This window comes from Larus michahellis, chromosome 9 (assembly GCF_964199755.1).
Source record: "Larus michahellis chromosome 9, bLarMic1.1, whole genome shotgun sequence".
Taxonomy (NCBI): Eukaryota; Metazoa; Chordata; class Aves; order Charadriiformes; family Laridae; genus Larus; species Larus michahellis.
In genome coordinates this window covers 17,965,639-18,253,996 of record NC_133904.1, presented here as the reverse complement: position 1 = coordinate 18,253,996, position 288,358 = coordinate 17,965,639, and the positions used below count along the sequence as shown (strand labels likewise).

Genomic DNA, 288,358 nt, shown 5'->3' with positions numbered 1-288,358 from the left:
AAAGATGGGCTTTCATACGACTGCAGTACATCTAGAGAATTTACCATCTCAGTAAGGAATCCACATGAAGCTATTTTTTTACGACTTGGCTCAAATAGAATCATAGAATGGTTTGGGTTGGAGGGGACCTTACTATTTTGATTTCATTTGATGTCTAGTAGTCATGATGTCACACAAAGTATAAAGACTTCACTATAATATTTCAAAATATGTGATTAGTACTTTTTTCTTATGTTCTTCAAGGTGCCTTGGAGTGCCTTTCAACTTTAGCTGGTTCAATCCTAGGGGCCAGGGAATAGAAAGAAGGGAAGAATATGGAAAACATTTTCTGTTTCAAGATGCTTTTGTTTCACCTTCCCATGTAAAATTCCCCTCAAAAAAACCCAAAACCCTGGCACATCAATTCTAGTAATTCCTGTCTTTTTTCTTTTCCCTGTTTGTTTTTGTTGGTTTTTTTTTTTTTTAAGAGACTGATTCTTTGTCATTTTGCCTCCCCTTGTACCACCCCAGTCATTGTCCATACACAAATCACTATTCCTCCAGCATCTAGAACTCAGAACCCAGAAAAACAATGACATTGCTGGGAAATCCCATTCATGTCAGAGGCCTGTTACAATTTTAACTATTGTCTCTGATGTGGTTTGGAGAAGCAAACCACCAAAGATTTCCAAAACTCTATGGTGTAGTTTGGGAAATACTTCAAGCAATAGATGCTACTGAAAAAAGTTGTTCTGTGAACCTGCTGCTTCCAATTGGTTTTGTCCCTCATGTTTGTTTGTGCAGTCATGCAGTAAACAAGATCAAGAATCAGCCAGGCCCTTACTGCTCATTAACTTCTGATCATAAATCTTTTGGGTAGACCTAAATGCTATATAGTTCATTCTTGATCCCCACACCTCTCGGGATGCCTGTGCAGGCAGGTGTCATCTGAGGAGCCGGGATCTGAACCCTCACAAAGTCTAGGGAGTGGGGCTTAGATGTGTGTGAGCATTTGCATACATGATGGTGAGAGATTCTCCTGAATTTGTATGGTATTTTTGTATAAGGAATGGAATGAGTTGAAGGAAGTATGTATTGTCTACTTCAACTTGTCATTCAGTCTCAAAGTATGATGGCTTTTTTGGACTCGGGCCCGGGATCTTGGGGTCCCATCACAGTAATTATCCTGCATGAATACCCTGACCTGGGCAGTGTGCTTGTTTGGGCTGTCTTTTTACATACATTTTGTAATACCATTATTAGTATTGTAATAGAGTACTATTATTTTATAATAAAGTACTCATTTTTATTACTGAAAGGGCCTATGGAAAAGCTAAGCATAGTTGGTGTAAATACTTTTAAAATCTAGGGAATAGTTAAGTTATGCAAAGCTTGGACATTTTAAAGAGAGGTATGAGTCTTTTGATGAATAGGAAATGTGTTAGAAAATTCTGATTAATTATTAATCTATTGAAAAAGGAGCTAGGAATATTAATATTTTATATCACAGAGATATATTTATATAAAATAATTTTGTAGTTGGTTAGTTAGCTGGTTAGAGTACTGCTTCAAACAATCCACAGAAACAAGTGAATCCTCCTTTATCTCAAATATAATTAGCCATTTAAACGTCTTGGGTCAATTTATTAACACTTTATTCATCGGGGTGTAACTTTTATTAGGCTTTATTGCTATCAGAAATTATATCCTACACAAATACAATAGAGATTTAAATGTTCTGTAGAATGAGCCAATGCTTCCTGACTTTATTGCACAGTATTGTAATGAACCTTGACCAGCTGTAGATTTGATAAGTGTAAAATATTACTGCTTGCTGCTAATTTTGTTCCTTTTTAATGACTGATAATCCATGTCGATTTAGTGTGATAGTCACAATCCAATACTGTTTTCCTGCTATAAATGTGATTGTAACAGGAGCTATTAAGTGTGTCTGCATAATAAAATTAGTCAGGGAAGCTCTGTATATTGTTTCCAGGTCTTTGGATTTTCATTATAGTAGTGGAACTTGTTAGACTGTAAAGCTTGATGGTTGCCAGCTCAGACAAGCTCTTTTCTACTTCTCTGCCAAGCAAAGGGGTAATGATGCTGCACTAAGAAGTCTGTTCTCACTGTTCTGGAAAATGCATCATATATAAACATAGGGTATCACTTTGGGGAGAGCGTGAAAGGTGTCACAAGGGAAGAAAGAGGAAACTCATCTGGGCAACAAAGTATTACAACTGTGTAAGAGTTGCTTAAAGAGACGAAGTTGGCAGCTGAATGTCTGTGTTGGGAAAAGGTAGCCGTGGTATCTCTTAGTAATCCCGCAACACCAACAAATCAAATGTTTCTGTTTGTCAGGACGCCAAAGCGTTTGAAAGGATGCTAGTGAGGAAACCTCGGTAGCAGCCTCTCCTTTCCTTTATCACTCTGTCCAGCAGCAGACTCCACCTTTAGATAATGAACTGTTGCATCAGAGCAATTCTAAGAAACACACAGTTCCTCATAGACTTGCTTTTGGTCTCATTTGATCTCACCTAACCTGAAGGCTTCTGTTTCAGTTCTTGGGCCTCTAGGTTTGAAGTGGAGATATTTTTATAAGAGTGGATGAAATGCCAACTGTGAAAATAATCAAAAAGCAGTTTCTGTAGCTTAATATAATTTTCTGGAGGGTTTTTTTTTTAAGTGAATATTATGTGATTTCTACTGATATCTTGGCAGAACAGTAACTAAAAACTTTACACATATCTGGGTAGTATCTCAAAAGAAACTATCCTGCAGTAAAGGAGATATTTAATGCCTGAGTTTTTCTTACTTAACTTACTAAAAAGGTAACAGAAATCTGTCATTGACATCAGTATAGGCAGTGGACCACGGTAATTTTTGGCTGGGAAAGCCACTGCTCCACTGGTGTGAGAACTTTGTTGTGCTCTCTTTAACTGTCCGCGTCGACTGAGCTGTACTGACCACTGGGGTAGGACATCAGAACTATTTTCACACACACACTGAGCATAGGCTTCTATTTAATTAACAGTTTATGGGGACAGTTTATAACTTTTCACTGACAAAATAATACTTCATAGCTTCCAATACAAGGTAGGAGTAAATCTAAGGATTCATAACCTTCTACAGTATTTATTTCCAATATTCCCTCCAACACTTGGAAAAGCTCCCCAAGAAAAAAAAAAAATGCAGAAAGCAAGCTGACAGGTATGTGCAGAGATAACTATTTTAGCCTAAGGTTTACTATAGCATCTTTGCATTTTGGTGGCTGCATGGTAGAAGCTGTGAGGCCCTTCTGACTTTGAGTTCATGCTTACAGGGATGTTTAAGTGTCATCACTCAGTCTCTGCATTATTCAGTCCTGCTAGACTAGGGAGCATTCAGATGTTCTTCCCACATGCCTGCAATTTCTATGAAGGCTTTCAATGCATATGAAACACAACAAAACGGTGGTATAAAATAAATTTATTATCAGCCTTTCCGCAGACATCTTTAGGCTGTCATTATGGCTGATATATACTCCTTTGTGGAGGATTTCTGCAAGTATCTCTAGGAGCCAAAGGGGTTTCTGCTTTGCTGGCTCAATCCTCTACCCAGCACTACTTGAATCAGGCTCTGGGCAATAGTTTTGGGGAATGCTGGCTGGTACAGGGCTGCTTCGTGCCAGAGGACAAAATGCCAAGAGACTAGTCAAAACGTAATAAGTATCCGAAATCTGGCCAACATCAGTGGGAGGTTAAGAGGGTAGTCAGTGCATCTGCAAATTAGTGCATCTATCCATAATTGGGGCTATTTCATCAGTATTCCTAGGGGACTTTGTGGGAGAAGTTCAGTAACTGGTTCCTTTATGCCTCTAGAGCAGAACGTCTTTTGGGTGGGGAGAAGACATTCCCTGTGCTCAAAGACATAAAGAAAAGGGAACTATTCACTTCACCAATTTATAATTCAAGTTATTGGAATAAGTTCCTAGGGCCCGATTCAATTCTTTGGAGATGAAGATGTCCCATATAGATTTAACTCTGGTCTTTTGCTCCAGTTCAGCAAGAACACTAATACAAAAGGTATTCTTGCAAATAAACACTGGACAGATACAAAGAAACACCGTGCAAAACCTAAGCCACGCAATGAGCTTCAGAAAGATCAGATCCACAGATGTGCTGACTGAAGTTTAAGAGGCAACTTAACAGATGTACAAAGCTGTAGATCAGAGGGGATATAAAACAGTTAAACTTGCTTAAAGGCACAATGTGTCACAATCTAACGATTACATGCATCCTAAGCCCGACAGAAGAGGGAACATACGCTCAGCTATGTGCTCTTGGCTGTAGGCATGCCAAGAAGATTATAAAAATGCCATGCTGTGATATGTTGCCCTCCTGCCTGAAAGGCTACCATTAAGCTGCTTATTTACTGCACCTATTCAGGCAGCAGTGCGGTTCAGAGTGCTACCTGTCTTCTTGCTGGATAAATTAGTTGTGGATATCACAGGATTATTGCTGCCTATTGTTCAGTCTGGTGAAGGTGGGAAGAGATGAAAGACGTTGATCTGACCTTGTAATGTTTTGTGTAAAATACGAGATGCTTTTTCTTCATAGTGAGTGTCATAGTTGATCTTGGTAGGACTGATTGCGATAGCAAGTTTAGAATCTAAATTAAAAAGGCTAACATACTAATGAAGGCAAAAATTTCATCTCGTTCATAGATATATAAATATATAAAGGGAGAAAGATGGAGGGGGGAAAGATATGGAGGTGTGGAGGAAAGTGCATGTCACTAGAGCTTTGTACTCTCTTTCCAGCTTTGTAAATCAGCACTGCTTGAAATGAAATCTTCAAGAGAACACACAGGAAAACTTAGCCACCCCCTCAACTCAAAACGTTTTTTTATATAAATTGTTTTGCCCTCATATTTTTATGATATATGGAGCTGTGAACTTTAAATTAGTGATAACAGAAATTGACAAGTACAGCATTAAAAAATAAACCATGCAGCCCTACAGGCTTAATTATGAAGTGAGCAGGAAGATAGACAGAGAAAATCCTGTTTCAAAATTTTACCTCACATAATATAAATAAAAGATTATGTCTTCCACTGGTAGCCTACAGATCAAAAGGATAATATAAAATTACTACCCTGGTATTTATTTTGCCTTTATTATGTGTATAGATAAACTATACGTTTCTTATTTTCTTATGTATTTTAGCTATACACAGTTAGAGACACGTAGATATAATTATAGATACATAGCTATAAATGAGTACCTGTAATTATTTTTACATTTTTATATAATCATTAGAAAGACGTGCTTTTTCATTGTCAAAACATAAAAATAGGAAAAATTTTAAAAAGTATTCCAATCGATAATATGTCAAGTTGAATATAAATTAAGAAAATAATAAAATAACTATTGATTGGAATTTATTTTAGAAATTGTGATTCTGAAGATATCTTTAGGTAATCACTAAATATCAGACACTAGATATGATAGTATTTATTGCATAGATGTAAATATGTTATAATACAAACACGTCTTCACCATCAGGTACCATGTGTGCTGAACTGATAATTTTCATTGCTGTTCTAAAAATCTTCTACTTGTTAAGTTTGGATAAGGCACTGGAGAGGGTTTTCTTTTCCTGATGAACCATTACTAACTCAAACTGTTTTACATGGCTTCATCTTTTAGTGGCCAAAAGTTGAATTATAATGGCAGCAATCAGTAACTATAATGTCATTGATGGTTACACCAAAACATTCCTGAAGTCTGTGTCAGGATATCTGAAGTGAAGATCTGAAATGTTCTGAATTTCGAGCTATACGTTTTTTATTACTGGCATAAAAAAGGAGCAGGAACGAATCTGAAAGTAGCAGGTGTAACTTTCTCCTTTCTTCCTCGAATGGCAGTATAAAACCTGCTAGAATAGCAACTGATGCTCAGCCAGTAACATTTGGTCACATTAAAAGTGGCTGTCTTGTGACAGGAAGTCAGGCTCAGAGTCAGGAAATACAGCATCTTTTAATAAGGGTTTACTAAAACTAAACATCAGTATTTTTCCTTGTTACGTCTCAGAATGCATGGTGCCCCCCGTGATGGGATTATTGTAAAAGTGTCAGGCTGTAATTTCTAATAAAGTAATTCCTCATCTCCGTATTTTTTTTCTCATGATTTAGGACCATTTCATGCAAAGCCTTAGTTTGTAAAAGTAGCCCTGTTAACATCAGTCGGGATCGGGGCTGAAGCTGAGCTTTTCTGATGCTGGCTTACAGCACTGAGCCCTCTTGGAGTGGTACTTTAACTGGCAATTATTGTATTTGATTATGATCAATCAGGATGAAAATTGACTCGACTCCTTAAAGTCTAAATCTCTTTATATCATTATTAGCCCTGCATTTTCTTCCTTGTCCCTCCCTCTCACTCTGCCTCCACCACACACGCTGGATAAAGATAGCCCTTTGCAGAAATTTAAAGGAAAATGTCATATCAGTCCTAAATTTAATTTAGTATAGAAGATACATTATAAAAATTTAGTAATGTTTTAATTTGTCATTTTCTGTTATGTTTGAAATTGATAATCTTTCAGAAACTTCTGTAAAGTTAATGTTGCATTGTCATGATAACTCATGAGAAAAAGAAGTAGAAGCAAAAGTCTGTCAACTGTACTAATATTTTTTCCTTAAAATACTGCTAGTCTGGAGCTAACACTAGCAGTTTTTATCTGCCAGCACAGCCAGACTGTGGTCTCTCCCTTTTGGAGTATAATGGTATCTCCTCTCTGCAGTTATTTTTTGCCATTTCCCAACTCCCCGATCTTTGGGGAAGATGATGTAGGAATACGCACAGCTACATCACAGCAGATTTCTGATTCCTACCTGCCTTTACAGTAATACAACCCCACAGCCAAGTTCTTAATTCCCTAAAACAGCTGCTGTACACCACACTTGCTTTGTGTGAACTGAAATGATGATGCACCTGTGAAATCAGCTCGTATCACTTTTTTTAGCTGCTCCAGGTAGAATGGTTCTAAGCGCTACGATATATCTCTAATGTAGTTCAGAAATTTGTAAAATCTGCTTATTTCATGACAAGGTGACAGAGTGCAGAGAGCATCACCAGTATTGCCAATCTGAACAGTGCATAATTACATCTCTGGAATTCATAAGATTTAACAGCAGTAGCACAGCTCTGTCTTGAGACATTAGGGGTTTTGTTAGCTTTTTGGGAAACTATGAATTGAAGGAGGCATTTGGTTTAAATAAAAAGAAAAAAAGTAATGACGAAGAAGGCATATGCACTTATGCTAACTCTCATAGAAGGACCTAAATCACTGCAGTTGCAATTAATGGTAATCACTGGCAAATCTTCCTTAAATGTGTAATTAATCCTAAGCATGTAAGTAGTCTGACTGATGTAAATGGAACTGCTCAGGCACTCATGTACTCACATGCACAAAATTAGTCAGGCACTTGGCTTCTACACTAGGGCCGGATGGAAATGCAAAACTCTTCTGTTAAATTGCCATGGGCTCAAGAGAATCGTGCAGTTTAATTATCTTCAACCAGGGTTAAAGAGGGATGGAAATATCCTTTTGTGCCAGAGAAATTCATCCAGATGTCATTTGTAATGGCAGGAACGACCAGCTCAAGGGAACAAGCATAGGTGAGGTTTTGTTGCATGGCAGTTACTGGTGATGCCAAGCTACTTTAGGATATTAATGCAAGCCCAGGGTAATCAGCCTAGGATGAGGTTGAGATTGTTCGTTCAAATTTAGAGATGTCTTTCTGTTTGAAAGTATTGAGGGGAAAATTAACTAGGTCATGTAAATGAGAGTAGGAATCATTTGGGGAGACTTCAAGTACTGCAGTACTAATAGGTAAGATTTCAGTAGACTTCTCATTTTTCATGTGTACCAGTCACCTGAAGCATCAACCAGCTGCACATCCCCAGAACAAAGGGGTGGTGGAGAAGGGGAAAGGTGGGAAAAATCCCAGAGCTGTAAAGACCAGAACAAAGTTAGAACTGGATCCTGTGAAAAAATCAGGGTAATAGGTGGGCAGAAGTATTAAAAAGCATGGCTAGAAGTTTGGCAGCACTGAGTAACGAAGTTGCTTTTTCCCAAACCTGCTAATAAATTGCGAGAGCACAGACAGATGCCGATGCACTTTGACTCCTGTAACTGTCTGAGAAAAAGGCTTTTAGAAAGAATATAGTTGTTAGGAGCTTGGGGGGTGGGAATGGGAGGAAATATTGGTCAGAAATTAAAAACTGATTAAGAAAATTGGAAGTCATTGTGGGTTTGGTGTGTGATAATCCTACAAAAATTTGTGCCTAATTCTACCACTGCTAACATGGATAATTAAAAAATAAATGTATTGGACGGTTAAGCCTGGAGAATATTTTTGTGTTAATTATATACTGTAATAGCCTTTATTGTCTATATAAATGTGTTCCATATATTTTACGATATAAAAATATAAGTGCATGCTGATCTTCAGTTAAATCACTGGTTACTGCTTCAAAAAGCATGTTTTTCTGGTTGAACAGCCAGTAGTTCTGATAGAGGACTAAACCACTGCCATGTAATGTACACTTGAAAAATAAGCAAAAATTGCTATGATACTGAGCTGAAGAATATTTAAAGATTCATCTTCCTTTGAAGGGAAAGTCTATGAGGCTTTGCTCTACAGAACACCTTTCTCCAAAACGTAACATAATTCAGTGAACTAATGTATATACAGCATTTTTTACTTCATTTCTTTTTATCTGCATATTTCCAGAAGATAAGTTCATGTAACCTCAACAAAAGATGTTCAGCATATTTAGATCTTCAGAATCCTGAAGATAACTGCAGTTGTTTAAGATAGCTTTATTTTGTCCTGCTTTGTGTTAACCAGGATTTGGCATAGAGTCCTGGGCCATACAGATTTTTTTGAGAACTTTGAGAAAGCAGATGTTTTTGTTCAGAAATTTTGCAAAGCTTGTAAAGTTTTATGGTTCCTCCCACAATGCCCAATAGCTGGTAAATGGTGCCTGGGAGTGATTGGGAAGCCAACATCTTGTGCAGCTCTAGTCTGAATCCAGAAAAGTGTATATAGGTACAAAGAAAATATCTGGCTTTGACAGTCTTTCTGGCACCTGAACAGCGAGACAAAACAGTCTCATTTTTAAGTGACTTTTTTATTATTTATCCAGTCAATGCAAGCTGGTCTAATAAGGTACTCCGAGAGCTTTGCCTTTCTGAAAACTGCAGTTCTGGGCGTGCTGTTACTCAGAGCGGTGCAGCGCAATGTTACATGTCCAGAAAGAAAAATGGTGATATGAGGTCAGCTTGGCTCCAGCCTAGTGATACTTTGTCAATATTGTATTGGCAATCCAGTTACTATAAGAAACAAGGACATTATGTAGCTGTTAGGAGCTAGAAAATAGATTGTTTACTCTGTTACATGCCATCAATCAGGTTAGTGAGTAAACTTGAGCGCTGGCTGACTGGCATAATTTCTCTCAAAAGCCCCAACTGTCGCTGTTGCTTAATATTTATTTAGATTAAATTAACAGCAAATTAAAGCTATTAGGGTTTTTTTTAATGTGAAAGAATTTAGAACATTAAAACAGCTTTGAAACTGACATTGTTTTAATTCTGATTGGAGTAATCAAATTGACACGATGATTACAAAAACAAGTATAGAAAAGTCAGTGCAGGAAAGCCATACGCAATGAATGTGTAAATTTTGAGTTTAATTCAAATTGGAGATTAGTAATATAATTTGATTTCTTTAGTAAGGTATTTGTCAGTAATAATGCAACAGATAAATTAAATTTATAAAGGTTAGTTTCTTTGAAATATTCCTCTCTGTTTGCAGTGTATCTGCAGACAAAATCTTATTCAGCATTCTGCAATACTAGACCAAGTCTTTTACATTCGCAGTGTTTGCTTTGCTATGTAAATTCAAAGTTTGAAAAGCTGTTGCCTTCCAAGTCCTCTGTATAATTAAAGGAATCTAAGCAGCCCCACTCTCCAATAAGACTCCTTTCTGATCAGCTGTGTAGCATAAATATTGAAGGTGAGAGATTTAAAATTCATCCTAGAAAGAAAGCACTAACGTCTTAGGACTTAGAAAATGTCCTTTAAAAGCTCACTGTGTTGAATGACCTTAGTTAAGTGACATCCTCCATTTAGACAACAGAATAATTGCATCATATATCAAATGTTTGCATTCAAAACCAGCATATTTTAAGACAGAACCAAGGATCAGGTTGATGTGTCTCAGTAAGAAGGAAAAATGAGGCTTATAGTTTCTGCAAACCTTGCGTTCAGCCATGTTATTTTTCTTAAAGCCTAAAAGGTTTGATCATGGCCATTGGCTAATACAAGGTCTAGTGAAGTTGATCAAGTGCCTCCACCTGGAAAATAAAACCAATGAAAAAAAGAAAAAAAAAAAAAAGGCAAAAAAAAAAAGCTGATAATTGGTTAGCTTTCAGATGAAAATCTGTAATGGATTAGTAAATAAAAACAATGGTAGGAGTTAAATACCTTGCCTTCAATTAAGTCAGGAAATTTTATCTCTAAGTGCCACTTTGTGGTGCCTTTTGGTATCCTGTGTGTTGGGCTGCTGACTTTGCATACAGTTTTTTAAACAAGTTAGTGTATCTGAAGCAATCAAACCACCAGAAGTTAGAGCTTAAATCTGGGGTTTTGTGCATGTCCAGCATGCTGGGTGGAAAACGGAGCCTTATGCATTTCCGTGCAGTGTGGCTGCCTCCTGAACCGTAGCTTCAAGTTGTCCAGGTGTGCTTAGATGAGCTACAGTTGTATTTCTGAACTGCAGGGTCAACATTCCCCTAAGGAGATGAAGGTTGTCAAGAAAGGGTGGTGACAGCTTTTGTTAAGGACTCAAGTCTACTGTGTTAGAACATGGGGAAAGGAACTTGCTGTGGAGGTTGTTAAAAATCAAGATTTTTTTTCATCATTTCTGCTCCTCAAAAATATTAATCCAGTCAGTGTGAATGAAAAATTCCTCCAAGACTGTGATTGCGACAAGCTTTCCATCAGCCTATCAGGAATACTGAGGTTGTTGGATTCTCTCACCAGTTTAACAGGTTCCCTGACACTGGTTTGGTTTGTATCCTCAGGGAAGTGTGTTTACCTTTATTCTTTCCAGTTCCTCAGTTAAAAAGTCAGTTACGCACTGACAAATGCGCACCTTGTGCAGACTCTTTTGCAATGCTGAAGGAACTATATACACGCTAAGTGCAGCGCACCATCCTTCTTCCCAAGGGAAAAAATTCAGGTTACTTTATGCTAAATCTGCTTTGCATATAAGCGTAAATATCTAAAAAACATTTTCTTGGTCTTTGTTTTAATGAACACCCAAATCTGTGATGTTACTGCCAGTGAAATGTTTGTGTGCACATTGCATTTATATGTGTCTGTCTTTTAACATCAATCATCCTTTCTTCCCTCAGAGCTTTTGTGTAATAATACCATTAGGACCTCGGTGTAATAAAATTTTAACTTAAAATAGAGGTGTCTTATTTAGTAGACAATTTTGTACTCTGTAAATACCAAGAAAAGGAATATTGGGGTGAATGACCAGATTGTGGACTACTGAAAGGGCTGGTACATGGACCTGCCTGCAGATTAAGCAGTTACTCCCAGCAAGTCTGGAATGGGAGAGGCTGCAGGACACCCAAGCAAATCAGAACTGAAGAGGTAGGAATAAAATGCAGAGACAGGTGAAAAAGATCTTTACACACATTGGATTTGGAAGGTTGGATTTGCCGTGTTGATCAGTTAGCATTCTTCCTCTACCAGATCAATCGCTCTTCATTTTCAGGTGTGATCATACAGTAAAACAAAAAGAAAGCATGACTAATTTTTGCATAATGTTCCATAGCTTGAAGTTTGGGTTTGGGATTTAATAGAAGTTGATCAAATGGGGACAGAAATGAACTCATGAAATACAGAGGTTGCTCTTCTGAGTTTTAGCTGCAGGGGAATGAACGAGGTAGAAAATTTGCTGTTATGGTCAGGGAAGCTTTTCTGAGCAAGCCTTTGTGGGTCTGCGATCTTTGGGGTTGGTGCATTTGATTGTCATATCTCAGGTTTATAACCGTTGACCAGTGTAGCCTTCCTCGTCATTTTAATTCTCATGTGGCATGACCTGTTCCTTAAAGTCTACCCAGCCTAATCCCTCTCTGTGAGCAGGCAGCAGGGCATGCAGATATTTTTTAGGGAAGACAATGCCTATGTGCATAGGTAACAACTGTCTGCTGTGAGTTGAGTGTCTATTCAGAGGTGTTCTTCAAACTACTTGACCTGGAAGCGGATATGAAAACTACCTTCTTAGTGGAGAGCCAAGTGTTCCCATGCTCTAAAGCTAGCCACACTTCCCTAAACACGTCCTTAATTGGTATTCAATCTTAAAAAATGTCTTTCATTAAAAATATAATTTGACGAAGTGGGTAATTGACTTGCATTTGATTAAGGCAGATTCTATTGGATTAACATGATTAATAGATAAAATTATAATCAAACAGAAAGCAGTACAAAAGGTGACTTAAGTCATGGGTCATATTAACATACTAAATTTAAAAAAGATTGATATGGTAGGAATATTCATTTCACAGTAGGTATCATGCTGTTCCCTTGCAGACAGTGATGTAATTCAAATGATTTTTGTAGTCAGAATCAGGGCTTGTTCCAAAGCCCTTTGAAGTTGATGAGAGTCGATATACCAGAGAAGTGTGTTTATCATAAAACTTTATACCTACAATGTAAATATTCACTGCTCCCATATCAATAGCAGCAAAATGCTGTGTTACTATTAGAAAAAACAGTTCTGAACTCTGGAGGGGAAAAAAAATAGCTTAATGGTCTTACAATGAAAAAAAAACTTATCCAAAGAAGAACAGCTGTCTTCTAAGACTTTCTGTTACATAACTCGGGAATACAATGTAGCATTTCATTGTAGACATCTATTAGGAAAATAAGTTAAAATTTGGAATGAAATTTGACACAACAATACATAGGACACACTGACTCAGAAAAGGTTATTCAGAATAAAATAAAAAAATCCAGTATTAAAACTATAGTTTTCCTTTTAAGAGAAGAAGTAAAGATCATAGACAGCAGCCTCATCTTAAGATAACTGTAAAGATGGAGGTAAACCATTAAAGATACACTGTCCCAAACTGGATGCATTGTCAGCATTGATGTATGTATCTGGCTTGTACTTTACTTTGAAACAGCAAGATTAATTAATTAATGTTTATGTAACAGCTAGAGTACTCCTTTGCTGAAGTTAAATTTTCCTTCCTTGCCAACCATGGAAAACAGATTTTATTGGCTCCTTAAGTGTGACAAGCCAATAGAGTGGTCCATGTGTGGTGGGTAAAAGTCATCATGACTTGAAATGCATGAGGTGGCCCACTGGATGGATTAGATCGGCAACGAGTTACATTCTGATATTGGAATATAATCTAAAGATAATGTTTTCCGTCAGCTTCTGTTGTATTTCAAAAGGATAGAACCAGAAGAAATAACTAAACGTACAGTTAACTAACCTTCCTAGATCAGCAGCTTGTTAGTAATTAGATCACTAATTAGATCAGATTAGTTAGTAATTAGATCAGCATTTTGTCTGCTAGTGGAGTTAGTGCGTGTGTGTTGCATCCACTAAGTTTTTTGAAACAAAAAAATTACTACTAAATTGCAGATACTGGTAAAACATAAGCAGTAAATTCTCACTATGGGATGAAAACTATTGGCTGTTTCAAATCTAAGTTGCAATAGACGTGCTTTCATTGATGTGTCTGTAAGATAAGAAGAAACAGATGAATTAAAGACTTTATTATAAGCATTTGATCTCGGGAAGATGTAAAATCTTTAAGACATCTTCAGCATTATCTTGTGATTCACTAAAAAAGAATCTAAGTCTGGCAAAGTATATTGAGTATTTCTGCAAGTTCAAAGTACCCTGGGAGTTATGGGATCTGGTTGCCTATGAAACCCATCCAGGGGACCCACTTTGAATTTAAAATCATGATCATTTTAGACTAGTCAAGTGGGGGCTGGTGATGCCAAAGTAATGTGGAAAAACTGTCATTGCAAGATAGCTTTCCATCAATTGGCTTACGGTATCCCAAATACATCAACAAATTAGAATCTCTTTGTTGCCTAAAGGAGAAGTTCTTGTACTCTGGTCTCATGGTCTAATAAAAAGGAGTACAAAAAGACCGCCACTTAGTTTCCTGAAGGTTCCAGTAGGCACCAAATGATTTAGAAGTGAAATATGGCTGTATTTAACATCCTGAAGATTGTTCCACAAGGAAAAAAAAGAGTTATTGTACCAGTGACACAGCATACCAGAAAATCTGTAGTAGGTTGGAAGTGATCATTATAACTCTAGAGAGATTACTTGGTCAAATGGCACAGGTCCCACTGCAAGAAATAGCAATTTTTTTTTTTTTTTTTAAATTAAAGATTCACCTCAAGTGCTGCTCTGAAAAGAAATGGGCTTGCTTATTTTTCTTAATTGAGGCTAAAGTAATGCCTGCCATTTAGTGACTGCTGCCTCTAATAGACTGGATTTATAAATTTAGAAAAGTGGCATTACAGAAATGGCATAAACAGTGCTACATTCCTTCAGAATAGCTTCTGCTGATGAGAGCTTACTTTCAGCATACTGAAATTTAGAGTTTAAAAGATCCACCAAAAGGAGAATAGCTACTATTGTTTGGGTCATTCTTGTTTAGCTTTAGACAGTGTGGCTCAGTCATATGTATAATATTTGCCTATTAGAAGGAAAAAAAAAAAAAATCTCGTTTCACTTCCAAGCTTACTTGAAATCTCTTGAACTGCTGGCGCATGATATTGCTATTTTAGTGCCAGAGGTAATAAATTCTGTGGTCCTTGTGACATGTTTGGGAATAGCTTTAGCACTGGAGACAGAAGAGCTGAGCTGGACTCTTGTCTCTGTACTAGGACGATCAGTTAATAAAACCAAAGAAATTAATAAAATTCAGCAGATCTATTTTTCAGTCAGTTCATTGCTATTTTCTGGATACCCTGAATCTCAGTACGTGTTACCTCTGTGAGTCAGTCTTCACTGATGAACAGCACGCTTGTCAAGGCAAACTCTAAATTAAAAGCTATGCACAAATACACTTTGTTTAATGAAAATTGTAAGAAAACATAAGAAAGAAGGAAGAGTACACTGTTTTCAATGTCATTTAACTTAGGCAGAACACTTCACATAACTTTAAACCGTTGATTTGAAACCACTTGACTAGCTTACCGCAGAAAGGGTATTTTGTTATGAGTGAACTTAGCAATGACTGACTGGGGATCACTGTACGCAGATTTTCTATTTTATTTAAGAGTAAAGTCATATTTAGATGGATGGATGAATTTGGAACACTGTTGCTTCATCTTTATCTCTAATTGAGATACTACCATGGATTGTAAGGCTCTGGAGTATAATGATTTGTCAGCACAGGACACAGAGTGGACCAATTTAATAGTTGCTGGAGGGATTAGGATTCCAGCAGCCTTTGATGAAATCTTTTTTAGGTCAGTAACATTTAGAGATATAGAAAAAAAAAAATCAAGTAATTGGAGAGAAACCAGATGGTTTGTGGCTAATTTGGAAAAGTACAGATTATATTGTTGTGCAGCATCTTATTCATTAAATGAAAAGGTCTTAAGATTTGATAAGGGATAGATTAATATTGATATCGTGTTATGATTCACACTGTTTGGTGTGCAAACATCAGCCATCCTTTATTTTTTTTCTGCACATGCCCAGTGCTATCGCTGAAACCACTGTATCAGGAATTACCATGGTGAGTCAGTAGATGACAGCCTTATACGTACATTTCTTGTTTATGTTTTTCGCTGCAGAAAAACATTTGCATGTCTGTAAAACGTGAATTCAAATATTACAGAAGTAGCTAAATTTATGCATATAAGGGAAATAACACGGGTGAGTGAAGTTTCATAAACATAAGCTGATCTCTCTGCATTCCCTACCATTTTTCAGAGCATCTTACTCTATTTGCATAGGCTCCTATTCATCGCAATTACATCTATTAAATATGTGTACATTTTGAAGCTTATTTACTGTTACATTCTGAGTGAATATTGACACACTAGTTAAGAATTGAGCTGCGTTGTTTACTTTAAGGTGATAAAGGTAAAATATTTACCTGTATCTAACTGGGTAAATATTATTTTTTTCATGTTTATTACAGTAGTGCCCAGGGGCTCTGAATGAAATTGCTGAACATTTCATAGATACTGCAAGGGGCAACTCTTGCCTCACACAATTTGTAGCATAAATAAGCAAGACAGACAAAAGATAGGACTGCACACAGACTTGGGAAGTGACTGACTTAGAGTGACTTTGCAAGGGAGAGGCAGAACACAGAGTTGTGCCGTGAGATCACGCTATCTTACACAAGAAAGGGCTACGTGTCCCAGCAGTCTTATACATGTGTCATAAAATATATTTAGTACATTAATATATTTTGTATTTATTTGTTAATGTATATCTGGGTCTAATTTTACAGATATTTCAAGACGTCATTGTAAATCGTTCCTGGTACTTTGCAACTAGTACAGGGGATTTCTTGGCTCCCATTAGCTTACTTGGTGTTCTTAAGGCCTTAAGCTTCTGTTGTGGGATGAAGAGATTTAAACTTCACAGCACCTTGCTGTGGCTTGCTGGAATACTTGAGAATATTGCCTGAGAGTTTTGGAGAATCCTTCCATTTGGCAGAGATGTTTGGATACGCTTTTTAGGAACTGAACACTACAAAATAGATGGTCAGCTCTGGAGGGGATCCTTCAACGCGGGAATAGCTGTAGGAAAACAGTGCCAAACAAGCAACATTTTTCTGAGAGGTTTTCAGAGTAACATTCTTGACTTAGAGCCCATTATCTAACAGATGTGTATTGATTTAATAAGCCTCCTTACTGTTTCACTGTAAGCACTTAGTTCTCTCATCTTCAGTGTGGAATGTGGAGCAGGAATCTATTAATAAAAAGTCTCTCATTCCAGCAAAACATGTTGATGCCCATATTTGCCAAGGACAGTGAATTATTTCAAAGCTAATTAAAGCTTCATTTTTTGATTGGGATGCTGAAGGCAAGTCCCTCAGCTGGGACAGTACCTGATACATATATTGATATCCTTTTGCTTGACCAAAGAATAACATTACAAATTATTTCATCTACTCTGTTTTTTCCCCAGTGTACCCCAAAATAATCTTACAAAATATTATGTCTTTCTGTGTCTACAGAAGTAAGGAATTGACACCCTGCTACTGTCATTTCCTTCTCTAGGTGATGTATTTACTAACTGTATTGGAGATTGCCCTTCCTTTACGTTATTTTTAGTATCACAGGCTTCATTTGCCATCTAACAGTAATAACAGTAATGTTCTGGTGAAAACGAAAGTATGAACTAGTAAGGTAAATCCCTCTGCAGTCACAGAATAAATGACAGGACAGAATGACATCATTGTACAAACACAAGGTCTCTGTCTTTCCTGGGCTTTAGTTGCACTTTCTCTAACGCTGAGGCTGGCTGTAGACTCTGCCTCGACTGTCATAAAAACTCACAGGCAGCTGACAGTGAAGCTGAATATGGTCAGTCCGCAAACCAAGGCATTCGCTACGCCAGCACTGCAACAGCTGTGACAACTGCTTGCCTCTGCTGCCTCTGAAAGTGGTTCCCTTAGGAAGAAGGCAGTAGCCCAGCCAGTTTCCCTACCTTCCACCCTGTTTTATTTTAAACTACAGCAAGAGATAATAAACGTGAGAGACTAAAATAGCGGGGATTTGGCACAAAATCTGTTGTGACAATGCCTAAGTGCAGGAAGGAACAGGGAGAGCCAGCTCTGCTGTGGCTGCATAGTTCTGTCAGGTTGAGCAAATATTGCTGTGTTGGAATGCAGCTGTGAGGAATGGAGCCGGCTGCCACCGAGCTGGGGACGGCAAGTCATGCTCAGCACTGTACAGCTTTCTCAACAGTTCACAACCTCTGTTGTACGCAGAGTCATCTTCTGTCCTACACGCCCACATACTCATGCTTAAAATGAAGGTGGTTACAGTAAGATGTGACTTTATATACAATGAGCATAGCCGTTGTAATACTCAAATTTTAAAAACTATGTAAATTATGAGTTAAGCTGTGCATTTATTCTGATACTTTGCATGTTCATTCATTGCTATCAAGAAGCTCAAATGAAAAATTGTGTGTTGAAAAGCAACTAACAATTTTACACTACGTTTTTTTGGTGCTGAGCTCAAAGTATTTTAGAAGCGTCTGCAAGTAGGAAAACTGATTGTCTGTGTCTCCTCAGCCTCTTGAAAAGGAGTATTCTTGATGTTTCTACATGCACGTCACCAGAGAGACATGCAAAAGTAACAAGTCACTTTTGAAAATCTTAGCCTTCAAGTGTTATATTCTTTCTTACAGCTGCCTCAGTTAAAAACACTCGATTTGCATCTCCATGTTCCCGTACTGCGTATGTTGTAAAGTTCTGTAAGTCTAACACAGGAAGCATCCTATACAACACATCTTTTTTAAGGTAAGAAATGCTTGTGTGAGGAGTTCAGCAAGTGTTCTGAACGCAGGACCTCTTATTTCATAATCTATTACTATTTTCTGCAAAGTTTCAAGTAATTTGCTTTTCTGAATCAAGCTATAAAACTTTTAACTGTAAAATTGATCTTCTCATAAAGTACATGTGTTCTAATGCTGTAATTACCTGAGGCTTGATCTTCCAACCCTTGACAGCGTAAGTAATCTTTACCTATCTGTCTAATCTTATTGATTGAATATAGGAGGAGTCAAGTGACTCCAGCCTATCTGCTAGGTCTCTACTCAACTTTCCTAAATCACAATTTGTTTTCACATGGGTAAGTGATCTAAGTGAAGGGTTAACAGTGTTCTGTCTCTCTTAATTTGAGATTTGGAAGACAATTATAATTCAAAATGCTTCTTCTAGTTGAGACTCCTTAGGAAAGACACATATGTAGCCTAGAGCTAGAAGTCCAACTTTGCTTTTAAATGCAAATATTTTAACAAGTATAACACACAGAAGCATGAACTATCAATTATTCCTACTAGGCATATGTAAAACATCTTGTTTATCACAAAGAGACCAAATTAGGCTAAAATGTAAAATAAAAATTTGTAATTGAAATGTTGCCTGTTCTCCTTTGAAACTGCCCATTGTTCTTATCAGAAGTAGCCTTCAGGTTGTCTTGATGCATCTGAATGGATCTTTCAATAAGAAAAGATGGGAACTACCAGTATTGGCAGTCTGTGGCATTTGTCATGCAATGACATCGGTCATGCAATGTGACTTCTTGAGAATGGTGTTAAAACAGTGCATTATTTACAGCACTAGACTGTCAGATAAGAGTAAAGACTTTGTTTCCTCTTGCTTTCATTCTCTAAATGTCTTACTGGTACATACAAAATGACAGGAAGAAAAGTTTCCAGTCAGGCAGTGGATTTCGCAGTTTACCTACACAATAATATAGCCAAAAATCCATGGAAATTTTGAAAGTGTTAACTTCAGTAGATTTTTTTTAATCCAGCTTCAACTGCATTAGACTGAAGGCAGATCAACTACAAGTTTCAACAAATGTTGGGTTTTATTTCCAGTATAGTATTGTCTCAGCCTAAATCAAGACAAATTCTACTGTTTATCTCCATTCCCCAGAAGATTTTGGTCTAAGACAGCAATACCTTGGACCTTTGGTTTGTTTGTGGTTTTTTTTTTTTTCCAGGCTGGTACTACCTATCTTTCAGAGCTACAGCTGGATTGAGTCCTCGAGGTGATTTCGTTGCATTATTTTGTAGACGTAATAGCTGTCTTACCAAGACTTTCCCTTTCTCAAGGGTAATTAGTAGTTTTTGACCAGGAAATAATTGTCCTAACCACCCTCAGTGTGTTTTCAGTTTTTACACATGTGCATCCACACTAGCAGGATTAATGCAAATGTTGACTACGTATATGGCACAGTCCTGTGACTCATATGCCCAGAAAACATGCCCTCGTGGTAGTTATCTCTGGGAAACCTTCAGTGAAGTTAATGTTACATCGCAGCAGCTTATATGTTATTCTCTCTCTCTCTTGCCATGTTCGGAGCTCTTTTGTAACTGAAGTCTCTAATCCCTGGTCGTTGGTGGAATGTTCTGTTTTGTCCCCTTTTGGTTTTGGTACAAATTTTTGTACACTGGTCTTACTGGCATGGGGCGATTTCAGAGCTCTCTATGATCTTTGTTTCTGACACCACTGGGGTTTTGTATATCACCCAGCCCCCTGCATTTGCTTGTGATGTTTATAGATATTATTTCTATTATATCAGTTGCATTTTAACCTTGTAATTTATAATGGTTCATAATTTAATCTATTTGATGTTGAGAGAATTGATAAAGATTGTTTTTTTACAAAAATATTTTACAAAAAAATATGTCCAGATGCTATTTTTTAAAGATCTGTTGTCTACATAGTTTCACAGTTTCATCTCTCTGTCCTCTTACTGATGGCTTCTCTGTTTTTTAAAGTTATGAGATTTAGGTGTCAGAACACATGCTTTTTTTTCCTCCAGGCTTCTTGGAACGAAAGGAAGCCTACCTCTACCTAAGGGTGGTGTCAAAAAGTTCAAAAATCCTATTTTTTTTTAAACATACCACCATAAACATACCACCCCCCCTGCTACCATACAGCATACAATTAAGGACACTTAGCTGCAGCGACTCTTTCACTTCAACTCCTTAAGTGCATGACAACCCCAATAATATTTCCTTCTGTTAAAATAACAGGTTCTCTACTAGGTGGTGCTATGTATTTATGGTGGTGTTATATATTTAGATATTTATATATTTATCCGGCACCATGTATATATGGTGTCTGATTTAGCACTCAGTGAAGTCCAACAGTGGAAGTCAGACCATATCCTTTGTGTCACTCAGACTTCAAAAGGACACAGAATAGCCTTCACATCTTTGTATCTCTAGCCAAAATCTCTCCTTTTTGTTTGGTTTCTTGCATTAGAGAGGAAGAAGTGTACCTGAAGCAGTCAGTTATTTCTTGTCTTTGTATTGTTTGATGTGTGATGAGCTTGGTTATCAGATCTCAGTGGGCTACTGAATTTGGCTTCATTTGCTACAAAAAGTGGCAAATACGCAAATATAGGAAATCTGCTACAAGGAGGTAAACATGCCCTCTACTGACTTCATCTGTGGCTAGAGTTTAAAAGCTGCTGTCAGATAGTATACAATGGAACTGTTGTTTGCAAATAAAGCAAATTAAAGTAAACATCTTTTATCATAAGAAAGCAATTAGTGTTGATTCGCAGCTTCACTTGGGTTTTCTTTCCTGACCTTGACTATATTGTGATGGTTTTGTGCTTCCTTGGACAGTTTCTACTTGCATCTGCATCGATTAAACCTTGATCTCATTTATTATCTCAGGAAATGGTCTCAAGGTCACAGGGCTGGAAATTTAATTATGGTGGCAGTATATTAAGTGGCACATTTAAAGATGCTGAATCGTAGTAATTAATTTTTTGGATGGTGGTCTCTAGGGAAAAGGTTTTCTCTACACTGGGTGTTTAGACATCCATCATGGCCATTCAGCTTGGCAGCTGTCTTTTAGCTTTAAACTGCGTCATTATTCATCTTTTACGACTGACTTTAAAAACACTAGACAACTATATCCTTTTTTATTGTAATATATGTCAGATGCTTGTATTAAGCTATACTTCACCTTTGCTATAAAACATTAACAGAGGTTGCTAGTAGCTACCTGGGCTGGCCTCTAAATTGAGACAACAATTACCCTTCGCTGACATCTAGTGTCAAGACATGAGATATAGCTGGAGTGCTGAATCCATTGGCCTGGAAATCCTGCACTTCCCCAGCGATTCAGGCTCACCCAAGAAGCTGCAGCACCGGACATAATTAGTGGACACGAGGGATTAACTTGGCACTCAGTGTTGACTTTGTAGCAGCACTAGGTTATTGAATGAAATGCAGCACTGCCAAGGTCTTAAAAAGCTTGTAATGTTTAATGAAGGAATGGTCATTAAACTTGCTGGATCAAATATTAGGCAAGATGGAACTGGGAGGTATTTAATAAAGAGACCTGAAAATATGAACTAAATCACATATACTCATTTAAATTGCTGGCTAAAGCCCAGCATATTTCAAAATTGTTCTGTGCTGGTTTAAGCTAGATGGTATGAACTGGGAAGGAGAACAGTAAGCAGGTTTTAGCTTTCTGTGTAACTTCACAGAAAGTTTTTCTACTCTAGAATTATTTTTCTTAAATGAAACACTTCAAAATTCACACATTCTGCTGGGATTGCAAAGTGATGTTCTCTAGGGAGTGGGGGGGTATTGGAGTTCTCAAAGTGAACAATATCCACAGATTTTAAGTGATATCTTTCATACCCTTTGTCAAGCTGAATCTTCCAGAATGAAGACCAAAATATTAAACAGTGGGTTTTCAGAATATTATTACATGAGTTGATCCTCACACCAGTTATTAGTAATACTATTTTTAGACGCTGAGATAGAGAAGAAAATCTCTTAAAGCTGTTGGGATAGTCAGAGAATGGAATTAAATTTTAGGTACAGAATACTGGGTGTAGCATTCTTCCTGCACCTTGTCACCTCTCGATCACTTTAGACATAGCTCTCCAGCAGTGAAAGCCTTTGTGCTTGCAGTATTTGATCTTCTCTTAAATTCTTGCCATGAGCCCATCTAGGTCTTTATGGTATTTGGCCTTTCTGTAACAGTAGTGCATCTTCTACAGCAATCAGATCTCCTTTTTGTACTGTGTGTTTTGTAATTAGAGTTATGTGATTGTGGTTTAAATGCTATTCCTGTGCAGTGGAACTGATGAAGACTAGTTTTCCTAGGTGTATGTGTCTTTTGCGTGCATCTTACTTCACTGAGCTAACTCAAGCAGCACGGTATGCTGTGGCTTAGAAAGTAACACCCTGTTGTTCATGTTAATTCAGAGGTTTTATAGGCAGTATTAGTAAATGCTGAGCATGTAAATCCTTCACCCATGGTCTGTGTTCCTGTAGTTTGAAAAGGAAAATAGCAAGTAGAACAGCAAGCACATAATGAGAGTAGTAGAAGAGGGATCTCTGAAGTCAGATGTACAAAGGCATATAGCGTTTCTTAGCTTTACTTTAGTTTGATTGCAAACTTACTGGTGTGAAGGACATCTGCCAGAAATGTCAAACATTGTAGCTGTTCTCAAGGCTGGAGCGTGAAAGCAGCAGATAATTTTGACCAGGGGAATTAAGTAGGCTTGCATGTGACTTAGAAATGGAAATGAATGATCACACAGTGGCTGCTTACAGAGCTGCGTATAGAGCTTTGTAGCTGTCTAAATCTCATCTAATTTAACAGGTACTACAAAGGGAAACAAAACGGAGAAATAGGCTGGCCCTTCTCATGAAGTAAGGAATGTTCAGGGTATCTGTGGTGGTGCATGGGGATAGTTTGGGTCCCTCTTTATGTCTCTCCTCACTTCCTAAAGATGCTTTTCTAGTCAGTAGGATTCTTGCGTGTCCTTTGTGATCTAGATCTGGTGGCTTCTCTGCATGTAGCCTGTAAGGTATGTTTTCCAGAATACGGGAATGATATTTAACCTGGCACATATGACATCAGAAAGGTTTAGAAGCAAGTGAAGTGGGAAGAGGGCTTCTGTCTGGCCAAGAGTCACTTCTAACATATCGTGTTTGCAAGTATAATGCTCAGTCTGGCCAGCTGATTTCCAGACAAGAGGAAATGGCCTCAAATTGTGCCAGGAGAGGTTTAGGATGGATATTAAGAAAAATTTCTTCACAGAAAGGGTTATCAAACATTGGAACAGGCTGCCCAGGGAAGTGGTGGAATCACCATCCCTGGAGGTATTTAAAAGACGGGGAGACGTGGTGCTGAGGGACATGGTTTAGTGGTGGTTTTGGCAGTGTTGGGTTGATGGTTGGACTCGATGATCTTAAAGGTCCCTTCCAACCTAGACAATTCTATGATTCTATGTGTGGTTGACAATTCCTTTGTCATTTCCTCTTGAAAACAGCCTATATGCTTGTAAATTAGCACACTCCTACTTTCAGATATTGCAATAGAATATAAAAATGGGAATACAGTATCCTGAACATTCATGATTATTTTCCAAGTGCCCTAGTCTACTCATATGGTATTAAAATTGGATAAACTGCATGTATATATGGTTGTACATCTAGCCAGGCAAAGCAGAGCAAATCAGGGCTATCTACAGGTGCAAGAACAGGATAGTCAAAATGGTTAATTTTTCTCCCCACGAGTTTCTGAAGAAGCCCCTTTGTTCAGAATCCACTGTATTTTGTGAAGAAACAAACATCACAATATTAAGAAATAAGGTGGAATTGCAGTAGTTGATGGAGGATTATATTTGGAGCTTAATAAGTATCAAAAAAATTAAAGAGGACATATGGATATTCTTTTTGTCAAGCTTATGTTTTCTCACTTCCTGTACCCCATTCTAATGAGGAACATTTAGATGTTTGAGTTGTTATTCTCCATGTTATTGATGGATTCAAAAGTGATTTGAATATATCTGCTTGTAAATATTGCTATCAGTATGTATGTACATGAGTATTCACAATGGAATGGGTACTAGCCATGTAGAAAGTTTAAATTTTGGAACATGTAGAAGAGAGAAAATCAGTATAGCTTAGGTTACCACTGTAGGAAGAGTGATGGATGTATCATAAATAATCCAAAGGTTAAGATAAGTTTATGCAAGTGATTAGGTGAGCAGCTGTGCACAATAAACGGAGGAACAGAAGAAAAAATCATTAATGATAATTTCATAAGAGGCTAATGGTATCAAATTAAGTATTCGTCATGAACTGCTTCTTCAGCTGTAGTCATGATATACATTTTATTCATATTAGTTTACTGTTAGATTAAGTCACTCGCATTTTTGTTGAAACCAGGCTAGCAAACATTCCTATAATTCATGTGGAGTGATGTACTACACGAATGGCAAAATTAGTCTGTTTCATGTCTTTTTATGTCAACAAGCTCAACAAAACCGCTTATTGTTCATGTCTGGAGGCTATTTTATCTAAAAAGCTACAGTAGAAGGGCAGCAATGATACAAAATGGTTGCACTTTACCTCCTTTTGTAACAGATTTGTATATGTTTGGTCAATCAGAATTTCTCTTACTGAAAGGCTGCATTTATAAAACCAAGCATGGGAAGTTTGGATCTGAGCCGTACATCATCAGAACCTTCAAATGATATATCAGGATTTTTTCCCCTGCTTTTGAACTATCTCTTATTAGCATTAAACACCATGTTATTCTTGTAATGTCTTATTGTAAATGTAAAATCTTGTTTGAGTAAAGATTTCCTTAAAACTTTATTTAAAATAGTGTTATTCAGTATACTTCCTTTATTTTTTTCCGGTTCTGAATGCCACAGTTTTAGCCCATATCAGCATAAGTTTCTTTCACGAGGTATGCAATAATTGAATTTCTACATATAAGAACTGTCTTTGAAAACTGTTTTAGTGCATACTCACATGACTGATACCCTCATAACCATCCACCCTGAACTACACTCAACTTTCCTAAATGAGATTTTATTGGAACTGATTATGATTAGATAAATGGGTGACTTCACTAATGTATAATACACTTTTCAATTATAGAGTACGTATGATAATTTACACTTCTTGTTTGATAGTATGATATTTATGTGACATATTCTGGATGAGGTCTGCTGCTGTTTATATAATGGCCTTACTTTTCTCTTAAATTAAATCTGCTTTCAAGTTCTTTCAATATATTTAAATTTCTCAGATAAACAAAGACGTTACTAATCCACCTTAATTTACCCTTCAGTGGAATGAAACCTAGTGGTGGATAAATTCTAGTCCCCAGATTTGTTGCCTAAGGAGACAAATTCTGTCATCAGATTAACAGATGAACATAATGTAGATTGGAATAGGACTTGTCCCCAGTTACGTGAGTGCAGAATCAAGCAGCCCTGATCAAATTGACAGCTGAGAGACTGTTAAAGAAAAATGGAATTTGACAAAGAAACAGTGTTTCTTCTTTCTTGCAGTGAATCTGATTTATGCCTCCTGGGTTAGCAGTTTTCTTTACGTGTAGAGGTTTTGCAGGATGCATTGCTAATTTTGAGATATGTGAGAATTAGAGCATCTTCCCTGGCAAAGGACCTCTGGGCAGTGGAAGAAAGAAAAGTATTTAATGTACTTTTTTTTTTCTTCCTAATAACCTATATAACTTTTCATTTGGTGTCAACACCCAGAGAGACAGCACTCAGTCAGAAAACAGAAACTCTCTCTCTATATATCAATAGATTGTATCACTAAATAGCTTTTAAACTTTATATTTTAAAAACAAAAAAAGCTAAAATGAAAATTGTGGGTCACATCTTTAAGGTCTAATAAATCAAGAATTTTGAAAACTATCATGTTACAGAATTTAATTTCAAAGTGGGCAACATATTACAGGAATATATTTTTCTAATTTAACCTAAACTCTCTGAATGCCTCCAGAAGATCAAGAAGATTTCATCAAAGAAAACAACTCAGCATGTAATATAGTGTAAGAAAGTTCAAGATGGAGGTTGGTTCTGTTGGAAAATGCTCCGTAACAGTCTTCCCAAAAGGGTTTAATGAAAAAAGAAAACAAATGCAAAACCCCAAATAAGCCATGCAATTGTGGTGAGGTGTCCCCTTCATGTTCCATTGCTCAGTATTGGTTTCTTTTGGAAGTGTCTCCCTTTGGAAGTGGTAGTTTTCCCAGTCATGCACTATTTGCACACCTTACATGTGGCAATACTGATATTGCTAATCTCTGTGTGTGTATATATATATACACAATATACACTATATACAGTATATATAGTGTATATGTATTTACACACACACAATTGGCAGAATTCCAGCATCCCTACAACAACATGTATGATGAATTTATGCTTAGTCAGTATGGAGCTGACGTATGATACATTGATATTGGGCTTCTAATTCTTTGAAAGCTTTTTTTTTTAAAAAAATGTACCTGATGCTTCTGCAGAAGCCAAAATGCTCTGCAAAGAACAGAGGACTCAAAGCTGTGTTTTTAATAAACTTTGAAGACTGAGAAAACTTCCCCCCCCCCTTTAATGGCAAACAACAGAGGCAAGTGGTAATATATCCACTTCACATTACAAATTTTCAGTTGTTTTGAGTATCCTTTTGCTTTAATCATTTCTGACACAACTCCACTGGACTTAGAAAAGGAATGAGGCCAGCTCTGGGGTTAGCTGAACAGTAACATTTTGGATATGGACACTGAAATTTTTAAGATCAAGAGTTTGTTAATAAAACGTAACTGTGTGTACTTTTTGCTTCCATAAAATGTTTCATAAAATGATCGCTTTATTCCAGTTAATATTCTTGTTGTGCAGAGATTGCTGCCTTGGGTCTGTAATTTGTAAAACTATGTGAGTTGATGAGCAACTTGCATGGCCTTTGCTAAGTTTTACTGGGTTATATTTAATATCTGATCACAGCCTACTGTTTTATTAGGGTGGTATTTTATAAGCTATTGACAGATATATTAATGACATTGGCTGATGAATAAACTAGCAGTTTTAGACTGAAGTTAGGAATTACTTTTGTAGAGGAAATTCATTTTTTTCACAGTAAAAGGTTTATTAGCCCATAGGACAAAGGGTGTTCTATGATTCTAACTCACTGTAATTAATTTGAATGAAGATATCCATGTAATGCTTTTCGTGAAAGAGGGAAGAATAAGATAAACAGTTGTGGACTTCTGTTGATTTAACTGGCACAGCTCTTTGGGGAGAAGCATCCTCCTCCTTCCCTTTCTTAAAGCTCCCAGAAGTGCGAGAGAAAGACACAGAGCCCAAGAAGTGTCCTTGTCCTGAAACTGCCGTAACACACTCAAGCTATGCAGTCGGAAGTCCTTGAGGTTTTTCGTTATGTAGGATTTGGATTGGGAAACAGGAGCCTACAAAATGTTAAGCTGGGGGGAAGCTATGCTATGAAACACTGTTGTGGAGGCAATCTGTATCTGAATTCTGGTGGCTTTCTGCAGCTCAGTGACAGGTTCTGTTCCTTCTGGTTTCTATAATAGGGAGAGGACAAAGACATGAACGAGAGATCATGTCAACAAGGCTTTTAAGGAAGATGCAGTGTCTGTGGAGAAATGCCATGCAGCACATATCAGTGAGTGGGGGGAAAAAAAACTTAACTGGCATCAATCTGGAGATCGTGCTATTACATCTGCAAGTCCCTCACTTTAAGGTCAAAGATCGTCTTATAGGAGCAAGTAACTCCAAGCTCCTCTGGTATGACAGGTGGATGCTGCCCTTCAGAGAAAAAAGGGATGTAAAAATCTAGGCAGTGGTTTGAGAAGCCCTGAAGAAAGCTTGCAGAGCAGGCTGAATCTCATCTTTGTTCTCTTGCTATAAGAAAAATCAAATTACAGAAATGATGTAATTTTGGGCTTTGGTGAGTAAGCACAACATCTGCATATGTAGGCTCGAAATGATACATAGTTTCATGCATGCTGCAATTTATACAGTTAGAAATGTTAGTTGGGAGGAGTGAAAGTGTTTTCACCTTTGATTGTGTTTGAAAGTATGAAAACTGCCCTGTGTTTGAAAGTATGAAAACAACCTGCCCAAGGATACCACGCAAAGGACCGAGTTGTGTGTGCTTTGTAATTACACTGTGCATCATAATTATACTGTGCACCATACTACAATGAAACACATAGTTTCTTCTGTATTAAGAAATAAAGTTAAAATACAGACAAAATGTCAAATGTATAGAGAACAAGAAAAAGGTTTGGGCATCAATGTACACAAGGGACTGTTCGTTTCCTTGGAACGCTGAACAGCAGAGCTCCAGAGTGTGGATGGGCCCTCACATCCATGGCTTTTATCAGAAGCCTGAACAGGCTTACAGTTTCTGTCTGAACAGTGATTTGGAGTCATACTGTCATAGGATAACTCAGGCTGTAATGACTCTCTGGAGGTAGTCTGGTCTCCTCATCGAAGTAGGGTCAGCTGTGAGATTAGACCAGGTTACTCAGGGCTTTATCCAGCTTTGTCTTGAAAACCTCTAAGGAATTGCCGGATTCTTCTTTTCCCACCCTTTCACATGTTTGTATTATTGCTCATTTTTCTTAAACTTCAGATGTTTTATTTGTATATCTTAGGAATTCTATATGTCAAGTAGTGAAAGCTGAGGGAAGGAAGTCAAGGCACTTGCTGTATGAGGTAACTATAAATGTGCATGCTCTTGCACTCAAGATTTGTGACCTTAATCTGACTTCTCTCTCTAAACTAGTTCATTGCCTTTCAGTAGCAAACTACTGAAAATGCGGGTAATCTGATTATGAAAAATCAACCGCTGTGTAAAAGTAGACTATACACTTAAACCTCTATGAGGCAAAGCAGCTATATGAGTATTCAAAACATAACCGTAATTTCTTTCCACCTGCTATGTAAGTCACTAACTATTCTGATTATTTTAGACAAATTTCAGTGTGCATTTTCCTTGTGTCTCAGTATCAAGGAGTGTGTTTGTTCCAAAATCACTCTACTACAGCTAAATGTGAAAGCATGTGTATTTGATTCATATTGTGCTTGGAGTTTCTTGTACTAAAATAAAATGGGAATGCTCTCAAGAAGTAAATACTTACATAAACAATAAAGCTGATGCAAGTAAGAGGAATGCTGAGTCCACAAAATGCATTATTAACAGCATATTAGTACGCACATTGTCTGAGACACATAGGTGCTTGTGCATGCTGTAAATAATTCTCTGGGTGTCAAAGTAGTAGTGCGCAAGATAATTGAATACATTGCAGGCAAAATGGAATGACCCGTTTTCTTTTCTTTTAAAATCATGATTCATTCATGAATCAGTGGATAGCTGTTCTTAGATTTTAACAATCTATTAAAGCAGTTGGGCAAAATCCTTCTGACTGGAGGATTACTGATGACCTCTGTTCCTGTTGTCCTCATCTAAATTGGTGGTGGGAGTGTGTATGTACCTATATGAAGCCTTTACTATCCATTTAGATTTCCTTTCAGAAATTTCAATGCATGGTTGCTTTGCCCCATCGACTTCAGTTTTGTTCTTGTGCTTCTCCACAAAAATAACTTCTTATCTAGCCTATCTTCGACTCTATAAGAACTTCCCAAGGACCAGCCAAAAAGAAATCTGTTTCATATGCAAATTATTGAATTCAGGTATGATCATGCAACCAACCAGGCAGAATTTATTTAACCTTCAGCCAGCTGCTTAACCAAGTTGAAATTATTGATAGCCCATCAGCAATGATCAAGATGGAGAGACTAAATGAAGAGGTGCCTTTGCTTTTTCTTCTCCAGTCGCCCCCCCCCCCCTTTTTTTTTTTAATAAGAGAACCATTGAGCTGGTAACAAGACCAGCCGTCTTGAAATGCCATGTCAGCTCAGCTAGCATGGTCAAGGAGCTCAGCTGTAGAAGGGAAATAAAACTGTTAAGTTATGGCTGCCCTCCAATCAGTCACAGGGGTAATGATGTTTGGCTTTAGTCAGGTTATATGTCAGTAAATATACATCTCTCAGACAGCCTTTAAGACAGCCTTAAGCTCATGCTTATTGTTTTATATAGATAGGGGTCGGATGCTGATATATGGTGGTCATAGGCCACTGAAATAAATTTCACAACGTTCAGCAGGTAAAGTTAATCTCAATAGAACAGAATGTGACTGCAGTTTTGATAGAATATTCATTCCATCAACAGTGATGGGGCATTTTTTCTCTGTTAGGTTTTGTGCAAATCACTCAATGCACATTTTTTTTTTTTTTACCCTGCCTTGATTCTAAATTTATCACTACCTGAAGTGACCAATTATATTCAGTCTTTAGTGTAGAGCCTTGGCAAATTCAAAATTCCAGTTTATAAACACACTGGAAGCTATATTCTGTTCACCCGCCCTGCTCACACATACATCTGAATTAAATTCAAAGGTAAGGAGACCTCAGAATTCCAAGTTCTGCCAAGTACTGGAAAATCCACATGTCATCTCTTTCATGTGAGTGATAGTGTGAACTCTGTTTCAGGAGCAAAGGAATGAGACAAGACCACACCAAAACAGACATTCTAGTCTTACAGCACTATGAATTAAAATTTTTTAAAATTAATTAATTAAAATTCATTTAAAAAATTAATTAAAATCTTACTGTAGACTTAGACAAATATTTTTTACCATATTTTTTCTGATAATAATGTTTATGTTTCTACTTAAGCTTACTGCTAAGGAATTTGTATCTATTTGCAAATATTGGATCACGCCTTCCATCACTGTAGATTGATGTAAGTCATTAAATTCTGCAAAGTCTCTCAATAGCGTTTTAGAGTAAATATGCACCACTCAACTTCTTCAATAACATACACTGGGTTGTTATAAAAAGCAGAAGGTCCCATTATGCCAGGCTCTGCTCTTACTAGCATCCAGTATTACCATTCCACAGAGTTAGAAAATGTAGAAATACAGCTCACATGCACTTCATGTAACACCAATACAATTAGACTAGAATTTGATAAAGCTGTATGTGGTATTTATTCCGTAAATAAAACTTGCTTTGGGTCTTAGTGTATAATGTAGTGTTCATTTTTAATTTAGCAAAAATGTGGCTGTAAGTCTAGGGTTAAACTAAAGAACCAAGATGCCCTATGGTGTAGCAGCCTTTAATCCAGATCTAGAATAACAAAACTGGTTTAGTTTAATTTAGTAGGATTTATCAGAGCAATGGCTTAATCCTAGAGCTTTATTTTGTGTTTTAATTGTCAAATATGCATTGAATTCAGGGAGAATTTGTCTGGATGAAGACCAAGAATGGAAAAACAACAGGATTGCAGACAGAAATTGTTTGTAAATTGATTGTATATCTGGCTTTCAATGTTAAGCTTTGTTGACATTGTTTTGCTGCTGGTTTGTTGTTTTTTTTTTGTTTTTTTTTTAAAGTTACTGTAGTTAGTGAACAGTCCTTTGACAACGAAAAAACCTAAACCCCTCCAGAGATCTGGGTAAGCCCAAGTTCATTACCAGTGAGAGCATGGCACAAGCATTGTTTGTATGTTTAAGACTGATGGAAATTTAGGAAGTGGGTGTGAATTCAGTTTATATATGACGCTGAATTTATTCTTCATAATACTTCCGTATGTCTGATTATAAGCATACATATACTGGTGATAATGTTTAGTTAACTAAGTGTTAAAATGTTTGTTTTTCTATTACTTGAATTCTGGATTGCTTCTCTGAGAGCCCCAGCATGCAGTCTATAGTCTAAGTGGACTTACTAAAGGATTTGCCTAATATTATTATCTTCCAAAAGAAAATTTTTTTCTGTGATCTAGTCAAGCTCCACAGCTTTCGTAGTGCTGGTTTTCTTATGCATTCCATCTCATGGATTCTAACACCTGAAAGCTTACTGCTTTAAGCCCCCAAGCACATGGTGCAGAAGGCATTGCACTCTGAGTTCCATCATGTCCTTACATGAGCATTTCCAGTGGGGTCCGTTGAAATACAGCCTAAAATTCCATTAAGAAAGAACTTCAGGTTCTGCATGCACAAAAATATCTTGGATTATTTGCCTTCTAAACACGATGTAGAATTATACATGTGAGCTGGCCCGCACGTAACACTAAGCTGACGTTTCCTAATGGAATAATGCCCCTTCTGAAAACTTTTGACAGACTGGTCCAAACTCCATATTAGCAACAAGCCTACCACCTTTCTTTCCCTTGGGCCAGTTATTGACTTCAATAGGAGAGAAGTCAGGCTAATGCTGAACAGTTTTGGAAACCCCAAACTAATTGTATAGTTATGGTCTCTGATATTTTTATTAAAGGAAATTCCTTTGTTTGCTTGGGATTTTATTTACCAGTGATTAAAATAATGTGTACAACAGTGGTTTGATTCTATAAATGCATGACCACCTTTTTTTTTTCAGAAATTTCTTGATGGATTTTACTTATGGTGTTACGGTATTCTGTAGTGTTATCAGATCAGTGTGGAGAACAAATGTTTTCTCATAGATATCAGGATATCGAAACAAAATTCTCACAAGTCTGATAAATTTGCCTTTAGGTAGCATTTATACAAGTAGGCATTTAACAAGCAGGCCTTATTCACAAGATTATTAATTGAAGAGTTTTAAAGAGTTTTTAGAAATGTTCTATGCTCATCTATCTAGATGATGTTTTTTCACCCCCTGCCCCTTAATGTTATTAAGAGGCTCTTCAAAGGTAGACAACTAGAGTATATAGATGATACCAATTTGTAAAACCAAGACCACTGGATTTGCTTCATATTTCAGGGCACAGGAAACATGCAAACAAAAACAATTTACCTGGTCCACAGCCAATTTGTTTTTGAGAAAACATGCTACAGATTATGTAATCTATATTCTACAGCTATTTCATTTTTAAGATTTTGAGTTAAGCTCAGAGACTGTAATATTCATAGTACAGCTGTTATATTCGATAAATGCTGATCCAGGTCCTAAGAGAAAGTGGTTATATCATCAACATAAACATAACAGATTTTACCTTTTAAATATTCTAAGAGAATTTTTATGAGACTCTAAAATGTTGAAGAAGCTTTTTTTTTATCCTAGGTAGTATTAACTAGTCTATATTCACTACAAGAGGATTTTTAATTTTGTTCCCAATAGCTAATTTCCACTCAAAGAAGATGCTCTAGTATTCTGGGCTTGTATAGCACTTTTTAAGCTAAGGTTTTCTAAGATGTCATACATAGAGAATGATGTTTCATAAGCTTTTTGATGCAATGTCATAAGCTGAAAAATTCAAACTATTACCAGAACCCCATAGTTAAATGAAATCGTTTACATGTGAAAACTGAGTAAGAAATGAGAGTTCATGTTTGTCTGGACTATAAATAGGCATGAAATTATTCAGATACTTCCCATATGATCATCGTATGTTAACTTTCACCTAGTAAGGCCTGTTTCAGGAAAGTGCTTAGACAGGTATTTCAAGCTATCGACTTCTGTAAGCATGTGATTAAGAGCTTTGCTGAAGAGCGACCCTAATTATCATTCTTATGACTTAAATAAGGTTGGCTATGTCTGCACACCTACTTAACTTGGGGAACAAAGATTCAGCTTTTCAAATTAACATATTAAAGGTTTGCAGTTTCCTCATTTAATATATTAAGTTCCTTCAGAGAAGGAGAAACATTTTAAACTATTTTTGAACAGTTTGTCAGGGACTGCTGTTTTTTAACTCCTCTTCCCTTCTTGGTCAGGTTTACAAAACATTAAGTTATAGGTCTGAATTTTCTATTACAGATTTTACTATCAGCCAATTCTGACTGTTCTTCTGTTTAATATTTGATTAGTGTCTGGAAAGACTTTCGTCTGAAGGGAACATATGATCAGTAATGACTTTGATATTTTTTGTCTTGCTGAAAGTTGTCTATCTTTTAGCAATGCTTTTAAGGCTACGCAGTTGCTTCTGTGTTTTGCAGTAGTGTACCTTGTATTGAGTTTCAAAAGCTTTAAGTCCACACATGGCATCCCTAATGTCAATATTTCTTTATCTTTTTTTTTTCCACCTTTTCCTAATTACATGTATGCTAGCATCCAGTATTATAAGCAGTTCTCTTAAAAGCTCACTTTTCAGATTTTTTTTCCTATTTTCTTTTGCTGATTTAAAGAAAATGCATTAAAACAATTCTGATGTAAAAAGCAGGTCTCATTTAGGGCTTGTCTCTAGCTTAGAAATATTTTAAAAAAGCTCCTACTGCTTTATAATGATTTCATGAAAAGTAAAAAAAAGTTCCCTTAATGTGGATAGGGATCTGTATGAATTTTTTTACACTGATACAGTTTATTCCCATGAAGGAAACACAAGTCCTTTAAAGTCTTTAAAGGCACCTTTTAAAGCACTGTACACTTTAAAGCACAATGTATGCCAAAATGTTTGCTGGTGTGATAACGTCAGAAAAGAAACAAGTCACAACCTTTCCTGTAACAACATTACTGTGACTGTTCAATATTGATTATTACTTCTGATTCTTCACTGCCACATGATGATCTGTAGAAGACCACGGAAATAAATATTTGGGTTTTTTTACTGATTATTTTTGAAGAAGAAAAAAAACTTCTGCAGCTTTTTTTTTTTAAATACAATCTGTTCCAACACAAAGATGTCTTCAAGAGCTGCGAATATAGGTAATTGTTTAACATTTCATAATAGGCTACTCAAGAACTACACTGACGTCAAGACAATACAAGGCAACTAGTCAAGTAGTAGATTTCTAAGTCCACATAAATGATCTCATAGTATAGATTCAAATCTATGCAAAAATTATTAATTCAGCATTTTACTGAGGCTGATAAATGAGATCTTAGCAATATCTGTGTATGGGTTTTTGTATTACGCTTTTTCTACTTATGTTATATCTTCACTGAACAGATTTTCAACCCCTGTAGGTAAAGTATCTCTTATTTTTTCTTACTGGTGCTTAACAACGTACAGCTTATTCCAATAACAGGAAAAAAAAAATGAAAACGTTAGGGAAAAAAAATCATGAAAAGTACTTCATTAATGCATATCCAGAATTCAAACACCCTTTAAAATGTTGATCTATTTTTTTTTGTGTTTGTGCCTTGGCAGGCTTCATGCCAAGTTTGGAAGGTACTCTGGGAGGAATGAAACTTGGTAACTCTTTATAGTATGTACTTCTAAACACTGAGTAGAAAGCAATTTATTAGCTACTTAACATGGAAGTTAATCAAATCAAAGCTGGCTAGAGCCAGGACAGATATGCCAAACAATCTTTTGCCAACCTGTCCATTTCAAATACAGCTAACTGATGTACAAAGTTATCTTATGACTATGAAGATGGTAAGTTTCAGCATTAAAAGGAGACATTTTCATGGGTTACTGGTACAAGTTCAATGTGACTGGTTTAAATGTAAAGTATTAACTGCAATGAATACTTTTGCCCAGTTATTCTTGAAGGTTTTACTATGAAGATTAGTTGATGATTCTTCTCAGTAAGCACTTCCTAGGCTGTCTTTGCAAGGCGGAAGACTAAAAGAGTCAAGTGTGTTACAAGACACAATTTCTGATTTTGCTTTTAATGTCTACTGGTTCCGTGGTGATTGGCAGATTTGGCTCTGAAAAACACACTATTTAAAGATTTCAAATTAAAAATATCTCATGGAGCACTGAAAAACACATCCAGAGATAAACTGCAGTCTTTAATCACATAGGCATCATTGTGCACACAAGTGATCTTTTGGAATTTAGTGGGATACTCTCATGAATAAAGGTTTCTGGAACCGACCTCTATTTTTCTTGCACTTGATTGCTGAAACATAGAGGTATTTTTATTAATTAAGATTAATTATTCTGATATTTGCAATAGGCAAAGTTTCTGAAAGCAACTATAACATTATTTTCTGAGATATTTGTCTTGCCTTATAGGTGGTGTTTCATCACTGTCAGAAAAGCTCCCTGTGTAGTTCCCAATGAAGCCTCAAAAACATTTAAATCCCCTATTGGAGGAAAAGTTGATTTAATTGGGAGTCAACATACTTTTTAAACCTCACTACACACACAAAAAAAATTCCAAAAATCCACAATTTTTTTTTTTTAAATCAACTCTGGACCTGAGCATGATTAACAGGAAAATCTCTCTACAGCACTATAAGGAATAATTAAGCTGTAAATTTAGTCTCTGTTTGCCAAATGGGAAACAGTATTTTTTACCACAGGCTCCCCCCACCCCAACTTTATCCATCTAGATAAACATAATTAAGTAATGGGTGATGGTTTGTTAGCATTTTATTATACATGTTTGCAAGGGCATTAAGAATAATAATAAAATGCACAACAAATATTATATGTATTGAGGTTTTCAGCAGTGGAAAACGTGACTTTTTCAAATCTGGGCTGGAAACATGTATTCCTACAAATTAACTATTCCTCTATGCAGAACAGCAATTGAGATATTGCTGTCTTAGTTGATTTACATACACTAATTGCTAGTTCCTACTAAGCACTGAGTGGTCCCCTGCCCAATAAAATTCATAAATTAATATTTTCAGATAGCAGTTATTCACAAATAGTAGGAAACACTAAATTCACTTCAGACTTTGACAGTGAAATTGCATTATCCTTTCATTTAGGAACCTGTTTGCTGTTTTGCTATTCAAACAAAATGACCTAGTAAAGCTGTCAAAATTTGCAATACTTTGTATGTGTATATTATGTAAATGTATGTGTATGTATATATTTATATAATGGTAAAAGTTTCAAGCAGACAGGGATGGAAATATTTAATTTTTTCTGCACTTCAACTAAGTCACATGATCAAAATGTCTCTACTAAAGTGACTCATTTATCTGGCTGGGAAATAATTATGTTCATATTTTGCTGCTGAACCTTTAAAGCAGATTGAATTCTCCATATACAGGACCTACAGGAATAATCCATATTTATGGCTAATGCAGTTCAAAGGAAAATCTGAGCTGGCACTTGTAAAATTCCTTGCAGCTGAACTTCCCCAAAAATCCATTTAACAGCTTAGTTCACTAGCATATGGCTCATCTGTATCTTAATCAATGCACAGATGACAAATCAGAAGACAACATTATAGGCACAATATGCCTTCCCAGCCTGTGGCAAAGGGAAGCCATAGTCTTTACAGAAAACGAAGACTGGAAATGCTCAGCCATAGCACAGTTGACATAACCTATACAGGCTTCACAACATCATATGTAAATTCACATCACTGTGTTGGCCTCGATTCAGCAAGGAACTCGCAGCCAGTGAGACTAACGCACAGCAACGGCCCTTCTGCTTCTGACTGGATGGCTGCACTCAAAGAGTTGCGGTCAATGGCTCGATGTCCAAGTGGCAACCAGTGATGAGTGGTGTTCCTCAGGGATCAGTACTGGGACCAGTGCTGTTTAACATCTTTGTTGGTAACATGGACAGTGGGATCAAGTGCACCCTCAGCAAATTTACCAACGACACCAAGCTGTGTGGTGCGGTCGACATGCTGGAGGCAAGGGAAGCCATCCAGAGGGACCTGGACAGGCCTGAGAGGTTGGCCCATGAAAACCTCATGAAATTCAGCAAGACCAAGCGCAAGGTACTCCACGTGAGTCAGGGCAATCCCAAGCACAGATACAGGCTGGGCAGAGAATGGATGGAGAGCAGCCCTGAGGAGAAGGACTTGGGGGTGTTGGTTGATGAGAATCATAGAATGGTAGGGTTGGAAGGGACCTTCGGAGATTATCTAGTTCAACCCCCCTGCCAAAGCAGGTTCACCTGGAGCAGGCTGAACAGGAATGCATCCAGGTGGGTTTTGAATGTCTCCAGAGAAGGAGACTCCACAACCTCTCTGGGCAGCCTGTTCCAGTGCTCTGGCACCCTCAGAATAAAGAAGTTTTTCCTCATGTTGAGATGGAATTTTCCTGTGTGCCAGTTTGTGTCCATTGCCCCTTGTCCTGTTGACAGACAGGGGGCCTGCACCTAAAGGTAAAGAAGTAAAGGACAGGAAAGATGAGGAGGGACTCTTTATCAGGGAGTGTAGCGATAGGACAAGGGGTAACGGTTTTAAACAGGAAGAGGGTAGATTTAGATTAGATGCTAGGAAGAAATTACTCCAAGAGTGGCGAGACTCTGGAAAAGGTTTCCCAGGGAAGCTGTGGATGCCCTGTCCCTGGAGGTGTCCAAGGCCAGGCTGGATGGGGCTTTGAGCAACCTGATCTAGTGGAAGATGTCCCTGCCCACGGCAGGGGGGTAGGGACTAGAGGATCTTTAAGGTCCCTTCCAACTCTAACCATTCTATGATTCCATGGATTACTCAGTTAAATATTACACTGAGTTGAGGCCTTTATATGGGACTACTTTGGGTCCTATTTACCAAATATATGTGCCAAATTATTAGTAGTCAACAGTGGTAAAAACCTCTCAGTTTTACAACAACAGTAACTGACAGGCTCTTTTTCTTTCTTCTAGGTTTGGTAAAAACACTTCAAGTCCAGTGCAGAAAATGCGGGAGATTCAAGTACAACTTTTGGTACATGCTGGAAAAACATACAGGAATTCCATATTCTGCTTCAATGACAGTGTGGAGGGATTGTTTTAGGAACAACAAGTTCCTCAATTTTAGAGACTCAGTTCTGTATCTGATGTCTGAAGATAAGATGGTTTTGTTGTTGTTATACTGATACTTGTCATTTAAGAATTTCTTGATTTTTCAAAACAAAAAAAACCCAACCCTGACAGTGTCTTTCCTTTCTTGAAGGAATTCTTGATTCTGTACATATGTAATTTTCTAGAAAACAAAAGATCTAGTAAGAGAAGTAGATTTTTACCTGTATTTAGTTCTTTGTGTTTTGAGGAGTATGTTCAGACATAAGAGGGTCTCTGTGCTCTTGCCAAAGGTATGAACATGTAAGATATGATGGAAAGAAGCATTAATACCCTGCCATATGAAGGTGACAAATGTAGACCTTAGAAAATGCTTTTAAAGATAAGCATTATTTCTGTTATGCCAAGACACTTGCTCAAATGAAGTGGCACAAAAGCGCCACTACTGGAGCTTCAAGTGAAACCTCAATTTACTCCTAGAAGTTAGTGATTTTCAGAGTCTCATCTGTGGCCAAAGGGCCTGAATTCTGCTCCTGTTGTGTTTCTGTTGACTCCACTGAGAACAGACTGGAGTCCAAGAAGCCGTAATTAAGGAGGAAGGAAATGCAAATGACCCTACAGGATGACTCTGAATTTAGGACATTATTGTGGAGTATTTCTGTACAGTTTTGATGATAAACGTTGTCCTGCATAAAGCAAAATAGTTATAACTCAATCCGATGGATGTAATTAGTTCTCTTTTTATGTTGGGGGTGTGTGTGTGTTTGTAACTTTGTAATTTTGATACTTCTAATGTTAATTATTACTATTGATTAGCTTGAACAGTACTTCATCTTGAAAAGGTGTGTAAAAAACGTGCATCAATCTTAAGCTTGAAAGCATTGATGCAAGGATTCTGAATTTCCTCCACCACAGAAACATAAAATTTCAAAGATTTTAAATTATTTCAACTAATAGGATAAAGACAGCAATTCATGATATCACTCAATTCTGGGCTGACCTTTCATAACTCAGTATGACTTAGCTTTTTTTTTTTCCCCCTTAAATGGACAGTACCTTCACGCTGCCTGAAATGTTTAGAACAGTGTAAATCTCACAAAGAACCTCCAAATTAAAGACGTCAAAGCCAAGTTCATGGTTCTTGCTGAAAATAGATAAGTTCTGATTCTGGTAAAGTTTAATTTTGAATTTGTTTAAACCCAACTCCCCAAGCAAAAACTATAGTGGCACAATTTATAAAGGACAAAACCTAAAAGACGTGTTCACTAGGAGCAGGTGTATTATTTTACATATGTCTTTATATGTCTTCATAATAATGGTGTCTAAACTCCAACAATTATAGCAGTTGATTCTCAAGATCTGTAATGAGAGATAGTTATGGCTGTCATGTTTTGTGTCTCCAGTTCTGAAAATACTTTGAGGTGGATACCTGGCGCTACTGAAGATGAGCACTAGCTTTCAGCATAGTTTCGATGCTATATATATATATCTCTAAAATTTAGGCTTTATCTAATTTTTGGACTGCTAAAATCAGAAGCACTTTAAAAAACAAAACAAAACAACCAACAAAAACATAACTGTTTGTGTGTCACTGAAGGTACTATATGGGTTAAGTTCAGAAAATAACAAGAGGAGGAGAATTAAGGTACTTGTTTCTGATTTGCATAAACATTCAGATGATGTTTTCAATTTTTGTTCTTTTGAAATGCTCATGTGGTCGTATAAAGGCTATAAATCATTCTTGTGAGCCAAAATACCATTTGCTACTGTCAGAAGACAAGTTAACGGTATTACAGCTTTGGTGAAATTTGAATGCGTTCCACGTTCAATTTTTTTAATAAGAACTGTAAATAACAGACCATTTTGGAGCATAATAAACGATCCCTTCCAAAGTCTAATGATAGGTTACTTTAGTTATAGCCATTCTTTTATAGCAATAGACAGCTTTAAAAAAATCATTCTTACAGCATACACATAATTTTAAAGAGCTGGAATAAAGTTTTGGAGCAAGCCCATTCATTTAATTTATTCAAGTATGACAAGTACTAGGGATATCTTTGATGACCTAAATCTCATCTTACACAGGAAGCTGCCTTATCTTTTGGGATTTCAGTTTGCACATAGTATTCTCTTCACAGGTATTTCATATTCTGGAGGTTTCCTTTCTACTTGGAGTATTGCTTGTCCTCATTGATCAAACCTCATCAATCAGATGCTAAAGATTTATAATGTAGGTTTAAAAGCAATAAGATCTGTAAAATTAATGAAGTCTATATTAAAAATTTTCCTCTGAATTTGAAGTTTCTGAAGAATCACATTTTCCAGATTTTTACTGGAAACCTGAAGAGTAATGTTTAATTTTTTTTAATTAAGTAAAACACGAACTCCTACTTATCACACAGCTTTGGAAGTTGCAAATTTAAAAAGCACAGCAAGATTTATGATATAATTGAGAGGTCAAAATAATACAGCCATATTATTAGCACTAATTGCGGCATTGTAGTGTTCTTTACCTATATTCTAAGCAGATAACTATTTTCAAGCAAACTAAGCTTCAACTGTTCTGAAAAAAGATAGAGAAGAAGAAAAATCAAGTCCCCTTCAAAGAAATACATTCATCTTTCTGCCTCTGGTGAGGCTGTCATTTTGTGTTCAAGCCTAACACATGGAAAGCAGTTGGATAAAAAATACCACACGTTAATGCTGTTCATCATGAAAAGAAATGAGAAGATGAACTTCAGTTTGAAACCACAAATATCTAGCTTGGAAAGAAAAAACAAATGCTCTTTTATTATAATGTTTTGCTTGCTTGTTGGTCCTGCTCTTACTGTTAGTTATAACAGTGTCCCATCTCCACAATATGTGAGCATGTTATTCAGAGACTACAGCCATGCAAAAACTCACCAGTTAAGAGCTGTGTCCAAGGAAAAAAAAAAAAAGAAAATTACTTATTCTGGGTGGACATTTTTTTCCTCCAAAGTTTACTGTGTGGCCAGATCTATTCTTGAAGAGAAAGGTAAGACATTCTTGCTTCCCAGCTTCGTGCTACAGGCTAACCATCAACTGCTGCAGCCTATATTGTGCTTTATGCACCACTGTATTTTTTTACAGAGTTTAACTTTTCCTGATAGTTGAAAAGATGAAAAGCTATTTATGGAATAAATGGCAACAAAAGCTAGCCAACTCTGCATAGCATAATGGGATTTTAATGTATTCTTCTTGTCGGCATAGTGTATTTCTGTGATAATTTTATGTGACAGCATAATTAAACTGGAAAACAATTTCCATTTCCTATGTATTTTATCTATTTATCATCATTTATTTCTTTACTTTCTTGCTCTGCCATAAATATTATTGTAAGGAGAGTTAAATAAGTTAAACCAATGCAATTACTTTTACAGATTGAAATTAACTTCATGTATCAATTTATACTGGTTTGTATACCGCATCTACTATTTGCCCTGTACAAATAAATGCATTTGTTGCAGTATATTTATAGTGTCACTATGGTTTCCATGTTTGCACTCCTTTTGACTAATGTTCCATATGTTAAAACTTGACATTTTAACAGTATTTTCAAACAATTTCATTCATTATCAAATAACCATTTATTACATTGTGGCAATTTCAAACCGTTTACTGGACCCTCTAGATGTTGCTAAACAATGATTTATCAAGGAGTGTGCAAATTTTAGTGCTTATCACAGCAAATACAAAAAGTAACATTAAATAGTGACTTGACAACAGCTCTGACTAAATTATTTTCCCTTTTTCATCTTGATGAGTCATATTTAGTAATAGCAGTTTGTAAATGCACTGGAAATTGAGGGCAATATTCTAGACTGCTCCATCGTAGAAGGTGCTCTCTGGTTTCTCAAATCTTTTGCATGCTTGGGGGATAAACTGAGGACTGTGGGACGCCATCATGTCTCTTACTGCCTTTTTATTTTCTTATGGTGCCTACGATGCCCCAACATTGTTACGCATGACAGTGCTTTCACATTTTATTTTACCATGAATCTAACAAAATCCACCTCTAGCCAAATCCGTATTGATTTTTGCTTCCCTCGAGCGAATAGCAGTGATGCAAAGGATTTTCAGTTCAGTTTTCAGGAAAAATCTTCTTCACAATGTTCTAGCCAACAAATAGGACGGATTTAATTTTATATGCAACCGTTTGGCTGCAAAATGCTGTGCTTGTATCTCAATTCCGTATGTTCCCTAATTCTATTGAACTTGAGATCCACAGTATGTTTGTGAGAGAACAGACTGATACCCACAAATGATAATTAAGTCTCTGGAAGCACTCAGGTGCAAACTTTACACGGCAACAGTATTTGAGGGAGACATCCCCATTCTCAGGGATCTCATTAATCACTGCAGAGCTCACACATTCAACTCAACATTAAGTAAATTGAAAGGCTTAAATATTACAGAGGATATTCATAGGAGTTTCAATGACTTGGGAGGAATCCTCATTTGTGAGGTTCATACATGGACTATAGGTGAACAAGTATCATTAACACTGAATTTAAATGATCCCTAAATCAATCGGTTGGTATTGCTGATTTCTACTACAGTAACATTAGCTCCAGGTAAAGCCAAGGCCTCACTGTGCAAAACTAACAGCTTAACATCATCGTTGCTCAGAAGAATTTATAGGCTACACAGTTTGTTTATGAATTGGAGTAGTAAGGAACCACACCTTAGACTGTGATCTTCCTTGGCAAAGGGCACAAAAAGAGCAGAACTGGAAATTACACCCAGATTTTCTATACGTCAGTCTCAATTTCAAAGGCATCCAAAAGGTTTTGATTAGTTATCTCCAATTCAGGCGTGGTTATCAGAATGACTTGTTCTGTTACTGCTTCCATGGTAGAGCCAGAAAAGACAGCATTTACTCATTAACCTAATAATGTAATAATTTAGTTTAAATTGCCACAGCTTTCAATTTGTGCTGGTAAAACAGGCTGTAAACTGTAGTAGAAAAGAAACACTGTTTTGTTCTACAGCCTGTGTCACAGCCTGGCAAGAAAGCTGCAACGAGGCCTGGTAACTTCAGCAGCAACAGCCGAGATGCATCACAAATTGGGGCCCTTATACATGCAGAAAGGTAAAATCTTGTTTGCTTGCTGAAGGTCTCGCTATCCCTTAAGGACTTCAGTTCTTTAATTTTATCCATGAGTATCTTCTGTGTTTAATTCCTACGATCTCAAAAGTTTATGTGTTTACTTGTGATAGCAGTAGCTAATGTTTGGGGGTTTTTTTGGTGCTTGGTTTCTTGGGCTCTTTTGTTTGCTTTCTTTTTTTGTTGTTGATTTTTGTTACCTGGCTCTATTAGTATTCTGTGAGAATTTTGCTAGACTAGTAGGATGTCACCAAGCCCAAAGTACATCTACAGAGTATGTGAGGAAAGCTCATCCAAAACCAGTAAAAAATAACCAGTAAACAATAACAAAACAGAACTGTTTACTTATCTTCTCAAACTTCAGAGATGGTGTTCAGAAATTCTTGGTCTATTCCTGAATCACAGTAATTCTTAACACACTACTACTTTAAACAAAACTCACTGAAGTCAGGTAGGCCAGATCAGGCACAAAAAGAAGTTTTTGCTTAAACCAATCACTTAAGTGATGCTATATGATGCCAGAACAAATGAACAATTACAGCCATGTTCCTCATTATTTAAAAAAAAAATAATCTTAGAAAATGAAAGCGACCAAGGGCCCAGTGCAGACAAGAGTAAGCATTTAATCATTGGAGAAAGTCAAGCTGACTTCAATCACAGGTCAGAGCTGAAGGTGTGCTCAGAATCAGGTACCTCAAATTAAAGCACTTTGGGCACAGATGTGTCTATAGCTAAACACTCAAATGAGCCTAACAGAAGTACCAGTGTGTTTGCTTCCTTTCGCTTTAATCAGTCTAAATTACAAAGTGTTAAGATACTGAGGTATGTTCAGACTCAAGTCTTGTTGATTCAGGAAGCGATCCTGAGATGACTGGTTTTGTTATCCCATTTTCAGCCTCCTTCTCTCCACTAGTCTGTCTACTGGAGGTTACTATCCCTTGATTTCCACCAGTTAAACTGATCGTTTGGCTTCTTTTTCACCTATCTCTATTAAATCAAATACAAAAAAATATATTTGTGGTAGACTTTTTATGTTACAGTCCATGGAGGTTCAGCTATCGAGTGCCACAGATAAGGCCTGAAAATGGCAAAACATGTTTTTTAATACAATCAGGGTTAACAACACTCCCTCGCAGAATTCAGAAATGTAAAAAGAGATTTAGTTTTCCCCGTAATCAAAGATATTACTTCTATGTGACCAGCAGACTAGGTGTGAGGGAAGGAAGTCATCAAGGCAAGCTCTTTGCTCACTTAAGGAGATATTATACAAAACATTAAACCCAATGAGGGTATCTGTCAAAATCTAAGAGACTCCATCTCTGCCATTATCTACCTTCCATTATGGATTAATTTGACACTAATTGCAAAAATGATTTAATTTAGCTAATCTTCAAAAAATACTGTTTGACAATTAAAATTAATGGCTAGGATAAAATCTAAGTATCATCCTAACTGAATAAAAGCTTAGAGATGAAGGGCCAGGGACTGACAGAGAAAGCTTACATGGGAATTACTTCAAAAAATTGCATTTAATACATAAAGCAACAGAGAACCACAAACTGATTTAAAGAAGAACGTGACCGGTATCAGTGGAGGAAATGTCAAAGAAATTGTGTACTGATGGAGAGGGATGGAAAAAACAAATTTGAAGCATTTTAGCTCTAAAAAGGACTTTGGGTCTATATTTTGTTATATCTAAAAAACCACAAGAAATTACACACTTTTTAAAGTTGTATTCAACTATCAGAACCTAGATAATGAACTATTTATCAGCTATGCATTGGACAAACTGGAGAATGTGAGTGTTGGAAGTTGTCAGCCTCTCCATATGAGGTTTGTAGTTCAAAAGTTAAATTTGCAGCAGCAAACTAATCATAGCTTTGTGATGTTCTTCCAAGTCCCCGTTTCTGATAAAGACACTGTGTAACATGATAGACTCTCATCTGTACCAGATGGTACAAGTCCCTGATGAATCATATGCCAGCTGTGCACAGCCGGAATTACAACACACTCCAATCACGCTTCCTCTTCCCTCTTGCTGCACACCCAGCACAGCAAGGCCACATTGACACTGGGGCTCATGAGCATTTAAAGCAGCCGAACGCGTGTCGGAGGCTCTCTGTATAGCAAGCATATGAAAGATGGCAGCTTCCAGAGCTGCGTGCTTTGTGCTCTACCTGCTAGTTTTTTCATTTGCCAAACCTAACAAGGGAAGGGAATGCAAAGACAGCCTCCTTTGTCTGTTGTGCCTGTTTTGTCCAGGAGGCTGGAAGGGTAATATTCTCCAGCATATAAACAGTATGGTTCCCCTTACCCTTATGTTTGCATTAAATGAAAGGGTGCTGTTTCAACATCACCCCAGTACCACCAGACTTGCTTTGCTATACAGTACAGTAGGAAATGTAACTGCCCCACCACAGCACTAATGCCTGCTTCCCTTGTGCTCTTGTGTGCTTACCTAATGTAATTAGCAATGTGTACAGCTTGCAAGGGAGAATAAGGTTGATTCTAACACATGGTTAATTAAGATATTACAGTTAGCTATTTGCTAGGCTGACTCAGGGGAGTAGTAATAGGATATGGAGTCTTTCACCTTAAGTTCAGCTGTTCTTACCCCCAAATTCCCAGGTAGTGATCAGTAATTTCTCATTAACCCTGGTACAAGATGAATCTGATTACACTCAGGCATGTGGATGAGTTCTGAGCACATGTCTGTCAACAAGGAGTGTCAGTGTCTCTGATAATTAAATTTCAAAGTGAAGAACCCCACTGCTGTGAGTGAATAGCAGAAGTTGATGCCTCCCTGTGGCATTATTTTAACTCCTCTTTACTTCCCCCCCCCCCCCCTCCAGACTCAACAAGCTATCATAAACTATCACAATATCAGCAGATAAGAGATTTAGGTTTTGAAGACTACAAATTGACTGTTGTCCTTAGGTTCCCCTGCAAGACAAACAATTAATAGTAATACAACCATAAAAGCTGGGAAAAGAAAGTTTAAAAAATACCCAAGCCAACACCTAAATTATAATGAATCTGCAAGAAGCCCCTTATTTCATGATCCTACCTGCACTGCCAAGAATGTAAAGAATCATTGGTTCTTGACATCATTCTCTTGCCAAAGGGCAACTACCTCTTCTGTATGCATTGCCTTAATCATGTCAAGTTGTGTCCCATAAATTTGCATGTCTCCCAAGGAAGCACAGTGCATTGCCAGCAGCCTGATGGGCCAGATCAAAACAATTTCCTAATGTATGTTTACATCAGCTTTGGCTCCTGAGCTGCTTTTGCTCTAGTTGTTCCTCAAAACAGAGCAAATTCCCCTTCTCTAAATTGTGTGTTGCGCTGGGGATAGGAGGCAGAATAAGCGGAATATGGATGGATATGTTGTCCTTACCAGAACTGGGCAATGCTTTCTAGATTAATAAACTACAAATCAGCTACACAAATGAAACCACATGTTAGGTACAAACACAGTCCTCTGAGATGGGCTTGTTGTCATAGTCAGAGAGGGGAAAAAGGGAAAGAGGGAGGGAGCGCACAGGCGTGTATGATGGGGGGTGTAATGAATGCCAGCTCCCCTCCCGACTCTCTGGGACACGTGAGGATGACAAACTCTCTGAGGAACAATTCCTTTGACTGGTTCGTTGAGGAAAGGAAACTTGTCACGCTGCCAAGAATAAAACTGCTTCTGGGCTTAGTTTTGAATTTTATAAAGTGAATAAGTGAAAAACGTATACACATTCACTTCAGACCCAAGTCATGAATAATTAAAAGAATATATAATTGTACCCAGTTTTCCCCTCAAGCTCAACCAGCACAGATATCTTCTATCCATGTAACAGGGTACTTCATGTTTTTTTCAGAAACTGTAAGAAGTGAGCTGAACCAAGTATCACTGAATTCATACTGCATGCAAGTATGAATAACAGCCTGGCCATCAGAACACACAGAAACGCAAATTGAGAATTCAACAGTTCCATATGATGGAAGTTGCAAATTTTTTGATTATGCATAAATATTTTCCTGGTGTGATTCATCCACACTTGATATTGGATTCTGACCGCAATGTGATAAAAAATGATATTATTAACACAGCATTATGGTAGACATTAAGCTGATACAGCAAATGGCAAAGATCGGACATTTTTTATGAGATACAGTAAGATAAGAACGTTTACCATGTCAAAAATACGTATGAAGAAAATACCCTCTGAAAATAGCAGTCATCTGTGACTATGTGTAACTATGTCCTTTTTCTGAGAGAGGCAGACTTTCTTGTACAAATTAAGAAATGTGAGTTGATCGTATACAGCCACACACTTGTCTGCAATTCTACTGGTGCACCTGGTGAGGCACTGGAACAGGTTGCCCGGGGAAGCTGTGGGTGCCCCATCCCTGGAGGCGTTCAAGGGAACATTACTTTTATTTTTCAATATTATTCCCACAGTTAATGGGTCCCTCAGTTTTCAACCAAAGTGAAATTTAGGATTGATACCTTTTTTTCTTGAGGGCATAGTATTTAGCAAATATGGTATAAATAGCAATGTATTTAGAACCTTTCACTTGCAGATACAGAAATCTTATTTAAATACTAATGAAGAACAAAAAATCATAGAATGGTTTGCGTTGGAAGGGACCTTAAAGGCCATCTAGTTGCAACCCCCCTGCCCTGGGCAGGGACACCTCCCACTAGACCAGGCTGCTCAAAGCCCCATCCAGCCTGGCCTTGAACACCGCCAGGGATGGGGCACCCACAACTTCCCTGGGCAACCTGTTCCAGTGCCTCACCACCCTCACAGTAAAGAATTTCTTACTAATATCTCATCTAAATCTCTCCTTTTTCAGTTTAAAACCGTTACCTGTTGTCCTATCATTACACTCCCTGATAAAGAGTCCCTCCCCATGCTTCCTGTAGGCCCCCTTTAGGTACTGGAAGGCTGCTATAAGGTCTCCCTGGAGCCTTCTCTTCTCCAGGCTGAACAACCCCAACTCTCTCAGCCTGCCCTCATAGCAGAGGTGCAACAACTTCCATAAACAAGATAGTCATAATACCCGCTTCGTGCGTGTGCGCGCGCACACACACACACACACAAGTGCAGACACGAAGACTCTCATGCCTAGCAAGCTGGCTCTTGCTTTCTCTCATACCAGTATGGCTGTTTGTACCCAACAAACTGCAATACTCTCTGATAGGAAAAATATATTAAAAAAAACCCAAAAATCATACACACAGAGGATAAACAGGTTCTCTTTTCTATGTAGATAATAGCTATATCCTGGAAATGGCAAAGGTCTGGGGTTTGGTTTGACTGTTATGAAAGATGCTCATTCTTTGTATTTTTGGACTTCCAAACATAAGATCTTCACTTAGACCTGACTTAGGCCTTGACTTCTTTTCAACAACGAGGTATTTGTTGAGATAGAAAAAGGTAAAATGTCAGGGAGGAGGGCTAGGAGGTGTGAAGTGTAAGTCTGCTCAAGAGGAACTAGTCCACTACAGCATCATGGGTTGTATGTGAAGCAGGTCAGAGAAGCTTGGGAGAAAGTACACAGAGACATAGAAGGACTGTGGTAAGGGTCACTTTCTGCGCAATAATTCACCCCATGGTACGCAAAGGCGATGCAACTATGAAACTCAGCTAGCTACAGTAGCGTGACAACTGATGCCAACAGAATGGCTTTAAAGAGGTAATGATGTAGCCAACAGGAATATCAGAAGTGAGGCAAAATATTACACACTACCTACTTCCTGTCCACACATCTGAAAGCTACTACTCTATAATGCGTTGCTCTTGTCATTTTGTACCACAGTTGCCTGAGATAGGAGCCAAATTATGTGCATGCACTACAAAAGCAGAAGTAAACTGCAGCCCGAAGCCCTTATAATCAAAAAAGGGCAAGATAAAATTGGAAAAAAACACCAGTATTCGTACTTTCTGTATAGGGAAAATGGCAAGGAGGAATTTTATACAAATGTAGTATCTACACATAACCCCACAGAGACAGACTTTCAAATGAACGTTTTAAAATGCCAACATTTCTGAGCTGTTGCTTGAACCACTTGAGGGGGGGGACATTTTTAATCTAGTTGGTTTTTGTTTTGTTTTGTTTTATATATTACTAGAAAGTTTGTTTAATAAGCAAAATGGGAAAAGAATGTTTTGGTATTCTGTTGCTTTTGATTACTATTTTCTATTTAAAGGTTAATTGTTAATTATTTCAGACACAAAATGGTGTATCAGTTGATTTTTCCCATGTACAGGACAAAATTCATGCGACAGTGCAATGCGACAGACATTCCTTCAAGCCTGTTCTCTTTGGTAAAGCTTTCATGTGAGAATCTGCTTATATTTGCAATTGTCTGATGTTTAAAAATAGAATTATTCAACATTCTCTAGTAGTTGGCTCTGACCTCTTGTTTGCTTGTTTTCTAGGTTACATTTGAACACTTGATAGATTTCCAGCTATATTGTGCCACCCCGTGTAAGAGACGGGAAACTGCACAACTTTGCTGACCATCGTGACGAATTTGGCGCTGGTGTCCTGCCGATGACATTTGTGCATTTTGAAGAGAGTTTTGAGTTTATCAACAATTGAGGCACATTTAGAAAAGCATTAAAAGTATTTAATATGAGACTTAATTTTTCTTAAAACATTAATTTGCTGGAAAACTTTCAACCTTTTGCCTTAATAAATAAGTCGTGGTAGCCCTTTATTTATGACTGTTTTGTTGAAAGACAAGGAAGATTATCTATTGGGTATTAAAATGATTTATTACCATAATTAAATCTCATTTTCTATTTTTTCTAAGCCAGAACAGAACAGTCCTGATGCAAAATCTATACTCTGGCACTTTGTAAACGTACGCTTGCTTATAAAATAAGGGGTGTTTAGGCATAAAACTAATAGATAAGTTTTGATCCATGTTAACCGAGCAGCCCATAAAAGGGAACTTCTCTTTTCTGAAATGCGATGTGCCACTCTAGGAATCACAGACACCCTTGATCTTTAGAGCTCAGTTAGACCCATCTCATTCTGGACTAATTCCAACTGTTCACAGATAGTCCAAATCAGCAGGCTGAGAGCTCTTGCCACTCAGTCGCCAACACCTACGCAAGTACCTTACAAACTAATCACATAATCAGATCTTCACTAAAAGCTGGGGTGCCACAGGCATAGGAAGTTAAAAAGTAGGTACGCTAGTAAGTTCGCTGTGCTGCTGGAAGCAGATAGAAAGATATAATGTCCTTAAGCATGGAGTATTTGGTCATCTTCTGTGGCATTCTTACTTCCACAGACAAAAAAAGGGTGACATAACAAAGGTGTCAGGATACCATATTTTTTCCCTTTTGCTGTTTCCCCTCGCTGGTGTACTGTATTTCTCCTACCAGTAGTTACACACCCTTTCTTTACATTTAAGCTAGCTCTTGCTTTACATTTTTAACTATTAGCTGTGATGTTACAATAATGCCTAAAGGCCTCAGGCCATTTGCTGTGCTTGATGCTAATTGTTTATAAATATATTTTCAATGCTGTAATTAATTTACCTTAATAATTGGGGGATTTTCGTGTTACTTGTAGATTTTTATCTTTGCTGGCTGGGGACGCCTGTGCATCCTGTTCTTCTCTGGTGGTATTTTTCTTTCTCGTGTTTTTCTCCATTCATTTTGTGTCCCCTTATATCACTTTTTAATTCTTTCCACACCTGCCACATTTATTCCAAGCTCCTTCAGTACTCTTCAATAACACCAACTTTGTTGCTGTTGTTCCATTGTTCCCCTTTGGGCAATAGATCAGCTGTGAGTGATTAGCTGTGATCAAGTTAGCAGCTGCCTCTATATTATGGCGAATTCTAAACTGTAGCCAAAACCGTCCTTCCATCTTGATCTCCTCTCCTCTTAGTAACGTTGACTACCATTACCAGTATTAGGTATGTGAAAAAGGTGAAAACGGGATTTACCTAACTTCCTGCGCTTCTGTTGTGTAATATCACTGCATCATGTCATGAAGAAGGACTGTATTTTGGATGCCATATTCATACAGCCGAAGTTCTAATTTCAAATGATGTGCAGATTCAGGGGCTTTTGCTCAGTGACGCTGCTACCGCTGCCTCAACAGTATGTAATACTGATATTATCTGTTCTCTTTTTCCTCCTGGAGAAGGTTCAGCTCTTATTCCTGGCACTGATGTCGTACTTCCCTGAGCACCTAAAGAATCACAGCGCACTGGTCCCGCACGCAGAATTCAGTGACTGGACTCTAATTTCCATTTAGTGCCGCGTTTACCGCCGCCCAGGACTCGGCCCCTCACTATCATTCCTCTGACAAGCGGCCGCCCCGGCCGGAAGGGCGGCGGGGGAGAGAGCCGTCGGTGCCTAGGGACAGCAGCGGCGCCGTTCGTCATCTCGACCCCAGGGCTGCACGGGCCGCGGGACTCAACCTGGCCGCGGCCCAGGGAAGAGAGGACAACGCGAGGGACGGCCACCATGCAGACCGGCCACCGCCTCTCCTCAGCGCGGCGCGAGCCCCGCCCCGCGCGCAGGGAGTGCGCATGCACCAACCATGCGGAGAGGAGGGGCGGTGCGGCAGCCGCGTCGTTTTGCGCATGTGCTTGAGCGCGAGGGGCTGTCACGTGAGTCCGGCGGCGGATGCGCTTCCGGGTGAGCCGGGGCGCGCAGCGGAGCGGGCCGTTTCCGCGGCGGCGCGGGCGAGGCCGCGGCCCGTCCCCCCGCCCCGTCCATCTCCCACCAGGTACGGCCGCGCAGGGGGCGGTAACGGCGAGCTGGCAGCCGCGGACAGGTTGAGCGGGCGCAGGGCGGGGCCGTGGCCCGGCCGCCCGCCGGTGCGCGAGTGGTGGCGGGGCCCAGTCAGGAGCCCTCCGGGGCCGCGCTCGGGCCTGAGAGCCGCTGCCAGGCCGCGGCGGGGACTGGCTCAGCGGTCGCGGGGGGGCGGCGAGCGCGGACCGCCGGGAGCTGCGGCGCCGCTCGGCCGGGCGGGCCGCTTCCGCAACCGGTCTCGCTGTGCAGCGCCTCTGGCTGGCGGTGGGAGCGGCGGAAGGAAGAGCTTGGAGCACGTAAATGTTAAACTTGAAAATCCTTCCCCTGCCCCCATAGGGTAGTCGTGCCAGAGCAGCACAAACCTCATCCTTGTTTTCGCTAATGAGGCAAGGGTTTGTCTGCGGTTACGGACACTCTTCCCCGCCTCCCCCCGCCCCCCCCCGCCCCCTTTCTCTTGTGTGGCTGAATAACGAGTGGGGGGGATGTGCGCGGAATTGCTTTTTCCCATGTAGGTTTAGCAAATGCAGAGTATAGAGTTCTGTCGTAGAAATTAGAGTTGCTTTCTAGTGCCTTTTATTTTAGTTCTGCCTTATTTCCAGCTACTAATGTAATACGCTAACTAGTAATTATTTCTGGTTAACTTATATGCGTATTTAAATCTTACAAAGGAATATTGATTGTATTTAGGTAAGGTATAAATTCGTTTTGGCTGTTGTCTGACAAGTTAGTATTTAGCTTTAAATGAATCTCAGTGATTCAGGAATGCAGATTCTTCTGTTGCTCCGAATGCAGAGTTTAAAGTAGTATCCTTGCAGATGAAAGCAAGAGTGTTTTCAAAAGTCCTCTTTCAGCTGACAGATTTCTCAGTGCTTTGATGCAGAGAGAGGAGAGTAAAAGGAGATGAAGAATTGATTTTTTTTATTAATTAAAGTCTTTGCATCGCATCATTATGCGAACTTGCAAGTGATAAAGTTTGGATGTCTGTCTTCAGATCTGGGAAATGTTTCCTGGGGTTGTGGCTAGCGTGGCCACATTCTAAAAGCCAATGAGGTTAGAAAAACATTTATATGTATTTATAAAAACATTATAGTGAGCTGCACCATGTGAATGTGTGTACCAGAAAATATATCTATTCCTTACTTTTGGCTTGCTATTAAATCAAACTTGAAAATATTCTTAGAGGTACCTCTTTAATGCCTGGAACCTGGAATTCATGTAACTAAGACACAGTTAATGTTTCTGTTGAAATAGTGAAGATGAAATGTAGAAAAAAGTAGACTGACCTTTTTTTGAATTCGATTTCAACTTTCTGAGAGTGAAACAGTATGCTGTTCTTTGCCAGTCAGGTACATGGTTCACTAGCGTGCTCATCATTGCAGTTATCTTGCAGAATAAACTTTGTGCTTACTCTGTTTCAAATGCTGAGGAGCTGATCAAGGACTGAAAATAGGTCTTTGTATTGGATAGGCAGATATGACCATGTAAATGCGTAACTCTCATTTATCTGTGTATTATTCTGAGAACTCAAGGTTGAAAACCTAAAAAGTAATGTTTGCAAGGGGTTTTTAACTTCATGAATGAAATAATCTCATGTATTCTGTTGAGTTTTTTCCTTTTTAAGTATCTGGGACAGGCTAGAGTCTCTGTTTAGCTGTAAACTATATATTTTTTAAATGGCCATTTGTAATAGGCTTCTAAACGCTGTTGTATTTAGTATTCTGTCACCTGCCAACTCGGTATTAATGAAAGAACTCTGTAAATTATCTCTTTTTACAGGAAAAAGGATGAGAACACTGATGTTTGACTTCTGGTACAAGCAGTAATACTCTTCAGATGAGAACTTAAGTAGGTTTAACCTGGTGTTCTGGAAATGGAGATCCCTTCATTATAGCTGTAGTGGAAGAGTAGTGGGTTTTAGTGACCTGTTCCCTTGTGATACTTTCTTTTCTTTTTGTAATATCATAATTTGGCTGTTGAGGTACTTAAAAGTATAAAAGGCATCATTGAGCACCAAAGTCCAGTGGTTCCAGTAAGAGAGCAGAATCACATGGCAATCCTGCATGAGGATGTTCTTTGATGTGCTGAAGTTTCTGATACTTCAGATAGCTCACGATTCCATTTCTTTAAATAAAATGGAAAGTAATGAGCAATGGAGAGTAAAAATGATCAGGCTTGCTGTTCTCAGAAACCATGACTTTTTGAGTTGGCCGTGAAGAGTGCTAGGATCAGGTAGAAATTAATTGCTTTTCTTCTGCATGACTAATAAATACTTCCATTATTAAAATATATTACATTTTTCAAGTTAAGTTTTTAGATCTTTGATTTACACCTGAATTTTAAAAAGAGACTTTGGCATAATAGAAACAGAAGCTGTCAGCACTACTACAGCAGCTGTAGGAAGACTACTCTAAACTCTGCTTTAGTTTGTATAAGCAGAAATAGTAGACTTTTCCCCCTGCTTTGTACGCATTTATATTAATGATGCAAAATTATTCAGTAGTTAACTTTAAAGTCAGCACTTTTCTAACTCTCCTGAGAAGATTACCCTTCCTCCTTAACTTCTCATTCTTCTAGTTGACAAACGATAGTGCTTTTGTACATGAGACACCTAAACATCCATCGAAACATCCAAAACAACTACTTAGTCTGCATGTTAAGTAGGATGCTGAAAATCTAAATTCAAGCTTATCTGATGTTGAACTTGGAACTTACCTTGTAAGTTGTTTGCAGTTGTACTATGCAGTATTTAGTGAATGACTGCTTTCAAATCTACCTTAATAAGTTGCTGATGAGGATTCTATAAGTAATGTGAGAAGTGTTTTGTACAAGTGTCTTAAACTTTGACTACAGCATGAGTAACCTTTTAAACTCTGTGCCTGTCGTAGTGTATCAGGTTTATCTCAATGCAGCAAAATACACGCAGGTCAGAATTGTTTCTGTACTGAAATGCTGTACTTCTGAAACTAATAGATGTTACTTGGTGTTTGGTATTCTTCAAAAGTGCGATGAGAATGCTGTTTGAGTCTTGGAGCGAAGCCCTACTTTAAACCATCTTGTGAGAAGTGTATTGTGAACGCAGTGCAGGTGGGCTCAAGTGTAGGATCTTATAGCCACCAGCACAGTGATAGCGTTGGTTTGTGGTGGTATTTTGGTTTGGGTTTTTTTAACTGTCAGTTTTCTTCATTTCTTTGTCTGTCACTTAAAAGTAGTTTAGGGGTTTAGATTTTCTTTTAGGTTTAGTGTCTGTTTACAGCGAGCTGTGTGTTTGCATCAGATGGTCTGTTCCATCCTGATTGTAACCACTGTATTCTCTGGACTATGTGTGGTACCTTGTGAAATTTCTCCTGCTTCATCTCAGTGTTCTGACACAAGTGCATAAAGAACTATGCACATATTCACTGTTACTACTGATCACAATATGACTTTATCTCCAACCAAAGATTTAAATTTTGTTGTTGCAAACAGTCAGCAGGTTAGTACCCAGGAGAAACTGTATGGTGAGAATATCAACATCTTAATGAAAGAGAGGACGTGTTTTATAAGGAAAGATTCGAGCAGCAAATAACTACCCCAAACAGCATATTGATCAAAAAGGGCAAACAGAAAGAGGGGAGAGCTGGGAGGAGAATTGCTGGGGGCAGCCTCTTGGAGACTTTGTGCACAGGCAGATGCTGCCAGCAGCTAAGCAGTGCAGAGGCTGATTGATTCAAACAAGGAGTCTGACTCTCAAGAGGAACCAGGTTGTTACCTGCTAGAAACTTTATTTCTGTTTCCTGGGTGAGGGAAGCAGGGAGATGTCAGTAAAATAAGCTTAAATTTTGGTCATTAGTGTTTAATTTTTCTCTGGTACTGCAGTTTTACAAAAAATCAGTCTTTTAAATTGTTTTCATTAATTGGCTTGTGTAGTGTAGCTTTAAGCAGGACATTTTAAAATCAGTCTGTGGTTGTAATCAGGTCAGGAGAAGAGAAACTGAGATTTGTTGTGAAAGGTGATCCTACAGAACAGTAAGTGTAACTTGTTTCTTTTTAGTCACATAAAAAATAAACTTTCTGTCTGAATTAACAGTATGCTTGCATTCAAACTTTGTACTTACTGGTGTTCTGTGTTGATTGCTTCTTTGTATTTAAAAATATCATTCAGTTTCCTGTTTGATTAGTCTGGATTTTCTTAACATTTTCATTGATAAGTTTACTTCTTCCTGCCAATCTTTAGAGCCAAGGCAGCCAAGAGCTTCAACTGACTTGGACTTGTATGTCAGCAGAATGGTTTATTATGTTCCATTACTGGGGATTCCTTGTTGCTGGTGATGGGTGAGCCTGAAAAAACACAGCGTGACTTGCACATCACAGGGTGAGTTCTCTGAAAACACTTCCTGAAATAGTTATCTTTAAAGTGTTTGTTTTTTTTAAGAACTGGGTTGTATTTTAGATCTGACCGTCTGGGGGGTGGCGTTCTTGAAATATATACTTAATATCTCCTATACAATCTGGAGAGCCGTCAGGTTTTTTACAGTTTGAATTGATTGTAATCCTAAATGAAAGATCAGGTTGCTCACGGCCTTGATTTTAACCAAGAGGTTGATCCTGCTTGAGCAGGGCATTGGACTACCTGAGATCCCTTCCAACCTAAATTATTGTATGATAAACCATTGCATAAGCAGCTTTGTATGGAAAAAAAAAAAAAAGTAAAGGAAACAACCCATAAACTTTTCCCTTTTTTTTTATTTCCTTTCTGCACTGATAAGTGATAAGTGAAGGATGTGTTGCGAGTATGGGAATTACAATAGTGTTGGACTAACATCTTCTGCTGTGTTCCTGCAGCTCCTCTTCAGCTCACTGGCCTAAAGACAAGAGGTTCTGGCTGATCAGGAGTACCCATTAGCAATTTAAGTTGGCTGGAGAATGGAAGGTGTTGAGTTTAAGGAGGAATGGCAAGATGAAGATTTTCCAAGGTTTTTATTTTTTTAAAGTAATTCAAATCAAATGCATAATATCTGGAATAAGCTACCTCTTTATCTTTCTGGTGAACTAACACTCAATAATAATCTTGAAGTGATTTCCATTAATATAGTAGCCTTGAGCAGGTTTTGTAGCATGTTTCTTTGTGGTCTGGAAAGGGATCGCTTCGTGTTCATCTGTAAGTTAAGTAATACAGGAATGCCACTGGTGAAGTTGCCAGAGTTAATCAAGTGAAAATTTCTAAGTTTGGCTTTGTTTGTTTTCTGTGGTAATCTTCTGCAACTACATTGTTTGCATGTTATTACCAGTGTCTGAAGGCCCAAATATTTCATTAAGCAACATTTCTGAGCAAAATTTTTAACAGTTAAGACTGCTAGCGATGCTTGGGCCTACAAACTAAAACAGCTTACTTCAGAGGCATTATATAATAACATGACTAAACTCCTTCTGTAATGTATTTAATGTCAAATTTTCTACAGCAAGAATATGACAAGTTTTCTTAAGGCTGACATACACTAGTGGCAACCTGTATTTTGGCATTTGTCACGTTGACAGATGGTCACTTGAATGCTGTAAAGGAATTTTCTGCTACTGTGGTGCTTTGTTTACTGGAATCTTGAACTTAGGCTATAAGTAAATTTAGTTCAGTACTATCCCACGGTAGTTTTTTTAAGCAGTACGTAAGTCTAAATATTTGGTATTTAGCTAGCTATTTTAAAAATTCCAAAAAAGTTTTGTAACAATAGTTTCTACTTTGTGCACCAGGCCCCTGCCAGAGGATGATCCAGTTGAGTCAGATATATTGGCTGCAGCCGGAACAGAATGTGAAGCTGGTAAGAACATTCCACTCCAGTCAAGCTGAATGCTTCCTACTAAGATGGCTGTTCTAAAGCTCCATTTCGTTTTGGTGTGATTTTTGGTGGCTTTTTTTTTTATGTGGGGTGGTCATTTTATTTTATTCCCTGCTTTCAACTGCTGTCTGAATCACACAAGTATCTGCCTTCTGTCTCAAAAGTGTGCTGTGTATTCACCTAATAGTTTATTTAATTTTCTCTCCTCGCTGTTGTCTGTCAGCCACTTTGTTTGTTTTTTTTTGCAGCTTGTATATTATTTTTTATTTCATCAAAGATAGTTATGATGCTACCAATACCTAACAAGGGCTAGGGACATGAATTTATTGGATTATTTGCAAGACCTATTTCGTACAATATGTAGAACAACTCGTGGTGCACTTTGATTTAGCTAGCATGGCTTATAGTTGCTTAGGTGGTGGCAGCACTTCAGGTTTTTCTTCTGTAGGGAGTGTGGTGGTCAACTATTGTGATCATAGTGTGTATGCAATCGGGTTGACTTAGTCTTGAAGACTTGGACCTCCAAATGCTGATCTTTTCACCCTGTGTCTAATTTTTATTCTAGATACATTGCCTAAATTATGGTCGTTAATTTACAATGCATTCTGGGGAAGGACTGTGCTCTTGTGTCTTGTTAATATGCTTATCTAAACTCATTCTAGCTTTGAAAATAAATTATTTGCTTTTTTAAATAACAGAGGTTAATGGAACCAAAGTAAGGAAGAAACTAATGGCTCCAGATATTAGCTTAACTTTGGATCACAGTGGGGAATCTGTTTTGTCTGATGACTTGGATGAGAGTGGAGAGATTGATTTGGACAATTTAGACACTCCTTCAGAAAATAGCAATGAGTTTGAATGGGAAGGTAAGTATACTGTTACTTTGGTCTGATGCCTTAAAATATTTCTGTTTTCTTACATGCAGATCAACAGTTTCTCAGGTGGGAAATGACTACGACTCAATATTACAAGAGGAAGAATATAAAGGGAGTGGTTACATTAGAAATTAGAAATAGGTGCAATGAATTTTTAAAGAGCAAATCAGCTCAACTGATTAGTAAGTCAATTGATTAGTAAGCAGGCAACATAATAGCCATAAATCCAGATAAACTTAGGTGAATGTCATTAAACACCTATAAGACCCAAAGTTATGGAAAATCCTCTCCATTGCAGTATTGTTTTAAGAACCAACCTGGGGGAAAAAAAATCAGAGGTGTTTTACGTGTATTATAGATCAGTTTTAAATGGAGGTGAACCATATAAAGGGATATAGATTATAGATTAGCTATTCAGAAATCGATGAATTGCAAGCCTTTGTATTTAAGGAGGACTGAATGGTATTTATTAAAATATTGAGTAATACCTGATCTCATATCTTACTGTGGTGAGAATGGCAAAAGTTCAGTAGCCTTAGAGTTTGCATGCTTTCCAGATGGACTGGAAGTGGCAGAAGAGCCTCTATTTTGTGTCAAGGGGCTCTGAAAGGACTTGATAGGAAGTTAACTTAGCTATAGCCACACTAGTAATGGTCTTACTTTTCAGAAATTAATAGATGCTTCATCCTATTCTTATAGGCTAAACCTGGAGATTCTAACAAATTTTATTTGAGGTAAAAAAGTTCTGTGTAGAAGTTAAAGCATAAGTTTTAAACTTGCAGTTTAATTATGTTTTAAGGCCCTTTTATGTCAGCCAAGAACTGTTGTGTTGGTCAAACAGTTGGAGTCTTGAACTTCTGTAAACTTCATGACTTAAGAATGTCTCTAATAAGTAAACATGTAAACTCAGTTGTTATTTTTTTATTTGTCCTGGAAATAAAATAATTTTAATTCCTGAGTAAACAGGAAGCTCTCTTTTCACTGTTAAGTATGAAACACTACCTGTTCTTCATTCCATGGTAGCTTGTAAATGGAGAAGGAAACACACTTCAGAATAAGGGGGTTTTGGGTTTGTTTTTTTCTTTTTTTTAAAGTAGCTAAAGATATATTGCAGGTAAAGTTTTTGTAACAGAGACTCTGGTTTTACCTATGTAAAAGGATTTTCATCATTTTAGTGAAGAAGAATTGGTATTTAGGGTTAGTTTTGCAATGATGTGAAGGAAATGTTCCGGATGTTTGTACCTTGTTTTTAAAAGTGCTGAAAAGGGTTTCTGTCTTTTCTTCCTTTAATGCTGCTGCCTTCATTTTCCTGGAAGGATAGTTTCAATTAACAGCTTTGTCTTGGGAACAGACAACTAACTTGCAGTAGGTTTTTCTCGCTTTGGGTAAGGTCTACGCAACAAAATTAAGAATCGTAATTTAATTGGAGCAAATTGTTTTACAGATTGCTGTCAGCACAAATTTCATATGTATTGATTGCACACACATGAATTAGATTTAATTTCTAATAGATTTGCCTGCATGCCTGCTTGCAAGGTACTGTCAATGTTTGAAATCATGCTTTTATGTAAATCTGTGATCAAGCAACCTGTGTAATTATTGTTGGAGTTAACCACTTTGTCTATTTTAGTGAGATTCATCATGGTCTGTGTTCTAAAAGCCTACAATTAAATAGGCTTCCTACGTGAACTGAAATTTGTTATGTACTTTAACATAGAATATTACAGTCAATGGATAACTTCCAACATAGAGGATTTTGTTAAAACATATGATGCCCATAAGATCCTATTTTGTAATGACTGAAGGAACTAAGTCAGCTGGTATGTTTGACTGGCTAAAGAATGTTAAAATAGATTAAATAGCAAAGTGGTTAACCTGTGTTGTAATTGATTGTCACTATACATAGTATTCATAATGGATCTTGAACATGTTTTAACTTTGGCAGATGATCTTCCAAAACCAAAAACTACTGATGTAATTAGGAAAGGATCACTTACTGAATACACTGCAGCAGAGGACAAAGATGATGGTCGACGCTGGCGAATGTTTAGGATTGGAGAACAGGACCACAGGGTGGACATGAAGGCAATTGAACCCTATAAAAAAGTTATCAGTCATGGCGGTAAGAATTAGCGATGTGCTGAGGGGAACTGTTGAGATGCTACTTCTTTAAGCTGAGTTGGGGTGGCACGAGAAGAGCTTTGGGCATAAAGACTCACGTGATGATTCATTTATTGCAGAATTAAGGCATATGGTTGATTTAATATTTTTTCCCTATTAAAGTTCCAAAATGTATATGTTTTGATGAACCTGCTAAGATACACATAGGTGACAAGATGTACTTATCTGTTCTACAGTCTCCGTGCTACCGGTATAATTTTTTGGTTTTAAGAGCGTTGAAAGCGTTAACTGTAGACCTACTAAGGCATAAATTAATTTAATGACTCTTCCCAGCGTTCTGTGGAGTTAAGAAAGAAAAGTTGACTGTATAAAATGTTATTAAATATACTGAGATTCTGTACTGAGATGTTGATTGTAGGTACACCATTTGATTTACATCAACTTCAGCTATTTCTTTAGAAGTAGACAAACTTGAAAAAGAAATCTTAAGGTTTTCTGTAACTGTGAATCCATCCATATAGAATAGATATTTGTTAAACTTTTTAAGGTAAATAATGAAAAAGCTTACTGAATGTGCTTGACTTTCTGTAAATGTAATCAATGTGTAGTCACCTTTGTCACTGTTGCTGCTTTTTTCTTTGTTTCTAGGTTATTATGGTGATGGGCTAAATGCCATTGTTGTGTTTGCTGTTTGCTTTATGCCTGAAAGCAGCCAGCCTAACTACAGATACCTAATGGACAATCTATTTAAGTAAGTCATCATCTGCCTCTGAATACTGTCTTAATTTCGCATTGGGAAACTTAGTGTTTTAATGTAAGGGCAATTACTTCTCTCTCTCTTTTTTTTTTTTTTAAATGAAGCTTTTTATATTTCAGATGAGGGAAAGATAACAAATAGAAAAGCAACTAACCTGCTTCCAGGGGAAGGAAAAAAATTATTAGATGTTGCTCAACACTATTGCCAACCCTGTATTTTTAAATATATTGAGCACTACTAGGAATTATTTTAATATCCACAGATCTTCACTTGAAAGTTTTCTTTGCTTGTCTCTGCAGGTATGTAATTGGCACTTTAGAGCTGTTAGTAGCAGAGAACTATATGATAGTTTACCTGAATGGTGCAACAACACGGAGAAAAATGCCAAGTTTAGGCTGGCTTAGGAAATGTTACCAGCAAATTGATAGAAGGTAAGCAGCTCTGCAGTGTTTTCTTACAACATTCACATGCTCGGTGATACGCATATTTAGGAAAAATTGCTGTTTAATGTGGTGTCTGGTACGTACTGGTTAAGATTTCATTAAACAAATTGCTTGCTGTATTGAAAACCTCTTCCTAAGCTAGGCCATGTGGAGTAATGCTGTAGGCATGCCTGGGTTGTTTTTTTTTTTTGTTGCCTTTTCTTTTTCTTTTTTTTTTTTTGAAAGTAGTAATTAGAATACTGAATACTGTTACCATGTAGACCATCCTTAAAACTTCACATATTAATATGATAAGGTAATAGGAGGGGTTCCTTTGTGAACCACTTCATCATTAGTTGTGTATAAAGATCCAAAGAAGCTTCTCCTTGGAATGTTATTTCCTTGTCATTGTTGTCAAACGGATACTACATCTTAAATTTTGACTATAGAGTTGTGTGGGTGATTTTTTTTTTTCTTCTGGCAGCTGGTAATTTCTGATAATGGAACACTGTGCTTGCAAAAACATACTTTTTATATATTAAAGAAACCTTGTCATGCTACCTTTTTGTTCTAGTAATTATGTCCACTTATGTTTGAATTCTCCAGGTTAAGGAAAAATCTGAAATCGTTGATCATAGTTCATCCTTCTTGGTTCATCAGAACACTTCTGGCCATCACAAAACCTTTTATTAGGTAATACTCTGGAAGCTATTCCTGCTATTCCTTTTTTCTTTTTTTTTTTTAAATAATCCTAACAACTGTTTACTTTAAATTTCAAAAACTGTTTTAATATTGAGCTACTGAAAAAAATTAAGTTGTAACTGTACCCTGCATTTTTTCTTCCACAGCTCAAAATTCAGCCAAAAAATTAGGTATGTCTTTACCCTGGCAGAACTAGCTGAACTCATCCCCATGGAATACGTTGGCATCCCAGAATGCATAAAACAGTACGTTTTATTATTCAAACATGTTCTACACTGATCATGTTTTAGAACCAGTATATATTGTATTCAATGATTGGTTTGAATGTAATACTTTGCATTTAATAAAATTGAACTTAATTCAGATCACTGTTATCTCTAGGAGGAGTATCCATATTTGATGACATTGCTAACTACAGTTCAGTATGCGGTTGGATAGTCAAAATGTAAATGTATAGGGATTTTCACAGATAGTGCCTTACGTAATTACGAAGTTATGGTGTGTAAATTAGTCTGCTAGAGATGAGGCCTCATTGCAGTTGATTTACCCCTTAGTATACTAAACTGGTTTGTGAGTGAGAAGTTCTGGGCATGTTGATACTGAAGTTACAGTATCTTCAGTGTTCATGCTAAAATGCAGAACAAGTTGAGTTGTGAAATATTACTTGGGTTGGGATGTCATTTAAAAGAAGTGCTGTGGTGGAAAAATGCTAAATCCCTACCCGTAACAGTTCTAGAACTACTTTGGTGAAGAGGTGAGGGCAGCATCAATGTCCTTGGTTTTCTCTTCTTCCTTCCCTCCAGGTATAAATATCCATTTTAACCTCAGCACAACTCTGCTTTCAAATATTATGGTGATACTTTTGTCAATAGCATTTGTGGGTGCAGTAATAGAGTAGAAACCATAAACTTGGGTCTTAAAAAATCCAGATGAAAACACTAACAATTCTGATGATAAACTGATCAGACTATGAGAGGGTATAAGATACAAAACCTGTAGAGTATGCATCACAATATGGGACTGCAAACTGGGAGCTCCATAAGGAAAGATGGCATAGTCTCACTGTGTGGACAGAAGGGCACATACATGTTAGACAAATCTGCAAATCCCCTCCCCCCCCACAAATTTATTGCAGTAAACATTCAGCTGGTATTGGTTGCACAATTTAACTTTTTATGAGATAGAGAAAACAGTTTTCTTGGGGTGGGGAGGAAGGACGTGACAATGCTGAAGCAGCCTTGTGCTATCTTTAGAATATTTTTTTTTTTTTTTACTGGGGCTTTTGAAGGATGTGTAATGAATATTCAGACTGTCGTTTCAAGTCTTGAAACTCCTTTCTGTACTGATGAACCTTTAACTGTTCTGCAAAGGCTGAACTTGACTGACTTACGGAGTTAATTCTCAGACTTCTGTGGAGGATTATATCTGTCTTCAAACTGTTACAAGTACAGATTGTTAATACTGTACAAGAAGTTGTATTGAATTCATATGTTATGTCATAGTAACAAAATCTTAATGCTTCTTGTTTAATGCTTATAAATGTTGGACGAATAATATATTTTTTTCTTAATTACATCAGCTTCAAAAGTTGGTATGTTTCTACAAACTGTATTGACACTAATACCAGTTTGCAGCTTCTGTTGAATTTGGCCTTCATATGTTATATTTACTGAATCAAACTTTTCCTCACCAAGGTATGAAGAAGAAAAGTTTAGAAAGAAACAGAAAAGGTATATTCATATTTTGATTAGGGTTGCATTAGATAAGACGATTTGCACTGCAACTAACTCCCAGTTGATTGGCTTGCATAAAGGAATAAGCATTTGTAAATATAAACATGCACTAGTGACAAAGTTCTTGTACATTAAAGTAACTATACTGTCTGCAAGTACAGTTCATCTGTGTAGTATCATCTAAAAGAACTTGTCCTGGATGTTCAAACAGTTATTTGTGAGTAGTCTCTATTACTCTTACATGAGTTGCTCACTTGTAAGGGGATACATGGATTCTCAACTAAATCTTCAAGAGGCAAAAGTGGTGCTTCTGTATGAATTGGTTAAATCAAGTTTCACTGTCTCCAACAAGAAGTGATACCTGAAGGAAGAGCTGGTTTTAGGTGCTAAGCTGTAGCTATGCATGAGCAGGGATGCAACTCTGGAAGAAAGTTCTAATGAATCTTGTATTAAGTATTTTTGGTATTTACTACTTTTTTAGTTATTAACTTGCACAGATGCGATCTGAATTAGTATTTTTAGTGCTGTTTGTATTTGCAGTGCCTATGTTCCTTGCTAATAAACATTGGATTTTCGTTTTTTTTTTAATTTTCAGTCTCCTGCTAACTATTCAAGCTATTCCAGCAGCTGATGAAACTTTTTGAATGGATATGTTATTTTTTCACTCTATCACTAACAAATGTACTGAAAGGTTTTGCTACTAACTTTGCTTTGTTTTTTTAATGATTCTTCCTGTGCGCGCATAACTATTGAGGGAGGTTTATTGTGTAAATTGGGTAATGGACGTACAGAGGAACACTGAGAGGTTAAAAGAAAAGGAATTTAAATTCCTTCTGAAAGCTAGCAGGTAAAGCTAGTGACATATGTTCAATATTTTCTAGGAATTCCAATGAAGTGATAATCTTGCAGTTTGTAACCTGAAGTAGTAAGCCTGTCAAATTTAAGAAGCCCTTTCAGTACATATTGAACAACAGCTCTGCTTGGGTTTTTTTTTCCCCCCGAGTGTGCATAATTTGGCCCAATTCTGTCGCAAGGCCCATTGTATTCAGGATGCAAACCTGAGACATTCAAACAAACAGTAATGTAAAAACTATTTAAAATCTCCAGCACAACAATCACAACAATACTACCATCACTTTTGTAAAAAGTAGCATGTCCCTAAATGAAACTTCTGTATAGAGGAGAGGTCACAGGTGCTATTTGATACTGAGACTTTAATCGCGTTGAAAGCAGTTGTAGGCATTATTTATTATAATGGGGGGGAAAGGACCTGTTGAAGTTTAGTTATGAAATTTGTTGAGGGTGGCAGTGGGAGTTCTTTGGCTGTGTGTATGAGTCACTTTGGAAGCTGGAATATGATATACTTCTATGGAATTATATTGTCAGCTGTATGTTTATGCATAGCTTGTTTGCATTAGCTTACCATATTTTCTTAGCTTTCTGTGATTAGTCCTGTAAGTCATGTCAAAATGTGCTTTCCTAAGATACTGCAGTGAGGGCAGGGATGAGTTGCAGCTGCATACGGTGCAGGTGACCAGGACTGTTGCTTCTAGAGAACACTGCTCCAGACCTATTGGATCCTTATATACTAGATTCAGTTCTTACAGCTGCAAAAAAAAACCTCAAAAACTTGCCTCCCTTTTCTTATGGGTTCATGGCCTTAGAAGAGCTGTCATTGTTTTTATAGTTTTGAAAAACTGTCTGGTTATAGTTTGAGAGACTGGCCAGGTAGGTCAGACAATTAGGTTGTTAGGAGAGAAACTTGGCCTTAGCTTTCCCTCAATTTGGAACTGCTGTTGGTTTTAAAAGTAACTTACCTCCATGCAAAACTTATTTTCCAGAAGATACAGTTAAGACTGTAGCTTGTTCTTACTGTAAAGAGGAAAAGTACATCTCCTGCAGGACTATCAACCATCCACTGGTTTCTGCAAAGCAGCATTTTGTTTGCTAGTCCCAAGGCAGAGATAAAGGAAAAAAAACAAAAACACAAAAATACAAAACCCTAAATCAAAAAGACCCACAAACAAATAAAAAACTGCTTTAGCAGCACGATGGTGATTTTTTTTCCTGGGTAATTACAAGAGTCTTAGAAATTAAAGTATTATTAAGGAGCCACTTAACTTTTGTTGATTCATCTAGTGCTGTTACCTTCTTGGCTTAGCTACTATAACATGAAAGATAATTCTGTGCTTACTCTGCAGTGTATAACTTCATCAAAGTAGTAATGCTTGACAGTATTGTCATGTTACCTGTAAACTTGTATTCCTGCTTGCATTCATTAATAAAAGCCCAGAACCTGCTTTTTTTCTTCTGTGCAAAAGCACTTCCACTTTTCAAATGCTTCCTTTTGAATGCTATAGTAATTTAAATGGTTTCTTAACAATTTTAATTAATTTCTAGGGGGAAGTAGGAAAACAGATTTTTTCTTTTTTTAAAAAAAAAAGTATTGTTATGACTGCATTCAATAAAAATCTTAATTTAATATTTACTTACTAAAACTTTTTCCGTGTAAAAGCTCTGTGTTTTCCTGTTAAGATTAATACTTTTTGCTTAATATATGAGCTATCAAACTAAACTACTTCTTAACATGGTTTTAATTTTACTGCTTTCTTTGCTAAGCAGAGTTGACCAAGAGCTGAATGGAAAACAAGAGCAGAAAAGTGAACAGTAAGTGCGGAGTCCAAACAAGACTGAAGAATATGCAGATGGAAGGATCCTGGTTTTGCTCCATTTACAAAGCATTCTCTGTGTGTGTATATATTATATAGCCTGTTGCAAAAGGTGCTTAATTTCGTTGGACTAGCACACAACGGACTGCTTACTGCTGTATTGGTTTGTCTTGACTTTAATAGCTATGTTTATGTAATCATTTTATACTGCTAAACGTCAAAGAACCCTACGTTGTCAGAGGATGTTCTTGCAGTTGTTTATCTAAATGATGCATGTTCTTCAGTAAAATATTTATATACCTAAATGTTAAAGGAAAGAGATAATATATATTTTTATGATTGAGCAATATATTGTGTGTACCTGCTGAAGGAATTCATTTGCAGGTAGACAAGGCCATAAGTTACTTGTTATTGTATAAATCTGTTTTGCTGTAAATGGTCAAGTGCATTTCTTTGTTGTCACAGAAGCCTTAATTTTTTTGGATATTAACAATCACATAATGTAGTGTTTCACAAGTGTGAAGATCCTTATTTTTGTTCACATACCTAATACAAGCAGTACTCATTTACCTCACTAGAGTGAGCTTGAGCTTTGGTGTCTTTTAGTCCACTTTTCAGAATGCAGAACTGCAGTTCTGTGAATTTCAGGCTGTTGGCCAAAGGGTTTAAGCCTAAGCTGCAATAGAAGCTGAACTGTTTCAATGACTAAGATATCAGACCTTTCTCAGTTTAGTTGTGAATTTAGATTCTGCTTCAGTAAATCGAGGCTATCTCAGCTACCAGTAGGAAATGAGTTCATTGCAGTTCTTCCTGGATCAATATTGGTTGTCACCAGGAGGAACTCTGGTCATACTCAGTATAGCTTGGGAGTTAGATATTCTAGTCATAATATCCATTGTTTGCAGAGCTACGGGGAGTATTATGCTACCTGTGTCACCCTTTTAAGTAAATCATCCATTTCTAAAGCTCTTAGTTTGGCATATGACACCAGCGCTAATTTCACTTAACAACAACAATGAAAATTATTTAAAGGTTGGGGTTTTTTTTTTATCCCTACAATGGTGGTAAACTTGTGTCTCTAAGAGGTGTTTTGGACACAGAGCTAGTTTTTATAGGTTTGTCAGGGCAACAACAATTCACTGGTTGATATGTTGTAAAAGTTTGTAACATCTTTTGATAATCATTGCTATTTCCTGGTAAGGACAGGTGTATACAAATAAATCCATTCAGGAGTTGAGCAATATAATATTGTAGCAAATATGTTAAATCTTCACTTCTGTTTTTTATTGTGCTCACAATTTTGTCTTAATGCCAAAAATATCAGTTCTTAATTGTATTAAAAGTTAGTGTTATACAGTTCTCTTATTTAAAAAAAAAAAAAAAAGGTGTTCAACCAGATTACTACCTGACACTGAGAAACAGCTGTCAAGAGAGTTCCATGATCAAGATTTACTATCAGTTAACAATTAATCTACTGTCTCTAATGACATGTGTATAGACTCTGAGAGCATATTCATGTCAGATGAGGGCAAATTGCCCATGTCTCTGGGAGTTTTAAGTCTGCAATTCAGAGCCTCATCTCAAGATCTAGGTACTTTTGTTCTAGTAGCTTTGTATCGCAGTTTCAGAGAGATTAATGTGCAGGATGTTCTGTTTCAGCAGGCAATGCTGGTTTCGAGTTGCCTTGCATCCATTTCATCAGGTTTGGATCTTGCTCTGAAAGCAGAACACAAATGGGAACAGTTTCTTTGGGGCTATCTTATCTCCTGCTTCAGTTTCGATGTTGACCCAGGTTATTGTAAAGTTCTGGGCAGTGAATTGGACACTTACATCCTGTTTACTTCTGATACTTTCACAGTGCAGTGTGTATGAACATGCAAACCTGTAAACCTTCCTGACTCTCTGTGGGTCCTAAGCTAGATACTAAGCATTCTGATCATCTCATTTCAAATTTTTACTAATTAAAAAAATTATTCTCAGTAAAAATCATATTCTTAGTGGAAGGATTGTAGTTCTATATGTCCTGTTGCTTCCTATGCATATAGTGCAGTATGGAGTAGCCGGTCCTCTGTATAGGCCATATTATCAAGTGATGGGATTGTTACTGTTGTCTTCCCTGTGGGCTGAGTGATTCTACCATTTCATGCTGCAGTAGCACTACTTCTTTTGGAAACATGTATGTGGTTACCTAATGGTTTATTTCTCTAGCATGAGTTTTTGTGAATGAATATACAGCACAACAGTTCTTCTTTCCCAGAGATAAGCAGCTTGAGAAACAGGTGTACTAAAGAATTAGTCCCCTCTGACCTTTTGCAGCTCATCATTTAATGGTGAGGTGGATGTTTACAAAAAGCAAAGAGGTCCCCAAGTTATCTTGAACAAAAAGGGGTAACTTTTTGTCAAACTTATGTTTTTCTAAATCTAAAAAAATAATTTATTTTAATATTTAAAACCATGAAAAGTTGGAATGTCATACTTTAATAAAAGTTATTTCAAAACCTGAATCACTTTGTGATAAGATAGAGTATGTAGGGAATTCGCCTTTCAATGGCACTTCCTTCTAAAAGTAAAGCTTATGTTGCTAGAATACGGTTTGAGCCCTGTCAAGAAAAGATAATTTAATGAGTCGTTAATTTACCTTTGATTTGGAGGTCTCATTATTTATATATGTGGTAATAAGTTGTTAGTTATCTTTTGTTACTGCTCTGCGCAACTGCAATAGAAATGTTTGGGCCAGTGGCCTCTCTTTGTGTGGATGTGACATTTTGTCAGTTGGATTTCTACAACAGGATAAGTGTTCCGAAGTGGCAAAGATATTTTGGAGAAAGTGTCATTAAAACTTGATGTGAGCATACTTTAGATTGCTTGAATGTTCTTGATGTGCTGTGTAGTACAGCAAAGACATGTTCTGTTAGAAAGGAATGGAGAGGGGATGTATATGGATTTAGTGCTGAAGCGGATTGAAATCTTTGAGGTTCTGGGATGTTAAAATGGAGAATTTTTGGTTCCAAAAAGCTTAGAACTTGTTAGAATACTATGTAACCTTGTTCATAACAATTCAGATTAGCATTTTTTCCCCTTTTTTTTCAGTGAAGAATAGCACTTCTACTGTGAGGAACTTTGTCCTGAGAAGCAGGAGTTATATTCCGAATTGCACACAATTAGTATATAGCCTGTGTTTGTCAGCGTGTTTCAGCAGGTTTGTTGCATCATACACTTAAATGCTCCAATGACAGTTTAAAACCTTTCAACAGTTAATTTGTGTCAGACTTCCAGATTAGATACATGTTGGTGGTAATGGAATCTTTTATGAAATGACCTTGAAGTGTGTCACAGGGAGGAGAGGGCAGCATTGATGTCTTGTCATATGTCAGCTTCACTGGGGTCACCTACTGAAATGTCTGTAGTTAACAGAAAATAATGGAACTGCATTGTGAATGGGCACTTTCTAAACTAAATCTGTCACAAAGAAGTAAGTTTCTTGGTGAAAAGCGTATTTCTTCCAGTGCCAAATTTTTGTCTGTGTATCCTACGGATTTATACAATATTTATTAAGTAGAAAGATGGCTTAAATGCATCTCTTATCAAACGCTGTTGTCTTTGGAGATGACTTTAATTCTCGAGTCATTCCAGTCTCCCTCAGAAAAGTCCTCCTGTGAGGAAGAGAGGGGAGAGGGGTAATACCTTGTCTGCTTCTTGCAGCTGCAGAAGTCTTACAAAGCTTTTGGTGAAAATTCTTATTCAGTCCTTGTGGATGCAGGTCATTCTCTAGAGGATTTGTTTCACCCACTGGTTGTCACAGACACTTGAAGTAAGTGCTTTAATTATACTTTTCAAGGATAGCTGGTTTTAGTCAGGGTAGCACTCTGAAATATAAGGAATATTTAAATATTGATATTCTGAAAGACAAATTTTGCAGCTTTCCTAGCTTCAAAATTTTAAGTTGAACTACATTGTTTTCCTTGTCGCATCTTGTTCCCTGTATTGCGCTAACAGGAAAAAAAGGGCATTTGTGAAGTGAAGAGGGTGCAGTCATGTTACAGTTTTTCATCATTCCCTTGAACATGATTGAGATCAGTAAAATTAAAGGCATTGCTCAACTAGATCTTTTTTCAGTTTTGTAATCTGGACTGCCCAGGTAACTCTGAAACATACTGATTTTTTTTTCTTTTTTCAGTATTGAAAATGTTCTGAGGAGAAGCTGCTGGAGTGTTTTCAGAAAGTCAGGTCCTTATCTTACTGTGCTCCTTACTCTAGCTTGCTCAGCTGCTAGTTAATATTTATGACATGGAATTCCAGGTTAGTAATTACAAAAAATATTCACGGAAAGTTTACTTTCCCCATGGTTCTGCAGTGTTTCTTATTCACTCATCTGAACAAAGGCTTTTTATGGAGAAGAAGAGGCTGAGTCATAGGGTGCTCCACCAGTTGAGTGGTGGATGGAAGGGTTAAGGCATTGCCTGTTAGCACACATATTAACCTTTACTGATCCTATGTGAAAGGTGCAGTGTTTAACAAAACGAAGCTGCAGTACTCATGCAAAAACACGGGTTGTGAATCACAGATGATGTAACTGGCTTAAAGTGACTACTCTTCACAGATGCGACTATTTTCCTTTGGCCCTTTACTATAAAGCTACGTAAGTACAAGACTTCACCTACCTCTTAAGAATGTTACGATCCTTTCTTTTTAAGTGAGCATGTTTTCTGTTTGCATTCCACTGTGTCATGCAGTAATGTGATAAACACGTCTCTGAATGTGCCAGCTGTTAATACTTACAGGAAACTTCTTAATTAGGAAAAAAAATAAATACTATATGCAATAAATACCTTTGGAAAAGGTCTTAATGTCTTATTTCCTGCTTAGGAATACATGGACACTACGCGAGTCTGTTGTGGTTGTACGCACCGCCGACATGAGATCTGACTTTGGTTCCCGGAGCCCTGGAAGCGCTGGTTCCCCGATGGCAGTGAAATTCAGCGATTATTTCGAAGCCCCCGCAGCCCGGGAGGGCACCGGGCTCTGCCCCAGGGGCGGGGCGGGGCTAGGCCCGGTTGCCACCCTCGCCCTTCCGCTTCCGGGCCGCGAGGGGCCGGAAGGGCCAGCCTCTTCCGGCGGCCGGGAGCGGGTGAGGCCGGGGACCGGCGGGGGCCGCCCCCAACGGGGGCTCCGGAGCCGGGGCTGCCCGCGGCTGAGGGGGCGGCGGCCGGCATCTTCCCCTGGGTTCGCTGGGGCCGGGGAGGGGGGGCGGCGGGGCCCGGCCCGACGGGGCGCAAGGCCGGTGGGTCCCGGCGCTGGCCGGCCGTCGCCGTAACGGCCTCCCGCGAGGGGCGGTTTGGACGCCGAGCGGGCGGCGAGCGCCCCGCTGGCCGGTCCTCCCCCGGTCATCGGTGCTTCGCGCTCCCGAGCCCTCTTAAGTGTCGGTCGGTGTTTGGGAGTGGTTTTTAAACACTGTTTGCTCTTGCTGTGCGTTGTACGTTAAGGGCTCTGTGGTGGTGTTAATATATATATATTATATTTATATATATATATACTGGTTTTTTTTTTTAATGAGTGCGGGGACCTAGCCGACGTGCAACGCGGTGGATGAGCAGGCAGGTGTCCAGCCATGGCCTATCAGCTGTACAGGAACACCACGCTGGGGAACAGTCTCCAGGAGAGTCTGGATGAGCTGATACAGGTGCCTGCGGGGTGAGGGTCTGGGGAATTCGCGTCAGAGAAAGAGAGGTTAGTTAGTAAAACGGGCTTGTGGTTGCTGTGTCGGGGTACTTATGGCCAATGTTTGGAAAACTTATTGATTTAAATCAAAAGCTATTGGTACTCCATGTGGGATGTCTTTTTGTTAACATTCTAGATGAAGGAAAATGTTTTATCTAAGTGACATAATCCCCTGTTGTGTGGCCCAGTAAATGAATCAATAAATAATAAATCAGTTAATCTGAAATGCTCTAATCGATTTCCTGCTCTTCTGTTGTTTCCATTGAATGTTTATCAGAAGAAATCTTTGTGTAGCACAAAAAAATTACATTAGCACATTGTTTCTTCTCTGAGAATTAAATAGCAAAAAGGAAGTAAACACAGGAATGTAATACTTCTGTAAGTTGTTCTTGTGGAGATCTGCTTCCTGTGAACTTGGTTTTGATGTTTTTAATTTTTTTACTGCATTTTTGTGTTTACTTTGAAACAATGCAAAACTTTTTTTTTTTTTTTAAACTACTTTAGTCACAGCAAATCACACCTCAGCTGGCCCTTCAGGTGCTACTTCAGTTTGACAAAGCTATAAATTCGGCACTGGCACAACGAGTCAGGAACAGAGTCAATTTCAGGGTAAGATAACAATGTATAAAAGTTGTTCATTGAAGTACAGTAAGTGTTGATGCAGAAATGTCCTTAAAAGCTGTGCGTTCTAAGCAGAAACTTGCAAAGGTCCATTTTGAGTCTGAAATAATGACTGTTTATGTGTATATTCTGTATGCAGTTGTAAGGCTTACTATCTTTGTATTCTGCCGGGGATCTTTTCAACGAATGCAAAAATCAGAAATGGATTTGGTGGGTGGATGAAAGCAGGGGAAGAGGGAAATGCTTAGATAGGTAGCATTGCAATCCTCAGTGTCTTGCAGATGGGGAAGGAGACTTTTGCTTCTCTTCGTTGTACCCAGCAGAAGTGAGATGAGGCCAGATTCTCAGCCACACCTATAACGTGAAGAGAAACTAGAGAGTTGTAGATCTACCCCCTATGCAAGTCACTGGATCATTTTGTAGCTACTTTCTGTAGGTATCGTAGATAAAAAGTTTGGTGTTTTTTCCCAGCTAGCCATCCTAATTAATGTCAGATAGCCAGAAAATTGTTAAATGTCAAATTGATTGTAATTTCGAGGAAAAAAACAAAACAACCCTTCCCTGTTAACTTATGTCCTAATATTTCCTCTACAGTCTATGCAGAATGCATCAGTGAAGTGAGCTCTTAAGATCTGAGATTTTTAAACCATATAGATATGTTAAAAAGAACATAACTTCTTTAACACACATAACTTGCTTTGTGTATGTAACACAGCACAGAAAACTGTTCAGCATGTGTGTAGTGGATAAATTAAAAAAATGTTACTTGGGAGCTTCACTTCAAGAATAACAGATTAAAATATCTGAAGATGAAGGCTAAAAGGTTTAGATACCAACATCCTCAGTAATACATCAAACGTGAGGGATATCCCTTTATGTCACACAGGTCAGTTTTGTCATGATGTTTTATTTAAACTATCGATTTATTTAAACAGTTGCAGAATTCACATTTTGTTATGATCACTGCTATAACTGATTTTTCTTATGGCCTGTGTTTTAAGAAATCTTTTCTAATACTGATTCTTTATACATATTAGAAAAGTTAAAAAATTTCTTAGCGTACCTGTGAAGCTGCTCCTGGGATAGACTATAACGTCACTACACGGTCTTGAAAATTTCAGCCACTGGAGGGCATTTAAACTACAGTTTTGTCAGAATTGCTTGATTGCCGAGTTTATGTGCGTTCAGGTTCACAGTTGGCTTTATGGCAAATCTAGTTGTAGCAGGTATGTAGTTCAGTAAGTAGTAAACATCATATTTTCTGCTACTTTTGGGATGCATCCTATAGAAAATGTCTATTGTCTTTTTAAAGGGGTCTCTGAATACATACCGGTTCTGTGACAACGTATGGACATTCGTACTGAATGATGTTGAATTTAGGGAGGTCACTGAACTTGTGAAAGTGGATAAAGTGAAAATTGTAGCATGTGATGGAAAAAGTAAGTACGGAATAGGATATAAATAAGCTGAGACACAAGACTTGATCATTTATAAAAAGCTTTGACCAAATGTCTGATTAAAGCTAGATGGATTGTATTATTCAAACAAAAGCAGGGCTCTGTACTCCCTTGTACATATGATGAGAAATGAAACAAAAGCAAGCTAAATGCTTCCCTAACTCATAAGCACTGAAATAGGAAGGTGTTAGAGACCGCTGTACACCTGTTGTTGGGAAGTACATAATACTAGAGCAATTAGAAAGCCAGAAGTAATCTTAATTGAATTTCTGTATGGTAATTTTTCTAGTATTAACCTGTTTGTTAATACAAAGGAGTGATGGTAAAAGGAAGAACTGAGAATGGAAAAGGCTTTATTTAAATATACCCTAGACCTCTGAAACAGATTCTTCATGGCTTCCTGATCCTGGCATGATTACAGTAGTCACTTCAAGTTGTAGTTCTAAAGAGTTGACAGAACTTAGTGTTTGCTCAACTTTGGTAGTAGCCAAGCTTACTCTGTTTGGTTTTTGTGTGCTTATTGTAGCTAGTAGAGGAAACCTTACTTTCCAAGTATTAAATCGTTTTCAGTAATGATAAGGTATGCAGATAAGATTTAAAGAACTGGGTGACTTAAAGTTGCTATTAACATTACAGCCTTGTTATCCCACAGGAAGTTGACTTGCTAAAGGCATGTAGTAAGCAGTGACTTGTCTTTGTCCGTATCCAAGTTATGTATTTTTTCCATCGCTCTAAGAATAAGAAAGCAGTAACGGTAGTAATACCAGAAATTGCACTGGCGTTAATTGGCGCTTCTGACAAAAGCTCAGAACAGAGAATTGCTCTTAGTTGTTTTATAAAGATCATGCTCATTCTTGCGTCTATTTCAAAATGCATAATAAACTATAGACCATGCTCCATAGCAGCTTATGCTACTGTATGTGCAAAACTTTCTTTTTAGTGGATCCTGTGATTTAGCTAGATGTGCTTGTGGCTGACTGCAATAAAGTGTTTGTGTATCACTGCAAGTCAGCAAAGCTGCTTATATTTTTAGTGCCTTAATAGAAAATGACGTTTATGCACAACCTTGTGGTTTTGTGCTGTCTCTTTTCAACGTTGCTAACTGAAGTGAAACAGCACAAGCAGTTCATGAATCGCATTGGTAGCAATGGAGGGAATTGAGTAGGTACAGAACATGTTCTAAAATGCTTGGGGAATGCTTCTGAGATTGGGGAAGGTATTAGATAATAGTAATGGTTCTCTTTAATTTATACTCACACTTTCTTTTTTCTTTCCTAGACACTGGTTCCAATACTGCAGAATGAATAGAACTGTGGTTTGTCTGCAATATTTTCTGTTAATATGCAGCACTTTCTGGAGAAAAGCACGGAAAGGACTGTGTTCATACTTAATTCTTGTGATGCAGATGTGAGTTAATCCATACAAGAAAGCGTCACAAACAACAGCGGAAGAAATAACTGTAGCATTTCTTCAGTTCACCTTACAGGGCATGAATACAAGTTACTTTTTTTTTTAAACTACAAAAGATACTGTTGCCTTTTTTTGTTCAAAATAATTTCTTTAATAAACTTTTATTTAAAAACTTGTGAAAACTTTGTTTAAAACAATCATTAATATAATACGTTTCCCAATGTTGTTAAAGTATGTTTAGAGTAATGTGGCAAATGCACAGCTCTTTCAGCTACAGGTTTCTGAGTATGGTTGCACTGATTAGTATTGCAAGAAATGGCTGTTTTAGAATGAGGGAGGTGTCCATGACCAAAAACTTAGCAACTCATGCTGGACAGTGTAGTTTTCTGTTTGTTACTGCATCTTTCTCTCTATAAATTTGTCTGTTTGGTAGCCTCTGCTAATAATACACTAACCCAAGTATTAAAGTTATTGCACATCTAATCAAATTGAAATAATGAAACTGAGTCTCATAAGATTGCACTACATCTCAACAAATGTTAGTGCTGCTTGTTTTAATGTTTTTCTATTTGTTTTTTGCATTTATGTTGGACGCCTGGGCAACAGGATTTCAGTGAAAGAGTAGAACTATGAATGTTGAGAGATCAAATCAAAAACTTTGTTCCTTTTAGACTTGCACATTCCACTAAATAACTCCAATCAAGAAACCCTTAAAATAGTTTCTTCACTAGAAGTATGAATATAATATACTGACAGCTCATTTTTCTGACTTAACAGCAGTGACTGTTGGAGTGTGGTCATAGAAATGCTGGCTGCCTCAGCTGTGTCAAATTATTTATTTTTGACAAGGGGCTACTTACAGATCACTAGAAGCTGGAAACCGTATGGAAGAAAAGTTGCGGGTAACTGATTTCAGATCAATGTAAATCTTTAGTTTGTGCTGAAATGAACATAATTTACATGTTGAAACCTTTCTTTATGTGTCAGTGGCCCAGTCTATTAAAGTAATAAAGCTTTAGTATCTCTTCTAATACCTTTCCAGACTGATATGTTATGGTTCTCTAAATCCTACCTTTGGTCATCAAAGAACATATATTTGAGGTTTGGTTAACTTCTGCTTCCCTCACTTCAAGTGAGAAAGGAGTTCACAAACTTGCTTGCTAGGCTGTTCGAAGTATTATGCTTACCATTAATTTTTTTGCTCTTGTATCTATGCTAAATGTCCTTGGCTGCAAACTGCAGATTTGTAAGTAACCATTTTTGAAACCAGAAGAACAGACTATTGCTCTCATTTGAACAGCACAACACAATAAGTATCTGTTGAGGTCATTATCTTAAAGGATGCAAATGTATATCAGTAACGTGGTTTTTTCTTTTTCTACACCAGACTCAAATCTTTTAGGTTTAAATGTTTTTTTGTTCTCTAATAATCATGTGGTAAACTGAATTTCAGCCCTTGCAAGTATAAAAGTTTGCTGTCTCTACCTCCGAGGCTTTGCAGTCTCATCCTGTCTCTGGACAGAAACTTCTCAATCTCCAGTTCTCCGTGGCCTTTGCACTCCCTCCTAATGCAAATAATTATATATCTGATTTTGTTCCAATTAAGTGTGTATTAGCATATTTACTATAGTATTTTTCCATTATAAAACAATTTAATAGAGAAGCACAATTGTACTAATGACGTGAGATTACTGTGTGGAATGGATTTATGTTTACATTTCATTGATACTCAGCTCTGTCAGATTTCTCTTGTCTTTCAACAGTTGTATACTACTACTTTAGCACTCCCAGACTTAGTGCTACTTTAGCTGTTAATTGAAAGGAAAAGTAATATTTAACTGAAAAAGAAAATAATGTAACGAATGTATATACTAAGAAAAATTACAAATGAAAAGAGAAATAATTTTGTTGACAAAGATGTCTGCTACATAGTAATCAAATTCAAATAGAATGGGAAATTCTTTCAAATTTTATAAATTCAGGAAATTCAAATCAATGTGAGCAGGAACCAGAAAGGACTTATGTTCATAATTCAAGACAACTTTACTGACTTGTTTAAAAAAAGTAGTAGCAATAGTCCCATTGAAGCACTAGACTTGGTCCTTTGCATGGAGAAGGTCATGGGATATTCCCTGTGCTGATGTGTAACAGTAGTACTTTGAATTGTATACCCTACTTATCAGGTGGGTCCTATTTGGCGTGAAAACAGAGATTTTAATGTTGCCTTGCCTTGTAAGGAAGCATTTTAAAAGGAGATGGACATTCTGAAATGAATTTGAATGCTCTGTACCGGAGTCTTCCTGTACCAAAAAAATATGCAAACTTAAGTGGCACCAATGTTCTTGATTAGCTTGTTGTTCAGCCTGAGTTAAGTGAGTGGCAAAAAGTGACATAGATGAAAAACACATTAAATGTTATGTATGCTTCTGAACTCTTACAAGATTTTTCTCCTTTTGCTAATAATAATATCTTAAAAGAAACGCACAGCAGAGTTTCAAGATTTTTGGAGCAACTGGAATGGCTGTGGACAGGAAGCAATCTGTTCCTGGGCTCAGTGATAACAAAGGGACCATGCTGAGGGAATCTGTGTAATTTAGGCTGTGTGAAAGGCTAGAAAGCATGCGCGAATGGAGAGTAAGGGACCATTTAAGGTGAAACAGCAAAGAACTGAGTAGGAACAAGTGGGTGTTCATAACATATGTTTCTGTAATCTAGACATTCCTTTCCTCTCTCAAGCTGGAAGTCTGAGAAGGCCTTTCATACAGAACAGAAAGAAGAAGTTACCCAACAAAAATAAAAACTGAAGGAAAGGCAGGCAAGCACATACCCTGAACCTTCTGTATTGCTACTGCCTGGCTAATTATTAGTGGTATTTGAAATTTTATTTTGCATACGATTAATGTTTTAGTAACACTGTTTAAAATTTTCTGGTAACATAGGCTAGCTCAGTTTGGTTATGGCAAATGCATCGAGCTGTTGGTCTGCAAGCCACTTGTTTTCTGTTCTCATGGCAGAATCCTCCTTATTTTCTGTGTACTCCATATTTAATTTACAAAATAGATATTTTGTTACAAGTTTGACGACTTACTGTTCCTAAAATTAGCTTACATATGCATCTTCTGTCTCCTTCATGACCCTGCACTGTTAGGCAATGCAGGTATCTGGTATTTTTATATCTGTGGGATGTTTCTAGGACATGGAATTTAAATCTGGACACATACAGACTACTGAGTTTACCTAGGCGCACAAAGAATACTTGAACTTTTATGATCAATGCTATTTTTTGCTCCTGTAGCCTGTTGTCTTTGAGAGCCAAAAGGCAATCTGCGCATATGCAACAGAGAAGCATTTGGCAGCCTTGCTCCTTGCACCGTTATGTTACAGTGCAGAAGCTCCAGGTACCACTTCTTCAGTGTTTGTTTGTTCAGTGAATATACTGTTGAAAAGTAAGAACATGAATAAGGGTAGCTTTATGGTTTCTATAGCTTCTAAAGTAAACCTCACACAGGTCTGATGTTGCAACCTTATCTGACATTTTTCTGTATTATGTTATTATGTTTGGAAATACTCTCTGTTCCTAGCTTACCCCTAGTTTTTCTCTCTTGCTTTTTTTGTTTGTTTGTTTGTTGTCGTTGCTGTTTCTAAACTATCCTTTTTTCTTAAACATCCCATTCAGCGTAAGGCATTTACCCTGTTAACTCTGCTGTCTCTTTAGAAAACAACTCTTGAGGCATACTGAGGTGTAAATAATTCTTGGGAATAACCTTCTTGATGTATAGAATTGCTCCAGTGGTGCCTCAGGGAGTATCTGCCTATAGGGTGAAGACTGCTGCCTGCACACTGCAGGAAAGAAGCTTGCCCATGCTTCTGGAGGAATTCATTCCTGCAAACTTCACAGCTGTCAACACAAGCTCTGACACTAGCTTGGCATCACACATTCTTTTTGGCTCTAACCATGTTTCTGGTATGGTGTTTGTCCAGGCCCCGGATCCGCTACATCTGTGGAGGCTGTTTCAGTTCACTGAAGGAGAGGGGAGCAAAGAGAAGGTATGGGGATCTGGTGCCAAATCCTGCTTTTTATCGCGTTACTCTCCATAACTTTCTTGCCCCTTGCTCTTTTTTGTGTTTGAATTTCAGCTAATCCCTCCATGCTCATATGATTAATGTGCTTTGTGATCTTAGAAGATTTGTTAACTTACACCTAAAAGTGTTAACTGCACTTTTGTTATACTAAGCTATTTTAATATCCAGCGGAGGACAAACCATCTCTCTTGCTACAGCATCAACATACTTGCTGCTGCCTATTTGGTTCTTCCTTGCCTGTAGTGTTATAGACCAATTCTTTTTTCTTTTTTTTTTTTTGTTGATTTTCTTCAGAAATGTCACGGTTGCTTCCACCTATCCATAGCAGAGAGACAGTAAAAGATACCTTTGCACCTTGACCTTGAGCTGGAATGGATATTTCTATTTAGAAAGTGAATTAACTAAAAGAAAGTGAAGAAAAGGGAAGAATAAACGCCAATACAGAAGTGGCTGTGGGTGACTGCCTGCGCTTAAACGTGGCTTCCAAGAAAAAGGATTCTGTGAATTCCTTAAGTGTGCACAACAGGATGTTACCTGAAGTAAGCTGTTTCTTCACTCATGGATGTCAATACTTGACTTTAAATGTTATCAGAGAGACACAAATTAAAGGAAGGTGCAGAGCAGGAAGAATTTATGATGAATTCCCAGAAGACAAGTTTAATCAGGATCATATGTCAATTTACGCAATGACTAGGTACAGTGAGGTAGATGAGAGTTACTCAAAACACAGATATTTGCTTTTAAGGATCTCAGCAGCTTAGGAGGTAGTATTTCAGTTACTAGTAGTACTGAACTAGTACTTCAGGTACTAGTGACTTTTGCTTTTCTGTACTCTAAAAGTTCTTGGGAGTAGGGGGAAGAAAAGTAGGAGCATGGTAAAAAAGCATTTGAACTTTAATAAGACTGTACTGGGAGAAGTGGACTTTTCCTTCACTGTAACTTAAAGGGTGATCTTTGTTAGGAAAATAACTTTGCTCAAAGATAAATTTACTGCATAAATTACCCATTATGGCTTAATAGGTAGAAAGTCACAGATATATTAATATTTTGGTTTTTCAACTTGTGCTAAAAGAGCCTGCGCTCTCCAAGAAAGTGGAAAATAATTCACTGAGAGTCTAGTTAATGTTTCATGGTCACTGCTGTTGCAGTCAGAAGAAAAAGGACACCCTAACCCTGTTCCTTGAATTAGTTTTACTCATGACTGCAAATACTTTACTGATATTTTGTTCCTATAGGTCATGTTTGCTTCTAGTTTATTCGGAATTTGTTACCTGGTTTCCTCAATTGGCCCATCTCTTTATTATAGAACATTTCAGAGATTATCATATAGAGTACGAAAGAAATGCAAAGCAAGAAGGAAACAGACTCTCCTAACTGGAGTTAAGGAGAGCTGTTCATGGACCCACTGTGTAAATATGTACTATGACAGTTCCAGTTTGCGTTAGGTTGTTCTTGTAAAAATAAAGTGAGAACCACTTGGAAATAAAATATAAATTAAAGCCATGTGAGTTTAAAAAAAATAAATCTGTTACTAGATTTCAGAATTACAGTTTCACCTTTTCCTGTGCATATCTTGAAAGGCAAATGGCATTTTGCAACATATTTCCTCCTTAAACAACTGGTGGTTTATTTAAAGTTCAGGTTGTTATTTAACAGTTGATCGTAGACAGAAGTGTCAGAAGTAGATTTTCATCCTCTCACTAGACAAAGTTAACACTAATATTTCTGATATGACTGTATTTCCAATTTGAATAGCTGAAGATTTTACCGATGAAGTTCATACAGGGTTTGACCTGTTTTTTGGAGGTGATCCTATATGCTGATATGCCAGTGCTACTTTGTGCACTGTGTGTGTCCTACTCTATTTGAAGTTTTTGCTTTTTTAAGTTCTTCACCTAACCTTGGCCAGTGACATCTTTTCATTGTGCCCTGTTGTCAGATGCTAGCTATTTCTAAGATACTTTAAGATCTCTGGAATACAAAGTTCTGTATTAGAATTGGGTGACACTTTTTATTGTTATTTTTAATGATAAGGAGACATAAATTTTGTGTGTGTGTGTCACTGCTTTGACATGTAACTACACTCATAAAAATGACATTTCTAATATCTTTGGAAGAGGAAATGCTGAAAACATTCCTTTGTAAGAATATTTTTGTCTTAGTTCACCTTCTGAACTTGGGAGTAGTCTCGTTCTTTCAGAATAAATTAAGTCACTACTAAAAGGAGAGGGTGAGTTGAAAATAAATTTGCACAAGATGCGCCTTTGTATTTGGAACCAAATCATCTGAGATAAAGTGTGAGTAATAACGCCAACATAAACTGAAAAATTTCTTCAAATCAAGAGAATTGGATGTAGAAGTTTACAAGTTGCTTACATCTCCAAGATCATAATGCCAGAACATTTGTTTTGATACAAATCAGTGATCTCTCTGAAAGGGGAAGGTTGTGTGGGCTATGTTGTTAGGTAACTGCTGTCCCTCTTGGTGTGTCACCAAGCTGGGTTTTAGGTATGCTGGTTTCACTTGAGGCCTTCGTATTCGATGGGCAAGCTCTTTCAAATGTGGATAAATACTTTGATCCTGTCTCCAGGTCTAACCAGAAAGAGCATAGATTGCAACAAGTAACACTGAAAGAAAAATTATTTTGCCTTTGCTAAAAGACTTACTGTGGAACAGATTTGAAGTGGCACTTCCCCCTCAGGTCTAAATACTTGTCTCTGTCTCTCCATCTGTAACATTTTTTTGCCAGGGCAGTGCCTGTCAATGATAGATGAAGCACTGTTACTTAAATAGTGTATAGAAGCAATACTTCATATTTCTGCAAGAAGAAACAGCTGAAGAAGTTAAACATATTTACAGAGTGAAGGGGATAAAAATTACTGTTAACAAATCTGGAAGTATGTATCTTTCTTTATGGGTACATTTGCAAAATAAGAGAGGTCCCTCTTTCAAAATCTTTCACTGTTTCAGGCTGGGGTTCCTTCCACTCCCCAAACACCTTTTTGCTTTTTGTAGGTGCTCAGAAGGTTCTTTGAAAAATAAATTATGTAGATCTCCTACAGACATCTGTCTCATGGATGGGATTGGTTTTCATGCGATAGGGGTGTGTGTGTGTCTTTCTCTGTGAATATGCACCTTTTTCCTCCATTTTCCAAGGGAAAAAGACAACACCTTGCCATAGTCAGAAACACCAACCCTCCTCTGCCTGATTTAGTCCAGAAACTTGGACGTATCCCAGGCCCCCAGTGAACCACTGGCAGTAGTTTAATACACATTAGCCCAAAACAGTAATTTAAAGTGAATGAAAGAGCTCCAAGCAGCAAAATCAGCTTAGGCAGCAGTGGTTAGAAGCAGTCTTCTATGTTGGGAGACTTAAGTTCTTACCCTGAGTCAGCAAAGAATTTTTGTTTTTCTACAAGAATATATTAGACATGGAGATATTTGCGATATTTGCTATTTAATGCTGAAACCATTTTTACATTTTCTATGTTACTATCAGGTTAGCATAAAGCTTTAATCTCTGTTGTAGCACATGTCTGTTTACGTAAGTTGGAAAGTTTCTCCCTGGGACCAGCAATCCTAGTACTTTATTTGCTCTTTTTGAATAAACAAATGCCCATACATTGGGTATTTGAGAGCTTTTCTTACCAGTAGTTGGGGGTTTTGCCTATAATGTTTGCTGTGAAGTCACAGTGGCATTTTAAGAATCAGCATTTTACAACCAAGTTCATTTTAAAATGTCTAACAAAATTGCAATGACGCACCTTTGCAAGTCAGTTATTCCATCTTCTCATCCTATTTAAATCAATGTTTTAAAGATCTGTGTGATTGCAGTCGTAACTTAACTTCATCTAAATGTAGCCTGGTGGTATGCATATAAATGCTAATCCTCCACCCGAGACCTTGAATTTATAAAGGTAAAAGAGTGTTTACTGAGAAAAGAACTACTTGAAGATTTTTTGGGTAGTACAAAGACAACTGAATTAATTCCTCAGCATTAAAGGTAGTGAAAAGCTGTTGGCTCCATGGAAAGTGGCTGGCTTTAATGTGAGAAGGTGGGAAAAATACATTGGGCAAAATACAGAAGCTCACAAATCTTTCCTTCAGCTTTTAGAAACTTAAGAAAACATGTTGGATGATTGTTTTGTTCATCTGAAGGCAAAATAAACCATTAGATATGGCAATTATATTACCAAGAGCTCTCCCCACACAAATCTCTTTTCCGGGGCGAAGGGAAAAGAGAGGAAGATGCTATAAAAATGTAGGTTTGCACACCATGACATGAGCATCCCTCTCCCTGTGTTACAGATGGAGAAGTGGGGTGCAGAGGGGTTAATTGGTTTAATGGCTCTGCCCAGGAGCACAACCAGAAATACAAAATACCAAAGAGCCATCTATTTTAGTATACTTGATTTTATTGAAGGATTTTTTTTTTAACGGTTATTGATAGAAATTAAACTTTAGAGCGATGCAAATGCAGCAGACAGATGTTAAGCTGAGCAGTGCAGCAGGTGCCAGGAGCAGGTGGCCTGCCAGGTGCTTTGTAGAAAAGCAAATTAATTAGTTTCTGCTCTGCTTGTAGCAGGACGCAGAGTCACCGTGGCCCATGACCTGGCCCTGCCGCTCTATAACAAGAAGCCTTGGGGTCCATGGAAAAGGAGAATGGAAAAATACCCTACCCCCGTCTCTTCAAGAGAGTCTGTGAGGAAGCGGCCCGGGAGGGCCGGCGCTCGCACGGTGTCTCTCAGGAGCAGCCGGCGGGCGGGCCGGGGTGCGGTGTTCAACACCGGCCATTCCCTGAGGCGGCCGTTACGACCGTTAGTCCCTTCCCGCGCCCAGCGGCTTCTTCTGCTCGGGGGGGGGCCGCTGCGGAGCCTTTCCCTGCCGCCCCGCGGAGGGATCCCTCCGCCAGCGCGGGTAACACGAATCCGCCCTCCACTCCGCTCCTCAAGGCGCGGATTCCGGCCGCTTCCGCCGTCCCTGAGGCGACGCCGTGCCTGAATCACCTGAGGCTGGCGAGGGTCTCCGCCGCCTCCCCTCAGAGCCCCCGGCCGTAGAGGGCACTGTGGCGCAGATGCTCCTCGAGGCACTGGATGGCGACATCGTCCACCATGGGGTCGAACTTGTTGGCCAAGAGGTGGTGCTGCTGGAGCATCCAGGGCAGGTCGCCCGCCCCGTAGATGCAGACGGAGCGCTGGTGCGTGCCGGTGCAGGGCGGGTATGGTGCACCTTTGCTGGTGTCGCCCTCCAGGTACTGCCACTTGACCAGTCGGGGCAGGGCGTTCATGTCCGAGAGCTGGTACTTGTCGTTCGGGGGTGTGGCACCCGGCACACCGGGCATGCGGTTGAGGGTGGCCCAGATGTGCTCGTCAGGGCTGTAGGTGTCCTTGGCCCACTCGAAGAACCGCTGCACCGTGGGGTTCTCGAAGATGTGCTGCACGAAGGCCCGTGTGACCACAATGTATGCGTTGCCTGTGAACATGGGAGAGCTGAGGGGTGGCGGCAGTTTCTGCACAGTTGTCCGAGAGATGGCCGTCCCCACTGTGTGGTGGTATTTCCAGCGCGCCTGCTTGAAGGCCGAGGGCTTCTCCGACTCCATGCTGTTCTGCCCCTGCAGCACCTTCAGGGCACGGATGATCTCGGCATTGGTCTTGATGGGGAAATCGGTGCCGCAGGTGTTGAGGATGTAGCGCCATTGCACGGGGCTCTGCAACAGGTCCTGCATGCAGTTGAGGTCAGCCTGCACTCGGGACCAGGAGGCATAGACCACACTTTCCAGGCGGCTAGCCACAAAGACATTGGACAAGCAGGCTGCGATGGCCCGCACGGCCTCCTGGAAGTCAGCCGGGGACTTGCTGTCAACGTGGACGCAGTAGACGTTCTGGGGGGTGTAGATGGACCGCAGGAGCCGCTCGAACATCTCAATTTTGTTGTGGATGACCATGGAGTAGGCGATGGGGAACTCTGCCTCCTCCTGGCTCAGCGGGAACTCGATGAACCGCCGGGTCGCCCTGAAGTTGCTGCAGTCCTTCGTCATGTTCAGGTAGTCGCCGGGCAACAGGGGAGCCCTTTTGTTCGCCACCTCCAGGCGGCCGAGCTGGGCCTCCTGCATAGCCTTCTCATCCCCGTGGATGATCCCCGAGCAGTTGATCCTCCAGCCGGGGGAGAGCTCCAGCGCCCGGTAGAGGCGCTGGCGGCAGTGGGGTTGGTTTGGGGCGGCGGACTGGTGGCCGTTGGGGCAGGTCTGGCTGACGCTGCGGAGGCCTAGGGCGGCCACCAGCAGCAGTGCGGCCACCAGTAGCGCGCTGCGCCGCCGCCCCGGCGGGAGACTCCGCTCGCACAGCCGCATCCCACCCCCCGCGGCGGGCACAGCCACCGGCGTCGCGCCCCGCGCCGCCACGTGCCGCCCGCCCGCCCACCCTCCCCGCCGCTCCCGCCGGTTGGAGGGCGAAGCGTTGCCCGATCCCCACCCTACCCCGCTCCCCTTCCCCTCGACGGGCCCGGTCTTGCCTCTTCGGAGGGCGCCGGAGCCGGCGGTGCGCAGGGAGTGAGCGAGTGACCTGGCTGCCCGGGTGCCTGCTTCCTGGCTAGTGGTGAAACAGTGGCAGGGAGATCGCAGCGTAACTGGCAGGTGAATAATAAGTGAATAAAAGGAAGTCTCCTCCCTTCCCGAGGCGTGACTGCATTCAGGTTTATCAACACTGGAGGTGGTTGTATATCTTGTATGGCTCTTTAAAAGAAGATATTTTATCCTACCCCTGTCCAGTGTGTAACACAAGGAAAATCCCTCAACCCCATGTAACATGCTTTTAAAAAAGACTTTACTAGACAGATAACTTTGGGATCTAACCTGCTTTTCCAGTGTTCAGATCATTCCACCTCACAGGTCAAGGGAGTGACAGCAATAGCGCTGTAGTGTAGAAGCCCCACTGCAGCAAGCTTTCTGCTGGCCTGGAGCATTTTGAGCTTTAGTAAAGGATTATTGCAAAAGATAACTGTGCAAAGTGCAATCTCTGCTTTTACAGTGGAAGCAGAGGGTGAAGGCAGAGGCCATGGTTCATGGTTCATAAATAATTTGCCACAAAGTATCCGCTTAAAGGAAGGAGCGAGAGAATGTTGGTGGAGAGTGTCAGGGCCTCCTGTATGCGCCTACATGCACGGCCTAAGTATCACTTAATAGAAAAAGAGGGATAACTGCGAGTGACTAAAATGTGCCTTGAGCTGTGATGAACAAAATAATGTCTCCTAGGTTTTGCAGTCATCCTGAACCACTTTGTGGTTTGAACCAAACATGGGATTTGGTACCATGTTTATGAAAAAGGGCCAGTTTCAATGATGAGTCAAAATTTCCAAGAGGGGTTTTCTAAGATACAAAGGTGTCTTCCTTCCTCCCTCCCTTCCTCTTTCTCTTTCCTCCTTTCTTTCTCCAGATGTATCAAGGAACCAGACTTACAGAATCTGCAGCTGGACTGAGGACAGTTGGTGTAAGTGTAGTTCTACACAGGTTCTATAAAACAGCAGCAGTTACTTCCCCAATTTCAAAACTGAGATTCTTTGTTGAATTACTAGCTTTACCCAATTCAGTAAATAATTGTCTTAGACATCTGTGGTCCAGAAATTCTAACAGGCATTATGAAAGGCAATGATGTGATACCTATAGTATTTCCCATATGCACAGCTGTCAGTTTGCCTGTGCTAAGTACCAAAGCAAATGTGCATGGGAGAAACATGGTGAAAAAAGGCCAGGGGAACGTAAACAAGATGCTAGATGGGCCAGCTGCCTCGCAGTGCAAGGAAGACATTAGTCCCATTTATATGTATAGTTTGCTTCTGAAACTTGTTTCTAAGCTATGTTCAGTTTGCACCAGAGAGCTTGTTCACCTAGACAATTTCAAAGCGTCCCGAGGAAAGGTACTTTCCAAGAAACTTTTGGAATAGGGCAATAATAATAAGTGCTTCTTCTGTACTTCCAAGCAGCTCTTCCCCTCCAGGTCATCTCTGCTAGACTGTATCCTTGTAGAATTGTATTGAGGGATGGCAAGTTCATGTAGTCTTGGGATTTTCTTTTTCTAAAGCAATGTCTTTATATCGATCCTCTACTGTGATTTCAGTATGCAGATATCCTCTCTTGTACAGCCACTGCTTGTGGACTAGGAAAACAAGAGCATATTTTATATATTGTGTAGCATTGTAAACAATCGTTTCTACTTTAAGGTTCTAGCTGTTCTGTATGTGTTGTGCCTTGTAATGGTATGGTGGAAGAAATCCTCAAATTCTTAATCCCACAGAAAATGCTGAAAACGTGATGACTCCACGTAAGAGCTCTTAAATGGGCTATAGTTATTTCCAGTTATGTGCATTTTTGAGTATCTTTTCAAAAATTACGGTGATGTGATTCAGAAATGCCATGTTGGTTTTCCCAAAGGTGTTTTTCAGGAATTTGAAAAGAAACTGTAACTCATTAATCACATTTTTACCATCTGTAATTGTTTGTTAGGAGTCAATAATTGCTAAGTCTAACCCCAGACTTGAAAAATGTGTTTTCAGTGTTCTCAGTTATACTCTTAAAGACAACAGTGTATTCGGTCTCTGAGCAGTGCCAAAAGCTAAAAAACACCCCAAAACCATGCCAAAACTGTGTGAAATGACAGCAAATTGCTGCTGTTTTTCATTTTATGCTGGCCAATTGGCTGAAGTTACATGCATGGACAGATAGAGAGTAGGTTGTAGGAGTAATATGCTTCTTGAAAATGATGTCATACACATGGATGAATATCAGCCACATGGAATATTATTTTTGGAAAAGTTATCTTTGTTGATAACTTTATCTGACAGTAAATGTTTTTTCAAGGAAAGCCCAATACTGAGTAAGGAAACAAATGATTTTGGATTAATTTGTCAACATTCTGTAAGTTTAGTCACAGGTTCATCAACATGAAACTCCTTTGGAAGAAGTGTGTCACTTAGCATTAACGTCTTGAACTTGTTCAGTGCAAGAAACTTGAAACTTTTGAATGTTTCTATGGTTAGCAGCTTGGCCATAGGACAACACATCATCTGCTCTGTGGTATGTAGCCCTTCATCTATACGGTCTTATCTCAAGTTAAGAAAAGCGCAGCAAACTCAAGTAGCCTGAAGTCCTCTACTGACGGAAATATCTTCATTGCCTAGTTTCTGGGTGAATTTTGAAAATCGTCTCCTTTGGAAAGTATGACACGTAAATGTTCAGCTAAACAATTAGCTGAAAACCCTCCATAATAGTTATCAGCTGATCACACTATACGTACTGACCAACCCTCTCTGAATGACTTCTTTGTTATTTGGCATGACAATTTTTCCTGTGTTTTGATATTATTCTTTATGCATTCTCTTAAGAGCAAGTGGTAATCCACATGATAAACACAGGTAAACATTTGCTTTATTCTCTGCTAAGTGGGTCTGCTGCATAACCACAGCAGACGAGCTGTGGTTTATGGCTGCAGACTTTACAGTTTCTGTGAAGCTTGGTATCTAACTTGTCTGATATGAATATTATGTATTGCAGACAAGATATATACATCTAAAAAACTTCATGAAAATGATTTTGTGTCCTTAGTGACGGTTTAGAGAAATAGTTGCTATTTCAGTTCTGTAACAGAATACAGATGCTAACATCTCACTGTACAGGAATTTGGTTTTTTTCCTGTTTTTTTCTTTTCATGATGAAATAACTTAGTCCGTAAAGACACATGGAAAAGAATTAAATAAAACATGATTAACAGCATGCTTTCTGCAAAGCTGCTTTTTTCCATGAGAGAAGTGTTAGCCTACACAAAATATTTTATTGGTAAAGTTCAAGACTTGAGAACTTGTTTTTGTACTAAATAGGGATTAAAAACTATTTAATATTGATATTCTTTTGTGTAACCGTGACTTCCAAAATACTTCACTTTGAACTGTGGGCTCAAGTCATTGGCTTTGACTTTGTTTAATGATGATCGTGTCTCAGTGAATACAAAAGTAACTCTGTTTAAAAGTGAGTGTAAAACAACTGTCCTACGGTAAGGATGCTATAGTACAAGCACTGTCTACAGGGTAACGATAAAGAGATAATAGCCTGGAGATATGACAGTAAATTACAATGCAAGAGGAGGATGATTCAATCCTATTTAGATAATAATCTTTCAGAGCACTATACGTGATAAGTTACATAATGTAAGATTCTTGTGGTGTGCTTTTTGCAGAAACATACCAGAGGCCGCAATCCTCTAAAGTTGTTTATATTTGAAATGGCAAAGGAATGGCATAGAGAGGAGTTCAGGGGCTTGGCAGGGATGCCTGTGGCTTAAAGATCACTGTGCTGTCATAAGACAGACCGGTGTTTCTGTTTGCTTCCAGAATACCGCTGTTAAAGTCAAGCAATAAAGAGTCCTTCATCAGTGCGAAGACTCTCAGTTAAAACAATTTTGTGAAGTCTAAGTGCCACATCTCTTTAGTGCCTTTTTGTACCTGCTTCCATTTTAATAAGGCATATCAATCAGAAGTTCCTGCTTTTTTAGCTTTGCTGTTAAGGGTTAAAAGGAATCATCACAAGGTGACCTGTTACCTACTTGCCTAATTGCACAATTTTTAGGTTGTGGTTCAGATAAACGCATGGGAGAGTGGAGAAGAAACATGTATTCTACTTGTTTCTCCAAGGGGAAAAAAAAATGCTATGTGATTGTTTGCTGATGGTGCCACACCTGGTGAAGCACCTGGTAGAAATGTAGATTGTGATGGCGAGGCTCATAGTCTCAGTGGGTTCACCTGTACACAGTTCGCTTGTAGAAGGAATAGGGTTTTCCCTAGGAAAGCATCATTAATAAAGAGGGACAAACGGAACTTACTCAGAGGAATGAGCCTGAAGTGCTGGTGACAAATGTGTAAGGAAAGGATTTTTATATATGTAGATACACTGTCAGCTTCTTTAGCATGACTTTTAAGAAATATGTGGAAGTAGTAAGTTTTGTAAACCTAATCAAATAGACATCTGAGACCTGGCTTGTATGTGCTACAAAAGCTCTTGTGTGTTATACTCCGTTGCTTGGGTGAGCTTAGAATTTTGTTTTTTAGCTTCTTATTCACAAATGGTTTGATGGTGGTGTTCTTTTTTTTTTTTTTAAAGTTAGAATCTGTGCAGTCTGTTACAGACTAGCCTGCGGGGACTCCACTGCTAAGCTATAATTTTATAAATATAATTTAAATAAATATAATTTAAAAGGTACTTTTAAGCTTCTAGGGCATTGTTGTCTTTATTGTTTTGCTGCTTTTGTATTTTATGTCCCTTGGTTTTCAGAAGAGAGCCTTATTTCCTACTGATTCAGTTGGAGGCATAGTATGCATTGTGGTGCGGTTTCTCCGACGTTGGCTAACTGCTCTGTAGGCATTACTAGCTCACAGCTAACTTCTGTGTTCTCCAGGATGTTTGTGTCAACAGGAGGAATCTTATAGTCACAGCACAATGACGTTCGTTTAACCTTTGTTTCTGATAGTTGTTTGTTTTTTATGTGTCATCTAGATAGTGAAGAGTTAAAATAGAAGGAAGTACATGCATGAGGTGCAATTGTAATCAGAAAGCAATGTACTTTCCTTTGCAAACTGTTCCAGTGTAGGTCCTCTGCACAGGCTATAGTCTTCGGGATAAATCTACCCCAGTGTGGGTCCTTCACAGGCACCAGTTTCTGTCAGAAAACCTGCTTCTGTGTGGGCTTCTCTCCACTGGCTGCACCTTCCTTCAGGGCGTGCACCCCACACCACTCCCCCGTCTTCTTCATTGGCCTTGGGGTCTGCAAGATTGCTTCTCATCCTTTCTCCACTCCACCAACTGTTGAGCAGCTGCTTTTTTTTTTAATAAAAAAAACACTTTTCTGAAACACGTTTTCACAGATTGGCTCAGCTTTTTATGTCTGGCATGGCGTAGCTTCTGGTCTTTTACCACAGAGGCCGCCTCTGCCTCCTTACCAAATCATTGCCACGCTAACCCAGTAGATGAACCTTTGTTCCTCTTATACTAATGGCAAGGAGGAAGTGTGCAGAGGTGAGTGATAAGGGTGTGACTTAAATAAGGAAAAGGTTATATATGACTTTTTTCTTGGTTTTGTCTTTCCCTTATTCCCCCTCTCACCTTCAGCTGGCTTACATACTTGCATAGAGAGGCTGACGGCTCTAGTCTTCTCAGTGTCCACTAGTATATTTTACAGCTATAAGATGATTTGTGATACAGTTAACATGTCAAAGACATGTAGATGAGTATCCAGGTTTACAGATAAGAGGTAGCCTAAGCCTGTGGAGAATCAGCTTGCTGGTTCTTTCCAAGGTTACTTAGATTAGTTACGTGAGAAATACCTACCGGACTGAGGCCTGTAAAATTATTTTGTAGGCACACACCTAAAAATACTTAGGGCTTGCTCTGATCTTCCTGTAATTTTTGGTTATGTAATAAGGTATCATTAAACAAAATTAGTGATATTCTCACTGACTGCTACTTAGGCAAAACTGGTCCTAAACATATTCTATGCATATTTGTTAAGTACACACCTTGTGTTTAAAATACAGTATTCTGTTGTGAAGAGCTGCATTCCACTTTTTTCATGTGTGTTCACATAGGGCATTTTTTATTTGTGTCAAGTAGAAATGGATACTTTCCAAAAGAATTGTTCTTTTTTTCATCAATACTTCCTTTGAACTACCCTGACAAGAAATAACATTTCTGTCGTCTTGGCTTTTCAGACCTTCTTTTTTTACTGACTGTGCTGGTATACTTACCTACCAAATCGTAGAATCTTATTTGGCTTATAATTTTAAGATTTATAGGTTTAAAATTACTGACAAACATTTGGAAAACAGTATGATAACCTTCCCATTATATATCTTCAGAGACTAAAAGTTCAGTGTTCCTCTTGTATGGAGTCTTTGGCGCCTCTTGCTTTCCAGTGGCGGGGGTAGGGAGCGAACACGGAAGTCGTGAGGTTTCAAAATAAATATAATAAACCTTTTGCAAATATTTATGCATTATATGTGTACACTTTATCTGTAAAACTTGAACATGATGAACATGGTCTTTTGCAGGTTTTACTTTTTGAAATTGAAAACTGTGTAATTACAGACTTTAGCTTTGGTTTTCTTTCCGTTTAATTTCAACTGAATTCTGTGGCTCGGTCCTGTACTCTGTAACAGGTTGACCTGTATCTTTAGAAGCTACTAACACTGCATCCACACTAGCATCATCTTTGGTCGTTTTGATGATTAATTAGAGATTAAGTCACTCTTTGAGGAAACTGTTGGATGTCAATTTTGGTTTTAGAGTTCTACTTCATTGCCAGTTTGTGACAAACGGTTTCAAAGCACTATGTGCAATACCTCTGGGTCTGCCCCTACATGGACATCATTCAAAAAGAACATGAAAAATCAAAACACAATAATTTTTCTAGCCTGCATACCGGTTCCTGTTTTGTAACTGATCACTGCTTGATGCTAAATCACCTTACAGTTGCAGGCTCGGCTGTTTTAGAACCTCTGTGGAAATCTTACTGGAGGGGAGAAGGATTTCTACTTTCATCCAAGGCAAAATAGCTGGACTTTATGGAGTAACAGTGACTATGGCTTTGAAGAAAGCTTAAGCAGATAGTCATATCATAAATCGTAACATTTAGTCAGCAGGCTGTTAGTTATTACCTGATGCTTTACACAAAAGCTGAACTCTGCTGATAAGGTATAATGAGTTTCCTAAATCACATTTTGTATAATACAGCAAAATAGGGGGATAAGGCATTACTCACCTTATGCAGCTTGCTGAAGAGACAGGCAAGTAAGTGGGACGATGCTGGTAAAGGTGTTTAAAAAAAAAAAAAAAAAATCCTTTAAACCACTCTTAAAACTGGCACTGTTTCTGACTGTGGTGCCCAACACTGGAAACTGGACTGTGTCCTGGGGGAAGAAAATAACCTGATTTTTCTTGAAGGATGTAACAAAGAAAACACAGTGATACTGGGGGAAAATAAATACATTATCTCATGCCTCATTGTTTCTAGAAAAGGATTGCTTCATTCAGCATGGGAAATGTAAACAAAACAGCAAACAAAACGCTTTTAGATAGATGATAGAGAGATGATAAAGAGTTCGGTGTCATAGGAATAAAGAACCAAAAAGAATGAAATTTAAATTTATATGTTTCTTACAATGAAGAACCCATGATAACTAGCCTATTGAAGAGATTATTTCTTAACAGATAAAGGACTTCCTGAAATAGACAGAAGTGTTACTGAGAGAGTTTTTGTCTGAACAAAAAATAACATTAAGAGCATGTTAGCTTTGTTCCTTGCCTTGTTGGCAGCTGTCTAAATAGCATTCTGAATGTTAGGTGTTTCTCTTGTGTGGCAGAACTGTATTGATTTATCAATGTTCTGTGCAGTTTGCTTTGGTCATAAATAAAGAGTCTGCCATCATGATATTTATGCACAGAGTGAAGGCTAACGTACAGATTGTGTCCAAAGCTTCTGTGTAATGTAATACTTTTCTTTCATGTCTCTGTGGTTGCCCAGAAATGCATCTGTGTATGTTTAGAGCTACAATTAATCTAATTGCCTTTGAACATCCCGCAGCTGGATAAGAATACTTTGGGCAGGGAGTTTATCCAGTTGCTGAATAGGTGTGTCCTGGGCTTAGTAAACCCAGTAAATTTTCCTTCAATGCCTGTAGGATTCATGCAGAACGCTTCTTACCTTCACGCTCATGAAATGCAATATAAGCAAAGCCACAAGAGGAATCAGCAGAGGAAAGGGGATTGTTACTCTAGAACTGTTGTTGTGGGCTGTTCAGCTCCATCTGAGGTTCCTACAGCGTACTGTCCTTGTTTTGGCTGCTGTTCAGCAAAGAAACCCAAGTATTTCATAGTAGTTTGAGTGCCCCTGCCTTCTCTGCCATACAGGCTGCTACACAGCAACAGTCAAACATGAAATTGCTTTGGGGGTTGTGGGGGAGTGTTGTACTACTTTTTTCCTTATTGCAGGTGATCTATTTGCTTCCTGGTTTTCACCCTTTAATAATCTCTTGCACACTTGACGTTTTTCCTTCCTCTCATGCAAAGCTAGAAGAAATATTAGCTGCGCTTATTTCACGTCAGAGAAAAAGTCCTGAAGGTTTTTACTGGTTATTATTTCATTCCTTCCATGTTCATAGCATGTGTCCATAGTATTTCTCTGTCCGTGGACACTGTTCCACACCCCTGTGAACTAACTCCAGGCAAAAAGGTAGCAATAAACTTTCTGTACATTAGGTAAGCAACTGAGTTCTATAACCACTAAGGTATTTGAGCATTCCACTTGAAAATAATGAGAAGTGTCTGAATACATGGACCTGGATTGTGGGACTGTTCTGTACAAGTATTGCTACTGAGACAGGCAGCAATTTCATCCTTCTGGCATCTATTATGTGCTGGTGCGTCCTGCCCCAACAGAAGGGGCCCAAGGTGAAAGTGGTTTTTGAGGAGCAATTACTGTTGAAAGTCTGAGATGTTGATGGCTGCTGACTGAAGGTTGTGTTTGCTAGTGCTTGCAGGTGAGCATATCTTCATTTGAACAAATCAGTTTATGGTAGTGCTAGGGATCAGCATTTCCCAACTCATAAATCAAAGAACAGCATATGTATTTTTACTTAGTAAGCTTATTAAAAAAAAAAAAAAGGCACACCCTCCCCCCAACCAACAACTAACATTCTAACTTTTATTTTCTGCTTAGAAGAAAATGCCCTTCTTTATGATTTTGGCACTTGATTTAGGTCAATTGTTAGCCCTGCAAAAATAGTAAACTGTAGGCCTATGGGAAACACCTAAATGGCAAATTCAGGGGTGGGGGAGCTGAGTAGTAGTTCATTCTCTAAAAGGTACAACACTGGCGTGCTCCTGTATTCATGTTACTTTCAGTTCACAACTTGAATGAAGTGTGTTTTCCTGCTTCTGTGTTCAGCAGTGATGGTGTTAGTCCAATATATGAAGCAGTGACAATAAATCTGAATTGAGGTATGTGAACCTAAGCACTTTTCCACTGAAGACAGGCAGAGAGGGGAGAGGAAGAACAGTGAAGTTGGTTTGTGTTTTACTTCAAACAGGGATGATTTCACTAGTTTATACCTGAACCTCTTAGTTCTAGCTTTCTCAGTCATTAGCTAGCTAAAAAATGTGCAGTGTCTTAACTCCTCTTGTTGGAATAGACCATATACCTGAATGAGAGAGAATTTCAGCAATTAGCCATTTCTGCTGTTTTTTAGATGACGTTAATATTGTCTAATGGCAACAATGAACAGTATTTCCAGGTCATTTCACCTACCTATTTAAAACAATTGTGCTGCTGTCATGAGTAGCAATTAATCACTTTACCTTTGGACTGTGTTACGGCAACTGAAAGTCATAGAGCCAAAGTCTTTAAGGTTAGGGAATAAAAATATATACTTCAGTAGGTATTTGCATCTCTAGTTATTAGGCGGCTTGCAGAAGAGTGAGAGGGTACTATAAAATATATTTTCAGCTAAAAATTGATTCACATGAGTTAAATGAGCTAACTTATGTGGCCATTTTCTTAGTCGCAACTGAAATGAAATTTTGCAGGTTGTTTCAGAGAAGAGCTGCTAGAATTCTCACTAAAACCATAACCACCACCACCCCCCCCTTTCCTCCGTCAAGATTCCTGAGGTACATACGTAAAAAAAGTTTAGGCTAGAAAGATTTTGACATGTGTAAGCACATAAAAGATGAGAACGTTTGGAAAAATGTGTGTTTGACTAATTGTAGAGCAATTCTCAGTCAGTAAAGGTTGGGTTCAACCAAGATGGTAAGTCTGAACTGTTCCTTCCCTCCCCTTCCCCAGTTAGACTTAGAAAAAACAATAACAAACCCCCCACGCTTTGCAAGGGTATATTTTAGCAAACAATAGATTACATACTGAAACAATGTGTTCTTTAAGAGTACTAATGTTCCTTTATTTCAGGAAGGTTATGGTTCATGATCTTCTAGAAACTACTGGAAAATAATACAGCAGAAAGTGCTACAGTGTTCTGCATTTAAAATGGTGAGATCCTAGCACTGATGTATAAATACTGACGGATGCTATGGCATGATGCCCTTTGCCATGCTGCTGCTGCAGGACAGAATTGCTATAATACTGATAACATTGTCCCTCTGCTGCTGACACACTGTGTTAGCCATTATTGCTAAAGCTAATAGACAAGAGAAAATGGAGGGTATCTGTACTGTAATCAAAAGTTTGGTGTTTTATTGTTTGTTCTGTTGGGGTTTTTTGTTGTTGTTCTGGTTTGGTGTTGTGTTTTGTTTTTTTTTTTTTCTTAAATACATTGTTATATTGTTTCTTGTAAGGTTGTTTAATTGAAACCATAAGTCTGACTAGTGTTTTTTACTGCTGAGATTTGACAGGCATATTCGTCCTTACTAATGTGAATATTTAGCACATAGCAGAAAATTGGATCAGTAAATGTGGTGTTTGTGGTTGTGTTCGTTTGAATAAAAAATACACATCACAGACTAAACTCTCTTCACCAAAGAAGAGGAAAAAACGTCCTACCGTCTTTCACATACAGAAGGATATGAACTACGTTTTTTGTATCTGGGTAATTTTGTCATAATTTCACAGAATCATGGAATTTTCAGAGTTGTGAGGGACCTCTAGAGATCATCTAGTCTAACTCCTCTGCTAAAGCAGGATTGCCCAGAGCACGTTACTCAAGACTGCATCCAGGCGGGTCTTGAAAGTCTCCAGAGAAGGGGACTCCACAACCTCCCTGGGCAGCCTGTTCCAGTGCTCTGTCACCCTCTCCGTAAAGAAGTTTTTTCTCATATTTCATTGGATACTTCATCATCTTCGTCCTGGAGCATGTTGAAAATATCGTTGACTCTAACAGGAACTAAAACGACAGTTTTTATCAGTCAGTGGGAGCTAACTCTTCTGGTTTTTGAAGTACCAGAAGTGACCAAATGTAACGTTAAAGCAAATGCTTGCCAACGTCTGAGATAAAAATGCAGCAAAACCACACACAGGGTTCCTAAAAGGTTTTGCGTGCCTGAGTGAAAAGGTTTTAGCTAGAAAATGATGGTGCCTGCCTCTAGGCCTTAAGGAATTACATGTTTTTGATATGTATGTTCTCACCTCAGATTAGTAGAGAGCAATAGGTGACAGCGATGCACTTTCTCCTTTGTGATTGCCATATTTATACTGTTTATAGAGTTGTGAATGCTGGGGGTGTGTGAGGGAATGGACCACAGAAGATGGTGGGCTTGTGACCAGCGTTCACAGCTGAGCCTGTGATGAACACTTGATAACCCTGTCCTTTCATAGAGGAGGCAGTGCTCAGTCTCTAGCCTAGCAGTAGGCAGGAAAACTTGCATTAGCAACTGCAGAAAAAGACCAAAAGAGTACGGGCAATTTGCAACAAACAATTGAGCTTTTGAGAAGGGAATAGTCCTTGACTCACAGTGAGTTTACAGTACTCTTCCAGTTGTGTAGTCTTGCCTAGCTTCCCTTTCACACGGTTCCTGTGGGTAAAATAGACTTCATTGGTGTTTGCGTGCAGTGTACATGTATGTCAAAGAGAGGAAGCAAGTCCTGCTTTTTTTTGTTGTTGTTGTTGAAACACACGCACAGTCTTTGTGATTGCAGTGCAGTCCAGTAGTATAATCTCTCTGAAAAGAGTTTTAAAGGAATAAGGAACTTGCTGTCATACAGGTATTTTTTTCTGACGTGCTATGTTTGGCCCCCTGCCCTTTTGAATTAAACTTCAGCATTAATATTGTATCACTGGATTTGATAACAGAATTTTCATGTGCAAGCTAAACTAGAGAAAAGTCTGCCATTCTCTAAACATTTTGCTTTAGGAGCAGCACTAGCTTGCTTAATCAAGCAAAGCCACTTCTCTCTGAGATGGGAAGTTTAGGTGACAAATGTTTATTCCTTAAAAAAGCTTTAGTCATGAATGAAGGAGTAAATCAGAGCAAAGCCCTGAAGCAGATTGTATGTGTATGCCTTGATGTACACTTTATGTACAAGAGGGGGGCAGCTGAAGAAGTGAAGGATAAAACCATTGTGACTATGCAAACTAGTGGGGAAAATGAAAAGTTGTGTTTGGCTGCTTCTCAGATAGGTAGTATTTCTCTGGGAAATGTATTTGAGTGTGTTGCATCAATTCAATTTTTATTCAATGCAGACACCAAAATACATAATGTTCTTGATGTTTTTCATATGCTGTGACTGTTTATTTTTACCTTGCCTTTTAAATAATGTTCTGAGTGTCATTGTCTTAGAGAAATTAAATAGCTGATGGAGTGCAAGAAAAGAAACGGAAGCGCCAAGTGAGTCTAGATTATGACCAGTGTCTTTGAATGTTTGAGTTGCATCAGGCTTTTATACTAGCATAGGAATGGAAAATATCTTGTCAGAAACCAAATGGTAAAAATGTCCAAGTACAGTTTTCCAAAAATCTCTGATCTCAATCAGGCTCATGGTTAACTTATGGAGAATGTTGGTGATTTTTTTTTTTAACAACTGAGTGAGCGTGTCTCATCTGCAAGAGAAAAGATCAGTAGGCCTGCATGCTTTCTTTAACTTCTGTCAGTAATGGTGTTAGGCATGAGATTTTTCGTTAGATATTAGTGACTCTTGTGTTTTGAAGGAACAGATAAATACAGCATATCGAGAATACAGCACTGGAATTCAGGGCTACAGCATATTTTCGTACCTGTTTTTTTTTGTTTGTTTTGGGGTTTTTTTGGGTTTTTTTGGGTTTGGCTTTTGTTTAGTTGGTTGGTTTGGGTTAGTGGGGTTTTGATTGTTTTTTTTTTTTTTTTTTCCCCCCCTGGTGTTTTTGGTGTGGGCTGTGGGTTTTTTGGTTTGGTTTGGGTTTTTTTTGGGTGGGGGCATGGAGATGCCTCCATAGACACAGAGAAAAGAGAGCCCCCTAGCTACTGGTAAAACACAGTTACAGAGTTGCCCTGGATTTCCCAGTGGGGAGATAAATCGGTGTGCTTAATATCCGATGAGGTCTTTGATTTGATAGGTATGTAGGTGAGGTGGATTCTCACTGACAGAGAACACACCCAGCTGGGCAACCCACAGCTGTGTATATTCTCTGTCAGTGAGAACTTAAACACTGGTTTTGGGTGGGTAGTCTTGTTGGACTTTGTGCATAAATGCAGTGATTCTACTCAAACTCTCTGTGCTTGAACACTGTTTCTGATACAGTCAGAATTGTAAGCTTCAATATTCTTCTTATTTACGTTCAAAAATAAAGATATGGAGAGGCATTAATTAAAGAAGAGACATGAGAGGAACGCAACAGTGGTGCATGTGGAGAGATGAGCAGGTATTAATTGTCTATCACCTCCATAACAGGTGTGGTGACCTGCATGCTGGGTTAGAAAAATGGGTTATTTTTTGAAACAAGGTACTAAAATAAGCCATAACAAATGCTAAATAGTCAGAATCTATAGAGTTTTCTCAGTAGGACTGAGCAAGAGATTTTCTTTTCACAGCTGACAGCAGAAGTCAGGTTTTCTTTCCTCCCTTCATAAGGGGACTGATCTAAATTGCTTGTCCAACTCTGGCTTCCAGTTGTGTTTGGGGCTTCCATTAATGGTTAATTTGGGATTATCTGTACTGCCATCAGTTTTCTGTTTGCTGCTAATTTTTTGCGCGTGTTTAAAACTGCATATGTGGTCAAAAGATTTCTAGATGGAGTGCCAAGTTACAAATGTAGATACGAATAATACCTTCAAAGTGCATATGTCCCACTTTACACCTGTTTCTCTATCATTTTTAGTGCAAGGTGAATAAAGATGAGGGGAGGATAGAAATCTTCAAAAAAAAAAAAAAAAAAGTTGTTTTGTCTTTTTTTGTTTTTTCCAAATCCCCCAGGGAAGCACGCTTGAACCATATCATACTTGTTAACAAGCAATTTCTGAGTCATCGTGATATTGTTTGCTTTTCCTTTCAACTTCAGGATCCATGAAAAATTGGCAGAGTTCCAGTGCTGGGGGATATCTCTGCAACCCCCAAGACCAAGTGAATGGGCTAAATAGCGGGACTAAATTAGACGAAGACCCATCTGAAGTAGATGTAGCATTTCCAACTTACTGGCTCTGTCATCAAGAGCTGCTGTCTGCCAGCTGAGTTAGAGGAATCTGGCAAATCCCGTATATATTGCAGGATCTACCTCTAATAAATACTGTTCCGCTGTCAACCCATATTTCTAACTAAACTGAAGTTAATTTACAGCTCAGGGAACTGGCTACGTTCCCTGAACTAGCCCCGTTCTTCAGTTGCAGGTGAAGAGTTCAACTCTATTTGAAATTCTTCTATTGTTTCCAGCAGATGATTCAAATAATGAGTGTGAGACGTTCTGCCAGTTGCTAATTTTGAACTTCAATTAAATAATTTTTATATTGTGTACGTGTAAATACACTTAACATAAAAAGCCTCTTCTGAGCAATGTCAGATGTGTGACAGTCAACAGTATTACATTCTTTAATGGTGAAAAAACTGTATGCATGTTATTAGTTAATATAAATGTAACCTAGTTATTCCCTACGTTCCTTTGTAGCCTGTACGAGGTTTCTAATATGCTATTGAGTACCACCAGTACAAAAGTATTATGAGAGAGAACTTTCGTCCATAATCAACAAATCCTGTTCTGTCTTAATGAATATTTGAAATAGATACTGTCTCTAGCACTGAAGTTATGTATTTGCCTGTTAACATTTTTGTTCTCAGTATATATCCTTGAATATTCTCCCTCAGGTAGGTATGACTTTGTTTTCTCTATACGCATGCTCTTATCTGTCCGTATCTCTACCCTATTGAGTCACAAGACTCTAGGTTCTTTTTAGTATGGGGTAATTTCTGAGTTTGAATAAGTTCTACTGGAAACAAAAGGAAAAGGAACTTATTTTTTTCAACGGGGAAAAATAAATAATCCCTCACTAAAATAACTACCAAGACCAGTACTGCTGGTTAGAAAGGTAGAACAGCTTTGTGTCAAAACTCTTCTCAAACATTACATATTGATTTATTTGCTTTGTGCAGCATTGTTTTTGAATCGAATCACAAAGTACTCTGACTATCTTTTTAAGATGAAAACTACTGTTGGCTGTATACATGTGCTCCAGGCAAAACCAGGTGTATTTTCTCTTGCAGATCTATAATTCATTCTGTGAAATGATTAGACAAAGTTAATTCGTTTTTGTCACCTTGCAGAATCATAAATTACTACAGAACAAGTTTTGTGTTTTTAAAATATGTGAATACAATGTTCTTGGGCAAGTGCCTGCTTAGTAATGCAGGAATAACTTAATGTCTCTCTTTTTCTTTTCTTTTTTCTTTTTTTGTTTTTTTTCCCCCTAAAAAATGCCATGGCTTTTAGCATAGCACTTATCTGGATGAAATAAGCCCACTCACCTGTTGGTTAAAGGCAGTGGGTAGATCTGCTTGTTCCGTGTTCTCTTCTCTATGCTAGCACTGGAAAGGATGACTGTAATGATGGCAGTCATTCATACCAGGAAAGGAGTCAAGATTTCAACTTGATGAAGAAGCCAGTCAGCAGCTGCAGACTATATTCTTTATATATTTACTTATCTGTATCAGATTATTTCAGTGACCTAGAAGTCAGAGTTACATAAGCCCTTTTCTAGGAGGGAGGGACAGGGACGACAGACTGTTTTTCCTCTGCATTCCATGTGGTTTCTCCCACAAGTATTTAACTGAACTCCAGAAAGGAATACACTGGAAATGCTTTCTTTCATATGAGTTCATCAGTTCATTCCTATACTTACTTAGAAAATCTTTCTTTTAATGTTATTGGAATAACTAAAATGAAGCTCTTTTTCAGATAGATTACACTTCGGTTCTTTCCGTCTTTTCTTATACTTTGCGGTCCTTTTTATTAGAAAACAAAAATTTTGGATTAAAAAGAAAAAGTGGGGGGAGGAAGAGATAGGAGAAGCCTTTCAGTTGCCGCCTCTTATGTCTATTTAGATAGCAGTTACAAGTCCGCATTCATGACCAGTTAAATACAAGCGTGCACATATACTGGGCTAAAGTCTGAACCTCTAACAGGCTGAAAGTTGTATATTTTTCAGTTAATAGAGAAAATGCTTTTCAGATTTCTCTTTATAGCTATGTTGACTAACCTTGCTCTATCCTAATTAATGACTGACATAAATTTTGGTCATGCCATCTTTCAATTAGGTATCCTACAGATTTCACAGAATACTAATCTGGAATCAAGAAAAGGTGCGGCTTGGGTACAATCTGTACATGTATTTCGGTATTCTTCCAGTGCTGTTACTCTCTTTATCAATAAAAAGATAAGGTAAGCAAAAAGAAAAGAGATGATTTCTAAGAGAAGACCAGGATGTTCAGAGTGCTAGAGTGCTTGGAGAGTAAGATTCAATTTCGTGTTTAGTGGCAGACTTTGCCATGGTGAAAAGCAATGTAATTTTATTTTTTGAAACTTTTGTGGAATTGATTTTTCCAAGTCTCACAGGGCTTTTCTGAGGTTAAATATTTTCACTATGTAATCTCTTTTACAGTATGAGGTGCCGTACAAGTATTTAGGCCTTAATTGTAAAGATAATCTTCCTCATTTAGATTGGCATTTTGGCTCATGAATATTCTTGGGTACCCACAGGGATCAGGTCTGCAAATGTTAAGTGATCTGCTGGAAAATGTGCAGTAGTATCTTCCCTGACTACGACCTATGAACTTAACCAGAACTTTGGAACTAGCTATGCAATACAGGCTTTCAAATTCTCTGTCTCCTTCAAAACCTGTTGTAGTCTCTTTGTGACCCCTCTTCATTCTTTGCGGTCTTATGCAAAGCACAGACTCCCATGGAAATTGCGTCTCTCGTCTGGAGTTTCCTTGTTTGCTTTTGTGACAGCTGTGTATCAGCCAGCAGATTTCCTAAGAATGGCTTATATAAAATGAAGTTGACAGCTATTTTTCCTGCTATTCTGTGTGTGCTGCGAGGATGGGGGGGGGGGTCCAGCAAAAGCGCAAGTGCCAGGCTCAGACCTCTATTTGTTCCAACGTGCTGTATGTAATTCCTTGTGGGTTGACCTGGGGTGCAGGTCACGCAATACTTTCTGATACAGCTTCTCTTTGGTTGCAAGACTGGGTCGCACCTGTATCCTTGCTGCTGTGCAGAATGGCCATAAGTGTCATCCTGCCTGTGGACAATTAAGCTAAAATTCTGTCAATTGGTGGCTGATCTTCAAAGCAACAGCCTGGCCTTGGAAGATAACTGCCACTAGTCATGCTCATGGGACGACAAAGATGACTTTCCCACAGCAGATATAGGGATTAGCTGAGCCTGGGATTCAGAGTGGTCTGGAGTCCCTCGTTCCTTGTATCTCTTCAACTGGTCCTCTACTCTGTGTAGTGCCCTGTCTACAGTAAGAATATGTTGCTGTGTGTGCAGCAGCATTAGAGCAAAGAGGATAGAGGCCAAATTCACAACCAAGTGGCAGGAGCCCTGTTAGGAAAGGAAAAGGGAGTAAGTAGAACAGGGTTCTCATCCAATTTAGATGTTAAGAGTATTACAAAGGACAGATCTTGCTGAAATGGCTTCATCCTCCATCTCAGAGGAAGTGAGGTGTGCTGAGCTAGGGAGGTGCCCTAGCAGTACTTTGGCCTGAAGATACTGAAGGTGGTACTTCATTAACCATAGTGAGTAGTTGCATTTGTGTGAACTTAAGTTTAGGCTTGGCCTGGCAAAATCCCCATCTTAAACCCTCCAGTGTAAACACAATTTTTCCAGCACAGAAGGATGTGATTAGATCATCTCTCCTTTTGGCATTTAAGGAGGTGTCATAATAGTTAATTTCAGGATAAACTGCTTCTCAGTACAGAGGTTGTCCAACAGCTATTCTGGTGTAGTGATACAGGCTGTTCTTTATATAATACTAGTGGCATAGGTCACTTGCTATGCTAGTAAAGGCCTTGTAGTGTAGATGTGCCCTCAATATTTATTTGTTTTGTGTTTTGGTCATCCTTAAATGAAAAGGAGATTATCTTCTGCTTCCTACGGGAACAGTACTAACTAAAAGAGGCTACATCACTATTTCTGAACTTTATACAGTCAAGCTATTTAGTAACTATATAGCTGCATTGCTCTATTGTATAAAGAATTTATACTGTGTATGAAAAAGGAATTCACTCTAATTTAATTATTATTATTATGTATTTTCCCTCATGAATAATCAAGCTTCTGGGTTATTGTTGGACTTTCATTCTATCTCTTTGCAGCTGTATTCATGTCTGTTGTTTATATTGTTGACATATTTTTTACACACTTCTGGTTAGTGCAGTGCAGGGGGAAAAGGGTACACTTGCTATCCCTTTTGGGCAGTTTAATTCCTGATAAATCCTGTGGTACCTTTCTGAGGTTGCCAGTTCCATTTCCCTTTGGCAATCTGTCAAAGAGTTACAGACTTGATTATTGATTTTTTTTATTTTTTTTTTTTAAAGCAGAGTAAATGTGTTCAGAGCAGTAAAAGGCTTAACAGCCAAATGTATTGTGTATATTCAAGAAAAGTTCTTTCCTGTAGTGAAAACCACTAGTGTGAATCTCTTCCATCCCATGTGAGCAGCCTGATGATACTTCCATCAAAGTTTTAGCACAGCTTAGGGGAGGTCCTGTCGTCTTCTGGGGGAATTTTATCCCATGATGCATTCAGAGTGGGAAGAGTCTTCTGTTATCTTGGTTTTCAGGTCATAGTTATTAATGTATTAGGTGCTGCCTACTTTCCTTTTCAAACCTGTTTTCTAACCTAGTGTTCTTTCTCCCAGTTGTATGTGCTGTAGGGGGATTTCTTGTAGTTCCTGTAGCAGTTCCTGGTCTATTTCATACGTTTATATGTTACTCAGCCTTTCTTTTTTTCTTCTCCTAATGTTCATGCTGAGGGTAGCTATGGCTGGGTGGAGGTTTCTTCCCTGTGAAATGAGGGAGTGTACTTTCTGTGTGTTATCTCACATACTTGATTAATCAAATAGTCTGTCTGACGTCTACTAGCTAATAGAAAATTTACCTTGTCTACATGACGGACTTCTAATGTTACCTACACAACACTTTCCTTTTTCTTATAGGCTTAAACACACGTTACTCAAACTTTGGTTATAATTGTTTACTGATGTTCATTAAAAAATGTGTTTTGGAATAACATACACTTGAGACTTCTAGATCTGCTGGTTGTGAACAAAGTAAGCCCAGAACTTCTAGAACTGGAGAAGACATTTTGTTTTATTTATTGGTTTAATTTAATTTATAATAAATAATTCCTGGCACTCTTGATAAATGTTTAAACAAAATTACTAAAATTAAAATCCAGTCATACTTGACCACCAGGATAGGCATACCTAACCTTTTTAGTTGCATAGTACTACATTTGACCCACCGTGCTTCCTTCAAAATCCAGAGCTTCAGGAGATGAAATAGTAGGCCCTACTATTTCTAGAGGTAAGGGCACAGTAGAAGCATTTCCAGAGTAACTGTGTCCGATCCCCTGCAGTAGCAGGTAAGAGACTTCTGAAAGTCATCATAGTTCATTTTAAAACTAATCAAAATGCACCTGTTTCAGAGTAGTGTAGGCCAAGGGAAAGTGAATGCCAAAGCTGTTACGTGCCTCTCATACGTATATTAAACTACTTCACAGTTCTGTAATATGGCATAATTTAAAAATGTATTTGTCCTTTCAGCATCTATCTGACGTTGCAAGCAATAAACAAACAGCTCCGTAATTTTTACTTCCAGATGAGAACTGAGGCGCAGTGCAGTTAATAGACTTGCTTTTGTGTTTGTTTAGTTAGTCTGTCCAGCAGAAGAGGGAGCTGAATTTGCGTTTCTCAAGTCCAAGAACAGCATTCTGGGTACCCTGATCTGCAGTGGTTGCTCACTTCCCTCCTCCTGTAGCTCCCAGTCAGAGAGCCATAGGGAGTCATAGTGATTTCATTACCATTCAATTTTCCCTCAGGTGAGCAACTCTTGTTCCCTCCTGTTTAAAAGAAATGCCAAAGAAGGAAGTGAATTATTATATCTAGGGGAAAGCTAGTTTTGACTGCTATTTTGACAAATACAAATTACAAAAGGTAGGTCCGTTTCCTTCCCAGGTGTGTGTTGTCTCCCGCTGTTGCTGAGTGCTCTTTATTGGGGTCGGGGAAGGAAGAGACATGAGGAAGTGCTGTAGATTTGTGAATTATTTAAGTTATTGCACCATCTAGTGGTAGCTTTTTTAAAAAAATCTCAATTACATAGTAAGTTAAAAGCAGATAATTATTTAACTTTTTCTTTCAAATTCCAACTGCATGTATAAATAAAAGCATGTAGCTATGTAAAAGCGTCATCTTTCCCCTAAGGAAGTCTGATGTTATATTCCTTCTTAACATGTGTTTACACCTTTCTTGCAGGTAACATAACTCTTAGTTTTATCTTCTCATGCAAGATGCTCTTCGTTGCAGAAGTTAGCTTTTCAGAGAAGGAAAAGAAAATTATCTTGTTGTAAACCAAAAATAGTTTGTGCATTAAATAATATTCATTCTTAGTTCACAAGGTCAAGTGTTCTTTTTAAAAGTATGAGTGTAAGAGAAGCTGGACTAGCATTCTGAAGAGTAAGAATATCCACAGCATAGAAAGAGCAGTGAAAGTGGCATTGCATATTTTTTCCATGCAAAACTGTGTGCAGGGATGTGCCTTACATCTGCCCTGTAGAGATTCCAGTGGACAGTCGGCTGTGAGGAGTTGACGCATTACCTAGTTCCTGACACTCTAAGGAATCAGCTTAGAAATCACAAGGTTTTTCTAAAACAAAACTCACCATGAATTTCTTGTATTCTAGTTTTTCGGCCTGTAGGCTGCACTGGTTTCCCATTTTCAAGCTTTTCTCAGGATGCAGGGGAGTGGAAATCTTTTCTTTTAAAATTAATGCTAAGGCTCTCAGGCATGATTCCAGCAGCAGAGGCTCTAAGAAAAGCACTAAAAGTAGTGAGAGTCATGATAAAATTGAGAGAGCAGGAAGTGTTGCCTCTGAGAGGAGTGGGGAGGAATCTCAATTTGTATGCATTCATTAACTTGGCTTCTGAAGTTACAACTTCTTTTTCTAGGATGCTGATTCTTGCATTGCTGAAAGAATTATAAAAACTGTTCAGAAACCAACTCCTGGCTGAGTGCTCTGAGGTAGTTTATAATCATTACAATAACTTGCTATTTACAACTCATTATTGCAGATCTAACATATAATCTAGATTATTTCTAGTTTCCTGTATGGCTTTGTTTTTGCAGGTAGACTGAAGCTGTTTGCATGCATAATTTTTTGGATAAAATGTCATGGGTGCTAATCTCTGGTTAGTGGTAATGATCTGGAGCGTGTTGGAAAGATATCTGCGTGCTAGGCACGATGCTATCACTGAAATTAATGATTGTGCTACTTTGTCTCCTATGGCTTAAAAAGATGTTATAATAGTACTTCTGCATAGAGTATACTGGCTTTGTATCTGGCAAGAACATTCTACTGACATGCAGCTATCTGTGCCTGTAGTATTTTTGCTATCATTAAGGTATAAATGCTTTATGATCACTGCCAGGTGTAATGCAAATAAAATGCAGTTACATCTCACTTCAAAGGAAGGAGGGCACGAGGGTGCTCATAATTCTACAAAACAACATGGAAGAAGATATGGAAACAAATTTGGCCAGCAACTTGGTTTGGGGATTTGTTCCACCCAGGGACCTTAGATGTGTAAGGCCAAGGACTGAATCACGTCCTTTTTACTTGCAAATTGGAATGCTTCGTTATGACACCTTCTACCCCAGGTAAACAGGTAGAGTGTGTGAATTTTAACAGTTGTACCTTATAAAGGAAATGCCCTTGAAAGCGGAAATGGCTATGCCAAAGGTTATGAAAGTAGGTACTGCAACAAGAACATCTAATCTGCTTTCCCATTACTGCCAGATGTTTAGTAACCACAGAAAGAAGCTTTTCCGGTTGTAATGCATAGAAACTTCTCCTCCAGATCAAAACCATACTTGTCACAACAGCAAAAAATCTCAGAATTTAAGTTTTTGAAGAGTGAGTTGTGTGATGTCTATAGGAAGGTAGGTAAGTTTACTTACTATATAAATTTGTTGTTAACAAAGAAAGTGTATTTAACTCTGTCCAAGGTAATACAGTAAAATAAGAATGTGAAAGGTCATGTATTACACTTGTAAGATGGTTCCCATGGATATTTTTATGGTCCGTTTTTTATTCAATTAACTTGTTACGGTTTTTTTTTTTTACCCTCATTTTGCTCGGTACTTCCATACTCCCATTGCCTTGGTGATTGTTGTGCATAAAATGCTACCATTTGTCTTAAAGTTCACTAAGATTATGACACTGAACTATGGTGAGGCCATTATGTAAGTAATGGGTTTTTCCTGTTCGCCATATTTTAATCTTTCTTAGCAAGTGATCTGTTTTTTCTAGACTTTGTAGCGCAGCGGCATGTTAGTGGTAAGGTTTTCAAGGGAGCTGAAGCCTTTTCCCACAGGTCCATCCTTGTATTAGTACACAGGGCAATTCTGAAGTAAGTAATAATCACATTCCTTTCTGCACATCAGAATTATTTTTGTGGAAATGCTCTTTTAAGTGTTGCTGAACCGATTGATTATGGTTGTTATTTTTCAACATGTACAGGAGTGAAATACAAGCAAGGTCAAAATGAAATCTAACCAATCACTTTTTAAATCTCAAAGTAATACATAAGTATAGTGTCAAAATTATATTCGGCGTTCTTGAGTTATGATTATTTATATAACCAGCTGATGAAATATTGTCTGTTATTACCTTTTCATTCCTTCTTGGTACTAATTTGGAATTTGAAACGTTATTTATTTGAGTGCTTAAGCAGATGAAAATCCTGTTGTAGTTTGGAAAATTTCTAGTTGTTGCAGTTTTAAAGCAATTCTTGGAAATAAGGCAATGCCTCTCTCCTAATGTGATGTCCATTTTTAGTAAAGTTCAGCTCCTAATACAAGTAATGACATGTATCATAAACATCTTTACAGCCCTTCTATTTGCATTTCTTTGGACGAATTGGAATATTCTATCTATTTCTTTATTTTCATAGATTTTTTTTTTTAATTCCACACTAGCTGTTTAAATAACATTGACTAAATATGTTAGCTGGCTAGTGGCATTCATGTTCCTGAAATAGCATGACAATCTAATTTCAATAGACTTCGAGCTACATAAATGATTTGATGTAGTAACCAAAATTCTACGTTTGCTTTTGTAGGGATTTTGGAGGAGGGAGAAAAGGAGCTAGGGATGCAAATACTCCTGAAATTAATTAAGAATTGGTTAGCAAGATTCAGTTTTTGCTTAGTTCTCAGGAATTCAAGCAACCCTGACAGTAAAACTACGTTATTGAGTAGAGAAATGAAAGAAACAAAGATTTAGTATAACCATGGGGGTTTTTTTCCAAAATGCCCAATATTACATATAGTTTTCTTGTCCTTTATATCTTCCATTTTCAGAGTCAAACGTGTGCTTCTACAGCTTCTACTAATGATGGCAACCCCATAGCAATACCATCTGTTTATTCAAAGGATGTTTCCTCATAAGTGAAACATGGTAGTTAAATATAGCTTGACAGTTACCTGACACTTTCGGAGTTTAAGCTGATTTTCATTGCAACATAGTAAAAAACAAAACTGGAATTTATTTGACTGTCATAAGCTAATTACGTTGTAAATAATCTTTTGCAAAACCAAACCCCCCAATTTTCTGTGACGAAATGCTGATCTTATGTCAAGTTCACTGATGTCCTGGTTACTGTAGGTGGCTGTGTGATATAGATCATTGAGTTAAGCATGTAGAGTAGAAAGTATACTATATTCATAAATGTCAAAGTGCCTAGAGCAGCTAGCTTTGGTTTGCTTTTGGAAAACAGGTACTATATGCTAGTATGTCACGTACTCGCTTTTCCTCTCTCACGTTTTTTTGGATGCATGAGAAGAGAACTTGGTTCATGTTACCACTGTAGACTTGCATGTTTGTAAGTGTAAGTCCACAAATGTCAAAGAATATGAAAGAGTATGAGAGTAAATTTTTTAGATCCCACCGTCTTTTAAACAACTAGTTCTGAAAGAAGTACCAGAATTTTCCAGGAACTTTCTGGTTTTTTGGTTGTATTGTTTTTTTTTAAAGAAGACTAGATGTTTTGGAGGCCTGCCTCCACACTGGAGTTCATGTGGCTGTGTTTAAGTATCTAAACCTAATCTAAGTCAGAGGCAGCTGCAGATGCTTAATGGAAATACATAACACGGACAGATAAAAGATATTTCTGTTGAGTTCCAGTCTCTACCAAAACACGACAACATTAAACTGGTCTGACCTTTAAATGACTAATGAAAAAACAAACTGGTATGGCTATCTGAAATAACATAAATGACAGAGCAGCCTTAATCATGGCCGCATATAAGTGTAGTCATTCTGTTGGAGCAGGAAAATAAAAAGAACCCCTCAATATCAAGCACTCAGGTCTTAGATTTGAATGTCTGTTTTGGTTCTGTTTAATGCACAGCTTAAAACGGGAATTCCCATTGGAACTGTGGCTATTCCTCTAGTTTCTACAGACTTCAGCATCGTAGGGAAGGAAGCAAGAGGAAAGAGGAAACAAGATACTTCCTTTTTAAACCTTACTACTCTCTGGCAAGCAAAGTGCATTACTGACAGTTGTAAATTGTTAAATCCTGCTATCACAATAGCACAAATGCTGTTACTGACAGCCAGTATGGGCTTTTCCTACTTGTTCCTACTTAGTTTTAGGCATATAAGAGCAGGCTATAATGAAACTGTAAAATTTCAGGTCCTCAACATGAAAGGAGATTAAAGTGAAATAAAACACGTGAGCAATCAAACTGACATGCACCATTTGATTTAGCAGTCAGTATCAGTTGGGTTTTCTGTAGGAAAACCTGTGGTATTTTTGGCTATTGCTGTCCATAGCTGTCAGAAGAGTTGGACCGAGCAAAATGAGATAAAAAGGAAGACTATAATATGGAAGGGAAGTTTAAAAAAGCAAAGAATCTGCCTAATTATTTGTGGCCTACTTATATATTCATTAACTGCTATTATGAGTCAGTCTTTCTCTCCTTCAGATTTCCATTTTGGAGGTATAAGATAGATAGCAAAGCAACTGTTCTCCAGTCACTTCCTAATACTGTTTTACATTTTGTATCACATTTTTCTGCCTCTGATTTAAATAGTATAATACAATTTTAAGTGCTTAAGAAAAAAAATCTTATGGGAGAAATATGACTGGTATTTATACAAGAAGAGTAAGTGCTATAGTTGAGAATCGTGCAGTCATGATGACATGGACTCTCTGATCATGCTTTTAAATAAGCAACTATCCATTCATTATGAACTCCATTAGAAAATATTAGCACTAGAATTGTGTGTGTGCACGTGTGAGAAATAAGACTTGAAAAAATTCTGCAAACTTTCTTTTTAATTGAGAAATGCCATTTTAATTTTTTTCCCCAACTTTTGAAATAGTTGATTCTAAAAATTCTGCTCACTTTTTGCTGTTAAGGATGACCCTAAAAAAAAAAAAAAAAAAAGAAAAGGTCTATCATGGATTGTGTCAGATGGAGTTAAAGTTCAGATAGCATTTTAGCCTGTCCTTGCAAGTTGTACCACAAGCTTTTCACATGAAATAAGAAAAATACTATGTTAGTAACTTCCTTTGGATAAAGATCTCTCCTCTATCTTTTTTTTCTTCAAATGCAGTTGCTCTAGACAGTTTGTTGTGTTCTTACAAAACATGTTTAAGAAGCTAGCGTAGTATCCAGTAAAGGTCTATATTGTAAATTCCTTAAAGCTTTTTTTTTCTTTAGGATAGAATATAATTATTTTATGCTTTAAAAAAAATAATATGATAAAGTATCTGAGTAACAGAGGTCCCCCTCTTTCCAAGGAAGGCAGATCAAGTCTTTACTTCATGTAGTGCTGTGCACATGAAGCAGAGCAGGCCTATTGAAAGATCCACAAATGTAGAGGCATGAAGAAAAAGTTTTGTCTGGGAAGGGCATTTGGGGCCCCAAACGTAGCACGTTTAGCAAATGTCAGGATCTTAAGTCAGTTCATACCAACACTGGCTGTAATCTTTTGGTTCTACAAAATGCAGCAATCGTGATCCTTCATTGCGAAAATAGTCACGAGCCATGTACCTTTTAAAATATTTCTCTTCAACACCAGTGGCTCTCTATTTGCTAGTGATAGGTTCCCTCATAGTGCTTTCAGCTGAACCATCCTTAGAAATGACACAGGACTCTCCCTCACTGTTGAATATGCAGTTGTTGGCTTGTTACAGAACAGCATGTGCCAAACTGGCAGAGCACCTTTCTACTTTTCTTTCTTGTGCTTCGTGGAAGTCCTTGATTCTGGCAGAGAGTTGCATTTCTGATCACTCATTCTCAAAGCTCTAGTGGCTGTCCCTGGTGAGCATGAAATGACCTGGACATTGTTGTCTACTGAGCAAAATCAGCTCCTGCCTATGTGAACTTCCCTCTCAGTTTGTTAAATACCTCTTCTTTCTTTCCTCAGCTGCAGCGTTGTTGGCTACCTAACTACTGTTTTTGACTTAAGAGGTGTTTGCATGTGGTACTGAGAACATATGGGTAGGTACGATATGATGGTCCCCATCCAGTTGTCTGCATAGGAATAACTTTCTTCCTAAACTCTTTCCTGTTGTGTCTTTGTATTATCCTGTGCAAGGTACCAGCAGCTTAAAAAAAAACGGTGGGAAATATATTTCAAGCTAGAATAATGGATATGCTAAGAGACTGCAGGCACATCACTGAACAGAAATGACTGAATGGAGACTTAATTAGTATTATTTCCTTTGTAGCTTTTGTCTAGACTTACAGAAAAATAAATTTAAAATAAACCAAAGAATGACACACACTCTTTTTTCTTTTTTTTTTTTTTCACTGAGGCAAGCAAAACAACATGGCAGGTATCTAGGCTGTGACTGAGAATGGGATTGAGGTGAAAGATTGCCCCTTTTCTCAAACACACAGAAGTCATGAAAATGGCTTTCTTTTTTCTGTATTAAAAAGCAAACTATTTTTAATCAACGTCATTGCCTCATGAAATGCATGGTATTTCTAGTAAATCTGCTGGAAGCCTATGAAATACTAGGTTGAGACACTGATAATCTGCAGGTCATATAAGGCTGGGTTGGAGTTGTAGTGGTGGAGGGTCAGGGAAAGAGCTTGACAATACCAAATCCAGGTCTTTCGCAAACACCCAGAAAACAAAGCTCAGGGCTGTGCAGGTCAAGAGACCTGGGTGTCCCCCCTCCAAGGGGCAAAAATAAAAACATAAACATCAGAAAATTGTATATCCTAGGAAGAGTAGGGAGATCATGGAATCATAGAATCATAGGGTTGGAAGGGACCTCTGGAGATCATCTAGTCCAACCCCCCTGCCAGAGCAGGGTCACCCAGAGCAGGTTGCACAGGAACGCGTCCAGGCGGGTTTGGAATGTCTCCAGAGAAGGAGACTCCACCCAGGAGACTCTCTGGGCAGCCTGTGCCAGGGCTCTGCCACCCTCAAAGGAAAGGAGTTCCTCCTCATGTTTAGGTGGAACTTCCTATGCTCAAGCTTGTGCCCATTACCTCTTGTCCTGTCCCCGGGCACCACTGAAAAGAGCCCAGCCCCATCCTCCTGACACCCACCCTTTAAGTATTTGTAAGCGTTGATAAGATCCCCCCCTCAGTCATCATTTTTCCAGACTGAAGAGACCAAATTCCCTCAGTCTTTCTTCATAAGAGAGGTGTTCCAGTCCCCTAATCATCTTGGTAGCCCTTTGCTGTCCCTTCTCCAGCAGTTCCCTGTCCTTCTTGAACTGGGGAGCCCAGAACTGGACACAGTACTCCAGGTGCGGCCTCACCAAGGCAGAGTAGAGGGGGAGGATGACCTCTCTCGACCTGCTGGCCACACAGTCTTCTTGATGCACCCCAGGATGCCATTGGCCTTCCTGGCCATGAGGACACATTGCTGGCTTATGGTCATCCTGTTGTCCACCAGGACTCCCAGGTCTCTTTCCACAGAGCTGCTCTCCAGCAGGTCAGCCCTCAACCTGTGCTGGTGCGTGGGGTTATTCCTCCCCAGGTACAGCACCCTACACTTGCCCTTATTGAATTTCATAAGGTTCCTTTTTGCCCAACTCTCCAGCCTGTCCAGGTCTCTCTGTATGGCAGCACAGCCTTCTGGTATGTCAGCCACTCCCCCCAGCTTTGTGTCATCAGCAAACTTGCTGAGGGTGCACTCTATCCCCTCTATCTAAAGATTTGCCATTTGTTTGTATTAATAACCTAGTAAAGAGGTTGAAGAAATAGGAAAATAATTTAGAAAAAAAAAGGGTGTGTGGAAGTCTGATGCTTTTAAAATGAGTTCCAGGCAGTTCAATTTATCAGGCTTCATCTGAGCCCATATTACTTCTAGAATGTTTCCAAGGGTTGTCATGCTATTGTATATCTTTCTTCTTGGTGATATTTATAACAAGGTTTACCCTGAAGTTGTTTCTTTGAAATGTGATCTGAATTGCCTGGTATTGGCAGAGTTCTGTCTTTCTAATGATCATATATACGGTCTAATTACCTGCTTTAAAACTCAAACCTTACTTTGGTGAAGTAGCTTTATGTTTTGTTCTATGCCTCTCTAGTTTAAACACCAAGAGGTGACCAACCTTGCTGATAATGTGGAATAGGCTAAGTATGTTCTGAGTTGGTGTTTCTTACCTATATTAAAATTTTAAGATCACTGAGTCACATGGATATATATACAAATCATATATTCTGTACAATTCTAGCAAAATTATTACCTTTGGTTTAACAGTGGGTTTATTGCATACCAGATATACATATGTAGATTAATGAGGTTTCTTTTCTATTTGAATCTTCACAACAGTAAAAAAGAAAGACATTGCAGCATGTGAAGGCCTAATTCTTACCTTGATATAATCTGTAGTTTTTAGCAGTTCACACAGTGCAAAGGTAGGCCTGTTGCAGTACCACAATTTGAATATCTCACTAGGAATTTGTGTCTAAAAATACAAAAATACCGTAAATTGCTGCAATAAATTCATTATCAGGACCTATTTCAGATTGGAATAGTGGTGAAAAGAGCTATTATCAAAATTTTACTCCTTAACAATTAACTGCAGCAAACAAACTCCCCGTAGGGATATTGCACCACTTCTGGTTTAAGGGCATGAGATACACAGAGAATGGAAGCTTCTTATAGGAAGCTCACAGGGGATGTGCTGGAGATAATTAGTACATCTGTTTTCTCTTCCCAAGTACATCTGTGGTACAAAACTAGTTGACAGTTCTATCTTGCTTGATAATTGTAAGTGAAGTAGGTTATTTGACTAATGAAAAAGTTCAATCTTTCTCATTCAGAAAGGTAAATTCATGTTACATAGAGAAATGTAATGTGGACAGTAGGAAACAGATTGCTATAAAATATTATTGCTTCCTAATGCTTTGCTTTGAATGAAGTCTTATAAAATGTGTGAGATGGAGTTATCAGTGATGATCCCTGTGGGCGCAGAGGGAGGTTCTTGAGAAACAGTGCAGCTGCCATTCCCAGGATGTTGCAATTTTTTTGAAATGATGAGCTGTAATCGGTGAACACTGTTTCATTGACTCGTAAAAAGCTTCGTTTAATGAGTCAGAATAAATTCTGTGCAAGTCTGATTTCTCTCTTGCTCTTTTAGTAACTGTCAGAATGAGGAGGCAGAACACATTTTATAATATTTTGCTTTGAGAGTAGAATTTCAGATAAGCTACATAATATCCATCAAAACTGAGAGTGAAATGTACTGTTTTGACCTTTACAGTCATCTGGTAAGTGTTTTGCATCCGTTCCAATTTTCTGTTCTTCTCAGTATCATTAAATTGCAGAGAACTAAGTCTGCCCACTAAATTAATTTTAAATGTAGTTTTGGAAAAACTTTGGATGTTTTAATACTGCATTTATTGTCCCATTCATTATCAGGGTAGGGAAGATTTGTAGCTCTATTTCCCCTCCCAAAGGATATACTCTTTAAGACTCTCTTCCTTGAGAGGGCATTCCCTCGGATGCCTATCATAAACTACTCCACCTTTTGTAAATAATACTTGGTTTTGATTTTATCTTGATCATGGCATTCCTGAAAGTGAGTATCATTTCATTTATAAGGTTCTCATTGCTAACTGGTTTCAAAGAAACAACTTGAAGACCTTTTAGCAATTTGCTAGTCTATTAATTTACTTCTTTGCAATATTTTGGCAGGAGGCAAATGGTAAAATCAAGCATTTGGGGCTCTCTCTCACCTAGACTAGTTTCTAGCATTTTCAGCTAAGAAAACCAAGGTGTATCATCTGACATAACTAAGGCTAAAATACCCAAAATCAGTGGTGCATCCATGAACGTAATTTCAACTCTTAGTATTGACCGGAGACAGATTTCTTCAATTCAGAACCCACAGCTATCAGCAGGGAATGTCTTGGATCGGGAAGGAAGGGGGAAGTATATAAGCGCTTTCGCGATCCCTGAAGTTAACTTATAAACTTCCATAGGAATTGCTAACAGTGAAACATCTCACTTCATGGTTTTGCGCAAGAAATGAAAAGCATGGGTGTAAGCACATGCTTTAGTTGCCTTAAGGTCTCTGGTAACTTTATTATAAAATAAAGCTATGTTATGCTAACTTGAAAATTAGACCTGCTTTGATCAGCAAACTGGACTAGCGACCTTCCTTCCAATCTACATTTTTCTGTGATTTCCAAAACACTGTCTGTGAGTTGGCATGTGTAAAATGGACTAAGGATAATAGAAGCAGTTATCTGTATTTATGTTCAGTTAGGCTTTCATTTTAGTGTCACAGAGGAATATAGTTTTTCGCAAAGATGGTTGTTGTGAAACTGCTATTAGAAGGGCCAATGCTTATCTGAAGCTGTGGGCCACTTCTTCTGTTAAGATATGCCTTCTCTCCTTAAGGAAATTCAAATCAAGAACTCGAATAAAAGTATTGAAGGGAGATTTTACTCTACCATCAGTTTTTCTATTATTGAATAGCTATTACTCCACAGTGGAGGCCTGAGAGGTGCCTGGAAGCATCATATTTAACTTACCACAGGCTAAAAGTAGTATGGTCAAATACAGATTTTTTTGGCTATTTACCAGCAGAGTTTTAAACCCATTAAAAAAACTAATAGAAGGACAGTGCACATTCATCTTTGAGTTTACAAATTTAGAGGCAATTTTTATTTTTTTAATGCTTTTTTAGAGGCAGAAGGAGGATGGAGAATCAATATGAGTCAACTCTAAGGAGTGTTGAGTTGGAAGGGTTAAGGGCTGTCATTTTAACAGAGATGGTTCACTCAAGCCAAATAACTTTCTCTTATTTAGTAAAATAGCTATTCTAAACTCGTTAAATTTTTTATTTTTTTTTTATTTTCCTTTGTTTAAAAGTAAGATGAGAATGCCTCTGACCTGTCTACTAGAACAATGTGTAAGGTGTGTTTGGTTATTTCTCTTATGCTGTGTGTGTATTGCTCATCAGACTATGAGCAATGTGCTAGTAATTCTCGGAGGAGTATGGTAGCAATCCTAGAACCAGAAAAACCAAATTCAGGAAAGGCAAGCTATAAAGCAAGTTGATTTCATTCTATTCTTTTGTATGCTAACTGTAGCAGACTAATGATCTCGGAAAATAATTGTGTCCATGTGGATAGCTATTACCTAAATCTCAAGATCGGTGTTCGTGACAGTGGTATGTTTGGAACAGTTCTGCAACGTTGTGGCTGAGTATGTTGTGACATTTTGTTAGTATTCTGCTCTATGTTCTGGGATTTGTGTGATAGTCTCTGTAAGGCAATAGAATTTTAGCGTGTTTTAAACACCTGTGATTTATCTTGCATGGAGTCACTCTAGAAACCCGGATGTGCGTATGTGGAAGCCTGACTGGAGATGGAGCCTGCGTTGTGCCATGGTTAGCAGTATCGTACCTATCAAGTGTACGTGTGCAAGTAAGGCCCACAGCTTTCAGAGCAGCGGCTCCAAGAAGCATCTAGCCTACTAAATATGTGCTTGGCAAAGTCCTGTACATTTCAAACTCTTAAGCTGCTGCATGGGAGCTTTTCCTCCTGTCTTTAAATCCTGGACTGATGTGTGGCATCTACCATCTGCCCAGGGAGTGCTGGTTTGCTCAGCACTGCCAGTGTAGCACAATTACTATGATGAGTCATAGATAAGTGTCCTGGGGAAAATTCAAGCCCTACAGTGTACCCTGTGCTCCCTTCAAATTTAAAAAAAAAAAAAAAAAAAAAAAACCAACAAACCACCGACCCAAAATCACTGCATAAATGGGTAACTGTTGAAAAGTCATTTCTTCAGAGGCTTTAGAGGATAAAATCTTATCTCAGATTCACAGACCCTCTAGTGCTCTTAGTTAAGAATGTCTGCATTATGGATATAAGCAAACTAGATGAATTCTATGGTGTTATCATTAAACATTCTTTCTATCAGCAAACCTCTGATGGGACCTAACTCAGCTCTTTGCCTGGAGAGAGAGGAAAAAAATAAATCAACTATTTAATTAGGTCTTCTGTAATGTCAGCCAAAGCTGGATTTTTTTTTCTAGCATTTTTGTCTAGGTAACACTTCCAGTAAATTCTGTTGGCAAAAGCTGCCCTCTTTTCATAGTCTGTACATGGGGGCCGAGTTCTGCTGGATATGGTTGTACAGGACAGCGTGGGAAACCAGCCTGACATAGGGGATTCGGCCAATGCTGTAGAATCTTTAGATGAAATGTACTCTGAGGTTGCTTTTAGTCAGCATATAGACTGTTCCTGCTTGAGGAGAAGGGATTAAGAACTGAGAAATGTAAGAAAAGCAATAAAGACTAAGGATTTTCCCACTTATTGCCCAGTTTCTGAATTCAGGCAGAGAACTGAGTATGAGGAGTAGTTAAATTTTCAGCCTTGAGTAAACCCTATAGTGAAGACTAGCATTAGAAAGCATCCTGCCCTTTTGTGTTTTGAGATGCCTGTCAGCATTTTTTTTTTTTTAAAAAGTTTTGCCTCCTTTGATATAAAGAACTTCCTGCGTGCTGTTTCTGTCCTGAAATTCTTCCTTTCCTCTCCAGGAGTGAGCAATAGCCCTGTGCTGAGTTGAAGGGGAAGGTGGTGTTTGGTAAAGCATGGAATCATAATCAAGGAGCTGTCAGGAACTGAATACTGGTGTATTAGCTGCCTGTTAGTACTGAGTAACTTGTTTGTAATTTTTTTTTAAAAAGGTCTGGGAGCAGCAGGGGAGTGATAATTTTTTTCTGTTCTATATTGGGGAGGGAATTGAGCAGGAATTTGGGTTGGGACAGTAACCCTTCCAATAGCCTGTAACTGGACACAAAGACAAACTAAAGCACCCACGACATCAGGTTATGCATTGCCAAATGGTAGTTCTCATGCCACTGCCTCTCTGGGCAGCAGGCAGGTAATAAACTTCTCCAGGTTTTTTTAGTGATAATTTTTGGTTGTCAGGGTATTTCAGCTCAATGTGATAATACAAAGGGAACAAAGAAGCAAAACAAGTGACCAGAGAGACACTTTATTCCTAATTCAGGAAATAAACTAAGATGATCCATTATTTTCTGTCAAACTGTGAAGAGGAAAAAGATGGAGGGAACCAGAAAGAACAGCCCCCTGGTTCTTTAGTTCCATATCCTGCTGAAGGCACAAGTATTGCTGGTCTAGATAGCAGCTGGATGTGGCACAGGACAGCAGCTCAGACGAAGAACAATACAGTGTCCTCGCATTGAAAAGGTTTTCTCATTAGAAAGGCACATTTTAACCAAATCCAGCCATGTCCAAAGAAAGCTAAACTTGAAAAGAAATACTTCACTATCACTAAGCTCGGAGCGTTAATGCTTGGATAAAAGCAATAGTAGCTGCCTGTTCCTTTTGACTGTTTTGGCAATTGGGATTTCCTTTGTTGTTTTTGTGGTTTGTTTTTTTTTTTTTTTTTTTCCCCCAAAACCAACTTTGACTTTAATCGTTTCTTACCACAAATTACTGGATGCTTAATCAACCTACTGGACACAATTTAACCTTTCAACAATGCTGCATATTTTGTAACTAGATTTAACAGTAAAGGTCTCTCTGATTATTGGCTTTGTAGCTTGCCCTGAATAAAAAGTAAAGACAGAATTTGCAAAATACCTGTACGTAGTCTGTTGGTTCAACATAGCCAAATTGTGTATCAAGTAATACCTGGTCTCTTCTGTGAGTCACTAATGAGGAGTTTAATACTGAAAATCTGATCTATTTTTATCGCTCTGTTGTTACCACAGTATGGTCTGATCTTGCTTTGACAAACTCATTGGTTTGAATCAGAGTGCTAATGGCCATGATTATGACTTAACTGTTGGCTACAGAGATTCATCAAACTGGCACTGCTGTTGAACAGATAAGATAATGTAGCCCTAGTATCTAGTTTGGGTTGAATGTGTTTTGTTTTTTCAGTCTGGTTAATTGGCAACCTTTGATAATCCACTCATCAATTTGTAAGCTGAGATACAGTAAAATCTGAGAACATGAAAAATAATTTGCTTGAAGATCCTCCGATTTTGAATCCCAGGTTTAAGTTTTCTCTTTTACTGTCTAAACCATTGTATATAGGAATCAGATTTTTTGCAGATAGCCTCGTGTGTTAATTAGCCCTTTAATTATTGTAGTAGGATTATAAATTTGGTTAGGTCCTTATTATCCAATTCATTATTATATCAGACTAGATGAACTATTACAACTAAATAATGAAGATAAAGACTGATTTAGGGACTGATTACCCCTGAACAGTGGTTTTACAGCATCTCTTATGTGAATTAGGGAAATATTATTTTTTGTGGTTTTGAGTTGCTACCTTTAATTGCCTTTAATGGGGAAAATTTATGTAAAATATGGGGTTTTTTCTATCCTTGCATTTTTATAGTTACTGTAAAAGTCACTGCTGTTCATGTGACATGGGACTGCGATATTTCATCATTGTTGAATGCACACAAGTTAGAAATTCTCAGTCACTACAGTTGTCACAAATCTGCATAGGACAGGTTTTCTATGCTGTTCCTTAGAAGGCTCTTTCAGAAATGCCATCCTCTTCCGTGCTCCACTGACACACTTGTATCACACACAGTGTACTGTACTTCTTGGGTTCTTCTGCCCTGCAATGCCATGCTTCTAGAGGGTCACATTCTGCCTCTTAAAGGTGCCCATGGATGTTGATGAGATGTGTGGCAGATGCTCCAGGAAGGGAGAGTGCATATGTATGTCTTCTGGCATTCAGTCCTTCAGACTTCTCAATCTTATGACCTTACTTTAACTCTTTGCTACAAATTCTGGTGATGAGATATCCCTGCAGGTAATAATTTTTCTCATTTTCAGTTTTATTGACTAGGAAGGGTGACCCTGGGTAGCCTTGACATCTGTATGTACGGTGCTGTTGTGGCATTACGCAAATGAGAGGCATTCTGTGCTTTTTCATTTGATACTTCCTCAGTCCTTTTTCCTCCTGTAGTCTTGAAAAAATAGTCTGTATTTTACTGTTAGTGGAAATGTAACCATTTATATTTAAGCATCTGCAGCAGCAGTCTGGGGTTCTTTAACATTCAACAGAGAGCGGTAAAGTTAGGTTTACGGGTTCCTCTGAAGGCTCTATTGACTATACGAGGAGTGCAGGCTTTTAATTTGGACACCTATATTAGGCGGCTCCTGTATTAGATGGCTGTAATCTTCCCTGAAGAGATTAAGTTGTGTGTATGTGGTTAATCATACATGCATCCATGGCGGAAACCTGGATGAAGTCCATGTAGTCTCATTCCCAGACCTGTAGTTTGTCCAGACTCTGAAGGAGAGGATTCCTAGGATCTGGTGTTGATCTTAGTAGCCCCTTGTTTCCAAAGGAAGGCTTTCAGTCCTTTTCTGGGCCATGCATTCATTTAATAGCAGTGTGTGCTCTTATATTCTTCAGTGAATCAGTGTTGAAAACTTCCATTCCATCCATCTAGCATGAGAAATCAGTTAATCTTTTTCAACAATGTTCGCATAATGGGGCCAGCTTTCCTCTCAATGTGTTTGGTAACCCCATTAATGTTAGTAGGAGTTACATGTGCACACAGGGAATAATGGTCTCCAACATCCCTATGACAACTGCTAATTCAGTGTGACCGATGTATAATTTCTGCTTCAAGCCTGAAGCAGTCTTTGGACCATTAAGTTAGTCTTACAGCCATGTTCAGGAATTGCTTTGTTGCCGATTCAAATAACGATGTAGGAATTTTAGCAGGATTGTGTTTAGTTGTTTAAGAATTTAAAAAATTAAGATAATAGTAATAAACTCTTCAGATTCATTTTCCATTTGTTACAATTGCATATGTGAGCTGAGTATGTTACTCTTAAATAAAATGACTAAAGACAGATCAAAATTTCAAGCTTTTATGACTAAAGGCTGATGAACACCTTTAAAGAATTCTGAGTGATGAAAACTTAGGTCTTTGTTCAAAACTGTATCATAGAGAAGACATCACCTTTTATTAGATGCTTAACTTTGGTGTGCGGCGAGATGGGAGCAAGAAACTTTTTCTTGGCAGGAATAACCACAACTAGTCTTTTAACAGTTCATAGTGTTTTTCTTTTATGGATTAGTGAAATAACTTCTCTTATGAGCCAATAGATGAAAATATTCCTTAATAATTTTCTTTCTATGTAGGTTTTGGGCACCTAATGTCATTAGGCAATTTTGAGAATTCCAGAGCTGCCTGGCTGCCCAGTCTTTGTTTTAATCTCTTGGTCTCAGATGTGTTGTGCATTTGAGTTCCAGGGGCAGTTAATGCATTGAAAGGAAGGGGAGTATTGTAGTTTCAATCACTGGGCCTCATTTTAATGGCATGTTCCTTTGGATTTCCACTGTGAGGGTAATAATAGAAGCCCACAGCTGTTTTCATACTCACTACATATCTTGTAGTGTCTCCTCACCTAGAAGTCTTTTTGTGTCTTTACATGTTTCTAAATCTCTTCAGTTCCTGCTCTTCAATAGCATTCTAAGGCTGAATCATCCAGAAGAAAATTTAACTTTCTGTAGCAAAATATTTGACATCACCGTCACGTTTGAAAGACAGTGTTTTGTTTGCTATTTCAAAGGCTCCCGCAAACTGAGCAGAATGTATCTCCCACTTTTAATTCCTATGACTTTGTAAAAGATTTTAGTTATTAAAAGTAGTGGTTTATTTCTTTTCAAGCCAGTTGAAAAGGCTCAAGTCTGCTAATTGGCTCTCTGTTTTTTGGAACAATATTGTTGTGCCTTTACATAGATGTGAAAAATATATTAGCAGCTTGCAGTTCAGTGGAAGTCAGGGATGCAGACAGGTATTCTTTCACTGCTGTTTCTTTATCTAGTAAATGAACAAGTCCCATGTCTCTCAGTAATAATGATAATGCAAGGGTAATTCCCCCTTAAAGAAAGCTGAGATGGCCCTTACCACTAGATTATTGCCCATGTCTAGATTTGACTGTTCCAGGTGCTCACTAGCATTGCATGTAGACAGTTATCTTCTTCCACAAATCCTAAATTTTGTACTGAAATACTTTTCTCTGTTCATTGAGATCCCATAGACTAGGTAGGTTTGCCTTGGCATTTTTTTAAAAAAAACCCAAACATTTACTCTGCTAATCAGACAACTCTTCGAATGTCAGAAAAAAGTATGGTCACTATTGAAAAGCAAAACTTTCCCTCGAGGAACGCTGAGTATTTTTAAATCAGGAACACTTAACTGTGTCCCCTAGGTATAATAGTGCTGACTCTTCAGCCATTCAAGTTGATTTAAAAAAAAAATAAAAAAAAAAATAATTGGAAAGTCCTGTCACCTTCACCTGTCACAAACAACTTCTAGACCCTCTGCACATGCCAGGAGGGTTATTTAGATGTGGGATATTTTACTCCTCTTCACAACTCTGTAAATAGAGGTCTATGAAGTACGTGCAACTGTATTGGTAACACTATGTGCTTAATTACAGGTGTAGGCGTTTCATTAGCAGCATATACCTTTGCAGTATTCTGTAATGCCTAACCTTGTTAATACTAAGAGCATTTTGTTAGTGAAGTACAGCTGTAGGCATGTACTTGTGAAGTGTCCCAAGTCAGATATCCTGAGGGATATTTGAAGTGATCCTGTTTCTCACCAGGAAGCAGCAAAGGCATTGCAGACTTACTGTAGAGAAGTGTCATGCCTTAGTGCATTAGTGATTCTGTTCTGTGCCAGATTTTTCTGCAGAATTAACTCCAAAACATCTGTAGAACAAATCTTGTTGCTTGCTGTGTATTAAAGAAAAAAAAAAAAAAGTGTTGCTAATTGTGTGGGTGGCAGTTCTCAGTCTGCTTCGGAGTGCCAGGAACCATATTGTATTATTTTTAAAGCCTCTGAAGGCTGATAACAATCTGTCTGTAACTGTAAAATAATAATCTGATGTAATGACAGAACAAATAAACTTCCCAGCTGACTTGATAGAAAAATGTGTTCTTGTTGAGCAGATATCTCCAGAGCTAATAAGTAATAAAAGCAATTGGCTGGCAAGAAATGCTGCTAATTTCAGTGGCATTTAGTAATAAGAACAACTTTAAAATTCAAATTACTTAAGAAAGAGCTAACCTCTTCTGGGTCCGAGTCTCACAGGTCAGAAGGAGGAGGAGGAGGAGGTAGCCGGCCTGATTTCAGCTGCCCTGCTGTTCTGTCTTGGCCGGCAGCGTGTGTATTTCAAACAGCCTAGGGGTCAGCACTGAAAATGCTTATGTAGATCCGTACAAACACAAGGGGGAGAAGCAACAACTCACAGGAACACTAACTTTAAGTACTATTAGCTATGATTACTCAAAACACTTTAAAAATAGAAGCTATTTCCCCTCATTTCTAATTCAAGTTAAATCTTCTGAGGTATTCATAACTGAAGTATGTCCTCCTTGCTTTTTCAGCTGGCCTCTGTGTGTGTGGTTTTATTTCTTTCTTTTAAGCTTTCACTTATATCTAAAGTTAAAGAAGATTTTCCTAGGTCTTTGAGGAAATCGTTTTCTGTGGATCCTGTAGGTTAAGTTACTTTGTCCAGATACAATAACAAAAAGAGGTTTTTCATTGGAAACCCTTCCAGGTGCTACAGAGCTAGCATCAAGTATCGTTAAGGGCTATTGCTCATGTAGCAATCTTAAAAGACAACTAGAGCAGTTCTTCTTCTTAGGGATAATTGACTGTGCCTTTACTTATTTTCCTAGACAGAGTTTCTGAAAAACTTTGATCTATAAGCATAAGTGTCTCATTACATTTGTATGCAAGATGTAACTCAGTATTGTCTGTCCCTTCATATCTAGTCTCTAGTGATCTTGCAGACTGATATTCGTAGTAATAAGAACACTGGAAGTTCTGCTTACCATTTATATTCAAGATCAGTCATAATTCATTTTATTCTAAATGACGTTTATTAGAAGGAACCCAGTTTGTGTTTCTGTTGTATATGGTTTAAGTTGTGGTATATGAGTTGTTTTTACCAGCTTTGCCGCAGTTTCCATGTTTTCTGAAGTGGGAGTTTAAGGTGGATGCTTCATTGTATTAAAGATGAAAGACATGGAATAGAAATAAAGTTGTTTTATAAAGGTGATATATCTAACATAGACCAATGAAGGCTGATTAGATGTCTGTGGTCCACTAAGGAACTTCCTGCAATCAGTGAGGTGCAGAAATGTGGATAGGCTGAGGGGAAAAAGCATGACACATGAAAAAAACATCAAATTAATCCAAGGAGATGTACATACAGTAAATGTTGCACAGGAAACTATTCATTTCCAAAGTTAAGGTTTCAGCAGATTTTCATTTAGGCTCATTTTGTCCACTAAATTTTATGAATTATGTGTTTTGTTCATTCTCTATGCAATAGCTCTTTTCCACCAAAATTTGGAAGCGTGTTGTTTGGGATGGACTTACATGACCAGACATGAGACAGAACTGTGCATTATTCTGCACGTTGCACCCATAAAGAGATACTAGAGAAAACATCAGAAGAAACTGATTGCATGTGTGGTGGGGCTTCATTAGGAAGTTTAACCTAGAGCCTTCTTTTATTCAGCAATCACCAGCTCTTCAGACAACTAGAATGAAAATGCTTGGGAGTTTGTTGGACTTTGGTACATCATTCCTTTAATGGCTAATTAACTGCACCAGGTCCTTGCACCCTTCATGAGCTTCCGAAGGATGAGTTGGACTGCAAATTGTCTTGCAGAATTTATTTGCTGTTTAAATATGGTTGTCTTCTACAAGCTTTTCCTTATAGAGCTTTGAGGACCAAACTGAAGTTTGGAAACTTTAGATATCTCTACAAATTCATAGATGTAACATTTTATTTCTATGAATTTTTTCACCAAAGTGTTAAAAAAAAAAACCAAAAAAAACCAAAACCAAAAAAAACAAACCCAACCAACCCCCAAAACCAAAACAAAATGCCAACCAAACAAAAAACCCACCCCTACTATAGTCTGATGCTCTTCTATGGAGTTTCACAGAAGAGAATTTTCTGCATACTTACTGTATGGGAGAGAGAAATTATTAGAGTTTCATCTGCCAAAGTTGTTTATCTAGCCCTCTTAAAAAAGGTCCAGAAGGATAAAATCTAGTGTTCTTATCTTTTGGGGAATATAACTGCAAGCTCACCTTCACTTTCCCTAAGCTTTCCATCCAGAACTCACTACATGTCCCCTGTGGAATCTCTGTAACTCATTGCAGGCTCAGGATGGATGGGAGTGGTAGAACTGCAATTGGAGAGGATAATATGCATTGTAGATGGCTACAGTATAGCATAAATAGCTTTGTGCCATAGGAAGCATGAGAGGATAGAAGCATGAGAGCTGGTGGAAGAGAAGGAAAGAAGGACTCGAGGTGGGCTGTGAGGCTGATGAGAAACGCCCAAAGAGACTGGGTATCTGGGCAAGGAGACTTGGATTCATGCAGCTAATGTCTATAATGGCTGTAAGTGACTAAAGCAGGTGTTCGTAACTTCATCACTGACTTGTGTGGGGTTTTTTTGGGGTTTTTTTGTTGTTTTTTTTTTTTTTTAAAAACTCTAGGCAGATCACACTAACTGTGACAGATACTTTTTTGCCTGTCGGAACCAACAGAAGAATATCTTAGAGGTCACGAAATGCTTATGGTAGATAATGATACTTACTCGTTTGGATAAGATTTTGTTGAAAAACTTCTTAAGAATTGTGAGCAGGCCTGCACTTAGATTCCATCTCTCCTTCACACAGCCTGGTAATGAATCTCCTCTTGTGCAAATTATTTAACCTCTGTGTAATTGCTGCATTTGTAAAATGGGAATTATAGGGCTCTGCGGGATACAGTCTGCATACATATGGTTGCTGTTACTGTTGCAGCGCTGTGGGAAAGCAAAATGCTGCATTCTATAGAAGCCCTGCTGAGAAAAAGCAACCTGGAGGCTTGTTCAGTGGCATCCTACAAGGGGAAACAAACATCTTTCCCTCTTTATGGAACTCTGAATTTTGAGAGCCAAGGATACGTAGCCAAGGTGAAACAACTGTGCCTTGAACAAGGGAATAAAGCAAGGCAAGAGAATCTGGAACTAAACTAGTAAAATGAACTTTCTTTACAGCTGAACACTGGTGACTTTAGCCCTATTTCTAGTTCAAATGTCCCCTAGACTCTTTCTTTAAGTATATGCATAGTTCCTGAGTAATTATTAATTTTTTTTGTCCCCAAACTTTTGTTTTCTTGGGTGGTGGAGGTAAAACCAGTGCTGTTACGATGCATATATAATACTTAAGGTCAAAGTATATACATAAAAGTACATATAGTATAAAAAGAAAAAAGGCAAACTTAGAAAAAGTGAAAAATATAGGGTTCATAAATTGTGTTGACTATTTATTTTATGACTGCTATATACTTCATAATAAATCCAAGTTTATGAATTGGAATATATAAAATGTTGTCAAATGGTTTGTAATGATTCATGTCAGCACATTTGTGTAGTAAATATTTGCTATTATATAGAGGCTGCTCCTTTTAAACTATTTCTCCTTCAGTTACTGTGATTATTTCAGTGTGTGTGTGTGCCTATTGGAAATACAATTTGTCATATCACTTTAATGATTAACAAAATCTCTTTAGCAGTAATTTTGATCAATGTTAAATACATGTCATTATTGAACTGTATACTCGCTTTATTATTCCATAATGCCAGGGACAATGAAACTGAAAAGTAAATTAAATGCGCAACCCAAATACTGTTTCCATGGAAGAAAATGGAGTTTTCCTGCCTTAACATTAATGGAAACTGCATGTGTGGTTTCTGTGCTTTTTAGAGGATATTATGACAAAATGCGGTATCTGTGTAAACTCCATGCAACTCCTGGGAAAAACTGTCATTCTAGATACCAGCTTTTCAAAGTCCAGGGTCCTCAGAAGTATAGCGCAGCACTTCATTAAGAGTGTATGGATATTGAGGTTCCGCTCTGGCTATCCCTGTTAGGCAGATTAAAGCCAACTTGGGTATGTCTGCAAATGCTGCGATAGCCACAATTACTATAAACTTCCCATGAGAGAGTGAAAACAGCAGGAGAAAATATATTTTTGTTGCTTTGGATGTTTGTATCTGTGCAAGGTTGACATTTTAGTAGTATTTTGTTACCATCTTGAAAAGTTGTAATGATGCCAATCCTACCTCACCATTTATTTTTGAATTACAAAGACTACCCACAGGATTTGTTTTCTGCTTAGATTCAGCTAACCAAATCACAGCTCTCTTGCTCTTAGCTCTCCCTCTGTTTAGCCGAGTGTTCAATTTAGTATATACCTGGAAAGTTCAGCGTTCTTTCTAAGGTCTTGTGGACTCAAATCAGCTCTCACTATATTTTAGTAGCACGCATTTTGTGGAGCTGTATCTGGGTTTTCTCCCCTGCCCCCACCACTAACAGCTCCAACTGTTGGAATTCAAACCATGCTGTAGAATGCTCACTGCATTACTACTGCAGTCTGTTTTCTTCTGACAGAATTTCAATCAAAATCTATATTATTAGGAACACTTGTCTCTTCCTGCTACATGGAAGAGGAAAGGGAAGAGCCAGCCTTCCTTCTTGCTTTCCTCCTTTTATTTATTAACTACAAAAAGCTCCTTGTTGCTTCACTTCTGCCTCTCTACCCTGAGAGGCTTTTTGTTATAAATTCTTATTTAACTTGCAGTAGCTTTCAGTGCAGCTTTTAATGTCTGTGCAAGGTGAGAGTGTGGAATCTAGTTTCCGTAAATTTACGTTAGGTCCATGGGGGTGCTTTGAGCCTTCCAACCCCCAGTACAAGTATCTCCAAAGTGCACAGGACATGCCTGGAATGCTTACTAAGGTTATGACATGTCCAGTATGGATTTTTTCATTACAATTGTCAGTTGCAACAATTGGTGAAAAGCCTTCACCATCTGCCTTCTGATTACAGCAAAGTTCTCAAGGAATCAAGCTGACACAACAAGCTTATTTAGGGTTCTGTTCTTTATCAGATTATGAACAACAGCTCTTATTCCCTCCTTATACGTTCGTTTAACTGGGGCTCAGTATAATTAAACAAGCATCCTTTTTCACGCCATCCCCAAAGACAGGGGTTTTGAAGACTTTTCCAAAGTGTACAAAACCATACTTGGGCACATCACATGAGATTATAAGTAATGTAAAGGGGTAGATCAGTACAGCACTCCCTTGCATAGCCAGCAGGCAGCCGAAGGCCAAAGTACATCTTTTTCCAAACAAATGTCTAAAAGTGTTCACAGGGGAACATCACCAATGCGACATTTTGCCAGCGTTAAATGAGCAGAAGAATCGCCACCACACTGGCAGAGATGTTCTGCTTCTGTCTTTGCCTGCCTATAAAGACAAGAGGATACCCGCTTTCATCCTTGGATGCTGAGAATACGGATGGTGAGTGCGGTGTTTTGGTTTGGTGGTAGTCAAGTAATGAGTTTGGTCTTACCAGGGTATTTTTGAGGTCAAAGCAATGTGCTGCCTCTGACCCAGAGCGATGCAAGACAGGTGATGAGAGACACCACAGTGGCAATGCTTTATGCGAACAGACAGGGAGAAACTGGATCGTTTTCACCATGACAGGAACTTGTCTACTTATGGACTCGTGTTATGCTGACATCCGCTCAACTGCCAGGATTAATGAACGATGTAGAACATCAGTTGTGAAGATACTTCTTTTCTTTCTTCCTGCTGCGGTCTTGTATGGTCACAGAAAAGATACGATAGATTCTGCAGGGAATGCCAGTCACGTCCATGTTTCCCTTCTCTAAAAGCCTGGAGATTTCAGATTTCTGAATGGCTTTGTGATCTCTGGGTTCCTGATCTTTGTGGACTTGGCGTAGCTGCTTTCTAATTTGAAGAGGGGGAAGATGTTCAGATGAGAGATTGCAGTATTCATTGCATATCTTTGGACTAAAGAACTTTCATTTTTGAGTCTGTTAAGACTGATGTTAGTTGAGATACTACCACTTCCATGAAGGCGGGGGGGGGGGGGGGTTGGGCTAGGTGACCTTTAAAGGTCCCTTACAACCCAACACATTCTATGATAGCATCCCCAAAGTATACAAACACTTCACCTAGATCCGGCCTCTCTGCATTTTCACAATTCACCTGGGACTTTGACTGTTTGAAACATATTTGCTTTCCTATAATGGTGGCATAAAAGAAAGTTTTGCTAGTGGCAAGAAAAGATGAAGAATGAGGAAACTTCAAACCTCAGTAGGAGAGCCTTTCCCTGCATGGCTCTAGGCACCCTTTCCTTTGCTAAGCCCTTCAGACTTCTGCGAAGATTCTGTATGAATCTTTTCTGCCACTTCTTTTGCAGCAGTGATCTAAATGAATCTCTGACTCTGTATCACCAGTTGGCCAATTAGAGCCTTCTCATCAACCTGGGCTTTGATGCTGGGGCCTATATAGCTTCTGTGAGGACTTCTAGATCATCTTCAGTGCTGAGAGCTCTGGAGTAGCCACCTGAGGGTCTTGTATTTTGCAAGGCAAATAAGCTAGAGCTCTTTTGGCAAAACTCTGCCAAACTGTTCCATCATTTCTAGAACTCTGACTATCTGGGAATCACCTGCAGGACAATCTGTACAGACAGTTGCCTCAAGGAGAAAAAGAAGTATCTCTTTCTGTAATTATGGTTCTTTTTGAGTGTGTACATGTCACAATTTATTTTTCTTTGCCACACTTAAAGAATGCTGGACTTTGCATTGGTGAAGAAACCAAGAAACTGTTCGGCTCATTACTTTTTTGCTTTTGGGAGGAACTTGAGACCACAGCAGAGCGCTCTGCTTGCTCAAGGAATCTTCAATCATGAGCGTAAAGAATTTCTCTAAGGAGAGCAGGGGATGGGAGAGGCAAACGATGAGAGTTCATTTTATGCAGGCCTAAAACAGTGTGGGACAAAGCTGTTGTGTTTTTTGCCTGTTGTGATTTGCCTGCCAAAAGCTAGTAGCTCATTGCATTTGCAGCAAAAGGTTATACATGGAACACCTGGGAACTTTTTCAAATGTTTTCACTTCTGTCATTAGCTGCAAAAGGTAACATTTTTCAAAGGTAAAGTGAGATTCTTTTGGGGGTTTCGACAATATTCTAAATTCATGTTGGGGTTCTAGCAGAGAACTAGAATGTAAGTAACTGATCTGGTTTTATTCCCTCGCTTGTGGTATGAAAATGCATATCTGCAAAACTGTCTTCACACATCACCAGATGTTCTTCAGATGTGCTCTGTTGGTGCAAAACATTATGACATTTTGTTTACATGGGGTGTTGGTGTATCTGTCACTAGCCGCGTGTCCGTCTGTAGTAGGCTGATTTCAGGTGAGAATTCTCAGTGTTTCTAGATGAAGAAGCTTTTCTTGTACAGGTACTCCTGTACCTGTGATTATTTTATTTTTTCCTTCTCTCCCTCATCTATTTTTGCCTAGTTCTTGGTCTTGCGCGTTTCTATTTTTGTCATAGTCAGCGGAAAAAGGGAATGCTCAATTCTAGAGGTGTATTCCTCAATCCTTTCCCGGGCTGGCATGGACCCGGCGGCGGGGCCCGGCGGGGGCGGGCCGGGGGCGGGGCTGCCGGGGCGCTGCGGGCAGCCGGGGGGCGGGCCCTGCGGCCGGTGACTTCACGGGCGGGCGGCGGCGGGCGGTGGGTCTGTCTGTCCGTCTGCCGGTGCCGGCTGCGGGGCGGGGGGGCCGCGGTGACGGAAGGCGGCAGCTGCGGCGGGCGGGCGGGCGGGCGGACGGACGGACGGACAGACAGACGGGCAGGCAGGCAGGCGGCGGCGGGGCTGGCTCCCCCTTCCCCGGCCAGAGGAAGATGGAGCTCGGTTAGCGAGGGCTGCGGGAGGAGCAGCGGGGGCAGGTAAGGGCTGCTTCTCCCTCCTCTTTCTCCTCTCCCTTCCCCTGACCGGGAGCACGGCGGGGCCGCGCCGGCCCGTGCGGCGGGTGGCCGGTGCCGTCCAGCGACCGGTGGCCCGGGGAGCCCGGCCCGCAGCGCTATCCTTGCCCGCTCCGCCCGGCGGCGGGGGCTGTGGGCAGTCGCGGGGCAGAGCCCGCAGGCGGTGCGGGCGAGGCCGGGCGGCGGGACCCCCCCCGCTTTGCGGCGGGGATGCGGGCAGGGCCTCCGGCGCTGCCCCCGCCCGGCCCCGCGCCGGGCTCCGGGAAGGGCTCTGCATTGCGGGCGCTCGCCCTGCTCCGCGTCCGCGGCGCTCCCGGCTCGGAGGAGCCGGGCCCGGGGGAGCTGCTCGGGTGAGGGGGCCGCTTTAGGCAGGGGGACCCCCCCCCCCCTCCGCCCCCACCGGCGGCTCCCCCGGCGGGGGGCCGGGGGGACTGACCTCATTCCGAGAAATGTTAGATGTACCCGTGGTATTTGTTCTCGCTCTGAAAGAGGGATCTGTCAGGATCTGTGTGAATAACGATCATCTGGAGTTCACAGGGTGCTGTACAGTGCAGTGAGGTAAAACGTGCACATAAAACATAATGCAGTGAGGCACGCGACCTTACATAATCTAAATTTAAAAAGCTCCCTACCCTTACCCCGGAGATTGTAGGAATGTGTCTGTTGTAAGCTCTTTCTGGAGGCTCATTAAATACCTCGTTGGCATGAAGATGCAGAGCCCTTCGTGAGCCAGTACTGAAAATAAAAGAATAAATCGTTGACTACTTTTGCTGTAGTTCTGTCACAGTAAGTTCCTCATCCCTGGTCAGCCTCATGCACACACAGTGATACTCGTGGCTACCTGGGCATACGTCGCTCTGCACTGCAAGTCTTCTGCCGGCCCTTAGATGTGCCGTTAAATTGACAAGCTATAACACTGTCATATGTTAACAAACTCTGAGGTTTCTCTCCCTAGGCCTGAGTAGTGCTGCAGTTTCTAGCATACAGATATAAATTTAGTGTAAACAGGAAGAAACCTTTCACACTTTTCATTTGACCTTCAGCATCTCAAATACTTGAAACTGATGATCAGGGCAAGTATTTTGTAATGGACTGGTTTAAAATATGTTGCTGGATGCAACATATAAAACTCAAATCACATCTAGGATGACACATAGTGTTCTGAGCTCTGTATCCAAACGAAACTAACATCTGATAAATTTGGCCCACATTTTATTTTAACTCAGTCCTTACAGATGACATTGACTTTAAAAAAGGTTGCTATGGCACAGATTTAAAGCAAAGTATATTAAGATTCTGGAATTGAACGTGCTGTTAGTGGGAAAAGTGTTGTTTTGTTACTGTTATTAAAATATGAGTGTGATGGCTGTTGAGGCTGGATCTGGCTCTGTTTTCCGCTGTTGATGCGAATTGACTAAATGGTCTCCCTTCTATGGATGAAGGCCAGATTTTGCCCAGGTGTGTCTGTGCTGCTCGCACAGGGACAAGCTAGAGTTTCCCCACTTGAATCTGGAATATACCTGAATATCAATGCCTACCTTCATCTGTGATACTTTCTGTTACAAGCCTGTATGCTTTTGATAAAGCTGTAAGATTGATTGTGGTGTGGATTATAGAACCAACGTGGGCTGTGTATGCCCACACAGCAGAAATGATGGTATGATGTGGAATAGAAATGACGTTTTTGTGAACCTTGCTCTTTTGTGGTATTACATTTTTATGTTTGCACCTTACAAGAAGCTCAGTCATCTTCAGGACAGCTTAATTCATGTATAATATAAGAACTGTTAGGAGTATGAGGCTGGGTAGGAATCAGGTCTAATAGACGACTAATGTCCTATATTTATAGCGCAAAAATAACCAATTGTTTGCTTAATCATAACGTATCTATTTTTGAAAAGGGTAGGTTTTTGCAAATGGGTTCTAGAAGATTTTGGTCTTGGTTTACCATTACAAATTCAAATAAGGGTGATAATGGCTGGATGTCATAGACTCCAATTAAGTGTGGAATGAATCGATGGAAAGGTACTTATTCCTTCTGTAGTAAGCCTGCCTCTGCACCTTTCCTTGTCCCTGGCATATCTCCCTTATTGTCACGTTGGCAGGCTTGGCAAAAAGGCCACGGACTGAAGAGACTTTTGGTGAATGGGACTCCAGGTCAGGAATTCTGTAGAGCTGTACACATGCAGGCCTATGAACGTTGACCAATGCAACCATTGTGCTAATCGTTGCCATAGCTGCCCTTCATGTTACTCATTAAAAACTTAGGGAATCTGTGTTTTAATCAGCTAAGCTACTATATGTAGAACATCTAATTTTAATTTAAAGCTATATGTTTTAAATCTAATCAATATGATGTTTTCATGTCATTTAGAGTCTTGTATGAGTTCATTGGTATCGTATATGTGTTATTTGGGGGAAAAAATGTTATTTTATTAAATTTTTTATTTACTGCATAGACACATAAGAACTTTAAAAACGTGTATGTCATCCTGTTGTCACATATTGCTATTTAGCTCATTATTGCCTTTAGACGCAGTAACTTCTGTAGTCTTAACAGGAGGAGAACAGCACTGGCAAGGCCTTCCCACATAGTTACATATTGCTGGAGAGCAACTTGGAGTTGAAAGAGGGAAAGGACTAAGGGAACCAGCAGAATAGTTGTCACAAGATAGTCTTGACCTCAGATCTTACAGTGTTTAATGCAGTCTCCTTCTACTTAATATATTCTGCATTGCCCAAAACATCGTGAAATCTGAATTTCCTTTTGACTTGAATTTAATAAAAATCTTGGGACTCACATTAAGCAAAAATTAAACATAAACTTTTAATTAAGAAAATGGGAAGCCCTCTAAATATCAAGTGCAACTGTTATTAAATTGGGGACTGAAAGAAATAGAAAAGGCTTTGTTGTTATTGTCATTTGCTGAAGACTTTGTAGTCTACCGGTTCGTTTACAGTTGACAGGCCCTGTGCAACCATGCAAATGCATTTATAGATATTTAGACTGAAGCATGGAGCTAAATGGTATTTGGACCTTCTGAACAAATTAATTGGTGGGAGATTAACCTGACTGCTTAGATGGTCTGAAAATTCAGCAGTGTAAGTACTACTTAGCAAGAGTAGAACTTTACCAGGGCAAGTGCAATATAAATGTTGCATAGATGTTACACTGCATCTTCCTGTGTTTCTTTATTGTTGGCTTCCTAAGACAAAGTATGACACAAAACTGAGGAAGCTGAGTGTCCCCAGATAAGATGACAGAACTGCCCTCAAATCCTTGATGGTAATTAATTGGTTTTATTTTAAAGGCAGACTGATTAGTGTGTGCATGTAAATGTAACAACATAACTATTTCACCATCAAATATTTTCCAGTCTTTTTGTTTAGCTGCCCTTTCCCAATTTCTGACCAAAGGAGGAAAAATTGGAGATTAAAAGCAGTGAGATACTGGACATAAGAAGGACTTGACTTACAGTCCTGTCTTTACATTGTTCTAGTATAACTGCTGCTTCTGTGATGGGTTTTTCTGATTTTAAGTAGTTTGAAGAGACAAAGCTAATTGTGATGCATTTCAAGTCTCATTCTCGGTTTGCTTCAGATTTTTGTTCTTCTCCTGTTTGAGGTCAATGCTGTCTATTTTAGGATACAGTTATACCAGTGATTTTTAGTCATAGTGCTTTGCTGTAGTGTTTTACTGCAGAATGTTATTGACATTATCTGTACTTATCTTATTTAATATCTCTTGGATGGACCCTTGGCAAAGCTTTGGACTTGAAATAAATTGTTGGATTTGCTTATTAGCTTTTATTAAGAGGGTTTATAAATCCGTTTAGTATTTTAGAGTCCCTCAGCTTTATGAAATACACTTTAATTTGGAAAAAAAAATAAATTAATCAGAAATCCCAGAACAAGATCATGAATTTGCTCTTAATAGTTTGAAAATGTAATTTCTCATGTAATTTATAGAAGAAATGGAGGAGTGCTATTGCTGAAAGTATTTTCGAATACTTCCAGTTTTTTTCAGAATTAGCATATCTGCAAATACTTCATGATATATTTAGTAAAATAGTATGTTTCACATTGTATGTTGAAAATTTCATTAGTCAGAACACAGAGTTATGCTCTCTGATCATGATTACAACCTTGTATGTGATGCTTCAATACCATTTAACCTGTAGAGAGAACAAAGTATGCTTTTTATTAATACAAGGGTAAAGTAGCCATTTTTATCTGTCAGTGTTTTGCAGATACTCAGTGCTCTACAGGGATTTTTTTTTTTCACTTGCACATTCTCTTAGGATCTGCTGAGTAATCGTATGCATTGACGAGTTAATCAAAGAAGGGGCAAAACCCCTGTAGAAACTGAGAGCTGTGAAAGAATTTTGATTCTCGTTTTTGTCACAATGGTTATATTTCCACTATTGTTTTCAGAATTAGAGTAAGGAACACTGAGAACTTGTTCTTTAATTATAGGCTTGAAATATCACGTTTCTAATCCTGATGTCTGCTGCTGCCATTAGTGACCTCTGTCATATGGAAATTTACAAAGTTGTTACTGCTGCATATGGCCAGGAGATGTAATATATTTCTAAGCTATTGCTATGATGTTATCAGAAACATGTTCTAATGCCTGTGATTAAAATGGCTAGCTGCCATGGTGATAGTTCCATAGAAACTGGTAAAATAATCATTATCTATTAGGAAATCTGAATGAAAAAAAAAATCTCTATTTTTCTGTCACTTATGTTTCAGCACATCAGCAGGTATGAAACTCTGCTGATGTTATATTCCCGATGGAAAAAATTATTGAACAAATTCCTTTGCTCTGTGTTACGCAGCAGAGCAGGCTAAGGTTCTTGTATTGATGCTGCTGAAACATTAAATGTGTGAGCGTCTGATAGCTCAGTCATTCCACGGACTGCTTCTAGTCTCAAGAACCAAGGGCACTGGAGTAGAGGCCTTTCCTACAGTACAGCATTGATCTTTGTTATTAAGTCACTTTACTCTCTTCTACTGTTATTACTTTCTAAATAGTGCAGTCAGTATAATTTTCTTCAAAAGCACTCCTCCAGCACAGAAGGGCTATGGCTATGTCCCACAGGCAGTGTCTGCATAGACACTCCAAGCACAGTAAAGACAGAACTTTAATCTGGGAGCCTGACTTTGTGCAGGGTTTTGTCTATCTCAAACTATGCAAATTGTGAACACAAGAATGCCAAAGAAGATCATATAACAGGTAATCTACTTGATTAGCTTTTCCCATCTCTTTTGAGATCTATTACAAGAAACAAAGTGTGAGAAACAGTCCTCAACTTGGATTGCTGTGTCTCTTGGTTGGGATGAGTCATTTCTCTATTACTGGTAAGTGACTCTATCAGGTACTTATATCCAATTGGAAATGGTTAAGCAAGAACATGGAGGGAGTGATCCCACATGTATCTGTCTAGGTATATACTCATTAAATTTCTGACCAAACACTTATGTTGCCTTCAAAGTTCCTGAGATACTGCAAAGGAGCTTTTATCCTATGTTAAATAGTTTTCCCTGTTAGCACTGAGATCAGTGTAAAGGACAGGTTCTTGGTGGTAAGCTTGAGTTTATTAGTTAGATTCAGTCTATACTAAGCAGCAATCAGTAGAAATAAATGCAGGCTATCAAACTCTATGCTTAAATACAGATATGACAGCACGCTTGCTCTAATCAGAATAACATACTTATCTGAGAACAGAAGCCCGACCAAGGTGTTGCAGGTGGGTATGTCAGGGACACTTGGTCTCAGATCCTTACCAGAATACCTCACCATCCCTTACCAGAAGCCTGTCCATATCTTACCTCAGAATATTTAATATCCTGTTAGATTCTATTTTAAGTCTTAGAGCTGTTACATTGTCAATTCCAGAGAAAAGGAGGACATACAGGTGCATTAAATAACATTGTGGTAATGGGAAAAGATTATTTTAGTGTAAAGAAAGCATTGATTTAGCAAACTATAATTAAGCGTGAAACAATGAAATCACCTCCCATGTCTGTCTAAATAACTCTTTATATCTTTGTCTTGGGAAGATACAGGTGAATCAAAGGAGAGTACAAAGGGAAGGCAGATTTATGTAATTCCAACAGAAATAATGACAGAATATACAACCTGTAGATAAAGTTCACATGTGGGAGAGAGTCAGGGAGTATCATGTGTTCATCAGTTCTGCAAGTACAGCTGAGCAAGGGCTGGAGAGAAACTTCCTTTCAGCACAAATTACCAGTAACGTAGTAGTCTCCAAGAGAAGGCCACCAGGATAATATTAAATAAAGTCAGGTTGATACAGTGTCTGCTGTTTGATAAGTTGAGGCTGTTTGCTGTTAAGAAATTGCCATTGAAAAGCAGTAACCTTTTCATTAACCGTGAGTACTGGGATGCCCAAGCATTTACAAGCTGAGAATTAAATTCCGAGATTGTGATGTTAACCTGAAAATTTGGAATTTAAAACAAAAATCACAACAGCTGAACAGCTGAGATGCTTTATATCAATTTCAATTTTTCTCAGGAAGTGTTTCATGTTTGGTTTATAATAATAATCGTGAAAGCAAGGCTTGAAACAAAACCATGTGAGGACACATCAATGCCAAGTCATTTAGGGGAAGCTCCAGGTCTGAGTGAGAGTTTGCCACAAGGATCTGAGGTCCTATGAGTTATTCTCACAGCTCTTATCATGTATAGTTTTGATACCCTGGGAGGCAGGAAAGAAATCAGATATTCTAATATTGGGCTTTATACCATGTCTCTTCTGTGTTGAAAGACCTGCACGAAACAATGAATTTTTGAGCCATGTAGTTGGGGATGACTTTTAGTGGATGAGGCACACTTGGAATGACAGGTTCTGTAGAAGCTGTTTCTTAGCAATAGAGAGTTTGTTCCTTCAGGCTTCTTTATATGAATGCAATATTTTAGAACCTCAGATATACAGAACTCGCATCTATCTGTTTATAATTGAAGTTTTCTTGCATGTCTGTGTTATGGTGGAGGTCCTGTGTTCTGTTCATTGCTAAATACTTGGAGGCAGAGTTTCAAATAAGCTAAGAAAAGTTGTTTGCACTCATATAAATAAGCGTCTTCTTGGAGGCACCCAGGAGTGCGTTAGTGATTTTGGTTCGTTTCTCATATTCTTCTCTGTCTATAGTCATATTTGTATCTCTCTGCTCTAACATTACCAACTGAGGATGCTTAATGGATAATTGGCCCATGTGAACCTCATGAAGTTGAACCAGGCCAAGTGCAAGGTCCTGCACCTGGGCCACAGCAATTCCAGGCACGAATACAGGAACTCCTGGTATCAATACAGGCTGGGGGATGAAGGGATGGAGAGCAGCCCTGAGGAGAAGGACTTGGGGGTGCTGGTGGATGAGAAGCTCAACATGAGCTGGCAATGAGTGCTTGCAGCCCAGAAAGCCAACCACATCCTGGGCTGCATCAAAAGAGTTACGGCATCAAAAAAGTTATGGCCAGCAGATTGAGGGAGGTAATTCTATCCTTCTACTCCGCTCTGGTGAGACCCCACCTGGAGTACTGCGTGCAGCTCTGGAGTCCTTAGCACAAGAAAGACATGGACCTGTTGGAATGGGTGCAGTGGAGGGCTGCAAAGATGATCATAGGGCTGGAGCACCTCTGCTATGAGGACAAGCTGAGAAAGTTGGGGTGGTTCAGCCTGGAGAAGAGAAGGCTCTGGGAAGACCTTATAGCGGCTTTCCAGTACCTAAAGGGGGCCTACAGGATAGATGGGGAGGGACTCTTTATCAGGGCCTGTTCTGATAGGACGAGGGGTAATGGCTTTAAACTGAAAGAGAGTAGATTTAGATTAGATATTGGGAAGAAATTCTTTACTGTGAGGGTGGTGAGGCACTGGAACAGGTTGCCCAGGGAAGTTGTGGAAGCCCCATCCCTGGAAGTGTTAAAGACCAGGCTGGATGGGGCTTTGAGCAGCCTGGTCTAGTGGGAGGTGTCCCTGCCCAGGGCAGGGGGTTGGACTAGATGATCTTTAAGGTCCCTTCCAACCTGAACCGCTCTATGATTCTATAAGGACTGTATAACAGTTTTTGGTCAGGAAATAAAAAGATAGATATTCATTAGTGTATAGGCAGACTGTAAATGCTAAAAGCAGAATTTAGAATCTTCCTTATATCTAGTCTAAATCCTCCCTCTTTTAGCTTAAAGCCACTACCCCTTGTCATATTGCAACAGGCCCTGCTAAAAAGTTTCTCCCTGCTTTTCCTGTAGGCCCCCCCTTAGGTACTGGAAGGGGCTATAAGGTCTCCCCGGAGCCTCCTCTTCTGCAGGCTGAACAACCCCAACTCTATCAGCGTGTCCTCTCAGCAGAGGTGCTCCCACCCTCTGATCAGCTTCGTGGCCCTCCTCAGCACTCGCTCCAACAGGTCCATGTCTTTCCTGTGCTGAGGACCCCAGAGCTGGATGCAGCACTGCAAGGGGGTCTGACCAGAACGGAGCAGAGGGGCACAATCACCTCTCTCGACCTGCTGGCCAGGCTGCTGGGGATGCAGCTCAGGATGCAGTTGGCTTTCTGGGCTGCCAGTGCACATTGCTGGCTCACATCCAGCTTTTCATCTACCAGAACTGTATGTCAGAAGATGACAGAAGTCCAGATAGATGATATCCATAGCTCTTCCCTTGTCCACTGATGTTGTCACTCCATCATAGAAGGCCACTATGTTTAACAGGCAGGACTTGCCCTGTCCTCCATGTGCCTTAGCATATCTTCTAGGATGGCCTGTTCCACGATCTTCCCAGGCACAGAGGTGAGGCTGACAGGTCGATAGTTCCCAGGGTCCTCCAAAATACTGTTTTTAAAAATGGGTGCAATGTTTCCCTTTTTCCAGTCACTGGGAACTTCACCTGACTGCCATGACTTCTCAAATATCATAGAGAATGGCTTGGCAACTACACCAGCCAATTCCCTCCGCACTCTGGGATGTATCTCTCAGGTCCCATAGACTTCTATATGTTAAGGTTCCTCAGGTGTTCCTGATCTTCTCTTACGTGGGGAGGGACTTTGCTTCCCCAGTCCCTGCCTTATGGTCCATCCACTCGAGAGGTGTGGGAAATGAGGCTGCCAATGAAGACTGAGGCAAAAAATTGTTGAGTACCTCAGCCTTTTCCTTGTCCATTGTTACCAGTTTGCAAGTCTTGCTGATGTGGAGTGGGGTGGGGTGGAGGGTGATACGCTTTCTTTGACCTTCCTTTTCTGGCTGACGTACCTGTAGAAGCCCTTTTTACTACTCTTTGCATCCCTTGCCAAGATCAGCTCCAGCTGTGCCTTGCCCTTCCTGACCCCATCCCTACACAACCGGACAGTGTCCCTGTACTCTTCCCAGGACACCTGTCCCTGCTTCCAATGCCTATTCATCTCTTTCTTGCCCTTTAGTTTGACCAGCAGGTCTTGACTCAGCAGCGCTGGTCTCTTTCCCTCCTTTCCTAATTTCTTACACCTGGGGATCAAGAGCTCTTGCACTTTATGGAAAGTGTCCTTAAAGATCTGCCACCTCTGTTCTGTTCCCTTGTCCCTGAGGGCAGTTTCCCAGGGGGTCCTATTGGCCAACTGCTTGAAGAACTGGAAGTTTCCTTTCTTAAAATTCAGGGTCCTGACTTCACTCTTGCTCAACCATATCCCTCAGGAAATATTTAATCAGGATTAATAAAAGGATACCTATTCTTGGCGAGAATAGAAGGAAACTAAAGGCTGTGAAAATGCATGTTCTATGAAGGTTACATCTTTTTTTTCGTCCTCCTTCAATAGAGAAGATTCTCTTGAAGAAGCTCCATGTAGAGGTCTGTAATGTCTTCTGGGCAACACAGTTTACATTTATCATTCTGCATCGTTCAAAATTTCGCCTGATACTGACAGATAAAAGCATGTGCAGAAGAAAGAGTAGCACCATAAAGTCCAGAGTGGTGTTGTTTGTAATAATAATCGCTATCATGTGGTCTCTCTCTGGTCTATGTCATCTTTGTAACAGGAAATACCCGTTTTCCATTGCTTAATCCATCCCAAATACTTTTCTCAGTTCCTTTACCCTTCAAAGGGAGAACCCCTGCAATTGGCAGAGGAGGATGGGTCAAACAGAGGCTAGTAGGTTGGAAATTGAATCTCAGGACTTGCGACTGGGAGAATTAACAACTTCACAATGAGGTCCAAGTCTGTTTGAACTGCCTTTGTTTGTGATTATAAACACATGCTACAAACTATTCATTACTTAAAGTAAGCCTGAAGGCGCTGATTTACTGGCAGACGCCTTACTGATATGATGTATTGCCTACCTGCAGGCCTGGTAGTCCTCTGACCGCACAGAGATGATACGCTTGTTTCAGCAGACGAGCAACACGCAGTCATACTGGAAAACCTGATGAATGTGCAGCCAGCTGAGGTATTGCCAGCCTGGCTGCTCTCCCTCAGTGCTAATGCAGATCAGGTGCTTGAGAGAAGCTCCTAGGAGCACCAAATGTTGCACTAGTGAGGTGTAGACCTCAATTAACATGGAAATATAAATCATTGCCTTTTGCTACCACAGGAGATGAATATTCATGCCTGAGCAGCTCAGTTGTGAGTATCTGGAGTTGATGAGATGGTTGCATCTAGCTGATAATCTCTTGACTTTCTTTGATATGGAATTTGAGAAACAGAGCCATTATCATTTTCCTTCCTCCAATTTTGTCTCCTAAAATATGCTTTTCATGGAAACAGGAGAAATGGTTCATTCAGGAGCTATTCAGTTGTTAGCTTTCATTCACATGCCTCTCATACTTAATATAAAATATTTTCCTATCCAGTATAGAGGGATATGTACTCTTGAGAGAAGATATCTCTGAAGCCAGTTGGTTGTCATTAAATGTATGTTTACAGCTATCAAAGAAAAATATGAAATACCCTTATTTGGATAATAAAGTTTACCTCCATAAAAAGATGCTTTATTTTTGTGCGGAAAAGGTTGGAAGAGCACATAATTTTCTCTGAGTGTTCTGTGTCAGTGTGGGTAGAAATAACCCTATGACTGGTTTTACCCCAATTATTATAGAAATTATAGTAACATATGCATACATATGTTTTCTGTGAACCATTTTTCTTCTACAAATCTGAGACTTATAAATGGAGGAGAAAATTAATCTGTCAGTAACAAATTCCTTGAGAGCCACGCTGCCACGGTCCTTGGGAACTGGAGAAAAAGAGGTCCAGAGCTTTAAAAATGCAAAACCAAACAATCCACCTCCCCCAAACCACAGAAATAAATTTTCTTTCCTAGTAAAATAATGCTAGAAAATAGCCTTTGAGTTGTGGAGTTCTGAGTCTCTTTGGCGGAAGATGACCTTAGAGGGGATAGTCGTGGCAGTAAAATACACTTTAAGCTGAAATGCTGCAACAGTGAATAGCCAACAGTTGGGTTTAGCTCACTACTATTACTGTTACTCTGTTCACACCTGGAAAACAGAGTCTTCTGCTGTTGGAGAGCTTCAGATTAAGTCCCAGATGTTTAGAATGCTTCTCATGACTGGTATCTATGGAAAAAAAAATCTGTTTTGTGCTGCTTGAAGTGATGCCATGTCAGCATATTCACTTTTAAAGTGGGGCAAAATGTAACTGTATAAAATAGTTTGCCAGATAGATGTGATTTCTTGGTGATGTTTTATCCACAAGCTGTAGCTTTCTTGGATATGGAAAAAAAAAAAGAGAAGAATAGATTTCCAGGAAACCTGTACCCTCCCAGTATTGTAGAGTATATTTCATGGTCTTAAGAGGAGGTAATTTTATAACCAGTTCAATGCTGTGCAGTAAAATCCTGGGATCTAGATGAAAAAAGTCCCTAGTAAGTGAAACTCTTAATTATAGTAGCTTGTGCTTATCTTATTTGTTTTTATCACCATACAATTTAATGCAGTGTTAATTATAATTGTGTAATTTGAGATAATGAGCACTACACACAATCCAATTCATTTTTTCTTCTTTAAATGCAACAGTGAGAAGGGGGTTTGCTAGTGTTATGAAGGTAAAAACGCCAAAGCAGAACTTAACTTTCTGTATAGATCTTTATGCAAAATGTGACCTTTACTTGATCTTGCATTTGCTTGCAAAGCAAATGAAATGCGGTACCTGTATATCTAAAACTATATATATGTATATAGTTATAAGGGGCTACCAGTTGTTTTTGAAACAAAAGAAAAAGGTTGTTGAAAACGTGGCAAAAGACTTAGAGGCACGTGTTTTAGAAGAATGTTATTGACAAATAGCAAAATTATTTATTAAAAAATCTGTAGAAATCTTTAAACCTCGTAGAGTTATTTTGAAGTAGGGAAGTAGCTAATCCTACAGTATTCTGCCAGAAAAGTTGGCTTTTTTTTTTTAAATTTTTGTAGGTTCCTGAGCAGCAAGGTAAGATAAAAGCTTATTGCCCATTTAATAAAATATCTGGATGGAGAGAGCTGCTAATAATATGCAGTGTTCCTTCTGTGTTGCTTCTGGATGTTCCCACTGTTTATTTGCCTGGAACGTAGAGATGTTATATATTTGTAGATCTAACAGCTCGTCTTTTCTTCAAGCCTGGCACTGTTAAATTGGGTCACTGCATATAATGCATGTTAAATAAGACAAGAGGGTTTTTTGTATTTACAGAACAAGTTAGTAGCAGGATTTCATAGTATTACGGGAAACATATATTACAGTTAAGAATTAAGCACATTTCCTTTGAATTCATTACTATCAGTTCCCAAACAAAGTAATGTGTTCTTCTGTAGTGCATCTGCTTATGTATGTAAATTTGATAAACTTGACCAAACGTAACAGAAAGCAGACTGTGGCTCTGAGGTTCAATGGCTTGGTAGATCTTTGATTAGTGTTTTGCAACAGGATGCTTAATTTTTGTGTTTTAATATTTGAGATAATTGTACTTTTTTTGAGAGACAGAGAGAGAGGCTGAAGTGAATTATTTTATAGTATCAGTAGCCTCTGCAGAGAGAATTGTTTTAAAATTTTCCAAAGCTCCTTGACTCACTTGAAAAGCTGACTACAGGTCCTTAAGAGATCACAGAACTTCTGATAATGGGATTTAGGCTTCTAGGTCATATGAAGTATTTTTTTAAAGTTTATTCTTGTCCCGATGATTAAACTGACAGATAAAGTTGTAACTTCATTAATAGTCAATCTGTAAAACCCCAATTCAAAATATTGATTTTACACCTGAAAAAGTGGAGCTGTGTATCAGCCCAAACCCTTGTGCTTTCTCTGTTCTTCTGTAATTTGTAAAAATAAACAGTTTCCTAGTCCTTAGACAAGTCTCTTTAAAACCGAACCTGCAGTTATATAGTCTTTCCTAAACTGTGGCAAATATGTTTCATACTGTCATGTCTCTGCTAGGCATTCCTTCTACTGCTTTTTTGCTGTAACAATAGGAATTGAGTATGTGAGAAAATACTTGTTGATTTTAGGGCATTCAAGCAAACATTGCTGTTCATAAACACAATATTTTTGGAGAGAATTCGTCAGTTGGAAGATAGTATTTCATGTCAGCTCAGATGGTAGCCTAAAAAGCATGGGTTTTTTTAACTGAGAGCTCACACACTCTTTCTGCTTTTTTTTTTCTGGGTATGTTTCTGTATGTCTTTACTAGCTTTGAAAACACAATTGGGGTTCTGCGGAAATCCACAAATGTCCTGAATCTGGCATTAGTTAATATTTTCATTACTGACTGGGATGAGAACACCTGCATTTTTTATCTGTGAAAACAATATAAGGAGATATTGCAAGAACTTTAGAGGGTAGGAACAGAATGAAACATGGCCTTGACAATTTTTTCTGTGGGGAAAAAAAGTCTTTCTTAGCATCCTAAGCTAAGACAGTTGTTAAATGTCATGCTCAGCTTCAGAGCTTATATGCGATCACTGAAGATGAGCATCTGCCTTAAATAAAGGAGTAGGTCATTAATCTTTTGAGAGCTGTTCGTGCCATCTTTGCAAATAGAGAGGCCTTGAGGATAACATATTTCAACAGCAGAGCCTGCTAGGTCTTGTGTGTCAGTGTGTTGTTAATTGGAAGAGAATGATAGTATATTAATAAACGTGTATGCTTGTGAGCTGAGTTGTCACCAATCTGTTTAAAATATTTTAGTTGCATTTCTCAAATCTTTACTGTTAATGAAATTACCTTGTAAGATCTTGTGTATCCGAAAAGATGCAGTAACAGTGCCAGAAACTAAATTAATATGCCATGGGAGCTTTCCTAATGAAATTAATATGGCATTTATAACCTTTTTAGAGAGGCTTTTCACCAATTACAGCATAAAATGAACTCCCAAGGGACTAAGATGCTCTTTTTTTGCCCAAGCTTTTATACTTCTGCCTGCTTCCTTTCACGGTATGTGAAATGGAAATTGTGAAACAAAATGTATTTCTTTGATACTGTTCCGTGGATTCATAACTTTTTAATTATTATTGTGAACTTCAATTTTAGATTAGCGTTTAATTTTTTTAAACTTGGTAGGCTGTGTTTTTTCATGAGGTAGCAGCAACTAGCAGTATGACATTCATTTTTCTTTTGAAAGAATGTGTTTTCCACTTTCTACCAAAATGCTTCTATGATGGCAATGCAAAACTTCAACTTGAGGCCTGCAGTTATAAAGTTGAATTGTGTAAATATTTTTCCAGTTTGGGGGAGCTTGATTTTGTCTTTTCTTCATATGGCTTTTGTTTTATAAATGGTGAATAAAATGTGCTTAAACTTTTGTAAATGGATCGTTTTCTTCCTAAGGTAGGCCAGAGCGTGCTGAGGAGAACTAGCAGGAAGCTGAGTATTACAGCTGTCCAAGGTGAGACAGGGCTAAAACCAGCCTGTAGTGGAGCTACGTACTGGGGTTTATTTAAGAACCAACAAGTTTTAAGCTTTTGCCACACTTGATTCCCTTTGCATACTCACCCGTTCTGCTGCCAGTGCTGCCTTCACTCAGTCTGGACGTCCCATCCCAGCCGGGCGATCATGGCTTGCTTGGGAAGGCTGGCTAGAAAGTTATGTTGGTTTATGCTGTGCATCTCCTTGTAGTTACTGATCCTGGACATGGCTGGCCAGAGTCCCTGGGCATCCCCAGCATTCGCTTGTCTCCATGCAACTCTGATTTCCGGGATTTTCCCTCGCTTCCGGAGTCTCCTGTCCAGTCACAATGTGTTGCCTTCTTTCCTCGCCCCTCCTTTCTGAGACTGCTGCTTGTTTCTGGGAACCCTTATTTTTGGCACCCAAACTCCTATTTTCCCCCAGTCTAAATAGTCGGTGTGCAGAACCGTGATGTGTGAGCAGCCTTTGAATTGCCCGTTCTGCCACTGTGTTAATTGGAGGATTCAGAATGTGACCTTTCGGTTTAGTCCAGGTGTTACCAAATTTACAAGCAGCCCGCACAGATGGCAAGTACCAGTCTTCTGCTTGAGAGTTCAAAATTCAGTTTCAGACATTCGCCCACAGATGCACACGTATGCCCAATTATCTGCTGCCTGTTAGCATTTGCAATCGAAGCTATTCTTTTCACTATGACAGCAGCTAATGTACTTGCACCAAAAGCTATGTTCGGTGCCACCAGCAAAACCTTCATTCACCTTGTCACAGTCTCTGATCTTGACTAACACGAATATCTAGCTTTTGCATCTTTCTTATAGGAACTGAGTTTCTGAGATCACTTGGTAGGGAAAGAATCCAAATGTGGACTGGTGCTGAAACAGGAGGGACAGCGTGTGACTGTCAGTTTACAATCTTGTATGACCATTTCAGGGTTTACTCTATTTGGAGGTCTTGTATAATACGAGAACTTTCACGTGCTGCAGTACTTCACGTGACAAATTCCAGGTAGCTTTACAGTCCTTCAATCATGCAAAAGACTCCCCTATTGACTACGTGTGTAGAAACATACAGGTAAAACATAAAAAAAGGAAGGTGGCCTAATAGTAGCAAGAAAATGTTTTTGTTCTTAGTGTGAATTTTGTTTATTTCTTTTCAAATTTACATCTAACTTTTTGTTGATGACCTTTTCTTTGGTGCTTCCTGCCTAGTTAATGTGAGGGTGTTCCTTGCTGGGCTGGGGAAGGGTCAAGTTCCCCCTTGCTTCTCTGAGTCACCGATCTAGCTGGCTGTCACGTCTGGAGGGAGCTGGCCTCAGAAAGCATTTTGGGGTGTTCAAGGTCCAGAAGTATTTCCAGTCCGGTGTGCATCTCACTGTTAGCATTCCCAAAACTTTTTTCTATGATTAAAACACTGGTATATTTGAAATAAATGGACTATGGACTTTCTTACATTGCCTTATAGAAGCAACACAGTTATTTCTGCATTTCAGGATATGTAGAGGAGAAAACATTTGGCATATGAAGAACAACTTCAGAGATGAGGAAACGTCTTCATTTTTCTCATGCCGCCCTCCATTTGAGGAGCAGATATTCATCTCTTGCTCTTCCCTTGCATTCTTTCTGCAGCTTTTGGTTCTGCTGATTTATTTGAGTCAGTGGTTTATCTACACCTTCAGTGTTCCCAAGACAAAACAATACGGAGTCTGGTTGTTTCTTCTGTTGGTTTAGCATCCTTTCTGCTGCTGAGTATCAAATTTTATTGAGAATGTTTTGGCCAGCTCCAAGACTTGTGCTACTGACTGAAACCAAAGGAATAGTTGCAGAATGTGTGCTGGTCAAAAGCACCTCTGCCATTCCATCTGGAAGGAAATCACAAAGTACTTCTCAGGCAGTATGCACTCCGTAAGAGAGATGTCTTCGTATTTTTTTACTTTTAATTTAATCAATTAGAGGAAAGGGGTCAGGAACCCTTGGAGAAGGAAAATACCACCCTTTATGCAAAGATCAAACAAACATTCTAGACAATAAGCCTCCTCTGTATCTGTGTGTATATATATATATATATACACACACACACATATACGTCTGTATATGCGTGTATTTATATGGACATGTGCACACCTCAGTGTGTGCATGTACATCTAGAACAGGGTAGCGTGCCATTCCTGGTGTTCAGTGTAAGCTTTGTCCACAGGCCCTTCCTTCCTCTCCCAGATGGTTTTTGTGTGTTTTTTTCCCCACAAAAGCATAATATACTCGTAGAACCACTGCAGTGTTTCTAGTATGAGTGCCATAATCCTCTTCCAGTTTCTCCCGAAAATCTCGAGCCATTTTTCATGTAAGATATTTTCAGTTTGGATTATCAGACAACCAAGGAACGTACGGGCTATTTATTGTTCCAAATAAACAGTATCATGACTGTTAGCAAAATGCAGCTTTAGCAGCTATTGTACATTGTTTGTCTTGGTTGTGGTGAAGCATCTAAAAGCCAGGGTTTTTAAAATTTTTTGGTGCCAGTGACTTTTTGCTTAGGATTCATGTACAATCTTAGAAATAAAGAAATAGCCAGCATCTGTCAAAAGTTACAGCTGTACCAAAATGTTTTATTGATTTGTTGTTCAGTCGCAGGAAATCTGAAAGCTGTGAGATACAGTAGTAGCTTGTCTGGACTACTTCCTCAGTTAAAATGAGAGAATGTGTTTACAGTAGCTACTTACTAATGGTGAGTTGAATGATTTCTAGATGTTTGTCATAATTTGTGCATTAAACAAAATGCTTGATGAAAATCAAGCCCCGTAATTTTACACTTTCAATAAAAGCTTCATTCTGTCATCCTGGAAAGACAAAGAAATTAGCCTACATGTAACTATATCCACTGTAAAACTACTTGCTTTTTCCTCAGGTGATGGGGAAGGGCCTTTGCATAATACAAGCATAGTGCTCTCGAGTTGCCTTTTTTTTTCTTTTCCTCTTTTAGGTTTTTTCCCCCCTGTGGGGGAAAGAAATTCCTTGAGAAGCAAGAAAGCTGTATTCTTACAAAGGTGAATTTTGCATTCTTTTGAATAGGGAAATATGCTGTTTGAGATAAAGATCATTAGCACCAAGGACTGGCAATTTAATTGACCAACCCCCCCCTCCCCCCTCATTATTTTGTTCATGTGTATGACCTGGGCTGAAAACAACCTCACAGTTGCAAGATGCGATTGAATTGTAAGAGACAGTCTCTCTTTATACAGACGGTGAATGTCATATATAAAACTACATGACGTTTCTTGTAGCAAACCTGGCACTGGAAGGGGAATTAGGTTCCTGCTGAGTGGCTATGTGGTTATTGGCTTATCATCTAAGATCTCTTATTATTAAAATGTTTCCTGCCTCATAAAGAATATTTGTAAAATGATATTATGATAATCACCATCTTGACTGATACATGAGTGCTGAAGTGCAGACATGGAATACCAACAGCACGTCTCTCCTCCGCTTGAGCTACAGAGTCAGGTGCCATAGCCAGAATATGTAATAGCTCAGCATCTTCTAACAGCAGGTGAAACACACGGTGAGCCAGTGGATCATGTTTTGATGTGCGTAGCAGAGACGGGATAGAAATGAAGTCCCCAATAGATTTCTCACCTAATCATGGATGTCATCTTTCTAATCTGTCTCTGAGGCTGTTTCTTGCTTGGGAAAGGCAAGAAAATGCTTTCTATTTTGTGGTTCTATTAAAAATTTCTCAAAAGACTGAGCAGAAAGAAGCGTTTGGTTTGTTTTATTTTGTTTTGTTTTTTTTTAAAAAAAGATTCTTTAACATTTTCTTTAAAAACCCTTTGGAACTGGATGCTTTGTAAATGTCCACATCCTATTAACCTGTCTATGCACCTTCCAGCAGCGGCTGTTGCAACTTCCAGTCATTCTTAACTGTAGTTTACTGAATATTTGGAGGATTAACACTTGGATTTGGAATTGTACCTTATTCTTCCCTTGATAGATCACTTCACTGGGGAGTAAGGGAGCGCATAGGGGGTAATTGCCAAACTTATAAAAACTGGAAGGGAACAGCTACTTAATACGTGTGTTAATCAGCTGTACTACTGTCCATGATAAATGAAGAATCTAACTTGATTAGCCTGAACAAGCATGCCCTGTTATTTCTGGAAGAACATTTTTGATATTGAGAATACTATGAGCCAGGAGACCCCTGTGACTGAGGCAAAATTTTTAACTTTGGGAAAATGGATGCATGGAGTTCAGAAAATGATTATATGTTACATCTGTGCCCTTAAACTTAGGACACGAGTTCTGTATGTAAACAGTGATTTGTTTTTTCACACAACTGAGTAACTATACTGTCTGTTAAATTAACTGGGAGCTACAGATGGTTGACCCCTTAGATAGTCCACTTTAATTTTAGACACCTAAATTTAGACTTTGGACTCTCATTTATGGTATTGGGTTTGAAAGATTTGGCCTGGAACCCAAGAGCTTCACCCTGTCCCTACTTACATTATGGTCATCTCGCTGAGCCTCTCCCTCCCACTGACATTAATAGCACTTCTCTCTGTCTTGAGATGTTCTTGAATTGCTTTATTCATTTTTCACTCACTTTGCTTCAGAAAGTACATATGTTGCAGTTCCTGTTATTAAAAGCAGAATCTGGATCAAATACGGAATGCAGAGAGTTTCCTCTTTTATAATCAGAAATTTACAACTGGCTGCCGTAGGTGAAGCTTACTGTGGGTCTCTTTATTTAGCTGTGAAAATAGTCTTTGATAGATTCATTTTTACCTGATTGTCTAGCACAATTGCATATTCAACCTGTTAACTGCAATTCCACACTGGACATCAGATGCAGCACGTTCTGTGCTGGACGGTATTTAAATCGGACCAATGCAGCTTTATATGAAAGCAGTAGTCTTCAACTAGATAGACAAATGTAGACAACAGTCTGCCAGCCCATTTCTGGGGTAGGGTATACTGCAGCCACATACTGGAATTCCAAAATACATCAGGGATGCTAATCTGTGACATTGTTCCTAGTATACCACAAAAATAGTGTTTGAAGTGGCACTGTATTCCTTTAATCACTGTCCTTTATTCTCAGCAGCTCAGTGGAATTAAGCTTTGGACCAGACAGTGACGGCTAGAAACCATTTGTATGAGCTTTGTGGAAAGCAGCTATCGTGACGCGTCCTTTTATTTTTATGTGTAATTTGGGAAGAGTTATTTTCCAGTGCTGTGGAGAAAGTAATATACGTTTCACGAACCATTGCTGTTTCATGTTTCAATGCTATCCAAGAGCAAATGTCAGCAAAACCTGTCATCCCCCGCCTCCCCGAAGCCATAAACAAGCTCAGGAGTCCTAGTCCTCTCAGAAATTCCTGTTACTAATACGGTCTTTTTTTTTATTGTACGTATCAAAGGCTGTACAGCAACTCTGCGTAGTCATTAAGACCCAAAATACAAAGATCAAAGTATGTGACGTTTCACGAGCCTTCTCTTGGGCAAGGCCCCCAAATGGAGCAGCCGTCTTGTACCAGGAAAATGAAAGCATAAGCAAGCGTATCGCTGTGGGCCTGTAGGCATATTCTGATGAACACAGTCGCTGTGCATTTCTCAAATCCGTAGAGAAGGCAGGCAGTAAAAAACATGCTAGCAGCTCATGAGGAATAAAAACTTTCTTTTTTGTTTTTTTTTTAATCACTGGTATAATTTTCATTTTTTCCAGAGTATGAGAAGGAGTAGAGTTGTTAAAAGTTCCAGCTGCTGCTTTTTTTTAATTTTTATTTTATCATAGTTCTGATGAATATTTTCTTTTTGGCAAAAATATTTCACTTTTCTACCTCTTGGAAAGTCCAAAGGAGCTGGACTTGCATGACTGGGTATAAGTGTTTATCTAAGGAATATGTACTTCTGTCTAATCAGAAATACCGGGAATGGCTACAGCTATTAGATGGTAGATGGAATATCCAATTTGGGGTTGTAGTTCAGATAACAGAATAAATAGATTATGTAGAAACTTGTTTAGGACAAGATAAACAAAGGTTCACGGTGTACGTTTCTTATGTACTTCACATTTTCTTATATACTTCACATTTTCAAAACCCGCCTGGACATGTTCTTGTGCAACCTGCTCTAGGTGACCCTGCACTGGCAGGGGAGTTGGACTAGATGATCTCCAGAGGTCCCTTCTAACCCTACGATTCTGTGATTTTTTTGTGGGTACATTAAGACTCCGTTTGAATTGTTTATCTCTTTCAGTATTTCAGATTGTATATAAGAAATTCTTATATAAGGTAACCTTATATAAGAATATAAGGTTTTTTAATTGGTTGGTGTGGTTTTACTTTAGGAAGAGCTGTTGAGTTTGATGAGATGTCTTTCTGAAAAACAATCAACTTCAATATAGGAGATTCCATGTAATAGAGAACAAAATCTGATAGTTAAGGCTCAGATTTTGAAATGCTGTGGGCTAAAATAAGAGTCTAATTCAACAGATATCCAAGTGAAAAATCTCTAAAACAAAGCAACTACAAAATGTGAATCCAACTACGATATTTTGTACTGTAGCTTTCTGAAAGGATGCCATACAAAAGTAAAATGTATTCGTGACAAGGGGAAACAGATACTTCAAATCTAGAAGAGTCAATGTATGATTGAATACTTTACCATCTTTTTTTCTATAGGTTTCAAAAACTGTCATAGCTTTTGAAAATGAGTTCTTCCTTGGTATGTCATCCAGTTCGTTTTAAAATTAATTTTATTATTCAAACAAACATCATATTGTAACGTGACAGTCTAGGCTGGGAATTTGAGACTGAGTCTCCACTAAATTATATTTGGTGTCTATACAGCAATCTGTGCAACTGGGTAGTTAAAGATGGTGTACAAAACTGATAATTAAATGATAACAGACCTATTTTGCTAAAAAGATTGTTGTTCATCTGTCAGAAATTATTGTTTTATTATTCTCTTGGTACACACACATGCAATTTGCCCACAGTGTTTGGGGGTGGTTTTGCTGTGGGTGTCTAAGAATGTTTTTTTTTTTATTATTGATGAGCTAAGCTGTTTCTTCAGGTACTGAAGCAAATAGCTGTTGATGCAATACTCTAGAAATTGCTGTTCCTGGAGAGGCAGGCAGGGAGAGATGGTGCTCCTGCTCTTTGACGGTGGGGTTTGCTTTTCCTTGGGAGCTGGTGTTGAAAAAAAACATGTACGTCTTTTGGCTGCTGGGTCTGAACTTGGAATTGTCTCTCTACAAAAGCTGAGCTACAGCTGTGGTCAGTCAAAGATGTACCTAATGCAAAAGTAAAAGTACTGAGCTTTGGAGACTTTAAAATGGGATCTTTTAGCAGGGAAAGGAATTTAGCAACTTGCTACCTGGTGAAATATTTATATTACTGCAGTAGTTATTAATTTATTTTATTAAATTGATTTAAGTAGCTGCTGTGTTGCAGGAATTTTTTCTATTTGTTTTGAATGGAAGATTTCCCATAAATAATAGAGTTATTTCTGATAACTTTTCATGTAACTTGACATTTTCTTCTCCTCTTCCCTGCTCTTTTGCTTCCTGTATCTCAGAAGGATTATCTGTCTTCTCAATAATTTGATTGATTGAAGAAAGGCCAAGAGGCTTTTGGGACTGTATGTTGTTAACTTGGTTTGCCAGCTGTCTTACAGTAATCTTTGCACCTCTGGCAATATATTCTCTGGCTGATTCTGTATGAATTACTGGTTCAGCAGGGCAGCAACTTTATTTCTTTCTCTAGCTGTTTTAGTGTTAATTTTAGAAGATGTTTTCTTATCTTCAAGCTTGAAACATATTTTGGCAGCTAATACCTCTCTAAATGAAAAAGCAGGAACAATTAGAACATGGCAAAGAACACTGCTGTAGCCTGGTGTGTTATTTTGTGGAATATCGAAGTCCAAACAGCTTTTGACATGTTTGCTTCCTGAAGGGGAGGAAAAAAAAGGCTTCTGTGGAGGGGTTAAATAACTAATGCTGTATGTTTCTAGGGTTTTGAACAAAGAATCAAATTAGGTATTTGAGTAGCTAGAAGAGTCCCTGTTAATTCCTTTCCCATCATGCCATGTGTACCTGTACACAGCCTTCTTGGGCTACAGTCCACTTGTTCTTTACTGGGCACTTCACTATTTATGCAAGTTTTATCAGAGCTAGTTTTCCTTGCAATCATTAACATGTTCATATTTGTGGAATATTTATCACTTGGTCCAATTATAATTTAAAGGAAAATAATTTAAATAATCCCTTTTATGAGCTACAATCATGGAATACTAAACCACAGGTTTCCCTCCAGGCTTAGTTAACTTTGCTGCTTTCCCAGCCGGCCTTGTCCACTGTTAGAGAAACAACTGATTCTGTCAGATACTGTATGATACGCTAAATATTTTGTTATTGTTTAGACACTGAAAAAATCCTGTTGAACTGAAGTGCTTGGTTCACTAAGAGGTTGCTTACCTCTTAGTGCAAGAGTGCTTACCTCTAGAGCAAAAACTCTCATTGCTTCTACAGTGTCTGTGGCGTCACTCAGAATAGCAGTTATTTGCCCCATCAAAACCTTGCAGTAAGACAGACCTCTGCAAAAGAGGCGTAAGCTGCTATGCCTTTCATATTGTTGATATCTAGAGCACTGTGGTTTTCTTTCCTCTTTAGCCTGTATCTCTGTTCTTGTCCTTTTTTTTGTCTTGTTTTGTTTGCTAGCAGTCTTGAGCTTCTCATTCTTTTCAGCCAGATACATCTTGAAAATCCGTGGGATAGATGATCAAAGTGTTTCTAGCTGAAGTTGAGATAATTGCTTTCACTAGTTACTTTAAAAAAAAAAAAAAAAAAAAAAGAGGGTGCCGCAGTAAAGGGTAGCCAAGAATAGCTGATGGCTGCAGCCTGGTTTTCTGGAGTGAAGTCGGACCAGCTGTGATAGGGACTCCCTGTTAGGCGTATACACAGTGTCAGTGTCTTCAGTGAGTGAAATTCTCCTTCTGTTCTTGTCATTCGTCAATATTTGAAAGCCAAATAACTTGCAGAGCCATGATATCTTACTTACGCCTTCTGGGTGCCAAAGCCTTTCTTTGCAAGATCAGTGTTACAGCAACAGTGCAGTTGTCCAAAGACCTTTGCCTCTGACATTGAAGTATCTTCTAATGAGCTCTCAAATTCTTCCGAGAAATGGCCAGGAGATATTACATTCTGTAGAGGGAATTAGTCATTATCTTCTTCTTTGCAGAAGATGGTGGACAAAATACCTAGGCTGATTTTGTGAGATGGGAGGATGCGTGTCTGCTAGGATGCATCTGTGATGACAGCTAGCATAGAGCAGGTTTTGTTGTTGCTGCTTTGACTTCAGAGAGAGAAAACCACACTAGGATCCATTTAATTATTTGCTGGATGCCATGCCAATGAAGATACTAATCCTTTTGGGATTTAAAACCCATTAACTGTACCCCACTATTGGGTTACCTGCTATTATCAATAGTTCCTAAATACACCATTTGAAATAAGACAAACTTCTTAGGGGCTTGGTAGAATCCTTTGAGAGACCTAAATGTCAAGATATGGATTTTTTTCATGCAGTTTTCTTGGTGTTTATTCTAATAACACAATGAAAACTAGTTTATGTAGTTTCAGAACATGCTCAATAATGAAAATTCATCTTAGGTTTTGCAGCAGTTTGACTGAAAAAGGTGTTCCCTGTTACCCACACAAGACAGTAAAAACTGTTCTGTTCTGTAATGTATAGATGAAAGGCTGAAGTTTATATATTCTTACAATAAACAAACAGTACAAAAATCCATACTTTGATCTGTGTTAGCAGAAGATTATGGTTGGAAATCCAAGAACTGAGATGTTAGGGAGTCATAAAAGAAAATTTATAAGTAGTTTCATAGCTCAGTGCCTTGTGTGTACTTATTACCATGCAGTCTTTTGTAATAAAGTCACTTATTAGGTCCCAGTTTCAAGGTTCTAACTTGAGCATTTCTGACATCTCTGGAAAGAGCGTCTGCAGAAGATTTTTCTATATCTAAAGTGTTTTTGAAGATTAATTGACTTTCTGTTTATCAGTTCCTCTTCCATTTCAGTAGACGTGTTTGTTTCTGTTTTGCAGATACTATTTGAAAGTTTTCCCTGTTGTACTAGGTTCAATAGGAAGCCCCTTCACAAAACTGTGGAGGGGTTTGTTTTGGAAAGGTATGTGTGAGATCTGAGACCTGGGAAGGCTCACACCTAAGAGCCATGCGAGCGTGAGGGACAATATTCTGCCGTTTGGACAAGTCCGTATTTCAAACTGAAATGCTTTCCCATCAGCCTCCGGCTGCCCTTTATGAATGAAAGAGAAATTGTGCCTTCTTATGAGATGTACTAACTACTTCGCAACAAAGAGAATGTCTTAAAATAAAAATCTATTACTATGCCTGACAGTCCACAAGTTAAAACAGGCCAGGCGAACATGTAACTCTGTTTAATGACATCCCCAGCTGCCACTGCAAACTGCCATTGAGCACATTGGAAGGAGAAAGACCTTGTGGTGACTGTCAGATGTGACCACCAGGGTCCATGTGCCGGATGCCCAAATGCCCTGCACTGTCACGCATAATCCTGCTGGCTGCTTGCAGCATCAAGGTATGACTCTTATCAGGCTGTAAAAGTGTGTTTTTAAAACCTAAGGGCAAATCTTTTATTATTTATTTTTTGAGAGCAGTTTTTCAGTGCTGTAGGAGCATTGATCTGCATATATGTGAGATAAGAGCTGAAACAATGAGTTTCTATAATCCCTTCTTACAAGACAAGCTCTCCAAAACTCAAAATAAACTATTTATGTAAAAGAAGGATAAGAGGAGATTTAATTATTGTCTAAAATTACCAGAACAGAGAGAAAGACTTCTGATAGTAGAAGTATATTTTTAAGTCTAGCACAGGGATGGTATAATGAGATCCAGCACTTGGAAGCTGGAGCTAGATAAAACAGACTGGAAGCAAGGTCCCCAAATTTTCAGTGGCAGGTCTAATTAACCATCTGGAATCTGATGGGTTTTCCATCAGCTGAAGTCTTTAAATCAGTGCTGATTGTCTTCCTAAAATTAATTATGTAGCTCAAATGAAAGTCATGGACTTGATACAGAAATTTCAGAATGAACTTCTTTGGCTTGTTTTATACAGGATCTAGATGATCAGAGGGCCTGAATTACAATACTGTCCTCTGAGTCACTTCTTGTGAATGACTCGAGTATTATTCTGAAATTTATAAGGGGATAAAATAGCAATTTTTATGATGATGATATAGGTCGGGAAAATGTAATTGGTTGAAACTCTGGCTTTAAAAATGCCGTGTTTAATTTTTCCCCTTAATTTGTTACAAAACTATGATGAATCTTTTATTAGTAATTTTCCCACAATTTTGACTTTTATGAAGGAATTTCAATAGAATTAAAAAAAATTATATTTTTGCTTGCCCACAGAATAACAGAAACTCCTCAGCTGTTGCAAGAGCAATGCCGCAACAGTAAACACCTGTTACATTTTTTAACAGTCCAGGGAGCTGAAGAAACAGTAAATATTTGAGTGTATTTTTGATATGAGTTCAGCTGTAACTTTAATTTTTCTGGTTCATGTTCAGCGAAATTTCAAAATAAGAATTCATTGTCGGTTCAGGTTAAAAAAAACAATTATTTGACCAAGTTTTCAGTATGGATTCAGTGCTAAAATTCATAAGTAAGGAGCTGCATTACAGACCTTGAGAACTGAAAAAACAGTTTTGCCGGTTCATAGTAACTCAGTATTCCTGTGGTCTATGCATTTAATGAAAAAACAAGACTGACTAAGAACAAAAGCTTTCTCAGTATTCACATCATTCAGTGTGACTAATTGGGTGAATAAGGAAATTTGTGGACCTTTTTTTCAGAGGAAATATTTTATAGTGTGAGTCTGTACATGATGTAAATCATAAGGGACTGTCCTTCAAGTCCGTCTTAATAAAAACCTGTGATCAGTGTAAGCCTGTCACAGGACATATTACAGGCTTTTGTTGTGTGCGTCTCTGGTAATTGTTGACTCCCTTTCTTTTTTTTTTTTCTTCATTTTTGTGTAGCATGGTATAAATACGTTTCACTGCTTACATGTTTCACCTTCCTTTATCAATATAGCCAATTATGGCTGTAATTGAAGTAGACAAAAGAAGAAAAATCTCTTCCCATATCGTGCCTTAAAAAAATATATTATAAAAGCATATGGGAATATACTAATACATGTTTGCTTTATATATACATGATTGTAAACATACTTGCTTTTCCTAGGATCTCATGGTTCTAGGATAATGTGAGCGGCTATTCCTAATTTCTTGATATAAATCTGGATACAATGGAAAAATATCCAAGTTCCTTATCATGCAGCTCATCCATGTCCATTACGTGTTTTGCACCTTGCTGCCATCTGTCCGCTGGCACACTGCATAGATATAATAATAGGGGAAAATTTCCAGTAAACTAGGAACAGCATACAGTAGATGATGGTGGTTTTCTGATGCACAGAACAGCATCAGGTGCTCCTAGACTTGCTAAAGATCTTTTGACCCCCCCTTTTTTCATTTGATAATGTATTAGTTCTTTAAATCTGTTGCGATAACTAAGCATTGTTTTAAACTGAGTTTAAGGAATCTAGAGATTCTGGAGCATGTAGAAAGAAAACTTGAGAAATTAATATAAAAATACAGAGAATGTATTAGGTTACATATAGCTATATATAAAGTACCTGTATTATGCTAATTATCTGGTTTTGAAAAATAGTTCAAGGGTTCAGCTGAGATCATCGCTGAAAACCTTACTCCAGCAGGACTCTTCCATAGGAAATCTTACATGCTCGCAAGCAGCTGGCTCAACTTCACATTATCTGACTGAGGAACTTCACTATCCATTTAGATAAAAACTCCATCCTTTTTTGTTATGTTTTCATGGGGTGTGCGAAGCCAACAGAAGGAAGGAAATGCAGGGTTGAGGGAAATTCCATTCTCATGTTTTGTTTCTATGCTTTTCTACTTAGTTGTTCAAGACTTGTTTTCCTTGTTGCAGCATATGCATTTCTTTAATAATGGCTTTAGCTTAACCACCTAGTGATGGATCAGCGGTTTCCAGCAGGTTGCTCCGGGTGACCTGTCCCAGTCAGGCAGCCCTGCCTGTTTCTGGGTACCAGAGCTCGCAGCCTCCGCCGGGTCTGACCAGTGCCTGCACACTCAGGAGAAGCACCGCTTGGGTGGACCCTGGGTCTGCAAGCTGTTCTGCTTGGCTCTAGTTGTCTGCCCATTTGGAAGAGTCCATGGGGGACAGGATTACCAAGGGAGTAAATCCTGTCCGTCTCCGAGCACAAATATCTATGTAATTTATATTAATTCAGGGGAAGATGTCTTCATTGTGCTGCCAGACAATTCTTTGCCATTTTGTGTTTGGAAATAATTTTAAAACCTTTACTTGTTAGGAAAGCAAACAGTACATAAATGCACATAAATATACTGATTGTATGTAAAATGATGGAGGTGCACATGCTAGGGTGGCTCGTAAAAGCCTTGCTTAGACAGCTGCCCTGGTGGAAATCTGTAAGAATCACACAAATTCAGCAAAAATCTTGTTTCAGGTTAGGTTTTTAAAGTTTCTTTCTGGTCATCTGGAGACACTCATATATTCTAGGGAAGAACTGATTACAATTTCTTTAACTTTCTCCCCAGACATCTCTTCAATGTTTGTTTCCAAGATCAGACCTTTGTTTGAGTGACAACAGCATGAGTCGATGATTTGGTGTCTTTGCTTGGCTAGTATGAGCCGTAATGTTTGTTTTGCCCCTATAAACAGGTCTTAGAATTGGATTTTTGTTTTCTTTTTGATGTCTTAGATGTAACACACTATTGTGGAAGCAGGATTTTCTTTTTACTGTGCCACTGCCAGTAATTATAAAGTCTGTGGTACACAGATATACACAAACACCTAAAGCTAATCTATGCAAGAAATTCCTTGGAAAAGATGGTAGAGATTGGTTGGGTTTTTTTTTTTCCTCCTTCTCCAGCAAGAAGTGCCTTCCTGTGGTTACGAAATGTTCTTATAAGGGAGATGGAGATAATCTGAACAGGGAGCTCACTCTTTCTTTGTTAGAATATATTGGTTAATATCTTCTTCAGCAATAAAAATATTTGTCTAGAGTGAGAATTTCCAAAGGATCCAGAGAATATTGGCTGCATGGCATCATCTATCTTTGAGGATGAAGCTATGCAAGAAGAGCTATTTTTATTTTCTGCTCATAGGTAGACACAGACAAAGGCTTTAAAGTTCCAGGTAAATTAAACGCCAATAAAAGCGGCATTATAATGTATCAAATTTTTCCATCTGTGTTCTGAAGACTTTGAAGTTCCTACAGAGACCATTCTTCCCTCCTGAAGCCAATGTCAGAATGATGAATTCTCATAAAGCTCAGCTTCTACCTAAAAAGGGCGTTCTGTCCCATTCCAGTGATTTGTCGTCTGGGATATTGTGTGTCGGACGGCTGGTGAGATTTGTTCTTGTCTGGGTGCTTTTGAGGCCTTTGGATGATTGCCTGGGAATTCCTGCAGTGGCTCCAGTCAGGCCATGGGACATTCAGTTGGAGTCATAGTTCTTCTGGAGCTACAGAGGCAAAGAAACCCTAGATGTTTTGACAGCACACGTTCAGATCAGATGTACCGTGTGTGTGCGATAGAGTAATTTGCACATGGCTGGTAAATCCAGTTTGCGTGAGACAGAACTTTGTGTCCCATCTGACCTAAATACCAGGTTTGATTTTATGCTGGGGAAAATCCAAAATGGCAATGTAAGACATAATTAAAGGTTTCTTCCCATCCTCAATTTCCAATGCAGCAGCTTCTAGACAACGTAACTAGAAATAATGGGTGTGGGAAGGGACAGTGTTGCAGTAGGCAGCATATGGACTAAGTGAGTCCAATGCTTGGTTCTGGCTGGAGCAGTACACCAAACGTTAAAGAGATGATCAGGTAGCTGTGTGGATGTGCAAGGCAGCAGTGTGGCTGGATCTGCTTGCAGAGCCGTGTCATTATTGGTGGCCATCCCTACATGCCACCCTGGACCAATGTCTGTTTTCAGCAAGACACTCCATTCTTCTAGTTTGTGAGGTTGTTTGAGTGGTGGCTTTTCAGGCTTTGAATTCTCATTTGGCTCATGCTAAACATCGTTGTTCTTATTTGCTTCCTTGAGCTTTTATAATGATTATTCTCCTTTTTTTAACTGTTTTGTAAACACAGGGTTTTGTACATTTGTCTAGTTGGGATTTTTAAAGCTTTAGGTGTGACAGTGTTCTGTGAAAACAATAGTGACTAGGAACTGATGAGGTAATGGGCATAAACTGAAACGCAGGAGATGCGCTCTGAACATGAGGAAACACTTTCTCACTGTGAGGGTGGCCAAGCACTGGCACAGGTTGCCCAGAGAGGTCGTGGAGTCTCTGTCCTTGGAGATACTCAAAAGCTGGATGTGGGCCTGGGCAACTGACTCTAGGTGGCCCTGCTTGAGCAGGGGCTTGGACAGGGCGACCTCCAGAGCTCCCTGCCAACCTTGACCATTTTGTGCTGCTGATTCTGTGAAATCATTTGAGTATGAGCCTTCTCCCTTTGCCCCTCCCTCCACCCCTCCAAACACTTCACCCTGTTAAGTGAGTAATTGCAGAGATTGCATTTCAGAGATGGAAAAAATACATATTAATCTAGAAACCTGTTTTCTCTGGAAAAACTTCCACAGATTCTTGAGAAGCACAGTGCAAATTGTGTGCCCAATTTGGGATTCCTGTTCTTGGGTTTTATTCTGAAATACTTTGTGCTGAGCAGCACCAGCCATGTGGAAAATCTGACTGTCCTACATGAAGTACGTCTCTCCTAGGGCTCTGCTGAAGCTACTTATGACTTTTGTATCCCAGTGATGATCTACGATGTGTCCTGAAGTCTGCTTGAGTGTTAAGTGGTTTATTGTTTGCGTAGTATATTAAAAGCTTTTCTGTCCAAAGTTTGGACTGTAATTCAATCCATGGGATGCCCCACATGTGAAGCGGAGTTACAAAGCAGGAGGTTGGGATGCAGTAGCCCTTTTCTGCTATGTTGTTGCCCTGGCATGTTACCTGTTTCATTCCTTTGATAGATGGACATGTGAAAAAAGGGAGTGAAAGACAAGCAATTCTTCCGTATTAGGTATCTCATCCTCTTCTTATGCTGTATTTTTCTGTTTCAGTTTGTGTGTCAGCGGGAAATATTACAATTAACTTATGTCACAGATGTACCTAGCTGAAGATCAGGGCTCACTTTGCCAGGCATTGCTATTTTGTTATACAGGAAGTATTTTTAAAACAGCATTGCGGGCTCTTTTGTGCTATTCGGTATGATCGTACTGTAACTCTGTAATACTTGAAACTCTCTCTGTGGTCAATTAGACTGTTCTCCCTCCAGCCTATAGCTTAATTCACTTCCAGTTGCAAGCCCCATTATGTTTTGTGACTGCTAAAATTGGATCTGTGTTTTCCTGTGCTGCCCAGTGTCCTCTTCAGTACCACAGTTGCTCAGCTGGGGATTTTAGGCAGAGACTCTGGTCTATTCTTGAACAGCTTTTTACTTCTGCAGGATGACAGTCTCTGTTGAACATTTGGCTGTGTGCGCTCTGGATGCGTTTTCATTTTATTCACGTGTAAAGGTGCTCTGCCAGTATCATTATGGAACACCTTTGTCTTTTCTGGAAGGATGATAACATTTTGCTGAAGTGTATGAATGATAAGTTGCTGTACGTGTGATTCTTCATTAGTCAACAGACGATGTAAAAGGTTAGTCTTCTAACTAATGTGCAAGATTAGCTTTCTTTCAATAAAAAAGTAGAGTTGATGAAGCTTTGCTAGGTAAACTTGGGGAATATTTTGTCCTTGTATAGAATTCAGTCACTTTTAGCCAAAGTAAAGATATTTTATTTTGCTCTAGATGATGATAATATCTATCTTATCAGGCAATAGTGGGTTTATATCATGCTTTCTATTATTTCTAAGGAGCCCATAACTTGTCATTCTCCAACTGTCTTGCTTACACCATGCATTTCAGACAGAAAGGATAAACAAAATGAAATCTTTAGCAAACTGAAATGCAATAAAAGCTTAAATACTTATATTTAAAACTAATACATGCCATCATACTCAATTTAGTTTCTGATAGATTTCTGCTATTGGCCAAGTTGTTATGTTGAAAAGTGGAGCTTACTTAAATTGCATGTTTATTATATCTTCTCAGTGTTTTTGAATCACTTTCATCTGCACTTCTACCAGTTTTCAGAGGTCTTTTGTTCTCTAATTTGGCCTTTGCACAGCAGTTTGTAGCTCACTGCTTTGTCTATCAATACAGCAGGTGACTGTGTTTTGAAATGTTGCATTTGGTTTTTCAGAAGACTTCATTGCTACAGCCTTGGGCACTTCAGAAGTCGTTCTGTCAATGTCTGGTTCACCTGATGGTAATAACACACATTTTGGGTGCAGCTGGCAAGGAGCAAACCTGAGTGGGATCAAGTTCAAGACACCTGGCAGAGTGGGATCTTTCTCCACGCTGCCAACGGGACACGTGATGGATTCCTCTGAACTCTGTGAAGAGCTGGGGAAAGTGTGACTTTGTTAGAAACTCTTGCCTTTTGCTATCTCCACGTCTGTTGCAGGTTAAGTAAAGGCATGACATCAGTGGTGCTGGAAGGCTTTCGAAATGAAATGAAACAGAATTACCTTACAATATATTTTATGGATTATTGTAATTTTTTCAAGCTGCATTTTATTATATACTGCTTAATGCATATGACATAAAACTAGAGATACATGTCTTCCTTTGTAATTTGACTTCTTTCTGCCAGAGAAAGAAGAGAAGAATTGGTAAGTTGGTCAGTGGGAAGAAGGCTTGATGGCTAATGTGAAATGTCCTCTAGAAAATTTCTTACTGGTTTCTGCAACACATGGTACCTTAACATACACATTAAAAAAAAAAAAAAAAAAGGCAAGGAAGATAATGAATCAAGAATGGTTTACGACTTAAGAAGATAATTTTTTGTTTGTTTTAAATTAATGCCTCATAATTTTTTGGTAAAAATTAATAAAGCAAGGGCCATTTGTTATAAACAGGTTTCCCATCCCCCACACTAAAACTGTGGAACTTCTTTTCTCTATCTTGTGCTAAAATGTCTGGGGCTCAGTGGAATAAGCCTATGGACAAGTTAAATGAGATGTTGCATTTCTGCGTTGTCAGATGTCTGTCAGCTGCTAGTAAGAAGAATCTTAAATAAATCCTTTAGGCTCTAACTGCATGGCTTACAGTAGGGTTAATGACTAATGTATATCAAGTTCTGTATTTTGAATTGACAGCTTATCCCAAATTAAAAAAAAAAAGTTATGTTAGTTAAGATATCTATATTACCTATACATAAAAGTATGTATATTTATATCTATATATCAATAATATACAGACATATAGATAACAGGTGCAGTATAGATATAATGTGTCTATATATTACATATATAAACATATGCCTATATACATTTCAACACGTACATAATGTTCTCTGTCCATAAAAATGCGTACTTGTATTTTTTATATTTATAATACCTCTTTTCTAATGCATTTGACTTCTCGTTATTAAAATGTTTGTTTGGTTCTTTGCATGTTATTTGGTAAGCTGCTCAACAGTAATGGCAGATATAGGGGGATTGTGCCCTTTTTATATTAATGTGAAGGACAACTGGCAAATCGAAATAATCAGTTTTAGGGATTGAAGCAGGCAATTCAGCTCTAGAGAATCATATTTTTCTTATTGTCTATATTATAAAAAATTGTATCTATGGAAAATATTTATCTGACTTCAGCTGAAGAATATATGAGATGGAAAATAGAAGAAATATGTGATAATCTTATGTACATAATTATCTAGCATGACATTTTTTTCAGTCTGTGGCAAGGTTACTTTTATTGTAGTTCAGGTGCTTCATAATTTTCCCTTCCTTAAACGTTGCAAAAGATCTAATTCAGTGAAGAAGACAAAAAAAAAAATCTAGAAAATGGAATATCTAACATACTGCTATTTTCTCTTTATTAATTTCTCCAAATAGTTTGAGACGTGGAGGAAGAGGTGGGGATGGGGGGGTTGTTTGGTTAATAGGTTGCTTGGTTTGATGGTGGATTTTTTTTTTTTTTTTTTAGGATGAGTTGTGATACCAGCTACTGTGCAGAGATACGTTTGTGTGCTATACAGCAGGGAACATTCAAGAAATCTCTTAGTGGGAGAACTTAAAAAATATACTGTGTGTATACTGATAGGTTTCAGTAACAGATTACATTTGTCATTAGGTTTTACAGTATTTTCCATGTGGAAATATATTTTCTTTAATATATTCGGTTGAAGTTTCTTTCTAGATGATAAGGCTGTGTAAGAACTCACTTAGTGGAGAAAATGTTTTTCCCCTAGTGGCAGAATATGAAAGTTGCTCACAAATGCTCTGCAGTACAAATGAGAACTGCAAAATATACTTTTTAGAGGTGTTGCAGTACCTTTGTGTGTTTTGGATTCTATGATAGCTATAGCTTATTTCAGAGCAGAATATAGATGTGTCTGGCCTAGAGATTGTGTCTGAGATGAGAGGATTAATTAGATGAGGAATTCCAGGGCTGGATTATGTGAACAGAAAGTGAATCAGCTTCTCTTCAGTTGATGTATTAAGTTCTTTTTAAGATTAGTATAATTATTCCCATTTTACAGGTGTAGAAACTGATACAGAAAAGTGAAGTTTCTTATCTAAATTTGTAGGAGCCTTTTGAAACACACACAGGGGCCCATGCAAACCAGAAAGCGAAGGGCACCAAGCCTATTAACGTAAGTGCAGGTTGGGTGTCTGCGGGGCTGGAGAACCAGTTCAGCATCTCCCTGTTCTGTCAGGCAGACAAACAGCTTCATAGTCTTTCCAGGTCAGCTCTGTGCATGGATAAATATCTGCTACACTTAAAATACAATCATTATTTGAACAGTGTGTGTTCCATTATGTAAATCCATGACCTGCTTTATAGTGTTAAGATGTGATTTGTTAAATCCCCGAGATTTCTCCTTCCCCCTTTCCACTTTCTAAAGTTTTGACTTTGCCTGCAGTAGCTGGAAACACTGAGGGAAAGGAGGAGGGGAGATAGAGGCAGAGATTTGAGGTGAATGTTGTTTCGTGTCCCATGGAATTGTGAGCTGACTCCTAATCTGTCAGGATGTGCAAGCAGGAGGAAAAGAATCGAGAAGAGTGTGAGCAGAGGTGGAGAATTGTTGTTGTCCTCCCCTGCTAAATAGGCAGAGTAATCTGATGTCATTGTGACCATAGGAACGTAAAAACCCCACAGAGATGCTGGGCTTGATTACATCAGTTCATAAAATTGGCTTTGCTTTCCTCTCTGCACTAACAGCTTTGATGCAAAAGCTGATGTAATGCAAACACACTTAGTAAAAGTGCAAAACAACCATGTTGTATTTTTTTTTTTAGCCTCAGAAAGGATTCTTTATTATTGAAGGCAATGGTGATTTTGCTGCTGATTTCAGTAAGTACCTTTAGTAACAGTTAACTAGATGACATTCAGCTGGACTGGCAGAGACACATTTCCATCTTTTGATGCTGCTTCTAGCACAACCCATAGCTGAAATGGAAAATTTTACTTCTTCATCCTCTTTTACATATAGACAGGAACTCAAATAGAGAAGAATGGAAGTCCTGCATTATTTTAATGCATTGAAATGTGCAAATACATTTCCTTTTTTCTTGTTGTTGAACTTCCTGCTTATTCTGCCAGCGTATATGAGAATTTGAATAGGTTGCATTAAGAATGCTCATTGAAGCAGGATACCCAGCTTGCTTCAGTCAGGGGCTTTGGCTCAGTTAGGGCACCTAGACTGGCCGATACTGAAACACCTGCTATTTATCTTTGCAATGTGTTTCAGGAACATAGGTAAAAAAAGGTGCATTCCTGCAGAGCTACTTGCAAAATGAGAGCTTGAATCTGTTTTGGTGTAGGTTAGTCATACATGAAAATATATATATATTTGTATATATATAAAAAGTTATCTTGGGATTTACTAAACATTTGTGTTGCAAAATTTTTAGACTGTCTCTGTCAAATAGTAGCTATCAACGTAGGTTTGGTTATCCTGTACATTAAAGCTGAATTTCATACTTTACCAGCATAGTTTGGGAAATGTTGAGGAGAATGTGGGTTTGGAGAGTACTGAGGTGGTGTACACTGAGTGATGTTCGTAATAAACATGAGCCATTAAGGATGTTGTGAAGAGAGTATACATTTAGCACATGAGAAATGGCAGTAACTATTCTCCATTATTGTAAGCTATTTGTTTAGTATAATGACAAATGTGGAGGAGGAGGGTCAGTCATGGAGAGGAACTTAGCATTGTGAAGAAGTGAGTGCATGCTGGGTCATTTTGCCAGCAAAAAGCTATAACCATAAAACATCAGATTGCAACACTTATCTGAATTGTTAGGCATTTCTCCTTTAAAACTCTGTCTCACCTGCTTTTGAAAAAGTAGAGTTAAATGGTTTAAAATTTTGCTTCTTACGCTATAGAAACAGTTAAGAACCTTCTGTTAATACCATACTAAAATCATCAGACAGTTCTGTCATTTACAACAGGAAATAATTGTGTTGTAGTTCATTCTCAAATTAGGAAAAAAAAAAACACCACCAACAAAAACCTGAGCTGCCCACAAAAGGCGGTGGGGGATAGAAATTTACAGGTTTTTAAAGTATATAGGAAATTTATATTAAAAAAAAAAAAAAGGGGGGGGGGGGGAGGGGGGGAAGAAGCAAGCATTCAAATTCCCGTGGAAGCTGTGTTTGTGTCAGGCAGAGCAGCTGCGCTGCAGCCTCCCCTCTCTGGATGACCTCAGTCCCGAGCGAGACAGAGCGTTCCGGGTGCAGGTGTGACTGCTGAATTATTTGTTCTGTTTTAGTGTCAGTCAGTTACAGTGAGGTATTCTGGGTAAAATTTGTATCCACTGAATAAAGTGAATTGGTATATTTGGTATTCCACAGTTCACGATGTGCCTTCCTGCTGTTGCGGCAGTAGTTTATTTTATTCTGTTGAATTACATCAGTTAAATAGGACGGGCGAGGGGAAGTGACTCCAGCAACAACCTCTGAATGCATCAGGCAGGCGGACAGAAAGGCAGGATTGGACTGAAGATGGTGCAGGACATAAAAGATAGTTTTGACAACTGACTTGTGATCTTTTTGACGAGGTTTGTATATGTTGTTTGAGTTGGGAATTTTAAGTTTCTTCTCCGTGTTCCATGAGAAATAGAGCTGTGAAAAATGCTCACTTCTAATGCACACATATCCAGTCAGCCTTGTTTGAATTTGTCTATTCCTGTGATGCTGTCAGTGTTAGTTAACCTGCCCTAGATCGCATCAGTCTTTGCCAGGTGTCAATACCTAGTTATGTTCTGTGTGTCTTCTATCTCTTACCAGTTTATGAAGCTTTATAGAAAGATCCTGTTCCTTCATTTGTGTTTGGTGTAGACTGCCAGTGAGTACGACTACATGTCCTGATACATGGCTACTTTTCTGATGCTTGTTTCCAACCAAACAAGTCTAGTCAGACTATGGGAAAGCCAGGTTCTTGATTATCTGATTATATTTTTTTTCCCCATGTTTGTAAGATGTAGGCTTTTCAGTGTCTTGGAAGAATCAGCACAGATCTAGAACCCACAAAAGCAAGTCCTTCTAGGAAGATGGGTGTAGTTTTCTCCAAATAATTAATAAGAAATTCAATGCCTGCTTTGGCAATCATTAAAGAGAGAGCTCCTTATTGACCACCAGATGTATGACTTCAGCAGCTAAGTCCACATAATGCTTTTAGGAGATTCTCCCTTTTTTCACTTGAAGTGCAATAGAGGGATATAGTGTTCCAGATGAGTTGTAATCCTATATGGGTTACAGAGAATGGTGGCAATAGTATTACTCTGCATTTGAGATCTCAGTCTTCTGTAGATCCATTATCCTGTTACTTCTCTGTACAAACATAGGAGTGGCATGACTGTTGGCTTCCTGTGAGGCACAGAGTATTGGCATACAAATGTGTTTGAGAATTTGATAAAATTTATTTTAAAAGGAAAATGGATTAACATTAGGATTCCTATACAAATAGCAATGTACTCATAAACATTTTTTCGTTATGTTAAATGAGCCTGCTATTGCACTGTGTGCTTTATTAAGTAAGAAGTGGATGAAAAATGGAAGGGAGTTTGCTGAGGCTGGCTGATTTTAAATACTGGTTCTTGTTTTTGATCCGGGGCAGTTTCTTTAAGTGATCTGACTCTAACTGAAGATATATAGCGAATAGATCAGATATCTCTGAGGATTTAAGACGGGTTTTCGGTGACTTATGAATGATAAGCTAGCTTGATTAGCTGGTACAAGTCACATGAACGTGTAATCCAGTGTATTCATAGCATAGTATGGTTCTCTTGAGCATAAGAATTGTCTGCTAGCTATTTTTCTTTTAAACCATCTGAAGCAGACAGATCTTCCGCACGAAATCAGTAACGCATTCATGGTCGGACTTGGAAACACATCAGTGTTTCTAATGGTGGGAAGTAGTTGAAGAGGGATTTGGTAGGGTCAAGAACAGCTCAACCACCACCCACTGCTGCTGGTGTTGGGAGTAGTGAGACACCGTGGTAAACAGCTGGTATTTCTGAGTCATTCCTTCTGCTGTTCCCACCTCATCCCTCTGTCTAGGGTGTGGGGGCGGCCAGGTACGTTTCTAGGCAGGGAAGTCATTAAAATTGATGTCACAAATCACAGTCATGTTACGGGGAGGAGGGGACATACGGTTTACATGGTACCCCGTACCCCTTTTAAAGCCTTTATGCACTTATCTACCTATGATGTATGTAAAAAGGTTGAGGGAGCAACATGTAGAGGGCCAGTTATTGTGCATCACAAGGATATGACAGCTTGTATCCTTAGTCTCACCTGTCTGTTGGTATGTCAAGCGCTAGACTACAGACCCATATTAAGGTGTAGGAAGGATCTTTCCCAGAAACATAACTATTAATGTATTTGTGTATTTATTTGCCTGTCTGCTTTCTGGGGGGTAGATGCTGGTTTTAGGTTAATGGAGGTTGATAGGATGCATTGAGAGCATAAAGGTTAGGTGTGATACATTAGGGGCATGGTGAATATAGCTCGTGATATAGCTTGTATATAGCAGGTAATATAGCCTGTGAATATAGCAGGTATTATAGCTTGTTCTGGAATCACTTCTGCCTCCCATTGAGAAAACCGGGGTGCAATAATATGGTATCTAGGTGGTATCTCTTGGAGCTTGATGAAGATCACAAGTTAGCTTAGAGTTCATGGTGTGCTATTCTGCACTAGTAGATTGCGTGTATGTTCTCAACACCAGCATTGGGCATTCTGCTTCAGAAAAGGCATCCCCATGTAGAAGCTTAGGGCAAGGTTGCTACCTTAGCATGAACTTAGAGTAACCTGGAATAGTGTTCTGAATACGTGTTCTTTTGTTAGATTGTGTAAGGTAGAGCAGAAAGTCGTCCTGCTTATCTTAATAACAAAATCTGACACATCTGAGTCCATGGTGGCCCACTGAAAAAAGACATTGAAATACCCCAGTGAGTGGGGTAGTGCTGTTCAGACAAGTTGTGTATAACTTGAGACAAATAAGAATTGTTTCTTTATGAACTTTGAATTTGTTTGCATGCCTGTCCTAATTATGTTCTTTCAGGTAAGACAGGGAAGTCTCTAACTGCTCCAGAAGGAAAGGGCCTGGAAAGAAAATCAACTCTGTCTTTGGCAAATAGGTATCAGGTAACAGTGGCAATCGGGGAGCTGCTTCTTTTTCATGATATTTATCTGAACCAGTCTTGATGAACTGAGTTACACCTGAATTGGGAGCTACAGTTTCAGAGGAAGGAAATTCTTTTCATGTCTTAAGCTCTTAGTCACTGAAACCAGAAAAGTGGCTGCTTTTCATTTTTGTGTAAAGTGCTGTTGCTTTTGATATGCAAATGATGCACTGTACCATATAACCTCAGTCTTCTAGAGAGCAAAAGGAAGGGCAGAGGAAAGTGTGTGTGGTGCAAGAATTCAAATGATATGGAAGCAGGGTTCCTGCTCTCTTTCACAATTCAGTCCTAAATTCCAAAAAAACAAAAAGAGATCAAATCAGTCTGGACTCTGAGGGCAAGGATTGCCCTGTGTGATAAGGGACACTTGGGAATTTCTGCATGTAATGAATATACACGGTAACTGAGCTGACTGAATGTTAAAGCAGCTGTAGTGAGCAGTAATAGAACTGAGTGGGCTGTAGCTGAGCGACAGCTCATCATATAATCATCATGTTTTCCACTTACAGCATTTCTGAAAAACAAGAAAGATGGTTTAATTCTTTTTTTTCTTCCTCTAACAAGAGATTTTGAGTAATTATTTTTTAGAAAACCTTCATTGACATCTGGGCCATAGATACATATTTTGAGTGATAGAAGAGTTATCGTGTGTGATTCAAAATACATTCTCCCTCCTCCATCTCATTAAATCAGACGGAGAATTTTCTGTAGTCACTTTTCTTTTTCCTTAATCGTCTTCCCCTGTGCAGAGGTCAGATTTGCTCTGCTGGCATTTCATGATGCAGAAGCAACCACTTGGCAAAGCACAGACCTTTACTTGTTTCGGTGTCTCTGATGCTCTCTGTCGTTTCCCCACTGACCGCTGACCCTTGAAGCTGCCCGTGAGACACGCAGTGGCGAACCGAGCAGCTCTGAACGCAGCCCGCTGCAATTAGCACAGCTTAGCCATGCCACACCGATGAGGCAGGTCATTGTCTGCCTGTCTTCTCTCAGTCCTTGGTTCTAAGCGGCTGATTGTGCAGAAACAACACTCCTGTGATTAGACAGAGTAGGAGCAGGTTCCCTGTTTTTACAGGGAGGTCTCACTAACTGCCAAGTCAATCTTTTTTTTTTTTTTTTTTTTGCATTATCGGGAGAGTAGCAACTGGAGAATGGCTTTATTTGGTGAAGTAGGACTTAAAGGAAAATAGGTCTTATGAGATGAAGCTAAAACTAGTAGGAGACCATGCTTTATGCTATGAGTCTTTAGGCATCAGTGCGTACTGTGTGCTCTAGTTTTGCATCATATTTTCTCATCCAGTATTGACTGTAAAAGTCCTATCACACCTGGTCAGATACTTTCAGATATGGTATAGTGCTAATCTTCATTAGTGGGCTTTGGAGCTTGTCAGGTTTTGTATCTAGAGGTGTGTTTTATAGTTAATAAAGTATGATTATTTTAAAAGAAGTGAAATTTTCATTTATTATTTGTAAATTTGAAGCTGTCCCTATGAAGTTGATGAAGTGTTGTAAAGAAGACTTGGTGTCTATGGCTGCATTTTTCCTGCAAAGTTAGCAAACTGGGTGGTTGGAGTAGAGGGCAAGAAAGTAACTTCAATTGTTTGCATTTTATATTCTTTTAGAAGAAGGTAGCTTAGTTTGCAATTGTGATGCACTCCATTTATTTACTAAAGTTTGTACAGCTCTCTAGCAACAGGTTTTCCTAATGTAGGTCATCACTGAAGTGTCTGTATGCGTGTAAGTTGCTTTGCTGATAGCTTTCAGAGAAAGTTCATAATGTACCTTTTTTCAGTTACTGTTTTATGCATGTGTATAAAATTTAGAAATAGCTTTTTCTCAGAAATTTATTGCAGATAAGAATGAGAAATCATCAGAAATTAAGAAGATACATTTCAAGTAAAAGTCATTCATCATCTATCACCTAGGAATGAATAAGGACATACTTTTAGATTAGTAAAAGGTATAACTTTGTATATGCCCGTAATGGAGTATGACAGAAAAAAGTTATGATTAGAAACTTTGATTAGTGACTTTGATCAGTGAAAATAACTAGCGATTAGGCACTAGTTCAAGATCTGTCTTCTTGTACAAAGTATGAGGGGCTCATGGGAAATTATAATGAACAAGGAAGGCAGATTTTATATATGTATATATGTGCACATATATACACGTATATAAAAATCTATTTTATATATGTATTTTAAACTGAAACATATTCTAATATGAAAGGTATCAAACCACAAAAAATGAGAATACACAGTTAGTTAGAATCCGCAGTTACTGTTAGCATTGGTTAAAGATGAGACATATCAATTGATCTTCCCCTGAGATTTTTGTTTGTTTGCTTAGAGGTCACAGTATTTAAAGGATGTTTATGGGTGAAGTTCATGGAAAACTTTCTCTAGCTTTACTAAGTTAGGATTTCTTCCCATGTATTCCAAGAGATCTCAGATCACATTTGTGATTTAGGGTACAGTACAATTCTTGAGAGACTGTAAGAAAAAAGGGAATTCATGTGCTGCTAAAAAGCCAGGACACACCATACTAAATATTCTTTACAAGATTCGTATTTTAGTTTACAGACAATCTTTATTTGATCGCTTTATGTGGTTTTTGTTTCAATTTTCTGACTGTAAAAGGAGGAAAAAAAAGTTACTTGGAAATCCGATGACTGGTTTACATAGGGAAAAATACTTGAGATTTTATTAACATGCCTCAGGGTTTTTGTATATGTGTATATGTATATGTGGAAATGAGACATCATTTTTGTTCCCCAAAACTTAGTCCTTCAATGAAAGCAAGGCTGCAGGATGAGCTTTTATTGAGCTAAGAAGTGAAACCAGACAACTTTGTGTTTTAAAACCAGAACTATTTTCTTCATATAAAGTTAAACAGAAGTAGTATGAGTTTATTGGGCTAAGCATGTTAAGTATAAAATGTAATCCTTTTTTCAAAGGTATTTTCCTAGTATTCGAGTTCCTCTGGTTCTTAAGATGTTTTAATGCAAGTATATAGATAGTTATGTAGTCAAGATCTACTTCTGGAGTTCAATTTAGATCCACACTATTTTTAACTTACAAAAAAACCCTTAGAACTCGTTTAATTGAGAATTTTGAGCTTTCAATGGCCAGGAAAAAAAGAGCTACTTCTTTGACGGCATTTATTAAAAAAAAAAAAAAAAAAGAATATGTACAATACAGTCTAGGTCTTCACAGTATTGGGGAGATTAAAATAAATTTTGTGATCTTGTATTTCTCAGTCCTGTTTATAGAGACTTGGTAAGAGTAGCTGGCTGCACTGCTGACAGCACAGAAGAGTCATATTAATTTGACCAGTCAAACAATGACTGTTTTCCATGACCTCATGCTGTTACTACAGGTGCTAAAAGTCAGCAGTAATAAACACAACCGAGAGGTTTATCATGTCTTAAATTAGAGCTTTGGGCAGAAAGACTGCTGCCTCAGTGACACACGCTAGTGAGAGCTAAAGGGAACATACAGAAAACTTTCCAAGATCGTGGTGGTACTGTTTCTGTAAGTGTTCAAATACAGTAACTTTTGCAAAATCTCCTTTAGAAGCCTGTCGTGGTTTAGCCTCAGATGGCAACAAAGAACCACGTGCCGCTCGCACGTGCCTTCCTAATACAGGAAGGATCGTAAGAAAAGGCAAGACTCTTGGGTTGGGACAAAGGCAGTTTAACAGAACAGCGAAGGGAACATGCAAACAACAACAACAACAACGACACCACGGATAGGGGAATATACAAACGCGATTACGGGACCGCCGCTCCCCGCCGCTCGCCGACCGGCCGGACCCGGGACGCCCCAGCCCGCTTTTAAGCAGCAACTTCCTGCCCCCTCCCCCGGCAGCTCAGGGTGGGCGTGGCTCACATGGCATGGAATACCAGGAAAAGTTAACCCTATCCCCACCGGAACCAGGACAAAGCCTAATCATGGCAAAACCTGAGGTCTGCTATAAAGCTCGAACACGGGCACTGCAATACACCTGTGCTGTCCCGTTACAGCCTTTCCTGGTGGAACTGATGAGAATAAAATTGTTCACAAAGGTCCTTGTTTGCAGTTTGAAGTTGAAAATCTTCAGTACGTATGTTTCTTTGGGCTAATGAAAAAACACATGTAACTATCATCTGCGTGACTGGAAGTGCCTGTATTTTATTTTCAGAGATAGAATTATAAATCTGAGCTCAAGCAGTAATATAATCAATATATTGATACTAAGTATGACATAATCAAATGTGAGAACATGCAGTAGTTATCAGTAATCATATCAAGGTGTTACTACACCAAAACCTTTGTGAATCATTAGTGAGAGATTGTCACATTTTGGTTATGCCATAAACAAGACACAGTTTGAATTTTGAAAGCATTAATTATCTTTATAGGAACTTACTGGAAATGTTTGATGTTCTTTCCATAAAAACTTTCTTCTGATTGTTTCTGTTTTAATCTGCTGTCATTTGTTTTTCTTTCATTATGTATGAATCATTTTGATAGTCTCATCAAATTACTGAGTATAGAATTTAATACTGAGGTCAAATTAATTGCTTGTATTGGCAATTACAATTCCATTTTAATCCGTAGCTCACAATCATAGATAACCATGGTTTTGATACGGCCTGTGCATTGAAAGACAAGTTTTGTGTCTCCTTGTCTGTTGCCTGTGCTGTTGCATGAATTTCACCCAATTAAGATGAAACCAATATACTTCCTCTCATCCTCCTAACTTCTGTTTTATTATCCAATGGATGCATGCAAGTGTCCAGGGATGGTGTTAGCAGGAGGCAAAGTAAGCAGGAGAGACTGTTCATGAGTAGAAAGGGACTAAATATACTGGATCAGCTGATTAATTTACTCAGTTCTGCCATTGACATGGAATGTACAGTGAAACTGGTGGAAAACCAACCCTCCAAACTGGATTTGAGGTGTATTGCCTTTGTTTCTCTGAACCAAACAATAAGGGGGGCTGCATTCCTAAGAAGACGTCTCATCTAAGCAAACTCAGTCTTAAGGCATACCAATTGGGTTTATTGAGTTACCTTTTAGAATCCTTATGTCTAGATTAATGTGTGCCAGCGGTGAGACAGCATTTCCCTCCAGAAAGTTTCCTTTCTGTTTCTCTACTTGATAATGAATGTTTCTTTTGTTTAATCTGTATTGAATTGGGCTCTGTCTGAAGTTCTTGATGGAAAAGCTATTGTGATATCAACAGTGAGATACTCAAGTGCTTGTAGCAATCTTGGGAATGGTCAAAGGTGGAAGAAAGGAAGAAATTCTTTCTCCATAATAGTGCTGCAGATTCAGATTACAGGGCCAGGGTGTGTACTGGGAATGATAAATGTACTTTACAGAGTCGCTTTTGGAGTAAAACATGTTCTGGTCTCTCCATTCTCACAGGCACATGATACTACGGAGCTTCAAAAAATCAGAAGTAAAATCAGCTGGACAGTTGCCTCCTGCCTTCCTAAATAGGTAAACACATTACAAACACAACCAGGGTCCTTACCTACCTCATTCCTGTAAGTAGCTATAAACATCCCCTCCACCCCCCAAATTAGCATCTGTCACTTGGTTGTTTTGAAATGCTGAGCATAAGGGCCTTGCAAAGAAAACAAGAATTTAATTTGTTTTCTGGTTGACAACAGTTAAGTGTAGCCAACCAAAGAAACCAACTAAAATTATTAACAAGCTAACAGCATGCCTATTGCCTGTGGCAACACAGAGCTGATGGATGATGCAGTGTTACTCATTAAATGAATCTTTATCTGTGCTTCCTAAAGCTTGGATGCTAAATAAGTTCCTAAAACCATCCATATCATTGCCATGTTAAACTGTTGCAGCAGTTGATCTGTCACTGCAGAAGCTCTGTTTTGGTCTCAGTTCTTTGCTTTTGTATTTATTATCAGTTCATTCTGTAATAACATGGTGCAACCCATTGTGAGACTTATACGTAAGATCACCATAGTAATAAACTTGGTAAGGCCGGTGAACTGAACAACACGTTTGCTCAGTAAGTGGGGTTCAGCTGATTATCAGCTGCTGTAAATTGCCATTTACTTGCTGATGACTTTGTCCTTTTTCTAGGGACAAAGTGGGTTTACTGGTGTGGATGCCTGCCTCATTGCTTCACCAAAATGAGATAGGGCGTGCAGGAGAGAAGGGAGATTGTTGCAAGTAGAACCCACCATGGTGAGTTGGATTTTGTCCCTACTTCTGCTACAGAATATCCCAGTGACGCTAAATACATTGCTTAAACCAAACTTTTCACGCAAGTGTTTTTCCTTCTCTGGAAGTATATTATGCCTAACACTTGCTTGGCAGCAGTGCCGGATTGAGAAGTTCTTCCCTACTGTTTTTTCCTCCCATGCCACATGAGGTCCGCAGAACTGCTTGAGGGGACCTTCAATAAATTAAAGCAGCAAACTAAATGGAGCTGAAAATAATTACTTTCTATCGTGTACATGAGAAAAGTATGAGAAACTGTGGCTTGTATTCTTGATTTGACACCACAGAGTCTGTCTTGAACGTTATGCTGAAAAATAAGTACATAGAAAATAGATTTTTAATTTTGAATTGCTGAATACCCTCTAGAATTGTAATAAAGTGCAGGGATTCAAAATTAATAATACTTTTTAAACTAAACTGCCTTTCTTGGCTCTGTTTTTAAAATAGTATAGTAATTGCACACCTTACAGGCACATTCTTAACTAAGCTCATTAATGTTTTGTGAGACACGTATGTACTGAACAGATGAGCACAGAAGGAAAGAAAAAATCCTGAACCTCCCTTCAAGAGGTTCAAAAGGTTACAGTAAGGAAATTCCTGGGGCCATGCTTGCATGGTCGTGTTCAACTGAACATCTGAAAAAATTGCTGATTAAGTAAGCCCTGTTGATTCTGCAAAATGTTTAAAAGTAGGGATCTTTAATGAAATACCAGATTGAGGATATAATTAAAGACACTATTATAGTGCTTACACACAAGAGAACTGAATGAAAATTCTGCATTCTTGCATTTACTGAATTTGACCTGCAGGGAGTTACAGACAGGATATTATTCTAGCACCTTTGGCTGTGCATGCTGTTGGGGAACCAAGGCCTTGAGGCCATGCAGGTTCAAATTTTAAATCTGTCTACTTTTTGTGCTAGAATGAGCAATGTTTTATAATATCCTTATACAGAGATAGAAGACTTCTGTGCATATTTGTGACTTTGGAAGCCGTAGGGTTTTTTTGTGATTTGTTGTTATTATATTTGACATCCATGCAGTGTTTTATAACGTTTTCATAAAGAGCAGCAGTAATGCTATTGTGAGATTTACACACACACACACATACACACACACCCATGTTGGAGTCTGGGTCTTGTTTATTTCACTGCTATGAATCCTAATAATTTTTTGATCATAAAATGAAAGTTCAGTACTTAAGGATGTCAGGATAACAAAATACCTGGTAGAGATCAATTTTCCATTACTGCAAATGTGTGTTTCCTGTCATTGTTCCCTGTGGTGGTAAAGGAGTCCTAACAGAACTTCTGTCAGTCCATAGCACTGCAGCATGGAAAATGTATCTGCCTTGGTGTCTTCATTTAATGGATTTAATTTGTTTCTAATTTTGAAGCTTAACCTTGGGTTTGAAATTCACTGTGAACAACTCTTTCAACTGCAATGGGGACTAATGAAACCCATAGTTTGCTGTAGGTGTATCGCCTTTGTCCTCACTCCTCATGACAATAATCCCATCTCCCTCATGGCTTCCCTTCTTTGTTGCCTTCACTTCTTCAGGTTTTCCTAGACTCCCGCTTGTATGTTATCCCAGTTCTGACACGTGTCTTCTCAGTGCCTTGTAAGGATGCACCAGGTCAAGCTGCTGAGCAGAGGCTTCCCACATATTGTGCACAGAGATAGGCCTGAGCACTTGTGCATCTACAAATACGACAGTTTTGAGTTAATTCAGAACTAATTTAAACAAAAGCAAATACGATATCTTCTTTTATTATTGTTGTAAATTCTAGGAGTGATTCTTGGAATTGTAAGGGAAATGCTTCTTAACCTGTATCAGTGTGAAATTTGATGACTTTACCAAGACCAAATTCCATGAAACATGTCAGCTTTTTCTATAGCAGTCTATAGCACCTTGTGAGATGATTTGGTCCTTATGACCTACTAATGTTATTGGATCCGTTGCAAACCCAAACCTATCCAGCATTTGCGAGCTTCTCAAAAGGTGTTCGTATAAACAAAGATTTGACTATATTTTTACCCATGTATTCCTTTAGCTGGAGCAATGAGGAAAGCCTTATTTAATATTAAGCGGACTCAGGCATGCTTCCTGCTCTAGTGTAAGCACCTAAATCAGCTGAAAGTTATGAAATACATGAGGTGGTTTAGAGCCAGCTAGAATCGGGCCTGGAGTGGAAGAAGGAGGAACAATTTTTAAAAATATCTAAATGTTTTTATTCATAAACTGGTTAGTTGTGATGAGGATCTCGGAAGCTGCGGGGAATATTATTGGAATGTGATGCTGTTCTGGAAACAAGGAAACACGTTGAGCAGAAGAGAGGGAGTGCCAAATCTATGAAAAGGTATGCAGTTCAATTTTTGTTAAAATCTACAGCATGGTAGGAGGCACGTGTTCTGAAGACACTCAGAGGAATAATGCTTGTTCCCCCAGTGTCTCTAATGACCAGCTGGTCATAGGGCCGGTCTGCAGAGCATCCTTCAAGAGTTACATGGATTTGTGATGGTCTGATGGTGGTCAAGGTGTGGCTGGGTGTTAATGCCCTTCAGAATGGCTTTAATAAGTGCTATGCAGATTTTTGCATAAATACTTTGTGATGTTAGATATAGATTATTAAAAGAAAGTACAAGTGTGAGGAGAGGAGGTTTTTAGCTCACTCTAGTGTCAGGAATAGGGTTTGGAAGATGAGACAGGACTTCCTAATTAGGACTCTTCGCTTTAAAGTAGATGTGCTTCAGTGTTTTTTTAGGTGTCTTCATTAACATGATGCCTTATTGAGAGTTTCTCATAGCTATTTTTTCTACATCAGCCAGTATTGAAACTTCAGCCCTATAGATGTCAGGGAATTCAGCAGTGTTTCTCATGGTTAAATTCATAGCATCTGTTTTCTGGTTTGCTTTACAGAAGGACCTTTTCATTACTGGATAATAAAGAGATATGAACCTAGCCGCTTGCAGTGATATGAGAAAATAAATCTTTCCATTGGATTATTTCTATGTTTGTTTTTTTTATTATTCATGATTATGTGGGCGTGAATCATGAGATAAGTTGACCATGAGGAATGGATGAATGAGGGAGGCAGAGCACAAAAGCTCTTCTAGCAAAACTTGGGGAACATAATGGTATTCGTGGTATTTTGAGTAGAAAGGAATCAGGAAAAAAAAAGTGAAATTCAAACAGAAGAACCCTCTAAGCTAGCTAACTCTAATTTAACCTTCTCTTGCTTGAAAAGAATTATTTTTAATACTTTTGATATTTCCCAATCTGTTCTAAATGTAAGAAATTTGTGTAGCAAAAACAGTGAATAGTCATCACTGATCATAGGGTTTAGGGCAGACTATTGGGTGGCAAATTGTACTGTTGTCTTGGAGGTGCCGGTTTTACCTGCCTCTGAAATATGGTGTATTTTTCTACTAGACTTTTCTGTTTAAATTGGAGATTGTGCTTTTGAAGTCCAAGGCATAACCTTGTAGTGACAAACCTTAAAACAGATTTTGAAAATAAGCTGGGTGGAAAAATGTCATTAACTTGCAGGTCGTGTGAAGCTTGGAAAAAAACATGAAAAAATAATAGTGTACATGGATTTTATTTGGGTTAAAAATAAATAAATCAGTCTCTCAATTCCAGGCATTATAAAGTAAAGCCTGCACTGTTCTTTGCTGATGTATTTATTAAGTTATGCTATTGCAATTTCAAGGGAAACTCCTACAGAACTTAGTAAACCATGAGTGAAGTTATGTATTTCTTGATTTGCGTTTGATCATCTTAACTGTCATCAAGCTTCAGGGAGGAATTTAAATCAACATTTTAATTGAATTAAGTATTTTGGAACAAAGGATGGGGATTCCTCAGTATTTCATTATTTTGAAGTATTTATAGTATCTCAATTATGAAGTTAGTTCAGCAATAGGTCTGGGGTAAAGGAAAAATATTTAAGTAATCAAATAACAAATTATACCAGTGCAGGTGTGCTTCTCTTTTGTAGAACGGAGTGCTGGAAAGACATGTGTTTTCTTTTTGTCTCCTTATAAGTCTTTTTGTAGCTCATTTGAAATGAGAGAAACATTGATTTGTTCAAATTCATTGCAAAGCAATGATAAACATATTTGTGTTTAAAAAAAGGTTGGAAGGTCTCTGGCAGAAGATGGCAGAAGAGCCATGGCACAAAAGAATATTGTCTTATAATATGGAGCTCTGAAATGAGAGAGAGCTAGCTGCTAGCAAGAAAATGCACGTTACCAAAAAAAAGGAGCACTTGTGAGCTAACCTGTTTATCCAACAACAATAGCCAATGCAAATGTTTGAAGTGATGTCAACTGTGAAATTTCTCTCAAAGAGATGAAAAAGGTATCCTTGACCAATACTGCTTTCCTTTTTCTGTCCTAAGTATAACAACTGAACAGTCTGAAGTACATTCTGCTGTTAGTGTCATGCTCTCCTGTTTTTTGGCATAGGCGGTCCTGTTCTGCTAAGCTGTTCTATGGAGTCAATACACAGTCATTCAGAAACAGCTGGATTTCTACATCTGATAGCTGTGAAGTTTGTTGAACATACTGTATTGATCTGGGGCCTGAAATTATTTTTGTCCGTTCTTCTGTTTTCTTTACTTGTTGACCTGTAATTATCCAAATATTATCTGATACAGTTTGAAGAGAAAATAATTTATTTCAGTACTTTCAGGGGATGGAGTAAGTACGTAAATGTAGACCTGGGTCATACCAAATACAAAATATAGACCTTGGTTCCATACCAAAGAGTGTTCTTTCTGTCCACACAGTCTAGAAAAAGGGAGGTGACAAAAATGTTTCCTTACAAGCAAACCTTCATGCCAAATATATGTAAACAGACTGAATTGTGTGTGGATGAAGTCAAACAAAGAAGCAAAGTTAGAATTCACAAATCTTTCTTTCCTACTTTCAAGTCTGAATTGTGTCCAGATCCTGGTGGGTTTTTTTTTGTCTTTGACTACTAAAGGTCTCTTCTTGAATATAGATTCTTTGTCTCTCTTCCTTTCAGAAGTGGGACTTGATGTACCAAACTGTCTTAAGGCTCCTGGACTATTGCTGAGCTCATCAGTTCTCTATAGCTGATGCACAAATCTTTTCGGAACTCCACCCTCCCCTGTGGGAACTATTTTTTTATTTAAACTGTTGGGGATTAAGAATTATATCAGCGAAACCTCGGGGATTCTGGCTCAAAATTTTTTAAGTATGCAGTTTGATCACGGAGAAGAAGCTGTATACCCAAGTGTTGCATATCGAATGTTTCCTCTGGAACCATTGTCGCTTCAAAAGCCCTTGTGAGTCTGGACGCTGCACTCAGCATCCACAAGTCCCTGTCTTTCTACTCGGGTGTCAGACTAATTTTATTTGTCCTTGCCAGATCACCAGCGCTGAACAGATTGCATTGCTCTGTTCTGCTGGGGCAAAGTCAATCCCCGTTAATGGCTTCTTTAATCTTTTAAAAGTGATTATTTTATTTGGGGCAGTGCCTCCAGCCAATTCCAGTCTCTTGCTAGTGACAGTGGTCAAATAGAGATAAGCAGTGCCTGCATAAGACAGGTTAGACTCTAATCTTTCCACATTTTGGGCCTGATTTAACTGAAAAAAATTTCTAAACTTGGTTCTCAGGAGTCATAACATCGCATGGCTCACGTGGTTTACCTTCTCCAACCTTGATTTCAGGTAATACCAGTTATCACTCTATGTGCTATTAGCTGTTATGTATCTAATCTAAACCAAGTCTATCTGATGTGTCTCATCTATGCATCTGAAGTATCTAATTGTACAGTATACTTTTGTTAGATTTTGCCTTTCAAGGACTAGAAGAGCAGGAAATTAGAGTAGACCAGGGAACCTGCAGATCTGAGGAAAAAAGAGGAAAATAAATGTTCTATTATTCCGCCTTACATTGCCGATCTAAACATCTTGTGATGGCAAAATTCACTTCTAAGCATTTAGTAGTTTCTTGCAAAAATTGATCTGTCTTGAATATTAATTTTGCCGACTTTACAGAATTTATTTCTCTGTGTGTCCCCTGATGCGTGACTTGGAAAAGAAAACCGTGGCTTAGATGGCTAAAGGTTAAAGTCACAGATGCTGTGGTGTTGCTGGCTTGAAGCCAGCACCTTGTGCTGTGTAAGCCCTTCAGTTCCTGGAAGAGCTACAGATGTCTTCTATCTGGAATTCTGTAAGGCTTTTGACATGGTCCCCCACAACATCCTTCTCTCTAAACCGAAGAGAGATGGATTTGATGGGTGGACTGTTCGTTTGATGTGGAATTGGTTAGATAGTTGCATCCAGAGGGGTAGTGGTCAGTGGCTCAATGTCCAGATGGAGATTGGTGATGAGTGGTGTCCCTCAGGGGCCCGTACTGGGACCACTACTGTTCAATATCTTCATCAATGACACAGTGGGATTGAGTGCACCCTCAGCAAGTTTGTGGATGACACCAAGCTGAGTGGTGCGGTTGACACATCTGAGGGATGGGATGCCAATCAGAGGGGCCTGGACAGGCTTGAGAAGTGGGCCCATATGAACCTCCTGAGGTTCAACAAAGCCAAGTACGGTGTCCTGCACCTAGGTTGGGGTAACCCCTGGTATCAATACAGGCTGGGGGATGAAGGGATGGAGAGCAGCCCTGCCGAGAAGGACTTGGGGATATTGGTGGATGAAAATCTGGAAATGAGCTGGCATTCTGCACTGGCAACCCAGAAAGCCAACTATATCCTGGGCTACATCCCCAGCAGCATGGCCAGCAGGTTGAGGGAGGTGATTCTGCCCCTCTACTCTACTCTGAGACTCCCCTGCAGTGCGGCATCCGGCTCTGAGGCCCCCAACATAAGAAGGACATGGACCTGTTGGAGCGAGTGCTGAGGAGGGCCACGAAGCTGATCAGAGGGTGGGAGCACCTCTGCTATGAGGACACGCTGATAGAGTTGGGGTTGTTCAGCCTGGAGAAGAGGAGGCTCGGGGGAGACCTTATTGTGACCTTTCAGTACCTAAAGGGGGCACACAGCAAAGATGGGGACAAAGTTTTTAGCAGGGCCTGTTGCAATATGACAAGGGGTAATGGCTTTAAACTAAAAGAGAGAAGATTTAGACTAGATAAAAGGAAGAATTTTTTTACGCTGAGGGTGGTGAGACACTGGCCCAGGTTGCCTAGAGAGATGGTAGATGCCCCATCCCTGGAAACATTCCGGGTCACATTGGACGGGGCTCTGAGCAACCTGATTTAGTTGAAGGTGTCCCTGCTTATGGCTGGGGAGGTTGGACTAGATGGCCTTTAAAGGCCCTTCCAACCCAAACGATTCTATGTTTCCTACTAAGCTCAATGTCTGCTTTGGAAAGGGCGTTTTCCTGTTTGTAAATAAGTCCAAGTGTCTCTCACCCTCCCCCCAGTGCCTGCTCTGGGCTTGTCCTCTGCACAGAATTCTGATAACTTCTAGTTTGTTTTACACATCTTCATCAGACGTCTGTTGTCTCTCGCAGGGCTGGTGATGGCAACACCCCAAGCATAGCAAACTACCGCTTACGGGTTTTTTAGGAAACTGCTTAGATCCCAGAACTTTCCTGTAATGAGAAGGTGGTTATCAACAGAAAACAGATCTCACTTTTAGTTTTCTGATGCAGTTAATATAACTTGTAGTCAGAGTGATAAGACAGAAATGTTATTCCGTTTTATTTAGGTGTCATCTTGGCTATTGCTGTGGCAGTATTTTTACAGAAGTATGTTGGCTTATTATAGAGCAGTGGCATTTGGTTTTGCAAAGAACTAGGACACATTACCTGTCACTACAGGCAGCTTACTCTTGAATTCATCATTTGGCAGTTACTGCTAATTTTCAGCTAATTTAAGACTATGTACCGTTTGATTGTAGTCTGTTTGAATTTCAATATTGAATTTGCCTTAGGAATCCTCATTAAGATACAATTAATAAAGACTAACTGCTGTATTAGGATACTCAGGCTGCTTGGCCTAACGTGGGTTGATGTACAAGTGTGTTTTAATTACAGGCAATGCTCTGTCATTTTGAGATTTAATTGCTAGGTTGATTTGTTGTTTTAATAACTGTCTATTATGAGACAATTTTGTTACATTGTAACAACAATATTGTTGTATGAGGTACGTATTGTCAGTGAGTGCAAACATGTAGCTTTGCTTTTTCAAATGTAGAAAACATAAACGTTTTAGTTTGTGCTCTTTACCTCTGGTATATGCCTTTACAGGTTTCATTAATTGTTTTAACAGTGTGAACTAGACTAATTTTTTACTCAGTCCTCATGAAATGAAAATATTTTTGCTAACTGCCAGGAGTAAAATACTTCTAGGCCCTATTCCACAGTGAGGAATGAGGTTCATCCTCTTTTTTACAAACTTTATAAATCATGTTTTTCTCCACTGAAAGAAGTCATGTCTGTGAGGCACAGACTTCACACAGCTTTTCAGGCCAGTGTATCCAAAAAAAAATTCATGTCTTGGTCAATTCTGTCCAAGGTAGGTTCTCATGGAATTCCAGGAAATTTTTGTTTGTCTTGAAGATTCCCTTTTGACAGTAAAGCTGTGTGTTTTCCAAGGTAGGTAGTTCTAGGCCTGGATGAAAAGAATTAAATGTATGCTTGTAAAAAAAAAAATAAAGTGTTCTTACTGGACAGTCCAACAATCAGGATGTATTTTTAAGGAAAAAATACCGACTGCTTCAGTTTAGAGCAAGAGTCTGTCACTCTAAAAAGAAATCCAAGAAGGCCTTAACGTATTGTAACATGAAAATAATCAATATAGAGCAGTAGAAGGATACAGTTTAAGCCTTTCATGCAGTATAAATACTTCTATAGTACTTAAATGCTCCTTTTATAATTATTTAGCATGAAGTCCATGAGAATTTCTGTTCCATTGTTTTTACTGTTAATAATATGATGTGCACATTGGCATAGTGTCTACAGGCTAAGCTGGTAGACGGTGGCTACTTGATGAAAATATGATCTTTGTCTCTCTTGAAGTATTACCATTTTAGATAAGGTGATTAGAAACTCCAAATTTCCAATGTATAAACCTAAATATGTCATCTTTTCCAGGTGCTGCATGGGCTCTGTAATAAATTTTTAGCATTGCAAAACCAAACTATAGCCCAACCTAAGTTCATTCAGATTCACGTACTTATAAGTAAATTAATGTAGTTTTGAATTGCCTCTCTTGTGAAGACAAAAAGAACGTCAGTAAAATTACCCAAAAACTATCATTACCTGATCTCTCAGTTTTATTAATGTATATAAGGGCAGAGAGCATATGGGTGGAGAAGTTGGTACTGTTTGCATAGCTAAAGGAAGAAGCCAGTCGATACGTAGAGAAGACAGAAGTAACTCCTTTCCGAGTAAATCATCTCCTCTCATATTTCTTCTTGAACTACCTCCATATATTTCAAGCATGAAAAGCTGACGCTGGTTTCACATGGGTGTTAAAAATCTGTGGAAACTTCATCTAGAGAGATTAAAATGCTTTTGAGTAACTAAAGTAAGTTTCAGTGTAAATTAGACCAGTAAGATTCTAAAAAAATATCTTTGTGGAGCTGTTCATTCTTTACAGAGGACTAGAGGATCTTTAATACACTTTTAAGCTGAAATGACATTTGGCAAACAGTAGATTTCTAGACTGAAAAGGGTCAAAAACACACTGCGTTTCAGTTCCAGACATTTATTTCCTGGTCATGTTTTGCTAAATTTGGGACTGAGTCAACATCCTTTGCAGAATGTGTACCACATGTAATTATGTTCCATATATCGTTTCACTGGAGGCTATGAGGTTTGGCTGTTTCATTTGTGTTCTTAAGTTATTTATTGTTGCTGTATCATAGAAATGAATTGTGCACTGGTGGTGTAATAAACTAAGAAATGTCTTATATGTCTTATTAAACAGGCAGGGATTAAAAGGATGTCTTATTAAAACATTTTGGTTGAAAGGTTGCCTAAGTAATTAGATAAATTCTTCTGGTGACATAGTTTATTTTGTGAGGGAATGATCTTTATGCAGAAATTAAGAAAGATTTGCACTTTTTTGAGTGGTGGTTGTTAACAGATATTTTAATACATACAAAGAAATCGTTTCAATAATTTTTTTTCACTGATTGTGAAAGCATCTGCTGAATTGCTCGATACTATGATGGAGCGAGACAGTTTGTTAAATAAACTGCTGATTCTTGTGATGATGAAAAGGGGAGATGCCACCCAAGAGGAAGCCAGTTGTCTCTTCTCTGTATCTCTTACAGGGTTAAGCCGTGCTAGTCACTACCCCTGGTTCTCAAGAACAGATTTTGTTGTAGGAAATGGCAGGACCTTAACACTACTAAGGGATGCTTGTGTGTTCTTGAATGCCATCTCACTTATCTACTATACTTCTTGTGAAACAGGGATGCTCTGTAAGTTGCTGAGGTTGGGACCACTCATGAGAGCCATAAAAATAACGAAGTCGATGACTGTCTACTTACTTTATTTGTTGTATGAAATCTTTTGCAGTATAGGAAGGACAGGCACGGGGGGAATTCCCAGTGTGCCGTGTATTTTTCTGTTATTTTAAGTCATATTCATTAGAAAGAAATAAGGGCATAACACATTCTAGTATTTATGCAGATGACGTTTATTTGAAAGCTGGAGCTAAGCAGAGCTGTATGCAAAATAGCTTTCTTCTCCCCAAAAAAATCAGCTTCTAAAAGCCCAGCAATTAAAAAAAGGGATTATAAGTGATTAAATTGGTTTGATAAACAGTGTTATAGTGAAAATTGAAATGCACTGTGCCTCTTAATTTCCAGGCCATGTTCTTGGACCAGTGAGACAAAATTTTCCATTTCTCTTGCAGTTACTGATAAATAGGTATAACGGTCAGCTTCTTCAAAGAAAGGTATGTGATAAAATTACTTCTGCTGCACAGGAATAAAACCCTAAATATCTCCATGTCCTGAAGTATAAGGAAACATGAATATATGTATATTTAGTATTTAATTGTTGGTACAGATACTTAAATATTACACTGCTATTTCTTGTAATGTCTGGATTCATCCAACGTTGAAAAACTGATTGCAATTTTTAAGTAATATATATAACAGAGTATTTATATGATGTGACTTTAACCATCTTCCTGGAATTAAGAACCTAGACTCCCAAAATAGTTAATGGAGACTCCAAAGCACAGCTAGAACACTTTAGTAGAACCTGTCTACATCTATTAACTGTCCAGGGAGAACTTCACATCTCCATTTGCGGATTGACTTGTTGGCTACAGACTAGGGGTTCTGAAATTCTTGCACTGTGTTTTCCCCATCTCTTGGTAAGAAGAAAGGCCGATTAAATGGGTAAACCTTCAACTCTGCCATTAGGATCTACTAATTGGCGTTATGCTGAGCTGTAAATGAAGTTCTGAGCTCAGACATCACTGGATAATGTCATGCTAGCAAACTCACAGGCACGCGGTCCTGAACCGATATCAAGTGTCATGGAAAGGGGAATTCTTTTCTAACAGCCTCTCTAATGAGACTTATGCCCATCCATCTGTGTATCGTTCTTCCCAGTTCCCCTGAAACCATTGTACAATTTGAAAAATAGTTAGAATTGTCAAAGTTCATAAAATTCTTAAAAAATTTGTGAAAGTCTGTGGCTGGTGGAGAAGAAAGACAAACTAGATGCATACTGTTTTCTGCGCTGTCGGACAGCAGTTGTCTGGGCAGTCTAGTGCACACATGGTTCTGGACTGACTCTGGGGTGTGCTGATGGCTGCAGAAGTTTAGGCATTAAAGGACAGAAATCCAAAGAAAATGAGGCTTCATTCTTTCTGCTGCTCACAGAACAGTTTCCTGCAAAGCTGACAGGATTTTTCAAATAAGATTTTTACATGTGGAATTAATTTATTGATTCTGTGAATTCAGAGATGTCAACTGTGCCTCCAAGCATGCTGGTATTTGTGTGCTGTTATTAACTAAAGGTAGATGGATGGGTCCAGACAAAACTGAAGGGATTGGCATCTGCAGTGTTGAGAGGTGCCTCCTGTTTCTGAAAATGTTGGAGCTATTTGTAAATCCAGGAGGTCACAGGACTGTATGTTGCTTATCACGCTTATGCTTGTTAGTACTGGTTGGTTTTATAGTCAGCTTAGTCACGTCCAGGAGAAAGTTGCCAAGCTTAGAAGTGAGAGCAAAAGTGCTGTAAAAACTAAACACCAAATTTCATCTTTACGCCTCTACATAAAGTAAGCAGGGTCGCTGAAAAAGATCTCAGTATTTTTTCAGACTGCTTGGAGTATAGATGCAGGAGAAGAGAAACGGCTGCCTTTCCTCCCTGCTTTTCCTCACCCCACTTAGCACTCTCTAGAGCAATACATACTCTGCATTTTTCCTGCGCTCAGCCAAGGTAAGGTGAGCCTGTTGACCTACCTACAGTCATTTCATTACGAACATTACTTAGTTACTGCTTTTCCATGTCAGGAAGCCAAAATGATATAATTCTAGCAGTTCAGGTTCTTTACTCAGCCAGGTTCTCCAGTAAGAAACTTAACGCACTTCAGCTATACTAATCCTTAATTTTTTGTCTCCCTATGGAAAAAAAGGCCCTTGCTGAAGTCTTGGCTTCCACAGATGCATGTGTCTTCATCTGAGTATTGTTTAATGGACAGATTAGTTCATGGAAAGAATAGAGAACAACGTAAGGAAATCTGTCACTGAGTAAATTCTTCTTGTGCTTTGGACAAGGACTGATAGGACAGGAAGACTTCCAAGGTCAGCTTTCGATGGTGACACCAACTGGGATGATGTTCCATAAAGTGTCTGGCTTTCAAGAGGTAAAGCATTATGGGAAAGTTTACTGCTTCTCTGTAAGTAGCAATGGCAATTGTAATGTAAGTTCTCTGAATGTCTTTCTGGTTGAGGGCATGCTACTCAGAGCTTTTAATTCTATCATTTGAGTTATAGAGAAAATACAGAGCCACGTTTTCAACCTTCTGCTGGAGGCTGTTTACATAATTTTGGGCCTTTTGGCTATGGCTTTACTTGAGGAGACTGACAGTCTAATTTAATCAAGCAGATGTGGATTTGTATATGAGGAGTACATAGTCAGTCACATAAAGCTGTGTTTAAAAAAAAATAAAAAATCACAGGTCAGGTTCAGGACTGTTTGAAGTTGCCTGAGATGTTCTTTGCAGCTAAGTCTCTTTTGGATTAAATCTATTTGTGAAAGTGGTGTTTTTTCTTCCTTTAGTTAAAACCCCTAGTTTTAGAGATCATTGTCATAGAAAATATTGATGTTATACGTAAGAAACTAGTAGCTGCTGTGTAGTTTGAGTTGCATACATTATGTTGCATATAACCAGTTCCATTTCTATATTAATTAAAACACAAATACTGGTGGCATGAGCTTAGTTCAGATCCAAGTTTAAATATTTGACTAGTTGACGGGAGTGACCACCTTCTTTTCCTGACACCACCGCTTTTACTTTGATGCTAGTGCTTGAAAAAACAAATTATTATCAACTAGATAAAGTTCAGCTTCTACCTTCATACATTTTAAAGTATTATGAACTCCCCATAGATGGTTTGTTTTTTAATGTCTACCGACTGCAGCTCCAAGAAATTACCTCATTCTCTCTGTCATGAAATGGAGAGTACGGCTGGTTAATTGACTGGTTCAGCAAACTGTAAAGCAAGAGGTTTTTCAAAACACATGTAAATAAGAGAAAAGCTGACTCAAATGAGCAAATATTGCACGTATTCACTGTCTGGCAAACTGACTGATTTAGTGGAAAGTAACTGACATAAGCAATAAAAACATACTTTTTCAAATAGGTTTCTGCAAAACTGAACTGGGAGATCTGTTGTTGTGGGACCAGCTCCCTGCATCAAATAATAGATTCTCTCTCATTCCCTCCCCTAGCCGTTTGTGTTTCATATAACACCTAACTGAAATTATAGATCACTGTTGAAATCATTCCTCCTTCACCTCCGGATCTTTTTATTTTGAACCAACAGCAGGATTCTTTCTTTCATCCTTGCTTTTCTGGCTAATAAGCAGATCTGCTAGTCAGGAGGAGCAATTTTCTGCCATGCTGCTTTGAAAAATTTCTAATAAATTGACAGTGTGCATTGTCCAAAGTGATGATACATATTTTCTAAAAATAATCAGCAACGACTCCCAGTCAGCTTTACTATGCATTTAGCTTCAGATCAGCAGCAAAGCAGCTGATCATTGCGTCTTTAAAATAAAGACAAAAAAATTAATTGTGTGAAAGAGCATGTCACTTTGGATAGCTTCAAGGAATTTTTGTTTTATGGATCTGTCTCCTTCCAGTGCTTTTATTTTTATAAAAATCAGAGAAAAATACAGGTATTTCTGAAATCCATGTTTGAGATGTTTAAAAAAATACATAATTCCTTCTGTAGTAGATTGAACTGAAAGATATTTATGTGCTGAAGCTTGCAGTAAGCTCTGCAAAACATGTTCTAATTCCTTAGAGTGATGTTGTCATCGCGTTTGTCAACTAAGACTCAAGGAGAATACAAAACCTTTTGTGTTTTTCCCTCTTTTTCCTGTCTAGTAGTCTATGATGAGCATCTTGTTTCAGAAGAGATGGTTCTTCATCTAGTTTACAGAGGCTGTCTTCATAGGTGAATTTGGTGTGTCATTTAAAAAAACCCAGGCACTGTTGTTATTCTTTAGTTGTTGCCTGCAGACATTAATATTCAGTGTGGTGAAGGATTTTATTCCCCCACCCCCAGGCTTATTTTGCAATCAGTAGCAATTTCCATTTTTTTTCTGGCTTTCTAGATTTCCTGTTTTGCACACTGATACTTAACTCCAACTGTGTCCTGCTTTTCATAGAACGTAATAATAGATGATGACGACAGTGGCAATTAGAACTAATGGTCTATTTCTTGGAGAAGTTGAATATCCATTAATCCTGTTGAAGTTGGTCAGAACTGATCAAAAGCTCTCAAAAAATCAGACTGCACTATTTTAACATCAAACTTCAAATATCTGTTTGTTGCTAATGCTTTTTTGTGTGTGTACAATTCTTCTGTGTGTTTCCTTATAACACTTTCCTTGATTTGTCAGCTTCCAGTTCTCTTCCTTGAGCCTAGTGCCTGCTAATTATTATTACTGCCTGAATTATAGGAAAAACTATAAGTTTATAATTATAGATAAAAATTATAGATTTTATCATTTATAATTATAAAGTTATATATAATCATATAGATTATAAATTTTTACAACTGTAGGGGTAGCTATAGCTTATTTGTGATGAGAGAAAATGTACAGATTGTTACCAAATTGATTTGACTAAATGAAGAAGGGATTTTCTTGCTGCTTAGGGCACCTTATATTTTCTTTAAGTTTTGATGAACTTAATACCAAATAATTTCGCACTAGACATTTTGTTTGAAAAAGTTAAAGTTTGCTAATATGCATAAACATAAATCTGAAAAGGAGTTGACACACAAAACAGAAAAGATTCCAAGAAAACTGCAAAGAAATAGTATGGTACTACTTTTGCCTTTATTTTTAAAAACGATCTGCATGTTTTGTGTTGTCATTTGACAAAAAAAAAATAAACAAAAAACCCCCAAAAAAACCAAACCAAAAAACCCCAACTCTTTGATAAGCCAGGACAAAGGCACAAATGACCAAACTCGTTGTTTTGTTATTTCACTGAAGAAAATAGTTTTCACCTCTTCGTCCCCCCAGGATACCTCTAATTGGAGTGTGAGAGGTCTCTCTTTAAGTTTTGAAAAATATAATTAGTATATGTCTTGTCTTCTCTAATCACTTCTATACTGGTAATTCACAGCAGCATATAAATTAATGTATGCTCCTCATCTGAACTGGACTAATACTGCCAACATCCTCAGGGGCCGCCACACCCCAACGGGGTGAGTTTCAGTCAGTTTTAGAACAGATCATAGTCAAATCAGCGACATGGAAGTAACCCCAGATGTACGGCGTGAGATGGCCTGGCAGGGGGGACTCCAGTCCCTCCTTCTGGCAAGACTGGTTCCACAACAGCACTTACAGCTGAAAAAAACCGGCCAGAATCAGTCAATCTGAAGCTTTGCCTCTGCTTGGAGTTTGCTGTCAGAGGCAGCTTTGCAAACCCACCTTCTGTAGGTCAACCCTGATTTGATTCTTTCAATTAGAGCACTCCTCCAAACAAATTAATTTATACCATCAGGCACACTTTTTAGCCAGTGCAACTGTACCTGCATGTGGTTGTTAGTCACGGAGAAATCCCCCCTCCTCTTTAAGAAACACGTTGTGTATCAATAGAAGTCTCTCATGCAGACCAACCTGAGGTGTTCGGCCTATTGCAAAATGTTCTCAGATGTCGCTCCTCACTCTGTACAGATATCTATTATTTCTTTCCCTAGGACTCAAAAGAGAGATCTTGTCAACTGCAGTAGGATGTCTCTCAGCAATTTCTTCAGGACTTAATTCAGAGTTGGTACTTTTCTGCTTAGACAGTTGAAAAAAAACTTGCCACGTTTTCCGCTTTCCACCATGAAAAGTGATCTGTTGAGTTGGCATTGAAAATAATGTGCTTACACCTTCCTGTCCTCCCCTACAGAAAGTTTTAGAAATAACTCATAATTGAAAAAAACATGGTGTTTTTCCCTAACCCTGATACTAACTTGCAGATTTTTAACATAGGCAAGGATTCCAACAATTGAATGTGATTTAGAATTGTGCTTTAATCTTGCTGTAGTGACTGTAGAAATGAGTGTCTTCAGAGTACTTAAAACAGGTTAGTGGCCATTATAAGTGATTATAGTCATATTTCAGTTCTCTCTCAGTATGAAATGTGACGCATGACCTTCACTGCATGATCCCACAGCTTGGTACCCCAAGCTGAGGAGTTGTTCAAGTCTGAGGTTCTGACCCAGCTACATGACAAAGCTGTGGCTGCTCAGTTGCCAGCATCGCTATGGAGTTGTTCAATGGCCTTTAATGCTGCATCTGTGATATGTTGCTCCGTACTACTCGAATGGGAGGAGGAGTGCTTTCTCTCTAGATCTGTCTGATGCATGGGTTTCAGTTTTTCTAATGGGTTCTTCACAGACTATCAATTACTTACGTAGTTTAAATGAAACACATGGTTGCAATACTTAAATTATTCATCTTCAGAATGTTGTGAAATGAATCATTCCAGATTCCATGTCTCATACCTTTATTTTCTCCTTTGCTTCTCTAGTTCTAAAAATCTTGGAGGTGATGTTAAAGCATAGTTTTCAGTAAGAAAAAGAAATAAGCCTTCTATTCTTTTTGGTTTAGTTTTCGAAACTAAATGCAATAACTGAGGAACTTCATGTTTCACAGAAATGAGGATGGCAGTCACAGGGTTGGGGGAAATTACCAGTTCTGCTTTGCTGAATAGCATGTGAGCTCTTTCCTCCTGCAGCTTATCTAGCTGCTGTCTACACTGAGCTGATGTGCTTACTGTGGAATTCCAGCATGTTATATGAATGCCTGGCAAGCTAGTGACTTGCTATCCTTTCTACATTATATACACCTAAGCACTTGCTTTTTGTACATAATCTGAATCTCAGAAGTTCAATTCTGCCATTATTTTTAGAGTACTTGCAAGAGAGGGAGCTTTCCCATCAGTCTGTCACTGCAGCTGTTGGATGAACCAATTGGTGGGATCAGTATTTTTAAGGGAAATGTGGAAAAAATCACCATTTTGTGTTTTGCCTTGATGTGAGGAGCAATGCGAAGTGAAGAGTAACAGATAGTCAAGCCTTATTTTTAAAATAGCAGCTGAATTGCCTACCTCAAGGCATGAATATGCTGAAGAGTCCTTTTTAAAAGACTATACTGAACTCTTAATGTGTTGATCGTGCACTTGACATACAAGTAAGCATTCAAACCTTTCTTTCACCTTTGTGTACAAGAAGATGAAGGATGCTTGGAGAATTGTATCTGTAAAACTATTTATAAAAAGCTCATAATGCTAACACTTTTGATGTCCTCTAAGCTTCTGCCTTCATGTCCCTGTCAGCTAAATCCACTGCACCTGTTTTCTGAGTCAAACTAGTATAAGCCAAGGAGGGGAAAAATGTGCTCACATGGCAGAACCGCTGGTCAGGGTAAATAAGAATTCCTCTAGCTAGAGGACAAGTCTTTTCCTTCATCAGTAACTTGTGACAGGTTGTAGAGATTTAGGAAATAGATAAAGCGATAGATGTTTCTCGTACAGTGGTTACAAAGAGGTTTCACGTGATGAAGGTTCAGTACAAAGAGAAAGTCTGTTTGTGCTAGCACTTCAGATCGTGCTCCAAGAATGGGTCATTAAAAAGTTAGATCAAAGTGTTGCTTTACTCTGGGGAATAACGTAACTGTGAAAGGTGCCTGCAAGAACACGGAACATCAGCCAGTCCTAGACCTTCTGTAGGTGAGCTCTGGACCAATGCTATGTGTCAAACGTCACAGCCTCCTCCAACAGCGTTCAACACGGACATCTGTAGGACACAGCAGAGCCACTAGCCGTAGCTAATAATTTCTTCGATGCTTTTCACTTCTCTTTAAGAGGACCTACATACTGATAGTGGCCATCTTTAGCATAAAAACCTCTTCCTTCAGGTGATCCTGTTATTACTTCTTAAATGTTACTGCCTGCTTATTATTAGAGACAGTTCTTCCTTCATATGTTGCTTGAGCTAAATGAATTCTTTGCAAAGAACCGCTGCGCAATGTAACTGTAGGTAAGGGCTTGTTCTGAATGTAGAATGCACTGAAGAAGCCTGGTCTTAACAGAAACTAAGCACAAAGCTGATGTTATACAAGATAATGCTTTTGTCTTGTCCTAGAACTACTTCAGGCTGCATGCATGAAACAAAAATCATGGAAGTGAGCACACACTTGAGATGTTGTGGGGAGATGCTGGTCCAGGTTCCACAGAACATCATCAGAGAAGGCTCTCAGTGCTGTGCGGCTGGTCCCAAGCTGCTGGAGAGATTGTAGGAGCTATTTCAGTCCTGTGTCAGAAGTGGAGGTGGAAAATGGGATCCCTTTGGAGTTCAGGATGAGGATTGCATGACAGTCTCGGGAGAGAATTGAGGTACTTCTAAAAACTGAGTAGAGGAAGCTTCTTCAGCTCCTTATCAGCGTTTACTTTGAAAGGTCAGACAAAAATAGGGAACAACTGAGAAAGTTACTGTGAATATTCATTCTTAATGAAGAACTACTCTGGCATCTGGCCTCAGCTGATTTTCCTAAGACTCCTTCTTACTCTCAAGAGACCTGTTTGCTCTCAAGTTCTTTGTTTTTGAAATATATATGTAGCATCTTTAATCTGTGTTTCCTCATTTTCTTTGCTAACTTCACATCGAAGGTATTGCAGGGACCATGCAAATGTAAAAAGATAAATGCAAGATTTGTCCCCAGAATTATAAAGGAATTGCATCTGACATTACTCTGCACGTTAATCTTTTGATACCTAATGTTAATTTTATGCTATATATTTACATCTCTGTATAATTTGTCATGCACCAAGTTGTGGTCGTATGGGGAGCATTCTTCAGTTCATTGTCCCACTGTTTAGGGGAACACAAGATTCTCAAGGTTGATCTTGAACTGGGTATTTGCAGCAGCTAACCTTAGCCTGAGCTTACACTGTGTTCAGGGGGTGAAGAGAAGGGACAAGGCTCCTTCGGAAGGACTATTCATAATAACAAAATCAAGTTCTTAAGATCTGAATTTAGCCTTAGTGTATCTCCCATACACTAGTCAGGTGTACAGCCGTTTGTGTGGAAGAACTTGCATTTCACAGTGACTGAAGAAATTATTGGCAGGGATAGCAGTAACTGCTGTAAACCTCTCTGCAAGTTATGTACAAGCTTGAGGTTTTGCATACTGTACTATCAAGTTAGTCTTCAGGAAACCAGATAAAAACTATAAAAAAGCTCCCAAACACCCAGAACACTGAACAAGTTCTTGAAGCTGCTGTGTGTGTGAGAGAGATGCCAAAAAGGGCTGAGCTACATGCATTTGCTGGTGCCCTAAAAATATAGTATCCATGGTAATCTTTCAGATCACTTATTTACGACAGCAAACTAAATGGAATAATTTTTAGCATAGTTTACGTGGTACATTGTGATTTACTAAAAAAAAAAAAAAGAATGTACTGGAAGCACATACATTAAGTCCTCTTTCGACTGAAGAAGCAGGTTGAGTTTTAGATGGAAAGGGTTTATTTTTCTCTGCAGCTGATGCAATGAACAAAACTAGAAAAATATTTCAATCGTTGTTTGTTAATACGTAGCTGAGAAAAGGGGTATACATTTAATGCTTGTTTATTTCCTGGGCAGTGCTAAAAGATATGTCTCCTTAGCAGAAATACCGTCATTTGATTTTGAAGGCTGCATAACAGAGTCTTTAGTTATTTCCCCACAGCTAACAGGAGTTCCGTAGTGTAGCTATTTCAGTTTGTTAACATGGTATTCATGGACATGTTGAGGCTTATTCACGCTTGATGTTATTTCTATCCCTTGCAGTTGAAGTATCTTTGAAAGTGTTAGAGCTATTAAAAGTTACTTCTGTAAGTTGATGAGGGTTTTACAGTTTGTTTGGTTTTTTTTTTAAAGTTCTGTGAGAGTGATAATGATGAGGGTCATAGGCAGATGTGGTTTGACTGCTGCTGGTATTTCCTTTGCAGTGTATGAAATTATTCTTTTTATGTTATTCTGAACTTTAAAATAATCTACTCCTGTACGAGGATTTTTGTGATGTGGTTCATTCAAAAGTAAGTTCCAACAAAGGATTGAAGATAATTCTTTGGTCAGATGTACGATTCTTGCATGAAAATATATCATGGTGAAGAAAAAAAAAAAGATAGGAATCTTATAAAATACTATATATTAGCTCACAAACCCTTCATGTCACAGTTGAGTTGTTATACAGACAACTGGCATGTTTTGCATGAGGGCTATTATTAACTGAGATTTGGTTATTTCCATATGTATTCTAGGAATTAATGAGAAATAATATAATGTTCTGTTTTCCTATCAGAGTTCTCACAAATTCATAAAAATGGGGACCTTGTTATGTTTCTGCCTGGTTTAAAACTATTATTGGAAGGAATGTTTTCCATGATGAAGGGGGTTTGGGCAGGTATCTGTTAAATCCTGGGTCTGATAAAGCTGGGCTCAGTTACAAGTGTTTTCAGTTTTTTGAATGGATTAAAAAAATAGAAACAGTAAAACTGATTCTAACGGCCTTTTAAAATAATAATGTGAAGCTTATAGTAATTGGATTATGTGTTTGCAAGCAGCAGGACTTAGACTTAAGAGACAGGAGTAGATTATATATGAAGAGAAATGCTGTTTCTTTTAAAAATAAATAAAACCCATGAAATAAAGCAGCGTTCCTTCTTTCTTCGTGTGTTTGTCCCTTTTTTCCATGAAAGAAAAGGGCTATCCTAATTGAGTCTTCTCCTGGTTAACTCTTCATTAGTTCATTGCCTTAGATTTCGATAGCTTCTGAGAAGAAAAACTTCCAAAGGTGTATTTGATGAATCTTAAGAGAGAGAACTGTTAGAAGAATTTTTAAGCCTGAATTACCATTTTCATGTAGGATAGCCATAAGGATATTTTTGTACATTCATAATTCATATTTTCTTTCTTAATTGTCTGGGTTGTGCCTAAGTAATCTTCTTAATGCAAATTGTTGTATATGCTAATTTAGCTGCACTGAGAGTAGCATCCATTAGTCTCCTAAGGTCAAAGGTAAAGTTGATTTTTGCCCCTTATTATTATTATTCAAATAGCATAGAGTAAGTACAATGATTAAAATACTACTTCTTCTTTTTCCAGATTTCTCAGGGGACAAAATTTTGCTTATTCATACCTTCTACTGTGGCAAAAATGGATTCTTTTCCTCAGCAAAAGCCAGCAGCATAACACCCATCTGACACATGCTCAAGGAACTCTTCTTTAAAGTCTGTTGTAAGTAAGTCGAATTAAAAACTTGCTTAGAGGCAGCTTTAATCAGCTGAGTATCTACTTACAGCTCAAAAATAAGCAGCCTTAGCAGGAGAACTAACCTTAGCAGTCTGGCTCTCCAGCAGTGGCTGTTTGTTCTGAAAGGAAAGCATAGGAGGACGGGGCAGAGCGGGGGCCATGGCACCTCCCACCGCTGGACACCAGGGCGTCCCACCCGCTGGCTCCAGCCAAAGCTGACCCCCACAGGGGGCAAACCAGAAGCTATGGGGCTGCGCAGGAATAGTGCGATCAGCAAGATTATCTGCATTGTAAATGAAGACGTAGGCTCCTGTTGCTATGACAATGAAATTTAGAATCCGCAGTGTCGAAATAGGGGGCTAAATAACTGGAAACGTAAGAAACGGCAAGTGGTTAAGCTGGTCTTTGCTGTGTTGGTGGCTGAGCTGCGTGCGTGTCATGGGGCCTGCAGGCTCAGGTGTTTCATTTTTAACACAACGCAAACTTGAAAAAATGAATGAAACTCCACGTTATATTTATCCAATAACGGTTACTCAGACATCTTGCTTTTAATGTACTGAAGTAAATTTTATGCACGGGGAGTATATGATATATATTTTTGTGAGAGAAAACTGTGTTAAGAGTAGAGTTTTGGCCAGCATACCTTCTTTATTTGAAAGAAGGATGGTGTTTGGAGGAATTTGTGCAATATTTGGAAACTATCTTCTTGCAGCGTCAGAAAAAATCTATAAACGAGGAAAATGAGGGGAAAAAATAAGGAAAAAATTCTGAATGAGGAAAAACGATCTAGCTTGTTTATGTTTCTTCCATAGCAATATATTCTAGTGGAAGAGATGCACATTACTTAATGAAACTCTGCATTTAATAAGAGGCCTCAGAGAAACATTTGAAACTCTAATTGTTATATTTCCAGTACAGTATAATACTACCTATGTCTTTATCACTCTCCCAGATAAGAGAATAATTGATACTTAAATTTGATTTAAAACAAAGATCTTTGTTTTAGAGAAAATGAATTTTATCGGTAGCATTACATTTATCTCTTGCAGTGCTGCTTTCTGCCAGAACACAATTAACACGCTCTGAGGGCCCTTGTGAATAAAAGGAGGGAAACACTTTAATTGCCTTACGTTCATTCTTTTTAACTGTTGTCCTGTATGAAAGCAAAAAGAGTATAGCAATGGTGGGGTTTTATCTGGAAAAAATATTGATGAAGGGATGTAGAGGATCCTTACCTGGAAAGGCTCTGTCTCCTGCTTGGCACTGTGTCTCAGTTCTGGACCCCTATTTCTGTGGGCTTCTACTTTATCTATGACATTTTCCCCTCTGAGAATGTAATAATTCTTGAGTAAGAACAATAGTGTTACAAAAACACTCTGAAGCTCCATGAAAATGCAGTTGTAAAAATGCTCTAGCAGAACATCTGGGCAGACGAACGAACCCCCCTGCACACATGTTCGAGGCACGGCTGGTGCCATGCTTTTCGCTGGGCTGCCGTCAGCGGTGGGGTGCGAGTGGGGGACACCTCGATTGTTATTGGTGACTGTGGGTGTTTCAGAACTTTTTATGGGGGCTTGGGTGTTTTCAAGCGTCTCTAGCTTTCCATAATGTTTCTCCAGTGGGAGTGTGCCATAGCTCTTAAACGCAGTGTGATCTTTTCAGTTTTTCTCTTCTACTTTCTTTTGTCTTAGCCTCTAATAATAGGTTATAACCTCTAATTCTTAATTAAATCGCCTCAAAAGATGATTTAGTAGTGTTCTCTATCGATAGTTCTAGCTTAAAATAATTTAAATAAAAAATCAAATAGTAGATGTTTTAAATAAATAGCACCTCTGCAGCATATCTGCATTTTTAAAATGCTTCTCAGTTGGTCTCTGAACTTTGGTGGTATTCTTCCTAGAACTGAACTTAAAATAGTTAAACAATTCTCTTCTCTTGGATAATAGCTCTTCTTCAGTGGTTCCCCCAGGGGTTTAGTGTGTTGACTGAGGATTCTCCAGCGTAGCTTCCCTCATTCTCTATTTTTTCAATTCTGTGTCTGATGTATCAGTTCAGGGCTTGTCTACACAGGATACTGAGGAAAATTGATGCAAGTCAACTAAATGTAGTAATATAAAGAGGGCAGCTTAAATCCCCCCAAGTCTCTGTGCGTGCTCTCCCATTCATAATTGAAGTGCCTTCAGTGAATTTAGTTTAATTCACTTCGAAGCTAGACCAAATTAAGGACACATTTTATTCCCAGATAGAAGTGTTTGCAGAGGAATTTAATGGACACGGACAAATCCAGTTAAATTAATTTGGGTTAATTTTCCTGAGTTCCATTGTGTAGACAAAACCTTAGTAATTACGCCTGATTGGGAGCTTTTATTTTTCTTCTTTCTTCTTCTTTGCCTTTTGTTCTTGTAACTCTGATGTTTTATACTTGGGAAGGTAGATGGCCCACAACTGTGCTGGTCACTAAATGTTGTTGTGCTATCTTACGTGTGTTTGAGAGTCCATGTTTTATAAATAACATATAAATACCCCACTTTGCCATCTGGTCTAGTGTGTGTTACCTTTTGTTAGGTAGTTATCGTTCTATCCATCCAGCAACTTCCTCAAGTTTCTAAACCCTGTACTGTCAGTGAGAGAGGACCGTTGTGATGATGTAGCAGAATCATTAGTCTTGATGAAACATGCTAGATTAAAGTGCATCAGACAACTTCGAAGTGTTAAGACAGTGTTATCTTCCATACTTCTGCATCTCTTTCGCTAGTGCGTGATCCTAAGTGGTATTTTCTGGCTGAAGGGGGTCAGCAGTTACAAGTGAAACATGGAAGGCCAGGATTTGCAAGGTTCTCAAGCCTAAATATGTTCGAATGCTTCAAAAGAAGATAAGGTGACAGGACAGCTCTGGTCATCCATACCAAAAAATTTAACTCTGATAGATGGTACCAGCAAGATGTCATCCTAGTGCAAAATAAAGATAAATTACAAGCCAGATAGTAGTGTGTTGGAACATGCCTGTGCAGTTTATTGAGGTGCTAATTTAAGACCGTGGAATGGGGTTTTTTTGTTGTTGGGGTTTTTTTGCTTGTTTTTTTTTATATTTGCATTTATGTATGGGGCATTGATATTACTAGTAGACCTGTCTTCTGCACCTTACAAACTAATAGAAATAAAATGTTCTTCTTATCTTCAACTGTCATTCTCTGAGCACAGCCTAACAGGAAAAAGAATTGATTTATGCTATTCCATGTGAATCTGAGAGGAAAAAGTACATTTCAGATCAGTAAGCAAATCTTACAGTTAGCAAAAAATACCCTGTCTCCACTTTCTTAAATGACCATGCTGTGGTCTGTCAGCAGAACACTTCTACCCCCAGCTGTCCCCCTGTTGTGTAAGAGAAGTTTTAGTTTTTGAAAGTTTTGGGGGGTTTTTTTTATAAGTCAAAATTGCAGAAAAGGCTCTAAAGACCAAGGATAATGCTAAGTACTATGGCAAAAAAAGGAAAAATGATCATGTCACAAGCTGTATTGCTTCTACAAGTGAATGGCTACAATTGTCTTCCAGCAGTTGGCGATACTGCCCGAGTTGCAGAGAGCAGTTCCGCTGGGCCCCAGCTGTGGAATCCAGGTAGAAACTGGGACTGAATGGTAGTGATGCAGGCTGGGGCAGAACAGGGCTAGTTTAATTACTAGGGGGCAATAAAAACAAAAGAAAGAAACTCTTCAATCCTCTCCTAGGATACTTGGGACTTTTAAAATTCTTGGAGAAGTGCTAAGGCCGAAGTGGTTCGGGTCAGTCACAATTAGTCCGTGGTGCTGCCTGGCACGCTGAAGCAGCATGGGCTTCTTATCTCTGATTTGGGTGGGATTTCTTCATGTGCTTAAAACTAAGTGCATGGTTCTGTGGGTTTTTGAACTGCTGCTACAATGATTTGTATAGAAGTGCTTTAAATGAATGTGACTCAACGTACACTTACAGTTTACACCATACTGTTACAATTTTATGAAACATCAATGAAATTTTCTCATTGCACGTACTTTGCTTAGCTCTTTGGGAATTCTTCCATTTTTCTTCAGTGTTTGGTATCTTGAACTGGTATTTCTGTTAGAATTTGGAGTCTAATATTTTAACGGTTATTCTTATCCCTGTAAAAACTATTACTTTTTCCTTTCCTGCCAAAAAATAATAGCAGTCTAGTTGACAGGGAACAAAACAAGACTGTTTTGTTCTGGAAAATAATATTGACTTGCCATTAAGATCTGTAGATGGAGACAATAATGTTACCTTTATGTGAGTTAACACTGTAACAGGTATGCAGTTGCAATACTTGCTCCACACCAAAAAACCTAAATGTGGTTACATTTTCAGCGACACAGTCATGTACTAGTGGTTGTTTTGGTTGTGTTTTGTTGTTTTTTTTTTTTTTTTTAATTAAACCACCTATCAGCTGTATAGTTACCATCAGCTTAGTAAAGATGCATGACTTCCTATAGCTAGTGCTTACATGTAAGTTTAAAAAAAACAAAACGGGTCAAATTGTACAGAGGAAAAAACCTGTCAACTAAGGTTAGTATGTTGTTTAGGCAGTCGTGTATCTTTTTACCGATACAATGTATTTTATATATATAAATATTTACAACATAATCCATATTGTAATGTACGCTACATGTTTGTTTATTGGAAAACCAGAAACTACAGAGAAGACTTCTTCCCAAAGCAACAATTTGTTCTTATGCCAATTCTTCATGTATAATCACTATGACCTTTGAAAAGGGGTTATAAAATACTGCTGTGAATTTAAAGTGTTGTTTTTTATCAATGCAAATTACTGTATGAACTCATTTTCTGGAAGAATCTCACTTTTAACCTGCTGATATTTTCTTTGCATTTGTATGTAAACGCCATCCATATGTGTACATCCTATTACAGAAGTAATCAAATTGTGTGTAGATTGCTTATATAGTTTTCCAGGTGGAAATTACAGAGAGAAAGGGAAAAGGTTGAATACAGATTGTTGTCATATAGAAACTGTTTTAATGTTGCAATGGGGACCATCTTATTCCATTGCCCGACAAGAATAATCCCTGAAAAAGTTTCCTAGAGAAACTCAGCTTATTCAGTAGTGTTAAAAAACAGGTCACAGTATTGCAAGAAAACCACCTGTTTTTTTAAGTCTGGTTTCCTATCACTGCGGGACGTTGTATTGTACTTTACATGTACTTATGTAGCTCTGTTTTTTTAAAATAATTCAGTGTTTTCTCCCCGGCTTCTAAGGAAAGATTGTTCCCAGTACTTGTGTCACTGGGAGCCTTGTATTTTATTTCCAGACTATATTTACTTGTGACTTGGTGCATTTATGAAGAGCAGTCTCAGTCCAGTTCTCAGCCTTGTTTCATTGGCTCTGCAATCCAGGCTCTTTTAGTGATTTGTCCAAAGATAAAATGCTGAACTTCTGATTATCTGTAGCCTTTCATTTCACCTGTTTCAGTCTGAGGTGATTTCTCTGAAACGTTGGTTATTGAACTGGCTCCCAGTATTCCAGAAAAGGCTTTGCCAACGTCTTTCTTCTGTTTTAACCTTCTAGATCCACTTTGAATACGGGAAAACAGAAACATGTTTGTAGAGCGATTGTTTCTGTTTTTTCCAACTGTATCTTGGATGCAGACCTGACTATTTCTGTACAGAAATAAAAATACATGTATCTAATTGTAGAGATAAAAGTCCCCAGCTATTCAGGGGAACGCTGAAACAAAGCACGATTGAAGTGTTACTCCAAATACAAAGAGTTTACTGATTGAGGTTGTAGTGTGGTAAATAATATTGAAGTTAACCCAAATAAAGGGTAGGGAAAAGTTTCATGTTGGAAATGAAGTAGCCTTCCTGTAGGTGAACCACAGCATTCACAAGATTGTGTCTTCATTGGTGCAAAACCATTAGAAATTTTATGTCATTCCTTTCAGCTACTCTTGGCAGAGCGTTATCTTTCTATATTGCAGATTGGTCCTGAATCTTAATATTTAATCACCTTTTAACCCAGGCAACAAATGCTCTGAACAATTAACTGCTCTCACATATACATGGTATTCCTACTAGGCAATCTGAAAAGCTGGGTGCCTACATTAACTACCATTTCCCTTAAAGCTGATGTTCCTCTCCGAAACAAATCTTCTCTAATGGACTTGACTGTCTAATTACAGTTTTTCCTTAATAGTTTTAATCTTGTATATGAACATTTGGCAAAGTGTTGTCTAACGAAGAGTGGAGCGGCTTTAGAAATGTAATAACTAAATAAAAACTCTTTGGCTTACTAAAAAATTAAAGTCTCTGTGAAACTGTAAGTAGATACATTTTGCATGCAGAAAAGAATGAGAAATTGCAAAGCCTGAGCTCAAAAAATTTAAATGTTTCACTAGGATGAAATGGTCTTATTTGGTGCATTGGTTCAATTTCATTATATTGTCAAGACTGTAGAGTTATGACGCTCACCATCAAATATGGCATCTCAGAAAGAATGACTTTCAGAGTCTGGAGCTGTGCACAAACAGGGTCTTTCTGCCTTCCCCGCCAAAAATGCAAGCAGCATGAACGTTCCACACAGCAGTGGACTGCGCTTAGCCTCTGTATTGCCAAGGCAGCTGAGAGGAATCAGTGGTGTTACCGGGCGTTTACGCTGCAGGGAAATCAAATAAAGTCTGGAGGGAACTGGTGTAATGCAGTTGGTGAGTGTCTGTCCACTGGCTTCCTAGAGCACTGAGACTGGGCATTCTGCCGATAGTGCTTATTTCATCCTTTCTTTGAAAATTATGAAAGATCAAAGTTGTGGTTTCATCACTGTGTCTTCCTGAGGGTTTGTCCTCCGTGCGCTGTTTGTGTGTGGTTTTCTTTCTGTTCTTCACTTCTGTTTTGTCAGCTGTTTGTATTCTGGAGGCATGGGATTTGTTATAACACACTTGCTTTTGCTTCATTAGTTAGCCCTATGCATCTCTTTCCGCCTATTTGGAAAAAAGTATCTTCATATTGTTTAACTGGATGAAGCCATTTGATTTTGAAGAAGTCAAATTTACATTCAGATGAAGAATGTTTACTTCCAAGTATGGCTCAGTTTTAAGAGACAGGTACTTAAAGGAGTAGAAAAGATCAAATATAACTGAGATTGTATTAAATTGATTTCAAGTCCTGTTAACCCATCTTAACATTTAGAAGCAATCAGTATCTCTTCTTTAAATACTTTAAACGTGCTTTTTCTTACAGTATACAACAAATAATCCCCTTTCACTGCCTCTTTTTGCATTGTATAAATGACAAATTATTTAGGGAAGAAATTTGGCTAGAAAGTGAGTGGAAACCAAGATCTTCATCGTGTTTTGAGGGTCAAGATGTTTCCACTTACATTCAGTTCAAAGTGCCATTTGTGTATCACGCGTGATGCATTTGAAAGGAAAACTGCAAGTATGCATGTGTGCCTACACTGTTAACCACAAGAGGAGCAATGCTTCTGGGCAGGTGGGTATAACGTGGATGATGGTGTTACATCTCCTCCAAGTCTGTATATTTAAAGTGTAAGTTGTGTTAATGCTTTGACTAGCCGTCAGAGCAGAGGTGGTGGTTTTGTAGTGAGGAGAGACTATGCTTATCTGGTGAGAACAGTGAGTCTGGTAGCCATATGGCTTCTGAGTCACTGCCTCCTCCTTTATAATTTATTTTCTTTTCTTGCTTAGTAGTTTTTACTATTTCATCCGGGTGAGTTTTCACAGTTAATAGTAGTTTTCTTGCAAATACATTGCTTTTTTAAAAAACATTTTTCTTTTTGTATTATTGTTGTTGGGTTTTGGTTTGTTTGGTTCTTTCCCCCCTCTAAATTCTAGAGAGCTGAGAAAACAACTCCCTCTGGGGAAAAAAATAGTGCTAGTTCAAATGTGTATACAGGGCGGTATACACGGTATCCTGGGGTGCGTTAAAAAGAGTGCGGCCAGCAAGGTGAGGGAGGTCATCCTCCCCCTCTACTCTGCCCCGGTGAGGCCACATCTGGAGTACTGTGTCCAGTTCTGGGCTCCCCAGTTCGAGACAGACAAGGAACTACTGGAGAGAGTCCAGCAGAGGGGACTGGAGCATCTCTTATGAGGAAAAGCTGAGACACCTGGGGCTGTTTAGCCTGCAGAAGACTGAGAGGGGATCTTATCAATGCTTATCAATATTTAAAGGGCGGGTGGCAAGAGAATGGGAGCAGACTCTTTTCAGTGGTGCCTGGCAAGATGCACAAACGAACACAGTACATTCCACCTGAACATGAGGAGGAACTTCTTTACTGTGAGGGTGGCAGAGCCCTGGCACAGGCTGCCCAGAGAGGTGGTGGAGTCTCCGTCTCTGGAGACATTCCAAACCTGCCTGGACGCGTTCCTGTGCAGCCTGCTCTGGGTGACCCTGCTCTGGCAGGGGGTTTGGACTAGATGATCTCCAGAGGTCCCTTCCAACCCCTGCCATTCTGTGATTGTGAGGATCCTACCAACTCTGCTCCTTGCTTTCAGAGTGCAGAGCGTGCATAGTTCAGGCTTTTTATAAAGGATTTTCTTCAGGGTGAGGTAATAGAAGTAACAGCCAGACCACCTGTGAGAATTACGGTTATAAATTGGGGTAGAGAGATGATGTTTGCTGTGTGAGTAAAAGAAAAATAGTTAGTACACGATTAGTAGTTAGTAAACAGTTAGTAAAATACTGTTATAGTAGGAAACCTAGTATTTGAGGTTTTGAGGGGGTTGGGGGGTGGTTCTTTGAGACGTTTTTGTGTTTTCTTGTTTGGTTTGCTTTTTTACAAGAGCTGTTAATATTTGTGGGTTCGGTAGCACCACGTTCAGTTTATAAAGTTTTAGGGACTTTGTGAGGCCTTACCAATATATATGGAATGAGTTTCCACAGCAGCTCGCTCCTCAGCTGCGTGTGTAGCAGAGGTTAGTTGCCTCTTACAGCACTGGATGAGCTTAATTCAGCGCTGCTAAAACTTGGAGTTTGTGTGGAAACTGTGCAGGAGTCCTGCTCCAGTCAGCACAGTCCTGTAGATCTTGTTTCATTTTTAAGTAATCCAACACAGTGAACCAGTGTTACTTCAGGTAATCACTGGTGGTTTTGTTCTGTTTGCTTTAATTTTTAACGTTCGTTAACATAGAATCATAGAAAGGTTCGGGTTGGAAGGGACCTTAAAGATCATCCAGTTTCAACCCCCTGCCCTGGGCAGGGACACCTCCCACTGGACCAGGATGCTCAAAGCCCCATCCAGCCTGGCCTTGAGCACCTCCAGGGATGGGGCAGCCACAACTTCCCTGTGCAGCATGTTTCATCATTGATTCTTCCATCTTTTCAGACACATCTGTCTGAATAAACGCTATTAATATATGTTGTCCTGTTAATTTAGGTCTGATGAGTACCAGGAAGAATGAAATGATGAGAGGCTCTGAGCAACCTGATCTAATTGAAGAAGTCCCTGCTTACTGCAGGGGGGTTGGACTTGATGACCTTTAACAGTTCCTTCCAACCCAACATATTCTATGATTCTATGAAATAGCATGGATATTTTGTGCAGGTGTTCTAAGCACAATTGCAGGACCCAGAGCCTAGAGAATAATATAGGTGCAGAGATGCAGAGGGAGCATTGGACTAGAAAATGTTTTCCTCACACTGCCCTGGATTTGGAGGGTCTGGATTGGTTGTTCTTCCTTGGCACCCAGCACAAGGTGGTGCATTCTACCTGTAGAGCCATTTATCATTATATAATGGAACCTGGGTAATATTTCATTTTAAGTTACTGTTTTTTCAGTAAAACAATGGCTAGCCTTATCTCTGGCTCTGTTGCACATGAGCTGTGTTTTCATCAGCTGTCAATGCACAGATACTACCAGTTTTATATACACAGACAGAAAACTTTCTGCATTACCAGAAAGAACCTCTTGTAGAAAAAATCTTCATTGGCAGCTTACACAACCTTTGCTGGGATGAGTTAAGAATGAAATGTGTCTGTTGACATTGTTACTGTATGGTTCTGATGATCATGTAATCCAGAGGCAATTCTGAGGTGATGGTGGTCTTGTCTTCTGCTGTTAAAAGGGTATCTTTTCAATACCACTGTTAAAAATACTGAAGTAATGCTGATACTGAGACAACTCATGAATTGACTTCTTCAGACTGATATGCACTTCAGTTTTCTGAATTTATGAGCAGTCTAGCCCCCGCACATACTGACTGTACTTGAGTGCCCAGCTGGTGCATTTTAAATTAGCAGTCATTATACTACTGAGTCACTTCTGATTGTTATCTGAGATTCACTAATGCTTTGTATCATTCACCTGTGGCAGGTTCTTGTAGCTTGATCCATATGCTTCCATCCTGCTGGTTAAGATATATTTCATTATTTCTCCAACTCACTAAAGAAATGAATTGTATTCAGTTTCTTGTGATCTCTTTGTATGGATGTTAGTGCTGTTTAGTACAGTGTATGAGTGTTATTATCAAAAAAAAAAAAAAAAAAAAACAAACAAGAATTTTTGTTCTGCATTTGCATTGAAACAGATTTAGTTGCTACAAAGCTTAGATGCCAAATTGGGCCATAATCCACTAAGGTAGCTCTCTTCCAGAAGTGTCTGCATTGCTTTTTTAACTAGCCTCCTCACTATTTCCAGCTTTCCTTCTGTTACTACATCTTTATTATGTTACATTTTAGAAGTGTTTCCCTTGTCTGACAGTGATGCAGATGGGCAGTTTGTGGTCCTTCAATGACTTGCTCCAGTGTGCCCATGTCTGTCCTGTGCTGGGGAGCCAGAAATGGACGTAACGCTCCAGATGAGCCTCACCAGGGCCGACCAGGGGGGAAAGGATCACCTCCCCTGCTATCCTAATGTGGCCTCAACATAATGATACAGTTGTATAAATAGTATAAAAGCATAAATGTAGAAGGGGTATAAAAGAGAAAGCAGTACAGCATAGGGGCCAGAAGGCTGTGAAGTGGGTAGGTTTAGCGTAATGTGCTTTGGCACTGAAAACCATGTAATTGTGTAACCATACCCCCCACACTTCCAATTTGTTGGAGTAAGTTGGGTTTTGCAGGCAGTGCTGGTGGATGAGGCTGGGAAGGAGCCCACCCTCCTGGGGCAGGAAGTAAGTGATGTTTGTGTGCTACCTGGGATATGTGTGTGCGGAAAGAAGCAATTTCTAAGAAAGCAAAGGCATTCAATTTTTAAGGTTAAATATAACCAGGAGTAGGAAAGGACTGTGTACTGTCTTTCATTGGGGAACAGTGAAATCAACCGCTTTCCAATTTCTTTCACAGTTTATTTCTCTGTAGCTGTGGTACAAGCAAGAGCCAACGAATATCATCTGCAACCAGTAGGAGATCTCCATGCTAGTCCTTACCCTTGGCACATGCTGAAGTTGCAACTCAGCCTGTGAGGAGGAATTAACAGGAAAAATCTAATTCATGTTCAAAGGTAAACTTTGTTTGATACATGTTGTGTATCATTTAACTTCATCCTGTTTTCTTTGCTTTGCGCTATTTCTGCAGCAGTGCAGGCAGGGTAGAAGTTTGGAGATACCTTAGCATAACTGTGTTTTGAATGCCACCCGTTTTATAGCTTGTCTAGCACCAACTACTCTTGAAATGCCTGCTTTAATTTTTATTTGATATTTGTAGACAACATTGCCTAGAAGGATGGGTTACACTTTTTCAGGAATAAAAAAGTAAGTACAAAATGTAGTAATGCAGATGTATTTTTATTAGCCATGGATTTGGCAAGAAAAACTCCCATGCTGGACATTGTGTCACATTTCACTTGAGGCAAGAAAAATGTTGGTGCTTTTCTCTTATGGTTAGCTGGTATTACTTAATAACTACTTTGGAAAGCTCTGGAAAGATGGTTGGGTTGGGTGGGGTTTTGGGGGGACATGGGGAATTAGATATCAAAACAGAGACCTTTGCGTGCCCTGATTGTATTAGCCAGTGCTCTTATTGCATCTCTTGGAAGAACAATAGGGATGAAATCCTGCCCAACCCTTCCTTTCTGCCCCTCCAAGGTGGGCCTTGGTTGGTCCAAGTGTTTATACTGTATACTGGTGGCAGGTGCTCCTGATACTGTTTCTGGAGGTGGCTTCTCCACTGAACTATAGAAATACTGCAATAGAGGAAGCTACAAACATACCCAATACCCTGGATCCTCTGTACCCTTGGCTCCAAAACCTTAGAGCCTGACCTTGAGTCTGTCTGAGTGCTTTCTACCATAGGCTTTAGTTGAGGCCAAGGGCTCGACTGGCCCAAGGGCTACCACACATACTGTCTCCTGTTTGATCTGTTCAAAGGCTTATCAGTACTCAGGATCCCAGTTGAGATAGTTCTTCTTTCATGTCACTTGATACAGAGGACTTGCAATCTGACTGTAACCCGGAATATGTGTTCTCCAGAAAACCACAATTCCTAGGAAAGCTTGTGTTTCTCATTTGTTAACTGGTGGGAATATGGCTGTTCTATTACTGATCACATCCACTGGGATATGATGTCCATCTTACCATTCTATTCCCCCAAACTGGATCTCTTGTGCAGATCCTTTGACCTTGCTTTAACCTCAAAGTCCCATCCAACCTGGCCTTGAACACCTCCAGGAATGGGGCAGCCACAGCTTCCCCGTGCATCCTGTTCCAGTGCCTCACCACCCTCATAGTGAAAAATTTCTTCCTGATATCTGATCTAAATCTACCCTCTTCCAGTTTGAAGCTATTACTGTTTGTCCTATCACTACATGCCCTTGTAAAAAGTCCCTCCCCAGCTTTCTTGTAGGCCCCCTTCAGATACTGGAAGGCTGCTATAAGGTCTCCCCGGAGCCTTCTCTTCTCCAGGCTGAACAACCCCAACTCTCTCAGCCTGCCCTCATAGCAGAGGTGCTCTGACCTCCTCTGGACCCGCTCCAACAGGTCCATATCCTTCTTGCGCTGAGGACTCCAAAGCTGAACTACTGCAGGTGATGTCTCACCAGCACAGAGTTGAAATGGTAGTGCTGTGTTTCCATACCTGGGGCAGTCAATTCCAGGTGTACTGGACACCCCTCCATGTGAAAGGGAGCTGTGGCTTGAAGTCTGCTGCCAAAGGAATCAAAACACACAGGTAGCATCATTTGTAGCGTGACATTTGATGACTGCCTTTGACTCCAGTTCATATCGGAGTTCTAGCATGGCCGGTACACCAGCACATAATGATGGCATGAGTGTTCAGACTGTGGTAGTCCACTGTTAGCCTCTACTCACCATCAGACTTTTGTGCTGGCCATGGGACGATTACAGGGTGAGCGAGTCTTGCTGATCACTTCTTGTCTCTCTCGTCAATTAATTAGCTCATGTGTGAGAACCAGGAATTCTCAGCTGATGTGATACTGTTGACCATGCACCTTCATGGTAGCAATCAACGCCTGCTGTTCTTCAGCACACACTCCACAACAAAGGATCCTCTGAGAGGCAGGACAAGGTAGACAGCACAAGGTAGACACAGGCCCAAGGATCTGGGGAGGAAGAGAGATTCTCTTCAAACTGCAGGAGCTGACAGGCCAGTCTATCTATAGTTGGTACCTTGACCTGTTATCACCAGGGTGCTTCATGTAGTATTGGTCTGTTCCATACAAACTTCCGCCACATGGACCACATGCACTGGATTTTGGCCAGATCTTTGGAGGACTGGTTGTTGTCCAGGTTGCTGTAAATCACCCCCACCACCAATAATTCACTCAGATACAGGATACCTTCCTCAATGGTGGTCTCACTCGCCTGAGTAGCTTGCACATCTTCCTTGAGGGGATACCTTGCCTTCACACTCAACAGGAACTGCCTCTGGAGGCTGTGGATTGTTGCCCCTTTTCCAGTCCTTTTGCTGATTTCCTAGTCTTTTGTTAAGGATCCCAGCTTCCTTACCCTCTAATTTCTGACTATGGGCCTCAGTATCCCAGTGGCAGAGCAACCATGTGATAATCTGCTTTCCTGGCTGACAGCTGTTATCTTTCCACATAGTGGGAGCATTCTGATTACGCAGGGAAGTTTGAGAAACTGAAGGGCCATTGCAACAAGGCAGGAAACATCTACCCTGGAGGAGGAGCTACCATTCTTAACTTCTCTACTGGAGGACAAGAGGAGAAAGGTGAAGTTGTTAATTGACTCCATGAGATGATTCCCAGAGTATTGGGATAGCAGCAATTCATGGGCCAGACACCAGATTAGGCTCAAGGCTAGTGCATTTTTCACAGCTCCCACAGGCAAAGAAGAAACAAGTGATAAACAAGACAGCAAACAGCAAAGGCTGAAAGTGGCCATTAACAAACCCTGGAGCTGGATGTACAAAGCCCTGGAGTTTGCTGACCCCAGCCAGCAACGAAGCACCTACCATCTGCTCACTCACTGTCCTCACCCCTCAGTGGGATGGGAGAAAGAATCGGAACAGCAAAAGCAAGAAAAAACCCTCGTGGATCAAGACAAAGACAGTTTCACTAAAGTGAAGGAAAAAGGGTGAAAAAAGCAAGTGACACCAAGACAATCACTCACCACCTCTCACAACTAGACTGATGCTCAGCCTGTCTCTGAGCGACAGCTACTTTGGAAAGATGCTATTTCAGTGTTACTGTTGAGCATGATGTTGGACAGTGTGGAAGATCCCTTCGGTCTGCTGGGTCAGCTGTCCTGGCTCTGTCCCCCCCAGCCTCCTGCCCTCCCCAGCCTGCTCGCTGCGGGGACAAACAGAGAAAGAAAGCCTTGATGCTGTGGAAGTGCTGCTTAGCAACAACTAAAATATTGATGTGTTAGCAACGCTGGTTTAGCCACAATTCTAGAAAAATGAATGAAGAATCATAGAAAATTAACTTCATCCCAGCCAGACCCAGTACAGTGAAGAAACTATAAATTACAGAAGTGGTATTGACAAGGCAAATATAAGAACCAAATGCTAAGCTCTGTTGTATGTATGTTACTATTAGTAAGCAAGACAAAAGAGCTCCTGGCTAGTCAAACATTTAAATACTTGCTGAACTTCAGTGTATGTGCAGTGACAATGATATGATTACGCTTTGAATGAGCAGTGAATTTGAATTTGTGACTTTGCAGTGACTTTGAATCGGAGTCTTCAAGTTGCAGAATTATTTACAAGATGCACATAAGAAAAATCAATAAAAAGATGAAATGTTAAGAAAACCTTCCAGTGTGAGTGATCAACAGTTTCTAGGCTAAGGCAGAGTTGGATGACAAATGCTGTTTGTTTTAATATGTAACTTGGATGTTTTAGCATTTTTAATAGCCTTGTTTGGGGAAGAGAGGAAAAATGTGGTTTACATCACTTTGGAGTATATTCTAAAATCCTGTTTCTTTTTCTCCTTGGCAGATGGATGCCTTCTAGCCAAGCTGCGAGTCCTGCTGCTGCTGCATGTCTGGCAGCATCTCTGAATGATCTCATGACTCTTGATATGGATGCAGTCCTGTCAGACTTTGTTCGGTCCACGGGGGCAGAACCGGGTCTGGCAAGAGACTTACTGGAAGGTAAGCTTTCAAGATACCAATATTTCCTGTGTTCACTGCTTGCTTAAAGCAAGACCCAGTCATAAAAAGAGAATTCAGGTCTTTGGAAACAGACGTTTCTTAGTATTTTGACTAGTAAGTCAACTCTTGTAATAAGCTGACCACAGATTGTACTTAAGGTAGGCGTTGTCAGCAAAAGCCTTAAAAAGTAGATTGCTATATTTTAGGTTATTAACAGTCATGCCTTAAAAGTATATATGCCAGGGGGAGAGTGGAGGGGGCTTTAGCTGAATTTTGTCATTTTCAGCTGCCTGAAAGTAGTTGTAAGTGTTTCGGCTCACTGTGCAAAGCAGCTAAGTTTAATCTGAAATGTCAGTCACTAAAAGCGATAGAGAAACTAGAGATATTTTTGGGGCCCAGCGACTAATTTGCATACCTGAACTTCATGGTATGGGAGTCAAATGGCTGGGCTGAAAAACATCTAAGAAGCAGTATCAGAAAAATAACCGTGTCTTTTTGTTTATTTTGTTATAGTTGTTTTAAGTTTATAAGCTTAAAAGTGGAAAGACACCTTTGATATTCAAAGGCATTTTGTAAAAGTTGGGTTTGTTCACGTCTTCTGATGCGGGCTGGCAACAACTGTGAAGATGGGAAGTTAGAAATGAGTAGGTGAGATCTATGTAAATTGCAGGTGGTTCTGTGGGCTTGATACATGCACACTGGACTTTTTCCCTGAAAGTTTTTTTAATCTTAATATTCTTTAAGAAATCATGCGTTTTAATCGAAGTAACTACTGAACAGCCACAGCAGACTTAAAAGTATACATCAGGGTATATATCTCCCTTTTGCAAGAGCAATGTCACTTTATTGTATTTATGCTGGAAGTTTTAAATTTTGCTGTAAGTTCTTTTTTTATCCGTTTTTTTCAGTAATAAGGAATGATATATTATTAACACAGAGATGCACACAATTTTGCAGCATTTCCCAAGTCATCTGTGTTACACGTAATAAAACTTTAGAATACCTGCCTATGAATGTCATCACTGGCTTGCTATATTTGAGACTTCTGTTTTGTCTGACTGATGTGCACAACCTGTCATTCTAGCCTAGAATCTGTCTTGGTTTGTTGGTCTTTTTGAAAAAGAATACGAGAAGGTTTTTCTCAGCAATATCAGGACAGATTGTCACTTATTGTGGTGATAGAGCACTGCCAAAATTTGAAAAAGTGTTCTTACATATCATAGGTGATTCAGAAGAGTTACTTATCTTGTTTTCCTTGCCGTATGTTTCCCTTGCTATAAAGGATAATGCTTCCAAATAAATATAGAATAGTATTCTTTTGTGTTATACTTCTCATTTCTGTAGATAATAAATTCAAACCATACATATTAACAATGAAATAAGCAACAAACAATTTAATTATTTTGAACAGGCTAATAGACATATGCATTTAGCCCAAATTATTTCCTCCCGCACGGGAATTTTTCAAAGTAAAATGAACTGTTGCTACTCTGGACAAGATGTGCTCACAGGAACATTTCAGCACTTGTGGGTGCGTTTGGTCTAACGGTTTCTAATGCTGTCCATATCTGGTGCTGGGGGACAGTAATTGATCCAGTGGTTTCTCATTTGTTTAAAAAAAACCCTAGAAGGGATGCCACCCTTACACCATTGTGACTGTCTTTCGTGGTTGCCACAGTGTGTAGATGCTCTGGGCTCTGTGAGCAGCACCGAAACCCGGGGAGTAACTTCTTACAGATAAGCAATATTCAGAAGAGCAGCCCCCCACACCGTGGTGCACAAGGCTATAGCAAATGTATGGCACCTGGTCTTGCAGTGATGATGTATGTATAATATTTTCAATTGAAAATTTGAAAACAGGTGTGCACAAGTATTTTTGAGAAATGTCAAGATTTGGTTGTAGTTTGTGGCTCCAAAATGACTGTCATGGAGAACTTTGAGGCAAAAAATCTTGCTTGTACAGACTCTCATTTCCATGTAATCACAAGTTTTGGTCAGTTCTTCTAGGGTCCCATTGTCCTTCTCTCTTTCTGATCTGCTCACAGTTTCTGTTGTTATAACTTACTCAGACTGAACATGCTTCTATGGAGCGTACACATCTTTTTCAGACACATTTCTAATACTGTTTCCTTTGTTCATCTTTTGGGGGAAATTTCTTTAATTTCACTATCCTGTAGACAATCAAGGATATCAAGGATGATGCTTGCTTATACAATTATTTTAATATATTAATTGTTTTGCTTTGATTGTACTGTGGATGCATCATGACAGTAGTGTGCACAATACGTGGTGTTCCCCCCAGCAACATATAGGCAAGTTAAATACACACTGACTGTTGTAAAAACGGCAAAAAATTCTATACATTACATATGGATTGCATATAGACTTTCTAAATTGCCAAAAGCCATCCTAAATATTGGCTCTGTTGATGTTTCTATACTCTGCCTGTCCTGCTGGTAAAATCCCTGCAGTTTCTTTCTGTGGAATTTTGTATTGAGCACAGCTACTGGTCTCACTAAAACATTCCACTTGTTGTGCTTGACGGGTGTCTCCCAGAAAGTGTCCATTCTTGATTTGATATGAAAATAGGAAGAGATTTAAAAATGTGTGTGTGTGTATATATGTACACACACACACACACTCACATATTGGTTCTAATTTATTTGTCTCTGGTTCTTTTTGTCAGCCATGAGCATCCTAAATAATACTATTAAACCAATTGCTTTTCCATCTAATTTTGATAAGCTAAACATGCTGAGCTCCCAGTCTCACTTCCTGTCTCTATATCTTCTCTGTCATTCAAAAGAATGTATACAGAAATGGTTTGGCTATTTTGGTATATATCTTTCTAGTGCAAAGATTGCCTCTTTGCAATTACATCGCATATGCTGCTGTTTGTATCTTTGGCCAAGTTTGCTGTAGTATTGCACAGGGAGCTTGTGGTCAAGTCCATGCTCAGTTTGACATTTCAAAGTTAGCAGTTTTAGAGTTCTCTGCACTTGCTTAACTGTTAAGGAATTCAGATTTCACACACTTAAAATCTTAAAGGCATTATATCAATGGTATGAGAACTTTGTTGTGCACTTATGAAAATGGATGTGAGTGCAGACTTTTAAAGCTGCCTCAAAATTAAAAATGGGTTTGTTTTTCTTAGTTCTGCCTAAGAAATTACTTTTATTTCCATGACATTATGTCTACATTTAGAAAAGCCTTATATCTGTCTAATCAGCCATTCATTGGTAGAAAAAAATTGCTTTAGAAATTGCTTAGTTTATGTTTGTCCAATACACAATTTGTATTTCATTCCTGCTTTTCAAACACTACTTATTGAGTCTGAAAGGCCAGTTGTAGGTTACTCGCTATTTGCTATTTATGTGATACAGCTATGGGAATTTACATGTACAGACTTGGAGAAAATAGAAGGAAAGGGATGTGCAGGCAGAAGGAGCTTAGCACATATACCTACACTATAGTAAGGCATCTGCCTCACTGTTTGAGTTTTCTTGAGGTTTTCTTGAGTATTGTAAAGAACCTTTCTTCCATTACAGTTTATTCTGATAATTTGGTAGATTTATAAACAGCCCATTTCTGCTGTTAAAGAAAACTTTTGAAACCTGAGATTACAATGTGATACATCATAGAGCTATGTGTTATGATTGATTCAGTGATTCTATTTTTTTTTTTCATTTAACTGTATATAAATATTTCAAAACTAAGGCCTTTTCTCAACTGTTCATTATAACAGTGGTGCTATTTCTGGCTGAATGTATACTGTAAAGTACACTATTTGTGTTAAATAATAACTAAGATAGCAAAGAATATTAGATTTATTGTCATGTAGAGTCCCATAACTGGCATATTGTCAAGGACAGATTATGCATTGTCTTCAAGCAGAGGTTTTGATAGCACAAGATTGTTTACCTTATTACTGATATGCATCTATTAAAGATACACAGTCAAATGAGTAATCAAAGTTTGTTCCGCTCTCTGATGTGCTATGGATGCTTAGTAACTCAGTTTGAGAGCTCAGAATGACTTTATAGCTCAGAATGACTTTATAGCTTTAAAGTGTGAATACTCTTCTCTCCCCTTTCTGCTCTCAGGTTTTTAGTTTTTTGTTTCCTTGCTTTTGAGCATCCCAATAACTGCGTGCTCTACTTCTCAAGGTAGCTGAGATCATGAGAAAAATCCTTTTGTGGGGCTTATGTACAGCTAACCCAAACAGCATCTTCTCTCTCTCAGTTCTGGAGGCTTTCATCTACCCTTCGCTGCACTAGTATAAATTTTGTCTTGTGCCCGCAGTGTGCCTGCATGCCTGAGCAATAGCTGAGTGGGCTATTGCTGGGCTGAATTCTCCAGATGATCTCTCTCCACATCAGAATCTGCCCTCTATCAGAAGCTGCAGTACTCTTTGTCTGCTCTGTTAGTTGCTGGCAGTGTCTTGTGCATAGAACACTTCATGCTTGGTTTTGGTTGCTTGTTCTTCTTGGTACCTCTCCATATGTTTTATACCGACGAGCTTTTTCTTCCTCTACTCCGCACTCCTTGCTTTCTCGTCTGAATGCTGTCCTGGACCACCCGGACTGCTTCCATCATTCTTTTCAGTTGAAAGAACAGCTCTCTACCAGCCCTGCCAAATTTCCTAGCTACTGTTATGGCTGAATTATTAAAATGGGAAGCACAGTTCTTTCAGCTTGGTTATGATTACAAGATTTTGCAATGTTCATCCTTGTTGCTTAGGACTCCAGGGAGGGCACTCGGTTCATAGCTGTTTACACCTTCGGCTTTAGTCTTGCAGAGACTTCAAAGTAAACGCCCAGCAGTAATTTTGAGCACCTTTTGAGAGCCTGCACATCTACAGATAAGTGTCCTCAAACTCATGGCTTCTCCAAGACATCATAAATCCTGATGGGTTTATGTTAATAATTAAGAGTCAACCAAATAATGATATGTCCCTATACAAATAAAAGGACACTAAAAGCTATTTGCTGACTGTACCAGATAATAAATAAAATCATGGGATGGGGAGAATATATGAGCACCACATATGTCAGCAAATTATAGCGTGGAGAGAGCGACTGTGACAGTTGCTTGGCTCTCTGAGTAGCATTTGACTCAGGAGACGTGGAAACTGGATCTGGTATTACACAGCGTTATGCTTCAGGAATCAGATATGCTTGTAGCAGATCCCTTTGTATCAAAAACATCTGCTGCAGACCTGAGATCTTGTCTCTGTGCACTTTCCTGAGATCTTGTCTCTGTGCACTTTTCTGAGATCTTGTCTCTGTGCACTTTCCTTCAGGTCGAAGGAGGACTGTAGAACTTTGTTACAAAAAAACCCACAACAGATTTACTCAATCAGCCTGCCTGAAAACAAGAGCGTTCCCATCACTGTAAATCTTACTCCAACAGCCTTTCACGTAATTCCTTGAGACAAAGGCTTCATTTTGAACTAGCCGTATCCAAGTTTAAAAACACTTTTTAAAATTGCATTCAAATCTCACATTGAATCTTGTGCACCACGACAAGATTATTACTAATTCTTTTCCTCTGCATATTCTTCCAAAATATATTACCCCCTATTTTTAAACTTATGGTTGTTGGTGGTATTATCCTGTCTTTCATGAGGAACTTACTAGCTATAGGAAGCTAGGTGGTTGAAAGGCACTCAGATGCTTTAAAAAAAGGATGCAGTTTGGGGCATAGAAGGACACAGTTCATCCCGTGTTATTGTAAAAGAGTTTTTCCATTAAATGGAAGCATTCTGTGTTTTCATTAGATGAGCCTGATTTTTGAAAACAGGAACTCCAGAAAAGCAGAAGACTCTATTAGAATCCACTTGTATGTTTAAGGTTGTAGCAAAACCCCACATCAGAAGGAGTTTGTTCAACTCAGTCTTCGCTACCTGGGAGATCTGCTTCTGACACTGTTTGATTGTATAGGTCACCCGTACCACTGTTTCAGGTCTCTCTGCTTTTGATACTCACTTTCTTTTCCCTCCATTTTATTTTTCAGTGATTAATTTTTTAGCTCTTATTGCTGAAAATACATACTCAGTCTTTAATCTCATTCATAGATATGTTCTTCATAATAAATATTCATAAATTTCAATTATGTATCATTAGCTCTGCCAATGATATGTTAGTGCATTGTACACATTTGCTAAATCATTTGTTTCTTAGAAATGTTATTTTTCAGCTTCACTTTCATTTTTGGATTATTACTTCCCGAGCTTTTCATCTGTTTCATTTCATATCTCTCTGAGATATTGTTCACCACTTTCTCAGGTTTTTACCTTGTGTGCTTCCAAGAACCGAAAGCATACTTCTGTATGTGACACTATGTAGAGTAGGTATTACATTTTGTGAAACTCCATTTTAAGATTATTTTTCTTTCGCTAACCAGCTTTTCAGATTCCCTTTTGATCTTTTTCCTGTTCACTAATACATGTTCTTTCAAGTTTACTTACTTTTCCTAATAAGGTGATTATAGATGAAGATACTATTTTCAATATATTTTTTAAACTACTCCTTTACTGAAAAAGTTGGCACCTGTATCTCTCAACCTTCTCTGGTCTTTACTCCTGTTTTTCTTTAAATTTTTTTATTTCTTTGAATTGGTGTCTTATAAATCATCAAATGTCAAAAGAAGCTTAAAAAAACCTCAGTAGTTTTCCATTCCACAACAGAATCGCATCCACATAGTTAAGTCCAAGGGAGGTAGGCGCCTATTGTTTTGGCCGTGATTGCAAATTCTTGCGAGATCACTGGCTGGGACAGTTGTTTATCAGTACCCTTGTGGAAATAAAGACAGCATGAACCTCTACAATTCTTCTGGAGTACTTGAAACTGTTACTTCATTTGCTCTTTGTGACCTGACCTCTTGAGTGCTGCATATGCCACTTGTATGGTTTTTGTAACTTCGCTTTTATGCTATGTGTTTAGTAAATGCTTTTCCTGAGATTAGGTCTGATTGTTCTCGGAAGCATTTGTCATTATTCTCTTATTTACTGATGTCAGTGCCTCAATTTTCAAAAAGGTGAACAGATCATAAATTTCCAAATTTAACGCACTGAAAGGAGGTGAGTCTAAAATGAGCCCATTTACAAACTTTTAAAGATAATTTTTCACTTTAAAACTAACCTATCAATTGCTGTGCCAAAGAACTGAAAGAAGTGTGACGTGAGTACTGTCATTATAAATTATATACCAAACCCCAACCTTTTCCGCCCCCGACCTGTGATAGAAAAACTGGAGATGTTTCAGACATGAGAACTAGGTGAACGTAGCAGAAGGTGGGGAGAGGTGAGTGGAAAGTTTAATATTGCTTTTTGCCTTCCTTTTAGTTTGATGGAATGAAAATGTGCTAAGTTAGGGCCATCTAGATGCTACAAGATTTCCATTAATTACCCAGAGATTTGGATTTCAGCCCTCACTTAATTTTGAGGCTAAGAGGGGAAGAAAGAAGTGAACACACAAAAAATCCTAATTTTTTTGAAAACCAGGCTAAAACAAAAGCCCATGCTCAAGTGGTTAAAATTGACAAAGCAATTTCACAATAAATGTGACCCAGGTGAAAGAAACAACGATCTCAGCAAAATAGTTTGAAAAGCAGCCCGTGCCGGTCGGCGTGTGCACCGCTGCTTTGTGCGGGATTGAATCGGTGGGTGTACTAGATTAGCGTCACAGGAAAACATGAAATATGGGAAAATTCTTCAGCATATCTAGACAGTCTGCATGGAAGAGAATTGATTTCTCTTCAGCTGTGTTTGATCTCCAACTTCCTCGCTGTCCAGGAATGAAGAGGGCATGTCCGTTTCCCTCTGGATAGTCTAGGCTGGCACCTTCAGTCTGCCATGCATAGAGTAGCAGTAATGCTTGAGGTGTTGAGTATAACCTACTTAAAATGTGGCCTAAGGCCGAAAGAAAACTAGTAAAGACAATAGTTTAGCCTTTAATACAAGTTACGCTGTATGTGTTTTACAGTGCCAGAGCTGTAGGTGTGGACAAACTTGGAGATCAGTAATAAATCAGAAAACAGCTTAGTTTTCAGGAAGCAGCGGGTGTGCGGGCAATGACCACTTGAATATAGAGGGAAGGCATAGGATGAAATATTTTAAAATGCCAACAGTATAGACAACCATCAGGAACTGCAGGATTTGTGAAATTCACTGGCAATAATAATAAATATTATAATAATTAAAAAATTAATAAAAAACATTAAAAAAATCTAAACTGCATCAAAAATAAAGGTATTTAACTGAAATCTTGCCCTTTTACTTGTATAAACAGCTTAATTTATTTATATAAATGATGTAGTATTTTGCCATTATATGAAAGTAATTGCTGCCTATTCCTAGCTTTATATAGCACTCAATCGAGGTACATGTAGTTCACCAGTAACTCGGAAATCAGGAGATTGGCTTTCCAGTCATGAAATGTATGCGGTAAAGGAGACGGACCCCGTGGAAAACGGCAGAGATGCAGTAGATAGACATCTCCTCAAAGAATAGTGTACATAAGCGGAATTCAAAGAAAAGTATGTAATTAATGGAGAGGGAGAGAGAAATTTACAGTACTGTCATGTGACCAAGCGTACAAAGCTGACTCCCCAAAATAGTCTCTTATTCTCCTCTCCCTCAGACAGCTCCTTTTTTAGCTCTCTTGTGGCAAGCTTGGCAAAGGGAAGAGGAAGCTGAGCTGCTACCGATGTCTCGTTACACAGAGATCAAAATTGTCATTTCCAGCTGTCTGTTCAGCTTTGAGTGACTCTGCATTCTAGCAGAAATTGAGGCGAATGTTAACAAAATGTCCTTGCTACATTACTTTCCTTTGAGAACATGGATGAAAATTAAAGCTTGTTTTAAAAACTGGGGTCTAATTTTATCCTAGTTTTGCATATAAGTTTTTCAGGCAGATAAAAGCCGGTCTTGAGTTCCTCTTCTTAACTTATGCCTGTTAATATTTGTTAATCTACTTCATGCTAAATAGGAAGAAGTGACTGCATTTAAACTGAACTTGTGGGTTGCTTTATTAGCAATCCATATTAGGTTTGTAAGAAGAGACTTCCTTACATGGGAAAGAAGTTGATAATAGACTCCATACATTAACAGATTGTCAAGTTTGGGGGATTTAAATTCATATATACATATATATATATAAAAATAATAGTAATAATCATTGTGCACTGTCCTAATGGCACAAAATGAGGATCATTTTATGTTGGTGAAAGCTAACAATTGATAGCCTTGAAAGACAGAAGCTGTTAATCGTTTCTCCAAATTCGTGTGCCTGTTTAATTGATTCATTACTGATCCACAGGATAGTCTCACGTAAAATGCTGTTTCCACTAAAGGGGCTAAAAGGGGAGATGATGTGCCTCCCGCCTAACAGCTGATGCTCTGTATTCGTGGGACAGCTGCTGTGCCAAGAACACCTTTCCATACGCTGGCATGGAGTACTGGAGTCTCAGCGGCGTGTTCCCTGCAGTAGGTTTGAAGGCGTTCTAATGACTGGGATGGTATTGAGAACAAAAGTTTTGTCTGCCAGCAAGACTTTTACTGTTCTGTGGGCAGGGAACGCTTTGTTGAATTTTTAATTTTTTTTTTTTTTTAATAAGGAGGTTTGGGTTTTTTTCCCTGTGGATGCTTTGCATGAGCCTTAGTAATAGTGAGATAGTAATATTTTTTTCCAATTCACTAGTAAAAAATGCAGATAATGATAGTAAAATATTTAAGAAATGGTGACGAAAACCTGGAAAGTGACATTGCTGGTACTGGTTCTTTGGTAGTCTCCCTCTTTTTGAAAAAGGTGTTTTCTAAATGGTGTTTCATTACAAGAAAAATGGCATTAAATGTAAAGTAGACAGGCAGATATTGTACCCGATAAGAATGGTTAAGAATTCCAAAAGGTGTGTCTGTTGTAGTTTTACTGCCATCTCAACAAAATACCTTTTTTTACTTTCACGTATTTGTGGCATTGAAAGATGACACGCTCCTTTCCTTTCAGCTTAGTTTCTTGTTCAGTTTCATCATCTTTTTGTGCTTCTGTAGACCTCATTTTTATTTTCTGAAACACATAATTCTGTAATCTTGTCCAAGTTGCTTCTTCTGTGAGCTGCATAGCATTTTGGCTTCTTTTTTTCCTTTATTGTTTTGTGAAAGTTTCACCTTAATTCTTACTGGCTGCTTTTATTGCTTCTGCTTCTTAGATAAGTGCACCAGCGGTTCATGAACTGTCGTAAACACAGGCTGCATTGTAATTTGTTTGATTATGTCTAACATTTACCCTTCTGCATCCTTTTTCTTACGTGTCTTTGGTCTTGTTCAGCTTTAGGCAGCATTTTCTGCCCCTTTTAACATTTTCTTTGCTGAAGTCTTGTGTATATGTTGTTGCTGCAAGTTGCCCTTCGTTGTGGTCCTTACTATTTAGATCTTTCCTGGTTCCTCATCTCAAATTGCACCCCTTCTAGCATTTTGTTTATCTTTAAATCAAGTATCGCTGGTGACCTTTCAAATGTTCTTTTTAACATATTGGAGTAGGTGGATATTTGAAAGCTTGGCGGGGGGGAGTGCTTTGTACTTGCATGCTTGTTATTCCTACTAATTAATGATAAATGTCCTCTAGTTTTATTATATCTGTTTTAAGAAGTGAAAGACAATAGATTTATTAACTGTTACAAACGAAAAAATGCAAAAAACTCAAAGACCAAATAATAGCATGTCGCTCGCGCCTTGCTGCCTGAATGTTATCTGCCTGAAATACGTAAAATCTAGTATCGGTACAACGAGCGTAGGCTGCTTCATGGGGGCTTCATTTTTGTTATTAGAGAGTGCGAGTTGTGATCTGACAAAGCACGTGCTTAACATGGAGCAAGCAAGGATTACTCATGTGCTGCAGGGCACGAAGAAGTCACTTTCTCCTCACAGCAAAATCAAGTTGAAGACCTGACTAGAGGGAGACTCGGTTAAAAAAAAGATGGACCCTTCTTCTCCAGAAAAACAAGGGTGAATGCTGCTGTCTAAGCACTGTGAAAACTGCTGTGAACCCTGAGTGGTGCAAACCGTACTGCCTTTATGAAGGCAGAGTGTATTTCTCATCTAAAAATATACAATATGTGATGGTCTTGAAGCAAATGGTTTAAAGCCAAAGTCCAAAGTTTCTAGTGCTCTTCTGCTTACAGATTTCAGGATTTTGTCAGGAGGTCTCTCTGAAACTTTTCCAAGAGAGCTTCTAATAGACAACACTATATAGCTGTATTGGTTTGGGTATTTTCAAACTGTGCGATATATTATTTTATGAATATTTATTTATTAGTTTATAAAACTCAACAAAGTGGTGATATTTTAAAATAATACCTGGGCAAACAAAACTCTTGGCTGTCTGATAGTACAACATTTCTGGTTTTGCTCAGGGAAAAGTAAATTACGTAAATGTTCTACATTTGTAGTGCTGTACCATGTATATGTACAGAGTGCATGGATCCAATGTGGTGGATGGTGCAGCCTTCATGCAGCTTGGGGCAGAACCTGATATGCCAAAAAAAACCAGCTACAGCGGTATTTTGTGTCCTGTGAAATTTACTCTGGTTTATTTGACCTCTTCATTGGCATACACTCAATTTCCTTGCTGCAGAGTCTTGAGGAAAATCACAGTCTTTCAGTCTAAATTTCTGACTAACCTATTGGCTCAGTAGTTTGTCCATCTAATTCCCAGGGCTGGTTTTCTTGCTAGTGTGCCTCAAGAGGACAACAGTAGTAGTCAAGGGTAAATATAAAAATTTAGGCCTTGGTCTTTGGTTTCTTTTATCAAATGTTTTCTAAGGAGAGGAGGGTGTCCAGAGGTTGAGAGGACAAGAAGGCAGGGTGGAAGGGCTGGGAAAGGTGAAGGAATGAAGTGTCTTCTCTGATCGCATTGTGGTCAGTCCTAATGAGGTCACCTCAACCTTTCCTTCCCTCAAAAACTCGATTTAATAGCAAACAGTTTTCCCCAGCATTCGCTAAAGCTGTGATGCCCGACGAGCGGTGTGCCAGAGTGAGAACGTGCTCTCTGTGGATCCTGCAGTAGTACTCTTGCATGGAGAATGCTCTTGATCGCTGCCTCCTTTTCAGCTTCTTTCTAGCCTGGGATTTGCAGTCCAGTGACCTTACCATAGAAAGTACCACCTGGCACTAGACTCTCGGCTCTCATCCCTTGCCCCTTTCTTCTACTGTTGATGCTTTTGTGTCATCCCTGGTTGAGGTGCCCTAAGGAAAGCTAGGCTTTTTGGATCCAGGACCAAGGCCTTTATATACCGAGCATGATGCCATATGGTCTGGAACATCCCTTTGGTCAGTTCGGGTCAGCTGTGCCGGCTCAGTCCCCTCCCAACTCTCTGTGCCCCCCCCCAGCCCCTGCTGGTGGTGAGGTTGGGGGGGGGGGGGGAGGGATGTTGCAGAAAAGGTCTTGATTGCCCAGCAACAACCAAACCCACCAATGCGCTATCACACTATTCCCATCCCAAACCACAGCACTGTACCAGCTGCTAATAAGAAAGTTAACTCTATCCCAGCTGAATTCACAACATCAGGAAAAAACTGAATCATCTGGAATGCTTCCAAGGTGAGACCTACTCTTGCTGTTCTTTAGCATCTTTTATTAACTCTTTACTAACCCAGTTTAAGGTGGTAAGGCAAGAATGGGTAAGAGGCTGCTTAAATTAGATATAGTTTTGTCTAAGTTATTGTTTTTTCTTCAGTCTGACAATGCCTCCTGTTGTTATTCAAGCAACTATTATTTAGAACAGAAACTTCACAGTGTAACTGAGTTTATTTTTGGCTTTCCCTTTCATGTATGTGCCTGCTGTCTCTGACACTAAAGCATCAGCACCAGCCTTCTGTCAGAGCACATCTTCCATTCCTTGCTCAGCTGCACTTTTTTTGTGTGTTTTGTTGTTTTTCCTGCACACTAGAAACACTCGGTTTCAAAGCAGAGACCTTTCAGTCCTGTTACATTTTACACCTGCTGACTCACACAGCACATGCAGCTGTTATGGAAGTAATTGTTCAGTAAGAGTATTCTTTTTGTTGAGTTAGTGAATTAATTTGATTCCAGCATCCTGATCATGATTCACTGTGTGTTTTCTATCCAGCTTTGTGCTGTTCCAGCTTTTTGCTGACTCATGTTCCCTGACTATTGGAAACTCAAAGCCTTTCATGCAAACCCACTGTGTCAGTGCTGCTCTGGAGCAATTCAGTTGCTCCAATATGGTGCTACCAGTGACTTGTCATCTGATGTGAGTGTGTGTACTGAAATAACGTTATCATGCCTGTGAAATACTTTTTTAAATACAATAGTATGTCATAGAAATAAACAAGTTAGCACTAAGTGAACAGTAGGGAACATCAGATAAGTAACAGAAAATAAAACAGCAGGCAATCTGAAAAATAGTCTTGTTTTGTTTTTATCCTTCAGATTACAACGAAAGGTTTTACTTGACTTAATTGAGTTTATGAAGCTATGCAAAATAAATGAATTACCTGTTGTTTCTCCTTCAGCCTTGCGATGGAGGGCATGTCAGCGCCTGTGTCAGGTGTAACCGCTGTGGGATAGGAAAGATTGTTCCTTTCTGTTGAGGGCCTGTGCAGGAGATGACAATTAAAGAAAATAAAAGGGCTGTGATAGAGTAGGGACTTGTGTGAGGAGCAGGGTCTAGGAGATTTCGGAGACGAACAGGGAACAGACATGCAAACTGAACTTAGGTAATAGGAAGAGTGAGTCTTTTCCCAGGGAGCCAGGGGGACTGTGTGCCATCTGCTCCAAAGCAGGAGGCTGCTGAAACTTGTTGGACAAGTGGCAAGACTGGAAGGAGGGACCTGCCCTCTGAGGCACTGGAGGAGATATGTTTGATTTCAGTGTTACATGAATTTATTTTTGTTGTTTCTGACCCAGCATACCTCAGGTTTTTTCCTTCTTTCAAAACTTAGTTTGGAATGTAATGAGATACAGGTTTAGAAATTCAGAAGCTTTTGGCATGCAAAGTTTAAAAGAGGAGAGCTAGGCAAGTTAGCTCTATTCATCTCCACAGTCATAAGCCCCACTAGTTTCTTCAGTAATTTCCAGCTGAAACTTTCTCACCTGCTGTGTCACACTGCTGGAAATCCTTGTTCAGATCATCTGCCTGCTCTGGACATCTCTGAATTTAATAACCTTTCTGATTTGTTCCAGCTTGTCCATTGCTTCTGCAGGCTGTTTCTGTGGTCCAAATCACATCACACTTTTTATTGGATATTTACTTTTTTTTTAATTTTACAATGCATTCATTAAGTTTTTGTACTTATTTTTATTTCTTCACACGGTGTCTTTTATAAATGTCTCAGGTTTTTTTTCCTCTCTTCCTTTCCCCTAATTCTCTTTGCTGCCCCCAGTTTCTGTATGATTTTTTTTCTTTAATCCTACCAAACTGATGAATTCTCCTTTCTTTTTTATAGGCAATGGGAAAAACAAAAGGTCTGTCATTATATTTACTTGTGAAAATATAAACCAAAACGAGAGGAGGCCTTGGCAGTGGGGCAAGTTTACATGTTTCTGGCACAGAGAGTAGCTGCAAACACTTGTGCTGGTCAGTTAGGGTGCTAATATTCAAAACCACTATTTCACAGAGATGGGAAGGTGCTTAATATATTCTCTAATTTGGTTGAATTTTTTTCTTGCGTTCCTATGCTTGGAGGCTCCAGGAAATTTGGGGGAAGCAAGTCTAGTAATCATTTCCTGTGTTGGGTCTCTGAAGTTTAAGGCTTTGGTGCTGATTGATGCTTTTGTCCAGGAGATGGGAAACAACTCCAGGGGGATGGAGCGATTTGAAAATACAGTATTTCTATCTAAGTGTCCTGGTTTCCGCTACCTGGTTTCAACTTAAACGTGAATATATCTTGAGTGAGTGACCTGTAAGGAATGCCCTGACACTAGAGAAATGCTGTCTGTGTTCCATTAATGTGGATCTGTACTGAATAAACCCAGGTTGCTGCTGGGAGTCACGTAATGCTGGACTTGCAGCTGGACTTGTACCTCAAAACCTGAGATTGTTGAGCTCAACCCTGTAGGTAACAGCTGTTTGTGCTGTTTCTCCCCTGCTTCAGTTAAGTTTTTGTTCTTCACAGAAATGACTGTAACAATAAAAGACTTTCTTTTATCTGTTTAAAACTGCTTTGTACTATTTTTAGCTCATTCTGCTTTGTGTAAGCAAATAAGCTATATTTAACTGCTTCTCAAGTAATGTAGCTTCTCAGAGTACATGAAGTGACAACCTTTTATGGTGTAATAAATCATGTATTAGTCAGAATCAGGTTACTTTTGAATTCCCAGAAAAAGTGCTCATGGAACGCTGTGAAAGTCTTATGTAATTAGTGAGGTCTTTTTCTTGCTATTACATATTTGTAATTTTCAGATTAAAAACAAGTACTCGGAGAATGCTGGGACATCTATGTATTTTAACGTAGCAGGTTTGTTTTGAAAATAACATAGAAACATTTCAAGATTTTTTCATTATTATTTTCTGAGAGTGACAAGAGCTTTCCTAAAGTCTTCGCCGATTATGATATAAAGAAAACTAAAATATAAATTTAAAAAAAAAAAGGAAATAAAAAGATTTCTCTGTCCTTGTAGTGTCTATCTTGCTGTGTACTAGCTTGCTATCTTGTCTATCTGCTGGGTACTTTCCTGGTGTTTGTCAACTCTGCATTTTTGTTGAGGGAGGACTGGTTGTAAATGTTTCACCCAAAGAACCTCTGTTTCCTTGCTGATGCTTTAAGAGTGATTTCTCTATTTAAGTTTATATTTTAAGTGCATATGAAGATGTTTTCCAGGTTATCAATCTGGTCACATCCAGATGTGAGTGGAATATCTTTTTGCTCTTTGGCAGGCAAAAATTGGGACTTGACAGCAGCTTTGAGTGACTATGAGCAGCTCCGGCAGGTACACACCGCCAACCTGCCACAGGTCTTCAACGAGGGCAAATACTACAAGCAGCAGGAGCCGGAGCAGCCTCCCCAGGTGACAAAGGCTGAGCGGCCCTGCCTGCAAAGGCAGGATGACATTGCTCAAGGTAAGAGCTCTTCGCCAGGGTTTCCGTGGTCAAGCAGCTTTCTAGCTTGTCGTCTTGCAGGTTGTGCTTGTCTGCAGGGAGTGGGAGGTCATTTGCCGTCAGCCTGTGAACTGTACCATTGTGGTGGGGTTCACAGCTGCTGCTGGACTCTACCTGGCACGTGTTTCGGTAGCCGTGAGCTTTGCCTCAGTTCTGCAAATTATTTTTTCAATGTGTGATTAAAGTACAAAAATATGTTGCCCCCAAGCAGTCCTGTGGTACATCTAAAAGCAATTAATTAGAGGGTGTCACAGACCACTATTGTATGTAGCTTTCTATCCTTATTGAGACCAAAAAAAGATTAAAGAAAATCCATATTTCAGTCTTTGCATTCTTACTCACAGTATGTGATTAGGGAGTATGAAATCTATTAATAACTTTCAGCTTTAAAATATTGTTCTCTTCTGGTTCCACAGAAGAAAGGACAACCTCCTGTCCCCTGTCAAATAGAAATTGAAACCTGAAGAAAAATGAGTCAGCTACCTTTAGCAGTTGGCTTCCAGTACAGGATGATAAGCATTAGAATTGACTTTTTTTTATTTGCAGATCGTATGTTTTATTTCACGTCTCTCTCTCAGACTGTTGGAATCCTTTTTATATATATATATGTATTTATCAAGGAACTGTAGCGTGCACCAAAATAAATCTACACGTCTGACAGCTTGTCAGGTGGAGAGGTAATAGCACTAGCGTGGTGATGGCTTTCTGTGCAATCATTAGAAGGAACAGAAGGTCTTCCCTTCTCCTGCTGGCGCTTCCCTCCTATTAAGCAGGAAATGGCATCAGTGCTTCTGAGTGTCAGTAACGCTTTTTGAAAATTGGTAACTTCCATCAGTAGAAAAGGAACTGTAGCGCTTGTTATGACTTCTTAAAAGCACTGACTACAAATAAAGGGAGGAAGAGTAGCACACTGTAGTTGATGAAACTGTGTCCCTTCATCATCATTAGGATATAGCTCACACTAAAATTCCATGTTATTAAACCACCCAGTTTACACTGGATGTCCATTTGATATTTTAGAGGGTGTAGTAGGCAGTGGGGAGTAAGTCTGGCTTTAAATGCCTGGACTGACGGTAACTTTGCTATCAATTCAATGCATGATTGATTTCTTCATGATCCAAGAGCCATCTCTGACCAAACAGTGAGACTGGAGAGAGGAGGATGTTGAGGGAGGAGCAGAGAGGGGAAAGGAGGATCTCGTCATGGACCACGTACTCAGAGCAGAGGATGCAGCCAACAGGACGGGGAGGGCTGTGGTGGGAAGGGGTGATGGAGTGGAGGCAAGAGGATATCAAATGGAGATACTGTCCTATACTTCAGTTCCCCTGTTTGAAAGTGATTTAGCTGAGATGTACAGGGAGAAGAAAGAAATGCCGATGTAATCAAGCGTTCTCCCACTCCCACACACCCCCCACCCCCCCCGTTTAGGATTTTTTAGGGAGTGCAGTTTAGCTCTTAAAACTGAAAGGTGTTGATCCATTAGAGAAACAAAAGTTCACGGACTCCAGGAAAATTAGTTTTTTAGTAGCCATTAGTCAGTTTGAGGTGTTTTAAAAACACTGTCATCTACGCTGTATTTAAGTGAGCTGCTTTGTTTATTTCTGAAGGTACAGGAACTTGTTTTATTTTGATATAGCATTGTACACGTTTGAGAGTTGATCAATAAAGACTACTTTATGGTAGTATTTATAGAGCTACAGAGGTGAAGTTGCACCAAATAGTTTTTTACAAAGGCTTCCAGTACAATAAGGTATCCCTTTCCAAGGAAAATCAATGAAAATATTATCTAATTAACATTATGTAAATCCCACCAGGAAGCTTTCTGCCTATTAAAAAAAGTTAAGACATTCCATAAACCTAATGTCAGCTCACTAATAAAACTCAGCAAAATGCCCAGGAGGCTTTCTAGTATTAATTTAAGATAATCCCCATTGGGAAGGCTGGCTAGAGAGAGCGCAGCTCGGTCGAAGACGCGAGGTCAGTCCATCTGTCTGAAGCCCAGAGCAGCAGTGGTACCGCGGCTCCGAGGAGGGCCACTGCGCGGGTGCAGAAAGAAACTTTATGCTGAATGTTAAACTTTTGAGGGAGGACTAATAACATTTGACGAGCATAAATTTTAAGCAGCTGCAAAAAACTCAACTCAGTTTTTAACAATATAAACAGTACAGGGCAGAAACTAAACAGGGGGAAAGCACCTCTGTCAGTTTTGACTGAACGATTCATGGTTTAAGCACTCGAAGAGTCTCTCTCTTACCCATTTGCTGATACCAGAAATGAGGCCAAACAGTGAAGTGAAATGATATGATAGTAATATTTTATCCCTTCCTTAACATTCTAATGCTTATCTTGCTTTAATGACCCTTTACTGTTCCTTATACAACATTTGTCCACAGAGACATTCAATAAATTATATTAGCTCATAGTTGTTTTGATAAAACGATGCATTCTTTTGTACCAGGCTTGTTCACTTACATCATTGTTTTCGAACTATGTGTTGTTTCTTCTGTCAGGATTTTAGAAAACGTATGTGCATAAAAACTGAGTTCCTCTTAAATTCAGCATAATGACGTTAAAATTGCTTTCAGGTAGATTGTTCTGAGATTAAAACAGTATGACGTGTTCAATATGAAGTGATTGTAGAATGCTGGATTTTTTGATTCACAATAATCGATTTAAATTAAGAGTTCAAAATGTTAATTGATTATCATCTCTCTGCCAATAAATGTTTCTTCCAGTGCATATTTGGAAACTTAGGATACATTAAAAAATTTTTTATAGAAATACTTTTCTTTCGTATCTTGTTACTTGTACTGGTTGTCTATTTTGCTAGAAGTGAAGTGAAGTTCCTATGACTTGCAGTAGGGATCCATAGTAAGAAGTACGCAATCTTTTATGGCAGGGAAATAACCCAAGAAAGATAACAAACAAGAAGTGGCATAAATTCCTAAGTGAGATGAAGGGGCATTCGCCAGACATGGTGTTGATTCGCCTTTTATGTAGTGTTATAGGCTGCAATATGTCTTTGGTTTCTCCGCAGAGAAGCGTCTTTCCAGAGGTATTTCTCACGCCAGCTCTGCCATAGTCTCCCTTGCTCGATCACACGTAGCAAACGAGTGCAGCAATGAGCAGTTCCCTTTGGAGATGCCCATTTACACATTCCAGCTACCAGACCTCAGCGTGTACAGCGAAGATTTCCGAAGCTTCATTGAACGTGACTTAATTGAGCAGGCAACAATGGTTGCTTTGGAGCAAGCAGGTGGGTCAGTACTTTGAATGTCAGCAGCTGGGCAATCTGACATTTGGGTTGGCATCTCTCATCACGCTTCATTTCTGGAGCTTGCGCATCCTGCATGGGAGATAAATGCCAGAGAGTAAAAGCAAATACTGCGCTCTTTGCAAAATGACACATACCCCGATCCTCTTATTTGTTTTAAAACGTTATAGAGAAAACTGTCAAATTTACTTAATAAAACAAAGACATTGAAGGGAGGAAAGGAGGACTGATGGGGAGGTCAGGCAATAGAGAAGGACGTGAGTGTGGATAGTCAGAGGGAATTGGTACTTCCAGTTCTCATGAGGAAATTACATTGCAATGACTAACAAAGGAAACATCTTCAAGTTCAGTTGCAGCTTGAGAAAATAGTTTTTAAATATGTATTTTATGTATTGATTATTATTTTTTTAATAAGAAACTAAATCATTTTAAAGTAATGCTTCTTTATTGCCATGGGGAAAAAAGTAAAGAAATTAAAAATTAGTTTCAATTAAGATTTATTAGTAGTTTGAAGTTTTAAGTCAGTTCTGAAAGATATGGAGAAATGTATCTGTGCCTTATGAAATAGTGTATTAATGAACTATGAAACAAACACATCTATATAGTGAAATGCCCAACTCTGATGGTATAAAGGAGTTATAAAATCAGATTTCATGCCTGCCTGTGGAATATCAAATAGCCAGTTGCTTTTTTCTGTTGATTGCTCTACTGGCTTGTGTAACGCTATGTATTCACCTGAGAGTTCAGCCTCAAAACTTGGTGTGTAGTCGTACCGTGTGTGTTCAAACTGCTTGTTATTGCTCAAAGAACTGCAGCATAGTATTTGGGCAGGACATCTGCTAATCTGGTGTTACAATTGAGTATTTTCATACGCGCATTTCTTGGCTTTGGTATTTGGAAATCAAGACATACTTAGATAATAGCATCAAACAGTAAATACTGAAGAAGAGGAAAAAAAAAACAAACCAGCCAAAAAACCCCTGCCCCCAAACCCAAACAGTATTCAGAAGGCCACCTTCTGGAAAAAAACAGCAGTATAAAATAACATGAAAACGCTACCAGGCAACTATGAATTATGAAAACTGTCAGTCACCTATCAAGAAAATATATCTAGTACCACGTAACACAAGAAGGATGGGGGGGAAAAAAGAGGATGGCCCTTCCTCTTCTCTTCCTCTGACAGCTCTGCCAAACACCTGAACTGCGTAGAGCTACCAGAAAATCCCTGCTGTAGTATCACTGTTGACCTGTCCACTGCAGTGGAATTGCAACCTTTAGAGCCAGTTAATGGAAGAGTACAAAATAGAGGATCACAGTGGTTTTCCAGCCTTAAAATCAGGGGATATGTGAATTTAGAGCTGAAATCTTCTAATTCATACAGAGCTGGCTGGGTTTGAGCTTGAAACAGGGCTGCAAAAACTACTGGATTTTCTGCCTCAGCATTCCTCTCTCAAATCTCTCTGAAAATTAAAATAAATCATTTAGTCTTTTCTTCGTGTTCCTTTAATTAGGGCAATAACTTGACTCACACTGGAGAAGTCCCTTCCTCCCCAGAGCCCCTTGCCTGCTGGAAAGGAGGGTGTTTTGAGCATTTGAAGTGCTTGTGGTTGTGATGGCAGGTGTTCTTGTAGCCTCTGTAGACTTAGTTTACTTCTGTGAGCATTTCATTCAGATAAACTGGGACTTCCTGGGAAACAGTTCTTCAGTTCACCTTAAACAGTGAATGTTTAAGAAAACCATGTAAGGCTTTGTGTAAACTGACCTTTTTGTCTCTATTTAAGACATAAAGATACTCAGTTTCCTTTTATTTCCTGCCTGTTTTATTTATTGTTGTCTGAAATGAAGAGTGAATCAATAGGGAAGTCCCTTAGCATTAGGCATTTTATTGTCTCCTACCAACAGAGGGCCCAGTTTGACTATGGTTTGGTCAATGACATGAAAAAAATTAACAGCTAAGGCACATTCCCTGCAAAGGGCCAGAAATCTAGTTCAAAATAAAACCAATCCCACAAAGGACGGTAGCGTCTGTCCCTGAGGCTGGGGATATCATTTCAGGAGAGAGGGAGGTGTGTGCTGCCGTTTAAGGGTATGAATTTCAAGAGAAAGGAATGAAAAAAAAAAAAAAAAAGCAGCTGGTTAGGCAAAGGAGGAGGAACTTTGTTAGGAGCACAGAGTAGCTTACTACTCTCAAAGCATAGATCGGGAGAGCAAAATCACTGTTAAGAGACTGTTGCAGGTGTTGTCTGAAGGGCCGTATGAGCTGGATGTCTATAACAGCCTGTAAGGTGTACTTATATTCTCTTTTTATACACTGAGGCAGTTGCTGCCGTTATATCTATATGTGAAAGGATGTTGGGGTTACATCCCACCCGTACAGGGACTCAGCACTGTCCGATTCGCTCGCAGTGCTGTGTGAGGGTAGGCAGGAAAGGCACGGACAACGGCAGTGTGACTCACTCGCTGCCGCTGCGATCTGTCCTCTACTCTCTGTGTCATTGCTGTCTGAATATTTCTCTTGGAGGATAGAATTCACCACATTGATAACAGCATTTTGTGGTTATTAACTCAGCTGTTCGTTATGGCCTGAATCGGAATGAGGTCGGCTTGTAAGTCATGTGCAGCCTGATCTCCCTGCTCCTGCGGCAATCAGTGTGGCTCTTCAGTGGGGGATGGCTCAGGTAGTGTAACATTAAATGAGGTCTATGTGAAAGGAATACTCTTAATTTTAAATATTTTGCTGCAACAAGTTGGTTTTCATTATATACACGTGTTCCCTCGCGTGTTGTTATGTGTAGGCTGCTACAAAGAGAGAGAATATGAAAGCTGCTTCTGCAGTATCGATGAGTTCAAAAAGCTTATATATATATAGACAGAAGAATGGTTGGTCTAACACTGTGTTTTTAATGAAAAGAAAAAAAGTTTCCATTGCAGTGCTGAAATGTATTTCAATACAAAAAAAAAAAAAAAGTAAACTGTATGAACCTTCAAGAACATTGCTTTCCTACACTTTTCTTTCTGTGCTCAGGTCTTTGTTTTCTATGAAGCATTTCATACAGCTACAGGCAAAATAAACAGTAATATGTTGTTAAGCCTGAGTTTCACATCCCCCAAAACAAATCCACCAACATTCTGGAAGTGTTTGATTTCAGACTTTTAAAAATTAAATTTTGTTAAAGAAAAATTGGTGCCTTTTCAGGTTGTAGAAACATTTTCTTATCCCAGAATTTTTAACAGATTTTTCACACAGTATATGCAGGGTGCTGGGATAGCAACCATCATAATCAAAAGAGAACTGTATTAATTTCCTGATTTCCAAGCTTTGAAATGCATGCTTGTGTAATTCAGTTCTAATACGAATGACAAATACTGTATCACAGAGTAGGATGAAATGCAGTAATGTCATAGAAAAATGTCTGTCTCGGGTTATGAAAGAAACAAATGAAGAAAACAGGTAATAGTGGCTCTGCAGTTCCCTGCAGATAACAGCTCGCTATCAGGTAGCAGCAGCCAGTTAGGCCTAGCCATATATCTCTGTGCCATCTCATTTTAGGATCTTTGATTTGCATTCTGCTCTGTAGCGTCTGTGACAGCCTGTGTTGCTTAAGCATGAGGCTAAAAGAGAAGCATTTACTTGATTGCTCAGTTTTACTTACTTCTACATGCACAGCTCAACATGCATTTCAAGGACATCAGTAAATAAGAACAGCCTTGCAGATGCTACTGCGAAGCTGATTGCATCATCTAGACTAAAAGAGAGAGCTCCTACATGAAGGTCCTTTGTTTGAAGTACAGACAGCGTATTGGTAAATGCTTTATTTTTTCACTTGTTCAAAAACTAAGCGGTCACTGAATGAGTAATATAAGGCCATGTAGAAAATCTGTTCTTGTAATTTTCTCCACACCAGTACTTTCACATATTCATTTACTGTATGGAAGGACTAAAACTAAAAAGAAACAAACAAATCCTCTTAGCTGGTCATGTAAGAAACACACAAAGCGTAGTAGCAGCTCTGCTGAAATCTGGATTTGAGGTTCCGCACCCATTGCTAACGGAGTGTCCTGGGCCGGCTGAGCAATCCTTTGCTGACTCGGCCCGCCGGTCCCGCGTGCCCCGGAGCGCGTATTGCTGGGGGGTTCCAGAGGGGAGCCGGGAGGGGCGTAGGGTGAGCCCTTACTTTTGAGAATACATGGGGTGTCAGAATTAGACTTGCTTTGGAAGTTGAAAATGCTATTTTGTGACTTGCTCGTCTTGGGGGATGGATTTCTGGAAATACGATGTGCTGGAGAAATGAAAGAAAGGCCGGGTTTGGCCTAGTTTCTGAAGGGAGCTGAGCTTGTGTCAGCAAGCTGTCTCTTAAGATTGTACCACTGGTTATTTTTTAAATTTAACTCTGCCAATTTCAAACATGTTTGTGAGTAAGCTTTTACAAGTTTTATGAAAATAAGCTGCTAGCTTATTTTTAGTATTTCCATAGAAGAAAAAGTTGCAACAAGAATATTTTTTATTAAATGCTACAGAATCCACATGGGAAAGACTCCCAGAATGCCCAACCCCAAACAAAAGAAAAGCATTAGAAGTTCACCTTTAGCCACACGTAGGACAAGGGCAGGAAACCAGAGATTGGGTCCCAGCGTGCACAGACCAGCTCACTTCACTCAGTGAGCCGTCTGCTCTGTCAGTGGATGGAGGAGCTGGCCTAACTGCTTTGCTAAGCTGTGGGGCAGGGAACTGCTCACAGCACAGTGAAGTGCATTAAAAGACAATCGCACCCGATCTGAGGTATAATTGTACAAGCTGTGACATGACGCTTCACACTCGCTCCCATCTGTAACCATGCCTGTTCTTCTCTCAACGTGTATTCTATGTTTTCTGTAAGAATTCTGTCTTATTTTTGATACAATAAATGCACAGTGGCACTGCAGGCAAGAAAGTGACTGTTTGCCTTGGAGGCAGCGATACCCAACCTGGCTTTGCAGAGAAACTTCAGCCACACTCAGAGCTTGTCCTATGTGGCCTCTCCTTTTACTCTGTCGAGAGAGAGTTATTTTAAGTTGCTGTTTACTAAGTCCTTGGAACTTTTTGGTGCTTAATTCTACCAGAAAAATCCCAAGTCGGTAAAGCCATTTAATTTCTAGTAGCTTATACCAGAAAAAAAAAGAAAAAAGAAAATACAGACGGGAGAAACTGCAGAGGAGCAAAGGATTTATGCAGAGTTTCTACAAAGGTTCTTTACTATTATATAAGCTCATGTTTGATTTGAATTTGGTTGGTTTGTATGTGTACCACCAGCCTTGTGCATGTCTGGGCAATGAACACTTTTTAATGGACCTTAGTAAACTGGAGGGCAGCTCTGTGTGAGCATCTTTATGGGATTGTCATAAACTACAATAATTTCTGTGGCATATTTTTATCTTCTTGTTTATACTGTTAATGGAGTTTTGCGTAGAGGACATCATGATGAATGCTTTCTTACCTTCTGTAGTAGCAGTACCTAAGGCAGCAGGGGCTGATAGCGAAACCCAAGCCTGGCCCCTGTCAAAACGCATTCTCTCTGTTCTGCTGCTTTCTTTTTGAGCCACTCGGGTCATGTAACCATCTAGAATCCTCTTTGGCAGTTTTCTCTTATAAATCCTGCAGCAAGAAACAATACACCTGTGGCTTCTAATACAATATAGAGGCTTATGAAAATAACACTTAACCCTTTCTAGTGTCTATTGATAATAATTCAACATTATGAATATTGTTGGGTAAAACCCATGTTTTAAAATATTTCTTATTTCCTTTTCCTCAAATACTGACTTTTTCAACAAAACAGTCACGTAAGATCAGCTTATATTCATGCCTACAGTTGTAGGGGGTTTACAGTAGGGTAGCTTTTGAAGTTTGCGTCTTGTCCTGGGAATCATCAGCTAGTAGATTTGAAGGTAGGAATATTGTCTGTTTTCTGAAGTTTACAAAACTTTCTCTGAGATTCAGCTTACCTTCTTTGCATGGAATACAAGATACATCTGGTTCTGTATTGGAATGATTGATTCTTGTTGGGGCCTGCAAATAAGGGAGCAGGAGGAGACAATATGTGCTTTGTGTGGTGTGCAGTGTGATACACACTATGTAGTGCAGGACCAGGATAATATCAGAATACAGGAGTAGTTGGCAACCCTCAGGCAGGGGGGCATACTGGGTTCTGTTAACGTTTCTATTGAGTTTGCACCTGATGTCTTAAGTGTCATGCAAAGAATGAGCAGTATTGTCTGCTTGTGTCTGCCTCCCTGATGGTACGTTGCTAGATCATAGACCTGGACAGGACTTTTAATCTTGATCTAAAATTAAAATCAAATTTTAATTTACTAGAATATGGCTATATTAATTCTCAGTATTTTTGCTGTAAAACAGATCGGTTTCTTGAAATTGTGTTTTTTAAGATTAATTTAATTTTGTGAGAAAGTAAGAAGCAAGATCAAGTAGGAGAACAACAGAGTGAGAAACGGGTCTAGTTTGTCCATAAATATTATCTTATCAAAGCAGACAGAAATATGCCTGAGGCAGGACCGTTTCCAGTTTTTCTTTAAGCTCCACTTTCCTGTTGTTTCCCTAAGGAATCCACCAGAGCCACTAGATTTGAAAAATGAAAATGCACCACTTTTTTTTTTTTGTTATAATCCACTGCATTTCTGCTGATTTTTTAGCCAGCCATAAGCTTTGTGATGTTAACCAAGCCCACAAATGTTTTTTGCATAATCTGCTTGAAAGCAGATCACTTTTATAGAAACCTCCTGTTATTTAAAAGATTCGTAAACACCAGACTTTGACATTTATTACCAATAGCTGCCAGTTAATTTGCAAAGCAATACCACTCGTGATTCCTTTACGTCCTAAGGTCTGCCTGTTTCAGGTCTTGTAACTGTGGTTTAAGCAGCACCTTGGTAGAACTCAGTTACTGAATATGATCCCACCAAAACAGTCTGCAAAAAACAGGTGGCAAGTCGTTATTTCACAGCCCACAGACACAGGAGTTGCTAAAAATTATAACTTGTTATTTCAGATTTGACTTTCCGAAAGGCTGTCCAATAGTGCTTTAAATTAAGCTTCTTTAATGCATATTTAATTTAGAACTCAATAAGCCTAGTCTGAGATGTTGGGCATTTACAAATTAGCTGCTAAAATCATACACGCATTACCAAATATTCTCAGTTATTGGTCTGCTGTGCATCTTTACAGTATAGGAACTCTCAACCCATACTAACTGAAATTTAATTGCATAGTTCTTAGTACCCGGAACAAGTCATCAGGGGCACATGTTAAAACATTGTTATACTATTTTTTTGCACAATATGTATTACCTGCCATTACAAATAATCTTTGTACAATTTTGTAATGAAAACATATTAATGGAGAAAAGTTGGGTTTTTATTGCTTGAACTTATTTCTGTTTTGTGGATTTGACCTTAAATGCAAGGCTGACTGTACAAATATATAGACGCTATTTCCTCTCAGCTTGCAAGTAAAGGAATTGGAGGAGAAAGTGTCTGCAGAAGAGGACAAACAAAGAAATGGGAGTCACCACAGGCTGCCTATTGTGTTATTCATTCAATTATTCAATATTGTGCATTACCCACAGACTTTCCAAAAGTCTTGGGAAATATAGCAGTGCTACTTATCATTGTTAATCATCTGCTCTTCCTTATACCCAAAGATGTTATTCAATTAGTCACGTTCTCTTTATATTAGAAATGCTCACACGACCATTTAACCATTGACACTCCAGTGAGCTACTGTACGGCAGCCTGTGTGCCAGGAATGATGTTCTTCCAGTGTTGGCTTTGGCACTGATACTCTTCGTGGCTGTATTTGCTTCATCTAGATATATCAAATATCTGTCGTCTTGTTAGTCTTTTTCATCATCCATCTCTGGTTTATAATCTGTAAAACATGCTTTGTGTAGCAATGGTGGGTAAGTGGTTCTCCAAATGTCATCAGAGAGAAAAGCCATGTGCTGTCCTAGACCTTGGGCTATGCATTTGGTCTCATTGCAGTTCTCTGGTAGCGTAGCTGTTGATTTCAGTAGGTCTAATCATGATTTACACTATGGTAATTGAGAGGAGAATCAGCTGTTGAAACAGTCCCCCTGATTGAAACAGTAGTACTTAATAAACTTAACAGTAACATATCTTGATTAGCACACATGTATTGCTTTTGTCTTTTGAGACTGTATTACTGTAACATAATCTGTCTTCTGTGATGGGAAGCCAATGTCGATTATGTTTGGGAACTGATACCAAGACTGATAATGGCATTTAGGCAATGAACTCATTGGAGATCCATCCCTGAATGCAGCGTATGAGAATGGAAGATGCAAATTAATTAAAGGTGCTCTGTTCTTATTCCAAATATATTTAGAGAATAGTTAAAGTTTATCTGCCTCTTATTTCTAATATTTCCAGTTTTCACATCTGACATTACATTTGAGTTTATTTGGCAGAAAGGATGTTCATGATCAACCCTCAACATTACACATCGTCGCTGTACACAGTACACATGCTCTTTTAGTATCCACTCCGCCGTTTTAACAGATGCTTTCTTTCCAGGACGACTAAATTGGTGGTCCACAGTCTGCACAAGCTGCAAACGTCTTCTTCCACTGGCTACAACAGGTGATGGAAACTGCCTCTTGCATGCTGCATCTTTAGGTAAGGGAGAGTCTGTACATGAAACCTTCTGCCAAAAATATTTACCATTTTTCTCTATCCCTAGCAAAAGTGCAGAAAGGCACAGGATGCAAAGACTTTAATTAAAAGCTTGGTTCTGGAGCAATATATTCTTCACATTTCACTTCGGCATTGTTTGCTTTAGGCATGCTTGAGGGATGAGGGTAAAAGTTTTATGAGGTTATAGAAGTAGTATAATTAGAAAAGTATCAAAACCCATATATCATAAACACCATTGATTTGCATTTTCCTTACAGAGCCCAAACTAACAGCTCTGGAACAGGCAAATTCCAGGTGCTTCTGCAGGATCATGGGCAAGGAATTGCATTAATTCGCTGGCTTTTGTTAAACAGTTCTCTTCCTGTCTTCAAGAATCCAATATCTAGCTATTACCTCTGTTGGTTCCTTGTAGAGTTTAAGTATGTGGAAAAAAAGAGTTTGGGGCGAATTAAAATAATTCCCAATTGATTAATTAATCGTTAATACAAGATCTTTGAAGCCTTTCTTCAAATCAAATAAATAGAAACCTGTGAAGCTGAAAGTCTTTGATACACTTTCTATATCCTAACCTATTATGAGGAAACTTATATTTCCGTTGCAGTTGCTAAAATCTTCCACCTCCAAAAGGTGACTTTTTAAAACCACTAGGATTTTCAATATTTTGAAGAGACTCTTCTTTTTGAAAGTATTAAGAAAAGAGCTTATGCTGTTTCCGAGGATCCTTTTATCTTCATCCATTTTTAATTAGGAGGAATTGTATATTATTTACAGCAAATGTTTGGAGTATTTTGACTTGCAAAGTCTTAAATAAACATATTTGATGCCAGCAGCTGACAATATGGTAATTGAAACGTGGCTGTCTATGGGCACATGTCTTGGTGAGAGCTCTGCTCTCTTTTGTTGTAGGTTATTATTCTCAACTACATGAAGACGTTTTATTATCTTTAAATGAGCTTGAAAGCCTGTGGCTGGTTGTATTTTTAGACTTCCAATCATCTTGAATGCTCGTCTCTTTATTTGGATGTTGAAGCCAAAGGAAATTTACCGTCATGCTGTGTAAAAGAGTTGGAGGCCTTTGGGTGTCTGTATCATCTGTCGAGTTACTCACAGAAGTACCTGCAGTTGTCATTAGCATTCCTGTGACTGCAGGCTCCGTTGGCAACTACAGCTAAAACCAACCTGAGCAGTGAATAGTCCGTTGCTTACAGCAAAGTTGAAGTTGCCTGCAAGCAAACACCGAAACAACTCAAATCCTTAGTCATTCCTTAATCAAAGTTTAAACTCTTAGAATTCCCTCTTGTTGTTCATTAGCTTATCTATATTGACTGTTTCTTTAGGAAACCTAAAAAATGATGAGTGAATTATTTGCCAAGGAGAACTTAAATAATGTAAAAGCTATGCTTTTGCTAATAGAGCAATATTAATTGTATTAATACTTACTATTTCTATTTCACTGTAACTTCTTTAAAAGTGAATGTTGTCTTGTGCTAGGGATGTGGGGATTCCATGACCGGGACCTTGTTTTACGTAAAGCACTCTATACCATGATGAGAAGCGGAGCTGAAAGGGAAGCACTGAAACGCAGATGGAGATGGCAACAGACCCAGCAGAATAAGGAGGTCTGTATGGCCTGAAGACAGCCTTGTTAATATAATTTAGGGTCAAAAGCACTCTTCTGAGTTTGGTGTGAAAGTTTTAGCTGCTGTCAAATTCCTTGTGCTTCCATTTTTGCATGGGGAAAGGAATACTTGTATTTAGAATTTTTCTGTCAGAATGCAAATGTGTTTGTAGCTTTTTGTGCCTACAGAAGTCTGAGTTTGGAACCTGGAAAATTTTGGGCTGCAAAATTAAATGTATAATTTAGCTATCTCTAGCATTATAAAATGAGTGGATGAAATGCAGAAAAGAAAGAAAACTCCATTTAGGAAAGATTCACAAGAACGGCGAATTAGGATTCTTAGAGCTGTGACCAAATATTGAGAGATTGTTTCTTAACTAAAATCATCAGTTTGGTTTGACCGTTAATTAAAAGCTGTACTTCTGCATGTATTATTTTCTGAAGATGTGCCTAAACAGTGGCTAGAAAAGCCAATTTCAGGAGTAATCCTGAATGCAATCAAGTAGATGTGCCTGAACGTTTCTGACTTACTTGTAATCTGCTTTTTGCTGGCAGCAGTCAGTGAGAGTAGAGCTGAGCTGTGACTGACTCAGCTACTTCAGGCTACCTGAAAACACAGGGGGGCAGAAGCACTTGTATACCCTGCCTGCTTTTGAACAGAGGGAGAGCATCACCTGTCTGCCAAGGAGCGCGTTCCTAGTAGTTCCATGTACTGGGGAAGACAGCAAACCTCCAGAAATGGGCAGTAAAGCGTGCTAACCATGCTTGCGAGGAATTCACCTGGGTATGAATAACTGGATCTCCAGTGGTGGAGCACTGCATTAGCAGCAGTAGACACACATCTAGAAATGCAATCCAGTATACAGCTAGCAGTTTAGATAGTTTTTTAATAAGTTAATATTCTTTCACCTGAATAGAAATATTGAACCGATAATGGTCCAAGATATTAAACTGTATCATGTATGAAGCTCAAAATAAGTTAGTCGTAAATACTGCTACAGACTCTGCGTACGTTTTGTACCAGCCTAATGGTAAAGGTATTTCATTCTCTCCCATAGTCAGGTTTAGTGTATACAGAAGAGGAATGGGAACGGGAGTGGAATGAACTGCTTAAACTGGCGTCGAGTGAGCCGCGTACACATTTCAGCAAAAATGGAGGCACTGGTGGTGGGTAAGTCTAGAGCATGACAAAATCTTTTTGGTTTTGTTGTCATGAGGAAAACAATACAGTACAAATGAATGAAGATGTTTATAGGACCATCAGACTGCCTTTTCAACTGGTTGTGATTTTTTTTTTACAAATTAGATACAATTATCTAAACGTCTTACTATAGTTAACATTTTGATTAAGTTTCCTTGCACAGTTACCACACTAACTTGAGGTTACTTTGCATCCGAAAGAGTCTGGATTTTATAAATCCTAATTTCTTGGTTTCTGGAACAAGCATGTTGTCAGTAGCGTTTAGTTTCAAGGAGATAAGTGCCTCGTCTCACTGAAGATACGTATCTTTTTGTTTGAGGAAGATGTAGCACCAAGATAGCCGCTGCTCAGATATTTTCACTAAAACATGGAATGACAAAATAACATCACATCTTCTAATAGCATTCTAGTAGAAAGTAGTTTTTGTCCTGATATCACCTTTTCTGTGCTTTAGCAGAGCTTTAATGCCATCTTCTCACATTCATATATTTATTTCAGTCCTTTTTTGCTTTGTGGTTCAAACACAAAATCTTCAGAGATCTTTTCTGAGGGCAAGTCACCAAGTAACTCTTCACATTTTCTTCTTTTAAAATTCTGTTAACCCTAAACATATAGGAGAAAAAAAAAAGTAATATTATTGGTATTAAGTATTTGGATACAGTGCCTTTTTAAACAGAAAGTGGAATATCAAGTCATACTTTGTACTCTCATTAAATCCTTCTGAAAAATTAATACGCTACTTCAATCTTTGAACAGTTATAAAAAACTTAAACTAAAAAATATGGTAATTAATAATGCACTAATAAGAACAGTTGCCCTTTCTTTGACTATTCAAGCTTTTATTAAGCCCATGTAACAAAAATAATGCTCTCAAATGCAAGAATTATTTAAAGATTGTAGAGGTCTTTATTTCAAATTAAACTGAGTCACTGTCATCCTAGTAAAGTTTGATGTTGCTGGAAGGTTCTGCATAGGGTATGTCTATATTTCTAAGAACCACATCAAATTTTTTTCTTACCTAATTTCATATCTGCTTATTTAGATTGATTCCATAAGAGTATGGCTGATTGCAGCTACTTTGATTACACTCTGCAAAGTTGCAGTGTTTGCCAGTTCCTACCCAGTGCTAACAGGCAAACAAGAAAAGAGTGTCTTTTCTTGAAGACCGGCTTAGCATGTGTGTTTGATTTTTGTATAATACTCAATTAGTAGGATTTTAGTCAATTAGCTTATTATAAGCAGTACCAGAAAATTTGATGGTCGCAGGGAAAAACCCAGTACTGTCTACCTTGCTGCCAGCATGCATTTAGTTTAGATGTTTAGAAGCTATTGGAAAAAAAGGATAGAAAGATATTGGTGAAAGTTTGGGATGAAATAGCATCTTCAACATTTAAATACCCCCGATGAACATAAATAGCTGGTATGATAAACCATCCCTTGCTTTCAGCACGGTTCTTCTCGAAGTATAGGATTATTGACCAGCCGTAAGAATGCAGAAGCTTTAGGGTTTGTGTCTAGTGTTTATCACTAAAAATACTTCGTGTTTGTTTGTTCGGTGCATGTTTTTCTCCAGCTACTGTTTTCCCTGGAGACAACTGCATGTGGTGATAAGTAAATTGACAAATTAGGGCATACAACACAATGAGAGTATTAAAATCTTGAGAAAATATTCTCTGAGCTTTGAAAGTATATTTTCCTTTTAACCCCGTGATGTCAAGGATAGATAATTCTACTAATACAGGAGGATATTGTTTAGAAAATTGTCAGCCATAATGTGTCTCGTTTCCTTCAATTTTGAGGCTAAAAAAAATAGATTTGTTTTCATTTTACTCTCTAGTTTGTTTCCTATGTTTGTAGATATTTTCCTGTTGACATGCTTTAGTCTTCTAATGCAGTTCAATTCACGTTTCTATTAAATTTGGTCATTCACCACCAATTTTCTCTGGCCTTATTCTGTCTGTTTCATGTACTGTGTAGTTTCAGTAGCTACCAGTCAGAGATGACCTCAAATGTTGCGTTTGCCAGTCGATCAACCGTCTTTACCTTTAGTTCCCAGACACTTAAACACAGAGTATTACTATTATGTAAATAATTAATTTCAATTGGGTTTAGTGTTCTTATTGTGGTTTGCATTTATCTTTTTGCAAATCAAAATAAAGTAAGGATAAATAGACAACTGTTAATGTTTCCTTTAAAACAGTGAAAGAGGAATCAGGCAAGAAACTTAGCCTATTAAATATGTGAATATGTATTTCTCTTTATAATCATTCCAAAGGCAGAATGTGACAGAATGAATTATTTCCTCAGTTTAATGTACCCATGTTCAAAATAGAGCCCTCGAGAAGTAAAAGGAATATCAAAATAGTATTTTTGAGATGGGGTATATTACGTTCTCTAGTTAGGTGCTGTATTAAAAAAGCCTGCAAATTAGCCTTTGAATTGTAGATGAGACATTCTCCTTTGGTGTCAGAATTAGCTAAAGCATCAGAAGTTGTATCTGCTTCAAAAGAATTCAGTGACCAGCCTAAGTCGGGAATTGTGCTGCCTCATTCACCTGCAAGTTCCTTCTAGTTATTTTTCAGAGTGAGCTACGTGCAATGGAGATCAGCAATTGTCGCTAAATCTTCAAAGATTTCTTCTTTGAGAGCACTCTCATTCTGACGCTTGGAAGTTGGAAAAAAAGAGAAAGATAAATGGAACAGAAAAACCTTTTTCTTAAGTTCTTGTTTCCAGCACATAAAATCCTTCAAGCACTCAAGCAGGGCAAACTAATTAACTATGAAGCAGATTCTTGTTTTGAAACAGATTTGCACATCTTTCTGTAAATGTAAAAAATGAATTTCAGATTAACATAATTGTTTCATTTATCTTCATTTACAAGCCAAACCAGGGGTGCTGAATTGAAGCAACTGCTTTGAAAATGTCGTGTACCCTCTGTTTTTGTTAAGAACCGGACTATCACAATCCTGCTAAACAGAAAATTCCAGCTCATTCCTTCATTTTGCAGACTATTGTCAGTGAGAGATTTCCGATCCTGTTCTAGCGCTAGATTGACTATCACTGTTGTTATTCGTGGCTTGAAAACCTAGTAGAGCTGAAAGCTAGACTTTGTGATGTGAGCTGATACAGGTTTTGAAAGGGGATGCTATTCTTATTTAGTATTAACTGTCACCTTATTAATAAAGTCAAGTGATTTTAAATGGGGAAGAAGGGAGGGAATATTGCTGTAATCTTCCTCTGTGTCATTAGGGTTTTATTTAAGGCAGAAAACCAGACCATTTAGCTAGGAAGCGCCTCTCAAATGCGTGCGAGGTTTCGGGCTCGGTTAGGTATTCAGAGTATTTCAACATACAGTTCTTCATACAAAACTACTTCGTCCATCATACACCCTCATCTTGTAGAGAATTTAGTTTAGATCATTTAACAAAGACATTGCTTTAAAACTATTTTTATTTGATCAGTTCCTTTTTAACCGTTCAGTATATGCAGCAATTATAGGGTGCAGATAGAAAAAGGTTCATTATAGTAGTATATCTTTTGCTGATTAGCTGAAGTTTCCGATGGCTAATAAATCTTTTCATCTGGCCTGTTTTCAGTTGATGTAAATTGTACTTAAGCCAAACACAGGCTGGAATAATCAAATTGCCGTGATGATTCAAATATGCTAGTTCAGGCAGCCCTTCAGATGCGAAAACAGTGGCTATCCCACAGGCTCTAGGAAAGAGATAACACTCAAGGCAAAGGAAGGATCAGAATTATGGTATATTAAAATTAAGTACTAGCACCGATGTAGTGATTGGGTTTTCCCTTATTTAACAAGCTTTTGTTGAATTCAGGGTGTCCTATTTGACAGATGGTTGCATCTCACCCGGCACAAAGATGCTTTACACAAAAGCATGCGTTCCCACACAATTAAATACAAAATAACATTCAAACCAAAATAACCTAGGGAAAGGTGATGCAGGTTTTCTCTTTTATTATGTGCCTTGAAAACAGCTTACTATGTATTGGTTTTGCCTAAGAAAAAAAGTACTGATGTTTTTAAAGACTAAGAAATAAAAATTGGAATTTAAAACATTTACATTGTGTATCTCCTTTAGTCAAAGCAGTATATAATTTTATTTTTTTTTCCCCTGAAGAAAAGAAGGGAAATGTCCCACTAATGTCCAATTTTTTATGTTTGAGTTGAAGCTCGTTGCTGAAATAGTGTGTGAGGAAATCAATGGATAGGTTCCTTCAGCTGCCTAACGGAGAAATTTGTATTTGCTAGTAAGCTGTGGCTGTATTGTATGTTCGTTTAAATTTTGGGATTCTTAAGCAGGGAAAGAAGAGGTTTCAGGAATGGGATTGTGGCAGATCAAGATATGAACTCAGATTTCATTCTGGTCTCGTGCTTGTACCTAAGCACCAGGTTGAAGAACTTGATGCTTGTCATGTTGTTCCAGCACATCTCAGCTGTCCGCAGGCGTTGGTCTCTTGCTCTGTGGGAATCCTGAAACGTTATCTAAACTCGGAATATCTGTTAGGAGTCTGTTAGACAAACTGGGAATCTGGAGCGTATGCATGAGAAAAACAGCTCCCTGTGGTAACCTTGCTTGTCTAGAAGGAAATCCAAGGACATGAAAACAGATCTTGCTCAGAGCTTACAGGCAGAAGAGAGGAGCAGACTGCAGAGGCCAGGTGGGACAGCAGGGTAGGTCGCTTTCCTGATTCAGCTTTTTGAGGTTTTTCTCATTACTGGCTGCAGTACAAATTAGTTTTTCCATAGGAAAGAAAATCTCTTTGGAGTAGATGTCCACTCTGTTTGGATTTGAGATATCAGTGGTCTTGTAGGACAGACTGAGATTCTTTAATTTTTTTTTCTTTCTTTGTTAATTTGTTCTTACAATCAAGACAAATCGATTAGTCAAAGTGCCCTGCTTGAGCAGGATTCTGCAATGCAGATTTATATGCTCTTATATATGTGGATTTCATTATTTAAAAATTAACTTTACATAAACAGGAATTAATTGCAGTTTCTTAAATTTCCTTTGCTTACATGTTATATTGACAAAATTATTTTGTCCACAGTTTTCATGGCCATGTAATGTAGTTAGCATAAAAAAAGGTCCATGAAAAAAAGTGGAATGATAAGTGGATCAAAGGACATGCCAGGTTGCTATGGATACTGGTTAATGATGATTTTTCGTTCTCATTAATCTTTAGGAAAATTCGTACTGAATCCTCAGCAGTGGCACTGAAATCATACAAGGTGGCCCACGTGAATTACTAGCAATGATGAAATAAAATTGAACACTGAAAAGGTTTCCCAGAGAGGCTTTGAAGTCTTCCTCCCTGGAGATACTCAATAGCTGTCTGGACAGCCTCCTGGGGAACTGGCTGGAGGTGGTCCTGCTTGAACGGGGCATTGGGCAAGGTGACCTCCTGAGGTCCCTGCCACCCTCAACCACTCCGTGATTCTGTGAAAATGAGCAATGGAAAACAGATGTGTAATATAGAAGAAGGATTTGAGATGTGTGAATATGATCATAAATATTTAATCATAAATAATTAAGCAACTTGGTGATGTCATATTGAAGAGTAAAAAAGCCCAGTGGAGTTTTTGACTTGGTGTGCAGTCAGGCTTGACATCAGCTGACCAAAGGGATAAAGGTCCTTTGGGTACAGCTGCATCTGGAATATGCCTTTTACTTCTAGGAGATGAGGAATAATTAGAGGATGTGAAGAAAAACTTTGGGACTGATAGTCTGGAAATGCTAATGTGAGAAAATAGCTGGAAATCTTTGTAGCGTATTGTCTTGCCAATAACATGATTCTTCTAACTTCCTTTTGGCTAAAAAATTACTCTGAGGGTGACATAATGAACTGCAAATGCTGAAAAGTTGTCGCAGCCAACAACAGGGAAGAATTTAGTAAGGAATATGAGAGGAAATTGCAAGATGGGGAATTTAGTTTGAACATCAGGAAAAATTTCCTGATGAGTTTGAGTAACGGGAGGAGGGCTACAGGGAAGGAGAGGTGTCTCCCTGCTTGATCAGAGAATTGTAGCCTGCATCAGCCTACTGCTAATAACTTCCATCGTGCTGTCATGGGCCGGATGCCGTCAGACCTGTGCAAAGGTCATTTGTATTTGTCCCACGTGTTCTACAGCAGTGCCCATACGGTTGTGTTCAGTTACCATTTTCCCCATATAATGAAAATTAATGACAGTTAATTATGGAAGTTCTCTGCACACCTAACAATAAGAGGACAATCGCTGCCTTCATTTAAGAGTGTGTGTAGGTTCTGTTGCCCACCTTCATTTGTCGCGTCTCACAGAAGCGGTGCTCTGACTGTATTATATTTTTAAGTAGCACTCAGATGTAAAATATCTTTACTTTTGCCTGCTTCCCACAACCCTACCATTTTTCAGTTGTCTTCCATCTAGTGCGTTTCTTTCTGTCTTCTAGGCAGAGGCAAAGCTTTAAAATGTGATAGTGACATTAATGACATTAAACTAGGAAAAAAGGAAGGAAGATAACCAAAACCAAAAATTCTAAAAAACATGCTTACGAAGTCATAGAAAGGCTTGGAAGTGTTCAGCTGGACAAGTGGGGAATTTAACAAATTTATTCTTGCAGTCCAGATAAAAGCATGATCTGTTTCATAATTGATTGACTTTATAGGTTAGCTTTCCAAAGGTGTTGGGCATTTCCGTTTCCTGGAGGATTGTGGGGCTGATCCAAAGCATACGGATGCTAATTGGAAAACCATTTTTATTAATTTTGTCACTCAATTTTGTCAGGTTTTCAGTCTTCCTTTTTTTGTGGAAAAGTACCCCATTGCATTTAGTGATCAGCTGCATATCCCTAAAAGTTAGTAGCACATGTTCTGTAACATAAAGTTTCTCTCTTCTTGCTGTCAAAAGTTTTGAGCCATGAAGCATGTAACTGTGCATTTTGTAAGCTTTTCAAAAAAAGAGAACATTTAAAACAAATTTAGCAATTGAATTTGTCCTTTCATATGTGAAGAAAATTTTTTTGAAAATTTTATAGGTTGAGAAAATAAGATTAATATCTTCAGATGAACAGAATAGCAGAGGTGTATTTTAAGGTGTGTTTTCTGAAGCACAGAACTCCACTGGCAAAGATACTTGCCTTGTCTCACCTGCCTGCATCTTGTTCTAGATTCCTTCCATATTCTGTAAAGAGAAATGAGAATTTTCATCTCACCTTTGGGCAAATGCTTAAGAGGCGAGGGATGATCCTACTTCCAGATGTGCTTATCTTTTTTTTGTTATCTGTAGAGGCGGTCAAGGTGAAATGCTTAGACTTCTGATTTTAGATGTCTGAAAGTAGTTGAAATTAATCTCTTTAGAAAACGTAACAGGAAAATGCATCTCCGGTTGCTTACACAGGTACCCCTCCCCATCTTAAAAAAGTATGTTTTGGTAATAACCAAAGAAAAAAAGCTGACAACTTTGTAAGTTAAATTCCTCCTGCTCAAGCTGATACCAACGTTTCTTACATCTCACCTGCATTTTGTTTAGAAGAACTAGAAAATCACCTTTCATTGTAGAGTCTATGTGCATGGGTGTCACATGAAATCATGATTTTTGTGACAAACACAGATTTACACCAGGAGTTTGGCTAAGAGTTACCTTTTTTTATTCCCATTAGGCTACGAAATAGTATCAGAAAGTAATGAATTTTGCTGACTAAACTAGTGTGGAGTCTGCAAGTGAAAACATTTTCTCTGTTGCTATTATTTTATTTTTCCAAAAATATATTTTCCTTTCCAATTTCTTACACTACCTGTTTCAATAATTGGAATATGTGTTTCAGAAGAGTGTGAATATGAGCGACAAGGAAACAGAAATAGCTGCTGCAATGTGTTGGTTCACTAAAATTTCAATGGTTGGTTCAAGTTGTTTCAAAAAGTTTCCATGCCGTGTCTTACAGAGTCGATAATTCAGAAGATCCAGTGTATGAAAGCTTAGAAGAGTTCCATGTTTTTGTCTTAGCCCATATTTTGAGAAGACCAATTGTTGTAGTAGCAGACACCATGTTACGAGACTCAGGGGGAGAAGGTAAGAGTTTTTCATTAGAAATTTATGCACCTATGTAAATTGAATCAATCGTAAACTATCACAAACAAAAGTCCCAGCTGTAACATATCTGAGTCTTTATGGGATAAATGCTGCCTTTTTCTGAGAGGAAAAAAAAAAGAGCAAAATGATACTTAACCATTTCTATTAGATAAAAGTAAAAAATGCAGGATAATTATGTAAGTCTCGATGAAAATCTGTTTATCCTAGATATTTAGTATTAACTTAATAGCCACCAAATTACAGAACACATTACATTTCTTACTGGTTGTCCTGGTTTGAGCTGGGAAAGTTCATTTTCTTTCTAGTGATTGCTGTGAAAGGGATGTCACTAATGCATATTGGTTTTAGGTGTTGCTAAGTTATATTTATACTATTCAAGGCCTTTTTTCAGCTTCCCATAGAAGAATAGACAGATCAAGAGAATGGCATATTCCATACCACAGATGTCATGCTCAGTGTATAAATGGGAGTTGGCTGGGGGGGCAGGAATCCGTGATCACTGCTCGGGATGGTGCCAGTTCCTGGGGCAGTGAGAGTGACCCATCTCATGGTTATTATTGTTATTTTTCCTTTTCTGTTATTGTTTCTATTAAACTGTCTTTATATCAAGCCATGAGGGTGGTTTTTTTTCTCCCTTTACCCTCCTTCCCCTCCCCCCCACCCTTTCCACCCCCACCCTTCTTGCCGGCGGGAAAGGGGAGAGGTGAGTGAGCGGCTGCCCGGTTCTAGTTGCCGGCCAGGGTAGCCACAACACTGCTCTAGGTTAACAAGGTTCTAATTTTGCTGTGTTATTTCAGTGACCCTTAAAACTCTGCATAAATCAATCTAATCTGACTTTGGAAAAACTGAATTTTGAATGTGCATACCTTGGCTTTTTGTTGTCGTGAGCTCCTTTGCAGCCTCTCACTCAAAAGTTTCCAGAATGTTTTATTCAGTTTGTATGTGTGAGCGCACAAATGTTAGACCCGTATGTGTAGCCAGCTGGACAGCTGTCTGAGCAGGACTTGAATGGTTAAATTAATCTCTCTCCCTTTTTACCGTGAACCGATAGAATACTAACTAATCGTAGTATGTTGCTTAACTAAAGGGGAATGCTTGGTTGATTAAAGGGGGATGTTAAACACATGATGCAATCTACAGAAATTTACTTCCGCAGGAAAATGTTTCCATTCAAATTGTGAGCTACAAGTAACGGTTGTGTGAGAGCTATCTGCTCTGACAGACTCCATCATTATTGCTTCATTTCCTCATAACTTTTCCTATCCCAAATTGCTCTCCCCCCACATTATCTTCTCCTTGACCCGATCTGATTCTGTGACGATATCAGTGTTTTTCTCACTGCTGGCCTTATGGACCAGCATGATCAATTTACCCCAGTTTAAATGTTGCATGTAGAAACTAGAGGTTTTCAAAAAGACTAATAACTCATAAAATTTGGATAGACTCACCAAAATGCAGATTTATGCCTCAAAACCAATCCTGTTCTCCGTCCCAAAGTCTGGATGCAGCATTCCTCTTCAAAGAAACAGCCTCTAGTAAAAACAGTGCATTCTTTGGATCTACTTTTTCCTTGTGCTCATTTTGGAAATATTTTAGCAATAAGGATTCATATTTTCACGGCAAAAGGAAAAATAATTGGTTGGAAGCAAACATATTGAGAGAATTTTCCTGCCCAAACGTGCTGCTTCCCATAATTGTATATAAACAAGTGTAAAATCTTTCACGGAATCACGGAATCTTCAGAGTTGGAAGGGACCTCTAGAGATCATCCAGTCCAACTCCCCTGCTAGAGCAGGATTGCCTAAAGCACATCCCTCAGGGCTGCATCCAGGCGGGTCTTGAAAATCTCCAGAGAAGGGGACTCCACAACCTCCCTGGGCAGCCTGTTCCAGTGCTCTGTCACCCTCACAAAAAAGAATTTTTTCTGTGTATTTGAACGGAACTTCCTATGTTCTAGCTTGTGCCCATTGCCCCTTGTCCTGTCGCTGGGAACCATTGAAAAGAGCCTGGCGCCGTCCTCCTTAAACCCACCCTTTAGGTACTTGTAAACATTAATCAGGTCCCCCCTCAACCTTCTCTTCTCCAGGCTAAAGAGTCCCAGCTCTTTCAGCCTTTCCTCATAAGGGAGGTGCTCCAGTCCCATAATCATCTTGGTTGCCCTACGCTGGACTCGCTCCAGTAGTTCCCTGCCCCTCTTGAACTGGGGAGCCCAAAACTGGACGCAGTACTCCAGTTGTGGCCTCACCAGTGCAGAGTAGAGGGGGAGAATGACCTCCCTCGACCTGCTGGCCACAGTCTTCCCTATGCAGCCCAGGATGCCATTGGCCTTCTTGGCGACAAGGGCACACTGCTGGCTCATGGATAATTTGCTGTCTACCAGGACCCCCAGGTCCTTCTCCTCAGAGCTGCTTCCCAGCATGTCCGCCCCTAACATATACTGGTGTTTGGCATTCTTCCTTCCCAGGTGCAGGACCCTACACTTGCTTTTGTTGAACCTCATTAGGTTCTTCTCTGCCCAGCTCTCCAGCCTGTCTAGGTCACACTGGATGGCAGCACGGCCCTCTGGAGTGTCGGCCACCCCTCCCAGCTTGGTATCATCAGCAAACTTGCTGAGGATACACTCTGTCCCCTCATCTAGGTCATTAATGAATATATTGAACAAAATTGGTCCAAGTATTGACCCCTGAGGGACACCACTCGTCACAGGCCTCCAACTGGACTCTATGCCGCTGATCACAACCCTCTGAGTTCTGTCACTCAGCCAGCTCTCGATCCACCTCACTGTCACCTCGTCTAGCCCATACTTCCTCAGCTTCCTAATGAGGATGTTATGGGCGACAGTGTCAAAAGCCTTGCTAAGGTCAAGGTAGATGACATCTACGGCTCTCCTCTCATCCAGCCAACCCGTTATAACATCATAGAAAGCTATCAGATTGGTCAGGCATGATTTGCCCTTGGTAAATCCATGCTGACCACTTCCAATAACTTCCTGTTCCTCTATGTGTTTGGAGACGACATCCAGAATGAGTCGCTCCATTACCTTCCCAGGGACAGAGGTGAGACTAACCGGCCTGTAGTTTCCTGGGTCCTCCTTCTTGCCTTTTTTGAAGATTGGAGTGATGTCAGCCTTCCTCCAGTCCTCAGGCACCTCTCCTGTTCCCCATGACCTTGCAAAGACAATGGAGAGTGGTCTAGCGATAACATCTGCCAGCTCTCTCAGCACTTGCGGGTGCATCCCGTCAGGGCCCATGGATTTATGAATGTCCAGCTTGGCCAAGTGGTCTCTGACCCGGTCCTCCTCAACTAAGGGAAAATCTTCCTCTCTCCAGACCTTCCCCCTTGCCTCCAGGGTATGGGATGCGTGAGGGACGGCTTTATCAGTGAAGACCGAAGAAAAGAAGGCATTCAGTAACTCTGCCTTCTCTGTGTCTTCCACCACTAGGGCACCCGTCTCATTCATCAGTGGACCTATATTTTCCCTAGTTTTCCTTTTTCTGTTGATATACTGGAAAAATCTCTTCTTGTTGTCTTTAACTGCAGTGGCCAAGCTGAGTTCTGATTGAGCTTTGGCCCTTCTAATCTTCCCCCTGCATAGCTTTGTTATATCTTGATAATCCTCATAAGTTGCTAAGCCCCTTTTCCAGAGAAAGAATCTTTCCTTATCACTATTATATCTACATACATATACACATTCAGACATATATGATGTGTTTGGTGACATGTGTGTGGACTATAAACATGTTTGTAATGTTTCTTATAGAAATCTGTTAATGCAAAGCATGAGCGGAGTACGTTACCAAGAGAACTGATAGTGTATTTACTGCTGATTGTTAGAAAATATCCTTCTACCTAGAAGTATTACAGGAAGGCACAAATCCGCATACACGTGCAAGAGTCATCAAGATTTTGTTATAAGACCTTAATATCTTTACAAGTAAACAATTAGATCAAGTGAAATATATGTAAGAGCAGAACGTTTTCCTTATTGTATACAGTATATTTCCTGAGGTTTTTATAATGAAATTTTACCTGTTGTTATGACTGTTTTCTGCATTGATTACTCCAGGCTGCTCTCCTGGAGTGCTGAAAATGTTGTAGCACAATTGTTACATACAATAGAACCAACATTATTGTCTGTTCTTTGACATAGTTAAAAAAAATAATCTCATTTTTCTTACAGCGTTTGCACCTATACCCTTTGGAGGAATTTATTTGCCACTTGAAGTTCTACCTAACAGATGCCATTGCTCACCTCTTGTGCTTGCCTATGATCAGGCCCATTTCTCTGCTCTTGTTTCCATGGAACAAAAAGATCAACAGAGAGAACAAGGTATGCTATAAACACAGCAACCCACGGGTATTTAGTGAATACAATGCACAAAGTACTTTCTTCTACCTGTAGGAGTGTTTATCTATCGGAAAGGAAACAATATCTGCTAAATTTTATTGCTGCGTTCTTAGGAGTCTGAATGGTCTGATCACAAGACCAGGAGCCAAGAACTAATCCTTGGGCTGTCACTCTCTGTTTTGGGCACTTCAACCTTTTCTATCAGTTCCATATATGTAAATAGGTATAATCATAATTACCCACTGTGCTTCTGGGTTCCTGAAGGCCATTGTTAACTTGGGTTAGCAAAGTGTTCAGAAGATTAAGTATAAGTCAGATTGAAAACACTATTGAGAACAGATGTAATGTAAAAAATCTCTCTACTAGTGTGCTAAATGCACTTTTCTCATTTAAAAACATTTAGTTGAAATGTTTTTATGTTATCATCGTGCTGTTTTCTGTTGTACTTCACAACAGTGACAGCAAAGTCTGACCAGCTATTTCTGTGTCAAGTTTGAGCCCCTGGATATGGGGTTGGGGGAGACAAGAGCTTCAGGGCTGGGTTTGTTCCTGCATCAGTAACCGAGGAGCTAGCTATAACCACCTTTATTTGGAAGACCTATTTGCTTAATAATGGAAGGCTGAGAGATGAACTCCTATCTGTCTTTGCTTCTCTTGTGGGGAAGGGAAAATGTTTTGCCAAAAACATGGTGAGGCTTTAGAAAAATTCAGTGGAGTTTTGCTGTTAGGTATGAGTCCTTCTTTTTTTTTTTTTTTCTTGTTTTTTCCTGCTGGCACTGCAGAGGTGTTTTAAACCCTTTATGAATGCACATTACCTGTAAAGTAAACATGGGTTGCGTGCTGGTTGTTGAGATCTCTTGAGTGAAGTTCATTCAGTCCTCCTTCCTAAAGATTAGTTTAGAGACAACTGAATATCCTCCATTTAATTCCCTAACCCCATGTGCATTTCATCTCATTTTGGATGTATTAGGCATTTTCCACGCTTATGAGACCATCAGCATGCTGCAGCTGTGCAAAGTAGAAAGACAGACATTCGTTAAAATGATGCAAAGGAGGAAAAAACCTCTTGAATGACAGATTTTGTTGTAGACATCTTCATGCAAGAATTTGGTATCAAGTCATCCTTCTTGGAAGGAGCGGAGAGTTTTTTACATGAGGCTATTTGAGATGGGAAGGACTCTACAAAGGGTTGCCTGTGCTATTGGCAAACACTGTGTTGGTGAAGAGGAGACTGACTCGTAAGATAGTAATAGGAAAAAAGGTTGATCTAGATGTCAGATATTCAATGGGAAAATTAATTCAGTCCAACTGTTCATCCCGGGGTGGCACATGGCTATTTCAGGTACCTGTAGGTAGGTGCTTGGCCCTAGGTCTGGCCTTTGCACTGTACCCTGGGACACTGCAGCTGCCTTCCAGCCCTCGGTCTGTAGAGGAGCGGCCCTTAGGAAAGTGCTTTTCACACAGGAACTGTTTCCAAAGCAGTACACCGAGGTATGATGTGAAACACCTTGTGAGAAATGAAAGCCTGCAAAGCAAGTTCATACCATTTGAATGCAGTAATGTGATATGAATGTGAAGGTAAGAGTTCTGGAAAGCCTTTTTAAGGATACTGTTTCACTGCTGGTAGTTGCTGATGAAACACTGCAGCCAGGACTGTAACGTCAACATGCTATTAAGTTAGCAGCTCCTGTGCATATGTCTATGTTACAAATTGTAGAGCTGTCTTGTTGTACAACAGGCCTCCATGTCTTTGGTCTTGATCCTTTTTAGGTCCGAGTTCCGTTGGTGGTGGAACAAGACAATTTCTGGAGTAGGCAGAGTGATTTCTTCCTTTCTAACCTTTGGGATCAGAATAATATCAGTAGACTGACAGTAACCTCACTTATTTCAGGCACATCTATCTGCCTTCATAGAGTACTTCATTATCAGGGGTCTTACAAGAGCCTATGTGTATAAATATTAAATACAGAGAACTTAACTGTATCTACAATAACTCCTCAGATAGAGTAGCTGCCACCCACCAAACCTTTTGCTGTTGTGGCATCCTCCAAGTGACAGGGCTGACAAAAGGCAGTGAGGGACACTCAGCTTCAGCTCCTCTGACCCTGCCGCTCAGTATGTGTTAAAGCAGTCAGTGATACACCTTGATGCCACCTACTGAAATACTCCTAATATTACAAGCCATATATTACTGCTAAGTACACACTGCGAGATCTTGGGTTTGATGACAAGGTCGCATATTTGATTTCTCCCACAAGTGCTAGCAACAATGTTAAATATACTTCTTGTGGTCAGAAACTGTCTTTCTGGAAGATTTTCCTACACCTGGAGTCACACAGGAAAGATGTTGGGAGAGAAAAAACTACCAAGTATCCAACATAGCATCGGTAACATTTAGTATTGGCTTTGTTCATGTATAAGTTCATCCAGGCTAATTATCAGGGCTGTTGAATTAAAATAGTATTTGTTTTGTATGATCCGATTTTACATGTTTTACTGTAGGGCCTTGAATACACGGGCTTCAGTTCCGTGGAGCAGCACAGAGCACTTGGCATTAAGTCTGGGATGAAGTGAATGCTTCAGCCTCCAGCTGCCAAGCTGGCTGCCGTTAGAGGCTGCAGCAGCCCAACAGCTCACACAGCACTGCTATTGTCCTTCAAATGCTGTGGCAGGAAGTAGATTGGCACAAGGATGCTCTAATAATGCTTATTTTTTGTACCTTGTCAGCATAGAGATGCTGGCAGCTTTGGCAGAGAGGAAGGGAGAGCCACAGTTGTACGAGTCGGAAGACAACGGCACAGGTGCCACAGTACGTGGCCAGATTTTGAACTATCGGAATGCAGCTGGGAGCTCAGAGCTACAGCTCCTTAAAAGACGCATCTCTGATAGCCAGGCCATTCATAACTTGTAGTCATAGTATTTGTAGCCACGTAACTGGGTGTTGGGAGCAGCACCTGAAGCTGTCTGAAGTTCTGCATGTACATACACACAGGTTTAAGCTGCCAAGAAGCTGTTTTGTGGAGGAGACAGTACGTCTTATATTTGTGAAATATGTGTGGTCAAATAAATGCTGATGAGAACGCTTGAAGTTCTGCTTTGGCATATAGTTGTTTATCAGATCATTTTGAGCATTAATATAAAATGTATACAAAGAGAGAAAACATGCTAATACCCTCTTGTCTGGAGAGGATTTAAAATACATTTTGACCTGTCTTCTCTTTACCAGTACACAGCTGGCATTCCGATGGACACTGAAGGCCCTTTTGTTTTGAAATTCACAACATCTGATCGCAAACCTATAAATGCTTTTGCATTCATGCAGGCTATACTTATGCAGGTGTTTTGTATCTTTGTTTATGGAAAATAAAGACCAGTTCTCAACCTCCCCTGAGACCGCTTCATTGAACTCCGAGCTTCCCACGCTCCCGTGCTTTGTCAGGCAGCCAGCGGCGATACAGCTGCCCACCATCAGTTTGAACAAGTGTGAGAGGTGTGACAGTGGGTTTTAACAGCAGTATGTCAGTCTCCGTGTCAGCACTTTCTTTTACTAGTATTTTCAGAAATAGTTAAAGTGGTGGTGTTCATAGAATATTAATAATGACACTTGAGCGCTGGGAAGCACTGTGACTTTGCCACACAGAAGGCAATACACCCAACTGAGGAACGGCATGAACGTCCTCGCTGTGTGTCTTAAAACTGCCACGGATGAAATAGCTGCTGTCACTTTTGACGTATCCCATGTATGGCATTAGGACCTGTAGGGTGTTTCAAATAGTGCGGTTTCAGCTAGTGAGCATCCAAACCCCAGTGCACCCAAAGTACCGCACCGAAGTTGCCAGTTCTCTGATGTGGCTGGGCACCAGGAAGATGCTGCATTGGGTTTGCTTTAGAAATGAATGGGATGGATCCTGCTTGCAGTCCTAACGTTAAAATACTTTTCTGTCAGGAATGTGGGGAAATTCCACAAGAAAGCCCAGATACCAAACAGAATTCCCTGAGAGAGAGGAAACTCCACTACTTTAGCAGATACATTTTGCATGAAGCTGGTATTGCTTCATACCAACCTCAGACTACCCCTTAGAATGTGTGTACATTCGACTCAGAGTTTGAAAAATAATAATTAACAAATTTCTGTTTGAAGATGGAGACGGTATGTTTTACGGTGTGTATATTGGTTAAGACAAGAGTGACATGCTATAGACGATCAGCTCTAAGCTTTGTTTTGTACTTAGATATTAAGATTTTAAAATCTTTTTTAATCAGTTTTAAAATTGAGTATCACTAAACATATTAATAGATGGATTTTCAGTATCACTAGAAACGGCAAGCTTTAAAAAGGATTCCTTTAAAATTTGTTTCTAAAAATGATTATTTATTGGACTATGTGAAAACCAGTTAGTTCCAAGCTGTCCATAGAAAAGAAACTCAAATTTATTTTTTGAGGTTTACCTCCCAAAGAGAGCGATTCACCTCTGACAGTTCGTTAGTCCAGGCTTCCCAATATCAGGATCACATTCCCGTTCTCTACCAGGCTGTACCTGTGTGTCAGGTGCTACCAGAAGTGGAAGTGCTGTGTTGTGAACTGCACTCTTCTAAGTTGCCGTCTTCCTTTAAAAGGCTGAGATACTGCATTGTAAGGTCAGTTGCAAATCCAGTCAGTACCTGCTAGTACTTCAGTTAATTGGCAGAACATGTCTTCTCCTTGGGAAAAACAATCAGTTAATGGTGTTATCAGTTATGCCACCCCCTTTGTTGCAATAATTCCATTGAATGGAGCAGAGTATTACACCACTGAGTGTTAAAAAGTTTATTCAGTTGTCACCTCTCCTGTATGTTTCTTATGTTCTTGTCCTTTGGCAGCTCTGACTTTACCGTGTATTTTGAACTGTGGAGTTAGACTCCCTGCTATTTATTCACCTTGATGGTTTTTTTTAAGGAGCTAAACCCTCTTACAATATTCATTTCTGTGCTTGCATCTTACAGTGGTATCTGCAACTAAAGTTGATGAGACTCCAGCTGTTCTATATTATATTTGCAGTTAATATGGGGAAAATATTTCAAGAATTACCTATTATAAGCAGCAGGGGGCAACGTTTCCATGAAACTTTTAGAGGTTTGACCTTTTTATTTCCAGTCTGCAAAGATGAAAAAATATATATACATTCTGCAGTTGCTGTCAAATTGTCGGAACCAAATAATGACTTCACCCTGTTACTCTAAAATGTTGATTAAATTTCCTGCGTCCTGCTTGGTGAGGAACAATATTTAACCAAAAAATGCTGTACCTCTGTTGTGACAACATATGTTTTCTGAACTGCAGAAAAGATTATAAACAGCATATAACCAATAAGCGCAATCAGTTTTCAATAATTCAGTGCCGTGATGTTTGGGTGATTTCTCCAGGTTTCTTTGCCCCCTGGCTTTGCTGGAATGAATACCTACACAAAGCCCTTAAGGTTTCTGGTATAGAAAATTAAATTCCTTGATTGGTTGTCAGAGAAGCAGCCCTGACCTACACCATGCTGAGGATCCCACCCAGTGCCTCAACAGCTTTTACTTTTTTTTTTTTTTTTCTCCCCCCTAATGAAATGGAACCAAATTGTTGACTTTAATTAAAGCTGGCAGTGTTTTTCTCTTAGTTTCTTGCTGGCAATGAATGATAGGCACTCTGTAAAAGCAGAGAGCAGTCCCTGCATGCGGAGCATAGAGCAGAGTCACCAGGACGTGTGTCAGAAGGCAGAGCCCCAGCAGCAAGGGGAAGGGGCAGAAGGGCCGGAGCAGGTAGACAGTAGTGCTGGGATGTAACAGCAGTAACGGCCTTTCCACTACAGGCAAGCCAGGCCTCAACTGGTATCTATGTTGATCTGTGCTCCTCAATTATGTTGGTTCACAGTTTGAGTCCCAAATCCCTGTAACTGCGTTTTGCTTTGTTTCTTAATGCTATTCTCAAGATATTTTTGTTTCTTTGACAGTGGAAAACAAAAAGGTACTAAACTGAAAAGACAAAATAATTAATTATGTGCATCTGTGTGAGAGATAGAGGCAGGAGTATTTCAACTTTTTACTGCTTTCTGCTATTCTAATGGTCTGTCTCCAGGAAATGTTAATTGCGCATTACAAAATGGCAGTGTTGTTCTCCCAGAGGTCTCCCCTCCTCCACAGGTGGCAATCTTTCACTCAAGGAGCAATCAGTGTATTAACCTGTCCTCTCCTATTGCACAAACATCAAAATAGGGAAATGGAGCCTGGTACAAATCATTTGTGGTGCGCTGGATGAGACAATTCTGCAGCACACTGAAATTCTGCCCTTCTTCAACCAGTTACGCTGCTTTTCCCAGCTAATTGATTTTTTTGTCGTTTTTGTTCTCCCCCACCCCAATCCTTGTTTCTTCTCTGCTTCAGCGGTGATCCCCCTGACTGACTCTGAACACAAGTTACTGCCTTTGCACTTTGCGGTCGATCCCGGGAAAGACTGGGAGTGGGGAAAAGATGACAATGATAACACCAGGCTGGCCAAGTAAGACCTTTTTGTAACCTTAGTGTTAAGCAGTAAAATGTCTTGAGCCATACCTGATTGAAGCATTGGGAGAACTGTGGACAGAGAGGGCTTTGTTCATGCTCTCTGGTGACATGGGAGAAGACCTGGGTGGGTATCCATCTGGCGGTCACAATTCGGGCTGCTGTTGCATCTCTCCCTGTTAAGAAATACTGCTTTTTCTTTCAGGCTGTTTTTGACTCTTTGTTCCCTTCTTTTTTTCATCCTTAGTTTGATTCTGTCTCTTGAGGCAAAACTTAATCTTCTACACAGCTATATGAATGTAACATGGATACGAATACCATCCGAGACACGGGTAAGGTAACTTCCCCTTTGGTCTAACCAAGACGAAAGATGCCGGGCACGGCAGGGTGCCGTGTGGGGCCATACCTGGACTGGCCGGCTGCCTGGAAACACCAGAGGGTCCTGGCAGCACGGACAAGGCACTCATGGCTCACTGTCATTGCAATCAGGCTTATACATTTTTCTAGTTGGTTTTTTTTGTTATTTTTTGGTTTTTTTTGGTTTTTTTAAGTAACAGAGTTGCTTGCATATTTTGGCAACTCGAACTCTGTTCTGAAATGTATTTTCTAGCTTAATCTTTCTGTCAGTTATTTTGGTAGGCCGTGTAGTTCAGAAAAACCTTAAAATAGACCTTTTCTCACCATAGTTTTCTGAGAACTTTGGCTTGCTGTCCTAATGCCACTGTGAGGTCACCAGTCCTGAGTCCTTTCGCTTTCTGGGAATACATTCGCCCCCCTGCACAGCTCCCAGTTTAGAGTGGCTGACAAAAGGGCACAGACGGGCGCTGAACGGGAGCCTGGCTCTTTCAGAAAGCTATTTTAGAACTGTGCTCAGCTGCCCCCTAGTCAGCTGCAAATTTCTCTGCAAATTACATGGAATAGATTGAGGGGTTAGTCTTGAAGGCAAAGGGTTGCTAGGAGAGGTTGGAGGTGATTTAGACAGCCTACACAGATGGGGTTTGAAAGGAGGAACAGAACACAAAAGGAGAAAGCATTTAACAAGCTGCAAGAGGGGAAAAATGCATTTTTCTACAGTTTCTACAGTGGTAGCTACCGTATCAGGAAAAAAAAGAGGTAAAATGGTCTCCTGTAGTTGTAAACTGTGAGCCTGAAGCTTGTGGGACCTGAGTTACCTCTCCCTGCTTTGCACTTGCCAGGCGAGTGTGGTCAGGTCACTTCTGCGCTCATCTCCTCCTTTGCCAAGTGGGGTAACAGCTCTGCTCCCAATGGGCTGATGGGGGATCAGAGATTCCAGAGAGAGAGAGGACACTGGAGGACCCAGGGACAAGAAGCAGGCATGCATTTCTACACTGGAAGTATATACATCTCCAGAGCTTTTTTTTTTTTTCTCTGAATCATTATGGTTAGTTAAATGTTTCATATTTATCTCTAGCAGCAGATATTAGCTTCATGATGCCTGAAAGCAAGACTAAGTTTTGCAGGAGTAAATGAACACAGCCACATTTTAAAGTATCCTAGGATCCTCATTATTGCATTTTCAAGAAAGATGTTTTATCACCTTACCTAAAATATAAGTTGGAACTTGGACTTCTGGCAGCAGTTTTATCTGTATTTTATTTCCAATAAGAATGAATACACCTCATTGTATTCTTCATTCTGCTTGCTGAAGTTTAATGTTTAATATTTCAGGCAAGATGTTTAGCTCTGGTGCATCGTACCTTTGGTTTTATGCACCAGAGACCTGAACAATGAAGAAACGAATGTAAATAAGTTGGGGTTCAAACATGATGACTTTTGAAATATTGCTACCTACAGGTTTGTGTGGTGCATTCCCCTCACAGCTTTCAACAGAACCTCATTTCCCTTCCATCACAGTATTAGTTTCTCTGTCTGCCCCTGGCTGAGAGGCAGAATTGCGTTGAGGGGCCGGACTCTGTACGCCGACCAGCCGCTGCGCAGCAGGGAGGTTGTGCTGCAGCCCTGCCCTCAACAGCAGCACTAACTTCCATCTCCCCATTATTCTGACACTGATTTTCACAGAAACTCTGAGTGAATGACCTCCGTTCTGCAAATGTGGTTGAAATGAGCCAAAAGCTACCATAGAAACAAGCAAGATACATAGTCAGCACAACCAAATAAGCTTTATTTGGTGAAGAAACCAGTTGAAAGTGTCAGGGCATAAATAAAGAAGTATCTTTAAAATCAGTGTCAAAACCTGTATTGGATTTGGGGTCTTTTTGCACCAAGTCCCTGTATGAAAGTGATTTTGCTGTATCTAATTATAATTACTTTTCCATAGCAGGCCCCTTTGGCTCAACCAGAATCCCCTACAGCTTCAGCTGGGGAAGACGTTCAGTCTCTGGCTGACTCAATGGACTCGGACCGAGATTCCATCTGCAGTAATTCCAACGGCAATAATGGCAAAAACAGTAAAGAAAAAGAAAAGGACAAACAGAGGAAAGATAAAGACAAAAACAGGACGGATTCGGTTGCCAATAAAATAGGAAGCCTCAGTAAAACCCTGGGGATTAAACTGAAAAAGAATATGGGTGGCCTCGGAGGCCTGGTGCATGGCAAAATGAGCAGAGCCAATTCAGGGAATGGAAAAAATGGTGATGCGGTAGAGAAAGTCAAAGAGAAGAAGTCTAAGTCTCGAAAAGGCAGCAAAGAGGAATCTGGACAGTCTGCGAGCACTTCTCCATCTGAGAAGACCACTCCATCCCCGACTGACAGAGCTAGCAACTCACCCGTTGAAAAGATGAACACTAAGTCCTTCTCTGACAAGCAGTCTGACCCATGGAAGTACAGCACTGACGTGAAACTCAGCCTAAATATTTTGAGAGCTGCCATGCAGGGTGAACGAAAGTTTATTTTTGCTGGCCTTCTTTTGACCAGTCACAGGCATCAGTTCCATGAGGAGATGATAGGCTATTACCTGACCAGCGCGCAGGAGCGCTTCAACGCAGAGCAGGAACAGAAAAGAAAGGATGCCGAGAAAAAGGCTGCACAGAATGGGTCGTCTAATAGGAAACTGGAGCCAGAAGCATATTCAAAAGAAAAATTAGAAACATCTCCTCAGGATAGGGCATCACCCGTCTTGCCTCAAAGCCATACAACTCAACTGGTTTTAAAATTTAAGGATCGCACTAGTCCCACTCCTGGGTCATTTTCTTCACCTACTAATGGTGCTAAGAAAAGCGGACCCATTCCGGTATCTGCCCACTATAGCCATACGCCACCCGTTCAAAGGCAAAGTGTCATCCATTTGCATGATGTCAACTCCAAGCCATCGAGCTTCCAAGATGATACCTACAAGCCAGTGGTTGGCACCTTAAAAACCTGTGCCACCTATCCCCAACAAAACAGATCACTGTCTTCTCAAAGCTATAGCCCAGCCCGGATATCCGGCATCCGTACCGTGAACACAGTGGAATCGCTCAGCTATGCCATGCCTACAGAACACAAGTCTCAGACATACACAAATGGATTCAATACTGGCGATATCAGAGACTGCTTAGAATATGCTGATGAGGATGCTCCTCAGACCTGGTTGAACAATGATAAAAATCAAGGCAGAAGCACAGTTTGCCCAATATATTCCATCCAGCAGAACCGCTGTAAGAAGGAGAACTGTTCCTTTTATGGTCGTCCTGAGACTGAAAATTACTGTTCATACTGCTACAAAGAAGAGTTAAAGCGCAGGGAGAGAGAAAGCAAGGGACACAGGCATTGAGGATTCTTCCGTGACTACTTAGTTTTACCATTTTCTTACTTACAAAGTAAACAGTGTTGGGTTGCAGTAAAAAAAACTCTTAAAAAAAGAATAAAGGATTGATGAGTAAATAGTGTCTAGCTTTTCGCTTTACCGGGGCAATGAGGAAATAATAGAATTAATTTATCATAAAAAAAAATAATATTATTTTCCATTTTGTCAGTGTCTTTTTTACATATACTGGTAAGCTGAAGGCTTGTTTACTCCTTTGTCAGTGCTGTGTATATGTTTGGTCAAAAATTTACTAATGGTGCCTGAATTTACACTGACATCACTCAGGTAGTAGAATGATAGGGGAAAGTCATAATACCGGAGATGTGGTGTTGTAGTAGGGTAGTATCTGCCTTGTAGACATTTGAAATTCTATAGCTATTATGAGAGTATTTTTTCCTCACTAAAACCTAAATTTTTCATAGCTTTTTTTTTCAGGAGGGTAGTGATTTTGCATACTGCACATTTTTAACATGGCAGCATATTGCATTATTACTGATGTTTATACTCATTTTAGTCTGAAGTTGAATGATTCTGGGAAAATGAGAGTGAAAGGTCTGAATTCATGAGGTCTGCAGCTCTTCCTAATTTTAAGTTCTTACCAGTTATTTCTACATTTCCATAAAATAGTAGATGAGCCACTTTTATTTGTTCTGAATTTTTAAACAGGTTTTATAAAAAATACATTATGACTGGAAAGACTTCACATCACAAAAAAACCCACCACATAGTACAGTTTTGAGCACCTGAATTTCACTATTATTTTCATTGCTGTTAAATTTGAGAGAAACGTTAAAATAAAATACAAAAATCTTATTAGATTTGGAAAATCTTATGAGCAGCTGGGAAATTCAGGATCATTTTAGAGCTGAATGAACTGCTTGTCAAAACAAATGCATTGCATCAATTGATTCCCTCAGCCATTGCATGAATTTAATCATTATTTATTTATTCCTTTCTCAACATTATCAAGTGACAGTTGTTGCAGACATAACTACTTCTGAGCCTTTCTTGAAGGCTGCTGATTCCACTTACTTTTGAGTCTTCTGGAGTGAGTGATGTACCCACCAGGAGGTTGCAAAGTGGCTATAAAATACCTCCAGTATGAACGGCAACTCCTAGCACAGATTGGCGCAAGCCTGATATCCAAATATTTATGTAACTATTTGCAATAGTTTTGGAAATAAAACTTGGCTCGTAGAAACATTTCTGAAAGCAGACATAGCAAATACTGTTCAAGGAGATGTATGACATTAGGAAGTTTTCTTTAATATAGTGCTTGCTGTTTTTGCACCCCTCTGCCATCAGCTGGCATAACGTAGTAAGAATAGATCTTTAGTGTTGTTACACTTGTCAGCTATGGCTCGTTTACTGTCTACCTGTCTTTTTTTTTTTTTTTTAAAAAGAGCTCTTTTTCCACAAATAGGTGAAGAATAGCTTTCAAGACTGCTTATCCTGCCACCTAAAGGTGCAGAAAATGAGTTCTGCCTTACTCATTATGGAATAGCACTTTTATGGCTTGCACAGGGAAGATTCTTTGCCAAAGAGTCTTTGCTTCCAATTCTTTTTTGCTGTACCCCAATTTTTACTCTTGACATGGGTGGCACCATTCCACTTGGGTACAGTTCATCCTTCTTAGCCTTGAAACCAAGCGTAAAGTAGTCTGTGAAACAAGATACACAAACTTACGCTGACGTGTACTGGCTTTCAGGAAAAGCACCTAAGTTTTTGCCAATACCCCACTGAAATTTGTGGAACTGAGCCCATACTCAAAATCGACCGTATGTTTAGATTTTCTGCTGAATGGTAGGTTTAAAGAATAGTTTCAAAATAAGCCTGTTGGCCACTCCTAAAAAGTCCTGGCCTTTGCCACGTTAGCTGTTCCATGAATCCAGACCTGTACTTCTTATTTCTTGCCTTATACTGAGCATCCACTGAATGTTACTGAATTTGCATTCCTTCATTAAAGGGAAATGCTGAGATGTTAATGAGAGGTTAAAACTCCGTGTGACCTCTGTCCCGAAGGTAAGCGCATTCTAAACCCCACGTCTCCGGTGGTGTACGCTGGTCAGCAGTGTCCTTTTCTGGTTAGCTGTTGTGATTACATTTAAGTTCTTATTGCCAAAGAAATCTGTGATTGCAGATTACGCTAAACCAAGCCAGATCAGCTTAAAACAAATGAAGTATCATACTTGACTGTATTTGTTGCTGAGACTGAGAAAATGGACAGGATAAAACTTCATGAAAGAAAGAAATATTTAAGAATTCTTAGAGCATTAGAGTAGCAGTAGCATTTGATACTCTGACAGTTGCTCCGATGTAAAATTGTGCTTAAGAAATATTACATTAGCAGCAAACTATGCCAGACCATGTATTTAAGTCAGTTGTATCCTTTCTGAATGAGGGGAAAAAAATAACAGCACATAAGTAAAAGTAAGCAATTACCATGAGAATTTGCTGTTTCCCATTTTGCAAAGGAGTTGTTTCTATAGTATGTTTTTAAGATCTACTACTCACTAAAGAAAGAGTTTTACAGCTGGTCCATATTTAGACAAATGGCTCTGTTCTAAATTGTTGAATAGATTGTGCCTGTATGTGAGATTATTTTAAAAAATTAATTGGTCTTCTGAATAATAATAGGCTTGACCATATGGGATAACAAACTTCAGTGTTCACTGTCAACCTCAAGTCGCTCAGATTTGCCCCTACTGGATTGCTCATTTTAAAGTATCTGTTACATGAAATACTGACAGAACACTTTTTAGTTGTGCCTGTTGCATGCCTACAAGGCAATTTGCTGGTTGAAATCTACCCATCTTGTCCCAGTAGTTATCTTTTTATCTCTATAAGTAATACTGCGTGGAGTTGGTTTTTTCTATTTCTGAGCAGTTTGTGGCAGTTGTCTAAAGGAGATACCGTAATTGGTATTTAACAGTCCAGACATACAGACATGGTGCCTCCTCCTAAAGAAGTGATTGTTCCATTAAAAGCAGGGTCTAGCTGTAAGAGCAAATTTTCTACTTGTTTTTTTCAGAGAAAATTCCCAACTGCTTATGAGTTGCATTCACCAGCGCTGAAAGAAGTGTCATTCCTTAGCTAGGCATGAGAGGGAATAGTCTTCAAATGTGTGTTTCTGTTGCACTAAATGGCTAACCTTTGACGGCTCTTTTGGTTTATTTTTCCTTCAATTGAAAGCTTATGTAGCCCACAGGCAAGCAAGTCCTTTTCTGTGCCTGCGCTGCCCTCCCTGTACCTTCCAGAGCTCGTTAGAAGTACCACTCAGTCCCAGCTGTGCAGAAATCAGTTTGGGGTTTGGAGGACCTGACTCATTTCTTCTGTTAGCTCAAGTGGCTGCAACACACATCTGTATTTTGGCATTTGTATGTGCTTTTTTCCCCTCTCTCCTTGATAATGATTCAACACTTACCACTGTTGTCCAGATTTCAAAAGTACAGACTAAATCCTGGGTAGGCTACACCTTCCTCGAATAGATCCAAAATTACCAGGAGATATTTAGGTTGGAGGAAGCTGGAATTTTTTTAATGTGTGAATGTGCAATTTTTCTAATTTAAAAAAGGCTTAAACCTATTATGCAATTGTTTTTACTTTGTTCATAAACTCTGATACAAAGGTCTGTTCGTAACAGAGGAGGCCTGTAATACATAATGGGTTTCAGTCACACTTTATATTAAAGTTCCATTTTAAATGCTTTATAAAGAGTTAATAAACTATTGCTAGACTTTACAAGTATGTTTTCAGATGTGGGTATCAGTTGTAGCATATGGCTAACAAGCAGCTCATTCAGAAGAAGGTGGTGTAGATTATCAAAAGTAACTTCAGATACTTTGGGTTTTAAACCAATTGATTAACCTTTTGTTATTACGGTTCATTAAGTTTTATAAATGCAATGGAAATACAGCGTGTGACCCAGCTTTCTTTAGCCATTAGTTCCTTCTTCCTAAGTCAAAGGTAACGTCAAAGGGATCGGTGAAAGGAAGATGCTGTACTTGGAGAGTTTTGTGTTGCTTATTTCTTAAGAAGTCAAATAGGCCAAGTGAAGTCTTCAGAGTCGTCCTTTCTAAATTGCAAAACTGGTGATGTGAGCAGTATGACTTGATACAGAAAGCATTGAGGAGAGACGCTTAATGTGGATTTGCGCACGTTGGACTGCAGATGAAAGCAGTCTGCTGAGGCAGTGCCGGTCCCTGTACACGTGGGCGTATTCCGGGTAACCTACTCCTCGTGTGATGAATGTGTAGATATCGAAAAATGCACAGCACAGATCTGACAAATACTGCCCTCTAACTCTCTCACTCTGCAAACAGCTACACTGGTGCTCAACTTCACTAATATGAATAGTCTCCTTTGAATTCAAGGAGACCGCTTGTTTTCAGAAACTTAACACAGCTGTCAAGAAAAAACATAAATGTTTGTGGGATCGAGGCCTGAGCCTTTAGCCAGTGTTTGTTCCCCTCAGGCTGCCTGACCTCACTCTTCCCATGAGAGAACTGGTGAGAATTTTTGCCTGAGGAGTAGAGGGAGGGAAGCCTGTGGCTTCTTTGGGCTGAATCTGCCGTCCTCTGAAATCTGGGGACGGAATCCCGTTAGTAACGGGGCCTTAAACCAGGTGCTTTGCAGACACACAAAACGCTTGCAGGCTGGACGGGAAGGTACGAGCTAGTAAGGGAGTACGGTCTTCATAACACTGGGAATGTTTTGCACAGGTAAAAGCCCGTATTTTAATAGAAACCACAATAATCTCAAATAAACATAGGTCCAGAGAAGCAAAATAACTGATGCTGATTGTAGATGGCTTTTCGGCTTAGTGTATTTTAAGTCTCTGTCGGTGTATTTGAAGAGTATTTGTTTTAGGGGATGGCAGCTTACGCAGAGGATCACCAAACAGTATATAGCGTAGAATTTAAATTATTTCAGTAACAGACACTAGTATCTATTTTAATTTGCACATTAATTTCCAGTGTATATGACTAAAATACTATATTGTTAAAAACCAGAGGAAAACAACACAAAGGTGTTTGTAAGTATGTTCTGTTTGTAGATTTAAGGCTGTATTATGTTGGAATTTTACAAGCCAAGTTTAAATTGTAATATAGAAATTATTTTTATATTATTTTGAAATATGCTACAGAGCAATATTTTGCGCCTTTATTATAAACAGGGTCATAATTTTAGTAGGTTACCTTCAGAAATGCTGGTAGATATTAACCATGAAAAGAAAGCTTTGTAAATGTACTTGTTGTTTCTAACTGCTCTGTCTGTTGTGCACATCTGTACCTAATGCCAGTTGAATATACAAATTTTTTTTAATTGAAAAGCTTTGAATTTTTCTTTATATATTTTGGTACAACACTATCCCTCCCTATTTAATTCTACTCTTCCTTCCAGTCCCTACCAATAGCTACTTTTATAAGCAGCTTCTGAATAAAAATTCATCTGGAGAGTTTTCTTACCAAATGAAACATTTCCACACAGATATTGATTGACTCGCACCATTCATAAGACACCCTGTATCCGTCGGAGTACTTTAAAAAAAAAAAAAAAAACAAACCCAGAGATTTATTATTCCTTCAAAATGAAAATCAAGAATTAATAACCAATGCAATCATTTAGCATCTGTGGGAAGAAAATCACTCTAGATCATAGAAATGTCATCCTTTAATTGGCTGATACATTGTGTCTTAATGTATATCAAATATGCATTAGCTTCTTGCAGATTAAAGTGTTCAGATTTAATTTCTTCATAGTTCTGTGTACTGTACATATCAATTACTGATGAACCATGCAGAAAAAGACCTTGCAAACTAATGCATATGTTAAGTTAGGAGTCTGTGTAGTTTTTAAAATTTCGTTAACTTCTGTGATTTAGTTTGTTGGGGTGTGTTTGTTTGTTCCAGGATTACTATTAAGGTCTGTACTGCAACCAAAATTTTCAAATCTGGATGCCTAATGTTAAGATTCTGCATCTAGGTTTCTCCTAATAAATAGACTGGTTCTAAGATGTACTGAGCATCAAGTTCTGTGGGAGCAAAAGCTCTTTCTTTGTTTCAGAAAATCAAGCGAGCGTTACTCCAACGCATATTCAGGTCTTTTCTTTAGTAGTCTACACTTCTCTTCAGTCCATGGAATTCACATTTTCTCCTTAGTGATCTTCCACATGTGAACAAATAATTTGGCTTATTCATAAAGTGATTGCTTGAATATGGAGAGACTTGCCTTGTACCAAAACACCGTATTCATTCTGTGTTTGTTGCATTCTTAATGGGGGCTGGTGTATGCCACTGATTTTGGGGGGATGAGAGACTTTTTTTTTTTTCTTGGATATCATGATCACTCTGTTTTGTTTGGTTTTGTTTGTTTTTCCTCTCAAGTGAATATGCTGTTCCGATTGCTGTTTTATCTCCCATTACCTGAATGCACGTACTGTACCAAGAGAATTGAAACGGCTGATGCACATTTGCACTGGGGAACATGCGATATGGGTAAAAGCCACCATGTTCCAAACAGCCTTAAAATTATGACTCTGGGGACTGAGAGTCACTTAACTGGATGCAGCCTCTGTCCCACTTCCTCATTTAACCATGACTGTGACTCACTCTAGCCTGCTGTGAGGCTACCCCACTGCACGTGTAGTCATCTGAATAGCCTGGAATCTTAAAGAAATCTTTCTTTAAAAAATTGTAATTGTTTGATCAGTGTCAGTGTGTCAGGAAACTTTTGTCAAAAGAGGAGGCAGGGTAAAACTAGAGAGACGGTGGTAGCTGCTGGAGTAACCACGGCACCAAAATACTAAAGAGAGGTAAAACAGTTAAGATGTATCAGAAACTATTTCCTGTCAAGAGTGGAAGTTTTGTAGATCTTCCTGTATTCTGGGGAAATGGGGAAATGTTGGTTTGCCGTTCATCTCTGCATCTAATGTAGTCTCGTACTTTGCTGTAGAGTTTGCTATTGAGGAAGAAGGGAGAGAAAAAGTTTTCTTCCCTTCTTAAACAAAGGAAATTCTACTCGAGTGGCAGAATCATCTGAGATTGCAAAAGTACGATCCAGTGTTAGAACTACAGTGCCTAACTCCTGTGTGCCAGTTGTGCATTTCATTGTCATTTTGCCCCTTCCCAATGCTGTTTGTTGGGTTTTTTTTTTTTTTTTTTTTTTAAAAAAAAAGGAAGGGGGGAAGTGTAAAGCATAAGCTTGTATGACAGTGACCCAGTTCTTCCTTTGCTCACATGCAAAATCAATATAAACATGAAAATGGAGTTACACTGGAGTTGCACTTTCCCTCTCATGCAAACTGAGAGGTAAAACCCACCTTTTAAGGTAAATCCCGTGTAACTGCTTTGCCCCAGAATAAAATTAGAACCCTTTGGCACAGAAGCTTTGCCCGGTGAAGCCTGACAGTACGTCGGGAGGCTGAGCGCCGTGGCCAACCTAGCCAAAACAGCCTTTAAAACAGATTCGGTTCACTCTGGGCCGTGGGGTCTAAACAGTATCTTTGCAGTAAAGATGAAGTGGAACACAGCCTTGTTGTCATTGCCTCCAGGTTTAAGTAACACAAAGACTCTTCCCCATGCTTTTGGTTAAAATGTGCAGGAGATGTAGCAGCAAAACGTGGCATCTCGGGCTGAGAATGCCCTGCGTCTCCTTTGAATGGGCTTGCAATCAGGTATGAATTGAAACACAGCCATGTGGGCGTGACAGAAGCGCTCTTGTCTCTAAACTTTGCAAATTGTGTGCACTTATGTTTTAATACTAACGGAAATTAAGCAATGATTTTATTTTTTATTTGCTCAAGATTCTGAGTACTGTAAATACTGTCTTTGTATAATGCACAAGGTGCGTGTACAGTACAAATGCTTTTCCCTTGGAGCCGCTCCAGGAGCTTTGCATGCACATATCAATCTCTGTTCATTCACCGTAAACCAAGGAGAACAAACAGGATGTAAGCCTCGGTTAAATAATGAACGGAATTAGCCACATAGACCTAAGCAGCTAGGAGTTCCCAACACTAGTATTCCAGGCCCACTTTGACGGTTTTGTGTAAAACTCTCTCCCAGTGATCTGGATTAGGTGCGTGCTCTTTCCTGGGGAGGAGCAACTACTTCTGTGTCTTTTCCAAGCCCGTTGCTCTGCTAGCTCCTGGTTGCGTTTGTAACGTGCCAGTCTTACCATGATTCGGCTATGAAGCAGTTTCTCAAATGTAAAATTCTGTTATAAACTTTCGTAATGCCTTGAAGTTGGCTGTTGTGTGGCAGAGAGACTTTGTTCTCCTTGGAATTCCTCGTTCTTTCTCATTGATTCTTGTGACTAACATTTTTGTATGGCAAAAATTGAATGAAACATTGAAAATATCAGTGCTGTTTACATGTATTTCTGCCATTCAGTATATTTTACCTTTTTTTGTTACAGCATCCTGTGTTGTTAAAACCCAATGCCTCTCAGATAAGGGCAAATCTTGAAGGACAGTCTGAATTATTATACACAAAAGGTGTATCTAGCTAATTCATCATAACTTTACTATTACTATTGTATAAGAGTACAATAGTACTCCTCCCCAAATTGTACATCTTTTTTGCTATTGCTAACATTTTCCCTTTCACGTTCTACTTCCTTAGACAAATTCTAAAGCTCTTTGTCCTTAAAGCCTGTGATAGATTTTCCAGTAAAGAAGATTTGGGTTTCTCAGTTCAGTTTGCGTACAGAGCGGCTTGTCTCCCCAAACAAGAATTAAAATAACAGAGACGTCACACCCTTAGTTTATAGAAGTTCATTTACTCGTTAACCGAGGGTCTCTGTTCAAGTATAACCAAAGCTAATTATATAAAGTTTAAAAAATCAGGACAGGTAATGTGACTCTTTCTAATAACCTAGCAAACTCAGCATTTTTAAAACCGTAGAAATGTACAATAAATGTATTTGTACTTGAAGTCCGTATTTCAAAGAAATACAGTAGTTGGCTCTCACCGGGGCTCAAGTAAATGTTAATAAGGAATAAAGCAAGTCTCGCTGATTTTTGTTGGCTAAGAATTCAACTTCTTGGTAGTCATACCATCCTCATTTTTCAGAGTCTGAGTTTGAGTTTCTTGTTGTGTTCTATAAATTTATACTATTTTAGCAAAAATTAATTTAGGAATTAAACAATATAATAGATATATCAGAAATTTATTTAAAACTGGAGTGACTTTTCAAGTTTCTCTGTATTTGACCATTTTCATGGAAAACTTTTATCCCGTATGAAAGGAGTGAATTTATCTTTTCCCATTCCCTTCCCTGTTCATTATTTAAGGACGCGATTGGTTGTAGTCACTTTTGTCTGCAAACAAAACAGTTGATCATATTTAAGCTTACTGCCATATCACGTTTAAATCCATCATTCAAAAGAAACAGGAGCATTAATTACCGTTAAAGGATAATGAGTATTTTTTGTTGTGAAAAGTGTGAGTTCTTGAGAACCTTTTCTACATGCAGTTTCCATTCAAATTCAATTTAAATGTCATTTTTAATCTGATCCATACTTTGACAAAGATGATGTGTAAGAGCTGTTTTTAGCAGTGGGATTGTTACTTTGTAAAGTATTAAAGCACTAAACCAATTTTTGCAATAGGTAGTAAAACTTGCTTTTGTTTTGAAAAACTTCCAGTTATAACTGTCGCACTTTTTATAGCAGAACTGTATTTAATTTCTTTCTTTTATGAAAGATTATTCAAAGTAACTGATAGCTCTGTAATCTGTGTGAATTGGCTTCTCCATTATTTGAAACGGAGAGAAGCTATAATGCCTATTCAATAAAATTAACTTATTTCTAAAGTATCTGTTTGCTTGAATTCTTGTTTGTGCTTTTTGGGCGCTCTCCTCAGCGTTATGCCGGGGAAACACCAAAGCCTAGGGAAGAGGCAAGGGGCATGCCGCAGAGACGGGGGGGGTTAATTGGCTCATCACAAGCTTTCACCTGCCGCCATAAAGTTCACGCGGTTTGATAGCAAAATTACTTTGCATAAATTGGGTAACTCTGACGGCCTGAGGCCAAAGCCAGAAACGAGGCACTGCCAGGCCTGTTTGTTGCTCGTTTTTACGGAGCGTTCCTAGTTCCTGGGCTGGAAGCGAGGAGGGGCAGTGCTGCCCTGCCGGGGCGCTGCTGTGGGCACTGTCACTGCCGCCGTCCTCGGGAGATCCGTGCCTGCGTGATCAGGTGGCTGGCAGGACATTTGTCAAACAACTGGTTTTGAACTACAGCGTTTCTTTAGAGAAATCCCAAGTGCCGAAGAAGTCACGATAACAGGTGGGAAGTTGTGCCAACAGTTAATTAGCCATTTTTAAAAAAACACTTTTGTTTGTAAGCTGAATTTGCCTCACTCCCATTTCTGCCTTTGGATGTCATTTCACTCTTGTCTGAGTTGTCTCTTGCCCTGGAATTGCTCGTACCCTCGAGGGGGGCATCCCTTAGCCCTCTGCGTCAGGCTAAGCAGATCCTGCTCTCCGAGGCTGTTGCAAAGACGTGTTTCCCGTTCCTGCAGTGCTGTGTTTCTCATGCCTGTGCTTCAGGTATCCTCCAGCCTTTGAACGTCCCCCTTGATCTGCAGATACCTGAGAGAGACTGAAAGCTTTTTGTGACGTATGCTCCAGCAAGAATGAATTCGGGCAGGCTCTGCCGCAGGCTTAGACAGCCTCTTCTGAATTAGTCTCTGATTCTATGTGAGAATTGATAGCATCTGCGTTTCAGTACAAATTGATTTCCCAACTAAAATTATTGTATAATTTATTCACAAAGATGTCTCTACTCTTTCTGACCATACAAGGAGCTCGCATTCAGCTGCTCTTTGACCTAGTATTTTTCAGGGTCCTTGCTTTCCTGAGCTACATACCGCCCTCCATCTGGTGAGTCTAACAAAGTTCTTGGGTTTTTTTCCTAAATGCCTGAGTTAATTTTGATTATATCAAAACCACTTGGTTGGTTTGTGCCCAGTTTACTGAGCAATCCAGATTACTCTGTATTAGCATCCAACCATTTAATCTCCTAATATTATTAATAATTCTTTTAAGCACTTTCCCTGGGAGACTGATAAAATATTAACATGGGGCTGGCACTTTCTTGAGACAGTGTATTGGTGATTAATTATACATCGGTTAAACCTCTGATATTTTCAAGTAATCTAAAAAGGTTTGAAAGGGCCTATTTTTTATAATATAACTTTTAAAAATATTTTTTATAATAGTTTTTTATAATATAGTACTGACTTTATTGTTATCCTTCTTTCATTCTTGCTTCAAGTTCCATGTTAACCATTTTATTATTGTGCCTGTGTTCACAGCGCGCGCTTACCATCGATAGTTGCAGTTTGACGTTATCTTGAATTTGAATTAGGGATAAATCAGATAGTAAAATAGTTTGGGGGTGGAGACAAAAAAAATCTTTGAACACGTCTGTCTGTTCAGCAGCTCTCAAAGGTTTCCATCTACTAACATGCCAACCTGCTGTTAGGATTTCCTTTCTTCCTTTTCAAACGTCCTTTACCTAAAGACAGAAGACAAGCCAAGGGTCAGCACGCCTAACTCTGTCGAGGTTATGGGCTTGCTCAAGTCTGTGCATTTGCTGAAGAGTTTTCTTAACTGGCATGATTAGTTACTAGGAATATGGTTTTTATATTTAAGGGCACTTTAATATTAAACTTGTCTGCCTGGCTGATTGATACTGGAATTATTTTACCTTTATTGCAGTGCTACATGAAATAATTATTGTGTACACTTTTTGTACTGATTTAAAGGCCGTGTAATTTGTTTAACATGATCAGATTCCCGAATCCCTCTAGAGCTTTACCAACTCCAAGAGTGCTTCAGGAAAACACAGGGCAGACTTGCTTGCAGGACTGGAATTTACACTCAAGAAACACTTTGAGACTTGCTGGGGAAAGGACATTAAAGCAACAGACGGCTTTACTTGTTGAAATCTAGTACTGGTTGGCCTCCCTGATTGGCATCCTGGCCAAAAAACCCTGAACATTCGGATTCCCTCAGCTTGTTTTGGAGATTTTTTTTCCTTTTCACTGTCTGCTCGGAACTAGCATGGATAAGTGTTCAGGCAATCCAGAAATTTGGAAAATAGGATTTTAATTTGCGCTGCTTGTTGCTAATCTCTCTTATGAAAAGATTTTAAGAGGAAAACCAGTGTTAGTAAATGAAAGCAGTTCAAGCAACCCAACATAGCTATAAAACTCAGACCGAGAGCAAGTACCAGTCATGTGGGAAAAGCTTAGTTTCTCCTCCCTGTTGTAGCGGCTCGTTCTCCCTTGTCTGAGTGTACATTGGAAATGGTGGCAATGGAATTGCACCATTGAAAAGCATCTGTATCAGTTACTGCATGGGAAGAACGAGTCGCAGATCAGGGACATACTGTGAATGGAGAGCACGTTGCAGATGCTGCCCCTCGGGGTCAGTCAACCATCTAAAAACAACAAAAAAAGGCCAGAGGCAGGTAGAGTGGAGAGGGCCACAAGGATCCTAAAACAGAAGTAGAAACTGGGGCTGACATGCCACAGTGTCTCCTAGGAGGGACGATGAAGACTTTAAGGAGAAAGCAAGCTTTCCAGGGCTACAGTGGGAGCTGATGATAATGGTCTACAAGACTGCTAAACAGCTCATCTAAACTCAGAAAGTGCCATGAATCTCAGACAAAAAATGAACAAAAACATGGTTATTATTACTGTGGTCATAGCATTTGCTCAAATATCTAGCTATGTGGAGCATAAGAACCAAGAGAAATCTGATGGAGGAAGCAAAGGCCAAGGCAGTTACCTGAGCTCCTGGGGCTGGAGAGATTACTAAAGGATTCTTGGCCACCCTCTGTTCTGCCCCGTTTTACACTTGCAAGATGAAAATACTGTCTTTCTGCACAGAAAAATGTTAAGTCACTCTGTTCACTCAAGAAGTGAAACCATCTGAATAGAAAAGCCATGTGTCTCAGCGCTGTGCATAATAATACTGAATTTGTTTTCTTCATTCCACAGTAAATCATCTTCAGGATGCCTACAAAGGTTGAAAACGGTTGGAGTGACTGGAATGAAAGCAAGGCAGACCCAAGCATCCATATGCAAGATTATGCAAGATTCAGCAGCATGTAAGTCCTGGTATATTCAAGTTTTTTTGAAATGTAAAATACCACACATTAGACTTCATCTGACAGTTATAATAAAACCCCCTGATCATTGAATTGAAGCGAGTAGCGAAGAAGTGGAGCAAATGGCAGCGGGTAGTGTGGGACCCGGTTATGAGTACATTTTAATTACTAAGTATTGAGTACATTTACCATAGGTAGAGGAGAGAAAGCTGCCCACATAAGGCCCTGCCTTTGTGAGATGGGTAGGAGCAGCAAGCTCGCTCTTCGGCACAGAGCGAGCAAAGCATCCAGTCTGTCCCCAGGAAACCTGTTGTTAAACCTCCCAGATGATCCTTGCTTCCACACGTCCGTGCCCGTGCCATCGGAGACTGCCATAGATCAAGCCTCGTTCCTCCTGAGGCAGACGCTGCCCTCAGCTCGGATGTGTCCTGCTGGCCCTTCGGCTGTCAGCTGTCCCCAAGGGTCACCAGGCGGCCCTGCCCACGGCGAATGCCCACAGCACGGCAACATCCATCTCACAACTGCCATTTCATATGCACTTTCTGCTGCTTGAGGGTGTCCCCAGCACAGCCGTTTGTGCATACCGATAAACTTAATACAAAAGAGCCATGTTAGGTTTGAAGTCTGGTTTCCTGCCTAAGCAATCGGGAGGAGTTTCAACTTCTCTGCTCTAGAACGGAACTTGATTTGAAGGTAAGTACGAAATGTTGGAATTGGTAAGCAATGGGACTGTGACTGCAGGGGAAAATGCCTCTGTCTCTTCTTGCAGTGCTTAGGGGTAACGTTCTCCAAATGACATGATTTATGTGAACAGAGAAGAGTCATGAGTTTAATTTGGTATCGGAGTTGGTCGTAAAATCTGTTACTGACTTCTTGTCTTCTGCACAGTATTCCAGGAAAACATAAAACTGGCAAATGTACCACCTAGGGGATTGACAGAAGGTTCGTGTAAAAAATGTTGCTTTTCTTCTTTAAAGAAAGTATTTTAACTTCAGAAATTAGAAAGAAAAAAGGAAGTTGTTTACGAACTTTAACTCAAATTATGGATGCGTGACTACATAAAACAACCAACTACTCCCTGACTTTTTCAACAAAGTTTAAACAGCTCCGTAGCCCTGTCTTTTTGAAAAGCTGACACGTAACTTGATGTTAATGATTTTCCAGAATTTCCAGGTCCTAGCTGGGATTTAATATGCTAAGCAGCACTTTGCAGAAGGCTGGTTAATAAGCTACTGAGCATGTTCTAAATTTGCCATCAGAACTAAAGGATTTGTAGGGCTGAGGGAGTGGGACACATCCACGAAGGAAGGCAGGCAGCGCTAATTCTGCTCCAGCGCCAGGTCTGTTACTGGGAGCGGAATCCAGGGAAGGAGGAAGGTGCCCGTCCCATGTCCGTCGCCTCCACGCATGTGTCTCAGAGGCACCCACGGATGGCGACGGCAGCACTACTGTTGGGTACTTCTCACCTGAGAGCTGGATGAACTCACTCACCTCATTTCCCATGTGGTAATTAAATCTTTTGCTGTCTGATGGCCTTTGAGGTATTTGCTGTACCTCTGGCTTAGTTCTGGACAGTCAAGAGGGTGCTATGTATCTTGATCACCGATGAAACCTGTACCACAGCCAGTCCGCTTGGCCTTTGGCTTCTGCATGTTCATTTGAGGAAATGATCAGAGAAGCCAGGAGCTCATTAGCTGCAGCATAAATATCTCATGAATCTGGGCTTCTAAGATTTGTGGACAATACTGCTGTAACATTTTATTATCAAAAGTAATTGAAAGCAAATACAAAATATAAATACTTCAGCATCACTTTTACTCTATACTGCTTCATATCATCACAATGTGGCTAGCACCAAGTAGCTCATTGCCCTGTCACATTTGCAAACCTTTTTAAAATTAGAAATAACATTCATTAGAAAAGACACTCTGTAGCATGTCCTTGTTCTTCCAATTGTTTTATCATTCATGGGAGATGACATTTACTTCCCTGAGCTTAGAAATAAACAGATCCTCATCCGGCAGGTTCTGTGTAATTAGAGACATGGGAGCAAGTGTTTATCAGGCAGGAAAGGTATGATTAGGAAATTCTACTGAATAATCATAGAATCACAGAATGTGTTGGGTTGTAAAAGACCTGTAAAGGCCATCTAGGCCAACCCCCCTGCAGTGAGCAGGGACACCTTCAACTAGATCATGTTGCTCAGAGCCTCATCCAGCCTGGCCTTGAATGTCTCCAGGGATGGGGCCTCCACCACCTCTCTGGGCAACCTGGGCCAGTGTCTCACCACCCTCAGTGTAAAGAACTTCTTCCTAATGTCTAATCTAAACCCACCCTGCTCTAGTTTAAAACCATTGCCCCTCGTCCTGTCGCTACATGCCCTTGCAAACAGCCCCTCCCCAGCTTTCCTGTGGGCCCCCCTCAGGTACTGGGAAGCCGCTATAAGGTCTCCCTGGAGAATTCACAGGGATTTTTCCTAGGGACAACCCTTCCCAGGCCACAGTCATGCTTACAGGAAATGGCAGTTCCAAGTTAAAAAGATAGTTTTTGTGTCATACTCCCCAAAGCAAAGGGGCAAATCTTTTAGAGGCGCCTAAAGGGAGGTACTGCTGTGGATACTGACTGCTGCCCCCCGACACGTTCACACAAATGTTCCCTGTGGTGTTGGGAATTTACAAGCTGGGCTTGATCTAAGATGAGATGATCCTACAGTATAAAAATGTGTGGGACTATAAAGGTGAATGTGGATTGTGGTTGGGTAGTAGGGAGCCAGAGTGTTTTTCCTTGGAGGAGGGCGAAGATGCCATTCACGCTTGTGTTGGCTGCAGGGCGCCGTGCTGAAGATGCTGAGCAGCCAAGCAAGGAGGCCC

The 288,358-nt window shown here is 39.0% G+C and overlaps 4 protein-coding genes and 1 long non-coding RNA gene across 52 annotated transcripts; 3 read left to right on the top strand and 2 right to left on the bottom strand.

Annotated features, from left to right (window-relative positions):
- Nucleotides 1-53,014: 53,014 nt before the first annotated feature.
- On the top strand, nucleotides 53,015-74,483 carry BNIP2 (BCL2 interacting protein 2). 3 transcript variants are annotated; one of them, XM_074601784.1, is made up of 14 exons: nucleotides 57,371-57,508; nucleotides 57,979-58,109; nucleotides 58,882-58,949; nucleotides 59,666-59,833; nucleotides 61,788-61,964; nucleotides 62,612-62,714; nucleotides 63,020-63,151; nucleotides 63,749-63,835; nucleotides 63,991-64,089; nucleotides 65,539-65,574; nucleotides 68,200-68,244; nucleotides 73,113-73,374; nucleotides 73,801-73,926; nucleotides 74,469-74,483. In XM_074601784.1, exons 2-13 carry the CDS (start codon nucleotides 58,060-58,062, stop codon nucleotides 73,834-73,836), a joined length of 1,263 nt encoding a protein of 420 aa, XP_074457885.1. In that variant the 5' UTR covers nucleotides 57,371-57,508; nucleotides 57,979-58,059; the 3' UTR covers nucleotides 73,837-73,926; nucleotides 74,469-74,483. The 3 variants fall into 3 exon arrangements, with proteins under 3 accessions (XP_074457883.1, XP_074457884.1, XP_074457885.1); XM_074601782.1 differs by lacking the exons at nucleotides 73,113-73,374; nucleotides 73,801-73,926; nucleotides 74,469-74,483 and adding an exon at nucleotides 53,015-53,131 and having other exon boundaries at nucleotides 68,200-71,100; XM_074601783.1 differs by lacking the exons at nucleotides 65,539-65,574; nucleotides 73,113-73,374; nucleotides 73,801-73,926; nucleotides 74,469-74,483 and adding an exon at nucleotides 53,039-53,131 and having other exon boundaries at nucleotides 68,200-71,100.
- On the bottom strand, nucleotides 58,098-73,319 carry LOC141748950 (uncharacterized). 5 transcript variants are annotated; one of them, XR_012589174.1, is made up of 7 exons: nucleotides 73,155-73,277; nucleotides 72,908-73,034; nucleotides 71,931-72,112; nucleotides 67,395-67,524; nucleotides 61,840-61,938; nucleotides 61,085-61,151; nucleotides 58,104-58,292 (listed from the first exon to the last, which is right to left on the bottom strand). It is a non-coding gene; the product is annotated as an uncharacterized LOC141748950 (long non-coding RNA). The 5 variants fall into 5 exon arrangements; XR_012589173.1 differs by lacking the exon at nucleotides 67,395-67,524; XR_012589172.1 differs by lacking the exons at nucleotides 67,395-67,524; nucleotides 72,908-73,034 and having other exon boundaries at nucleotides 73,076-73,319.
- Nucleotides 73,801-77,634, top strand: GTF2A2 (general transcription factor IIA subunit 2). The gene is made up of 4 exons (XM_074601785.1): nucleotides 73,801-73,926; nucleotides 74,469-74,573; nucleotides 75,898-76,024; nucleotides 77,321-77,634. Exons 1-4 carry the CDS (start codon nucleotides 73,855-73,857, stop codon nucleotides 77,344-77,346), a joined length of 330 nt encoding a protein of 109 aa, XP_074457886.1. The 5' UTR covers nucleotides 73,801-73,854; the 3' UTR covers nucleotides 77,347-77,634.
- Nucleotides 77,635-86,573: 8,939 nt separating this feature from the next.
- GCNT3 (glucosaminyl (N-acetyl) transferase 3, mucin type) lies at nucleotides 86,574-87,884 on the bottom strand. The gene has a single exon (XM_074601781.1). The coding sequence runs from the start codon at nucleotides 87,882-87,884 to the stop codon at nucleotides 86,574-86,576; it is 1,311 nt and encodes a 436-aa protein (XP_074457882.1).
- A 4,532-nt stretch (nucleotides 87,885-92,416) lies between these two features.
- On the top strand, nucleotides 92,417-272,504 carry OTUD7A (OTU deubiquitinase 7A). 42 transcript variants are annotated; one of them, XM_074602090.1, is made up of 18 exons: nucleotides 134,927-135,107; nucleotides 180,376-180,450; nucleotides 181,063-181,167; nucleotides 183,453-183,562; nucleotides 185,341-185,565; nucleotides 203,054-203,185; nucleotides 214,503-214,659; nucleotides 218,574-218,728; nucleotides 234,626-234,808; nucleotides 237,885-238,103; nucleotides 246,708-246,809; nucleotides 248,319-248,446; nucleotides 249,504-249,616; nucleotides 257,587-257,714; nucleotides 261,916-262,065; nucleotides 268,486-268,600; nucleotides 268,850-268,934; nucleotides 270,902-272,504. In XM_074602090.1, exons 8-18 carry the CDS (start codon nucleotides 218,578-218,580, stop codon nucleotides 272,333-272,335), a joined length of 2,808 nt encoding a protein of 935 aa, XP_074458191.1. In that variant the 5' UTR covers nucleotides 134,927-135,107; nucleotides 180,376-180,450; nucleotides 181,063-181,167; nucleotides 183,453-183,562; nucleotides 185,341-185,565; nucleotides 203,054-203,185; nucleotides 214,503-214,659; nucleotides 218,574-218,577; the 3' UTR covers nucleotides 272,336-272,504. The 42 variants fall into 42 exon arrangements, with proteins under 42 accessions (XP_074458200.1, XP_074458214.1, XP_074458185.1 ...); XM_074602092.1 differs by having other exon boundaries at nucleotides 203,054-203,189; XM_074602119.1 differs by having other exon boundaries at nucleotides 180,376-180,497; nucleotides 270,905-272,498.
- Nucleotides 272,505-288,358: the final 15,854 nt, after the last annotated feature.

Coding starts and splice junctions, on each gene's coding strand:
- BNIP2 (XM_074601784.1), top strand. CDS start 58,060: ATGGAAGGTGTTGAGTTTAAGGAGGAATGGCAAGATGAAGATTTTCCA. Junction 59,834..61,787: donor CAATGAGTTTGAATGGGAAG/GTAAGTATACTG, acceptor TAACTTTGGCAG/ATGATCTTCCAAAACCAAAA. Junction 68,245..73,112: donor CAAGAGCAGAAAAGTGAACA/GTAAGTGCGGAG, acceptor TTTCCTGCTTAG/GAATACATGGACACTACGCG.
- GTF2A2 (XM_074601785.1), top strand. CDS start 73,855: ATGGCCTATCAGCTGTACAGGAACACCACGCTGGGGAACAGTCTCCAG. Junction 74,574..75,897: donor GGAACAGAGTCAATTTCAGG/GTAAGATAACAA, acceptor GTCTTTTTAAAG/GGGTCTCTGAATACATACCG. Junction 76,025..77,320: donor TGTAGCATGTGATGGAAAAA/GTAAGTACGGAA, acceptor TTTCTTTCCTAG/ACACTGGTTCCAATACTGCA.
- GCNT3 (XM_074601781.1), bottom strand. CDS start 87,884: ATGCGGCTGTGCGAGCGGAGTCTCCCGCCGGGGCGGCGGCGCAGCGCG.
- OTUD7A (XM_074602099.1), top strand. CDS start 218,578: ATGCCTTCTAGCCAAGCTGCGAGTCCTGCTGCTGCTGCATGTCTGGCA. Junction 248,447..249,503: donor AGACCCAGCAGAATAAGGAG/GTCTGTATGGCC, acceptor TCTCTCCCATAG/TCAGGTTTAGTGTATACAGA. Junction 268,601..268,849: donor GATAACACCAGGCTGGCCAA/GTAAGACCTTTT, acceptor TTTCATCCTTAG/TTTGATTCTGTCTCTTGAGG.